The sequence below is a fragment of the Ctenopharyngodon idella genome, chromosome 16 (genome assembly GCF_019924925.1).
Source record: "Ctenopharyngodon idella isolate HZGC_01 chromosome 16, HZGC01, whole genome shotgun sequence".
NCBI classification, from domain to species: Eukaryota; Metazoa; Chordata; class Actinopteri; order Cypriniformes; family Xenocyprididae; genus Ctenopharyngodon; species Ctenopharyngodon idella.
The window spans coordinates 14725329-14948760 of record NC_067235.1 but is presented as its reverse complement, the minus strand read 5'-3'; the positions used below and the strand labels follow the sequence as shown (position 1 = coordinate 14948760).

General features: G+C 37.8%; 5 protein-coding genes across 9 annotated transcripts; 1 reads left to right on the top strand and 4 right to left on the bottom strand.

The window, feature by feature from the left end:
- Positions 1-1873: 1873 nt before the first annotated feature.
- cacng8b (calcium channel, voltage-dependent, gamma subunit 8b) lies at positions 1874-38041 on the bottom strand. The gene is made up of 6 exons (XM_051864482.1): positions 37720-38041; positions 18383-18645; positions 17925-18149; positions 10046-10129; positions 7728-7868; positions 1874-4237 (listed from the first exon to the last, which is right to left on the bottom strand). Exons 3-6 carry the CDS (start codon positions 18145-18147, stop codon positions 3417-3419), a joined length of 1269 nt encoding a protein of 422 aa, XP_051720442.1. The 5' UTR covers positions 18148-18149; positions 18383-18645; positions 37720-38041; the 3' UTR covers positions 1874-3416.
- A 2871-nt stretch (positions 38042-40912) lies between these two features.
- Positions 40913-56094, bottom strand: cacng7b (calcium channel, voltage-dependent, gamma subunit 7b). Of its 2 annotated transcripts, none has more exons than XM_051866404.1 (6): positions 55917-56094; positions 51630-51825; positions 49430-49516; positions 49204-49344; positions 43153-43298; positions 40913-41992 (listed from the first exon to the last, which is right to left on the bottom strand). In XM_051866404.1, the coding sequence occupies exons 2-6, from the start codon at positions 51823-51825 to the stop codon at positions 41522-41524; spliced, it is 1041 nt and encodes a 346-aa protein (XP_051722364.1). In that variant the 5' UTR covers positions 55917-56094; the 3' UTR covers positions 40913-41521. The 2 variants fall into 2 exon arrangements, with proteins under 2 accessions (XP_051722364.1, XP_051722363.1); XM_051866403.1 differs by lacking the exon at positions 55917-56094 and adding an exon at positions 51923-52244.
- A 3417-nt stretch (positions 56095-59511) lies between these two features.
- prkcg (protein kinase C, gamma) lies at positions 59512-90442 on the bottom strand. The gene is given in 18 exon segments (XM_051865646.1): positions 59512-62231; positions 62233-62367; positions 63666-63806; positions 63993-64100; positions 64202-64282; positions 66075-66213; positions 66309-66371; positions 66524-66615; positions 70377-70550; positions 73876-74058; positions 75886-76087; positions 76250-76406; positions 79754-79882; positions 81644-81755; positions 84265-84347; positions 86006-86037; positions 88026-88384; positions 89755-90442. Coding segments are annotated over 17 exon segments (2151 nt in total). The 5' UTR covers positions 88256-88384; positions 89755-90442; the 3' UTR covers positions 59512-62141.
- Positions 90405-182174, bottom strand: LOC127497282 (glutamate receptor ionotropic, NMDA 2D). Of its 4 annotated transcripts, XR_007925498.1 has the most exons (16): positions 181562-182171; positions 149269-149601; positions 148817-149023; positions 146863-147129; positions 143339-143667; positions 140420-140534; positions 133580-133785; positions 131045-131213; positions 124423-124576; positions 123935-124060; positions 123270-123499; positions 121720-121880; positions 119297-119484; positions 113504-113745; positions 109810-113291; positions 90405-90536 (listed from the first exon to the last, which is right to left on the bottom strand). XR_007925498.1 is itself a non-coding variant. In XM_051865644.1 (15 exons), exons 2-15 carry the CDS (start codon positions 149557-149559, stop codon positions 110094-110096), a joined length of 5883 nt encoding a protein of 1960 aa, XP_051721604.1. In that variant the 5' UTR covers positions 149560-149601; positions 181562-182171; the 3' UTR covers positions 104627-110093. The 4 variants fall into 4 exon arrangements, 2 of the variants coding, with proteins under 2 accessions (XP_051721604.1, XP_051721605.1); XM_051865644.1 differs by lacking the exon at positions 90405-90536 and having other exon boundaries at positions 104627-113291; XM_051865645.1 differs by lacking the exons at positions 90405-90536; positions 109810-113291 and adding an exon at positions 115744-115822 and having other exon boundaries at positions 113597-113745; positions 181562-182174.
- Positions 182175-191944: 9770 nt separating this feature from the next.
- On the top strand, positions 191945-210235 carry pitpnc1b (phosphatidylinositol transfer protein cytoplasmic 1b). Its single transcript, XM_051865845.1, is given in 9 exon segments — positions 191945-192450; positions 194834-194982; positions 198654-198777; positions 198991-199119; positions 203431-203523; positions 207295-207450; positions 207544-207607; positions 207802-207888; positions 208286-210235. Coding segments are annotated over 9 exon segments (1011 nt in total). The 5' UTR covers positions 191945-192402; the 3' UTR covers positions 208447-210235.
- Positions 210236-223432: the final 13197 nt, after the last annotated feature.

Below are 223432 nucleotides of genomic sequence, written 5' to 3'. Positions count from 1 at the left end.
CATTTGGGAAGTGAGGAAAGGTCTGAGCCTCAGTAATCGGCATGTCTCTCGTCCAGTCTAACTAAAGCCTCCATCCTGTGCAAAACAATCTAGATATCCTCAAACAACAGAAATGACAGGTGGCGAGTGTGTTCCTGGAGCAACCGTCTCGACATGTCATACAGCATGCTTATAACTGGCCCTTTTAATTTGGTGAATCTGTATTGGGTCTGTAGCATAGGAGCGTTTGGCTTGATCAGCTGGGGGGAGTATGGGTGAGTGCAGAAGTAGGGAAATTGGAGCCTGTAGGTTGACACTGTAGCCAGAAGTCTGCTAGTATATATAGCCCTTTAATAGAACCTGTCAGACTTGTGGGCTGTTCTTTCACTTTTTATGTGTCCAAGTACATGGGGGAATAACACAGGATCTGCTCTCACAGCATTATTAATTGTTGGTCAGGACAGAAGTTAGTGCACGTTTGTGGGTGGGTACAATAAAACACTCAATACTTCCACTAATAAAAGAACTGGGGTGGCATGTGATGGTCCGCCCATCTGGAAATTTGGAAAAAAATTAGCTCAATAATCATCTTCCAAATTACACACAAAAAAAGTAGTAAAATCTAAAAATTATTCTGCAAAATATCTGTATTACAACTTAAAGGCCCTGTTAAAAGGGGGGTAGAGGGTAACAGAGGGTAATAATGTATTATTTTTCATGTTTGTTTTTTAGTTTTAGGTTTTTCTTTTATACGTTATTATTAGAACAGTGGTTTTCAACATTTTTGACTCCAAGGCCCTCAATTTTCAAAGGCCCCATGACTTTTCCAGTTTGACACACGCTCCGAACCACTGATTCAAAACAAAAGATTCGTAAAGCTTCGAAGCTTCATGAAGCAGTGTTTTGAAATCGCCCATCACTAGATATCATTATTTTGTTTTTTTGGCGCGCAAAAAGTATTTCCTGTCGCTTCATAACATTAAGGTTGAACCACTGTAGTCACATGAACTGTTTTAAATATGTCTTTAGTAGCTTTCTGGGCATTGAAAGTGTTAATTATCTTGCTGTCAATGGAGGCCTCACTGAGCCATCGGATTTTATCAAAAATATCTTAATTTGTGTTCTGAAGATGAACGAAGGTCTTACGGGTGTGGAATGACATGAGGGTGAGTAATTAATGACAGAATTTTCATTTTTGGGTGAACTAACCCTTTAAGGGTATGGATTTTTACTCGCAATTTCAACCCAATAAAAAATTTAGAGCATGGTTATATAACTAGAAAAATTTAGATTCATTATAAAAATATTAATGGAATTTTATTAATTTACATGATTCCAGGTCTAGAAATCACACAAAATTAAACTACCTCATATATACAGGTTTTTAAATACCCCGAGAGTCCTCGTTCTTTATAGAAAAACAAACAAACAAACAAAAATTGTTGAGGAGGTTAATTAAAATTAAGATTTTTTGATTCTTGATTTTTGGCTTTCATTTTAAATAATTTTGGTTGAGAACCACTGTATTACAAGATTATGAAAGCTCATTTTGTCCTCAGAATAAAAAAAAAAAAAAAAAGAAAAAGAAAATTATAATTTTATTGTATGTAATTCTGACTTCATCTCATAATTGCAACTTTATATCTCACAATCACAACACTATTTTTCATAATTGCGACTTTGAACAACAATAGTGTTTTTCTCACATTTACAACCTTGTGTCTCATAAATGTGACTTTATATCTTATAATGTGACTTATTTTACACTATCCCACAATTATCTAGTTATATTTTTTACTCTGAGGTTAAGATATGCTTCCATAGAAAACAATTTTAATAAAGTTATCATCTAAGGATCAAGATTTTAAAAGACACAAATGACATCACTCGTAGATTGTCTGTTGTTTCTTTTATATATAAAATCCGTGCAATACAGTGTTAGAGTTTATCACACATTAAGATAAACCATATTTTCTCTAGATATATCTATTCTCCACTACGTAATATTTATAACTAAGCACATAAATGCTGTCTGTGTGTAGTTTTTCACATTTTTTATGAATTAAAAAAGACCCCCGATTACAGGAGATTGTGATGTGATGCCCATTTGCACTCTATTATGTAATGTCCTGTGTTGAACTCTTGTTGGCTTGGATCATGGAATAAAGGTGTTAAAGGTTAGCAGAAAGTCCACATATATAATCTCTCATTAGAGAAGCAGACGGGTCAAAGGGAGTCAGGTGCAGCACAGTGAACGTTTGTTTTTGTTTTTTTTCGTTTTCTTTTTTGGAGGGGAGCTTTGCCTTTGGGATACTGTCATGATCACATGACACAATGGAGGGAAAACACAAATGACACAGGGCATGCCCCAACATACGAGTGTAGCCCAATCAGAGCTCAAGGAAGACAGTGTCCTCATACATATTCAAAAATGACCCGCCCACCCATTCTACCCTCTCCAATACATCATTACTCTGGATTTTTTTTTCTCAAATACAGTTATGTGCAATATACATTTGCATTTCAAAATGTATTTTTTTTTTTTCAGCCCCCCCTCCAACTGCAGACCTGTTGATTTACAATTCCACTGGTCCTTTATTGTCCCCGCCCATTTGAAAAGCACAGTTTTGGATAGAAGTCCCATTTCTGAATGTCAATCACCATTTTCTCTATACAAATATATCATCTGTCCCTCTTTGACCAAGTGAGGGAATGTTTTAATGCCCCAAAACAAAGGTTTTCAATTCAACAAGTGCTACTTCTACTGCTAACAGTGATTTAACAAAAATAATATGATGGTAGGTTTATATAAAAATCTTTTTCATTTGAACTCTTTGTCGTTTCAGTCCATCAATTATGGTGCTGATCTGTTTACTGAGCTGGAAGACAGATATACAGATATTACACACTAAATTGCGTGTTATCAAAGGGTAGAAAATAAAACTTTCATTAAAATAAATAAAATGCTTCTCACAAAGTTAGTTGTAATAATAATAATCTCATTCTCACAATACACTCATGTTTCTGCAGTGCTCAGTATCACATTTTTGAATCACAGTCAAAATCTTGTCTTTCTAGTTCAAAAACTAGAATCATTTAACAATGTTAAGAGCTAGCAGTTCAAACTTACTCATAATAACAACAACACTTTGTCTTCATCTTTAAATTCCACGTCTTTAAAATCAAGCAAAATAATAAACATCACAGTATCCCATGATTATAGTTTCATTAAGAATAAACATGTTATAAAACAGTACTGAAAAAACATGATTGTTGTTGTTATTATGAGATGTTTGTCATTCTTTTACTCTATTTTTTTTCATAAAGTGAAACATTTGTCAATACCGAGAGAGTTATTCCCTTTTTTTAGTTGTTTTCCAGTCTTTCCGTCTACATTATCTCTCGCACTTTATCAACTACTCCAACCCTCGATCTGTCTAGACTGGTGTAGTTTTCCTATTTAGCGTGTTGGAGTTACTCTCTCTGTCACCTTTCCCTAGCCTATCCAGCGTTCCCATCCCTCGTTCCCTCTCCACTGTAGAGGAGGAGAAAGGTGGAGGCTGGGAGGACGGGACGGAGTTACTGAGCGGAGCATTGGAGTTGGAAGAATTCTGGACCACTGACGGATTGTGAGATTTGAGAGAGGGCAGCGTCCCACTCATCATCATTCCCCCTCCGCTCTCTTTAGGGAAGCAGTTGTGCAGCTGGTATAGTGTGGCGCGGTCCACCGTGCCGTACAGCGGAGGGGCGCCCAGCCCTCCTAAACCACCCAGTTTGGGGTCTCGGGAGAGGGTGTAAAGGGAAATATCGCCCCCTGGCAGAGCGGAGCGGGAGTGGGGGTTGGGTAGAGTGGAAACCGAGATGGGCCCCTGGGAGAGTAGAGCTGACGGGGGCATTCCGAAGTTCTTACCCCCCGGAGGACCACCCACGGGGGACGGGTCTCGAGAGCGTGAGGGGTCGGTGGATCGAGAGCTGGAACGCGATCTGCGCCGGAAGCGGTAGCTCGGGAGCCGTAGCATGGCGTGAGTGGTACTCTTAAAGATATCGGTGCGAGAGCGACAGCGGAGCTCCTTGTTCTTCTCGATGTAGATGTTTACTGCCAGCACACCCACCATCTCAGCCAGGATGAAGGACAGCCCACCAAAGTAGAAGGACCAGCCGTAGGAGTACTGCCATTTCTTATCCTCGTCCTTCTTTGGGGAAATGTCACCCAGAGCAGCAGAAATGTACACTATCACGCCAATGATGTTACTCAGGCCTAAAGATCAAGGGTCAAAAACATGCCAACTGATCAAAATGTGTTGTTGCGTCAGGTTGATATGCAGCTTTTGTTTGCAAAATAACAAAGATTCAGAAGCATTTGCAGTGTAATATGGTAATTGACAATTAGATTTCATCAGATAAAATTTGTTTTACATTTTACAGTAATATTGTGGATAATTCTGTACAGGCACATGTAATTAAAGACATTTTATAAAACATTCTGTGTTGTTTTCTATTGTCAGTATAAACTGGACATACATTGGTGTCCAAATGTCATAATGTCAATTTTACATATTTTTTCCCCCAATAAAAATATATCAGTAAACAGATTTTTACTTGTTTACTAAACAATTAACGTACAATTAACAAACAATTAACAATTCAGTATTTGGCTTTATTTTCTATTTTGCTTTAATGACGGCATGAAAACTGCAGAATATTATATATTATATTATATATTTTTAACCATTTTCATTTATGCATATACTTAATTAATGTATATCTTAAATGCAATTTAAATCACTTTGGATGAAAGAGTCTGCTATAATGTAATGCAATATAATATATGTATCTTATAATTAGATGTGTATCTTGAATGCAATGTGAGATAGACATTATATTAAATGATATATTGTATTTTATAGCTTATTGTATTACATCTAGCTTACATTGCATTTAATTCTAATACTTCTAATATGTATATATATATATATATATATATATTAAAAAAAATGACCCATCACGTCATTGACGCATATATATATATACAGGTGCTGGTCATATAATTAGAATATCATCAAAAAGTTGATTTATTTCTCTGATTCCATTCAAAAAGTGAAACTTGTATATTATATTCATTCATTACACACAGACTGATATATTTCAAATGTTTATTTCTTTTAATTTTGATGATTATAACTGACAACTAAAGAAAATCCCAAATTCAGTATCTCAGAAAATTAGAATATTGTGAAAAGGTTCAATATTGAAGACACCTGGTGCCACACTCTAATCAGCTAATTAACTCAAAACACCTGCAAAGGCCTTTAAATGGTCTCTCAGTCTAGTTCTGTAGGCTACACAATCATGGGGAAGACTGCTGACTTGACAGTTGTCCAAAAGATGACCATTGACACCTTGCACAAGGAGGGCAAGACACAAAAGGTCATTGCAAAAGAGGCTGGCTGTTCACAGAGCTCTGTGTCCAAGCACATTAATAGAGAGGCGAAGGGAAGGAAAAGATGTGGTAGAAAAAAGTGTACAAGCAATAGGGATAACCACACCCTGGAGAGGATTGTGAAACAAAACCCATTCAAAAATGTGGGGGAGATTCACAAAGAGTGGACTGCAGCTGGAGTCAGTGCTTCAAGAATCACTACGCACAGACGTATGCAAGACATGGGTTTCAGCTGTCGCATTCCTTGTCAATCTTGAACAACAGACAGCGTCAGAAGCGTCTTGCCTAGGCTAAAGACAAAAAGGACTGGACTGCTGCTGAGTGGTCCAAAGTTATGTTCTCTGATGAAAGTAAATTTTGCATTTCCTTTGGAAATCAGGGTCCCAGAGTCTGGAGGAAGAGAGGAGAGGCACACAATCCACGTTGCTTGAGGTCCAGTGTAAAGTTTCCACAGTCAGTGATGGTTTGGGGTGCCATGTCATCTGCTGGTGTTGGTCCACTGTGTTTTCTGAGGTCCAAGGTCAACGCAGCCGTATACCAGGAAGTTTTAGAGCACTTCATGCCTCCTGATGCTGACCAACTTTATGGAGATGCAGATTTCATTTTCCAACAGGACTTGGCACCTGCACACAGTGCCAAAGCTACCAGTACCTGGTTTAAGGACCATGGTATCCCTGTTCTTAATTGGCCAGCAAACTCGCCTGACCTTAACCCCATAGAGGTGAAGGTGAAGATGCGATATGCCAGACCCAACAATGCAGAAGAGCTGAAGGCCACTATCAGAGCAACCTGGGCTCTCATAACACCTGAGCAGTGCCACAGACCGATCGACTCCATGCCACGCCGCATTGCTGCAGTAATTCAGGCAAAAGGAGCCCCAACTAAGTATTGAGTGCTGTACATAATCATACTTTTCATGTTCATACTTTTTAGTTGGCCAAGATTTCTAAAAATCCTTTCTTTGTATTGGTCTTAAGTAATATTCTAATTTTCTGAGATACTGAATTTGGGATTTCCCTTAGTTGTCAGTTATAATCATCAAAATTAAAAGAAATAAACATTTGAAATATATCAGTCTGTGTGTAATGAATGAATATAATATACAAGTTTCACTTTTTGAATGGAATTAGTGAAATAAATCAACTTTTTGATGATATTCTAATTATATGACCAGCACCTGTATATATATATGCGTCAATGACGTGATGGGTCATTTTTTTTGTACAAAGGACTTAATAATAATAAAAAACAAAGATATGACATCCAAAGTATGTAAGGTAGTACAACTAAATCTCTTTTATTGAATCCAAAAGGTTTTAATTATATTTTGCTACATATAAAGGTATTTTAAAGATTTGAAGTGTCAAAAGGTCATTCGGTTTAACCGTCCAAAGGCCAATACAGCCATTTCATTTGTGATTAAAACCTACATCTTAAAATGTAATAAATGTATTTATTTTTTATTCTGGCATGATTTTATAACACCATATATCAACATAGTGCAAAATGGTATTAAAATTATGTGTAGAAGTCGTTGCTTTGTTATGAGAAAAAATGTTGGGAAAAAGTGATTTCATTGATGTCATTCAGAGTAACCAATATAAAGGGAACATTTTGGATCAAGTCATGCGGTCAATATCATGTGACAGGATGTGACATTATTCAGACACCTGCAAAGGACCTAACTCTCTTTTAACTATTTGAAAAATTCATGTTTTCACTTGCTCATACGCATGTCCCGAAACATCAGGTCATTCAGTACAACCGCTATAAAACATGGAAAATGTGGTAATATTTTCAAAATTTGTGCTAAATATAACGTTTTTGATTGTCCATTTGCTAGCTAGCTAGATATCAGCCTGTTAGCATTGTTTGAAAATATCGTCATTCAATATAACCAGATGTGTCATTCGGTAAAACTGAAATTTTGGCTAAACCGAATTAATATTTGTTGAAAAATGTTGTCCATCTTGTAAAAAATGACAAAAGCAGTGTTACTTGATTATAAAAACCACAATCTCATTAACACTTAATAAAACTTCAAAATTAATTATATCTCGATTGTTTTTTTTTACACTTTTAAAAAATGTATTTGTCAATGACCCATATATATATATATATATATATATAAAATATTATCAAAATTTCTTAACTTAAATTCACAGATTTTAATATACTTTCAATCAGGTTTTTAAGACTTTTGGACACCACTGTATATGACACATTTTGTAGTTGTGGTAAATATTAGGTGTAATCGGACATTTACTCCTGCACCAATACATGTACACACACAATGCACACACTTTACCTGCTGCTACAAACAGAATGCCAGCTCCCAGCACGATATTCCTTTTGCTCTTGTAGAAACGACTGGCTGCGATACAGACCCCTCCCATTAGCAGCAGGATTGCACTAAGAATGGGAAAGATGTTGGAGGCCCGGACCACTCCTGCAGAGAAAGAGAAAATAGCAGAGTAGAGAGACAGATGGGAGGGTGAGAGACGCAGAGCATTATAAGCGTGAGACGTGATGAGTGCAGGCGAGTCATTTCTGTTCAGGTCTTTAAAACTGTGCATTTGTATTTTTAGATATAAATATGAAGCTAAAATGATGCACCTGGATAATTAAATTATGCCGTTATTCTCTCTATGTTAAAAAGCCCCAGAGGAAAAATGTTCCCCTGGCAGTTGGGCATCCCATCTGGGACCAGTCAAGCTGGGACAGTGCAAGGAAATGCCATCTAAATACCAACCAAAATGCCAACCTGTGTGTGTGTGCTTGCATTTATGCGCGTGACATGCACACGTGCACACAGGAAGCTGTAGCACAGAAATGTCTTGGAGCATTTGAGGGGATATGAAGCATAGGATTGAATCTGCAGAATTATTGTGAATCTGCAATATGTCACTTTGAAAAAGCTCTTCTTGCAGTATGTCACATCCAGTGTTGGGTGTAACGCGTTACTGTAATTAAATTACTTATCCACTGAAAAAGTAAAGTACGGGATTACTGTTCATTTTTAGGTAATTTAATTACAGTTACTTATAATGTACTTGCGTTATATACTGTAAATTAGTTCAACAGTTCTGTATAAATCAATATGGCATTTCAAATCTAAATTTGTCGTCTATAGGTAAAAGTGAACGCTGTCTCTTTAAAATCGTTAGCTGTAGTGAGATGCGCGTGAGTTCGCAACTTCGCACCAGTTGGCAGTGTAGTCGCTGTCTGAAGATGTCGGCAGAAGCGAGTGGCTGTTTTGCAGAATGGAAATATTTCAATTGCCTCACTTTTTTGACACAGGTAGGCAAGAACATTACGGTAAAATGTAAACTATGTCCTAGGGAGAAAAAACTACCGAGAGACGGTCTTCAGTCAGTGCGCTCTCAGCGCACACACATAGCCGCCTCTCGCGAGTGTCAGATTTTCGCGGTTTATTACACATAAACGTTCAAATACACTCACAGTTATGTCAAAATGCCCGTTATATTCGCGTTGGTTATGTGAATGTGAACAGCATGTATGTAACAGCATATTGTCTCCGGTCTTGTGGACTTACAATGGCTGCCGCGTGCGCGTGTCCGTTAAGTCCACGAGACCATAGGGTGTCCCATTTGTCAATTTTAGGCTTCAGAAGGGTGCTCGCGAGCGCCATCTTTGCGGCCGATATGCGCCCTCGATGCGCACTTGTGCTGGGCGTGCACTGGTACGAGGCGAGCTCCTCGGCAGACTTCTTCCCGACAGTCAAAGCGACGTTACGTCACGAAAGTGCGGACTCGTAGGAAGGCCGTGAGTGTTTAGGGTGCCATTTGGGACAGGGCCTTAGTAACAGCAGCCTTTAAAACATGAGGATTAATCTATGTTTAATTTATACAGTTATGACTATGCAGAATTATTTTATATTTGATTATTCAATGTCTGTGGTATTTTACTTATTAGACCTACCTGAAAAAATATATAGCATTGTTTTATTTGTATCTCTAAATATTTTTACCTTATCGAGTATTGTGCACTTTTGGTGGTACCGGTACCGAATACTAGATTTTTGGTATCGTGACATCCCTTTTAAGTTTAAGTATTATAGTATGTTTTAATAAAGCTAAAATGTTTTAAAAAGCTATAAAAGGCTAAACTATTCTATGTTTGACTCATATTTAAATTATTAAAAGAGTTTCCTTTCTATTGTCTATCCGGTCAAGGTTTATAGGGATTTTAAGAAGTAATTAGTTGAATTACTTATTGAGTAATTAAATTACTTTTCAGACAGAGTAATTAGAAAAGTATTTTAAATACAACATTGATGATGTAATTAGTAATTAATTACTTTTTTGAAGTAACTTACCCAACACTGGTCACATCAAAGAAGCATATGTATTTAAAATCATTTTCTAATCCTTATTTTAAAAAATATTACTTAAAATTCTTTAAAAATTATTAAAATGTGTAAAATCATAATCATTTGTTACGATACAGGGGAAAGGGGGTTAAATATTTGACCATTTTTTATTTTGGGGTGAACTGTTCCTTTAACAGTGCAAAGCCATTGCTGTTGCTGAATTCCATTCATGCTGCAGAACTGCTTTGTCATGATAAACTCTGTTGTTGTAATAATAAAAGGCAGCCTCTTACGCAGGACGTATTCTGCTCCATCATGATCAAAGTCAGCGTCCTCTGGGAAGTGGTTGATCTGGGAGCACACGCCACGCTTCATCCCTACAAGCAAAAACACAGGAACATTAGAGGTAAGACATCCTGACAACAACCCTCGCATACTGCGCATATGTGAATCCTGAGCTTAACTTAGAATGAACTGCATCACTGTACTTCCATAAAACCCCTTACACACAAACATCTTACTGACCACATACCTTTGAACAAGTAGTGTGTATACAAACAAGTGTCTCATATGGTCAAATGCTGGAATATCAATTTTCTATTATTTTCTTATTATTAAACATTGATGTGAGCTCAATTAGATGGACAGACAGAGACAGACAGATAGATAGATAGATAGATAGATAGATAGACCCTTCCTTCAAAAATCTCATTTAGAAATGCCACAAGAGTTCTGAAATATCTATTAATTGTCTAATCCTCAATCCAATCTCTTTAAATTAGATAGGGAACTAATTTTTGGATTGTAGCTCCTGATACAGATCTAATTCTCTTAATTCATTATGTTCATTTGTTAAGATGTGGAACAGAGAAACACACACACACATGCACCACAGAAATATAGCCCTGGAGTCAATCGGGGAGTGAATAGCTACCCGCTCCAGTGCTGGGGGCCTACGGCAGACAGACAGACAGACTGACGCACTATGATGACATCATGACTGGTGTTGATTGATGGAGTGGGAATGTGATGGATTGATGAGACAGACGAAGGGAGATACAGGTGGACAGGCGTATGGGGGATTCTTTTCACAGCTGTTTTTGTCTTTTTATATTCCTCCTCTTACGGACATTAATCTGTAGGAAAGAGACGAGGGCACAAAAGGGAAAGGTGTCAGCGTAGGATAATCTGGCATCACCATTTTGTTTCTTTGTTAAAGATACTGCAGCTTTCAGCAATTGACCTTGCTGCCATCAAGTGCACATCACCAGACCTGCCAACCTTGGGAGAACAATTTGAGTACCACAATAGTGTAAGCCTCAGTTCACATGCCTTTGCACAAGGTTATTTCCCCACTCACCACCATATTATTAATTTATTATAGGAAAGTTTCACAGACAAGGCTTAAATTAAGCCAGGAGTAGGCCTTAGTTCAATTAAGACATTTAAGGAGCTTTTATAAACATGTTTAGTTTAACTCCACTTTTAGACATACACTCGCAAACTTCCCTAAGCACTTTCCCTCGGGGGAATCCTCACCGCCATTTTGAAGTCAAGTGGACAAGGAAAGTTTATTTGGACAGACCCTCGACCCCTCGATTTTGACAGAGGGAGCGAGTCTACTCAACATGTACACATCAGGCAGATCCATAGACCACAATGCACCATGATTGTGATATCACAGCTGGCCACGCTTAATTTACCCCCACCCCACACAACTACGATATTGGACTTATTTTGACATTTAACAGCATTAAATACTTGTATTGCTACCTTAAGTTGATTGCTGTTGTGTTTTTTTTTAACAGTTATAGTTTATTGTATTGTTATAATTTTTGTTTGTGTGTTTTTTAATATTTTATATTTAATATGAATATATTCATAATTAATATTTGTTCATATATATTTTTTTTTATCAGCGCAAGCATACATACAGGGCTATAGAATGGTGCGTAAAACAAATTCATAAATCTAAAAACTAAATAAATCAGCTCAATTGGGGATTCCAAGTGATCAAGGGCTTAGGGCGTAACATTAAAACACATTTCAAGGGTTTCGCCAGTAGTGGGCACTCATGCAGTGTAAGCAATGACGTACATCCGAGTAAATGAGATGGAGGGAAGTTAGTGAGAGAAGGGCATAAAAAATTGGATTTGAGGGCAGCCACAGAGAAAAACATTACTGGTGCTTGCATCTTGAGATAAAACAATGGCACTGACATATTTTAAGATGTATCAGTGCAAGATGCTTTCAGTTAAAACAGCTCAAACACGCGTTTTAGTCTGGGACTAGGCTTCAGCCTTGTCTGTAAATACGGGCACATATTTTTTTAAAGTTAGAAAAAAATCTGGGTAACACTTTATTTTACAGTGTCCTTGTTACATATGTATGTACTTGCCATAGTAATAACAGTAAATTATAAGTAATTACATGCAACTAACCCTCAACCAAACCCTTATCCTACCCTAACCCTATGTTGTTAATTAATATTACTCTGTACTTAAATACAGTATCTCACAGAAGTGAGTACACCCCTCACATTTGTAAATATTTTATTATATCTTTTCATGTGACAACACTGAAGAAATTACACTTTGCTACAATGTAAAGTAGTGAGTGTACAGCTTGTATAACAGTGTAAATTTGCTGTCCCCTCAAAATAACTCAACACACAGCCATTAATGTCTAAACCGCTGGCCACAAAAGTGAGTACACCCCTAAGTGAAAATGTCCAAATTGGGCCCAAAGTGTCAATATTTTGTGTGGCCACCATTATTTTCCAGCACTGCCTTAACCTTCTTGGGCATGGAGTTCACCAGAGCTTCACAGGTTGCCACTGGAGTCCTCTTCCACTCCTCCATGAGGACATCACAGAGCTGGTGGATGTTAGAGACCTTGCGCTCCTCCACCTTCCGTTTGAGGATGCCCCACAGATGGGGGTTTAGGTACCCTCAGCTTCTTTAGCAAGGCAGTGGTCGTCTTGGAAGTGTGTTTGGGGTCGTTATCATGTTGGAATACTGCCCTGCGGCAAAGTCTCCGAAGGGAGGGGATCATGCTCTGCTTCAGTATGTCACGGTACATGTTGGCATTCATGGTTCCCTCAATGAATTGTAGCTCCCCAGTGCTGGCAGCACTCATGCAGCCCCAGACCATGACACTCCCACCACCATGCTTGACTGTAGGCAAGACACACTTGTCTTTGTACTCCTCACCTGGTTGCCGCCACACATGCTTGACACCATCTGAACCAAATAAGTTTATTACAGGACATGGTTCCAGTAATCCATGTCCTTAGTCTGCTTGTCTTCAGCAAACTGTTTGCGGGCTTTCTTGTGCATCATCTTTAGAAGAGGCTTCTTTCTGGGATGACAGCCATGCAGACCAAGTGTGCGGCGTATGGTCTGAGCACTGACAGGCTGACCCCCCACCCCTTCAACCTCTGCAGCAATGCTGGCAGCGCTCATACGTCTATTTCCCAAACACAGCCTCTGGATATGATGCTGAGCACGTGCACTCAACTTCTTTGGTTGACCATGGCAAGGCTTGTTCTGAGTGGAACCTGTCCTGTTAAACCGCTGTATGGTCTTGGCCACCGTGCTGCAGCTCAGTTTCAGGGTCTTGGCAATCTTCTTATAGCCTACGCCATCTTTATGTAGAGCAACAATTCTTTTTTTCAGATCCTCAGAGAGTTCTTTGCCATGAGGTGCCATGTTGAACTTCCAGTGACCAGTATGAGAGAGTGAGAGCGATAACACCAAATTTAACACACCTGCTCCCCATTCACACCTGAGACCTTGTAACACTAACAAGTCACATGACACCGGGGAGAGGAAATGTCTAATTGGGCCCAATTTGGACATTTTCACTTAGGGGTGTACTCACTTTTGTGGCCAGCGGTTTAGACATTAATGGCTGTGTGTTGAGTTATTTTGAGGGGACAGCAAATTTGCACTGTTACACTCACTACTTTACATTGTAGCAAAGTGTCATTTCTTCAGTGTTGTCACATGAAAAAATATAATAAAATATTTACAAAAATGTGAGGGGTGTACTCACTTCTGTGAGATACTGTATATAATTACAATGTAACAATGACACCTTAAAATAAAGTGTAACCAAAATCTGTCTCTGCTTCAGTTATCTCAGGCCACATTCAATGACTATAGAATATTAATTATTAGAATATTTTATTAAATTACAAAAATTAAACGGTAATATTACTGTAGAAATCATACTATTGTACTGTATAATAAAAAATTAGTATTTATTAATAATTTTACTTTACAGAACAACAGTTAAATTACAATAATAATTTCTATGGTTCTTTTTTAATTTCCTTCCTTTCCAACTGATTCTACAAGCTGCTGCTTTTTGCTTGACTTAAAAACTGCAAATGCACTATTGAAAGGCGTCACTAGCTTTTCGTGTAGTTTAGAGTCGCAAATCAGTACTTGTAGGTCAACATGCGTACCTGCTACGCAAAAGGCATACAGGTTGGCAGGTCTGCATCAGCATGCAAATATGTGGAAGAGCCACATATTTAAAAAAAGCCAGTAGTGTGACTAGCCACTGAGTGACTATTCCACACTGAGCTTTTTTGGCTTTTTTCTGGTCGCTGAGAGTTGAGAAATGTACAACTTTAAGTAAAACGCAGTGCTCATCAGTGTCACTTTTTACCCAGCCTCCAATCACAGTGGGGGAGGGGGTGGGAAAATACCACACCTATATGTACTATGACTGAACAACAATGGACAAGTTATTATTACCTGTCTCTGAGTATTCATGTCTGTACCAGATGGCATCCCTGGGCTACTACAGTATTGATATGAAAAATAATGCTTGGAGAAATATGTCGTTCGCAAAGGACTTTTGCAGGCATTCCATATCATAGCAACCAAAGTGTCTCAACTTAAAAAACGCCTCAAGCGCCTGCAGCTTGGTGTTTTCAGAAGAGCGCCTGACATTTTCAGCTGGCTAAAAATGCTTTGTTGAACACACGGCCTAAAGGCCAGCTAGGGTGTTGAAGGGATACTCCAAATGATACTCCAAAAAATGAAAATTCTCTCCTCACTTACTCACCCTCATGCTGTTCTAGATATATACTCTGTTTCTTCAGATGAACACAAATGAAAATTTTCAGAAAAATAATCTAGTTCATATAATGCAAGAGTATGGGACCTCCACAACTGACTTTTTTTTTTTTTTTTTTTTTTTAAGTGAACACTACAGTAATCTGTACAACCCCAGTTGATGAATCAGTGCTCCTGAAGAAAAACGATAGGCGCGTAAGGATATTAATAATATTTTACACTTTTTACACCATAGAGCATCACTTTCAGCCAGTTGTCAAATGTGTGTTCATGAGTTCACACTTGACATCAGCATGTTGTGAAGTGACGGTCCTCTGTGATTCTGCATCACTTCTTGCTTGAGCTTCAAAACATGCTTACAAATTGCTGATGTTCATGTCAGGCGTGAACTCATGAACCCATGTTTGACAGCCAGACAGAAGCAATGGTTTGTAGTGTAAAAGTTTTAAATATTAGTATTTTTCTCACACACACACACCTATCGTTTACACTTCAGAAGACACTGACTCATCAACTGGGGCCGTACGGATTCCCGCCATGTTCACTTTGTTTGATTTTTGAAGTGTCAACTTGGAGGGTTCATCCACTTGCATTATATGGACTCACAGATATAAATTTTTTTAAAAACATCTTTGTGTTTACCTGAAGAAAGAAAGTCATACACATCTAGAATGGCATGAGGGTGAGTAAATGATGAAAGAATTTTCATTTTTGGGAAAAGTATCCCTTTAAGACTAACACCAAGCCAGTATGGAAATTCAAGCTGGTCCAATAGGAAGTTTACCAGCTTACAAATGACCTTGCTTTCTCTCTTGTAGAACCACCGATCTAAGCTACGTTACACATGAAAGCAACTCATTAGTTTTGAGAGTAGCATTAGCCTCTGCTATCGATTGCTACGATGGTAGAGGAGCCTAGATGAAGGGCAGGACGAGGCCCAGCATGTGTGTGCATGTCTAGAATTGAGTCGGGTGATGTGGCAATCAGTGCACCTATCATCATGAGGCCAGTAGTGCTGTTTGGGCTGATTTAGCTGCAACATTTATTATGCAGATCCAAAATGTCCGCTTTCCACTTCACCTGCTCTTAATTGTGTTTCTACTAAGCATCCATCTTGGCTTTAATCCCTCGGGAAAGCAAGGATGTCTTGACCTCTAAACTATGCCAAGAGTGCTGTAATACTGCAGTGACCAAAGGGGCAAAGAAAGAGGGGAAAGCGAAGCTTTAATGAGATAGAGAGAGAAACAAAGAAAAAAGAAGCCCCGTCGCTGTGATGATTGGGAATCCAGGCTTATCTTTAATTGAATGCTTTGTTATCAGAGAGCTTAGCCATAAGGCTAAATTAGAAGAGCACAATGGCTGGCTGAAGGCGGAGCGGAGAGCGTATTACACGGGGATGAGTGAGAACATGAGGCGCTAGAACGGCCCCTAAGACCGCGACTGCTGTCCCTCTGTGTTGACCTCCCAATGCAATCTGCTCAACCTTTTAATTAGGCCTTTACAGGCCTTTTTGGGCTGTGCTCCTAAATTTAAATCTCCTCAGCAGCAAATAGTATATCAGGGTTCAGGATGTGTGTAGATTTTATGATACTGTGTGTGTTAATTATCCTTAAATACCATTTAAATAAAGAATTTAACTACTTTTGAAATGGTTTCATCTTTTATATAGGCATATTAGCCATTTTCAGAATAATTTAAAAGCACTTGTGATTATGAAAATAGATGAAAATAGATAATATGCATTATGTAAAGCTTGTGAAATTCTATTAATTTGATGAATAATTAAAGTAAATAATAAAATTCTTATGATCAGAATATTATTGCAATTGTAAAATGTAAAATGTTCCAAGACAGGGGTTTTCAAACTTTAATTATTATTTTTTTTTTTTTTTTTTTTTTTAGAAATGACTATCCTCTTGCGAGGGACCCTCTTCCTAAAATAAACATATTGAAAATAGTGTGATATTATAAAGATAACATTTTATATGGTCACTGCAATTATTATAGCTATGTATACACTACCGTTCAAAAGTTTGGGGTAAGTAAGATGTTTTTTTTAAGAAATTAATGCTTTTATTCAGCAAGGACAGGGCTTGACAGGGCACAGACAGGGCTTAGATTAAGCCAGGAGTAGGCATTAGTTAAATTAGGACATTTAAGTAGCTTTTATAAATGTGCTTTAGAAAAAAAAAGAAGAAAAAAACATTACTGGAGTGCATCTTGAGACAAAACAATGGCACAATGTTGCTTTCAGGTAAAACAGCTCAAACATGCATTTTAGTCTGGGACTAGGCTTAAGCCTTGTCTGTGAAACTGGGCATAAATTGATCAAAAGTGACAATAAAGGCATTTATAATGTTACAAAAGATTTCTATTACAAATAAATGCTGTTCTTTTGAACTTTCTATTCATCTAAGAATGCTGAGTGTATCAGTTTCCACAAAGATATTAAGCAGAACAACTGATTTCAACATTGATGATAATAAGAAATGTTTCTTGAGCACCAAATCATCATATTAGAATGATTTCTGAAGGATCATGTGACACTGAAGACTGGAGTAATGATGCTGAAAATTCAGCTTTACCATCACAGTAATAGATTTTTTTTTTTTATTATTTCTTACTGTTAAAAACTATGGCTGTCAATAGAATAAAATAACTGTTTATCTCATAATTTCTTAGTCTGTAGATTAAAAATTAGACCAAAATATCAAAGCATTTATCATTATAAAATGATTTAAACATATTTAATTGATATAATAAGTTAACACATTAACTCTGACAGAAATATTTTTCCCCCATGGATCCCAGTTTGAAAACCACCGATCTAAGACATATTTTCGCATATTTTCTAATGTATGTTACACAACTATTTTTGATATCCCATCTGATGTACTATTGTTTGTTTTCCAAACTGTGGCCTTTATGTTTTATTATAAACACTGTATCATCATAGGACTGCCCTAGTGGAGGCAAATGTTAATAAATCTTCACTCTCATGTTCTCCAAATTAGTGCACAGATAGCACAGAAACACAGATGCCACCCCTACAATGTAACCAAGAGCCAAGATAGTGGCTGACCCTCCAGACAACAGATCCTCCACAGGCCCGAGTGCGTCAAGGCCCCGGGGTCCTTCTTGTCTTTATTATGGGGATCCTCTTGTGTGGAGTTGGTGGTGCTGTTGCAGATGAGCGCCCGCGAGTATAGCCAATAATCCGTGCCGATAGCCACCGTCATCAGGCCAAAGGATGCGAAAGCACCCACGATGGTGAGAAGGATCTGAATGCCCTTCTCACACACCATGCCTACAGGAGAGAGCAAGAGATGCAAAGATGAAGGAAATAAAGGGAAAGGCAGATGAAACATACAGAAACATCACTGATTACCCATCTATCTTTCCTCCAGTTTGTTTTTTTATAGTATAGATATAAAGAGACGAGAAATGTCTGACCTTCTTCTCCTTTTATATTTGATTCTAATCATGCCCTCAACCTCAAAGCCATTCAATGCTGTCACCTGATTGGACGAAATAGCTTACCTGATGGCGAGTTTCTGTCCTTCGACTCAATTTTGAAATCTTTCTTTTCCTCGTCAGATGAGAATGTGCTGTCCCCTCAATCCGGGCAGCATCCATCGACTGTCCTCGCACACTCCTTTTCTCCTTCCTGCACTCGTTTACTCCCCCGCTTCTCTTCTGACAGGCCAACCACAATAGAGAAGCTTGTGTTGGTCTCTGTGATCCCTTTGTATGTATGTAGTCTTACTTTGTGTCAGTTATGGTCATTGCTGATATGAAAAAACCTAGAGATAGAAAAGGAAGAAAAGAGAGAGATTGGATTCTGCCACAGTTTTTTTTTTTTTTTTTTTTTTTTTTTGCCACAAAAAAACTGTTTGGGGGAACTTTGGCAAGGAATGATTCTAAAGAACTTGGGGAGAAAAGAGCAAAGGCAGGTTTACTCTGTTACCATAGTAACGCTGAATTGCAAAAGCTTGAGCATGGAGAGATGGGAGGGGGCAGTGCTTTCATCCCTTGGGACGAGATAAGGGAATAACTGACAAACATGCAATTCAGCAACATTACATGAATTGGATCATTGCAATGAATCTGTAGAGAGTCCCTGACCAAGCAATAGGGAGAGGCATTACCTCACAGCTCAGGATGTTATATGTTAACCACACCTATAGGAGACACAGACGCACACGAATACACGTACACACACACACAGTGAAAACCTATAAGAAAAACCGAGGACAATCGTGCAGTACGCATAATTTAGCAAACATAATTTAGCAGACATAATGCAGGGCTGCCTTGGCTGTTAATAATTTATAATGCAATATGGCACAGCCATCAAAATGGGTTAAATCCTGTTCACATGGTGAGCCTCTGCAGTACAGATTTGTAGCACTCATAGAAAAATCCCTTTCGAGTAAATGGATGGAAAATCTGAGCCGTTTTCTAATGTGTCAGTGGCACATTAAAAAAAATTAACACAAAAAGATGCAGTTTTGCATGTTGCAATCCCAACTATTCTAGCTAAAGACGTCTATCATGTGTAAGATGATTGATAAGATGACAGAGACTATAGAGACTGTAAATATAAAATAGCACAAACAAACAAAATATAATCTGTACAAATGCACAAGTTACACAATGCAAACCATTATATGACACATACAGTACACAGATTTTCAAAATGTTAAAGAGAATTATTACGATAATAACACTTGTGGGAAAAAAGCACACTTTAGCGTACTTTTAGATAAAGTACTTATAATGGAAATAATGTATTTTAAATGAATATACTTAAGTGTGAACTGAATGTAATGTTTTTGGACACTTAATTGCATGTAATTGCATGTAATTGCAAATAATGAAAATGTATTATAGTTTAAATTTATTTTAAATGAAATTAGCTGAACCTTAGAGAGCTTTTTGACCCACTTAAGTAGGACTTGAAGTACATCTTCATGGCCTGGTTTCACAGACAGGGCTTAGATTAAGCCAGCTTCGAAGCTTTATAAATCTTTTGTTTCGAATCAGCGGTTTGGAGCATGAAAATCACCTGATTTCAGTAAACGAGGCTTTGTTACGTCATAAGTATTTAGAAATTTCAAAGGTTCACGTGACTTTGTCAGTTTGATACACATTCTGAAACCAAAGATTCGTAGAGCTTCGAAGCTTCATGAAGCAGTGTTTTGAAATCGTCCATCACTAGATATTGTTGAATAAAGTCCTTATTTTGTTTTTTTTGTCGCACAAAAAGTATTCTAATCGCCTCATAACATTAAGGTTGAACCACTGTAGTCACATGAACTGTTTTAAATATGTTTTTCTGGGCGTTTGAAAGTCTTAATTATTTTGCTGGCAATGCAGGCCTCACTGAGCCATCGGATTTTATCAAAAATATCTTAATTTGTGTTCCGAAGATGAATGAGGGTCTTATGGGTGTGGAACGACATGAGGGTGAGTAATTAATGACAGAATTTTCATTTTTGGGTGAACCAACCCTTTAACACACTTTTGTTGCCTTTTAGTTCATTAATATATTATTGTCACAATTGGGTTGCTGTGATGATGCACACAATAAAGGAATAATAATAGTAGCATAGTCTTTACATAGTTTTTAATCACAAAACCAGCCAGGAACATGCAGGAGATAACAGGAATAATAATCACAGAAACACAACCATGTAAAATATTGGCATTCAATACCAAACCAAGAACTGAGAGAACTGAAGGCTTAAATAAGGAGGATAATCAACAGAAACTGAAACAGGTGCGTAACATAATCAGTAACCAAGGAAACTAACTAGTGAATACAGACGGACAGGCAGACAGGGCAAAGCAAACTAAAACGCAAACAAACTGAACATAAACCTGACAATTATCTGCAGTGCAGTAAGTGTGGGTTTTTTAATATATATATTTAAGGTTTAAAGTACACTACAAATGTACATTTAATACAATAAAAGGGTTAGTTCACCCAAAAATGAAAATAATGTAATTTATTACTCACCCTCATGCTGTTCCACACCCGTAAGACCTTCGTTCATCTTCAGAACACAAATTAAGATATTTTTGTTGAAATCCGATGGCTCAGTGAGGCCTGCATAGCCAGCAATGACATTTCCCCTCTCAAAATCCAAAACACTGCTTCATGAAGCTTCAGAGCATTATGAATCAGCGCGTCGAATCATGATTTGGATCGCGTGTCAAACCGCCAAACTGCTGAAATCACGTGACTTTGGCGCTCCGAACTGCTGATTCGACATGCTGATTCATAACACTCCGAAGCTTCATGAAGCAGTGTTTTGAAATCAGCCATCACTATATGTCGTTATTTTGTTTTTTTGGCGCACCAAAAATATTCTCGTCGCTTTATAATATTAATACTGAACCACTGTACTCACATGAACTGATTTAAATATGTTTTTAGTACATTAATGGATCTTGAGAGAGGAAATGTCATTGCTGGCTATGCAGGCCTCACTAACCCATCGGATTTCAACAAAAATATCTTAATTTGCGTTCCGAAGATGAATGAAGGTCTTACGGGTGTGGAATCGCATGAGGGTGAGTAATTAATGACATTATTTTTATTTTTGGGTGAACTAACCCTTTAAGCACACTTCTTTTCACTGTAGGGAAAGTTAATCTATCTTAGAAAGCCTTTTTTGTTTTGACTTTGTTATCTGACCACAGGTAAGGGTAAAGTTATTAATAAAAAAATACAAATGAAAAAATAACTTGATAAAAGCAGATGGAGAAGATTAAAATCTCCCATCTAATCTCTAAGTTTATTTTGATCAATACAAGAATCTGATAATGAAACTATGAAAAATGGAGACAGTGAAGCAACAGGCATTTCCTTATTCTCACTTGAGTCTCAGCAGTGAATAAACCATCATGTGACATTAACGTGTGTAAACTGGGTCCAAGTCTTCATCACTACAGATCCTGTCTCTGCCAGCAGTCATCGTCACAAAGTCACATTCACAGATCACAAATGCTTTTTTCTAGCTGTCTAATCGCTGATTAATTGTGCTTCATAGGTTGCCAAGCTACTAATAAAAAAAATAAAATAGCTAACTGCATTGAGGCAATATTTTATTATCACAAACAAAAAAAATATTAATGCTAAATACTAATAACTAATACGGTACTTATTTCATGAAAAAAAGCTGAATAGTGTCACATGAACCTTCAGAAATCATTCTAATATGCTGATATGCTGCTCAAGAAACGTGTCTTATTATTATCAAAGTTAAAAAGAGTTGTGATGCTTTTGTGGAATTCTTTGCTGAAAGGTAAGTTAAAAAGAAAAGCATTTATTTGGAACATAATAAATATTTTGTAACATTAAAGGGTTAGTTCACCCAAAAAAGAAATAATTGTCATCTTACACTCACCCTCATGTTGTTCCAAACCGATAAGACTTTCGTTCATCTTAGAAACACAAATGAAGATTTTGTAATGAAATCTGAGAGATTTCTGTCCCTCCATTGACAGTCCACGCAACTACCATGTTGACGCTTCAAAAAGTTCATAAAGAGATCGTAAAACTAATCCATATGAATAGTGCAGTTTAGTATGATCTCTTTATGAACTTTTTGAGGTGTCAAAGTGGTAGTTGCATAGACTGTCAATGGAGGGACAGAAATCTCTCAGATTTCATTACAATATCTTCATTTGTGTTTCTAAGATGAATGAAAGTCTTACGGGTTTGGAGCGGCATGAGGCTGAGTAAATGTTGACAGAATTTGTAATTTTTGAAATATTCCTTTAGATATTACTGTCACTTACATCAATTTAATGCATCCTTGCTTAATACAATTTTTAATTCTTCTTAAAAAACAAATTACAGACCCTAAAATTGAACGGTAGTGTACATTACAGCAGTGGTTCTCCACTGGTGGGTCAAAACCCCAAAATGGGGTCTGTTCTCATAGCATTGTAGACGGCAGGAAAAAACAATGCTAATGCAAAAAATAGAATGCAAAGAATTATTAGTGACCCATAGCATGAAACCATCAAATTTCAAGAGATATCTACAAAGAAGTATTGTTGCATATTCTAATCTAGCCTATGCAGTTCATCATAATATAATTTAGATTTTTTTTTTATATATTTTTGGTTAAATCTGGGTGCAGAAGAAAAAAAACAAAACAAAACAAAAAAAAACAAATGAGAACCACTGCAATATAGCATTAACTATATCACAGATATGTAACAAAATATCATTATTTCTCCTCAAAAGAAGAATAATTATATTCCTCCCACAAAAACACCAAGTGTTACTGATTAATAATAGGCCATCATCATGACTGCCCAGAAAGCCAGTGCGAACTCAACAGCCCTGAGGGGTTTAACTCCACCTCTGCAGGCCACAGAAACATAAACTGATACTATATGAAATACACTGTTCTTCTATATGTCAAACTAATCGGCCTGAGAGTCACTCAGAAGACAGTCAGCAGCTTTTAGTGTCTGTTTCTGTCTAATGGCTCTGCTATGTTTAAAACTGCAGTAGGCAAAAAAATAGTATCAAATCCGAGAGCCACACACATAGCACCTCTTACGAAGCAGATCGCCTCTGTGTTTCCAAAGTCTGCCACTTACTATGGCAGTAAATACATACAAACATATGGCTTGGCAGACCACAAAAATCACATATTTATTTACATCTATTTACAATCACACAAGGACAAGAAAAAAATAGCAGAGATCTTGTTCTCATGAGACGGTCACGTAATCAGCTACAATGGTGCTTCCATTCATAACTTCCCAGTTATTGCTGCCGTGTGAGAATTGATTTGCGAGGCTTGGGGGGAGGGGGAAAGATATGACAAAATAACTAATTTCCACCATCATTACGTCCTCACCATACATTCGACATGTCAAGATGTGTACGTCAAGTAACCGATCAAAATTACAGACAATTAATACACTATTCAGACAAATCATGTCATGACTGTGAAAGGCGAAGCCATAATTATGGGAAACGCGTCCAATTATTATGACTCGTGAATCAAAATAATTAGCACATAAGTCCCTGCTGCAATCATGACAAAGAGCGTCAATTATGACCTCTTTTGCTTCGCTCAGAAGAGAGGGAGACTGAGTGTGAGACAGAAGCAGACAGAGAGAGAATGGACAGAGCAAAAGCAATATAATCATGAAGAGTGTGAATGACATCAAACAAAAGCAAGCACACTGAAGTTTGAAATACCTTTGTGAAAGGAAACACTTGAATGATTCACTTTGAAAAGTGAATAGCATTATACATCAAATGAATGCAATAAAACACTACCTTCACCTTTCTGTTTGGATGAATTTAGCACTGCTGCAGCATCATCGTCATGCTGAGGGTGTGAGACCGCACTGAGCTGAGAGATGACATCGCTAATGAAGGATTAGAGTATAACACCTGAGCTCTCATGCACTCCTCTCATTCCCACACACCCCTTATAACACCTCTCACTCTTTGACTGTGGTCATACGTAACACTCCCTTTCTGCCAGCCTCACCTCCAGTGTGCTCCAATTGTGAACATTGTATACATCCTACTCACACTTTAAGTGCTAGCCACACAAAATGAATGATGTTAATAGCCTTTCCATTCTTTTGTATAGCCTGATTGAATTTTGAAACATCATGTTCCTGTAGCTTGAGTAGTAGAGCACAGCACTAGCAAGGTCATGAGTTCGATTCAATGCATGAACTGATTTACAGTTCTGTTTAAAAGTTTGGCATCTTTAAGAGTTTTAATGTTTTGAAAAAAGTCTATTTTTTTTCACCAAGGCTGCCTATTTTTGAGCAAAAATACTGTAAAACAGTATTCATGTATTTCATGTTATGAAAAATCTGAATCTTCAGCATCATTAATACAGTGTTCAGTGTCACATGATCCTTCAGAAATCACCCTAAAATGCTGATTGGGTGCTTAAGAAACTTCTCGGGGTTACAACTCTAACCCTTGTTTCCTGAGAAGGGAATGAGACACTGCGTCAATGACGCTTTGGGAATGCCTCTGCGTGATTGCGTCTGAAGCATGTATGTGAAATCAGTCCAATGGCGAAACGGTACGTCACGGGTAGGTGCCAGGAAAGCATAAAGGTACACACCCGAAATTAAAGCAATCTCAAGGCACATGAGGGACACTGACAGGGCCTGAAGGTCTCCAACTCTCTTAGGAGATGTGATAGCTAGAAGAAATTATGTCTTAAGGGTCAGAAACTTTTCTGGAACAGTCTCAATAGGCTCGAAGGGAGCGACAGATAATCCTTCTAGCACCACTGTCGCATTCTGCACCATGAAATAAATACTCTCCACTTTAACGCGTACAGTTTCTTCGTGGAAGGAGTTCTGGAGAGAAGCATAGTCTCAACGACCTCAGTTGAGAGATGCAAATCTATGAGTTGGGCCCCCTCAGAGGCCAAACCCACAGCTTCCATTAACTTTGGGTGGGGGTGATAGATTGTGCCCTCTGCCTGAGACAGAAGGTCCATCCTGACCGGAATCTCCGGGGGAGAGCCGTCGAGGAAGGACACCGGATCTGAAAAACATATTCGGGCCGGCCAGAACAGCGCAACTAGAAGTAGACTGACCCCGTCCTGACGGACTCTTTCCAGAACTCCTGGGAGCAGAGGAATAGGGGGAAAATCATACGGATGTAGCCTTGGCCACATCTGAACCATGGCATCCAGTCCCAGTAGAGCTGTGTGTGTGAAGGAGAACCAAAGTGGACAGTGCGTCGTATCCTGAGACACAAAGAGATCCACTTCCACTTGGCCATACACTTCCCAAATAAGCTCCATCACCTCGGGGTGAAGTCTCCATTCCCCGGGCCACAGCCCCTGCCTCGACAGGACGTCTGCTCCTATGTTTTGGTACCCTGGAATATATATTGCTCTCAGAGATAGCAACTTTCCCAGTTACCACAGGAGGATTTGGTGAGCCAGTTTGCATAGTGGTCGTGAACACAGACTCCCTTGATGATTTATATAAGTGACCACCGATGTGTTGTCCGTGCGAACAAGGACATGATGACCTCTCAGGTCTGGGAGGAAATGCTTCAACACTAGGAAGACAGTCATCATTTCCAGGCAATTTCTGTGCCACAAGAGTTGATGACTTCTCCAAAGACCTTGAGCTGAGTGGCCCTCCATAACCACTCCCCAATCCATGAGGGATGCATCTGTTGTGCAACACGATGACAGTGAGCTCCTAAAACGGAACCTTGGGAGAAGAACCAAGTCTTCTTCCATATCACCAAACCACGAAGACACCTACGCATAACCTTCATCATACGGAGTGGGTTCCCCCGCAGGAAAAACCCCTTGGTCTTGAGCCACCACTGAAGGGGCCTCATGTACAGCAGGCCAAAAGGTATCATGTTGGACGCAGCTGCCATCAGACCCAACAGTCTCTGAAACTGTTTGACAGTGAGTGACTGGCCTAGCTTAAATTCTTTCAAAGCTGTGAGGACAGCAGCAACACAAGCTGGTGATAGATGAACCTGCATCATCACTGAATCCCACACCACAATAAGAAACGTGGTCCTCTGTGCTGGAGAAAGCCTACTTTTCTTGGTGTTTAGTCTCAACCCCAACTTTTACATATGGGCTAGAACAACATCTTAATGCTGAACCACTTCTTGTTCTGATTGAGCTAGAATGAGCCAATCATCTATATAGTTCAACAATGCCCTGAAGCCTCAGCGGAGCCAGAGCTGCATCCAGGCATTTCATGAACGTGCGGGGGTGATAAAGCTAGAACGAAGGAAAGAACCCGATACTGGTATGCTTCAAACCTCAGGAATATGGGTATGATTTGAGTCACGATCTGCTTCAAAGTCAACATCTTGAACTTGAGCTTCTTGGCTGAGCGATTCAGATGGCTTAGATCTAATATCGGACGCAACCCTCCATCCTTTTTGGGAACAATGAAGTATCGGCTGTAGAACCTGGATTCTCTGTTGGGTGGAGGAACCTGTTCGATAGCCTCCTTGCCTAAGAGAGTTTTTACTTCTTGCTCCGTTATCAGAGCCTGCTTGGGGTCCACTACTCTAAGTAGAACCCTGCTGAATCGAGGTGGTCGAGAACCAAACTGGATTTTGTAACCTTTTCTACAGTCTGCAGGACCCATTGAGATATGTTTGGCAGAAGCCTCCATTCTGCCAGATAATCTACTAAGGGAACCAGCCTCTTGAGGCTGGCCTCTGGTATACTCAGAGAGGCCACTTCGGTGCCCTGAAGTGAATTGGCAGGGAACAACCAACCTGACCGCTCTATTGACCTCATCAGAGGTTGTGAGTGTCCCAGTGACGAAATGTCTTGTGGCAGAAACTGAGAAATATGCTTGCAGGAAGTCTCTGTGCCCCAAAGCACCGAGGGTGGCAGGGTTGGCAGAACGGCCTCCTGAGGGCACCGAGGTGGAGTGGGCACCGTATGATGAGGTGTACACCGCTCCAACCCGGAGGTGGCTGCCCACTGGCGTTAGGACTTCTCCTTAGCCGAAGCCTTCTTTGCTAGAATAACGGTCCTCAAATCCACTTTCTGCTCGGAACATTTTGGCTGAGAGTGCCGCTCCGACCCCCATGACTTCTGAGGAGGGGTGTGGGAAGTGACACTATCTTTTTGTTGTGCTTGGTATGAGGAGCTACACGGTTGGGACTGCTCACGCCCAGCAGGCCCAGAGACCTGAGTTCGCCGACGGAGATAGGGTAAACGTACCTATTAAGCTCAAGTACCCATTAAGCACACTACCATCTTTGAGCTCAGATTATAACAAGAAAAAATAATGGATTATCCTACATGATGTCTTAACCAATTGATGTGTTTGTTACTACATACCTCCTGTAATTTCAAGAAAATCAGACCATTGCACACTGAGATATGGGTATCCATGTGTTCACACTGTCTGGCAGCCATTTTGAAAGCTGTCTGAAAATTTCACCAAAAGAGGAGCTCCTTAAATGTGCATTTTTAAGGTGTTTAAGCCTTTTTTTGGGGTAGTTATAACTACTTACTGCAAAATTAAGAGATTAATGTTTAGACTTTTGCATATTATATCCTGGAACCTGCATGTGGAAAATAATTACAGTTAGATCCATAAGATAGTTTTAGCAACACAGCGCAGATTCTACAAAACATAGTTAGCTTACTAGCTGTATATGATTGTTTGCTACACTAATATATTACTTTACAGGCATTACTGGCTTGTACTTTTAAATCCATAATTTTATAAATTTACAGTTTATTGATGGTCTGTGGTTTTACAATGCTGCAGTTTTTAAAGACTTCATATTATTGTTAGGTGAGCTTAAAGGGTGCACTACTATGAAAATCAATCGCTTCAGTGTGACATCAATAAGAAAAAGTATAATTTCATAGATATTGTCAATAATAGTTGTTCATATTAAAATATGTATAAACTTAATACATGACCTAGGTTATTTATTTAGCAAAATCTTGTCCTTTAAATTTAATGTAGTATTTATTAATAAAAAAAATTGTTGCTGCTCCAATTAAGCTCAGTGTGCTCCCTTTAAGCTCATCCACATTAAACTTCTATGTAAATACTTCATAAACAGACTTTAAATATTAACTGATGCTTGTCACTTTAAGTTAATCTTTATAAAATGATTAATAACTTATTTTCACAGCCTTAAAGGGTTAGTTCACCCAAAAATAAAAAAGACCCCATGATTTACTCACCATCAAGCTATCCTAGGTGTATATGACTTTCTTCATTCAGATGAATACAGTTGGAGTTATATTAAATAGAGTTCACATCTGAAAGAGAGGCGTACGCTCGTTTTCTGTGAGTAAGTTCATTCTATGAATAAAACGTGCGCACATCTGAGAAATGATCGTAAGATCAAATTTAGGATGGTTTCTGCGCAACATTTTATAAATGAGGCCCCTGAAGCGCAGCAATGCATTTGTGTAAGAAAAATATCCATATTTAAAACTTTAAAAACTAAAATAACTAGCTTCCGACAGACGGCCATACACATTGATTTACGGTGAAAGAGTGAACTCTGACTTGACGCATGACGTAATGACGAACGCGGAAGTGCAAAAATGTACCGATTAAGCACAGCCAGACTTTTAGCATTTAATGATGTACATCTTAATTGAAATGCTTTTGTCATATAAAATAAAATTAAATAATACTGTGTGAGAGATTAATATTTTATTTTAATATAACTTCTTGTACTGAAACCAATATCCTGTGCCCTAAAAATGTCTCAATGTAGATTTTGGTGAGCTTAATAGGTACGTTTACCTTATTGTTTGAACGTTGCTGCCTCTCTAGATGCCTCTCCGTGGCCACCAGGGCTGCTATAGACTGGCCGATGGCTCTGGCTGTCTCCTTAGTGGCCCGGAGAGACAAATTCGTGGCCCGATGCAGTTTTCGAACAGTGTCAGGCCCCTCCCCCTCGCCTTCATCGAGGTCTCTCAGCAGGATTTCATCAAAAATATCTTAATTTGTGTTCCGAAGACGAACAAAGGTCTTACGGGTGTGGAACGACATGAGGGTGAGTAATTAATTTGACAGAATTTTCATTTTTGGGTGAAATAACCCTTTAACTAAATAGCATTAGGTCTAGTTCCACAATATACCACAACAACACACTGGAGTGAAATTATTATGTGGCTGTCTCAACAAATAGAAAACACTGAGAAAAATGCGGGAAATGTGTATAGGCTGATTCTATGATCATATTCTGTCCCTCCAAACATAGAAAGTACATTAATACAGACATAAAATAAAGTGAAATCTGCAGTTTTGCTTGTGGATATCTGGTTAACTTGCTATTAAGTGACTCAAACAAAACTTTGAATATCCTTTAAGTTTTAATTCCGCTAACCTGGCAAACTTGAAAAAATCCAGTGATTATTTCATCCTCATAAACATGACCATGTATTAAGATGGACTAATCAAAAAACGTACAAAAACCATTAAAAAACCATTATCAGTCAACTGCTTGGTTCAGGCATGCTTGTATCAGCAGCTCATCCGTTCTTCACAGACATGTCCAAGTGCTCAGTTCAGTGTACTAGTGACTCGAGAACTGTTGTAACCATTAACCGACTCTTGACTGAAGAGAGAACTGCTATCATTATACTGCAATCTGCTGTTGACACGAGAGGAGAACTACTGCCATCAAATCAGTTATATTTCTAATGTATTTTATTTGTTATACTTTATGCTTTTCAGCAAAGACACCAGAAACATACATTTTGCCCCTTAATGAAACCCTCAGCAGACAAGTTCTCAGCATGTCGGACATGTCTGTACGGTTCTCAGTTCAGTGTACTCTTGGACTAACTAGAGCGCTGAATGAGTTGGCAAAATCCGGCATCATAGGACCATATACTCTTGGATATTAGTTAATTTTGAGTCAGAGTGACTGTCAGGCATGTCTGAAAGTGAGTTTTGATTGAATAACTTTAAGATCTTTGCTGACTCCAGTCACAAACTGGTTCAAAAGAGCAATTCATTTGTGAACTGGACACTCCGACACTACATTACTTTCAGAGTAATCGGATTGCTTTTCTATTTACACTACACAACTGTGTCGTCGCCAGTGGTGGAAATGGCTGAGATTCTCTGGGGGGGCTCTAGCTGGGGACATATTTTATATTTTTAAACCACAGTTGCATAAAATCCCACTAATTTATGTATGAAATTTGCATAGTTTGGAGGATATTATGTGGATAAAAGATGGAAATCCTATACATTTTGAACTGGAACTCCATCCCCCTTGAAATTCACTCCCTAGACTCATTTTTTTCCTCCGATTTTGGGATTTTGTCGACGATTTCCATTAGCTGTCGGTGAACAGAAAATCAAGGCTAAAACATGTAGTGTGTGGCTAACATAAGGTTACATTCTTAAAAATAAAGGTTCCAAAAGGTTTTTAGAAGACCTGCCATAAAAGAACCATTTTGGGTTCCCAAAAGAATCTTTCAATGAACAATTCCTAAAAGAACCTTTTTTTTTCTTAGTGTAAAGAATATTTATATAAAAATCTACAGAACCTTTTTCAGTATAAAAAAAAAACTTTTGTGCAATGAAAAGTTTCCATGGGTGTTAAAGGTTCTTCACTGAACCATCAATGCCAATAAAGAGCCTTTATTTTAAAGAGTGTAGGTTGACACCAGTGTTCACACACACATAGAAGAAAGATTCAGACATGACATGAAATGAGGTGTTTATTTCAAATCATGTGTCCCTTCAAAGACTGAACTCTGTGCTGAATCTTGCCTGTATTGTGCTTCAAGACAATGAGTTCATAACTAATTAGTCATTTAGCTGACACATTTATTCAAAGTGACTTACAGTATACTTTTTGTTACATGGACGTCTCCCTCAAGCAACCTTTTAAGTGGCTTGGTTAAGTGGCTTGCTCAAGAGCACAATAGTGATAGTTCACAATAGTGATAGCCTCCTTCTCTTACCAGGCAAGCTCTACACCATGAGCTGACATGACCAATATTATAAAGGAAAGAATATGTAACTCTGTGAGAAGAGCTGTGATGGGCCAGCAGGCAGTATATTTATACTCTATCAGAGGGGAGGTAATTTGCATAATATCAATATGCATAGACTAAACATGTAAGGGTTTCAGGAAGAGGTCACCTTAAAGATTCAAATTCAACAGTCAGAACACAGCACAAAGAAAATTCAGACAACACAACTAAGCACATATAGGCTTAATTCCCCACCATAGAATATATCATACCTGCACTCACATCATTTTAAGGCAGGGGTTTTCAAACTTGTCCTGGAACACCCCCAAAACTCCACATTTTCCTTAAGCCCGGGATACACTGCACGATTTAAGCAATCCTATAAGATCATTACAAATCACACTGTGCAACATGGATCTATTAAACTTAAGTACGACAAGCATGTAGACTGTACGATGATGACACCCATTGACTCTTGAGCTACGATGCAAGTTTCTATAGAAGAATAAAACGTCATCAGCATGCGCTAGTGGTTACCAAAAAGACCATGTTGAATCACACTTTGGCAGTTGTAGTTTGTATGTATTCTGAAAAAAAAGGAAGCGGCAAAAGAAGAAGGGAAAAGAGGTTGAGGTAAGCAGATTTAAGTTTTTTTCTAGTTTTTTATTGGCTGGTCAGTAGACGTAGGTCGTAGCAGCAGATACATTGTGCGTTGATCATACTGAATTTCTGACACTGTCAGAAAATGGCCGTCTTTGTACCACTTTCACTGTACGACATAGGACCACCGATTAAGAGCCACGATCACAGAAATCGCCACGATTGTTTCACGATGGCTTTCGTCGGGGACAGCCAAAAATCGTGCAGTGTATCCCGGGCTTTATTTGACACTTCAGGTCTTGCAGTCTCTACTAATGAGCTGATGAGTTGAATCAGGTGTGTTAGATGTGAGAGACATCCAAAATGTGCAGTGCTAGGGGTGCTCCACGACAAGTTTGAAAACCCTTGTTTTAAGGGTATCTGATAGGTATTTGTATGAATGGTACAGTAGCAGTCAGTGTAGCAGGCAGTACAGTACTGGCTCTATATAAAAAAAAGTATGAGCATTTCTACTACTTCTACTATTTCTAATACATTAATAAATCCATGCTTCTTTTATTTCAGTAAAGTTATTTTCAGATAAACTTCAGACATAAAGATCATTTGCCGTGAGGCAGCTGCTCAATGAATGATGAACAATAATATAGTTCCAGTTATGCAGCTGTATCTGTGAAGGAAGCTTGAAGGAAGAGACCAAGTGAGGATATTCATTTAGTTTGCTTAACCTGGATGTCCGTATCTCCTCCCACAAGCAATTAACAGTCTCTAAACAAGCGGCATTACCTTGTTTCTTAATTCCTTTTGAGATCCAGACAAAGAATGTATGAATGAATGAATCATTTTCTCTTGCTTACGGATTGCTATAGGTTCTGTTTGACTATGCATGAAGGGAACAAATGATCACAGTCTGTCTCTTGCACTCTCTCACGTCTGTATTTAAGGTAGAGAATTCTCCATGAAAATTTCGGTCCCATTTGGGACAGATGAAAGGGAAAGTTAATTATCACAGCTCTAAGGACAATCTAAAAGCCTCAATGAGTGTATCTGAGGCTATGTTAGTGTATATGTCACCTGTTCAGTTTGATTCCTCAGTAAACTAGAATCGGACAATTCTGAGATTAATGATATATGTCATTGACGAATAAGGTTTTTAAAAGTGTAAAAAAAACATAATGGAGATATAATTAATTTTGAAGTTTTATTAAGTGTTAACAATGAGATTATGTGGTTTTTATAATCAATTAACACTACTTGTGTCATTTTTTACAAGGTGGGCAAAATTTGTCACCAAAAAAGTCATTCGGTTTAACCAAAATTTCGGTGTTACCAAACGACACTTTTGGTTATACTGAATGACGATATTTTTGGACAATAGCAAAAGGACAATTAAACATTTTATATTTAGTACAAGTTTTTAAAATATTACAACATTTTCCATGTTTTATAGCGGTTGTACCGAATGACCTCATGTCTCGGGACATGCATATGAGCAAGTGAAAACATGAATTTTTCAAGTTTTTCAGTTTGTTTGCCCATATAATCTTTAGGGTATTAGGTTAGCTAATTTGGCTTGCTGTCCACTGATGAGGTGCTCGATGAAGCAGCTTCAACTCGAGCTCTGATGTAACACCCACAGTGAATAAATATAGGATATTACATATTTTGATGATTACATAGGGCAAGATACCTGAGATGAAGGTGGAGTTTGGGGAGGTGAGCTGAGACTGAAGAGAGGTAAGCAGCTGCTTATATACTCTGGCTGTTGATTGGAAGATTAGATGGGCTCGCTCCTCCCTAAATTACGTTTAGGATCTTCACTTAAAAGAGAGTTAGTTACTCTGCTTTATGACCAAGTGGTCCTTTGCAGGTGTCTGAATGATGTCACATCCTGTCACATGATACTGACCGCATGACTTGATCCAAAATGGTCCCTTTATATTGGTTACTTCGAATGACATTAATGAAAATAATTTTTCTGGACATTCTTTCTCATAACAAAGCAACAACTTCTACACATAAGTTTAATACCATTTTGCACTATGTTAATATATGATGTTATAAAATCATGCCAGAATAAAAAATATATACATTTATTACATCCAAACCATTGTATTGCCTTTGGATGGTTAAACCGAATCACCTTTTGACACTTCAAAAACTTTAAAATACCTTTATTTGTGGCAAAATATAATTAAAACCTTTTAGATTCAAAAAAGAGATCTAGTCGTACTACGTTACATACTTTGGATGTCATATCTTTGTTTTTTATTATTATTAAGGCCTTTGGACAAAAAAAAAAATGACTCGTCACGTCATTGACACACATATTCTGTTCAAAAGTTTGGGATCAGTACGATTTTTTTTTAATGTTTTTTAAAAGAAGTCTCTTAGGCTACTTTCAGACTGAACGTAAATGTGGCCCAAATCTGATTTTTTTGCTCATATGTGACTCGGGTCTGTTTTTGTCATGACAGTGTAAATAGCACAAACCGCATGGAATCTGATCTTTTCAATTCCGATTTGGGCCACTTGCATATTTGGTCCTAAATCCGATACAGATCAGATGTTTTGCAGTGCGACCTCAGTCTGGAACGGTCATATCGGAATTCATGCGACTTTTACGTCACTCTAGATCAACATTCATCACAATTCTGTGCTCATGGGAGTCACTTCAAAGATTTTATATCAAGACAGGTAGTCAGTAAAAGGACAATGATGTGTCAGAACTTATAAGTATTACAGTGACAGCTCTATATGCAAGCAAAACATGAGAGCTCGTATCATAAATGTTTAAAAACTCTGCTTTTTTTTTTTTTTTTTTTGCATCCTCATCTTTGTTTTTTATATTGCCTGCGCATAAATTCACTGGTTTCTGTGGCAGATCACACTATAAATAAACACGTAATTGCTTACTTTAATGTGCTGTGTGTTTTTTTTATTGTTCTTTTGCGCATGTGGGTCAGTCCAGGACCATGATCTGTTCACACTGGAATCTGATATTGGCCACATTTAAAACAACAATATAAACAAATATACAAATAAATCGCATCGGAGCAATAAATCAGAATTGAGCACTAAGGCTTGCAGTGTGAACGTAGCCATATTCTCACCAAGGCTGCATTTATTTAATCAAAAATACAGTAAAAACCTTAATATTGTGAAATATTATTACAATTTTAAATAACTTATATTATATTATATTATTTGATCACACAACACAAAATGAATTTGCTCTGCTACATCCAATTGCTGCATGTTGATGTATGATTTCTATATAGTATTTAAATATAAAATGCTGTAAGGACTCTAAAAATGTTTCTTTATTAAATATCACTATTGGCATCAACTGCTGGAAAAAGACATCAGTCATCTGTACCAAAAATGGTTTAAAATTAGTACTATTGCATCATTGCACTAGGGTAAAAGTAAGCACACCGCAAACAGATGTTGCCTGACTCATCTGATGTCACTGTCGGTTAAAAAGCCACACTAATATAACCATGAACAGGACCTTAACTGCACTGACCATAAACAGTCTACATATGAACAATAGCTTACTTAACCAACTTCTAAATCTTTCTTAACAGTGCAAACCTCTATCACTGATGTAGGCAGTGAGAAAAACTCTTTTACCGGTGTTGTTGTGAGGATACAGCTTTGCTATAGACAGCATTGATCGGGTGTATGAGGGGTCAGTTCACTCCACTTTGTTTGTCTGCTGCAGTATGGCAGTTTTAAAAGCTGTATTGGTCTAGGGGGAAAGAACAAGTGTGCCTGGGAAAGTGTCACGACTAACACAATGTGCATCTCATGGGATGGCATAGCGAAGAGAAGCCAATTGCTAAAATAATAATCCATGTCTTGATCATATTTTACCATTTATCAGTTTCAAAACCATGCAGAAGCTTCAACTTGCAAATATGAAAACTGTCATTTATGTCTGAAGCACTACAGCTGCAGGACTCATTTTTTTTTACAGTTCACTCCTTTAAATTATACAGAGAATAAAGGAGATCATTTCAGTCAGGGGTCCACTCTTTAATAACTGCAAAAAGGCCATCCGCTGGGGTTTATTTTCCTTTGTTGTATTCTGAAATGCTCCCAGTTCCTGTATAGATCGTGGGAAAATGGTGTTGGTACAGCAATGCTGACACAGGAATCTTCAGAGTATTACATAATTATGATCCCAGGAGACGCAATCTGCTTAAACAGAATCCTCCAAAGGAGAACGATACAACCTGAGCCCTGACCAGGTGTTTTCTTTCATTAAAACATTTCTGTGTGGTCATAGGCCATGTAAATGATGGAGGTACATCTTAGGCTTCCTGTGAGCACACAATCATGTTGATTAAGGTTTCTGTGCCAAAGCCAGACACTGCCATCACTAGCTTGTGCTGTGCGATTGTTAACTGCTATCTGATTCATTCATTTTTTTTTTTTTTTTTTTTTTTACAGTAAATTGTACAGAATAACACTGAATGGGAGACATATTGCTACTTGTAAACTGAGCAGGTGAAATCAAAGTGCAGATAAGCAATATTGCCACACATTCATAATGCAAGTTGACAGGTGTACCTAAGGAATCTGGCGTAAGACTTTTTAGTTAAATTTACAGTAAAAAAACAAACAACAACAACAACAAAACAGGCAGCTGTAGTTGCCAGAATGTTGCTGTAAAAATACAATGTTACAGGCATTTTAGTGACAGTGTACACTTAGTTCTGCTACTGTATATATATGATTAATTTAAATGTTAATGTACCAACCTGTTTCAGCTATTAATAGTTGCTTTTTTACAGTACAGTGGTACACTGTGTACAGTGTAGACCACATGATGCCTTAAAGTTCATGAAAACTGAAAAATACAACAGTAAACATGAACAAATACATTTAAACATAAATTACCTGATAACTAAAAAAGAAGCTTTACAAAACAAAATGCATTTTCCCTTTTTTTACAACATTTGCCAGTAGAGTTATGTATTGTCTTAAAATGGGCACATAACTTACACTTAACCAGTTAAGAGGATTTTACTGCATTTAAACATACAGGAGCCTTAGACCTTTATCATCTATCAGTGTGACCAATGCATCTTTTCCTTTGAAAATTGCCTAATGCTGAAATAGAGGCCTCTTGACAGCAAAAGCCATGTTCCTAAGGTCACATGATGTGATTGAAAAGCATGGATCAAACATGCACGAGCAGGGCTGTGAAAAGGTCCACGCTCGTGATCAGTGAGATCAGATAAATGGTCAGGGTGAAGTGTGGGAGTTGACAGGGGGAGGCTGGGCGCTGATGCGAGCCGCAGTGCATTCATTAGAGGAGCCCTCCACCGACACCGAAAATGGACGCCTTTCTCTGAAAAAGCCCTTCATTCTCGCTCCAAAAAGCTAAACGAACAGGATGTGTCCAATGGGCCACAAAAGACTCGTTCCAGAAGTATATCAGTGTGTTTGTTTCATCGAGCTCCAGATAAGAGGAGTTTATGCTTCACATGCATAATGAATGCGAGGATGCGCTTGCAGATCCACTATGAAGACGATGTCATCATTTACCAAATTTTTCCCCCGTTCTGTTTGATTTAACAAACATTTGCAGAGACAACCAAACGCAGGGGAAGAGCTTTGAGAAAATCGACAGCTGAGCTTGCAAGCTTGCAATTTGGCATCGATTGACCGCTCTTTACATTCCACATGGGCACACACATGCAAACGGAAACATCCAAACAGCCCCCAAAAATCGCGAGCACACACGCAGACTACAGAAAATCTGAGATTATTGCTTACCAGTTTAGTTTGTCTCCTGTTTGAAGACCGTCGCGCTCCCAAAGAGGAAGACGAGGAGAGATAATTGCATATCAAGAGAAATGGACAGTAAACGAGTTAGCAAAGAAAAGAATGGCGGGGTTTGCTCGTCTCGGGGACTGACGCTTTTAAAATGTCGTCAAATAATAATAAAAAAACAAGTTAAAAATGTGAATCTCTCTCAAGACAGATAGTATAGGAGAGATATTCAACGCGCACACGTCCCCACGTCACTCGAGCACGGATTTGTCTACAGCGCGTGTAGCCAATGCGTGTGCGCGACTGCGTCTCCCCCGCCCGCGCCGCAACCCTTCACTCGCTCTATCAGTCCCTTTCCTTACCCCCTGAGTGTGTGTGTGAGAGAGAGAGAGAGAGAGAGAGAGAGAGAGAGAGAGAGAGAGAGAGAGAGAAAGAGAGAGAGTGAGTCGTAAAGCAACTTGTCGCATACAAAATCCTGGCAGACCAGACGAAATATTCGCGCCATTGTGCTTTTGAAATTGAAGCCTTTTTCCAGACCACCGTCACACACAAACACCATCTCCTGGGACAGATGATCATTCACAATGTGAATATGACAACATTCAATGTACAATATGAAATCGCATATCCTGACCAATTTTACATGCACATCATTTTACACACTTCACAGCAGTTGCAATATTCCTTTGGAATCAGCATATTCCAATAAATAGCTAAATAAATAAATAAATAATTTCAATATTTTCTCTTGCGGAAATAATGCAGGTATTTTCTCTTTTTTATTTATTTATTTATTTGTTTGTTTGTATTTTGCACAATGATTTAATTAATATATTTCCTTGACTACAGCAAACAAGAACCCAGTGAACTGCAAAATGTAGGATATGAGGTGCTTTTATGTGTCTGTATGTTGATTTCATGATCGGTTCTTGTAATGTTTGTATAAATAAACCTTTCCTTTATAAAATAGCCTACATAAATCTTACCTGATCTCTGAAAATTGTCTGTATCTAATATCACCCAGAATTACATTTGTTTGGACATGCACAGATATAGGCTAAAATTTCAGTTACAGTGGATATTCTGAATAATGCGTTAACATGACCAAAAATTCTGACTAATTTAGGCATATGCCAGCTGTTCACTCAAGTTTTTAGAAACCAGAATATTGGCATAGCCTAATCCATTTATGGCAATATAGTAATGTAGTAATGCATTTACATAATCGTAATATGACCATATGCTGATATTATTCGGAATATGTTTCGGAATATGTTATGTGACGAGGTTTAGGTTTAGGTGAGAGAAAATATCATTAGCAGAAGAAGTCAATGTAAAGTCCCCACCATAACAGAAACACAAAGCAACCTATTGCTCAACCTATTGTCATTCGCAGGAGTTAAGAGAAACATGCATCTCGGAGATGATGTTAGTACCGCACTGCTAATGAATGCAATGCTATCCAGCCTGAGAAAGAGCACTGAGTTCCGCAGAGGGAGAGAGAGAGAGACGGAGAGGGGGGTGTATGGAGGGAGGGAAGTGAAAATGGCAGGTTGAATGCGACAGATGCCTCAAAATTGTCTTAGAGCGGGTGAGAGTCTATTTCTTATGCTTAATGTCGTTTAAAAGATCAATAAACACTCACTGTCTGTGTGTGTGTGTGTGTGTGTGTGTGTGTGTGTGTGTGTATGTGTCAACACTCCGGTCGTGGATAAAATAATCTGAGGTCGAGTATAGTGAATGCGTGATGGGTAATCATGTGAAAAGACTAGTCCCAGTTTTGGACCAAGGGAGGGTTTTTTTTGGGAGCCTGCCATTGGTCTAGTCTCGTGTGAGCTCATGGCTTTGCCAAGATATATTCCTCATTAAGCAGACTGTCAAATGACCAAACTCAGACATCTGCATAGTAGTACAATGAACTACGACCTTCAAAGGTTTTCTCGACAGATATTCGTGTTCATTTTCTCTCTCTACCTCTCACACACACGGAGCATGAATGGCTAATGCTGGGTGACAGCTCTTTCATGCAGTAATGTTGGTGAAAAGAGAGCTATATCCAACTCTTGACTGACACACGCGCAGTCTCCCCCACCCCCTCATATAAACACACACTAACACACATAATCTATTAGCTGTTGAGACTAAGCAGGATATGTGCACGCACACACAAGTGCAACACCTTGGCGAAAGGAATTACTGAAATGCGACTGTTAAGGCATCCTACTCAAACACAAACATGCAAAGATAGAAATAGAAAGAGAGAGAGAGAGAGAGAGAGAGAGAGAGAGTTTTGATCAATTGGACTGCACGCTTCCCTGAGGCAATGGAACGATGAACCGCAGAGCAGAGAAGCACTTAACAGTCCCAGTGCAGAAAATACACACGCAAATATACACACATTCACATTAGTATGTCGTTGAAAGCTGAAGTATTTGTTGTTGTTGTTTTTAATATTAAAATACATTTAATATTCCGTTGTAGTGGAGGGACAAATAAGTAAGCTATTACCTTGATTTCCCCGAAAATGTTTACTGTCTTTTTGGCGCGATAAAACATTTCTATCCCAAACAGCTCGACACAGCAAATGTTGGCTCAGCCAAACGCCTGAGTTTGGGGCGGGGCTATATGTGTGTTCGACCAATAGAACAAAAGGAGTGTGTTCAGGAAACTTGTTTGAAAACGATCATTATATCTGTAATTCTGTTTGTTGCCGCTAGTGGCGCAGGATCAATGCATATTGTGGTGCTTAAGTTTACACCACACATACAAACAAACACAAAAAAAGACATCCTAATGATGTAATAATCATAGTGGCCATTTGCAAGAAACAAATTGTTCCATTTTCTAACAGTTTAAATCTGGTTAACACCTACCATTCATTATTTTCATTCACATTAATGTAACATTAATTTTGCAATAAAACCTTATGGAACATTTGACGGTGTTCAAAACATTTATAGATTTTTTTTTTGTTTGTTTTGTTTTGTTTTTTTGCTGCATGGTCTGTGTTGACAAGCAGCCTTGAATGATTTCAGCACCAGGGACAGAGCTTCTCATAACGCCGCAGTTTCAATACAATTTCTTAACCACTAGAGGGCGCTATGAGTGCTGGCAATTTAAAACATGATGTCAGGCAAATGCGTTTTTGTGGACCTACATAACATGATAAATCAGGAAAAGAGTTTTGCAAAATAAGAGCGTTTAAAGCATTTTAATTTAGTTTTTCCCCACCAAATTTGTCAACATTCTGCAGAAAGGCAGTGAACCAAATCACAGCCAAAACAACAGTACACAATATTTACACAAGAAATACGCAATATATCTGAACTCAGGCTTATGAATCACTCTTATCTCAAATCCAAACAATATGTTCAACATTTTAAATTTGTTCGCAAGTAATTCCCACTCTAGCATTTGATGATAATGTTAACAATAAAACAAACAATTCACAGTTTCATGATGAGAAATAACTTAAGTTCGGTTTTATATAATCTCCAGAATTAAAGGCAATAGTTACAGCTCTCTTATGTGCACTACTGTGTATGTCTAAGTAAATGAATTGTCAGTTCTGGTGTGTGCGATTGTCAAGTGTTCTGCATGAACCCCATTCGATCCAGTGCAGTTTAATATGCTACAATTTCACAACAACAACATTCAGTCTTAAAAAGAGGCCTTTTGCTACAAACAGTTTTTTTAACGTCATATAAAAAACTATATCTTGCCTTGTATAATATTTTCTGTTTCTCGTTTATGCATTATCTCATTTAAAAACAAATACTCTATAAACTTTCTCTTCCTTCTGCGATTAGCATGGAGAGGCGCTCATGCGCATATGTGTGTGATAGTGTGGGGGTGGCACTGCAGCGGGTGATGCGGACATGGGCAGGGTCTGGGATGCTGCAGCTGGCCCGTGCGCCCCAGGGTGGAGGGGATGGTTGTGGGGAAATTGAGCTCCAGAACCTGACGATGGCAGCTGGTATCCAGCTCCAGAGGTGGGGCTGGAAGCTGCGGTGATTCCCGGAGATGATGTGCCCTGCTGGCCGCTGGTCTTCGGCGGGTGCTGAGGGTTTTGAGTGAGCTGGATGGAGATGTCGCTAGAGATCTCAGAGGCGCTCCGTGCGCGTTGGGGGGGAGGCCAGGTCTCTGGGTGCAGGTACTGGCCACTGTAGTCACTGCCCTCGGAAAGGCGGGGGCGATAGAGAGCCGGGTGAGGCCGATACATCTCCTCTTCTGCATAGCGCTTCATAAAGAGATACACTGACATCACACCGGCACCCTGAGAGAATATGTGAGAATGAGAGAGAGACAGTGAAGAGATGTGATGTCATAACTGCCACATTTCATATGTCCAGTATATGGGACAAATTTGTTTTAGATTTTCTTGCTTTATCTTAACAGTTATTTTGTCAAGCCTGTGTTTAGAACATAAGATTGGTAAAAAAAAAAAAAAAAAAAAAAATTTTGCTCTCCAAGGCTGAATAAGTGTAATACAGTAAAATATTGTGAAATGTTATTACAATTTTAAATGTTTTCTATTTGAATATATTTAATGTAATTTATTTCTGTGATGGCAAAGCTGATTTTTCTTCAGTCTTCAGTGTCACATGATCCTTCAGAAATCATTCTAAAATGCTGATCTGTTGAAAATATCTTATTTACCCTTGTTCTAATTTTCCCTCTCACACACACTGACAATCTAATGTTTCCTTCAGCGACCATAATAGTAAAAGGATCCTGCTGATTTAAGCAGGGGAAAAAAGACTTCGAACTTCAATTTTGCTTAATCCTCACTTTATAGGCACAGAAAACAGCTGACAGACAGCCTGTGATCTGCAGCTCTCACCACTCCATCATCCACTTTGTCTTCTTCACAAAATGACTTTCATAATCACCTTAATAACATCTGAATTTGAATCATAAATATTTGAAAACCTAAAAAACGCATGTGGAAATCATGTGTAGGTAGAAATAGAAAGAAATATATACATGGTAAAATCCCTTATATTGACCTCCTTGAGCTCAGATTACTTAACCTTTTCCTTTTGCAGTCAATGAAAACAATATGATTAACTGCTCTAAATACAGTATTCAGGTCCAGAGTAATAACTAAAATGGAGCACATCTGAAGATCCACATTCATAATACATAAAGAGCGCACTCGAAGGTCCTGCCATCGACTGAAGTGTATGTCAGGGCAGGGTCATGTTAAAAGCATCTGCTTCAGCAGCATCAAGTGACATAATTACAGTACCATCATTTGTCAAGCCCCTCAGGCCTAGAAGCATGGATATGCTCAAGTCATCGGAGCTTTCCTAAGAAATATGACTACATCTTGGCTATTCCAGGCCAAGGGGCTTGAATTTACTCTGAGCAATCAAAATGACATACAAAAAGGCAGATAAACTGATATTTTTGACTGAAATTTCATCTTCTGACCTCTTTGAGCAGGAATGAGCTGGCAGCAAATGCAAAGGACCAGCCATAGCGGTAGTTGAAGAACTGCTCTGGCTCCCGTGGCCTGTTCATTACTTCATCATTGATACTGGAGATATACAGCACCAACCCCACTACTAGACTCAACCCTAAGAGAAAGAGAGACAATAACAAATCAGTGAAGAAAATTCAACAGAACACCAAGATCGTGGCTGCCACCTCCTGCAAAAACAGTCAGCTGGAATGTTAAAGTCACCATGAAATCAAAATGGACAATTCTTATTTTATGGAATATTGCAGTGTTTATAGAATGCTGCAGTGATGATGATTTTTTTTAGGCTAACCCAGAAGTTCGCATCACCCTGGATCCCTGAAAAAAAGATGGCGCTGTTTTGAAAACCTGCGTAAACTCCAAAAAAAGCATTCCAGAAGAGAGAAGAGAATGGATGTGACAACAGATTTTTTCTCACGTTTACTCATATTTCATTATACAGAATATCATTCCTATTATTTTTCCACTGAATTCTATGATCTGAACAGCTTGAAATAGCATACAGAGCACTATGTGTCTGTTTTCTTCTGGGTGCGCGTGTGTTATGAGTCAGAGAGCGCTCATTCGGTCTAGATCTGTCAATCATATTACGTGATCATAACTCCTGCACTTCCGGATGATGACGTCCTGTATACTTCTGTACATAAACAACTGAGAGTAATGTTTCTACACATGAAACCTATAACTCACTTTATAACTCACTTATCCTCTACAATTCCCAACTCAAGGGTCGTATATACTCACCCAATAGCATGTCTTGAAAACTAGAGCCAATCAACAATTTTAAGCATCATTTTTGTTCTCAGGGACCTAGAGTTAGTAAAAGTTTGACAACATTTATTTTTAGAAGAATTTTGGCTGTAGACCAGTGTTATAAACACATTGAGGCTAGTGAGTAGATGAGTTCCCTGAGAAGTGGGAACATTTTTTTCTTGTTCGACAAGCCATTTCACTCAGATATACATCAATAAGAAATAAGAATAAGAACACAATAAGAAAGAAAAGACGATTTAAACTTCTTTTTCATGCCAACTTTAAAGGGGTCATGAATTGAGAAATCAAATTTTTCAGGATTACTCCAGCAACAAAATGATAGAGATGTCTCTGAGGATTACAACACGTTTTGAAGTAGGGAAAAACAGTCTTTGTATTTCCTTCCTTGTGTTCCTAACATTAAGAAAGCATGGATGAACTTTATTTTTAGCGAAGTTCCAGTCAGATCGCGTCAGTATGACACTGTTCGTTTGTTCGCTTCATTTTACCATGTGTTTGTCTGATCCAAATCGTTTGATATGTACTGAGTATTTATACTGTAGCGCTGCAGTCAAACTAAATAGTTGTGATTTGCTGTTCTTTCCTTTGCTTCTGCATTTATGTGGTTAATGTATTGGATTTATCGAATACGGAAGAAAGCAGGTAGAATACTCTGCTTTGTTATTATTTTGATCTAAGCCATTTTCTGTAATCCTGAATAAAAGCTTCAGTGAGCGACATCTTCTGTTTTGTTATCAGTAAGACATTACAACACGTTTAATTTTATTTAAAACATGACAATGTATACATTTTTCACCTTTATCGAAAAGGATGAACTATGACAAACAACGGTACATTCATTCATAATTCCGTTTATCATAATACTGTAAATCATCCTTTGCCAATTATAACTGTGCTTAAACTTAATTCGCCACAACCAAGACTTATAAATATATATTTCACATTGTTGGCAAATGTTTCATATATGTAACAAGATATTTTTCAACATCAGAAGTTTTCAAAACAATTCCACGTGTGTAATGGCGGGGGCGTTCTAAATTAATCTAAATAACTTCTAAATTAGAATGTTTTTTGATGTAAAAATCTTGATAACATTATAAGTGGACCTCAGAGAACATAAAGTTTTTAAAAATGCAGTTCATGACCCCTTTAAAAGTGTAGTAAGTGATTTCTGAGAAATGCTGTTAAAAGTGGATCAGACCAAGCAGCACAACACACTGTAGCCAATCAGCAACAGGGGGCGTGTCCACTCATGATGGCAGAGGAGAAAGAGTGAGCAAGAGGTAGATTTGAAGAAAGACTGTAGAAAGCGAGATGGCTGAGAGACATTAAAAAAGAGAAAAGGCCAAAGGAATATTACTGGAAAAAGAAGCCCTTATGAAAATTAAACATGGTTTTTTGGTTTTATTCGTAGTAAAACCATAGTTAATTTTCATAAGGGCTTCTTTTTCCAGTATAATATTTGCTTTATTTTTCACGAAGCATTATATTGCTTCGCTTCAGCTATGATAAAGACAAAAGAGACATCCACTCTTGCATTGCGTGTTTGTGCATTTTGGGGGCAGAGCAATGAAGGGAGAGGTGTGTTTGTTTGGGTTGATTTCAAATATCAACAGTGTTTCCCCGAAAATCGCTTACTGCACCTTTAAATGCAGCTACATGAAAAAAGGAGAAATAACAACAACAGTAATAAACAATATAGATAAATAACTGCACTGTGATGAACATCTGCCTTCCTGTCAGACCCCTGAGGATTTACTGCTCACCCTCGGCCAAGTCAACAGATACACAAATACATACTCCAGGGCTTTGCCCAGCCACTGATGAGAGGACATCAGCTTCATCTAAATAAATCACAGCCCCACATACTCCTCACTGCCGCACAGAGATGAATGGAGGACATAGGAGATAAAATGAAGGGAGCAGAGTAATGTGTGTATGTGTGTGAGATAGGACAGAGAATAACAGCAAAAATGTAAGAGGAACAGGTGAGAATGGGTGAGAAAAGCTCAACATGCACAACCCAGAGAAATGACTGTAATATTTATCGCAACAGCAGAATGACCGACTTGAGTCTCTCTCACCCACATACAAAAAGCAAAAACACAACATTCCTGCAAACATCAGCTACATTTCACAGCCGCTCCATCTAACGGCACTATCAGCATGCTTGATCTTTACTTTTTAATGGCTTCTTTCAACTGAAGCACTTTTATCAGCCCCGAGCAGTCTGAAATTCCCATTACATATTCAGCAGCAGCCTGATAGAGAACACAGAGAGAAAAGGACAAGTAAAAAGGTGTTTTTCAAGGGCAGTCTGTCAGGAAGTTTGTGCTGCAGGAGGAGAGAGTTTCTGATAAAGTTGAAGGTCTTTTCTGGCCGTGTGCAAGGTTGAGGCAGCAATGCAGTAAACAACAGCGACATCTGCATACAAATAAGTTCTACATTCACAGTAGGTTAGGGTTAGATTCTCACTGCGGTCTGTTATGAAAGTGCTTTTTCATGCACATTTACAGTGGGGTTCAAACCAAGTTCATGAGGGAAAAATGCTTTTATTTTGCACTTTTTTTATTTAATATTTTTGTTCATTACAAAGTATATAATAAGTATAACAATTTGAGTAAAACTAGTGAAAAATAAAAAAAAAAAAAAAAATACTACCAAATAATTCTTAGAGCTCGATATTTTGCTTTAATGACAGCAGCACACAAGCAGCACAAACTTCACAAGTTTGTGTAAAACCTGACTATCATGTTCTCCAGCATGATTTGACAATCATCCAAAGAGTATCTTGTGCTTCGATAGTCAGGCGGAAACCTTGTATGTCATTTTTATATACTTTCATAAATTGTTACTATTGGTTACCCTTTACGTCTGTCTGTGGGTTTTGCAAATATTTAACCAATGAAAAGTATTAAAAAGAGCTTGTCACTAAACCTCGTAACTCCATTGGATCCTCAAACTGTCGGTAAAGCCTCATAACTACACCCCGCCTCTATCATGAATGTGCCACATGCAGTGTGGACTGTCTCTGCTTGTTAGCAATCCAAGGACATAGCATGCCAAACATAGTACTGAAAGAAAGAAGCCTTTCCTGAAAAAGTGTCACACTCAGTCTTGTTTGCGCTATGCAAAAACACACCTGGCAAAAGGTGATATGGTCTGATTAGACCAAAATTTAAAAAGTCCAAGCACTATGTTTGGCGAAAAGCAAACACAGCACACCACCCGAAACACACCATACCTATTGTGAAGCATTGTGGTGGCAGCATTATGTTGTGGGGGTGTTTCTCTTCAGCGGGACTGGGCGACTGGTCAGGACTGAAGGGAAAATGGATGCTGCCAAGTACATCCAAATTTGTGAGGAAAACCTACGTCCCTCTGCTAGACAGCTGAAGATGGGCAGGTCATTCACCTACCAACATGACAATGATCCTAAACATACTGCCAAAAGAACAACGCAATGGCTTAAGGATAGGAAGGTGAATGTCCTTGAGTGGCCAAGTCAGAGCCATGAGTCAAATCTGATAGAAAATCTGTGGATAGACTTGAAGGGAGCAGTCCATTGCTGCTTACCACAGAATTTGACTGAACTTGAGCAATCCTGCAAGGAAGAAAGGGCAAATATTCGCCAATCTAGGTGTGCAAAGCTAGTACAGACATATCCAAATACACCAGCACCACAAATACAGAGCCGGTGACAGCGTGTCGAATCCGCAGTTCGGAGCGCCAAAGTCACGTGATTTCAGCAGTTTGGCGGTTTGACACACGATCCGAATCATGATTCGACACGCTGATTCATTACGCTCTGAATCTTCCTGAAGCAGTGTTTTGAAATCGGCCATCACTAAATAAGTCGTTATTTTGTTTTTTTGGCGCACCAAAAATATTCTCGTCGCTTTATAATATTAATATTGAACCACTGTACTCACATGGACTGATTTAAATATGTTTTTAGTACATTAATGGATCTTGAGAGAGGAAATGTCATTGCTCCCTATGTAGGCCTCACTGAGTCATCGGATTTAAACAAAAATATCTTAATTTGTGTTCCGAAGATCATCGAAGGTCTTAAGGGTGTAAAACGGCACAAGGGTGAGTAATTAATGACAGAATTTTCATTTTTGGGTGAACTAACCCTTTAATGTTAGAAAGCCTATGCACATGGCAATTGTGATTTTTAAAATAGTCTGTTGATTATATTTCATGATTAAAATCTATTTTCACATTCATCTTGACTGAGGGGGCAGGATAGTCCCCCTTCCACCCCCATAAACATAGCTTGACCAAGATACTTTACAAAGCAGCATTACATCACACCCTGTAATAATACTGAAAATGAGAAAAACAGAAACTCACCTGATTTATAAAAACAATTATTGTTAATAAACAATGTCTCTGATTTCAGAGGAGCTTTTTTATATGTAGACAAGTAGCAATGCCTACTACTGTTTACTGCTTGATTCTCACTAATGAGCATGTTTCATATTTTATAAACTTGCTGACCTCTGCTGGTGCAGAACTGAATTGCACGTTCAGATATTTCTACTGGGAAATAAATGTGGCACCATTGACTGATGAGTTTAATCTTCACATTTACATAATATGGGACACACCAGGCATTTGTGCCTACGGGAATAGATGACTGCGTTTTTGCTCATGAGAAAATAATAAGAACAAAAGATATGCAAGCTTTCACGTGACAGATGGCTTAGTTATGGCACCCATATGATAGATTTGTTATTTTACAGAATAACTAAAGCAATTCAAATACAGCACTTCCACCAAAGAATTTTTGGCACTGCATCTACTGGTTCCAAAAACTGATAAATACTAAACAGATGGAGTGATTTCATGCTCAGACACAGGTTTATGATTGGAGAAGACATCATTAATGCACTACAGATGGTACTGCTGCATTCTGGTGAGTACAGAACACAAAGTCCTCACACATCTAATCCTCCTGAAAAGGATCTGCATTAAACATGCTATGAACTATTTTTAACAGTAAGAGTATTTTAGAAAGAGACTTGATTCAAAAAAATGTTCCTCCAGGCTTATTTTGTGATGACATAATTATAGATGGCACAACATCTATTCTAAAAGTTACAGCTGTAATAGCTATAATATATTCAATATAAATGTAAAATGTCTAAAAACTGAGATATAACCCATAAAGGGATACAAAGAGCAATGTTCACCTTATATACGTAAAGGTTTCTCGCTACCTGAGAGGATGAAGAAGATTCCAGAAATGAAGGCCAGGATGGTGCGCTGTGGACGAATGTGGCCCACGTTACTGATGATGAAGGCCATGAAAACGAAGAGCAGAGACACCATAGGGAAGGGCGTAGCTGTCCGCACCATCTCTGCCAGAACATAAAATACCTGTGCGTGAGAGTTGTGTGTGTAGATGTGGACATGTTACTTTGACGAGAACTCACGTTCACTCACTGAGGATATTTGCAGTGTTTTCTGTGGTGATTTCAATCTCTGGCTCTGTGAAATACTCAGAGGCGACACATCTACCTTTCTCTGTACCTAAAAGAGTGAGACAAAGGATGTAATGAAAGATACATGTATATATGAAATACAGGAAAAACAGATATATAAATGGATGAATAACTAGGAAAATAACAGAGGAGAATACCTATATTTCAAACAACAAAACACTATTTAAAACAAAACAAAACAAATCTGAAATTTCTATTTTAGATATCAGTTAAATATGTTGCATTAATGATTCTTAAATCATTTACTGAATTTAGTATTATTATGCTTTATTTTTCATTTTTCTTTAAAAGACTGTTCAAAAATCATGGAAATAATCATGATAATTTTATCCTATTGACAGCACTTTAACAGTATGAAACAAAAAAACAAAAAAAAAAAAAACCAGAATGGGTCATTGACGTATAAGGTTTTTAAAAGTGTAAAAAAAACATAATGAAGACATAATTAATTTTTTAAAGTTTTATTAAGTGTTAACAATGAGATTATGTGGCTTTTATAATCAATTAACACTGCTTTTGTAATTTTTTACAAGATGGACAAAATTTGTCACCAAACAAGTCATTCATTTTAACCAAAATTTCGGTTTTACCGAATGACACATTTGGTTATACCCAATGACAATATTTTCAAACAATGCTAACAGGCTGATATCTAGCTAGCTAGCAAAAGGACAATCAAACATTTTATATTTAGTACAAGTTTTTAAAATATTACAACATTTTCCATGTTTTATAGCGGTTGTACCGAATGACCTGATGTTTCGGGACATGCGTATGAGCAAGTGAAAACATTAATTTTTCAAATAGTTAAAAGAGAGTTAGTTACTTTGCTTCACGACCATGTGGTCCTTTGCAGGTGTCTGAATGATGTCACATCCTGTCACATGATCTTGACCGCATGACTTGCATGGACTTGAATGGTCCAAATTGGTTACTCCGGATGACATCAATAAAATTCATTCTTCCGGACATTCTTTCACATAACAAAGCAACGGCTTCTATACAATTAATTTTAATTGTATAATTTTAATACCATTTTTGTGCTATGTTGATATATGATGTTATAAAATCAAGCCAGAATAAAAAATATATACATTTATTACATTTTAAGATGTAGGTTTTAATCACAAATGAAATGGCTGTATTGGCCTTTGGACGGTTAAACCGAATGACCTTTTGACACTTCAAAATCTTTAAAACACCTTTATACGTAGCAAAATATAATTAAAACCTTTTGGATTCAATAAAAGAGATCTAGTTGTACTACCTTACATACTTTGGATGTCATATCTTTGTTTTTATTATTATTAAGGCCTTTGGACAAAAAAAAGTTAAGACACAGTTAAGGTACACCTTTACCTTAACACAAAGTAAATAATATTTATTATAAATATAATATTTTAATAATTTGATTTGGCATTAGCACAATGATAAATTATTAAATTATAATTTATAATTAAATTATAATTATACAATTATTTTAATGTTTCAAACAACACATTGTCTTTTTCACACTACTTTTCCTGAATGGGTCTTTACACAAGGAGACATAACATATTTTATATATTTATATATAAAAATACTAAATTATATATTAGTACATTTTACTGTTTTCTATTTGTATGTATTTTAAAATGTAAAAAGCAGATTTTTCAGCATCATTACTCCAGTCTTCAGTGTCACATGATCCTTCAGAAATCATTCTAAAAAGCTGATTTGGTGCTCAAGAAACATTTCTTCTTATTATCAATGTTGAAATCAGTTTTGCAGCTTAATATTTTTGTGGAAATCATAAACCTTTTTTTTTTTTTTCAGGATTCTTTGATGAATAGAAAGTTCAAAAGAACAGTATTTATTTGAAATAGAAATCTTTTGTAACATCATAAATGTCTTTACTCTCACTTTTTGATCAATTTATCGGCTAAATAAAGCCTTTAATTCTTTCAAAATGACCCCAAACTTTTGAATGGCAGTGTATAAAACTAAATAAAATATTTAAATATATCAAGAAAATATATATATTGTAAAGGGGGTCCCTTGCAGGCAGATCATCCTATTTTGCGTCCTTGGCATCCAAAAGTTGTATCAAAAAGTACTATAGAAGACCTTAAGTGTGTTTGCATATATGTGTGTGTCCACACCTGCTATGAAGCACACTCTCCAGAGGCCAGAATGCAATGCCATCTTGACATCGACAGTTTGGTTCTGCTGCAGTACGATTCCCTCCTCCATCAGTAGCCAATAATCCGTCGCCACGGCAACCCCCACCAACAGCAGTCCACACGCCCCAAACACTGTGGAGAGCAGAGTCAGAGCCCTGCTGCTGCAAGAGCTCATCTGCACACACACACACACACATATGAACCGTCAGCACCCAAGGTCCAAATCACAGCAAAAACATCAAAGATATGAGCAGCGGGGAGTGAAACAGCACCATAAAATCCAGACACTTCTGCACAGTCTGTGTTATTCTTCAGTTCATCAGTAAAAAAATGCCAAGAGAAAACAAAGAGGAGGAGTATAAAAGATCATGAGAGATAGTTCCTGTCCCACTGTGGCGGTTATCAACCAATCGCACAAAAGGTCAAAGTTCACCAGGCTTAACGGGTGGCAGTCATTGAGGCAGAAAGTGAAACATTATTGGCAGTGATTCACATCACACACAAGTGCCTACAGAGTCATGAGTCATAGCTTTACTGTGAGACACAGACCTCGTCCGTATGGAGAAAAAACGCAGATGCAGACACACAAAAAGCTGCTATTAGATTAGTTCATCCAAAAATTTCAATCCTTTCCTTAATTACTCTCCTCTATGACGTTCATTATTTTGTTGAACACAAAAAGAGACATTTTAAAAGGTTGTACTTTTCACTTTTCTACAATGAATTGGACCGAGGCACCATAAATGTATCCATATGGATCCATATGACTGTAGTCGTCTGAAGCCATACAACAGTTTTGTGAGAAACAGACAGAAATTTAAGTCATTTTTCAATGATAATCTTCCCCTCCAGTGAGCCGTTAGTGACCCGATAATTGTATCAGGTGAATTGAACTTAACTAGATGAGTCAAATCAATCAGACTGGCTTTGTGAAATTGATGATATTCATTAGAGAAACAATCATTCACATATAGAATTACTTTCAGAATTCAGCCCGCAATATTTCAGCTTATTTTTAAAATAATCGTGTTTAACAGTGTAATTCCTAATGGAAAATTACATTACCCATGATGCTGTACAGAAAATTACACCAATTAGAGTAAAAAATCAACACGCTCCAAAATAGCTTTTTTCACTTGCATAAAGCACTGTGAATGACGTAATCGAGTCATTCACATTCAAAATTATTTTCATGATTTGTTAACGCACCATTTTTTCTTTTGTCAAATCAACTTCAATAATTAACGTGGTTTAGACAACATAATATTTTGGGTTTCTGTTGATTAAACCACTCGTCTTCATTGTATTAACTCAAATTTTTAATTTCAATGAACTCAAAATGTTAAGGCAACCAGGTAACTTACTTTTTTAAGTTAAACAGTAAAACATCAATTCTTTTTTTTCTTTTTTAATAAACTTAAAATAAATTGTTTTTATACATATAATCAACATTTGTCAATGAGTAGTTTTATATTTTTCCATCGTTTTTTAATTCAATTATGCTGTTCGCAATGGGATTGTAGTTCTTTCCCTCACTAAGGCCGTTAAGTACACAGTCTTATACCTTTGTCTTTTTGTCCGATTTTCAAAAACTTTTTTGCTTCGAATCAAAGTTTGTAGTGTTGTGATTCACCTCATAGCTGATTGGCTGGGTTCATGGCTTATAACTATTGAACGAAGACTCTATCCCTATGGGAAAAATTAATGGAAAAAAAAACGGAACCAGCGCCACTGAAAAAAGGGGGCGGGAACTGTTGCAGTCTATTCCTTTAATGCTTTAAAATATTTTTATTTTAGTATTGTTTATTATTCATATACTATTATATTATTTATTCATATTTTGAATTATATTTTCAGTTTTCATTTTAAGTTAATCATTTTTTATTTTTGTAATATTTCTATTTAGCATCAATTGATTTTATTTCAATTTTAATTTAATTTAAGTTATTTTAGTATTTCAACTTAAACTTATTTTACTTCAGTTAGTTGCCAATGCGAGATTTCTAATTTTCTTTTAAGTTCTTTAAGTTTTTCACCTAATATTTATATTTTATTTTATGTATTTATTTTATTTCCAGCTTTATTTCAAATAACGAAAATGATTTGTAATAGTTTTAGTAATCAATAGCAACACTGCATTAAAAAAAGAGAAAGAAATGTTCATATTGTAGAGGAACAGAGGGCAAGAAAAGACACTAGAATGAGGAGAGGCCATATATGGGGCAGCTAACTAAAAATGGCAGTATGTAAATGTCAGAGTGTACAGTATGTCATGTTCTCTGTAAAACTAAGATTAGATCCTCTTTCTGACCATGTGCATCTCTCTGATTCACCCAGAGCTGAGCTCTGATCGATTCTTAATTAATGAGGGATGCTTTTTGTCTCGGTGGTGAACGGATGACAGCGCTGACGATAACTTGAAAGGTCTTTTCAAAGCGAAATGTGCGTTTTGCTCTCTGTCAATGTCTCTGCATCTGTGCTGAGCTGATACAGGAATGATTTCATCCTGTCATTTGCTCTCTACCTATTTAAAGATTATTATTTGACATGAGATTAATGAAATGAATGCTGTCATTCGGTTACATGCATGAGGTTGAAAGAATCAGTTTCCTGTCTCCGCAGTCACTCAGCTGCTGCTGCTATGGCGACTTTTATGATGGTTATTTTTGAGGCTGTATAGAGTGTGTGTGAGAGAGTGTGTATGTGCTTTTTCATGCTGTCATTTCCTGTGTGTCTCTCAGAGCTGGTGATTCAGCGCAGCACCCTGAGCAACAAGAGAGGGAGAAAAAGAGAAAAAGTAAGAAAGAGAAAAAAAAAAAAAAGACTCTTGGCTTCCAAATTGAATCTCAGGTGTCTAGACGAGATCTTAGTGCCATCTGTGAATATCAGAAAGTGCAACCTTTTGCCGTTCGTCCTGCCGCAATAAATGACACAAGCCTTAACACTGGCTGTCAACAGATGATGAACCCCAGCAAATGATGGACAGATTTTGCAATGCAGTGAAAAAAGGCACAGCGAGAACACTGTGGAGGAAAAGTGCTGGTGCTGAGTGCTTTGAAGCAAACACAACAGTGTCAAACTCCAGCTTGACTGTCTGCACTGAGAGGATTTTTTTATTCTGGACTCTTTCGCCCGCAGCGCTTCTGCCCCCTCAAGGCTGCGTGTACTGATGTAGAAGAGAGGTTACTTCTCCATGACAAAATCAGTCCGTCCAAGTTTGACCTCAGACTCCCCGGTCAGTCAACGCTGACTTTTTTTTTCTTTTCATTTTGACTTCTTTTTTTTGCATTTTTTAAAGATCTGATCTTTTCCTTTGCTAAAGGAAATCTTTCTAAACAGATGCAGTATGATGCCAATGTGGGATAAGTGCACTTGATCCAAAATATTAAAGGAACAGTTCACCCAAAAAATTAAAATTCTTGTTGCTCCAAACCTGTATGCATTTCTTTCTTCTGTGCAATGCATGAGAAAATATTTTTTAAAAATGTCTTAGTGTTTTTTTCCCCACCGTACAATGAAAGTCCATGAGGTCCAGTGTTGTTTTGGACCCCATTTACTTTTATTGTATTGCAAAAAAGCAGTTGAAACATTCGTCTTTTGTGTTCCACAGAGAAAAGAAAGACGTGAGGTTTTTGTGAAAACAGATTTTTTTGTGTGAACTGTCTCTTTAAATCTTCTTGTATGTTTTTGTTTAAAGGAACCCCAAGATATTTAGTAGATATCTGAATGTATTACAATAAATACAGTGTTAACAACAGACATACAGTAAGGAACGGGGACAGAGAGAAGAGAAAGAGTGCCAAACCAGATGTAGGCTAATGTATGGAAAGACCTTGGCCCAGTAACGATGGAGTTCCCACCTACATGCCAGCGCGCGCCTCCTGAGGCACTTGACTGAGCCAGTTACACACTCAACTACCTCAGCTACCATTCACTCACCAACACAAAAACAGCTGCAAATGTTAGTTTTCACTGCATGCCAGTCTCCTAAATGACTCTGGAGGTTTACAATTCACAACGGACCACAGACAACTCTCAAACGTGCTATGATTAATGTTCCGCTCATATTAACATAACATGCGATGCGCTCACAGACCTGCTGGGATTCTGTAACACGGTCGACGCACAACCATAAACACACACCCGTTCGTTTTCTGTAACTTCTGCCAATAACACTTGACAAAAGTTCAAATGTGTTTCGACTGTCACGCATTAGTTGAGAACAGTAAAGGACAATGAAAACAGACTGAAGAAACGTGTACTCACCCTGCCCGTGCGCGTGGTGCTGACGAGTATGCAGCGAGCGCGCAGGCACAAGCCTCACACCAGGGGTTCCTGGCAAAATATCCGCGCTCTGTCTCTCTCTCTCTCTCCCTCTCCCTCACTCGTCTCTCCCTCCCTCTTTCTTTCTCTCTCTTACGTGCGTATTTCCCACTGATACCCCGTTATCTTCTCCTCCCTCACATCTTCACGCTTACCGTCCCTGTTTTTATCCCAGCAAAACGAAAGCAACGCAGATAATGTGCGTGTGAATATGTAGTAGGGCTTGGGTTAGTAATGCGCAATGGAAAATGTACTTTTGCATTTTGTATGGATGGGTGGAAAGATATTTTTCCAGCTTGAAGCTTATGTTTGGTGTTAGTGCGTTTGACAGGGAAAAGACGTTTTGAAATCCATTTATGGTTTACAAATGCACAGTATATTAGTATAGTATTAGTTATCGGCCAATATTAGAGAATTTTTAGTTTGTCAGCATCAGTGATTTTGAATACATAAGAGCCAGTCTCAGCGAACAGGGAACTTTCTCAGTACTGTTGTGGCAAAGTTATGAACAAACATTCTTCCAGTAACCTTAATAAAACATTTGTTCAGTGTTATTTGGTCTTTAATAATGTTCTCAAGAAGTTAGCACAAAAACATTAGGTTAGGCTATAGATCGTTCGTGAAACGTTTTTTCCTGAAACATTTAGTTACATGTTCGTCTAATGTTTTTTAATGTTACTAGTTTTAGAATGTTCAGAGAACATTCAGAAATAACTATTTATTTAACAGGAACTTAATGAGAACCATAGCAAAACATTCTTTGAATATATTTTTGTTAGCTGGGGTGTAGGATATTCAATTGCTCATTTCCCCGATTATACACTGAACAAAATTATAAACGCAGCACTTTTGTTTTTGCCCCCATTTTTCATGAGCTGAACTCAAAGATCTAAGACTTTTTCTATGTACACAAAAGGCCTATTTCTCTCAAATATTGTTCACAAATCTGTCTAAATCTGTGTTAGTGAGCACTTCTCCTTTGCCGAGATAATCCACCCACCTCACAGGTGTGGCATATCAAGATGCTGATTAGACAGCATGATTATTGCACAGGTGTGCTTTAGGCTGGCCACAATAAAAGGCCACTCTAAAATGTGCAGTTTTATCACACAGCACAATGTCACAGATGACGCAAGTTTTGAGGGAGCGTGCAATTGGCATGCTGACTGCAGGAATGTCCACCAGAGCTGTTGCCCGTGAATTGAATGTTCATTTCTCTACCATAAGCCATCTCCAAAGTCGTTTCAGAGAATTTGGCAGTACATCCAACCGCCCTCACAACCGCAGACCACGTGTAACCTCACCAGCCCAGGACCTCCACATTCAGCATCTTCACCTCCAAGATCGTCTGAGACCAGCCACCCGGACAGCTGCTTCAACAATCAGTTTGCATAACCAAAGAATTTCTGCACAAACTGTCAGAAACCGTCTCAGGGAAGCTCATCTGCATGCTCGTCGTCCTCATTGGGGTCTCGACCTGACTGCAGTTCGTCATCGTAACCGACTTGAGTCGGCCAATGCTCACATTCGATTTCGTCTGGCACTTCAGAGAGGTGTTCTCTTCACGGATGAATCCCGGTTTACACTGTACAGGGCAGATGGCAGACAGCATGTATGGCGTTGTGTGGGTGAGCGGTTTGCTGATGTCAACGCTGTGGATCGAGTGGCCCATGGTGGCAGTGGGGTTATGGTATGGGCAGGCGTATGTTATGGACAACGAACACAGGTGCATTTTATTGATGGCATTTTAAATGCACAGAGATACCGTGACGAGATCCTGAGGCCCATTGTTATGCCATTCATCCACGACCATCACCTCATGTTGCAGCATGATAATGCACGGCCCCATGTTGCAAGGATCTGTACACAATTCCTGGAAGCTGAAAACATCCCAGTTCTTGCATGGCCAGCATACTCTCCTGACATGTCACCCATTGAGCATGTTTGGGATGCTCTGGATCGGCTTATACGACAGCGTGTTCCAGTTCCTGCCAATATCCAGCAACTTCACACAGCCATTGAAGAGGAGTGGATCAACATTCCACAGGCCACAATCAACAACCTGATCAACTCTATGCGAAGGAGATGTGTTGCACTGCGTGAGGCAAATGGTGGTCACACCAGATACTGACTGGTTTTCGGACCCCCCCCAATACAGTAAAACTGCACATTTTAGAGTGGCCTTTTATTGTGGCCAGCCTAAGGCACACCTGTGCAATAATCATGCTGTCTAATCAGCATCTTGATATGCCACACCTGTGAGGTGGATGGATTATCTCGGCAAAGGAGAAGTGCTCACTAACACAGATTTAGACAGATTTGTGAACAATATTTGAGAGAAATAGGCCTTATGTGTACATAGAAAAAGTCTTAGTTCAGCTCATGAAAAGCTATGCAGTCATATAACACTCACTTTCAGTTAATCTTTAAAATTGTGTGTGAAAGATTTTGGTTTGTCTGTAAAAGTGTTGACCTGCCAAATTCCAACACTCTCCTTTATGTGAAGAGACTTCAGTAAATTAGTTTAAGTATGGAGGGAAAGACATTTTAGTCAATAGTGTTTTGTGAGAAGACAGTCAGTCAGAGAGCAGCATAATTTACAGTAAATGAGTGAGTCAGAAAAGGAGACACAAGACATATTAGTGCAATTTTCCCTGACAATTGGTCAGAATTCAAAGAGAAGTATTTGCAGCGTTTAAGATTTACATGCTACTGAATCTTTGTTGGCTTTAACAAAAGAAAATGTGCAGCATTTCTTCAGAAACTCTAGATTAGAGATGATTTCTAGGGTGTTTTTCTCAGAAGAAACATCTGAGAAGCAGCCGACATAAGCAGAAGTGTGTCTGGGAGAACTAATTGAGATATTCAAGAAATTAGCATTTTTGATGTTTCTTTTTTATCTGCAAACAGTTTAAATTCAGAAGAATGCACTGATAAGCGCTCACATTTGTCATCGTCCATGTTCGACTCGAGCCTAATCTCACCCTTTCTCAGTTTTTTCTCCGTTAGTCCCATTATACTTTAGTATACGTATTTTTAGACATGATATCAATAGCATAGTACACTCTGACCTCAAGAAGTGAAGGAGGGAAAGAGAGAGACACAGAGAGATAGAGATCCAAATTATATACAATAACACATGACAAGCAGACATTTCTGAAAGCATTTTATTTCTTTAACACACCTTTTTAAATTCTGGATGCTGGAAATCTTCCATTTAAGAAAAAAAGATGAGGTCATAGAACTAAAAAGAAAGTCATACTGGGGCATTCAAAAAGAGGAGTGACGGAGATGAAGACAGTTACAGTAAGGAGGTTAGGGTAGTTTTTAATAGGCAGGGTATCTAAGGGTATCCTGTTATATCACTCAAGCCCACTGGGACGACACTGAGGGAGCGATGAGTGGAGAGAGAAAGTGTTGAGATTGAGAGACGTGTAAAGGTCTGCCGTCTCATCAGCACCAACACAGACGCAGGAGACATGACCAGTGAGACGAGGCCAAATGGGTGACTGATGGAGTGAACACACAAAGAAAGTGATAGGTTTACTATATATATTTTATTTTCACACTTTGAAAACACAAAACAACTCAATACAAAATTATTGTGCAATGGTTCTATCTATCTATCTATCTGTGCATTTAATCAAATCAGTTTTGATACTGAGGTTTAACTGTTTATTGTGATTGGAAACACATACAGACATTGTAAACAGTGTAATTACATCAATACATAGAATTTTCACTAATCAGTACATTAATATTTAAGCATTTTTAATCTAATGTTTGTTTGCGTAGATCTACTTTGCTACAAAGTTTAGTTCCAACCCCAAATCAAACACCGCTGCTAAGTGGTTGGATTCAACAGAAAGTAACAGGCAGGTGTGAGGTAAATGGAACTAAATCTGCAGAAATGTACAGTATATCTCCAGGAGCACCCTGGTTTACAAAGTATCCCATTTACAAAACCACAAGATCAGCAACCCTGTGATAAAATAAAAGGCTGGGGAAATCTGACCATGACCAGGCAGTAATCAGTAAATTTTGCCTTGTTACAAATTCCAGGGATAATGGACATGATACCGAAAAGTATGTTTTTTAATTAGTAAATTAATTTCAATTATCTTCATCATACCTTCACACATCTGCTTTCACCTAACCTGTCACTCCTCCTCTCCTATCTTTCCCACGTCCTACTTTTCTGTTGGCAGTATTTTGACGTCAGTGCAACGTTCAAGTTGTTTTAGTTGGGCATTTTGGGCACAGTGTGCAGCCGCAGATCTTTCCAGGTCAGACATCATGAATTTCACTATGCAAGACAAGTTCATGCTGATCTCTGAGACCTCATAGTGACCATATTCATATAGTACCAGCTTCAACCAAATAAACACAACACCAATTAATTCATCCATAAACACGAGAATTCAAAGGCAGATTTGAGACCATTTTGGCAATATAATAAGTAACACTTAAAGGGTTAGTTCACCCAAAAATGAAAATTCTGTCATTAATTACTCACCCTCATGTCGTTTCACACCCGTAAGACCTTCGTTCATCTTCAGAACACAAATTAAGATATTTTTGATAAAATCCCATGGCTCAGTGAGGCCTGCATTGAAACCAAGTTAATTTACATTTTCAAATGCCCAGAAAGCTACTAAGTTATATTTAAAACAGTTCATGTGACTACAGTCACGTGATTTCAGTAAACAAGGCTTCGTTACATCATAAGAGTTTTGAAATTTCAATGGTTCACGTGACTTTGGCAGTTTGATACACGCTCCGAACCACTGATTCGAAACTAAAGATTCGCAAAGCTTCGATGCTTCATGAAGCATTGTTTTGAAATCGCCCATCACTAGATATTGTTGAATAAAGTCGTTATTTTGTTTTTTTGGTGCACAAAAAAGTATTCTCATCACTTCATAACAATAAGGTTGAACCACTGTAGTCACATGAACTGTTTTAAATATGTCTTTAGTAGCTTTCTGGGCATTGAAAGTGTTAATTATCTTGCTGTCAATGCAGGCCTCACTGAGCCATCAGATTTTATTAAAAATATCTTAATTTGTGTTCTGAAGATGAACGAAGGTCTTACGGGTGTGGAACGACATGAGGGTGAGTAATTAATGACAGAATTTTCATTTTTGGGTGAACTAACCCTTTAAGTTTAATTAATACTATGCACTGTAAATAAATGAAATAAATATTTGGTTGGTAACAGTTGGGGCTGCTTTTTCTTGACACTAGAGGTTCAAAACATTATGATGACATAGTCATTTTTATTTTATGCTGATGTAAAAATGATGTTCATAGAAAATTTCTATTATTTATTCTGAATAAACATTAACATGTATACTTTATAATACACTGCACATACTTTATATAGATATGCATATAAATATATGGAATAAATCATAAATATCTAAATTAGCATTTTTAATAAAGTCATTTGTTTCAATAACATGGGAACAAGGATCCCAATAACTTATTTTTGTAAAATACTAAGATGATGCAAACATTTATAATCTGTATAGAATCATATTTGGATTGAATTTTGATGCATCTACATATACAGTAACATTCATGTCACAAACAAGTAGTTTATATGCTGAAGCATTAATCATTTTTTGCATCTAGCTGTCATGTGTGTGACTTCTAAATCATAATACTGAGCTTCTATACCAGTTGTCAGATGCTAAAAGGATGACCAGTGTTTGCTCACCTGTCTACACTTATTTGGTTAACTAAACCGAACCAGAGCAAACAGGATCTCACACAAAGACTGAGTTTGATCGGAGATTAAATAATCAGCTTGAAGTGAACTTTAAAACATGGGGGAAATCATGTTCATGCTGGTTTCTATGGTGCAGTCAGTTATAATTAGGTCATGGCGACTACTAGTAGCATCCAAAAGGATATCCAATAAGATCCTATTGTCCAATGAGATAATGGCATGAATGCGTGACCCTTAAATAATTCAGGCTGATGCTCTCAGAGTGGACTGGCTAAATATTATTAATGCTTAGTTGTTGTTTTTTTACTGTAAAGATCATTAAAATCAGTGTAGTGTTGTTTTAGAAGGTAATGTTCGGTCTAATTGAGACAGACTCCTATTGTAAGCAAACTAAAGCCAGATTACACAATGATTTTTTTTTTGGTAACTGTAGTTTAAATCATGAACAGGAGCAGAAAAAAGTCACAAGATGGTTGATGAGGATCCATTAAGGTTTCCTCAGACAGCTGTGAGGGGTGAGGGTGGAAATTCCAGGTTTATGTAGGAGAAGCCTTGGAATTCCTCTTGACTTATGGCAGCGAGAACATCCGGATCAGAGGGCGTGAGGGCAGAGGGGGCGGATGTGAAAAACTTATCAAAGTTCTCTCCTTTTTTGCCTCCCTGTGAGAATGAAACACACACACACACACACACACACACACACACACACACAATCAGTTGGGTTAAGTTTATATCTATTAAATATCAAGCAGATTGAGTGGATGCTGTTGATGTTAGTCCAGCACTGTGAACTCAGAGCACTTCCACTTATTTTCTGTGCTCACATACATTCACACAGCATAATAATAACCGCATAGATTAGCATGAGTAATATGGGCAAAGAGCTACAGGCAATGAGGGTCAGGCTTATTTTGGTTCTGCCATCTTCATAAGAAAAAAATAACACTAGTAAATATGAAAGCACACATACACAGATGCATGCTGAAAATAATAAGGAAGAGCAGGCAGAGCACATTAATACATTTCCAGTTATATGGTTACTGGTTTAAAATAGCAAAAATAAACTGGCACACATACACAATTACACAAACTTTTTAAGTAAATGAGGACATAGCACAACTTCTATTGTTTCTTATAATTAATGAATCATGATTAATATTTTAATTATAATTACTAGACAAGCAAATTCTATACCCCTAAAAATTATTTGCAGTAAAAATATATAAATGTATATAATAGATAACTATAAATATATATATATATATATATATATATATATATATATATATATATATATAAAATTAAAATTATTCCACTGAAGAAAACATATTTTCAGTTAAAAAAATCCATCCATCCATCCATCCATGCATCCATCCATCCATCCATCCATCCATCCACACTGTAAAAAAACAAACAAACAAAAAAAAAAACTGATAATGTACTGACAGAAAATTACCAGGACATTAATTTTACAGACATTTCCGTTAACCCTAAAACACAACACAATGAAGTTCAAAATACAGGTAAAACACCTGTAAAAATTAAATACGGAAAATTCCGTCAAATTAATACAGTACATTGTGCCCTATTTTACAGATTTTTTATAGTGTCCATCCATCCATCCATCCATCCATCCATAATTTATGAATAAATCCCCATAAATCCCCCCTAAGGGAAGTTTTGATAACCTTAGGTAATGAAAATAGAAATTGAACCAATGTACACATTTGTTTTTCCTAACATTGTTAGGATGTTAGTTTCCATTTACTTCTATTGTTTTTATTTAGCTAATGATTTCTACCCCTAAACCTGACCATCACAAAAAGCTTTTTGCATTTTTCCATATTCATTAGGACATAATTTAGCATGTTTATTAGCCCATACGTTTTTGTGGGGACATTTATGGGGTAAACTCTGACCCACACACAGAGACAAGTGTTGCGATAGTTGATACTGACACTTCTGGGTTTGAAGGGAGGCTGTATCTCCAGTCTCTCCAGCCGGTCCCAGTCTATCCAGCGGAAAAAAGGATGCTCCCGCAGCTCTGTCTCTGCATCCTCTCCTCCACCCAAACGCTTAGCAGGGTTCTTGGTGAGGAGCTGGGGGAGAAACAGATGGAGAAATTAAGTAAGAAAAACAAAAAGGATGGAAATACACTTGTTGTCTAATTTAAGTCACATTTTTTGGAGGTAATGTTAGTATTAAAGATGGAATAGATTGCGCTTTGCATGCACTGTGAGCCGAGTACGTAGGCAGCAGAGATGAAAGAACAGGAAGTAGATTACCCCTTTGCAGATGGCCACAGCCTCCCGAGAGAGACTCTTAGGATATGAAACGCTCTGTTCCATGATGGACTGAAACAGCTCCTCCTCATCTATGCCATCAAAAGGAGGCTGATGAAAAGAGAGAGACAGAGGGAGAGGGTGCCGGGGATGAAGATCTATTGAGGAAAGGACAAAATTGAAGCTCAAGGAAGAAGAGGATGAAGAATTACCTGCCCAGCCAGCATCTCATAAAGGAGGACTCCATACGACCACCAGTCCACTGCTTTACCATACGGCTGATACGCCACAATCTGAAAACAATAAAAAAATTTTGTGTAGATTTATCAAAATGTTAATTGAGAATGCCTTTTGAATTCCAGCTGAACTCTTTAATTTGTACTGAGGTAGTAAACAGGATGTAGAATTCTCATTTGAATTAAAATGAGATTCAGTACATAACTAAGTGTAGTATGAATTACCAATAAACATGCTATCCTGTACAAATTATATGTGGTATTTCTCAAAACATTAGATGATATTAAAATGTGATAAAATGTATATTCTAAATTTATATTTATATAAAATATGTAATATTAAAATGTGTAATTTATTGAAATTAATAAAATAAAACTACACTACAATTCAAAAGGTTGGAGTCAATAACATTTTTTAAAATTTTTTTTGGAAAGAAATTAATACTTTTATTCAGCAAGGATTCATTAAATTACAATAAAGACATTTAAAATGTTACAAAAGATTTATATATTTTAAATAAAAGCTGTTTTGAATGTTCTATTCATCCAAAAAACCTGAAAAAATGCATCACGAAAATATCATCAAAAATATTATGCAGCACAACTTCAATATTGATAATAATAATTTTTTCTTAAGCACCAAATCAGCATATTAAATGATTTCTGAATGATCATTTGACACTGAAGACTGGAGTAATGATGCTGAAAATTCAACTTTAACATCACAGGAATAAATAACATTTTAAAACATACTAAAACAGTAATAAATCATAATAATATTTCACAATGCTACTTTTTTTTTTTTTTTTTTTTTTAATAAATGCAATGTTAATGAGCATCAGAGTCTTCTTCCAAAAACATTTAAAAATCATCACAAACCCAAACTTTTGAATGGTAGTGTAAGTATTTCATTATACATAATTTTAATATTACATATTTAATAAATGATACAGAATACTCGTTAAAATGGGGCCAAACAAAAAAGCAGGATGGCAATATGGAAATGCACTAGGTAAGTTCTGGTAATTTTGTTCCTCTGTTGTCTGATTATGTTGAATTTTTTTGAATTGCAATTCAGTAAATTCTACTTCCCAACATTGCAATTAAAATTCCAATTCAACATCCTGTGAAACGTGACCAATTCAACTCACATTCCAACTTATAAACTGAACAAGAGCCAAAACATAAATTCTGAAGTTTGCCCATCCCTGCAAAATGCTTCATAAATCCATGATGTTATATTTTCAAAATCATATCAATTAGAAATATCCCCCTTACAGAGTTGCTATTACAGGCCTCTCAATGTGCAGATAAGCTCATGAAAATCATATTAAAGATAATTACACAATAAATATGCTAGTGTCTCTGTGTCAGCCGTGAGTGTGTGTCACAGCGTGAGAAAGAGAGATTAATTTCCTTGCCTGCAGGGACACATATTGCATCTTTTCAAAATGACAGGGACACAAAGATCAATGGCTTTTTCTTTTCTTTTTTTTCTTTTTTACATAATGTGATCAATGTGAGCCAGTTTAACTGCTGGGTTAATACAGTACTGACGCATACTGGGCTTCGGTAGACCCACATTCACACTTATCGCCTTGACATCAAACAGCAAAACACAAACATTAACGATTTAGCACATACATCACTCGAGCGGGATGTCCATCATGTCGCCGTGTAGTAAACACCGCAGTGAACCTAAATGAAATCACACACAGAAGCACATACAGGCAGACATGTGCTGACTGCGCACATCCACTGAGTGTTAATGTAAACACAGAGCCAAGGTCATGAAGAAGAGAAGATGAATCAGACGACAGGAGAGAGATGGAGACGGACAAAGGGAAACCTCAGGTGCGATGTAATCGGGTGTGCCACAGAAGGTGCGAGTGGTGTCCCCTTCCATCATGCCTTCCCTACACATCCCAAAGTCTGCTATCTTTATGTGTCCTTCACTGTCCAGCAGGACATTGTCCAGCTTTAGATCTCTGCAGATCAGAGAGAGAAAGAGAAAGCGAGAGAATATTAAATGACTGTAACATATGGTGCGCTTGTGTAAAGAGATTCTCATCATGTCTCGTACCTGTATATGATGCCTTTGTTGTGCAGGAAGAACAGACCCACCGCTATCTCAGCTGCATAGAACCTGCCAACATGAAAATCTCTCATTAATGCCATTAAACACATTCTGCCACTGCAGGGCAGAATGACATGAACAGGTGAATTTAGAGACAGGAGAAACAGAAAAAGCAAGCAGGATTAAGATAAAAAGTTAAAGAAGAGAAGTGCCGAACTCACGCTGCATGTGGTTCTTTAAACTTGCCAACAATTTGGATGTGAAACATAAGATCACCACCATTCACATATTCCATGACATAATACAGACGATCCTGCAACACAAAACTGATTATTAGTAATCAGCAGATATGCAACTTCATAATACTAATAGGAACTAAAAATGAATCATCAATCAATTCACTTGTTCTCATGCTATACAAGTAAATAATACAGCAAATGCCACAGCAGATTAGCAATCAGTCAAATTAAAAGATAAATGTTCATAAATACATGAATACAAACACAATTAAGACCTTGTGATCACACAATGGCTAATATAATATAATATCATAATTTAGAGAAAATATATTTACATTAAATATATGTGTAAAGTGTCAAAATTAAAGTATCTGGTATAAATATATAGTTTTTACATTTAGTTGAACTTAAAGCATTAGAAAGAATAAACAAAACTTTCTTTCTAGCTTATGATGGCTGATGAAATTGTCTATTGAAACCAGAGTACCTGATTATATATACACACACACACACACACACACGCAGCACAACTGTTTTCAACATTGATAATAATAAGAAATGTTACTCGAGCACCAAATCAGCAAATTAGAATAATTTCTGGAGGATCATGTGACACTTAAAGGGTTAGTTCACCCAAAAATGAAAATTCTGTCATTAATTACTCACCCTCATGTCGTCCCACACCCGTAAGACCTTCATTCATCTTCAGAACCCAAAATCCGATGGCTCAGTGAGGTCTGCATTGCCAGCAAGATAATTAACACTTTCAATGCCCAGAAAGCTACTAAAGACATATTTAAAACAGTTCATGTGACTACAGTGGTTCAACCTTAGGATTATAAAGCGATGAGAATACTTTTTGTGCACCAAAAAAAAACAAAATAACAACTTTATTCAGCAATATCTAGTGAAGGGCGATTTCAAAACACTGCTTCATGAAGCTTTACAAATCTTTTGTTTCGAATCAGTGGTACGGAGCGTGTATCAAACTGCCAAAGTCACGTGATTTCAGTAAATGAGGCTTCGTTATGTCGTAAGTGTTTTGAAATTTCAGTGGTTCACCACTGGGGGGCGTGACTTTGGCAGTTTGATACACGCTCCGAACCACTGATTCGAAACAAAAGATTCGTAAAGCTTCAAAGCTTCATGAAGCAGTGTTTTGAAATCGCCCATCAATAGATATTGCTAGACATTGTTGAATAAAGTCGTTTTTTTTTTTTTTTTGACACACAAAAAGTATTCTCGTCGCTTCATTATATTAAGGTTGAACCACTGTAGTCACATGAACTGTTTTAAATATGTCTTCAGTAGCTTTCTGGGCATCTGAAAGTGTTAATTTTCTTGCTGTCAATGCAGGCCTCACTGAGCCATCGGATTTTATCAAAAATATCTTAATTTGTGTTCCGAAGATGAACGAAGGTCTTACGGGTGTGGAACGACATGAGGGTGAGTAATTAATGACAGAATTTTTATTTTTGGGTGAACTAACCCTTTAAGATGCTGAAGATTCAGCTTTACCATCACAGGAATAAATTACATTTAAAAATATATTAAAATGGAAAACACAATAAATTCTAATAACATTTCACAATATTACTGTTTTACTGTATTGTTGATCAAATAAATGCAGCCTTGGTGAGTATAAGAGACTTCTTTCAAAAACATAAAAAAATAAATAATACTAATTGTACTTTACACACCCTGAATTACACAAACTCTGTTGTAAGACCAGCAAGTTTTCTCTGTTGCTTCAGTATTTGTCACCTACAGCCAAGACAAGATAACAGCCCACTTTATCTACAGAGGCATCTGACTACAGCATCTGGTGTCTGTAGGACTTGAACTTCTGATCAGTGGGATGCTGCATTTTTCCACTGGGCAACTGATTGCTTTGACTCTATTTCATGTACTTGATACAATGAGACACAGTTTAAATACACAAAGAGGTCATTACTAAACAGTCACATTGAATGTTTGTTACAAATTCAATCGACAGGGGAAAAAAACAAGCGATTTACCAAGAGTAATTCAAACCTTCACAAACCATTAAAGCCAGACATAAATACACACACTCACTCCTCTTTTTCTCTCTTTCAGTACAGCAGCTGCCAATGTATTTCATTAGGCTGATTGCCACTTTGCAATACGTGTCTGCTGAAAGAGGTCAGACAATTAGCACTATGAAAAGTCATTTTTCAAAAGCAAAATGAGGCAACTAACATTGCAAAAAGGCCCTCCAGATTCATTAGTTAGAAAAATTGTTTATCATGTCAAAGTGAATTGTGGCAAAATGATCAACGAATCATCTTTTATTATGCAGGTTGTTCCAGGTTGCCAGTTTAGGACTCACATGACAGCATTCCAAGAATATAATTAATACATTGTCAATAGCTTCTGCTATTTTGTTCATCCATTGTTCATGTTGACGTTTTATAAACACTGTTAGTCAAAATTGTAACAACAATCTGTTCTTGATACTCCTCTCCCTCTCAGGACTGCTAACAGCCATGTTCAGGGCAAATTAATGTAATATTTTGGTTCCTATCCAGGCCAATGCAAACAAACATTTAATGAGGTAAAAGAAGAATAGTAACCACAATGCCATTTTTACTATGATTAAACAGCTTTAGTCCACAGATAACACAATCATTAATCTGCTGTAGGAAACTCTGTAAAGGTGCAGTAATTTTTTTCCCCATTTAAAAAAAAAAAAAAAAAAAAAACGTTTTACACGTAAAGAAATAAATAGTACTTTTGAAGAATATTTAAAATGATGTACACTCACATGTGGGGAAGAAAACAGGCATATCAACAGCCTAATAAAAGCCATTTCTTTTACATGGAGTGGGTGGACTCATGGGGGCGGCCATTTTGAGATCACATGACCAGTTGAATATTTAGATGTGCTCAAGACATGTTGTAATTATTGTAATCACCAGATGACAACACGTACATTCTACTTGAGGATGTTCATGTTCTCGGACTCAGAATTATAAGTTTTTACGGCAACACTATTAATGGCAAAATTAACTGTGTAATTTGAGTAATCAATAGACAAAACCAAAATTTAATAAGTAAGACATTAGTTATCTAAATCTCTGTTAACATGAAACTGTATTGTATGTCTTCCGTTTATTTTCAAATGAATCTTGCATTATTAATACATTAACAATAATGTCAATTATGGTAATTATTAAACAGAAATATTATATGGCAACTACTTAACTACATTTTACTGCTGAAGCCACCACCATTTTGAATGTTTCCGCATGATGTTGCAGTTTACAAGTTGTAATTAAGAGTTTTATAAGGACGTTAACGCTTTTTGCAAGTCAGAATATCTTAATTACGGTAATTCCAAAATGCAGTGAATGTCATGCTTTGCTTTATCTTGGTAACTCCTCTGTTATTAGACACTTGCACATGCAGAATGGCATCAGTACCTGAAAACTTCAGTGTGATGGTGGTGCATCCGCTCCACTAGGTGTCAGTATACTATCAACCAGCACAAAACAAACAAAAAATTACTGCATTCATCTTTAAAAATAGCCAGTTGTTGCCCTGGGAGGCCACATGTGGACATGAAGGACCCACAAAATGTCAGTACTCATGTTCCAGCTGTGCAAGGCCAAAAAAGTAATTTAAAAATCGCCCTGAAGGTGAAGAGCACATCTGTTCCATCACTAAGGGACGAATGACATTTCAGCCCATATATATTTCATAATTTACAAATGTGCATGCATATGCATGTATAAACCTCGTTCCCAGGCTCCTACTTTCTATAAATCATTAACCGTTCACACAAGCTCTCACACACAACGATGAACACACAGACCTCGGTCTGAAAGGCGCAGTAGAGGGATGTCAGGAAGTGAGGTCGCCCGGCAAGGCCCAGCACTCTTCTCTCCACCATGGCGCTCTCCGTGTCCTCATCCTGAAACAGCACATCTTTCTTCAACACCTTCACCGCAAACAAGCGCTCACTGCCCCTCTCCTCTGCCAACAGAACCTGCGGGATGACATGGAAACCTCACGTTAACACGCTTCTGCACACATTCCTCCAGCAGCAACTCAATTAGGCAAACACAAAATGACTGCAGAAAACATAATTTAAAGTGAGTTTAACATGCATAAGAGAACATTAACCTCAAATCAAATAAAAAAAAAAATGAACAGAAATTCTTTCATTTCATTTACTCGTATGATCCTGTTCTCTTCATGTCTTTTTCCCCATGCTTTGTGTCATTTTTCTATCTCTGGGTCCCAGGTTTCTCTCCTCTGCGCTTCTCTTTAATCTCTTCCCTCGTTTCTATCCTTTCTTTAGCACGGTTCTGCGCCCCGGAGGATGTGCTGTCTACTGAGTATAACCCTGGCCTCTTATATAACCAAATATCTTGTGAGCACGCACACACACACACACACACACACACACACACACACACACACACACACACACACACACACACGTGTACGCAGACCAGAAACACACATACACATCATCTACTCTAAAAAATTTTAATATAAATGAGCACAACCACAAGGGCAAACAAACATTCCTCCACACGCTCAAACAAAAGTGTGCAAAATGCACACACACACTCCCATGTCATTCTTCCTCAGGGATCAGACAGCTCAGAGTCCTTCACTTGTGTGCTCTGCACTGACACACGACAGCAGAATTTAGATTATGTTCAGCACAGACAGAGGAACAGTGCTTTGTTCAACAAAAACAAGGCATTCGCTCTAAAATATTCCAACATCCCCTGGGTTGCTTGTGGACACGAAACCCCACCAGGTTTTTCCTCACAAATTGCACTTTATTTATCACTTAACTTATGACCATGTGCCTATGTATCTACAGGTATTTTAAGGTGAATGAGGTACGAATCTCACTGGGCCTTGAGTCAGAGCTTCTGCTTCCTTGAGGAAGTGAGGCAGAGCCACAGCTGCAAATTTTAGATAGGGAAATCAGCCCCCTCCTCTTGCAGCTGGGACCAGAAAAGCTAACGTTTCCCCTTCTGCCTGAATTAGCAGCAGCAGCCCAGGAACGAATGAGACAAGGGCCTAATTCAGTTCCAAGGACACCGTACCCTTCACACTCCTTATTGCATCTACAGGGAACATAGAAGTAGAAGTGTTTGTTGATGGGTGAGTGCAGTCTAATGTAGCCTGACTTTCCGCATTAAAAATCTGGTCTGCTTTGCAGCCGATTCTGTCCCAAAACCACCTACTTAGATTGAAGCCCAAAGTATACTTCAGTTTTGATGCACAAAACTTTAGTTTTTACAACTAAAGCCTTTCAAAGTATATGGCATTTGGAACACAGGCGCTTGAAACGTGTGCTAGAAAGCTTCATCCTTATCCAGTGTTTGCACTAATTCTCTCCAGAAGAGAGAAAATGTCTTTGTACTCATTTAAACTAGAGTTGCTGGTTACTCTTAATTGCCTCACACAGGCTCTTGTCAATGCAGCTGTCTATTGTGGTTGCCATCTCCAGTAGTTTGTGGTTGCTGTTGCTCTGTCTCTTCCGTTTCATTTTCAAAACCAAAACAATGGGCCGGGCCCATGCTGCCACCTCGAGGACAAAAAAAAAAAAAAATCCATGCAGATAGAGTATTCGCGGCTAGAAAAATGTGCGTATAGTGCGTACTATACAAGGGACGATGACGCTACACTTTTCGTTCCATTGACTTGCATGCGATTGTGGGAAACTGGAAATGCAAACTCTTGCAAAGTAGTTTCAGATATCGCTGTGTTCCAAAGTTCAAGTTTGGTGAACTCTGACCTGCAAATTCATATTGTATGAAGATATGTGACCAATAGAACATTGTCAGAGGAAAAGTCCAAAAATGTCACCTTTAGGGGTACAACAGCTTGTCACTGAGACAGTACCCTTAAAAGGACCTTATTTACCCCTAAAATGTGCATTTAGTACTTAGAGTAGTTATATGTAACCTTAAGGTACTACTATGAGCTTTTATAGGTAAATAAGGAATAAAGATGTCCCTTTAAGGGTACTGCCCCAGTAACAAGCTGTTGTACCCCTAAAGGTAAAATTTTGGCTATTTATTAATTTATTTTACATTTTAACATTGTGGATTTATTATTATTCGTTATATGTGGAATTAATGTTTTTAAAAAAAAGACACCACAGTGTCCTTGTCAGACGGGGGCTCGTTTGGCACTACTGGTGTGAAAGGGCCTTTACATTTGCCAAAAATAGAACTGTTGTTTTGTTGTTATTAAAAAACAAACAAACAAACAAACAAACAAGCAAGCCTAGCCCAGGTGACAAAAAGTAACGCAAAAGTAATGTAACACATAAAGACTCTTTCCATAAAAAGTAACTATGTAATGCAATTAGTTACTTTTTTTAGGGAGTAATGCAATACTGTAACGCATTACTTTTAAAAGTAGTGTTTCACGCTATGCAGAGTTAGACAGACGTCAGTCACCGAGCACCACAACCGAAACAAAAGCCACCTTTTACAGTTTTCCTTCTTCCCTGAGCTACTAACCATGTTACAACTATCAACACGAAATTATTCTGCAGCAGTCAGGTGGTACAAGTCAGTGCTCTGTAAGTTGTTTATGTTCATTATTATTGTAATGTTATGTGCTTTGAGACATGAGGTAATTTAGATGCTTTGCAGACTCTGCTCTGCTGTGGCTGTGTGCGTTCATGTGTTTTGGAGGGGGTGTGGCTTTGGACAGCGCTCTGAAGGGAGGGTGGGATCTTTATGCTTTCAAAGCTAGCTCGCTATTGCTAGCCTCTCTGAAAATTACATACCCTACCTTTAAAAGCATTCATTATATCAACTCAGTACCTTGTAAACATAATTTGTTTACAGATAAACCAAATTAAAAAAAATAAAAAAAAAACTCTTGGACTGTCATTACTCTTGGACAACGACCCAAAACAACCCAGACAGACTGAAACTTGTTGATTATAGTCAGCGCTTGCCATTTTGGTGCATCAGACGGTCAGTGAACGGAGTGGGCGGTTCGTGGGAGTGTTGTCTGAGTCTGAGTCTAGAGAGTTTGCTTGAAAGATTTCTGGTCCTTTGACAACCAGAAAAGAAATAGTAATATTTATTACACATACAACAGGGTCCAAAAGTCTGAGTTAAAAGTTGAACTGAAAAATGAACATGAATTAGTATTTGGTGTTCATTTGCTGTAGTGACAGCATGCACTTTTCATTTTACATCACAGCATTTCTTTGTTTCCCATTTTTCAAAATCCTGAAACTTTGTTTATTTCCAGGTTTAAATCAGATTTTGAATCCCACATTTTCATTGTGGCCTTTTGGACCCCACTGTAATTTCAAGCACCTTGCCAAAACTCCCTTTGCCCAGAACCATGAGGAAGTTGAAATCGTGCAGTCCGACTTGGCCTTTGCCCGTGTGCAGTACAGTGGGAGTCGGACTCAGAGCAGGCGGGGTCACAGCAGGAACAGGCGTTGTCACGGTAACAGTAGCAGGAGGAATAGAGGGTGGGATAGCAGCATCTGGTACCTTCAGAAAAGAGAAACACAGGATGAGAGAGAGAAAAAGAGAAAAAGAATGGTTTGTTTCAATATAGACATATACTGCCCTCCTGTGGGTGTGTTATGAAAGTGACAATTATGGTTCTCACTGAAGAAGACTTGGAGAAGGTGGTTAGATGACATCTACAGAATATGTTTTCCTACAGTGTTGAGTGTTACATGTGGCTATTTGTGACTTCATGTTGTCAAAAAGAACATGTGATTTTAGATGAATGTGTTTATTTGTGGACCTGTGATGGCCCCAGGCTTCTATTAGCATTCTCTTGGCTGAATATTGCATGTTGACACTTTTACCTAAACTGATTTACAATACACCTATTACAAGAATAATCTCCCCTGGAGCAAACTGGAGTAAAGTGCTTTGCTCAAGGGCACAATAATGATGCTTCATGGATAGTCACTTGAAGGCTTTAGTGCTTAAAGTTCTGGATGGAAGCAGAAAAGTTGTTGGCTACACTATCTAGTGCTTAGAGTAGGTAATACAGGGCTGTATTTATACAAAAAAGGTAACATGAACACAATAAGGTTCAATTTGTTAAAGTCATGATATGTTGGAAGAAGTGTCAGGTCTTTTCTCTGAAAAAAAAAAAAAAAAAAAAAAAAAGACTAAATAATTGGAAACGTCTGGCATACAGTATGTCACCAGAGAGAAATCAGAGAAGTTTCATCAAAAGTTCCAGTTATGACATCTTGATAAAAAAATGACAAGGTCAAAAAACAACTAAATAAATAAATAAAACATAAGCATGGCTGAACTGTTCACAATAATAACATGCAGAAAGGTTTGAAAATAGAATTTTCATTTAATTTTCATGAACTAACAAAATCACTCAATGAAAGTTAATGTTAATTTGCAAAAATTTTTAAACTACTTATTACTTGTTTTAAACTTTTTATTAATTCATGTTCGTAATACAGTCACTATTGTTAATGTATACTACTTGAAATATTACAAATATATTAGTATAATGTAGAAATTAACCCAGAAAAATAAATGCTGTATTATTATTTCGCTATTGCATTAACTAGTGTTAGCATATAGAATGTATATAAAGTGTTACCAAAAAAAAAAAAAAAAAAAAAAAAATGAAATACACATAAATGTGATACATTTCACATAAAAACCAAAAAATAAAATCATCAACTTTGGTTTAAAACAGCTGTATAGCTGGCCAAATCATAAAAATTCACAAAAAATGATCAAAAATGTTACCAAAAATGAAAACATCAACCTTAATTTAAAAATGAGCTATAAAGGTGGTCAGATCATAAATGTGACAATTTTCACACACAAAAAAAGTACTAAACATGAAATTATCAACCTTAGTTTAAAAATGAGCTGTATAGCTGGTCAGACCATAAATGTGACAATTTTTACACACACACACACGCACACACTCACACACACACACACGCGCACACACACACGCACACGCACACACACACTTGTACATGTGGTTTACGGGGACTCTCCATAGACGTAATGGTTTTTATACTGTACAAACTGTATATTCTATGCCCCTACACTACCCCTACCCCTAAACCTACCCATCACAGGAAACTGTCTGCATTTTTTGAATTTCAAAAAAACACTGTTTAGTTTGTTTTTTAAGCCATTTGGTTTATGTGGACACAGGAAGTTTCCTCATGAACCATGTTTACGTTGTAATACCTATGTTATTATACAGATTTGTGTCCTCATAAACCATGTATACAAGAACACACACACACATAGCCAACAAAAATGAATTACATACAAGTATAATAACAGTAAAAGCACAAGATATGAGAGTACCTGCAGGTCTGGGTCGGGTACAGGGATGTTATAATACTCTCCCTCATCCTGGTTGAGTAGTTTGAACCAGCCGCTGACGGAACGTCTGAATATCTCACTAACGCCGAACGACAGAGCGCCCATGAAGTCATTCCTTGAGGTCCGATCCCAGTCCCAGACCTCTACAGACAAACGCCTGTCCCACTGCCTCCCACGCACTGAACTACACTCAGACAGAAGGAAAGAGAGAGATAGCCTAGCATCCACTTAGAAGACCTTAGCAACTGCATAGCAACACCTTGGCAACCACCCACAACACGCTAGCATCATGGTAACGACTTCTGGATTGTACACACACACACAAACAAACGAAATAAACACTCACAAGGTGAAGCTCTCATTGAAGATGGGGTTGAGTGTAGAACGGATGGTTTTGGTTTTCTGTTTGCTCTGGCTCTTTGGATCAGGGATGAGTTTGAGCTTCACATAAGGATCCGATAGGCCGTTAGGGTCCATGGGTATCAGGTTACGTGCCTCATGCACTAAAACGTAAAATATACATTGAGAACTAAGCATGTGTGTTTATACATAATAGTATTTGCATGACTCATCTTATGCAAACAAAACGAATGTACATGTGGCTGTTTATATGCTTTGTATAGTGAATGAGTGTTCAGTTGTACTGTTAAATTGACCTGTCAGAATGAAACATGACAGCAGTGCTTTTTTAGATGCTCACATTCTCTGTAGAGCATTAGTAGTCTTCTCACTACTCATTAGACTCTATGGCGGTGCTGATGTAAGAGCCACAGGCTTAGTTAAGTTGACACAGTGCAGCTAATGCATTGTAATACAGCAGATTGTGTGAGTATAATTAGCTTTTTCCTCATGTACTGATGATGCTGTATGCACATATTTCCCTCTGCTGGAGGAAAGCTGAGTTGAGCCAAGCGGCTCATAATGCATCTCTAGTGTATTTCCTTAAACAGCAAATTCTCTCTGTGAGCAAAGGAGTAATTCTTCACTGGGGTATAAATAGGAGCACCTTAATAAACATTACATAGCACTTTCCATGAACAGAGTATAAAACAAGGACAGCCAGACGTTTATTTTCTATTCATTTTCTAAGGGGTTTGAAATTTTTGCAATCCTGTTAGCAAAATTTGGAGCTATGTATAAACCTACATATTTCTTTTACATTGTATAAAATAGCAATAAAAATAAGATACAATTTATGAATATAACATAAGCTAATACAATTAATATAGTTATATATATATGTATCTTAAATTAATCTGTCACTTGGTAGGGGTATATTTAACAAAGTAAAGAAAAATATTTGTTTAATCATTTTTTCTTACAATAATTTGGCGAACTGAGTTGAATGGTTGTGTTCTGTAATGGGGTAAATTGCATGGTTGCATACTTTTTTGGTCATTAAAGGGGACCTATAATGCCCCTTTTACAAGATGTAATATAAGTCTCCGGTGTCCCCAGAAAGTGTCTGTGAAGTTTCAGCTCAAAATACCCCACAGATCATTTATCATAGCTTGGGAAATTTGCCCCCATTTGGGTGTGAGCAAAAACACGCTGTTTATGTGTGAGTCCCTTTAAATGCAAATGAGCTGCCGCTTTCCAGAAGAGGGAGGAGCTTTAACAGCTCATGCTTCAGTTGCTCAACAACAACAAAGCTGGAGAATCTCACTCAGCCAAAATGGTGATTGTCAGTAACGGTGTTCAGCCTGATGGAGAGACTCAGGAAGGAATTACAACTTATAGGATGCATCTGGATGTTTCTGAATGGTTAGTGGATAAATTTATGTAGTTGCTGTGTAAAGGTACTAAAAACATATTTAAATCAGTTCATGTGAGTACAGTGGTTCAATATTAATATTATAAAGTGACGAGAATATTTTTGGTGCGCCAAAAAAAACTAAATAACGACTTATTTAGTGATGGCCGATTTCAAAACACTGCTTCAGGAAGATTCGGAGCATAATGAATCAGCGTGTTGAATCATGATTCGGATCGCGTGTCAAACCACCAAACTGCTGAAATCACGTGACTTTGGCGCTCCAAACTGCGGATTCGACACGCTGATTCATAACGCTCCGAATCTTCCTGAAGCAGTGTTTTGAAATCGGCCATCACTAAATAATTCGTTATTTTGTTTTTTTGGCGCGCCAAAAATATTCTCGTCGCTTTATAATATTAATATTGAACCACTGTTCTCACATGAACTGATTTAAATATGTTTTTAGTACATTAATGGATCTTAAGAGAGGAAATGTCATTGCTCCCTATGTAGGCCTCACGGAGCCATCGGATTTAAACAAAAATATCTCAATTTGCGTTCCGAAGATTAACGAAGGTCTTACGGGTGTGGAACGGCACGAGGGTGAGTAATAAATGACAGAATTTTCATTTTTGGGTGAACTAACCCTTTAATCTTTTGTGCAACTCAAGGACTGAATTGACCCTCGTTTGTGAAGCAGTCTGGCGTAAAATGACGGCATGGCAACAACACTCTACGACAACAACTCTTCCTCTTCTCTAAAGCCCGGGATACACTGCACGATTTTAGCAATCCTATAAGATCATTACTTTATCACACTGTGCGACATGGATCTATTAAACTTGGGTACGACATGCATGTAGACTGTACGATGATGACACCTGAGCTGACTCGTGAGCTACGATGCAAGTTTCTATAGAAGAATAAAACGTCATCAGCATGCGGTAGTAGTTAATAAAAAGACAATGTTGAATCACACTTTAGCAGTTGTAGTTTTTATGTGTGCTGAAAAAAAAATGAAGCAGTGAAAGAAGAAGGGAAAAGAGGTTGAGGTAAGCAGTTTTAAGTTTTAGCGCCGTGTCGCCTTGATTTCATGTAGCATTTTTATTGGCTGGTCAGTAGACGTAGGTCGTAGCAACAAACACTGTGCGTTGATCATGCTGAATTTCTGACACTGTCAGAAAATAATCGTAGGCTATCTTTTGTCGCAAGACTGGGAAAACAGCCGTCTTTGAACCTCTCTCACTGTACGACATAGGACCACTGATTAAGAGCCACGATCACAGAAATCGCCACGATTGTTTCACGATGGCAATCTTTCGTCTGGGACAGCCAAAAATCGCGCAGTGTATCCCGGGCTTAAAGCAGCCCAACATGGCCTCGAGCCCTTTGTTGCTTGTTCTCGGGGGCAGGGTTTATGTAAATTTTAGGGTTAGTGATGTCACTAACCCAGGAAGGAGCTCATTGTAGTTCCTACCAGCCATTTGTTGTAGTCCTTAATCAGCAAATTCTTTACAAGAAAATATCTCCCTCAACTTTGAGCGTCGTAACTTTGCAGACGTTGTTTATGCTCTAACAGCAACATTATACACTAACTAAAGTTAAAAAAGTGAAATCATAATCAACCCCACCTTAAAAATGAGTTAATAATAATCAGTTTTTTTTTTTGCAAAAAACAAATTGAATATCAATTAAATGGATTATGTCAAAATCATGACATTGTTGTATCAGTTTTGTTGGATACAGTCAAGAATGTCAAGAGCACGTATGTGGGACAGTACAAAAATAAAAATATGTAAAATATACTGTAATAACATAACTTAAACATTCAGTTTTAAAACTCATGTGCCCAAGGCTTAAGTTAGTCCCAGACTAAAATGCATGTTTGAGCTGTTTTAACTGAAAGCAGCTTGCACTGACATATCTTAAAATATGTCAATGTCATTGTTTTGTCTCAAGAGGCACACCAGTGATGTTTTTTCTAAGGCACATTTATAATAGCTACTTAAATGTCCTAATTTAACCAAGGCCTACTCCTGGATTAATCTAAGCCCTGTCTGTGAAACAAGGCCATGAAGTTACAGGTATGTTCACCTGTGACATATATGTCTTCCTTCTCTCCACGCACGGTCAGACGAATCCGCCCCCTTTTCTCAGTGTGGTCCTGTCCGCACAAGCTGGGGACGCTGCTCTCACAACGCTTGTGTACATTCATGTCACAACCTCTCTCACACAGTCACACACAAACAGACAAATAACACAAAAACAAAAGACAGAGAGAAAGAGTGATGTACTTGCAAGTCTCTTGCAAGTCCAAAAACAATAAAGACCAGCCTGTCTAATAAATCTTCCAAATCTAATATAAACAGTGTAAATGTTAACAGCCATTGTCATACGCTGTACCTTACGAGACAACATGCTGAAGTAGCAAGTGCTGTCAGCTGCAACAGCCTGCTTTATTATTTTCTGAAAGTGTATCATGTCATGCAAATTATATTAGATGACATGGTTGTTATTACATGGATTAAACGATAGTTAAAGGGAATTAATTCAATCTAATATACAGTATGAGATATCTATTAAAAGCCTGAAAAACATCACTCTACCATGTGTGATACAATTACATAAAATTACAGAAATTATATTCATTTAATAACAGCGCTCTTGATAATTATGATATGCTAATCTCAGAACTGATACAGTTTAATCAGGATAAAAAATGTTGTAAAATTTTTTTTTTAATTATATGAATGTTGTGCTTCATGTAGAATTTGAGCAAGAAACTCACTTAATTCATTAAATTAAATTCATTTACTCTAATTTGAAAAATGAATAAATATTAAAATTTACAATAATTTATATATCCTTGCATGGCTGGCAGGATTACCCTATCAAGTATATGCATAAAGAATTTGAGTAAATTAAATTTGACCCAAAAACTTAGAGAATGAACTTAATAATATAATATAATATAATATAATATAATATATTTATAAATTAAAAAAAAAACCCTGCCCAATCTCCATAATGTTTAAAATATTTTTTGATGTTTTAATATAATTAATATAATATAATATAATTCATATAATATAATACAATACATTTAAATATATTTATAAATTAAAAAACCTGCCCAATCTCCATAATGTTTAAATTATTTTTTGATGTTTTAATATAATTAATATAATATAATTCATATAATATAATACAATACATTTAAATATATTTATAAATTAAAAAACCTGCCCAATCTCCATAATGTTTAAATTATTTTTTGATGTTTTAATATAATTAATATAATACAATATAATATAATTAATATATTATAATACAATACATTTAAATATATTTATAAATTAAAAAACCTGCCCAATTTCCATAATGTTTAAATTATTTTTTGATGTTTTAATATAATTAATATAATATAATATAATTAATATATTATAATACAATACATTTAAATATATTTATAAATTTAAAAAACCTGCACAATCTCCATAATGTTTAAATTATTTTTTGTTGTTTTAATATAATATAATATAATATAATACATTTAAATATATTTATAAATTTAAAAAAAACCTGCCCAATCTCCATAATGTTTAAATTATTTTTTTGTTGTTTTAATATAATATAATATAATATAATATAATATAATATAATATAATAATTGAGTAAATACAACACTTCTATTTGCAAGTCTCCTTTTTAATTATTTCAAATGAATTTAGAAAAAACAACAACAAATATTTTAAACATTACGGAGATTGGGCAGGGGATTTTTTACATTTATAAATCAATTTAAATGTATTATATTATATTATATTATATTAATTATATTATATTAAGCATTAGAAAAAACGTGTGCAATAAGTGGTGAAATTATAGGTAAACATAACTACATCCCAGCACATCATAGTTTACGGTCTAGATGAACTTCATTTAGATAATACTTTTCTAAATATATTATATATATAGACTCACTGGCACATTTCATGCCCTGATGTATGAGGCCGTAGAGCAGAGACCCACAGTGATCACAGAAGGTGGGACTGGCGTATGTATGTACTTTAAACTTGTGTTTGCTCTTGAGGTCCTGGAGAGAAGGACAGAGAAAAACATTGTACTCATTTAATTATTTAATTGCTTAGCCCGTTGGCACTTTGCACTTTGATGTGTTTTCATATTTAATAATGAGGGGCACCATGCACACCCAATTCTTGGAAAAGAGATTTAAATTATGTGTCTGATAAGAAGCCCTCTCATACTGTTCTTTGCGCTATAAATAGGACAAGCTTTATGCACAGACACACCAAGCATATGCACAAACAAACACAGATATTCTTCTTTCCCGCTGGTTCTCTCTCTCTCTTTAAAGGTCCAGAGGAAAGGCTTCATTTTGAAGTGACTTTTTCACTGGGAGCCAATTAGCTAGGGCTATTTTGAGGATGAATGGTGGATGAATATATGAGTTCAGCTCAGCTGTGAAAACTGAATCCTCCTAAATGCCTAAACCCCCTCCACCCCACCCTCGTTTCTCTCTCTCCACCTCATTCTCACTCTGCATGCTGCCCGCTCCTTTTCTTCACCCTCTGACAATCTTCCTCTCCACTTCTCTCCCTCTCTGTCAGTCTGCCTCATCCGCCTTTCACACAGGTATTGTCTACCCTTCCTTATGGCCTAGTCGCACACAAGCACTCCTCCTCTACCTCATTTTACGACCATTCTATTTAGCTGCTTATGAAAAAAATCTCATAAAAACTTGTAACTATGCTCCTGAGGAAGACATGATAATAAATACTGTAGCTCTCTTCCAAAACCGAGTGAGCGGCCTCAGTGCCTGCAGATGCCTTTGAAGACAGCATCCTAACTAACAAAGAAGTGAAGATTCAGAGCGCATGCCGCACAACATGCCTTCACCCACTCAATTTGTATCGATTTCAGTAGAGTTTGATGTTAGCATGATGTTGCTAAGCTAACAGTGTGATACTGTAATAAGCATAAAAATATATACAAACAAATATTGTGTATTGTTAAAAAATCATTTTTAATTACACTGAAATATTTATATCAACACTTGCTGGTATTGAATGAAATATAGGTTTACAATCAACATTTATCTCACTTCGTCCACCATCTTGGATTATTATTTTTTTTTTCAATGAGCTTGTCCCAATGCATTCTGGGAATGACTTAAACACAAAGGATACATTTGAGCAAAGGACTACCATAGACTTAATATAACATCCATCAATATAATATCAATACAAAATAATATCAAACAATATAATATCCATCAATCCATTCTCCAAACCGCTTCTCCTAATGTAATGTAATATAATAAATTATTAAGTAAAAACAAAACTTTTTTTTTGTCTTTATATGTCTGCTTTTTAATTTCAACTGAATTGGCAAAAATAGCAAAAAACAAAAACAAAAAAAAAAGGTTTTATATTCTGTTGTTATGTTATATTACATTATATTATATTAATTATATTATGTTATGTAATGTTGTTATGTTATATTATATTATATTATATTACATTATGTTATGTTATATTATATTAAATTACATTTTATTATATTATGTTCTATTCTATTCTATTCTATTCTATTCTATCCCAATATGCATAAATATATATAAGCAAACAGCTTCTCCTAATGAAATGTAATATAATAAATTATAAATTATTATTATTAATAATTATTATGTATAATCAATTATTATAAATTAATAATATATAAGTATTATTGTTATATATTATTAATTATTTTTGTCTGTATATCTGTATATGTATATTTACTATCACTTTTTGGTACTGAATGAAATATACAGTAGATTTAAAATAAACAATTATCTCACTTCCGTCCATCATCCTTTCAATGATTTTGTCGTAATGCATTCTAGGAATGCCTTCACTACAAAAGAATGCCAAAAAAGTGTATTTGGAGGCAGCAAAATTAAGTTGTCTCCCTTTTGAAACAACGTTTGGAAGAGGCCCATGATGCCTTTGATGAAAAGTGCTGCCTACGTAGGCTGCTAACTAGGATTTGGAACAGAGGGAGTGTGTTACAATAAAGCCCCTTCCTTGCTTTTCTCTTTCACACATATTCTCACACTCACTCTGTACTACGCGAGTGTGAGTAGCGGTGTAACACCGTCATATCACATCCCCTGCATGTTTTATCATACCGTAGCACGGGTAAGAGAGAGTAAGAGAGAGAGGAAATTGATATTCTTTTTCCTTTAAAGCCTCCTCTTTTAAAGAAGGTATGCAAGAGAGAGCAATAAAAGGCTCGTCAGGAAAAGGAAAAAAATGTGTGTGACGGTGAGTCCTACTTCCATATTGGCTTACTCAGCCAAAAAATAAATGGCTTGCCATGCAAAAATGAAGAGGAGAAAGACAGATGGGGTACGGATGATACAGTAGAATAAAAGATGAACTGTGGTGATCATAGCAGAAAATCAAGCATGAAAAGAAGAGTTATACGATGATCAAGCAAAAGTGATAGGACAAAAACAACAAAAAAATAATAATGCTAATGGCAAAGGGATCACATACTGTACAAGTTAACAAAGAAAGAAACAGACGCTGAATACATACCTCAGCTTTGGGAGCAGTGATGGCTCCTGGACAAGTAAAAGTGACGAACTCATGGCAGCGTTTGTGCACCACGAAACTGCACACTAAAAGAAACACATATCTATTATATACATATCAATTAAAAGAAACCGTATCTAGTAAAGGATCACAGTTTAATAAGTAAAATGGTAGAACATTTTATTAATATTCCCTTTGTTAGGGGTTATAGAAGATTATTAAAAGATGAATGAATTAATTTATGAGTGCACTTAATAGATTTAATAAACAATTTTTAATATAATTCATGATAATTCACGATATACACTTTATTGATGATGACAATTCATGATATACACTACCGTTCAAAAGTTTGGATAAAATATTTTTTTAAATGGTTTTGAAAGAAGTTGTTTATGCATTTTTACCAATTTATTTGATCAAAAATACAGTAATATTGTGAAATATTATTACAATTTAAAATTACGCTTTTGTATTTTATTACATTTTAAAATGTAATTTATTCCTGTGATGGCAGAGCTGAATTTTCAGTAGTCTCCAGTAATCCAGTCTTAAGTGTCACATGATCCTTAATATTTTTAATATTACTGCTATACATTTTTCAGGATTTCAGGATTCTTTGATGAATTAAAAGTTCAAAAGAACGACATTTTTTGAAACAGAAATCTTTTTTAACATTATAAATGTCTTTACTGTCATTTTTGATCAATTTAATGCCTCCTTACTGAATAAAAATATGCATTTATTTAAAAAAAAACAAAAACAAGTTGGGTTGAAAATGGACAAGACCAGGAATTTGGTTGTTTTAACCCAGTGGTTGGGTTAAATGTTTGCCCAACCTGCTGGGTAGTTTTATTTAACTCAACTATTGTTTAAAAATTACTGTATTGCTTGCTTAAAATGAACCTAAAATATGTTTAATAAATGAACATTTATTAATAAGTTTAATGAATAATAATTAAACAATAAACATATAGTAATATAGTAATTTTTAAACAATAGTTGAGTTCAATAAAACTGCCCAGCACGTTGGGCAAATATTTAACCATTTTCAACCCAACTTGGGTTGTTTTTAACCCAGCATTTTTGAGAGTGTACAGACCCCAAACTTTTGAATGTAATGATGCAGCAAAAATATACTGTTATAGTGAGATTATATAGAGGGAGTATGTCAGGTCATTGCTACATTGCCTTTTTGCCATGTTTATACAGGACAGAGCAGACAGCAGACAGGAAGCAAAGTAGGAAAAAGAGAGAAGGATCAGAAAAGACCACAAGCCGGGACTTGATCTTGGGTCAAAAAAAAAAAAAAGGCTTTGCTCAGACTTTGCTGTCTCAGCTTACCTTTTGTCAAATAAGAGTTGCTTCAGCAAACCACTTTTCTGATCTTCACATGCCCACCATAGACATTGAGAGGGACATGGAAGAGGCCTACACTTTAATGTTTGGCCCCCCTTCAATATTGAATATTTGGTTACATCCTCGGATCTTCATGCTCATTCACAGCAATCTATGATAAGGTTTAATGTTACTTAATTCATAAATAGGCCATAAAATGAAGGGTTCATGAAAAAACGAAATACTGCTATGGATGAGCATGAAGAAAAGAGTTTTGCTCAGGTGACTTTGATAGGAAGCCCCAGATCAAATAAGTGATTCTGGATTTTCTGCACCTGTTTTGTTTTTAGTTGAGTACATGTGTGAATTTAAATATGGTAAAATGTGACAGATTCAAAATCATTACCTTGACACTGGAATCCTTGCTTTCCAATTCCCCTGTAAAACATAAACAACAACTCACATAATGCCATCTAATTATATTGTATGTAATTGCATAGATATGTGAGAAAGAGCAGATCACAGAGAGCTGTCGAGTGTGTGTATATGTGTATCAGCACAGAGGGCAAACAGAAGACATAAGCTGCTGAGGCCTCAACAGATAAGGTATTTCAAGAAATACTCATCCGACGGGCAATTTAAGTGCTCTTCAGTTCACCATAATAACAGGTTGCTCTGCTCATGATATCTTTGCTATGCAAAACACAACTTAGCATAAATCCCTAAAGTACTAAAATAAGATACTTTGACACCCAACACTTTGGGCATGATCTGCTCTTAAAATGCATCTGAGAGTATCTACGGCTCTTTAAGAGCATCCTTCAGACCAGTCGACAGGGTTTGAGAGATGTGAGCCATCAACATCAACATATACTCAGAAATATAGGCTGAGACAGGACAAGGGCAAAGAGACAGAGAGAGGGAAAAGAGAATTCAAGTTAATAGGATTCAATAGTGATTTATGTACTGTATTTGGTTGCAGTCACATAGTCACCTCAATGTCAAAAAAAGGGGGGTTGAATTGACCTGAATTCACCCTATCATTCACAAAAATACTTAAATTTCAGATTTCCATCCATTTGGATTACACAGTTCTAACATAAACTAATACACTTAATGTGATATTTGTCAGTAATACATAAAGGGAACAGGTAAGATTTCTGTAATGTGAATGTGTTTTAAAAATACAATAACCATATATATTCTCAAAAAAATTCAAGTTGTTTCAATCTCATAATTTCCACAATTTACAGATTTATGCTGATTCTAAACAATTTCAACAAATACTGTAAATGCAAAGTAATAAACCATGCCATGAGTCTTTTTTTTTTTGAGTGCAGAAATCGTACCTATTTTATTTATGTATGACTGACAAATATCACATTAAGTTTACTTATGTACAATTCAAATAATATAACATAAATCTTAAATTTAGGCCTACTATAATTATAAATAATATACATATAATAATAAAAAAATCATCCTGTGTATTATTATTTATAATAATAATAATAATAATCATAATAATAAATATATTTTCTTTACATGTTGCAGTTTCACTTGTATTGGTAAAAATCTGATTTCTTTAATTAAATTCAATGTATTTCTCCCTCTAAATGTTTTGATGGTACTCATACCGCTGGCATACAGTATATATTTCAGACTAGATTTGTAGTAGTTTAAGTTAAGGAAAATTAGAAAGCTAAAAAAAAACATTTAGAAAAGGTATTTTCCTAGTCTTCCCAGCTTCACAATTCTTTGGAAATGCTGTACTCCAACAGACATAATAATAAAACTTCAATGAACTGAAATGAAAGGACAGAAAGAGAAACAGATGCATCTATCAGAAGCTATTTGAGTTGTATTAATGAACATGAGGCACAGAATATGAGTGGGTAATGCATGGGCCATATGGCCGGCCACAGTTCCATGCGGGTTCTGTGAAGCTTGTGGTTAAATGGCAGCTCAAACAGAGAGGACTGCATAATTTAAGAAGCCCCTCAGGGCATGAGTTTTATGAGGCATGGAGGAAACTGTGAACAAGCACGGTCATGTAACACACGTGTAGGACGGTGTTCTTCTGCCCTCTCTTGTGTGTGTCATCGAAAGTGTACTCACTGTAAACGTTAACTAAGTTCTTTTGTCTTTAAATGTGGTCTTTTAATAAATGGTGTTAAAGCTAACTGTATAATAGAGGCTTCATATCATAACAATTCAGTATGAACCATAAAGTACGAGGCAAGCATAGCTTTGAGAGTGAGTTACGATATGAATCACGATACAGGCATTACGTTTTTAGGATTAAATCAATACATAAATGCAGTGCAGTGTAAAGGTTAAGGTAAAATTATCAGTTTACAGCATAATAGTGTTACGGGTTCAGTAAAGTTACTGAAGTGGCCAGCAGTGTTAAAGGTGTGAAGTACCAGATGAAGTCAGTGCAGTGGCTGCAGAAAGTGGGCTGCTTGAAGAATCGGGCAGTGAACTGGTGGTCCTTCACTTCAATGACCCTCTTGTGCTTGAGAGCTCCCTTTCTCTGGAAGACTGGAAGCCTGGGGGGAGGAGAAAGAGGAGAGGGGAGCGGGGAGGAGGAGGGAGATGGGGAGGACAGGGCCAGGGGAGACAGAGATGGAGATGGAGAGACCGGGGTAGACATGCTACCAGTTGGACAGAGCAAGACACGGAAAACAAGACTGGGAGAGGGATGGACGGTTTATGCAACCAAGAGGTGAAAGAACAACAAGAGGATTTATAACAGGGGGAGAATAAATAAGAAGAAAAACGTCTGGTAAAACACACATCAAGGATAAGAGGTGACGTGGAACGTAGAGGAAGGAATTCAATAGAATGTGATGGCAGTTCAGTTTGTGATGTTGAGGAAATAAAAGGAAGAGATTCCCAGGAGAAGGAAAGGGAGGGTGAGAAACAGAGTAAAATAGAGGTTAATACACACTCCAAGAGAAACTTCCACTGGGACGTCAAAACGCATAGCGATTAGTGTACCTTCTGCCCTACTTCAAACACACACACACACACACACACACACACACACACACACACACACACACACACACACACACACACACTCTTCATGTCAAACAGATTCTCACCACCTGCTCTTCCAATTTTTTTTTGCAAGCTCATTGTCTCTGCACATTCTAAATCATAATATAATATAATATAATATAATATAATATAATATAATATATTGTTTTTATGTCATTTTAAAGTTTAAATTGTCATTTAATCTCCTCAGGTGTGAATCACAGCATTATTCCTCCTCGCATATGGCCTTTCTAAACAAAAAGTGTCTTAGAAATTTAAAATCAATACATTGTTGAATGTGACTGAGTAGGCAGGATGATTTTCACATAATTTTGAAGAAAAAACTCTAGACTAAAATATACAGTTCCCAAAAGTCTTGTGAAAAAATGTTTAGTATGTGGCCTTATTTCAGTGACTTATTTTTTTGTTTTGTTTTTCCAAAAACCATGCATATATGTAATTCTCTCAAAAATACAAACATGTACTTACTTGTTGCTCACATATTATTGTAGCCTAGTTTCTGCTGAATACAGTGTAATGAGACTTTTGTCATTAATATGTTTATAAGCAACTGAAAAAAGCACAAATGTCAGAGCAATGTCAGAACTACTCCAGGACCCCAAATCAGCCTCAGACCCCAGAAGGTTAAATTCTAATTAAAATGACATAATATAATTATTAATAATGAAAATATAATTATTATATTATACTGTGTTATATATTATATTACACACTAAAATAAATATAACTGACAATGACAAATGCAATAAATAAGTCATACAACTGAACATCTATGAAAAGAACAGGCTGCTGTTTTTTTAGCTGATGTAAGGTCAGTCAGAAGTGGAGTGCATTAGGATCGATCAGACTCACATTAATAAAAGAGAACGAATGAAGAAAAGCTGAAATGAATGATGACACACACAATCAAATCAAACAGGAGAACGACACTGAACAAATGATCGTCACAGTAATTAAAGTGGAGATCTGCAGAGCTGGAGAATAAAGGAAACAAAGAATTTAGGACATCCACCAATGAGTGACAAAGACTACATTTATGAAAAAGAAAGAAAGAAAGACAGAAAGAAAGAATACAAACACAACAGATACCTAAATGTGGCAGTATGGTTTCTCCTCTTCCTCCCACTTCTTCTTAAGACTCTTTTATTCTACGCGATCAATCCTTGGCTCATAAAAAGTAAGAGAAAAAAAAGAGACAACCTCACCGAACAGAAGGTCTACAAGAGAGGAAACGCACCTGAAAAAAAAAAGAAAGAATCAAACCCCAAAAAGGAAATTAAGAATGAAGGGAAGAGTGATACAGCAGCTTTCCAGGAAAGAGAGAAGGAGGAGTGAATGGCCGTATATTCCTTTATCCAATTGAGAGTATAGAGGGGGTGAGGAAGAGGCGATTTTCACTTTCCAAGATTGATTCTGTTTTTACCAACAGAAAGAGGGGATGAAGTGAGAGAGAGAGAGACAGAGAGAGACAGAGAGAGAGAGAGAGAGAGAGAAGGGAAAAGGAGGGAGTAGATGAAGAGAAATAGGCAGCAATTCATTTTTGAAATCTGGGTTACCCCTCTCTAGAGAGTAAAAAAAGAGACAGATGATGGGAGGGTGAGGAAAGAGGACAGAGAGAGAGAAAGAGAGGGAGATGCTGGCCACCAGCTCGCTCGTCCACGATCAGACAGTAGCTCCAGTGGCATGGAAAGCAAAGAAATCCAATCAGTGATCAATAATCAGCTTCAGTCTGTAAAGCTGCCAGTCTCGCTCTATAAAAGTGTTTTGACAGATGGGCGTCTTGGCAGTCATTATGTTCATACATAAGCACTTTGAGGCCTTCACGGCTGTTCCAGTGAACCGCTGAGAATGAGACAGGAAAATCAGTATTCCTGAAAAGAGTAACAAAGCATTATACAGCAGATTTGTCAGACGATAAATAAATCTAAATATATATTTGATAATTAAATTGAACAGTTACTTTATATTATACAGTCAAACCAAAATTTATTCAGACACCATGAGCATTTCATTCATTAATACAGTTTATTCACTATAGTTTAAAAAAGTGGTAATAAAATATGGAAAGATCTCAGAGTTAAACTGTGTCATAAAAAATTAATCTTAATTATGTCAGATAACACTTAAACAAAACACGGTCAGGTCAAAGTGTCTAAATAATTTTTGGTCTCAAATTTTTTATCAATTTTACTGGTAGTCCACTGTATGAAGAATTTTTGGGTATAATATGTCACAGTTTACTTTATTTTGCTATCCTCACTTACATAAATGAACTATAGTGTCCTGCACCTACTAGTAAAAATGTACCAAAAATATCAAAATCAATCAATGTCTGAATAATTTTTGGTTTGATTGTATATATTCAGCAAGGATACACTGAATTGATCAAAAGTTACTTACATTGTTACAAAAAATATATATATTTTTTTTTATTAAATAAATGCTATTCTTTTGAACTTTCTCTTCAAAGAAATAATAATTAAAAAAAAGGTATCACTATTTCCACAAAAATATTAAGCATCAAAACTGTTTTCAACATTGATAATAATAAAACATATTTCTTGAGCACCATTAGAATGATTTCTGAAGGATCATGTGACACTGAAGACTGGAGTAATGATGCTGAAAATTCAGCTTTACCATCACAGGAATAAATTACATTTTATTTTATTTTATTTTTTTAAATAGAAAACAGTTATTTTAAATTGTAATAATATTTCACAATATTACTGTTTTTTTTCTGTGTTTTTGATCAAATAAATGCAGCCTTGGTGAGCAAAAACATTAAAAATTCTTTCAAAAACATTAAAACATTACCATTCAAAAAATTGAGCTTTTAAGATTTTAGTGTACAAAATAAAATAGATAATTAGGTTAATCGCAATTATTTTAATAATAAAAAAACTCTTGTGTATATAACAATATATGAGAGAGAATATAAATAAAAATATACAATAAAAATAATTACTATAAAAATGCTCATTTTCTACTCTCTAGATAAAATAAAAATCACTATAACAAAAAAGCATGGCAATCAATGGCTCAAAAGTTCACTTATAATTTTCTTGGATAATTATAAAATAATATACAGATGTATTATGTGAGACTTTGAACCCAGTCCCTTTGCACACTGAAAAAAAAAACTATACCACTAGAATAACACATCAATAACACAAAAACATGTCTTATCTGGCCTAGAGCAAAAGTGAATCAGAAGTGCCCCCGGTGCCCCCTGAAAACAAATAGGTGCATGAGGCTCCTGCACGCAGGTGGCTATCTGTGGCACTCACAGCTGCTTCTGAAACCAGGTCACAGAGTATGTGTGAGAGAGGGAGGAGGCAGACAAGATGGCCGTCAGACACTGACATTAAAAGAGGGAAGAAGACCAGAGGGAAGGGCGACAGTGAGGGGTCCGGCCACAGTGCTGTTGTATTAGGATGAGGGTGAAAGAGACGGTGTTAGGACATAACACTAACCCACTAACATCCAGAGAACAGGAGTGAGACAGAGTCCAAGAGGTGATGTGAAGAGAAGGAGAGGATGAGAGGAAGAGGGAGGGAATGGGAGAGTGAGTAAAAGGTTGAAGGTCTAATTATGTAAAATGTAGGTTATTAGTCTCCTGATGGGGACACTGCGAGAAAATTAATTAACAATTATAATTAGCAAGATTGTTAGAGAGCAAAACGGTGTCATTGGACAGGTATGTGTATGGAGATTTAGGTGTGTGTGTGTGTGTGTGTGTGTGTGTGTGTGTTGCTGTCATTGAGAGTGAGGGTGTGTAGGTCAGCATGTTTTATATCTTAATTTCAGATAGAGGCACATGCTGCAGCAATGATTTCAGAGCTTCAGTGTCTCATGCCTGCAGTGATAAATCAATGCCAGCTTCATGTCTCTGTTCATGCTGTAATAGCATCATAATGCAGAATATATAGTCAGCTGTATTATTATATAATTCTTACTTTTAAAGGGAAAGTTCACCTTAAAATGAAAATTCAGTCATTATTTACTGATCCTCATGTCGTAGAAAACCTGTGTGAGTTTCTTCCTCTGTGGAACAGAAAAAGAGGATTTTGAAGAATTGTACTAGTCACTCTTTTCCATACAATTACATTAAAAGGGTTTCAAGCTTCCAAAAAGGTAAAAGCACCATAAAAGTATCATAAAAGCGACGCATGTTCCGTTTTCCTAGCTCTCCTTGGTGTGTTTTATGAGCAAATATGTCTTTTTAGTTCGATTTTATCAATGAATCAGTTGATCCAGGTCACAAAAGCAGTCAGAATGATTAATTCACAAATCAGACAAGTTCAACTCACTGACTCAATTTGTGGGTCAATGCAGTTAACAGCTCACTGGAGGAGACTTTCGGTGAATAACTCACAGTATGTTACTCACACAATGCTTACATATGAATTCAGAAGACTATGAATATAGTGCACAAGTCGTATGGACCACTTTTATGGTATTTCTCAGGTGCGTTGGCACCCTTTTTGAAATTTGAAATCCCTAGTCCCTATTCATTGTCAGAGAATGCAGAGAAACCAGCTAAGTGTTCAAGATTTCTCTTTTGTGTTCTATTCACCTTAAGCTATTTTCTGTGATTATGTGGGCACTTCTGATTCATTTGCTGCTATAGGTCTATAATGGGAACAGTAACAAAATGCTGTAAATGTAAAATAATTTGAGCTACAGTACAAACCTGTGTTTATGATTACGATAATAAATTAAAATAATAACATGATAACAAGTAACAGTTTGCAATCTCAAGCAGTTTTAGTATACAGCTAAAATAAATGGAAGCGCGACCTTGACACAATCAAGTTACAATGGCTGTGTCTGCTCTTACGTTAAAGGGTTAGTTCACCAAAAATGAAAAATTCTGTCATTAATTACTCACCCTCATGTCGTTTCACACCCGTAAGACCTTCATTCATCTTCAGAACACAAATTAAGATATTTTTGATAAAATCCGATGGCTCAGTGAGGCCTGCATTGCCAGCAAGACAATTAACACTTTCAATGCCCAGAAAGCTACTAAAGACATATTTAAAACAGTTCATGTGACTACAGTTGTTCAACCTTAATGTTATGAAGCGACAAGAATACTTTTTGTGTGCCAAAAAACAAAATAACGACTTTATTCAACAATATCTAGTGATGGGCGATTTCAAAACAATGCTTCCTGAAGCTTCGAAGCGTTACGTATTTTTTGTTTCAAATCAGTGGTTTGGAGCGCGTATCAAACTGCCAAAGTCACATGAACCATTGAAATTTTGAAACTTCTATGACATAACGTAGCCTCGTTTACTAAAATCACATGACTTTCATGCTCCGAACCACTGATTCAAAACAAAAGATTCGTAAAGCTTCAAAGCTTCATGAAGCAGTGTTTTGAAATCGCCCATCACTAGATATTGTTGAATAAAGTCGTTATTTTGTTTTTTTGGCGCACCAAAAAGTATTCTCGTCGCTTCAAAACATTAAGGTTGAACCACTGTAGTCACATGAACTGTTTTAAATACGTTTTTAGTAGCTTTCTGGGCATTGAAAGTGTTAATTATCTTGCTGGCAATGCAGGCCTCACTGAGCCATCAGATTTTATCAAAAATATCTTAGTTTGTGTTCTGAAGATGAACGAAGGTCTTACGGGTGTGGAATGACATGAGGGTGAGTAATAAATGACAGAATTTTCATTTTTGGGTGAACTAACCCTTTAAGAATAAGGTGAATAGAATACAGATACATGGGTTTGGAAAGACATGAGGGGAAGTAAATGAAGGCAGAATTTTATTGTTAGGTGAACTATCCCTTTAATAATAGAAGATGCATTGCAACACTGGGATTCTGTATAGTGTGATAAGAAATAAAAAGTAGTGAACAAATGATTCGTGCAGACAGAATGAAAAGGTGATGGAAAAGAGGACAAAATCATTTTCACCTCTAAACACATAAACAGCATATCTGATGATGTGCAGTGCAACAGTATGGCAGGCTTTCAGTATCATGTTACAAACGTGGCCATGAGGCAAATAGCAGATATGCATCATGTTTAGCTTTTTCACACCTGTCATTTTTTAAAGGGGAGTGTTTTATCATCAGTTTGCTAAGCAATGCAGTTTGCTGAGCAATGCTGCTTAATAAGAATGAAACAAAACTTCTCACAAATTTCTCATCTGAAAGGGGCATAAACTGTAGGTAATCACAGCAACAGATTATGTATTTTTTAGTGCTGTCAAACGATTATACATTTAATACATGTATATATATTAAAGAAATATTTAATATAAAACTAATATAAATATTTTATATATATATATATATATATATAAAAAAAAACATTTTGTTAAATATATACATGCATGTGTATTTATATATACATAATAAATATACACAGTACACACACATATATTATGTAAACATAAACTTTTATTTTGGATGCGATTAATCATTTGTCAGCACTAGTATTTTTGCATTTACCACCAAACATTTTTTAAAGAGGCCTGAATAGAATTAGAGAATTTTCACACCTTTTGAGGTTACATACGTACATATGTAACCCTGTTCCCTTTCGAGGGAACTCAACGCTGCGTCATGGCGTTGAAGCTATGGGAATGTTCCCATAGCGTCAATGCTATGATGCAGTGTCTCGTTCCCTTCTCTGGGAACCCAGTTACACATGTAACCCTGAGACATTTTTACATATAAAAATGCAAGATGTTGGAAAGTGAAATGGAAAAAACAAACGACAACAAATGTTTTTTTTTTTTTTTTTTTTTTATTTAACTACTTTTAACTGCATTCCTGAAATACAGTATTTAACTAAGGCCTAGTCCTGGCTTAATCTAAGCCCTGTCTGAACCCAGGCCATATATTACTATATTACTACTAGATCATATATAATTTATTACTAGAATAATAATATTACTAAAAAATACAATATAAAAGAAATCTGTTTTAAACTGAATTTATATATAATTATATATAAACAAAATTTTCTTATATACATATACATAGGCCTATTTATTTATTTTATTTCTTTGTTTCATTTTGGTAGAGTGCAGCTGAAATTACAAGAGCAGCGGTCATGCTGTGGACACAGGGAGGAATATTTCACAGCGCTATCTCTGCCTGCTTTACAATGCCCCGCTTCTGCTCGTAAAAATGAACTATGGCAATGCTGAGTGGAAATACATTACCGCCATAAAGCACTCTACCACGCCCGCAGTACTCCGGGAACACACCTCTCTCACACAGAACAAGAGAGAGAGACTGTTTTGTTGCTGATTAGTTGCTAAAAAAGCAAGGGACTGTGATAAAATGGAACAAAGGCAATAGTCACTGACTATCTGGAGGCTTGTTAGGAACAGAGGGAAGCTAGTTCAGGGTTGGAAATATCCACAACTCAAACACCTTCAGAAAACCCATAAAAATCCTTAATTACCTCTTTGGGGCCTATAATAGTGTTACAATGACTATGTTACACACATAGAAAGATTCTACATACAGATCTGTGTTAGAGATGGAGACACAGTTTCAAGAGTAAACAGCACAATACACACAAAACCAGTATATTTCATTCATCAGTGTAGCTCATTATAAAATAACCCTCACATATTCACATTTTTATTTGCCAATATTTCCATTTCTGCTGACTGAACCTTTTTGATGACTGCATAAGACTCCTATATAAGCCCCAGCATTTCACAGCTAATTTCTTCCTCTTAGTTTTCTGATAAAGTTTAAATCCAGAGAGCACTGATAACAGAGGCACTTTTGCTTCAGGCACAAAAGCAGTCTTAAACTAACCTGAAACATGGCAGCCTATTTTACGAAAAAGCACTGCATTCATTAAATCATCAGTGATTCACTGACACCTCCTGTGTGACTTTTGACAGATATGAGGATGATGAGGCTGTCTAAATGAGTCTGAGGAATGGCAGGAGGATAATAATAACTTCCTTTTTACAGGTTTTTCCTTAAATCTTTTGCAGGGTTTCTGCAGTGACTCGCATCTGGAAGGTTTTCATGAATGTGCAGATTGAAATCTGAGAAGTACATTTATACACTTAATTTGATGTGAGCAGCTGTACATTGTCCTGGAAAAAGATTAAATGGGCTGTATTTCATATTTTTTGTAGTTTTGTATTTTTTTCCCCCTTGAATTCCACTAGTCAAGTTTTTCTGCACTAAAAACAGTCATTATGTAGTTTTAAACCACTATTTTTATACTTTTCACCATTATCACAATCTATTTTGCTAATATATAAGACATACCTATGTAAATTATTTATGATTGGCTAAACTACATGTAAAATAGTTCACACTTTCTGGTTGATCAATACTAATTTAATAGTAAATCGCAGCATTTTTCGGCTACGAGTGAAACGCAGGCGGCAGTCTGAAGTTAGCAGTTTCCCCGCCAAACGCGAACCATCTCCGGCAGAGATCCAGCGGTGTTACACCGTGTCTACACCGGACGCGAGCGGCACGGCGCGTCGCGTCAAAAGACAATAGAACCCATTATAATCCGTGATATTGTCTACATATTGTCTACACTGGATGCGACAAATTCCCGACAGTAAACGGATTCCCCGTTCTATTTCTGATGTAGTCCAGTGCTTTCCACCGGTCGTCTTGTCGCGTTCAGTGTAGACAGCTTTTAGCTGTTGCAGGCGCGGCGCGACGCGATAAAAGTCGCGTCTGGTGTAGACGCGGTGTTACGGTGGAAACAAGACAACAGAGACTGGTCGATTACTCTTGAATTTCTTCTAAAAGTTTAATTTTTACTTCTAATATTTGTTAAACAAGCTTAAATGTAGGCAATATGTATTAAATACAATATAAAATATGCTATACTATAAAATATGATTGAAAATAAAGGAATTATCATGCAAACCAGTGGTTGTGTGGAATATTTAAAAAAAGTTTATAAGATTTAAGTTAATCCATAAACATTAATTCATGTATTAAGTAAAAGAAAAAATAAGCTAGTATTATAGCAAAAATGAATCAACCCATTGCTGGGTTAAATAAACAACCTAATTTGCTGGGTAAAATTAACCCAACATGTGTTCTGTCCTATATTTACCCAGCCCTTGGCTTGAAAACAACCCAAATTGGGTTGTTTTTAACCCAGTGTTTTTTAGAGTGAAAGGACATGGTGAAGGAAAAAAAAATTTGTCAATGCTTTTGCGTTTTCTCAAATGTTTTGCATTCCCTATAGAGACACTTTGCGCTTGCTCGCAAAACCTTTGTGTTCTTTGTGAATGAACGCAAAGTTTCTCGGGGGAACACAAAAGCATTCAAATATATTTTTTCCCCCCATCTCATATTTTTTCCATCACCATGTCCCTTTAGGGGCTCCGTATATATCAGAATATATGTACATACTTCATTGAATTGTTTTCTTTTTCTGTATTCACTGTACACTGTAAACACACTGTATTCAGAACCTTGTTTTCCATTATATTTCATTTCATATATACATTTCAGATTTTCTAAGGGGTCAGAGTTTGGCTGTTTGGCGAGGTCCAGTTAGCTCCTGTTGGTAGATTCTCCTGCCAAAAAGCATCTCTCTCTATTGACGTTCAAAAATTGCAGTGTATTATGTAAACATTTAATTATATTATGGTAGATATTTTGTCAGTGCCCATTTTCTTTGAAATGATCTTAAAAGCATGAAATGGGCTTATGCTTATCCCTGTCTGCTGCCTTTGGCGTCACAGCTCATGTACAGATGGGACAGTCATTAGTAAAGAGCTTGGGACTGTGGCATCAGTCAATCAGCACTGCCATTACGTCATTTTCCTGCTGCCGATCAGTCAAAATGGCATTTACAGCTCAGGTGACTGGCTCAAAAACTTCTACCGCAATTGAAACTAAAGACCCTCTTGATTATTTCATATCTGCAATGTGAGCCACTATATTAACCAAACACAGACAGACAAACAAGCACTTAGACACCCATCAAGAAGCCGAAAACCCACATAGCAAAACCCACAGCTTTCTTTATTTCCAGGGTGTTGATCTTAAATGCTGGGCGGATTCGTTAGGAACTCTGAAGCCCAAAGTATACTTCACTTTTTACGCGTACGCTAGGGTCAGCGCACAGTGTGCGTGATGTGAATTTCGTCATTATCAGAAGAGTACACGCAACCGCCGTCTTTTGTAACCACACGTACTTGTACGCACAGGTCGCATATGCGCATTTAATTTTTTTTGCAGTAATCTGTTTATCCACAAGGTCACAACCATGCCCTGGGGGCGTCAATTCACAAGGTAATCAAAGAAAAACTGCATAAACAGAACGGCTACAATGGAAGCTACAGCAACAATGGAGGCCTACATAGACGAAAGATTGTGCGAAAAGGTTAGAAAGTACCCTCATTTGTACAACTCTAGCATGAAAGAATACAAAGATGTTTACATGGGTTGTAACTCGTGGCTAGAGATCGTTCAAAACTGTGCATGCATCGAATGCCTGTGTATGCGTATGAAGTATACTTTCCAAGGCTGTGCATTCGACTATGCACGTAGAGTAGGGTACGCATAAAAAAAAAAAAAAACGAAGTATACCCAGGGCTTGCCACTAATGAAATTCGGCCATCCCAGACAGTTGAGTGCACTGTCTGGCCAACTAATCATTCTAATTAGCTTAATTACTCAATTAGCTACTTAGGTATAACAAGTTGCAGCATGTAATACCCCTCAAGAATCCAGATAAATAAAGGTCAAAATAGTAAAGATCTATTCGTTTCAGCGGTACTAAGCCACAAGCTGCTCTGTTGTGTCATAACATTTGGAAAAATCACATCTATCATGGTAACACTGATCTGAATAAATATCTCTTCCAAATAACAGGGATTAATTGTTCAAAGGGAAGCTATATTGAACTGGCAGCTATGTGGTCAGAAGCTATAAAATGCAAAACAAATTATGCAGCTTTTTTTCCCCAATAAATAATTTCTGTGACACCACTGTTCAACCATACCACATTAATGGCTTTGAGAGCTTTGTAAGCAGCTTATGATATGCACTTATGAAATATTTGTTTACAGAGAGATAAAGGTAGATTCAGAAGATTAGAACATCAAAGTGCATCTCTTTCTCTCTTTCTTTACTGTACAAAGCAGACAGAGTTTATACTGGCCACAAGCCATCAGCTTATTAGTCCTGACATTGCACTAATGAAGAGGAAAAATTCTGCATCTATACAATCCCCAGACTTCTTTTTTTTCTAGCATCCCCCTCCCTCTCTCTCAAGCCGACCAGAATCTGACCAATTACATGAATCTATTACAGCAAAATGAAAACATCCAAATGTGCTTGCGTCTGGTCTTGCTTTTCCAACTTTCAAATGAAATTAGACACAAATTACATTTCAGAAACATTGCTTCTGGAAACCAAAAGACACCGGCAGATTGCTTCTGCTTTCCCACAGAAAACTATTCAACTGTGCCATTGCATAATGATCACATTTAAAGTTAAGATATGCATCTGTTATTTTAAAGTAAATAAAAATGAAAAGTTTATAAGAGGATTTTAACAATTGAGAACCGAGAGCCTATTTCAGGTGTATACTGAATGGCGCAAAGCAGCTGCAGAGAATCCAAAGGCCTTTGAACCGACAAAAATAACTGGGAAAAACAAGCGACTTTAATCGCCTCTGCAACATGTGCAGCATTCCCTCACAATGGTTTTATCTACAAAAGCAGCAGCAAGGTCCTGCAAGACAAATTGATATTAATGCTAATGTCAATAATGATGAGACGATCGCTATGCCATGTGAAGTTGGAGTATGCCCCCGTGAATTCTGGGCAATTTGTCGCTCGGTCCCAGTGCAGTAATGTGCACGAGAAAAAAAAAAGCAGATCTGACAGGATTTGCTTTGTGGATGAAAAGATGCTCTCTATCTCTCTCTCTGTCTTTCCCCTGTTCTTGTGTTTTTTCATTTTTTTTATTGAGAGATCAAGTCGATGCGCTGGTGCAGCCTGCGGCACGCTGGGCTAATGATGAAAGAGAGAGCATTGCTGCTTCTATCATGTGCTGGATGTGTGCAGATATATGAGCGTGTGTGCGTAAGCTTCAAATTCAGCTACTAACACTTTCTTCGCTCGCTCGCGCACACGTGCGGTGTTAATCTGAGCATTGATGCTATAGTGAGAGGATAAGTGAGGACTCAGATTCTGCTGTGCCGTGGCAGAACTCTTCATACTCGTGCGGCTTTTGAGTGACATAAACACGGCTCAGTGTTGATCGATGTGCAGACATCAGCACACCCCAGAGATGGATCATCTACAGCCGCTGAAAACACTCCCAAGACGAGGCTGAAAGCTCTTCGTCATCACACCGATAACACTAGATATAGTGCACTTCAGCTATCTCACTCACACAGCATATGCATAAAACACAAGATATCCGGCAATCTCTTTCTCGCCCCAGCGGGCACACGTACACACGTGGCTGCAGGGTAAGCGAGGACGGGGAGAATAAGAGCTGATTTCCACCAGCAGAGGTTATTATTTGGTTATCGTATGCTTGTATTTCAACATTTGTATTTTTAGGGATAGTTCACCCATAAATAAAAATTCTGTCATCGTTTACTCACCCTCATGTTTTCCCAAACCTGTATGACTTTCTTCTGCGCAACACAGATCTTTTGAAAAATGTTGGTAGCCAAGCAGTTTTAGTTAAAATTGCACAACACTGATACATTTTTCAAAATATCTTTTATGTTCCACAGAAGAAACAGTCATACAGGTTGGGAACGGCTTGAGGGTGAGTATGTTATGACAAATTAAATTTTTTTGTGAAGTATCCCTTTGATTTTAGTCTGGTAAGGATGACATTAGTCTCAGGCTCAGACGTCACGCCCACAGACCATTGGCTGAACGTCTGAAGCATATGGCACACTTAACTGGAAACACTTAAGAATTTTCAAAGTCGTCATCTGGTTGGTTGAATTCTACAGGATGTCTAGGAGATGTGTGTGTTGCATTCTTTAACGGTCCTCCTGGAAACAAATGCCGTGAGGCCAAACCACCTCGTGGAGGAAGAAAGCCGTCGTGTTTACAACTGACAACGAGCGCTGTCCAGGATCAACTAAACGCTGGATTTTCAAAAGTATGTGAAGTTCGCGGCTCCACTGTTGCAGTAAACTTGCACAACGTTCTTGAATTAATAATTTATTAGATGCACGCCGGTCTGTTATTGAAGGGATATTGACTTCACATTTTCACGCCCCTAAACCTGACGCGGAACAAAATGAACTGTGATTGGTTACGTTACATGTCAGTCAAACGTCCTCTTGGGCGGTCCTTGGCCAATGAAAGCTGCGATAGAGTCCAGACCTTCTGCCGTCAGTCTGAAGGTCTGGCTACACGAGACTAGGATGACACTAGTCACATTTAAAAGCAGAACAGAGCCCCCGTGCAACAGACAGAAATGTTTTTGTTACTGACTGAATCCGTGTTTAGAACGAATCAGTTTAACGATTAAATGACCCATTCAATAAAGACGGTCACTTGCTTCCTTCTTGAATGAATCAGTAATTTGAACAAATCGGTTAAATGAATGACTCACTCACTCATTAAGACAGTGACTTGCTGCCACCTACTGGCAGTTTAGTTTCATATTTAAAGTACATTTTAATTAAAAAGTTAAAATTAGAAAAAATCCATATTTAAATATTGAATTAAATTCATGTAGACAAATTCTAAATGCTGTGTAAATATATTAATGCCACTTCTCATTCTGTGTCACCTCTGTATTGCAAAGATGGATTAATGATTTCATTTGATTGGTAACAGCCATAATGTATAGGCTACTAGGCTAGTATTAATTTTTATTTCTTCAGGTCTTAAAAAGCCTTAAATTTGACTTTAAAAAATGTGCAGCAACCCTGAAAGAGAAAAACTAAATAAACAAAGTAAAAATTACTTAGACTGATACATTTTCCCTCCCAAGGATTCTATAGATATCGCGATATATCGATATCATGAATTATTTTGGCCACAATAACCGTGGTGTGAAAAATCTAATATCGTGACAGCCCTATTTCGCAACAGGTTTAAAGGGTTAGTTCACCAAAAAAAAAAAAAAAAGAAGAAAATTCTATCATTAATTACTCACCCTTTCGTTCATCTTTGGAACACAAATGAAGATCTTTTTGATGAAAGCTGAGAGCTTCTGTCCCTCCACTGACAGATACGCAACTGACACTTTGTCGCTTCAAAAAGTTCATAAAGAGATCGTTAAACTAATCCATATGAATTGAGCGGTTTAGTCCAAATTTTCTGAAGAGACTCGATCGCTTTATATGATGAACAGATTGAATTTAGGATTTTACACACATATAAACATTGATCAGAGAACATAAACAAAAGCTCAACTGTACTTGCTTTGATGCGCTAGAAGAAACGTCTTGCGGAAGCTCAAATGTGCTGCGTAAAACATGAGAATGAACCACACTGGTTCTCGCATGCGTCAAGCAAACACGTTTACCACAACTGATGTGTGAGTTGATGAATATGTGTATCTGTTCATCATATAAAGCAATTGTGTCTCTTCAGAAAATTTGGACTAAACTGCACAATTCATATGGATTGGTTTTACGATCTCTTTATGAACTTTTTGAAGCATCAAAGTGTCAGTTGTGTAGCTGTCTATGGAGGGACAGAAATCTCTCAGATTTCATCAAAAAGATCTTCATTTGTGTTCCGAAGAAGAAAGAAAGTCTTAAGGTTTCAAAACAACATGAGGGTGAGTAATTAATGACAGAATTTTCATTTTTGGGTGAACTAACCCTTTAAGTTGGTCACATAAATTTCGACACGTTGACCAACAGAAAGCAACCTCTGTTGTGAGATGTGCTTCATACATCGCTACACTACTGACAACAGAAAATTGCCCATGATATTTTACAAAAAATGCACTTCAATTTGTTTATATCATAACTTATTTTGATTTTTTTATACTTTTATAATCTTCATTAAGCATCCAGAAGTGTCATAAAAATGTCAGTTTTCAGTTTCTGAAAAGAAACAAAAACATCACTAGCCAGGTTTCTATCCAAGTTTCAATGTGAATTTTAGAATATTGAATAAAAATGCTGGATGGAAACACCAATACCAAACAAGATCAAATTGAACCTCCAAAATGTGTTTATACGCTGTCCTAAGGTAGTTTTTTTAAAGGTACCTAAGGTACGCTTACCTAAGTTGTATAGCAACTAGTATGCGGTTTTGAATTCAACAATGCACTGAATAAATTCCTAGATGCAGGGGAAAAAAAGTCATGTGATGTTGCCTCAAGTCATGTGACTAAATAATTTACTCATAAAAGACCCCTGTGTCTAATTTCCATTTCCTTTTATTAAAGCCGATTTCTCTGTAATTGATGATTTTGATTTTTGAACAAATACAAAATGCTGCCTTAAATAATAATAATAATTACAAAGATAATAAAATAATATTAATAATTTAACTACCCATTTATCTATAGACTAAGTTCAGTTTTAGAAAAGGGAAATTGTTTTAAGACAGAAACACACTAATAAGCATGCAGGCTTGCACATATAATTCATTCATACGTTTTGTATCACAGTATAAGCATTGATAATGATATTGTGCAATACTGTGTGCAGTTTGTATTTGTCATTTTAACTGACAAGGAGAGGAAGATCACAGCTCATCACGGCTTATGACTCTGTGTACAGAGATGGTGGCTTATATAAGGTCAGGTCTGGTCTTCAAAGATCAAAGCTCAGATCACATCGCTCAAAGGAAGAGAGAGGGGGGAGGTTTAGAGAAACACGTACCGAGGAAGTGAAGAAAGTTCTTACCAAGATACACAGGCATGCGTGGAAGGCAAGACACACATTCTCACCCGCACAGACACACACAAACAAGCCTTCCCATGTTCACATGCAAATACAGTTACAGGATAAAAAAGCAAAGGCAATGAGTATTTTAAAGAGTATTCTTTATGAAGCAATTCTTAGCACTGACCCCTTCAAACCCCTTCCCAGGACAAGATGTCAAAACCAAACAAACTCTGATTGGTGGATGAATTCTGTCTGGACTGTACAGTACAAAGGCAATAAACATCCTCAACTGATGCTTGTCACACACATACACACTCACATTGCCTTTAGTTACAGTGCAGTTTACAAAATGCCACATCAACCATTTAAAATAAAATAGTGAGAAAGCTACAAAAAAAAACCCCTCTAAAATATGTTCAAAATAATTTTTTTAATTTCCTAAAAAAAAAAAAAAAAAAAAAAAAAAATCCAACAGAATAATTTCTAGCTGTTAATACTAAATAAAACAGTAATAATTCCTTTCTTTTCCTTCTGCATTTTGAATGGGAGATGGAATTATATGATTGTGATTGTGATGTGACATGGAGTACCCTGTTCAAATATGGGTTTCACAACATGATGTAAGAGCTCATTAATTGCGTGACAAAGCAAAACTACAGTAAATTTCCAGCCTTGAATCTCAGACATTATTGTTGGTGTTCAGCTGCAGCTTGTGGAATAAGGGTTGGCTAAGTAAAACATGTAGTGGTCTATCACAGGGGCTGACCTGCTTTCACACAAACACACATGCATACACACACTGATCTCTGTTCAGCTGTGATCAAGAGGGAAGAGCTGCACTTTTATCTGTCGAGCTGACTGTCAAGTAATGCCTCACATCATGGTGCCAACAGCTACCTGAAGCAACTCTGAGTCTCAAGCTCCTGAGGGAGAGAGAGAGCCAGAGAAAGTTCTAGAACACCTGCAGCATTTGTGCTATCCATGAAGCTGCAGCGAGCGCGAGTATGTATGTCTGTCCTGAGTGAGTGAATTATGCATTATAGCAGCCCGATGTGTGTGAGGAAACAGTTGAAAAAAAAAAAAAATATCTGATTTAAAAAGAGGAAAAAGGAGACAGATAGAGACTCTGTATTGGTGTATATATAAATACTGTATGTGCACACATTCTCTCTGTCACGCACAATCACCACATAAATAATAAAACGCCTACAAAGCTACTGTATATGCAGTACAGACCTGCACATAATCTGTCTCTCGCTCTTCTCGTTCACTCACTAAGTACAGAGCCTAAATTCATTGTGTCACTCACTTGGCAAGTCCAGATGGAATCTAAGGACTATTTAAATGTTATCTGGGGAAAATCTACAAAAAGAATTTATATGGGATTCAGTGTGTTAAATGGAACTTAAACAGAGTTCTAAAAATGTATAGGTAGCTGAAAGCTTAATAAATAAGCCCAAACATTTAATACATTACCGTTCAAAAGTTTGGGTCTGTAATATTTTTTTTTTTTTTAAACTGTTTTCTATTTAAATATATTTTAAAATGTATTTTTTAGTAAAGCTAAATTGTCAACTTTTTTCAGTTTTCAGTGTCACATGATCCTTCAGAAATCATTCTAATATGCTGATTTGGTGCTAAAGAAACATTTCTTCTTACTATCAATGTTGAAAACAGCTTAATATTTCTATGAATTATTTTCAGGATTTTCAGGATACTTTCAGGATTATTTGATAAACAGAAACATAAAAAGAACAGTATTTATTTGAAATATTTTTTGTAACATTATAAATGACTCTACTGCCACTTTGGATCAGTTCAATGCATCCTTACTTAAAAATAGTAAGCTATTAAACCTGACTCCAAACTTTTGAATGGAATGAACAAGAGGCATTGAATGTGTATAACTTTTTGAATGATGGGTGTTCCAATTCTACATGTTTTTTTGGGCACAGATTCTGTGTGGGCCTACTCAGTGAAATAAATGACAGAGAACTGATAGCAAGTGAGATGCACACACATAAGATCATAATGCATCAGTCTGGTTGTATCAGTGTAGAAAAAGGACACTAGGCTTTTCTCTCCTGTTCTGATACTCAAACATACAAACAAACAGCCACACTGAATCTAGGCTGACCAGCCCTTAACACAATATGTGACTTTAATTTCCCAGCCAAATATTGACACCACTGACAATTCTACCAACAATATCCAACCCTTGTACTTTGTCTATTTCTCAATCAGGTCCCAAGTCTAAACAGATGAAGGGAAGGGTGAAGCCTTTGATGAGTGTTTGTTTGGCGATGGGATGACATATCTATTGCCTACGGTATGTACCTCCTAATCAACATGAGTCAGTACGCCAGCATTACATTAAAGTTACACACATTACCCATCATGCATCTAGTCAGCACAGTAACAGTGAGTTGTGTACAGTACAGCCCAGACTCTCACTACAGTGTCATGGTCATCAGGTACAACTCTTCAGTCACATTTTCAGTCATTTAGCAATTACATCATAACTTTAATTGATCATTATCTTCAATAATCAATTGATAGGAGCAGGAACACAGTAGCTACTGGTCTCTGTTTTTTTTTTTTTCTTGTTTTGTTTTTTTGCTAACTGAGAGAACATACAGAGGGATAAACAGAGAGATTAAAAATATCAAAAAAAAAAAAAAAAAAAAAAAAGGAAAATGCCAGAGGTACATTGTTTAAGTTGCCTAATCAATGGTGCTGTGGAAAAAAGATACTAAGAAAACTACAGAATAAGAAGAAATCAGTAGTTATTATTAGACTGATGGACTGATGGGTGGCTGAATGGATGGATGGAATACTAACTGGCTAGATGGACGGTTGGAATGGCAGAATATCAAAAGGACAAACGCAGCGATGTGGACAACACATTATGTGCAAAGGGCTAAAACAAATGATATGAAAGCTATTTAGGTAGTATTAGAGTAATTGTGAAGATCTGCTATAAATAAGAATAGATGAAAAGACGGACAGGATGGATGGATGGATGAAAAGATATTAGACTTGCTTTTTTTTCTTCACAGGCACTAATGTTTTCACAGTCATATAGGAGGAATCAAAATTCAAAAATGTCTCCAGAGTCTAGAATTGCTACAAAGCTAAAACATTTAAAACTATTTCTACCACTTCCTCCAAGTATATCAAACTTAACTCATTATATATATATATATATACCTGTCTGTATATATATATATGTATATATTTATTTGTACATATGTATATATTTTGTATAGATAAATTATATGATGGCAATGAAAACTGAATACAATGGGCAATAAAATATCTATGTCAATTCACAGTATAACATGATACATTTTCAAAAACATAGTATATAGAGATAATATTTCTTTTTGTTCTCAAGAAAAAGCTACATGGGAATTATAAGTCTGTTCTGTACATGCAGTCACAGAATTCTGTGTTAGCGCCTTCTGACTCGGTAAGGGTCAATGACAGATCAAGTGTACTCATGGCACACTATATTAATTCAATCATTCTACATCCATCTTCCTGCCCCCCCGCCGCGCTTCCATGCCGGGTGCGGTGGACTTTCCGCTGACGCACCCGTATTCCCGGAATTGGAAGAAACGCTGACCGAGGGGATTAAGCGGCTGTGTGTGATTCAGTTTACACAACACACAATTCAATACCTGAGCTTGTTATTTCTTGACTCATGCGATGACAGGTGGGTCTTTAAAATGTGGAAAAGCCCTAAATTTTATTGTTGTTGATGACGAACCTTCCCCAGGGGGTCTTGTTTAAATTAACAAGATATGAAAGGGAGACAAACATCACTTATATCAAATAAAGGGCAATCAAATCTGTTGATCTGTGACGACATGTACAAGCCCTCTATGCCCCCCAGAATAAAAGTGTAATTGTCACTTCTTGTGATGAGTAACTGCATCCAGAATGCTACAAAATCTACCGCAAGTCTACTTTTTGCTAAATCATTTCAAAGCTACATTCAACTACAACACGGGCAAATAAGCGGTGCCTGACATCAAATAGGTATTCAGAAACTGAATCTCTGTATGATTGACATCAATACTCTTGCCAAAATAAATGGTGTAGGATGCTTTTGGTTAAAAATCGATAAGTAATGTTTGTCCTTGACTCTTCATTATCATATGTTAACATTTGCACTGACAAGAGCCAGCAACTTGTGCTTTATTATATGCAACTCTGCACTGGAAGTAGGCTTGACTTGATAATGCACAATCAGTGACAACGGCAGCCTCAGCTCTTTTAAAAATTGCCCGTAACCATTCCAGAAACATAGCAAGCTGTCTGTTCGAGATCTAATGCGTGATGATTAAGGAACAAAACAACAAGCACGATCCACTCATGGTCCACCATTTATAATTGTTAATGTACAGTTTTTAATATTATGTAGCCATCTAGTGCCAATCATAAATATTGCAACCCATCATCATTTGATGAAAGACAAGTATTGCTTTATGCAAAGAAAGGACCATCACATTGGGCAGTGCCGTGGATCTAGTTGTGAAAATTCTGTTATCAAAAGAAATGAATAGCTCATTAAAAATTTTCTTCACATCTATAATCCCACTATTTAACATCAGACACAGCTGGTTTACCCTTTTGTTAAAATATGACCACAGTGAGAGCAATAATTAGCATAAAAGAAAAGGAAACCTGAAGGGGAAAAAATTACAGGAAAAATTGCTACATTTTTGTTTTGTTTGTGTTCTTATTGTTTTTCTTTTGAAGTCTGTCTCTTTAGAACATAAAGTCATCCCTATTTGATGTCAAAGTGACACCATGGCATTGGAGTTCTGATAGGACAACAAAAGTTCTGATGAGTGAAATGGCTCCATGTAGATTCTGATTAGCTTGGAATCAGAAATACAGAAGGAGTGACATAGTTTACTCTTGTTTACTTTGAGGTCAAATTTCAATTAATAATTTTCCAGCATGGCCTTAAAAGAGGAAGCCAAACAGGTACTGATGCCATAACATCACTGTTGCAAGTGTCAAAAAAAGAAAGAAAGAAAGAAAGAAAAAAGGGCAATTCTGTATCTATGTGCATCAGGTTGCCATGGAGACAATTTTTCAGTCAGTGGTTTGATGCTGATCATCTGAGCCTCTCCAAGACTGCATTCAGATTGAATATAGATTAATTGAATCATCTGTAAATAAACTGAATAGCCAGTTTAAGCCACAGCAGTATTTGATGTCTGTCGTCACATGTTGTATGTGGACGATGCAAAATTGTCTTTTCCTTGTTTGAGGGAGTGTATATGTGTAAACATGACATCATTACTCACAGAAAAATTCCAGACATTTGCTATCCAGTGTTCTCATTGGAGGAGAGAAGCACAGAGGACATCATAATACTCAGCTCAGACCGAAGATGGAGCACGGCTGGAGTATCCATCGTGACCGCGGCAGAATTTGTTGAGCCATTCCCTGCTTTGACTGTCGTTTCTTTGCTGCTCGGGTCACTGTCGTGGACGTTTTCCTCGTCTTGGTGCGGCGCATGTATGTGCATCACACTCCAGCTGCGCTTCACAGTAGAACTCACACACACGCGCAGCAGCGAAGCCCCGTGTCATACTTCACTCTCTAGGCTGGAGAAATGGGCAGAACCACGGCGTGAACATAAGCTCTTGGCTTTGAGTGGCAGGTGTGGGGAGTAGAATCGCCTTGGCTGGGGCACAGACCGAAGTCTCTGGTACTGAAGCTTAGCACTGGCGGTGGCTGCCTGGGAGGAGCTAGAAGTAGCCCCAGGGGAGAGCACAGGTGGAGGGGACATGGATGCAGAGGATGGAGGTGGAGGAATGGGCATGGGTAGGGAGTTGGGAGCAGAAGGTACAGGTAATGCGGGCAGGAGTGGCTGAGGTGAGGAGGGTGATGGCTGGGGTATGTGTTCTGAGAGCTGGGCTTGCTGGGAGCTTAGGTTGGACTGGCTTCCGGATTTGGATTTGTCAGGTTTAGGGGGTGCTTTGGGCCGAGAGCTTCCACTGAAGCTGTGGCAGTGAGGAAGAAGATCCTCCTGACTGTGGGACTGAGCACTGCTGTGTTTGTGGTGTACATGGGGCCTACCGTGCCCATACTGTGTACATGTACATGATGCTGCATCTTGCATTCTATCCCGAGACCTCTGACCTTTGCTCTTTGGCCCACTGCGGCTACGCTTCTCACCCTTCATCTGTAGTTTGTCCACTGACCAATAGCGTCTCGGTGGTGGCAGGGAAGTGGGAGGGGGTGGCCACTGTGAACCTAGCCCTCCACTGCCCCCTCCAGAACCCCATCCAATCCCTGGACCTGAACCCCAGAAATCACCTGCCACACCCCACCCTTCAGCCCGACCCAAAATGGAGTCATCTCTACTGTTGACACTTCCACCTTTCTCTCGAGCAGGGTATGTTCCAAAAAACCAACCCCCACCCCCAATTCCACTGGCTCCACCCACACCAGTTCCTTCCCAGTACCTCTCAAAACGGCCAAACTCTCCTGAGGACCCCTCATCAGAAAAACTTTCCTCCGCTCTTATTCTGTCCCGCTCTGACTCCGACACTGCTCCTCTCCCTGCACGCCGCACTCTCTCCTCTATTTTCTCCCTCTCTCGTTCTCTCTCTCTCTCTTCTTCTTCCCCTTCCTCCTCCTCATCCTCAGAGTCCCACTCATGGAGGGAAAGGCCTTCTCTTGTGTTAACTCGCCCCCTTTCATAGTGGAGAAGCAGTGGCCTGCGCTCTCCTACTCTCCCTTCTGCCTCTCTCTCTACCCCACTACTCCTCCGTCTTTTGGACGAGGAGAGGAGTGTATGTAAAGAGGAGGGAGGGGAGGGTCCAGAGGCCTCTGTGCCACCTGCTTCTCCTCCACTGACCCAGAATTTAACTGAAGAGGGGAGTTTGTTGAGGTTGGGATAGCGTTTACTGGATGGTCGATGTCGTGAATGGGAGCTTTTGGGTCTTCTCTCTCTTCCTCTACCTCCCCCACTCTCGTCCTCTCTTTCGTCCCCCTCGTCCTCACCTCCATCTCTTCTCCCTCGCTCTCTCTCTCCCTCCCAAGCTGAAAGACTGCCTTTGTCTACAAATGCGCTGCGGTATTGAGTGGAAAATGACGAGTACTCCCCTTCTCTATCCCCATCCCCCTCTCCATCTCTATCCGCCTCAACATCACCCTCCTCTGGCTCTGACCGCTTGCCAGATGACACCTTCTTCTTCTTTTTTGTTTTCATTGCCTTCTTTTTCTTCTTTTTCACCTTGCGACGCTTCCTCTCTCTTTCTCGTTCCCTTTCACGCTCCTCCCTCTTTTTCCGTTTTTTGTTTTTCTTTCTCTTTTTCTTTTTCTCTTTTTCTCTCTCTTTCCTATGTTTTTTCTCTCTTTTCCTTTCTGTATCTCCCTGGGCTCCACCACTCCTCTCCCTGTCCCTTTCTCTCTCTGCCCACCCTGCCCACCATTCCTGGAGCTGTGCTAGCTGACTGCTACCCCTCTCTCTTTCTCTGTCCTTCTTATGCTCCCTGTCTCCAAAGGTGCCCCACGGTTTACGTGGGGGTATAGGAGGAGGAGGTCCATGAGTGAGAGATCTAGGGGAAAGGATTGACCGTTCTCTGTCCCTGGTTCTGTTGTGGCCCTGAAGAAGACTAGACTCTTCGGTCAGCTCATCCAAATCCTCCTCATCCTCTTCCTCTGCCTCTCTGTCTCGGGTGCTGCGAGATGACGCTGTGGAAGTAGATGAAGGAGAGGTGGAACGTGAGGATGTGGCTGAAGATGTGGTTGAGGAGCTAGTGGTAGATGAGGAGGATGATGTGGAGGTGTAGGGGAGGGAGGGAGAGGGAGATGGAGGAGTGTAGGTTGGGGAAAGTGTGACTGGCACAGGGATGGGGAGAGGAGGAGAGGGTCTCGGTCTTCGACTCGCTTCCCTGCCTCCACCTCTCCGGCCCAGTGGCAGGATGTTTTCGTACAGTGGGCCACTGGGTTCTTTGGGCTTTTTTGGTCGCCGTTTCTTCCAGAAGGATGAAGGGAGAGGGGGAGAGGGGTGCTGCAGCGGGGGGTTAGGTGTCAGCGGGGCTGGGGCCTGGCTTTTAGGAGGAAGCCTGGGAGTTCCCAGAGATTTAACCCCTCTACCCTGACCCCCTCCACCAGTACCCACTCCCACCTTCTTCCCCACGCCATGGTCCATGCCCTTCTCCTGGTAGAAAGCCACACTAGTTGGTGGGGGTTGTTGGTGGGCTCTGGGGATGGTTTTTGGAGTTTGAGAACCTGTCTGTTGGTCCACACATGGCCCAAGTCCCTCTGGATCAATAGGTCCATAGTAGCGCTTATATCCATCTAGACCACTACCCGTACCTCCACCACTTGCCCAAGCAGATGCCACCTTTTGGGGTAAGGGCCCTGTTTCTGCTAGGGCTCCTCTCACAGCCATGGAGGTGGTGGCACTAGCGGTTTTGGGTAGTCTCCAGCGGTCCACAACCGCCAGTCTGCGATCTGGCCGGGGTAAGAAAGTAGTGCATGGTAGTGGAGCTCCTATAAGTTGAGTATTTGCGGGACCCAAGGCTGCTCCAGAATGAACAATTGTGGGAGGGGAACCAGGAAGAGGTGTTTTGTAAGACTGAGGAGGTTGAGGCTGTTGTGGTTGCTGCTGCTGCTGCACCATGGCAATGGCTGAATTGGATACAACTGAAGTGACCACATGTGAGGAAGAAGAAGCAGGAATCATGGCAGTGTGATGGTGGCCAGGAACTGTGACTTTAGTCCCACCTTGTGCAGTTTCATCTTCAAAACTGCAGCAGCTATACATTCCCTAAGAGTACAAAAAAATTAAATTAAGTCATATTCTGATAATAAGGGCAAATCAGTTTTCATTGCATCACTCTCACCGCATCTATAATACCACAGGCATGTCTATATCACCATCCTTCTCATTCTACTCAAACTCTCCCATATGTCTTTCACCCAGTGACTAATAATCACTCACTCTTTCACTTCACACTCTGACTTCACACTCTCTCTCACCCTGCTGAAGGCCAGTAGGAAGTCCAGTTTGCCGGACTGGCCCATTTTGCTCATGCAGTGCCGCAGCCTCCAGTAAACCAGGTGTTCCCAGGCGAAGACCAGAAGACTTAGGCCCATGGCCACCAGCAGCATGTAGAACACACCGGCCATGTTGTCTATGTCTAGTTTGGAGCTCATCACTTCAATTTTATCATTATGACAGATCCCTGAGAGCCAGAGACGTTCGAGCATCTCAATCTCATCTGTGTGGAGAGGGGAGAGAAATACAAGGCATTAACATAACTCACTTTCTCATTTGATAAGTGATACAACTTCTTGGCACAGATGCATCAATAAAACATGTATGAATGCAATATGGAATTGAGATGCCTTTCCCACATGCTTGCTGTAGCAGGAAGCAGATGCTAATACTAAATGTGTGTAAATCCGTTGTGAACCTAAGTCAGGTGATATTTTGAGATCTTTAGAGTATTATACTGAAAACATTACAGGTCAGAGGTCCAGTGAACAGGTTCCTGTGGGTAAAGGGAACATTACTGTGAAGGCCTGTTTAGAAGCTGATCAAAGGGAGCATTTTTTGTTAATCTTGAAAGACTGAAAGGAAGAAGAAGAGAGCAAGAGGCCTGTAGGCTAGCAAAGGCTAGGTCCTGCCTAATGATCTGCCCATATCCTCTTTTCCTCGGAGGGTAAGTGATAAGACAAAAAAGGAAGGAGAGCAAAGTTCTTTGTCTTTTCAATGCTGCATTGTATCATGGGAAATGAGAGGATGTGAAGAAGTAAGTAAAAGGCATGTGAAAAAGAAGAAGAGAGTGACTTTGTCATTATGACAAATAGCAGAAGCACCTTTCCTATTCAGAGAAGGGGAAGTTAACATAAAAAGAGGGATGAAGACAGATGGCAACGGGGGAAAAAACAGTATATGTGCATTGTTTATGTTTGTCTGTGTGTGTATGAGGGTGTGAACGATGGAACAGAAAAGGGAAAATGAAATTAAGAAGGAGCAACAGAGTGATAGGCAGAGGGCAGAAAAACAAGAGGACAGAGAAGGAGACAGAACGGTGAAAGGGTGAGATCATAATCATTTAATTGTGTTGGAAGATGGTCAGGCCTGCTGCAAACTCAAGAGAAAATCAGAATCTCACCTTTTATCTACAGAAAGACGAGCTTGTGAATTACCGCAATCCTTACTAGACTGAGGCATGTACTGCAGCATTAACTGCTTTGATGAGAACTGGCCAACTGCACCACGTTATCTCAGTATGGGCCATCTCAAAATAGTGCTGTGTAACATAATAAAAGTACATCATCACCCATCACACTGTAAATGACAGTTGCGTTGTTCTCACAGAGTTTGAATTATGGCGTCTGTCTCTTATGCTATCAAAACAAACTATCCAGCAAGCGTAACCTGCAGGCATTAATCACAATGTAGATGAGGTGCCGCAGACATATCACATAAAACATTTCACAAAAGAAAATGCAGTCAAGCAGGACGAAGAAGCGCAAGCTGAATCCCACATGGGACTTGAACAGATAACAGCACAAGCCCGGCTTGGATCCGAGTGCTGCCTGACACTGTCCATTCACCTTCTTCTGACTCCTGCCAGTGGCTCTGGCAAACCACTTTACTGACCACAGCCAAACTTAGCAGGTGTGTCATACTGAGAACATACATACACACACAGAGCTATATTATAAACACAAACACCATTCACACACTTGCACAGCTTTACAAATGCATGCTAATTTACAAATACACACCCACACATACAGTACAAATGTGCACATAGCACATTCTAACACACATAGATATACTTTCACACCTTTGCTCTTGCCATCACAGCTTCTGTTTGGCAATGGAACTCAGGGTTGGCACGATTAAGTGGGCACATTTTAACAGCTAATGCTTTAGCAAGGTCTTTAAGCTCAGGCAGACAGCCAGTCTGTGCCATTTGTGTGACCTCCAACACTGTTCCCTGTGCAGCCCCCTCTGATCCCGCCCTGACCCAAACCACTATCATGCTAAAGCAAACATTGCTCTTGGATCAGCCTTAAAGGTCAACACTTTTATAAACAGATCGGAACCGCAGAGGCATCTCTGACCACTGTAAAATTTCCTCGGAATTGTTAGTAGGTGAAAGGACTGCTATTCTAGATGACCGCTGCAAAGAAAGCTGCTGGCCCTGAGATAAAATAACAGTGCTTTTAGCAGGTAAGAAGTGCTTTTGCGTGGTACTGACCAATAAGGTTACCTGCGGCGTTTAAAAGACATGAAAAGGCTGCAGATGGACAAGTGGTTTCCTGTGGCTTTTAAAGACTCTAAAGAAACATAAAAGTACAAATTATAGTCATTGGTTGTACAACAAAAAATGATTCAGTACCTCCATAGTAACTTCCCACACGTTTAAGCTTCAGAGATAATTTCTTGGATTGGCACAATTATATAGTAAATGTATATGAATAGTATATGTTACATTGTGTTGATATTCCTTCAATAAATATGCTTATGCGGAAAAGGCAACCTTTTTAACTTTTAAGAAGCTCAAATTTAACAACAGCACTGACATTGTCTTTCATAATCGTCCAATGAAGCATTTTGAAAAAGAAGAGTGATTACATGTAGAGCTACCATAATAGCAGAAATCTGTTAAATGACATTAAAATATTTGATAATAGAGACTCATTATCCCCAGAAAACCACAATGGTTTTTAACACTTTAAAGGTAAAACAAGGACAGAATTCAGAATACAAAATCAGATAAATCACCCATGCCTCAACAACCACCAACCAGATGAATAAAAAAAAAGTCACTGTTCATTTCACATGTTAAGCTTCTCAGCTGTTAAATTGTGGTGTTAGCTAATGGAACCTGGCACAAGTGTGACAATCGCACTGTGGGAACCTGGCGTACACACACATTCTTTCAGTCTCTCTCTCTCTCTGACACACCAAAAGCCAAAGAGGATTTAAGCAGCAATCAAACAAACCATCCAGTTGAAACAAAACACTGTGTGAGATAGCTAGTGCATTTATGTGTTTGTGTATGTGTGTGTTGGGAGAAGGCAGGGAGGATGGTGTATAAATGACAATTAAAGAATTAGTACTTGGACAAGCACATTTGAATCAGATGCGTTCCACTCTGACATTGCAAATCCATAACAGCTAATCCTCTATGGAGTGTTAGAATGGACAGTCACTCAATACACACATCTCACACAATAGCTTGGTTCCAAAACCTAGTGAGCTGACTAGCTACCTGCTGCCAACACAGGCAACTGCCTGTGTAGTATTCCTAACCATCATGGAAGTTTGGAATTTGGAATGCTTTGTGGTGTGCACACCATCCGCTTGTTAAGTCGTGACGTAAGGAACGCCGTTTCTGGGTCCAAGCCCCGGCTCTTTTCACTTAAGAATGCCATCTTGACGGCTGTTTATAAGCGCTATTTATTCATAATAAACATTTTAAAAAGTTAAACATGTAAAATACTTACAGTCTACACAACAGTCTCCGTGCTCACAGACATTAATATTTTACAATTTATAAGATGAATCACTGTCTGGCCATCTGGGATTTTGGTATGGAGATAAAGGTTATGATTATAATTTTTTGGTAGTATTAAACCACATCATGTGTGTATATTAGCACCGTTTGTTGTTTTCTTGTGGTATGATATAGAGCGCTTGGACCCAGAAGCACTGCCGCGTGATGTCAGACTTAACAACCGAATACAAACAGCACAGGAGAAACAACTCATAATAGTTTGCAGTTAGTATGTTGCTAAGCTAACAATGTGATACTTTCATAAGCATAAAAGTATAACACACACAAAAAATGGGTAATATGATCAATATTAACTTTTTATTGACACTTTTAGGTATCTGGGTCAATGACGTGACGGGTCTTTTTTTTTTTTTTGTCCAAAGGCAAAGATATGACATCCAAAGTATGTAAGGTAGTATAACTAGATCTCTTTTATTGAATCCAAAAGGTTTTAATTATATTTTGCAACATATAAAGGTATTTTAAAGATTTTAAGTGTCAAAAGGTCATTCGGTTTAACTGTCCAAAGGCCAATACAGCCATTTCATTTGTGATTAAAATATCTTAAAATGTAGTAAATGTATATATTTTTTATTCTGGCATGATTTTATAACATCATACATCAACATAGTGCAAAATGGTATTAAAATTATGTGTAGAAGTCATTGCTTTGTTATGAGAAAAAATGTCTGGAAAAATGAATTTCATTGATGTCATTCGGAGTAACCAATATAAAGGGAACATTTTGGATGAATTCATGTGGTCAATATCATGTGACAGGATGTGACATCATATAGACGCCTGCAAAGGACCACATGGTCGTGAAGCAAAGTAACTAACTCTCTTTTAACTATTTGAAAATGCTTTCACTTGCTCATACGCATGTCCCGAAACATCAGGTCATTCGGCACAACCGCTATAAAACACAGAAAATGTTGTAATATTTTAAAAACTTTTTTGATTGTCCTTTTGCTAGCAAGCTAACTAGCTAACAAGCTAGATATCAGCCTGTTAGCATTGTTTGAAAATATTGTTATCCGGTATAACCGAAAGTGTCATTCGGTAAAACCGAAATTTTGGTTAAACCGAATGACTTTTTTGGTGACAAATTTTGTCCATCTTGTAAAATGACAAAAGCAGTGTTAATTGATTATTAAAAAACCACATAATCTCATTGTTAAGACTATTATGTTTTTTTTTTTACACTTTTAAAAACCTTATTCATCAATGACCCATCTAAGAAGGCCACATAATGAAGCTGCCTACCTTTTGGAACATCTGTCACATCGCGATTACACGTATGGAAGTGCAATCACACAAAACATTTGGGTTACACTTTATTTTAAGGTGACATAGTTACATTGTATTTAGTCAAATAAGTGCTGAGTAATATTAATTAACTACATGTACTTACTATAGAGTTACGGTTAAGGTTTGGTTTAGTTACTTGTAATTATGCATAATTTACTGTTATTACTATAGTAGGTACATGTAGTAAAATAAAGTGTTACCAACATTTGTTGTCTATTGTACAATAAAAAAAGGTTTGTTGTCTATTGTACAATAAAAAAGGTTTGTTGTCTATTGTACAATAAAAAAGGTTTGTTGTCTATTGTCAATAGTGTAATTCCAAGGCTTTCTGTTGGCTACTGCGCCAAATTCAGCTGACCAACTTGAACCTGTTGCGAAGTCAGCATGGGCAAACCTTTCACTCTCACACAAAATTCCAGATCGGATATATTCATATTGAACAGGCTGGGTTTCACCCGCAAAAATTTAATAAACTACGTTAAATACACAGCTTGATGCCTCACAATCCTGCATCATAGGCAGCTTATAGGTTTTGGAACAGAGCACAGACTTTCTATCTCTATTTCTCTCTCTCACACACACACCACTTCTGCCATTCCCAAGACTGAATCTTTGATACATGATACATCTCTTTCATGCATCAATAGATTGCTATCATCTCCTTTAAATCAGTAAACAGCCTGCTAGCACAATGACAAATGTCACCTGGCAGACAACAAAGATACATATTACGTCATGTTAAGGAAACTGGATTACACCAAGATAGCTGGGAAGATGAAGCTAGCAGTACAGGCTAATGAATAAAGTCTTGTTAAACATGCATAAAAAAGACTTTAATCTCCCAAAGGCTTTTATCTTCTCCATCCCAAGAGCATAAATGCACAAATATACAATCCCTTATTAGCACTTTGATACTACAGAACCTTCAGTAGACTCTCACCGTCGCCCACCAGCTGCAGTAAGGCCAGGTCCAATGGCCGTTTCCAGCGGGAGTTCTTGATCAGGGCGATGCCGTAACCAGTTGTGGCGAATACTTTCCCTGAGCCGATGGTCATTACTTTACAGCCTTCATCTTTACGAGCCATGTAGTTCAACACGGCTGCATCATAGATTAAGGCATCCAGCTTACTGCAGACACAGACAGGAAGAGTAGGAGTCAGAAGAGACAGACCGTGAGATGGAGGAGGGTGACAGACAGAAAGAGAGCAGAGAGGAAAGTTGTAGTGTGGCGGCATTATATTATCACTTTTGCTAAAAATGGATAAGGAAATGACAGGCTCAGGAAAACCATGGTGTGGATTAACAACTCATGATAAATAGAGGAAGAGTGTATGAGGTGTACAGGGCTAACAGAGGAAGTGTGGGAGGAGGGAGAAAAAAGTGCGAACACATCGTAAAGGAACTCCTGTTTGTGAGAGCAACATGGGGCTGCGAGGTGTAAGGAAGCAAGTGGAAAAGCGAGAGATGTTAGATAACAAGGTTATAATTGTTTATGAAAACTATTACAAAGACAGAAACTAAATAAACACAGCGGAAGTATTTTCGTTAACAGAAATATAAATGAGTTTGCAAAGGAATGAAAGCTAAATTAGAAGCAAGCAGCAATTATAAGGGCTTACATACTGCTGGAACTTTAAGTATTTGTTTTTTCAAGATATAAAGCATTTCACAGATGGTCAGTTAAGCCAGGTTCACACTGTGCAATTTTGGCCACGATTTGGTTGTCTGAGACAAATTTAGCAAATCCTAAAAGATTCCTCTGATCCTAGGCTAAAATCTGAAGTCTTTGATTGTTAGTTTGACATGTTCACCAACAGCCGATTAATGACCGCTGCGATCAGATTTGACTGGAATTCTGGCCATGTCAGAAGATTTGACACACAGTCCTGCAGTGTGACTTCTCCTATGACAGCCGTCAAATTGTCTTGGTTTTTCAAGACAAGCCATAACCAAAATTAACACTAGGGATTTTTTTGTTAACCACCACTTCAGGCACACGTGTAATGCAGCTCACAGTCACCGAACATGTATGGGTTGATGTAAAGTTTTCATGCGTGCGTCCCATTTTAACACATCTTGATTGTCTTACAGTCTGACATAAATGACAGCTGAGATCCCACACTGTGACATGAGGATCATGTTCGTACAGTCTGACAAGCAACAATCATAAAGGACTATTATAAATCGCACAGTGTGCCCCGGCTTTATTTCACGACAGTTAGAGTAGAGATCTGACCATTCTCATATTTATCACTGTTGCAGGCCCATCTATAAGGGGCTTTCGAACCGAATAGTTCTAGGAACTCAGTTATAGGAACTAGCCACTAGGATAGTTCCCCGAGAACTAATTTCTCCCCTGGGCCATGTTCCTGGTTGCATTCGCACCGGCAATAGGAACGCTGAAGTGGCCGACAGCGGCGTCTTTAAGCGCGGCATTTACAAACGCTAAAAACCGGTGGATGGAGGATGCTGTGATCGGAGCTGTGTTTGTTGTGTGTTGTGGGTTTCGTGATAACGGAGATGGAATGTAAACGCGTAATTTACATGGCCAAAAGAGCAAAAAATGGGGCTAAGAGACGAAATCTCCTATGACAACTTTCAGTATTACGTATCATCGAGGCAGAGAAAAGAACACAACCCTGCAGACAACAGGTAAATGCCATTATTGCTGTTTTCCATGTTGGTGAAGTAAATATGTTTACATGGCTTTTTAAAAATGCCGGGTGCCGGTGTTTGACATGTGTTTGACCAATCAACGTACACTTGCATCACTGATCCTATAGTGCTGGTTTAGACCCTACTCTAAAGTAGGAGCTAATTTAGTTCCCCCAAAAGGAGTTCCTAGAACTAAAATCATTCCTAGTTCCTGCAGTGCGAACTTGGCAAAATCCGGGTACTTCAGCCAGTAGTTCTAGGAACTATGAAAAGGTTCCTCCGGTGTGAAAGCCCCTATTGTCTGACTGTCATTTTATGAAAATCTTGCATTTCGAGGATGCAGACTTTTGAGCAAAATGGGCCACACCCTCAAAGAACAGAAAGTGAATTTAGGATATACATTTGGTTTCTCTCTAACCAAGGATTTTATACAGTTAGTGCGGCATAAAGTAATGAGCAATAGTTCTACCATACCACCAAATTTCAGATCTATGGGCCTTATGATTTGGGCTACGCGATCACAGCTTTAATGAATAAACTGAAACTGAAACTGAAAAACTAAGTAATTGTTTTCAAAATTACAAGCAAGAAAGAACTATCTATGCACCATTAAGACTAAATCTGAAAGCCATAATACAAAACAAAATTCAAAACTGTATGAGAAACAGAATAACGGAAGTCAGTGAGAGTAAGAAACCCAGCACAGACCCAGTCTTGAGGTGGGAGATGGCGTCCTCCACACTTTTCTGGTTGTATTTGATCATGTACTGGTGCATATCTGGATAGTTACTGCGGATGTTTTTCTCTGTGCTTCCGTTAGGGACCGTTCCAAATTTCAGAGGGGGGTACTGCTCTGTGGGGTGCTGAAACTGAGAGAGGGAAACACAGTATGAAACAGTGATTGAAACTGATGTTGCATTTGTTTTTTCAAAGTAATTAGTGGACTAACAATAGAGCACAATGAAAAAAATACTGCAAGACTAAACATGAATGACATGTGACAGTGAACGCATGTTAGAAACAGACTAGAGCTACTGCAGCTGTCAAAACCAACTATAATACATCATAAACACAGAACAATATACAAAGCAGCAGTGCTGACATGCACATTGTGTTCATTCTGCTTTTAACAAAGGAGAACAATAGTGAAGCAGATGGAGGAAACTATTTTCATTTAAAAAGGGATTACAAAATGAACATGAGGCACTTAGAAAAAGAACCAACAAAAGCCACCACAAGTTAAATGACTTTAAGTATCCAGATTTGATGTAGCTTCTTTTCTGAAAATGACACGAACACAATGGGACTCAAATACATTTCATTTGGTGTACACAAGTACGTTCATTTGCCATGACAGCAAAACAGTGGTTTTTTTTAATGTCTGTGTGTTTCCTCAAGAATCCATGTAGATTCTTCAAGGTCAACACTGAGAGCGAGGGCAAAGGAACATTTCCACGCTAGAATGGCAAATTACTGAACATCTCACAGACCCACGATGAACAAGCACTACCACAGTATTAAAACGCAAGCACAAGTAGAGGCACATCAATGCGATATACTCTGGTTACTAGCAGAAGACTGAGTATAAATTGTCCTTATTGTTAGCTATGAAAAGGTATTTTGTAGAATTAGGCTGCTTTTCATGCAATATAGGATGACTGAATGGCCAAACGGCAAAGATGAGAATGTAGTGCTGTCAAATACTTGTGTTTGTGTGAGTGTACACCATTAAAAAGTTTGAGGTCAATTTTTATGTTTTTGAAATAAATCCCATTTACATTAAGGTTCACATGATCCTTCAGAAATCATTCTAAGATGCTGATTTGGTGCTCAAGAAACATTTCTTATTATTATCAATGTTCAAAACAGTAGTACTGCTTAATATTTTTTGTTGAAACTGCGATATTTAAAATCTAAAGGTTATACATATTTTATTACATTTTAAAATCAACGACTAGTCTTTCTTCCAAAATGTGTGTCATTTCAGTAATAGTCTTTGAAAGCATCAGCTCTTCAAAAGACAAATAGTGAGAAAATATTTTTTCATGGTGTTCAACCACTTAGCAGCCGATTTAAGCTACTGTCAATCTCAAATTCCAGTCCAACTCTAGTCTCTGTAGTCTTAAAGAATATTGATCCCAAAATCCATGTCAACACAACATCACGAATTATGAAATCTTTATATGCCCATCTACACGCACCAATAAACACAAGCTCTCTCTCCATCTACAGTATCTCTGAAATCTCTATTCCCCTACCTTTTTATCGCTGAGGCCAGACACAGTGTCAATGTATTCCTCTTGGATCATGAAGGCAGCCAGGTTGGCAGTGTAGCTAGCCAGGAAGATGACAGCAAAGAAAGCCCAGACAAGAACCATGATCTTGCTAGTAGTTCCTTTGGGGTTCTCCACTGGAACAGAGTTATTAAAGACCAGAGCCCAAAGAAGCCAGATTGACTTCCCTATTGTGAATGTAGAACCCCCGGCCTCTGACAGAGAAGAGCAAGTGAAACAGAGAAAGAAAGACTTTTAATACGGCCTTGAATTTTAAAAGCTCAAAACAAACTATAAAGTATCAAAACTGCTAAATTGATTAAAAAAAAAGGCACTATGCAGATGATGAGGTGAGAGAGGGGTGCCGGTGCCAGAGGATGAAGAAGAGAACAGAGGAGGGAGAGGAATACAGAGCACATGTCTGCAGTCCTTTATTATACATGAGTATCTGAGAAACTGCCTGCACCACAAATATCAAACCCACGTCCACGCCAATAAAGAACAGAGGTGAACTCAGCCATTAGGACCCCTGAATAAACTCAGTGACAAGCAACTGCGCACATTTATCTCCGTTAAAATAGCGCTTGAGACTGCTAAAGTTTGACCTTATTAAAAGGTTACATGCAGGACTAAGAGCAAATCGGACTCACTCTTGCCACTCTGAAGGCTGCGGTTGTACCCCACTGGACTGAAGAACTCAAAGATGAAAACCGTCACTGCCACCACGGTCAGGCACATAACAAACATCATCACCCACACAGCAGGGCTGTACGGCTCTGAGAGAGGGCACAGAGAAATCAAAACCATTAGTAGTAGTTTTTCTACTTGGTTTGTACACAACACAGAGCAAAAATCAATACCAGGGTTGTAGCAAACATTAGAACTGGAGAAGACTTTTGAAAAAATAAAATAAAATAAAATAAAAGCATTGAGTCTATTTGGAAAAAAGTTGATTTAGTGTTTCTCAGTGAAGTGTGATAAATAGTTTGTTTTGAAAGGGAACTGTAAGTCTGATTGATGAGCTCTGAAAAGATATGCACCAGTACCTGAAAAGTCATACATCATAATCACATGCAGCAGAGACTGATTAAAGTCAAATATGATGAAACATTATGGCTCATATGAGACTCAAACTTACCAAGAAAAGCAGAGGGAGAGACAGTTCCGTTACTGCGAGAGACCATGACGCTGATTCCCGTCTCCACAAAGGGCACGGAGAAATCCACGACCTCTGACCTCTCCTCGTTGATAGTGAGGGAGCCGATCGCCATGTCTGCCCGCTTGTACACAACCTAGAGGACAGGAGGAAGTAGAGGATTGTATTTTTGCCCTTTTGCCACTTTTATTTGTAGTAAGAAAGTTTTATTTACAGGATTTATAGGGACTCTTTTTACAGGAGCATGATTCCCTGTAAAATGCTGCTGTGGCCCAGTAAAATTTTACTGATTAATCCTTATTCCACGAGGGAAATTACTGCATACTGACCTGAGAAACAGGCTCTCTTATTCAATGGATTTGATCATCTCCAAAATGTCAGAGACTAAGTCAAAGTGGACATTTCTTCTGGGCACCTCTTCCCTTATTTTAGATCTTCTTGGGAACCTCAGATGTGCTCAGAGGTCATGTGGTCACGGTGACTTGCAGAGGAATGAGAGACTGAAAGGTAGCTAGCTACCACTCTAACTAAAGTGTGAATGAGTAGCTATTGCAAATCCTATATTTAACTGGACAGTAAAGGAGCGACAGCAAAGTACAGGAAGATAGAGAGGGAACAGGACTGGGATTGGGACTCGAACCCAGGTCCCCACGAGCGCAGCAGTACTGCATGCTGTAAGTCTGGAGCAACTACCCTCTGTGCCACAGCTCTGACATAAAAAAAAAAAAAAAATGCAATATGGAACAAGAAAGGCCACCAAGCAAGCTGCTGTATTAAAAGTGCATGACCAAAGTAGTCCAAAGCACGAAGCACTTTATATTAAACACTTAAAAGAAGATTGAGCATACAGTTTCATGCGGTCAAAGTGCTTGTGCCATTTAATGTGCTAGAGTGGCTTTGCTCTTATGAGTAAATATTATTTTAAAACAATTATGTAAGTAAATATTATTTGGTAGACAATGAATTTAGATATAAATTAATGTAAAATTCATTAAATTTAATAAAAAATTTACATGTTGAAAAGTAATGATTTTTCAACAAGAACTAATGATTTTAAAATGAAGAGGAGAAGTAATTTATCAATTTGCAACAAGAATATTTTCATACTCATAAGGCATGTTCAGACCTTTCATTTGAAATAGTGATGAACATGAAAAATCATGAAAGACTGGTTGAAACCTGTTTGTTTTCATGCCAAGAGTTCAAAAGATAACACCCATTCATTTTTTTCAGAAAAAAAGGTCTGAAAATGTCCTTAATAGAAAAAAATAAATAAATGTATGATTGTGGCAGCGAGCTATAACCCACATACATGTTGTTTTTATGTGTTTATTAGATGGTTGAATTCATATCAAATTCTGCCAAACTTCCCATACTACTCCTATATAGGATGTCTACTTCATAAATTGTATAAAAATTATGGAAATATATGGTTCAGATCACTTAAACCATATATGGAAATGGAGGCGCCCTTATATGGTCAGTAATGGAGCTTGGTTGTCAACTAGTGAAAAAGTTTGGTACTGCGCCCAAACAAAATCTTACTGAGAGCTCATTTTTTGAGATATCAACCTAAAATTTGGATTCAGATTTTGAATTCAATCTGAATTCATCTTGAATTCAAAGATTTTGAATTCAATCAGATTTTGAATTCATATCAAATTCTGCCAAACTTCCCATACTACTCCTATATAGGATGTCTACTTCATAAATTGTATAAAAATTATGGAAATATATGGTTCAGATCACTTAAACCATATATGGAAATGGAGGCGCCCTTATATGGTCAGTAATGGAGCTTGGTTGTCAACTAGTGAAAAAGTTTGGTACTGCGCCCAAACAAAATCTTACTGAGAGCTCATTTTTTGAGATATCAACCTAAAATTTGGATTCAGATTTTTGAACAACTTCTATAACTTGTTATAACGTTTCACTTACATAATATATTTCACTTCTAATCTGCCAAATTTCATCTTTAAAACAAGACCAGCCTTATGTTTATATTCTAAAGTATTCTTGAATTACAACCATTTAAGTTTGGATAGTGCATTTTCATGTCCATAAAAAAAATGGGGATGACAGTTTAAATAGTATTAATAATATTACTGTTTTACTGTATTTTTGATCAAATAAAAGAAGCCTTATTGAACATAACTTTTAAGCACATTATATATAGCCATTTAACTTTGTTTTTTACAACCTTAAATTAAAATAGGGATTTTTTTTACTCTGACTAAACAAATCAACAGATGAATTAATTATTATAACAATCAATTGTTATACCCCTAAGTTTAGCAGGCCAAAGGTCACTAAACATGCTGTGAATAAATGTTGAGGGATATATCTGTTCTGTTAACATTTAAACGTCAACTTCATTTAGTTTCTATTTTCTTTGTTAAAGAGAAGGTAAAGGTTAACTTTTAAAAATATGTTTAGGTAAATAATAAACTGAACTACTGAAATAATCTGTAACCCATATAGTTACATTAATACCACACAATAGTATTACAAGTAAAACTGTTGCTCCAAAAGTCACCAGAATTGAACGCTTTGGTTCTTTGAACCTTACCCCCGGGCCCCCCAAGAAAATAAGGGTGCACTTTTCTTTACTCGATGGGGAGAAGCACCAGCAATGCCCCTGGTATAAAGAGGACATAAAATGTTAGGGAGAGAAGAGTGGAACGAGCTGGGGAATTGACATGAAGATGAATCAAACTTGTGATGCCCGCATGAGCACCACGGACCAACTGCTAGTCTACGGCTTTAACAGAATTTCTCTACACTTTACTGATCAAAGCACTCACTGTGCACTAAAAACTAGACATTCAAAGAACTATCAAAAACTGGTGATGTACAACAGAGGTGAGTCCTCGGCAAGGAATCAGCATTTTGCCTGAACACAGGGGCCATATGTGGTGTGTAACAGGTGGTCTATCTGCAAATTCAGAGAACCTCCATCTCTAATTAATATTCAATCCACGTACTGGCTGCATTCCAGTATCCATAAATTGGTCGGGCAGATAGTGAAGTAAGAAGCCTGCACACATAGACGCTACAGGAGGCAGGTTATCCATCTCGAGACAGTATACCCCATACAGAGAGAAAGCATGTACGGGAATACCAAAAAGAAGGGACAACATTAACATCTTTACTTTCCAGTGCAGCTCTTTTTTCACTTCGCATTCTGTTTTATATTCCTGAATGGTGTGAAAAGCTCATGATGCAGAGGAATGGGATTTATGGCGACGAGTGCAGAGTTGAGTCACTGCCTAAAGTCATGCAGGTTACATGCTTTCCCAAATCTCCTCTGACAGCTTGAACGCTGCATTGATTCCGAAAAGACGCGCACCTACCCGCGCCTATAAATGTGTGTGTGGGATTGTTTAGGTAGTATAATTTCCACTGTGTAGCGAGAGCTTTTGCATTCTTGCGGAAAGTGAGCCTGCACGTTTGTTAGTCTGCAGAGACTGTGGAAAGAACATAGATGAAGTTGTTTCCTCGTGAGCGCGCCGCAGTCCCGGTCCTGCTGCAGGCCGGCACAACGCACAAGGGAAATGTGGACCTGTCGTAGATAGAAGATCAAAGCCGCTCACACACACACACACTCTTGCAGCCTGAGAAAATAACCCTTAGCACTGCGCCTACAGGGGCCGTGCTGACAGCTGATTGGCTGAGCATCAAAATATGCAGTGAAGAGACCAAAAGCGAGCGAGAGAGGGAGAAAGAGGGGGAAAGGAAAAGACTGAGGAAAAAAAAAAAGACGTGGTCACAGAAAAAGAGATATGCTGAAAACCAAGGAGCAGGGGGAGAAAAAAGAGAACACATAAGATACCGTGAGAAATATTAAGAGCAGAAGGATGGAAATGAAGGAGGAATGAGACAGAGAAAAGAGCTGTTTCCATTCCCTAGCAACTGTCTCGAACAGGCGTCACTCCAGGGTGTGAGCGCCACAGCGGGGTCTCGCTCTCAAAACAACAACCTCCTGTCTGTCATTCGCACTCACATGCATTGGCAAGTCGTTTTCGGCTGGCTTCAGGCCTCTGTCTTGGATACCTCTGTGTATGTGCGTGTGACCCATTAGTCAAATCCCTCGGCGCTGTGTTAAAAGGGTTCAGAGTGTTTCTGCAGTCCTGGAGGCCAGCAGATACGGGTGGGAATTCAGTCATCAAACAGGCCAACAAGTGACTTGTCTGTTACATCACGCACTGTACTGGAATTACATGTTTAAACTCTTTACAAAGACCAGCACTCAGACCTACAGTCCTAAAGACCCAGCACTCTCAAGGACCCCAGGTTAAAAAAAAAAAAAAAAAATAGCCTTGATTTCTTCAGTGACCCTTTATCATAACTTTCATTAAGAATATAACATTAACACATCATAAAATGATTTCCTTTAAAACTTAGATTAGAGATAGTAATGTCATGAAAATATAAGATTGTCATGAAAAAAAGGAATGTCACGATAATATAAAATATAAGAAAATACATTTTCTTTTGTAACTGTAACTTTTGTAAAAAAAAATTGAGCAAGTACATAACCAGCCAGTGCTCAAAACTATCTCCTTACCTTAGCCTGATTCACAACGGTTAGCTTGTAATAATGTTTTCTAATTAGAGTGGTACTGGTAGGTTGTTCAAGCATGCCGGCGTTCGCCTTTGCGTCATTACGTCACGTCTGTTTACATGAAGAAGGAGTCCCAGCTAGTAGGCTATATGGCATGTGAGGATGCTGCAGGTGGTGGATCATTTTATAGCCTTTTCTCACAGCAGCTGGAATAATTAAACTTATCATTTTGATGGCGGATTGTAATCCAGAAAGGTCCAAATGACAATCATCAGTGACAACTGGAGATTTACCCGTAGTCAAAAGCAAAAGACTTCAGACTGCGGAGTTGCTACAGAAATGGAAATCTTCAGGTAAAGCTAATACACACTAAATACACATCGTCACGCAATGCTGATGTTGTTAACATTAACAATTTGAGAACAAAGTATAACAATAATAAGCGATCGTTAAATTTAATCACCATTGGTAGCACAAGTGAAAATTCTTATTTTGGTCATACTTCCAAGACGTAGAATCTGTGATTCCGAAGTACAGTATCCACACCGGTGCAGTGACTAACAAAAAACATAGATTCATCCATGTTGAGGAGCTGTGCCGATGCACAACCCATGTAAAGATGATAATTCCGCAAATAACTGCAATTGCAGGTTTCAAACAGAGATGGCGACAAAGAGGCAAAACTTACAGACTGCAGTTTTAACTATTACTTTTAACTATTTTCTATTTATCAAATAATCCTTAAGAACATGTATCATGGTTTCCACCACAATATTAAGCAGCACAACTGTTTTTAACATTGATAATAATGAGAAATGCTTCTTGAGCCCCAAGTCAGCATATTAGAATGATTTCTGAAGATCATGTGACACTAAAGACTGAAGAAATGGCTAATGAAATTTCAGCTTTGCTGAAATCACAGGAACAAATTACATTTAAATATATTATTACAAATATATTACAGTAGAAAACAGTTATTTTAAATAGCAAAAATATTACACAATGGTAGCATAAGATATTGGTTAAATATACTTAATTCAAATAACAAACAACTTATTTTTTTCAATTATTTGATTAATAAATCAAATAATAGATTAATCAATTATTTTATTGTATTGACAGCCATAGTTTTTAGTACTTAGAAATAAAAAACAAATATATATAAATATTTCTTGTTGTGCTTTGTTGTAAGTTTCTAAGGATTTTTTTTCCTGTCCACTGCTTGCTCACTCATGGTTTTATGGCAATATGCCCTCTAAAGCTGCTCTGGAACAATAATTATGCTTACTGAATTGGAATTGAAAATATAATTGGACTGGTAGAAAAAAGATACACATTTTTATTTTTAATTACTTTAATTTTAAACGCAATTAAAACAAACATAATTATTGCTTATGAAATATTTTCCAGACATTTTAATAATTTGATTTGACTTTACTGCAATGACAATATAAAAGTCAATTATTTAACTTCGGAAACAACATATTGTCTATATAATATCATGCTATTATGCTATTTTTCTCAGACCCTATAAATGGATCTTTATGCATGAAAATATATATTTCTCTTATACATTTTAGGAAGTGAGTTCCTCTCAAGGGGATATATTTGAATGTCCTTGGCAAGAAAAGGTTTGCAAACCCCTGCCTTAGAGTTGAAAACCCTGGATACTCTGTCACTATCTCACTACATCCTCACATTCATCCTCATACAAATAACATTGACACATGTCATAGGCTCACATTGCTTTCATACTGCAAATACATTGCACCATGACCTCATCTATCCCATAATCCCAGTGTTTGATCATCATGAGTACTAATACTAAAGGGAATAGCAGCCTTGCCTTTAATCTGTAGTCCTCTCTCCACCTAATGCCTGTATTTACATATGCAAGTGAAGTCTTCTTAGAGATATCGCTGACAGTGCATCCAGGGCTCTTGCTCATCAGAACAAGGAGAATAAGGAGAGGCGCTGATGGGAATACAACAGTCTTGGCCAGTTTAAAGTAGGAGAAAAAATGCAAAAAGCCTCTCTCACCTCTCCCACCATCCCGTTCCAAACACCATCAATCTTTTTCCCATGTTTCCCATTGGTCACCAAGTAGAGGTCATAGGTGAAGCCGACAATTCTGGCCAATCGCTTAAGAATGTCGATGCAGAATCCCTTGCAGCACTGTTTCATAGGTGCCACCCCTTCCTGAAGTGTGCTGTAATCAGAGAGAAAGTGCTCACTTAGCTTTAATGCACGTGTCAGGAAAATCCATCACGTTTCCAATAAGATTCAATTTGTTAACATTTGTTTGCATTTGGTACCAGATGTTTTATAATTCCTTTTTAGTAATAATATAATATAATATAATATAATATAATATAATCAGTAAGATTTAAAAAAAAAAAAGAAAGAAAAGAAAAATAAATTAATATTTTTATTCAGCAAGGATGCATTAACTTAATCAAAAGTGACAGGAAAGGCTTTACTTTCATCAAAGAATCCTGAGGAAAAAAAAAAAAAAAACTATCACAGCTAAAGAAAAATATTAAGATGCACAACTGTTTTCCGCAATAAGAATAATAAAAATGTTGCTTCAGCAAATCAGCACATTAGAATGATTTCTGAAGGATCATGTGACACTGAAGACTGGAGTAATGATGCTGAAAATTCAGCTTTACCATCACAGGAATAAATTAAATTTTAAAATATATTAAAATAGAAAACACTTATTATAAAAGGTAAAACTATTTTTACTTTTTATAATATTAATAACTAATAATATTAATATTATTAGCATTGCCCCTCCCCCCAGCGAGAGAAAACAAAAGAAACACTGTTACCAGAGAGTTACAGTGGGAATGTGAAATAAGGAAAGACAGAAGAATGAGAAGGGAAAGATTTTCAGTAGCAAGTTGTCTTGGTACATTTCCTGTGATATAACTATAAATGATATAATGAGATGAAACATGGACGCCCACATGACTGGTGTGGGAGTAGTAAAACAGCATCCGCAGAGACACACATACACAGCAAGAGCTCAAGCAGATTGACAAGCAACATGATGGCTAAGTATGAGTAGAGATCGCCACAAGGCAATTCAAAATGAGAGGGGGAGTGAGAAAAAAAGAGAGAGGAAATGTGTGATCGATTGCAAGGCTAAGATAGGTGAGTATAGCCCCTGGAACTTCATAGTGATATCTTGGGGAAAAAAGTGAGAGACACAGAGATAAAGACAAAATTGAAAGAATGTGACAAATGACTAGAGAAAGATGACCAAAGCTTCCAAAGTAAAATCTTTAGAACAAGATTTATTTAAAAAAAAAAAAAACATGCCATGCTTACACACACACACACACACACACACACACACACACATACATACATACATACATACATGCACATCTAAATATTGAAGTGCACATTATGAAGAAATATTTATTTTTAAACCAATGTTTTGCCTTTCTCAGGTGATAATAGTTTTTAATTTTTTGAGAAAAGTTTATAGTCGAAATGTTGGTGAAGAATCTGAAACTGAAGAAGAAGAATTTGAAATGAATGAATGAATTAATTAATTAATGAATATTTTGCCAGTAATACAAAAATAAATAAATAAATAATACAGATACAATAGCAGTAAAATACAACGATAAAAGACTGGTTGATAAAATACAAGAAAATAAAACTCAATTATTGAAATTTCGCATAAAATTAAGACATTACAACTACTCTGTTGTATACAAACAATGAATGAGTTAAAGGGTTAGTTTACACAAAAATGAAAATTCTGTCATTAATTACTCACCCTCATGTCGTTCCAAACCCGTAAGACCTTCGTTCATCTTCATAACACAAATTAAGATATTTTTGATGAAATCTGAGAGCTTGATGATCCCCCATAGACAGCAATGCAATTACCACTTTCAAGGCCCAGAAAGGTAGTAAAGACATTATTAAAATAGTCCATGTGACTACAGTGGTTCAACCTTTATTTTATGAAGCGACAAGAACACTTTTTGTGCACAAAAAAATAAAAAAATAAAAAAAATTTATTCAACAATTTCTTCTTTGCCATGTCAGTCTTTAACAATGTCTTTACTATCTTTTTGGGCCTTGAAAGTGGGATTAGAAAGCTCTCGGATTTCATCAAAAATATCTTAATTTGTGTTTCAAAGATGAACAAAAGTCTTACAGGTTTGGAACGACATGAAGGTGAGTAATTAATGACAGAAGTTTCATTTTTGGGTGAACTAACCCTTTAATATAAAGATTATAGCTTTGCAGTACCAATAGAAACTTGGTTGTAACAGATGCATGGCTAAAACTCTTCCACTAACACCTGCATTTGATCACTTTCAGCTAGATTAGGAAGAAATCGGAATGACATTGGAATGCCTGTCTCACTGAAAGGTCACAGAATCGTACAGGGAAGAAACTCCTTACCCTGTCCACTGAAACGTACAATTTTCTAATTTAACATTGGTTTCCTGGGACTCACTTGAACAATACACAACTATGTTCCTTTTCTCCCTATACAGAAAAGCCATGATAAATGGCAGAAGAGTAGGTCTGATGAGTACTAACCTGGCATTGAGAGGCCGTCGGCATGGCACAGAGTCCCTAATGCAGGTTCCAGAGGCAGGGTCTGCAAGCTCCACGATAACGAAGGGGCGCTCCTCCAGGGTCACAACCCTCAGGTGCTGGGCATCATCGGGCGGCTGCAGGAAGGGGCCATAGCGAGACCAAGCAGGGTATCTCAGACGTAACACCCCATTCTCCCACCATCCTACCTAAGACCACACAGACAGTACATGGTCGAGGATCAGAGATCATTTGCGATTTGCAGTTGCAGAAATGTGGCCAATAATATAAAATAATTATTGTGGCCAATAATAATATAATGACCATGGCAAATTATGTTTAAACATGACCACTTCTCATTATGAATACAATTCATAAGTCAATAATACATTAAAGTCAAAAGGTCTTTTCAACGATTTCAGCTATTTAAAATGGTCTATTCTAAAGAAGTCACTGAGGCTGGATTATAGGCAGGAATGGCTTCCCTTACTCAGGTTAAGCCTGTAAAGTGGGGAAGGATAGTGAAAAATGAAAGACTATCGCCTCTATGTTCATCTGTGAGCTTATAGCCGAGGGCTCTCTAAAAACAGTCCTGTGCCCTTTTTACTCACTGGGGAATGAGTGGATTTTTCTTTTCAGAGGGAAAAAAAGAGACAGATTTTTAGCTAAGTGACGGGCCACAGAGGAAAAGGTTACGAGCCTGAGAAAAAACAGAGAAGGGGTAAAATGTGTCAAGATGGGCTATGACAGTATAACTGAGCTCATAATCCATATACAGAAGACAGAATTGTATCAGAGACAGTTGTACGCACGCAGTGCTTGACAGAAAAATAAACCAATTAAAAGCATGCTTTATGCAATTGAGTATTATTTAGATTTTATTATTATCATTATTTTTTATTTTATCAAATAATAATATATTATCATTTATTATTATTACTATTATTAATAAAAACTTATTATTAAAGGGTTAGTTCACCCAAAAATGAAATTTCTGTCATTAAGTACTCATCCTCATGTCATTCCAAATCTGTAAGACCATCTTCGGAACAGAAATTAAGATATTTTTGATGAAATACAAGAGGGGTTTTTTTTTATCCCCCAAGGTCCAGAAAAGTACTAAAGACATCGTTAAAACAGTCGATGTGACTACAGTGGTTCAACCTTAATGTTATGAAGTGACAAGAATACTTTTTGTGCGCAAAAACAAAACAAAAATAACGACTTTATTCAACAATCTCTTCTCTTCCCTGTCAGTCTCCTACGCAGTTGACGCAGTACAGGCAGTGCAGCGCTTCTGTGTTTACGTCCAAACGCTGGCTCAGTATTGGCTGTGAGCAGCACGACACATGCGTGTGATGCTAACCCAGGAGCCAGCCAATACTAAGCCAGCATTCGGACGCAAACACGGAAGCGCTGCACAGCGTTCACTGCATGAACTGTGTAGAAGACTGACAGGGAAGAGAAGAGATTGTTGAATAAGTCACTATTTTTGTTTTGTTTTTGCACACAAAAAGTATTCTCGTCACTTCATAACATTAAGGTTGAACCACTGTAGTCACATTGACTATTTTAACAATGTCTTTAATACCTTTCTGGACCTTGAATGACGGTAATTACGTTGCTTTCTATGGGGGATAAAAAAAACTAAAAATATTTTACAAATACTTACAAATATTTGTTCTGAAGATAAACAAAGGTCTTATGGATTTGGAATGACATGATGGTGAGTAATTAATGACAGAAATTTCTTTTTTGGGTGAACTAACCCTTCAATAATAATTAATAATTAATTCTTATTATTAATAATAATAAACATTTTCTTATTCCTCTTACACAAAAAAATGCAGCTCAAAGTGCTTCACGGTTCAGAAAATAGTTGATGAAAAACTAATTTGAAAGACTTTTATCCAAAGCAAAACATGTATGAGAAATGCTACAACACAAGTAATTCATAACAAGAAGACAGCAACAATAGAATAACTGCGATACAAATCATCAGTTCAATTTAAAGAGATATTTCACCCCCCCACCCCAACAATTAAAATCTGTCATTATTTACTCACCCTTACCCATTCCATTCCTGTATGCTGTTATTATGCCCATAAACCACAAAAAAAATAGAATATTTAAAGAATCTTCACAGAGATATTTTTCCATACAACAGCTTATAGTGACCACAGGTTGCCAAGCTTCAAAATGGCCAAAAAGCAACGCAAAAGCAAAATCCATATGATTTACTTTCAGAAATTTAAGTCTCATAACCAAACACCATGATGTCATGGCATCAAATATCTGAGCCAAATGTCAAACCTGCAAAAAGGTCATATGTGCGTCTACTTTAAAAACCCTTTTAGAGCGCTTTTATTTCATTTCAAAAGCTTGACAGTCTGTGATCCATGAACTGTCACTGCATGGAAAAAAATATGATTCGTTTGTGAAAAAAAAACCATACAGTTTTGGAACGACACATGGGTGAGTAAATAATGACAGAATGCTCCATTTCAGAAATATTCCTATAGGACACAACAACCTCTCGGCAGTTTGTAAGCAGCACACACTTCACGTATAACTGTTTTGTCCCAATCCCAACACTCAAACTTTGTTCGCAGCATTGTGCCGTAGGAGTCTCCCCTACACACCGGCAGAGACTGGCAGCTATCAGCACCAAAGCAGCCCTCGAGAGCCATTCAGATACAGCAAAAGATGTTCAGCTCTTATAAATTGTTACAAAGTCTCCATGGCAGGCAAATGAATCAATATACTTCCCATCCGCTGTGTATGTGCACGTGTATCAGCCAGAGGCTGGCAGCTAGAAGACTTTGCATATTAGCACAGGATCAGTGCAGAGGCAACTAATTGAAAGGAATAGAGCAGGAAATGGCAGCAGTCAGCATGCAGATTCCTGCAAGCACGGCTCTCATTGGGCTAGTTACCCCACTTCTAACTTGCTCCGTAACTGAGGCTGTGCCACTACAAAGGCTCTGAAATCAAACACATCCAGGGCGGATCATTGGAAATTACTAAAAGCCGATTCGGCGACATCAGCTCACCTGGTCCCCGTCTCGTTCTCTGTTCATCAATCTGTCTGCTTGGGTCAGTTTGACTGTCCATTTGTCTGCTTTCTCTCTCTGTCTCTCTCTCTCTCTCTCCACCCTTCTTAAACATCCACCTTTACAGTGTGTTAACCCAAGATCTATTTTCTCTGAGCGCCACTGACAGGAGGGAAGAGAACAGGAAGGGAATGTTGAGTTTGCTGGCTCGTGTCTGCATCTGACAGACAGCGTCAGCCCGGAATCCGCCACGGAAAGAGAATCAGCCACACATCTCAACAGGTGACACCGTCTTGTATTAAGGATGTCTGAACAGCTTCATAAAATATGCATGGCGTGTCACAAAGTAGCACAACCAGGCAAGGTAGGAGGACTGTGTGGGATCCGAGTGGCTTTTTGCTGCTGCTTGAGGGATAGAAATGCTAATCATGCACAGTGTTTAGTGTCATGTCCTTACAATACTGTTTAATGTGTTTGAACGTGCTGTTGGGTTTCTCTTCTCCCTCTCTCTTCTCTGATCTTTCTCCTTTTCCCCCTCAATCTTTCTTACTCTCTCCCACTTCCGAAATGAGGCGAGTTCTCAGGGCCGATCCGTGTCAGCGGCAGCCAGACGTCTTAACTCTTCTCGACGTCGGAATGTGGGCCGACAAAACGACCGAAATAGGAGTCATGGAGCATGTGTGGAGAACCAGAGATCCTGCAGTGAATAACAAAGAGCCGGAGTAGCAGAGATCTGGGCCCAAGCTGAGGGGGCAGAGCCTCACGCAGGCAGAGGTAGAGCAGGGGCCTGATCAAACACCGTCTCCCCTGGGAACGGATAATACTTTCACAGGGTGAAACACAAACACACTGCCATGACACCCCCGTCCCTGTGAACGTCCCTGTGAGAGGAGGATGAAACGAGGCGCTTTTACCCCAGCGCGATCCTTACAAATCCACTAGAAGATTTACACAGCATAAACACACATGGACACATCCTGACAGGTACAAAGAGGGTTTGGAGAAATGTGCCTGGCATTTCATTTCTTAAACGTCTCCCCCCTGATATGTATCGATTTATGAGAACAGCGTGGACAAATGGGATCAAAAGCGCTGTAGCAGTTTGTTAAAGCACTGTAAATGCTGCATGTGGAAGCCGTCACATGAAGTGCCTTGTGCACGATGGCTTCTCAAAGTTGAGTCATCCACATCCATTGTCTACTCTATGTTAGACGGAACGCATTTAAGACAACCAGAGGCAAAACGGAGCAAAGACAAAGACGGCGAGCATCACATTTTAATAGAGCACCCTCCTAAAACAAATGGAAATTGAAAACCTCCTATAGTCAGCGTGGAAGCCTTTTAAATGTACATTATGGAGCCCCATTAAATATTTTATGTGAATCACAAAGACTCCGTGACTCTGAAGTACAAAAGCATCCAGACGTCTCTAACAGCACTTTTCTCCAGAACATATCTGCAAATGAGACGCAGATGCCAAAGCCAGAACCAGCACCATGCAACCCTTAACAGACTGTTGCACCGTTTGATGGGTTTTTTAAGAGTTGTTCCGTGCACAGATTCAAAAACTACAAAATACCACTGTTTTCTATAGAGTGTGCCATTACTTGACCAAAAGTTTTAATGGAGTAGAAAAATAAAACTTCTCTCAAGATTTACTCATGTCATTTCAAAACCAATCATTTTGGCCTGTTCCTAACACAAAGCTATCAAACACAATCTGATGGCAATTCATAACGATTTTCCTTTTAGGCGAATTGGTGTCTAATTCGTTTGAATTTGTACAGTCTCATTCGTACTTTTTCATATCTTGTGCCCACTGACGGTTATGTTTTGGGGTGGATCTATTGGTTTTTTTTTTCTCTTAAAATCGTATTCGTACAATTGTACTAATTCATATTAAATCGCCACCATGTAAAATAGTTACATTTTGTAATAAGATCAGGTTGAGCTTTAAGACTTTAAGCTGTAAGAATTATATGGAGCTCTTTTACAGTATTTTTATTTTTGCAGCTTGACAGTAGTCACCATTCACTTTCATTGTGTAGAAAAGAACATAATTAACATACTGCTTAGCATCTCCTTTTATGGTTGACAGAAGAAAGCAAATCATTTGGTTTTGGAACAACATGAGAGTAAATGACAGAATTCTATTTTTGGTTGAACTATCTGTTTCATACAGGAGAAATAAAAGATTTTAAGGAACTGAAAGGCTGGCCTAATTCAGAATGGACTAAATGTAGAACAGGCAGCAAGGAGGAGCTCATTGGCTGGCACCTAAACAAAGACTATACAAGAACATCGACGGAACAAATGATCAACACTCGACCTTTCAAGACGCCCTAGGCAACACAATCCCTGTGCATCCTCTCACTCTCCTACTGGAGCCTGTTAACATGAACCTGTCGCACGACAGAACACGCTGCCGAAGTCCAATCAGTGGTCCAAGGCATGAGAATACTCCTGAAAAGCATTGCTGCTACTGAATACAGTATATAATGTACACAAATAAATATGGATGCTGACAAGCTATGGGAATCAGCAAAAAACTAACCCCCACTCTATATCGAAACTTTTTTGCTCTTCTGGCTCAATGTCAGTGAATTTTGCCCAAAGGAATCAGAATTTCTCCCAAGTACATAATCCGCTGTCATTTTCTCTGTTAACAGATTGTAGAGGTGGAGAACACAAGCGCTGCCAGGGATTACAATTTTCAGTCTCTACGCTTGTCTTTGTGGCATCTAAATATTAATAATTCTGTTTTAAGGCACAGTTTGAGTGGCACCTTCATGTATATGACATTCTCCCCGGCTATATTTACTCAGTTGGGTTTGGTATCAGTTATTTTGTCTCACGACAGCAGCGTTCTGCAGGAGAAATGTAGAGCCACAACGTCCCATGTGGCACCTACGATATGCTGATATACAAGAAGCCAATAAATTTAAGAGAGTTTTTATTCATTTATTTATTTATTCCTTTTCCACTCAGAGATACTTAACATAAGCATAACTAGCAAAGAAAGGGGAAGAGGGAAAAGAGGAAATCAAATCCACTCTCTAAAACCATTCCACAATTAATTATTTTCCATTTATTGCTATTCAAATAATAATAATAAAGTCGCACGCTAATACTGTAGGAAAGCTAATCTTAATAACATACCGAGGGTATCACGGATATGCATAGATAACAGGGCCAAATGTAAACATAAGCTAATTGTACATTATGTACGTCCTCTTGAAACCCTAATTATATGTTTATATCATTGAGGTTTTAACGTTTCTCTGCAGTACAGCAGAAGTGCATCGTCAACAACACAACACTCTCTCTGCTGCACAATGTGATGCATTGTTCAGAGTTAATTGTAATGGTTTTTTTCTGCCGTGGACTGTCATGGGAAATGGTTTTCGAAATTAGTATAGTGTCAAGTTGTATATCATTTTAAAACTGCGTTCAATCTATGTCTTACTGCTACAATCTGCAACATTAGGATTTCAGCTTATAGACAGCAAGTGCATCATTACAATAGTCATGATGAAGTAAATCGCACATTTTATTAGTCGTTACCTTTAAACCCCAATATGTACCAAAAATCACAACAGTGCAGAAAAAACAGTCCATGTCATAAACAGACAGCTCAAATGATATGTGGTCTTTCAAAATCCATTCCAGCACATTGGTACTGCAGTGCTCAGCATGGCTACTGCAATGCTGCTTTTCATCCTGGACATTACCAATCCATAACAACAGTTACACAAGAACGAACAGAAATAGAATTCTGATTAGTTCTTACGTCTTCCCAGCCACTCCCAGGCGTGTAGGAGATGACATCCAGAAAGGGATTGGCCAGGTAGCCCTCGTTATTGAACGAATAGTCCCGCCCACCGAGAGTGATGTTACTGAAATACCTGCAAAGCGAAGAGAACAGAGCAGAAACAGTCTGTTGAGATCCAGAAAGAATTAGTATAAAAGACTCAGAGGACACGTCAAAGAGGCACAGAGCACTTCACAAACATCCTAATTAGGTCAGATTGCAAGAGTGTGGTGAAGGTAACCATTTTATTTCCTTCAGCAATGGAATCAAAGGAGGCAGTCACTCTATTTCGAGCACTTAATCTAAACCAGTAAAATACCCAGAACAGTGCCTAAATGTGACATTCTTTGTGACTGCTTCAAATGAATCTTTTTATCTTAAATCCAATATGCTTTTGGCAAAATGAAGACTGCACACTTAAAAAATTTGACTGGGTGAACAAGTTTGAAGGAGCAAAGTTTCCTCTGCTCTGTTCTTATGAGCCTTTTGAAAGCCTTTTGTGAATTTTCCTCACAAAATTCCGCCAAAGATCTTTGTGATAAATGCATGCAAAACCATTATGTATAAGCCTATTTAGCAAACCATAATTACAACAGCAGCACTAAACAGGTGAATCTCTTTTCCCCATCAATCTTCTTATGATGTGTAATGAGTGTGAGTCACACTGAATGCTACGTCGAGAGTTTCTGCTCAGTGAGTCCATGTCATTTCTCCTTACTATGTGCAAAACATGCTATAAAATGTGATTAACACTTTTTTTTTTCATTCTGGCAATTGTTCAGAAATTCTAGTTTCATCACTGGCAGCCAGTGTTTTTTGTTAATGAAGCTTTTTTTATTTTGCAGACGATAATGAAGACTATGCGAAAAATGATAATTACACATTTTTTATTCAAACATATTATTGACGAAAATAAGATGAGAAAAAAATTACACTGATTCTTTCAATGAATCTAACCATAGGCAATAATTTCAGGGATATAAAATGTTTGATTATTTCATTACATTTTGTACTTTTTTTCGTCTACTAAAATTAGATGCAATTTTTGTCAAATTTGACTTCAAATAAAGAATATCAAATGACAAAATATTAACTAAAAAGGAGATTTTGTTAAAAAAAAACACACACAAACAAAAAATGCCTAATGTCATGCAAAAATTGTCCACTGTATTTTTCAACACAGAAATAAGTTATTTCCTGTGAGTCTGCAAGACTTCTGATTCATTACTATAGTTAAATAACTACAAGAATAACAAAGTGTAGTACAAGGTAATATTCTTTTGCACTATAACACGTGTTTATGATTATGATAATATGTTAAAATAATATAAGTACCAGTCTGCAATATCAAGCAGCATAATGGACTGTTTTTGTACCGTTAAAACAACTGAATGCAGCTGATACCAGAAGCCTTGCACATTCAAGTTAAAATCGGACCCTTTCGCTCTTACGCTAAAAATAGATGAGTAACGTTCCCATTATAATAAATGAAACTGGCATGTGCTTGTTGATTATAATGGGACTATTCTAGTTTTGCTGTGCTGCTTGCTTTCAGGGTAGAGACAGTGTCAAATGTGCTGCAATTGTTTATCCGCTCCCACCCACTTAGTAGTCTTAAACGCAGGGGCATGTTGAACGCCTCCCCTACAGTCCCTGCGGTGGGGGAGTAAAGGACGTCCATGCCCTAAAGGTGCAGCACTTTCACTCTCATTAGAGTGTGTCATTACAGATAAACTGACTTGCTAAAAATGCAACAAAGCAGCAAAAAGAGAAAAGAAAACAAAGCTTGCAACAAAGTTGAAGGTTAATGCCAAACAAGATGAGCTTTAAACACAGTTCTCAGAGTGAACATAAATAGAGGGCTTTTAAAAGATTTTCAAGATCACACAGTATAATAACACCATAAACTACGCTGAAAGCACCATTTATTTGCATATGCTGGTTTAGTACTTGATTCACTAAATGAATTACACAGGCAGTGTCATGCACACGAGCACAAAAGCAGCTTTTTTAGCACTGAAATACCATGGGCAAAAATGGTTTAAGTGTTTAGTGAATTTATGCCTATGGGCAAATTCCTTACTTATATGGCAGATATAACTACGGCTACTCCATATATAAAACACAAAATTAAAATCTACACTGCAAACTCGAATAAGTTGGCAAAAATTTAAGAAATTCAAAATAAGCAGAACTGGCAGATTTCAATTTTGTACTCATACATTTTAATTGCTCTTAACTTGAAATTTTTCAGTACATTAATTCATACATTTAACTTAAAATTATCAATCTAAATTATCATAGCAAAGCATTAAACACTACTAAATTTCCCACTTAACATTAATCTTGCACAAAAAAAAAAAAAATTATATAACACTTTTAGCACTTACTCCCCCATTCAAGCGTCAAGGCAAAGCACGCTGGGAAACAGAAATCCCAGCCCAGTTCAGGTAAATTTAAGTTCATAAAAAATAAAACAATGAAACAATTCAGATACTTAAAATGTGTCAGTTTCGTGAACTCAAAAGAAAAAGAAAGTTCAAAATACTCATAAAAGTTCATTTAAATGAACTAATTTGTTTAATTTGAGTTTGCCCTACTCAAACCAATTAATTATTTTTACCGTTAGGGTTTACAGTGTATTTTACAGCCTTCTTTTACTACCCAATGAAATCTCATTTGATAAAATCGAATCCCGCCCTACATGTCCCACTGAATATTCATTTTCACTTAATACAGCATTTCACATTAGCTAAATGTTCTGCAAAAACAATTTCATGTTAATAGTCGCTATAATAGAGAAGAAGGTGTTGTGCTGCTTGGTGTGAGTCATGTTGTATCTTTCTGTGCAAAACATACAAGTCAAATCCTGTATCGGTGGAAAGAACCGTCTCTTACTTCATTCTACCGCGAATCCTCTGCGTTCTGTTCCCATCCGTCTGGCAGTTAGTGACGAAGTGCGGTCCTCCAGTGGCTCCGTAGTCCTTGCGCAACGCGACAGCTCCGTGGGTAAGGATGGACACCCCACGGGCGATTCGTCTGCGGGGCTCGTCCCTCCAGCCCTGCGGTCTGACTGCAAAAAGGCGATTGGGTAGTCCGGTCAGGCCCAGCTCGGACAGAGCCGGACCCACCGCGAACCATATGTGGGAGGCGCTGGCCTGACCAGCTGCCCAAGCAGCCTGGAACACCTGTTCTGCTTCCTCCTGAGAGCAGTACAACAACCGCACCTACAGTAGGAGTGGGGGCAAAGAGGACAGAGGGGACCAAGATGAAAACCAGAGAGCAGGAGCAAGAGAGGAAACAAAAGAGAGTGCAAACAAGAACACAGAGGTCAAAAGGGAGGAACAGACCATGAGCAGAATGAGAAGAGAAAATGGAAGAGAGGACAGGAGAGGTATTAAGTTTATATATTTTAGTGCTGGAACTAATTTGTAAATTCATTAATAACTGATCATGAAAATGTTGCGTCTTTGCGATGTGCTTGAAGAGCCTCTTTCAGTGCTTGAAAAACTTCTTTCTTATAAAAAAAAAAAAACATTTAATTACATTTTACTGTTAAATTCTTATAATGAGAGTATTTCTATTTCCATGAGAGCTTCCTAATATCAAAAGAGCGATTAAAATGTCGCTGCCGTCATTACATTTCAGATACTTCATAGAGCACATGCAGATCAAACGGAGCACAACAGAAAGAGAGTGCAATCACTTGGATCAGTGAATTTGGATTGAAACTTGAAATCCTATATGCACTGCAATTAATGATATATGAACAGTAACTTTAATGGGATTACTGAAAAATAAAGGGTTCATTACAGGAACTAATAAACTGATTACAGTAGATTGATGTACTACAGTATGTGCCATGTTCAGAGGGCAGAATGTTCCTGCAGAGTCGCACATTCTACCTCTTAATACTTAACATTGTAATCTGAATGCTATTTATTCTGCTGATTTCAAACTGTAAAAAGTGTTGTGTATAATCACTTTAAATTTTTAACACTTTGTACTGAGTAAATATAGTATAGATTTCAATGTGCACATTGTTTGAAGGACAATACTAGTCAAGATATGATTAATCAAAGAACTAATCGTCAATTAAATTGAATATCAAAAGAGTTATTTGCTGCAGCTCTAATGTATTTGGACTTATTTCAGGGAAACATAATAGACAAAAATGTCTAATTATTTTACAGGAGACGAGCAGCTTTGGAGTAATGGTGCTGGGATATTCCTTAATGAAGAAAGACAGATACTGGATGGAAAGAGAAGGAGAGAAAGAAAAAGGGAAGACAGGAAACTAGCACAATCTGGGAAGGAGAGAGAGAAAGGAAGAAAAGAGCAGAAACTGAGAGAGGGGCTAAATATTTCACCTTTACAATACATGAGAGAGAAAAAACCCAAGAGAGAAAGACTGTAAAAAAGAAGAAAAGGGCAATAGAGAACTAGGGAAAAAACTAGAGAATGAGAGAATAAAAGATATAGAATCCAACCTGTATCTAAACTCACCAGCCCAAAATAGATTAGGTGATGAAATTATGTTCTTGTTCTGTGTGTGTGTTTTCATGTAGAGTATACAATATATTCTGTAAGTGTCTAAAGTAGGGGTATGCGGTACCTCGAAAATCATGGTATGAGTAATATCCTAATAATGGTAATGCATATATCACATTATAAAATGGACAGGTCTGGACTAGTTTAAGGACGGGAAAAATGGTCGGCGTGCCCAGCACATGGTCTAAAAGGTTATCCCTAATCTCTTAATGAGTAATGGGTGTGTTTTGGGTATAACGTGCTATAAACTAATCAGAGTCTCATCTCCCATTCCCTTTAAAAGCCAGTTGCGCTTCTCTAGTGAGGAAACGGATCTGCTCGTGCACAAGGTTAAAGCGCGCCAGCAGTCCATCTACGGGAAAAGCTGGATTCCACCAAGGCATTTTTATCTTTATGCACACAATAATAATCTTTTACATTGTAATCTTTTTATTTTTAATATTTGGCATGTTTGTGTGCTGCTGCGCGTCCCTGTGTGTGTAATACACAGAGTGTACGCATGTTGTGCACCCGCCTATAGGCGCATATTACTAACACACTCTTTAAATAACAAAATAAATATTGCGCCATTGACTTTAGACCAGGTTTTAGTTGGTCAATAGCGCAGTCTATTTCAGTTGCCTCAAAATAGTAACGAACCAACAATGCGCCTGAACACACCTCGTTTTCAGACCAGCACGCCCATGGGCGCACAAATGGGCGCAAATGCATTTGATATTTAAACAACGTGGTGCAGGACGTAAAAATGATAACTGCGTCTGGCTGAAACTAGCAAAAAACACTTGCGTCACGCCTGGCACCGCATTGCGCCGGGTGTATGATAGGGCCCTAGATCTTTTAGCAGAAGAATGCCACTTAAAGAATTAGCTTAATAAAGTGTTTTTAAAAAAATATTATTTTTAATATTCAGTAACTGTTTTGCAATAAGGCATTTGATACTGTGCTGCATTGTTAATATGGATGTATTAATATTCTGGCTGATACTGATAAATCAATAACTTTATGTTATAGCCAATAACTAGTACATTCTAGAATTCTATGCCAAAATCTTTAGATGGCCTTAAACCAAATAATCATTCTTAAGATTCTTAAAATAAAAATCACAATACCAGCGCCTCACAACAAGTCAGAACTAAATGTGCCCATTATAATCAAGTTGTCTACACTAAAAGTGCCCTCTGCAACACAGTTTGAAGAGTAGACTGTAACTTTTTGCTTAATGTTGGGTCAAATCAAACAGCAGATACACTGCAGTACTACTGTATAATAGCAATCACCGCTGACTGAAACATTTCTACCACCATCATTCTGCTTATTCTACTATGTAACTCTGTGTGTATATAAATGCATACTTGATGTATGTGTGAAATATTTATTTTCATGTGTGTGTGTATGTGAGTGTGTGTAATTGAGCAGAAGCACTGCAGACTGAATCTAATGCATACGGCATTGGGTTGCACCGCCACAGGCTCTGTGTTATATTAACACTGACATCAGTGTACTGGGACCCACAAGGCACAATAACACCCTCTAACACACACATACACAGAACAATAACAGCCTGGAGCCAGGGGGAGACAGAGGACAACCTGCGACACACATACACACACGTACACATTACACAGATATAGGTAGAGATGGGAAAGAGAATGAGAATGAGAGTAGAACGGAGAAAGGACAGTGAGGGGTCACAGAAAGATGGTGGAGTAAACAGCCAAAAGAAAAAGTCAGATAAATGGTTAAGGCCAGGAAGTGATGTCAGGTGGAGGGAGGAAGACTAAGTGAATGATTAAATGAGCGAGTAATTGAATGATTAAATGAGCTAGCAAGCGAATAAGTGAGACATAAACGCAATGACCTTCCCTCTCTACCTGTGCTTCGTTCTCTTTCAGCAGCCGTCGTGCTCGCGCTCCTCCTGGGTCATCGGTTAAATTCAACATCACTATGCTCTTCTTCTCCCAGCCGATGAATGACCCGTCGGTCAAACCTTCCACCACCGACAGGAAGTCCTGGTAGCCATGGTGACGTGTGGACACCACTGAGAAGGCCGTCCAATCGTACTCCTCCAGCACCTCAAAGATCACCTCCAATTGAAGTGCGGTGGAAGAGCTGAACTGCAGGAAGATTGAGCCGGTCTCCTGCAGAGTAATTAAGAAGGTAAACGACTATATTTCCCAAGACTAAAGACCGTTGATTCATTCCTTGCATAAGGCATCATGGGAACTACATTTCTTATGAACAGTTTCTAATGTGACATTCTCTAATCGTAACAGCAGACAGAGCTAGTCTTCTGCAGTGCAATTAAAGGGGAAAAATAACTACATTTCCTGTGATTGAAGACTATTTATTGCCTCCATAAAGCATCATAGGAATTAAATTTCTTATAAAGAGTTTCTGAGATATGCAGCCGCTGTAGAAACAGGAGGGAGGTACTTCAGTGACTCTAATCATCACCGGAGTACGTCGCACAGATTTAAATTTAATTTGCAATGCAATGTGTACGTGTAGGTCCGGGAGAATGTAGGATTCAATGCAACATCATCAAAAGGATAATATCATGTCTCTAGAGTAAATAATAATAACGAAACATTTGTAAATGAAAAAATCATGTCTTTTTTGCTTTTGTTGTTCTCATACTGTGCTAAAGAGAACAGGTTATAAATGTCGAGACGAGCAGCTGAAAATGCAAAACCCAGACCGAAGCACTTCAGTGAACATGAGAGGGAAAAAAAAAAAAAAAAAGAGCAGACCATATGGCCTGCAGCGGTAATGCATGACCCTTGACCTTGCTATTTATCCAAATGGATGTTAGTAATGCCATCCCTTCCTACAGTTATCGGTGTGCCCCGATCAGGCCCCGACAGAGACGACGGCAGCCCTATCTCTGTCCGTTTAACACTCCTCCTCAGGCGGTACCATTAACAAACAATGCCCTTATAGCACTGCAGCAAGCCAAACACTATCTAGCAAGTGTTAGAGCTCATTAACACCAAGAGCTTGCAGAGAGAGATGTTTGTGAGGAATTTCCACAGTCCAAAGAAACTGGAATATTGTTTTGTTTTTTCTTTTAAGAAAAAAATAACGCTGTCAAATAATTCAGTGCAGCTAAAGTGCATCTGAGTCTGAGAAATACTCAATGTTTTATTGTGCTATTAAATGGCATAGACAGTACAGTTGATCAGGAAAAACACTATTCATTTAAAGACAGCTATACTTCAGAGAATCAGGATCAATCGTATTGGCTGGGTACAATCGCTCTTAATAAGCATTTTACTTAGCATTTGCTGACACTAGCAAGGTTACAGGAAATACTTCAAAAAGGACAAGTTTAAGTCTGTAGACTTTAGTTCTGTATTTAAAATCGTTCATTTAGTTGGCACCAGTCTATATTGGAAGATTTGCTGTGAAATCAATGAAATGTGCACAGAGGTTAAGTCAAATTAATTTAACTCAGAGTATGGAATCATTGTGAATAATCACTAGTTGCTTTCTAATTAGAATGCACTTAGAGTAATTGAATGAAATCAAACTTAAAGATGTGGTCACATTGGTGTAATTGTGCAGGCAAAAAAAAAAAAAAAAGGTTTACTGCCAATAGTGTAGCAATGCATGAAGCATTGCTCACACAGACTCACTCACTTTCAAACCAAGCAGCTTTTTACTGGTCAACGCGGCAAATTTGCATGACCAACTTGAATATGGGTGAAATCTGCTTGGGGAACTCCTAATCGTGCAGATTCCTATTTAAATGACAGGATTTCATCTGTGAAATTTCATTGAGCAACGGTAAATGTGACCACATCTTAATTCTGTAAACAGCCATACCTGTGGTACCCTGCCCAGACCCGCTCCCCCTCCCACAGCAACGATGGGGAGGCCGGTCTGGGCTGAAACGAACTCCAGCATGGGGGCCAGGGGGCCGGAGGACAGCGGGAGGGGTCTCTCATCTTCATATACAAGTCCCTGAAGGGGTCTGGCTGCCAGCAGGTCACACAGCTGAGAGAGCAGAGTCCTGGGACTGCTGTCATTCACCTGTAGTCAATTCACATTCACTTCACATTCATGTTCACATTCACACCACATTGACTTCTATAGTTATGAATAAACACTCATGCTTAAGTGCCCATAATTTTACTCTACTTTTGTGTTCGCGCTTCAGTTCAAAATTAACAATGCGTTCAGGTATTCTATGTTACTCTAAATGTAAAATCACAATCCTGTCTCCACCCTGAAAGCACTCAATTCCATTCTAGTTGCATGATCTCTTTTAGACTGACCTGAAGCCAGATTACGTTTGCGGATCCCCACTGGGTGACGACGCTCTCACCAAAACTGCTGTGCACACGTCCGAAACCTGGGTACGGCACCCTACCCGCAGCTGCTGCAGCCCCTGCTTCCCCTTGTTGAACGGTTGAGCCCGCGTGGATCACTGCGATGTTGAAGTGCATTGATGCCACTGGGTCCCGTTCACGCTCTCGGGGCCGGAGCAAGAGATGAGGGGAGGAGCTAGTCTGACCCGCCCATTCTACCAGGGCCAATAGCAGAGACAGCGTGGGTACTGTGACCATGGCAACAAACTTGGAGGCCAAACGAGAGGGCACAAAGAAAGCCTGAGTGAAACCAGGAAGGGAAAAGCAAGAGAGAAACTGCAATTAAAATAAAATCATAAATTCAATATATTGCATACAATTAAAAAAAAACCTGAGAGATACAGAGAGAGAGTAAACAATTAGAATAAGAGAAAGAAAGCGAAGTAGAACAAGAAAGATGGCAAGAAAGTAAGAGAACTGACAAAAGAAGGAATTAAATGGACTTTATTCAGGCCACAGGCTGAAATGGAGCAACACAGGAGGAAAACAAACACACAGAGAGAGAGGGTAATTGATAGAGGGATAGAGAGAAACTGCATGTGATTTTGTGCATGTACAGGTTTAGCTGTGCTTGTGAAGGCCTAAATGTCCTAGTGAAACGTCTTGTGAGAGCATCTGAAGTGGATTTGGAAGGCTCACAGATCAGCCAAATCATGTTTTAGTTTAAATGTAATAATGTCAACAGGTTTGTACAAGGGTTTTGCCTGTATTTAATTAAAGTTTTCATTTAAAAAAAAAAAGTTTTAAAATATATTTAAGGTAAAATGAGACAGCAATTTGTGACTTATTTCGCGCGATCTGCTTACGCCCTACTGACACCGTGTCTACACCGGACGCGAGTGGCACGATGCAATGCAACGAAAGAATAATAGAACCCAATAGAACCCATTATAATCAGTGATGTTGTCTACACAAATCTCAGCCCGCAAACTGGTGCCTCATTCTATTTATGACATACTGACACAAAGGACAAATGCTTTGCAACGGGCGCTTTGTTGCGTCCAGTGTAGACAGCTTTTAGCTGTTGCAACGCGAGCGACAGCGGTCTTGTCCAGTGTAGACATGGTGTGAGGGTTAGTGTGGTATCTGTCAGAAGTTAGTAAGCAAAGATACACATGAGACAAGAGTAACAAACTTCATCCATCTTGTTTACTCTTCACTTCTGTTCTCACACATTAAGTCATTACATAACACTTCCTTACAACACTCTTTCAAAATAGTAGTCCCAACCCAATTCTACCCACGAACACAACATTTTCCCCCCTTTTTAAAAAACAGAACAGAACATCAGTTAAACTACACAGACACATCCACACATGAGATCCAGAACAGCACATCAAATCTAAGTAACAAAGTCATTCAACCAACTAGGCTTCCGAACATCACATTTAGGTCCAGTGGTGTGAGTGTGCAGTGAGCAGTGTTCTCAGCCGGTGTTGTTGCTGTGCATGCAGTGAGATGGGAAGCATTCCATGTCTTTCCATCATTATGAACGTATGTACCCACCCCAAGTCTTTTGGCAACCGTGAGAGGATCAGTAAACTCTCTGTGTCCTTAAGGAACATGCAAGGGTTTCCGTACCCTCACTTTATTACCCTCCCGAGCACCCCGCTTAGCATCAGTGTACTTTTTCACTTTGTGTTGCAGCCGCATAACCCTTCGGCAAACAGTCATGTTAGTTGGCGGGTGCACAGGAGCAGATGGCAAAATAGACAGCCTTGTGTGCATTTGCCTGCCATAGAGAAGCTGAAAGGGTGAAGTACCTGTTGCAACATGTGGAGTGGCATGGTACACCTGCAAGAAGTCAGTTACCACAGGTTTCCATGGTAGATGTTGCTTCCTGGCCATTTTGGACAGTGTGTTTGAGCACACGGTTGAACCTTCTACACCACCATTAGCTGCAAGGTAGAAGAGAGAGGAATGATGGTGACGAATATTCCTTCCTTCCAGAACAGCAGCGAAAGCAAGCAGACGTACACTGAACACTGTTTTCAGTAACAATACTCAATGGATTTCCATGGCAGCTGAAGACTGATGACAGAAATGAAACCACAGAATCCATAGTGACAGTGTGAGTAAAGGAGACCTCAGGCCATTTGCTGTAATAGTTAATGTTATATCAAACCTGCAGTCAGATGCAGCAGTGTCAAATGACCCAACTATATTCAAAGCCACTTTCTGCCATGGTCCCTCTGGCAGCAGCTGGAGAGGAGCAGGATCTGACTTGACAATTTTGTCATTGAGCTGACATACATGGCAGGAACATACAGCATCATGAACCTGAGCATCCATTCCTGGCCACCAATAGAGATGTTTGGTTCTCACCTCTCCCTGATGTCCTTTGTGCGCTATGGAGACCAGCAGATATTGAAGAGCAGCAGGCACAATCAGTCGTGAGCTTCGGAAGATGAAGCTGTCCTTAACACACAGTTCCAGTCACAGTATATAGTACGGCAACAACTCAATGTCCAGTCCCCTGTGTAAAGGAGGCTAACCATTAGAAATCTGTGCATGAAGTTTGGTTAGTGCAGGAAGCACATGCAGCATCAACATCCGCAGCAGACAAAGAATTACAGCAGATAGAAATGCAATAAATTCCTCATCAAGATCATCAATGGGAGCTGGAGCAAAAGCATTATCTGCAGGAGAAGCAGGTAAGGGCAAACGTGACAGATAATCAGCAGGGGCATTTTGAATTGATTCATTACACGTGATTCATCCAGAAGAAGACCCTCTGCTGGAACAGTATGACCTATGAACAGCAGACTAGTTCCCTGAGAAGGTATGACGACACTTTGTGGAACACCTTCAGCATGACAGCGCCTGAAGCATGTGTGCAATTTAGTCCAATTCTGATTGGTGCTGCGTAGTCCTATGACGTGTGACGGCGTAACGCTGAAGCTACAAAGAGAATCGGCAACACAACAGCGACAGCTTTCTCATCTTTAACAAGCGCTCTATGTGTGCGAGTCCTATTTGGTGTTTGTTTGTCCCGTAGGCCACTCAAATATATTAGCTTTGTTATTAGAAATGGCGAGCGAGCAGCAGAAACAGTTTAAGAAGTGTGTTCCTCTTTAGACAAAGCCTTCTTGCTTGATCCCCTGCTGTCACCTCCTGGTCTCTTCGGCAACGCTTTAGCTAAGGTCGTCAAGAGATTTCAGGAGGAAAAGAAACAAGCTGCAGTGTTCCAGAGGTTCAGCCCCCATCGCCATAAGTCCCATGGGGCTGCTGCCAGGGGGCAGCCCCAGCCATCTACATCAGGCTCCTCATACTGGCAAGAACAGAAGGCTTTCACCCAAAGCCTGTGAAGGAGAAAACGGATCTGAGGACCGTTATTCTTTATAAGCGGGCTTCATGAAAGAGTTCCTGGTGGTCAAGTCAGGCCTCTGGTGATTTTCAACCCCTGACCAGCCAGTCAAGATGATGGTCATCATCTTCTGAAATGCCGGAGGTGCTGAAGCCAATCCATAAGGAACACGACAAAAACAGAACAGTCCATTGTGAGTAATAAATGCTGTCAGGTCACGACTGTCCTCATGCAGCGGCCCTTGGTAGTAAGCATTAGTCAGGTCAGGTAGAGAAAACATTTTAGAGCAGAGAGTAGTTCATCCATGTGCGGCAAATGGAAAAGAGTCCATGATCACTGCTTCATTTGGTTCTCTGAAGTCAAGGTACATCCTAATTTTATTAGATTTTTTCTGTGTAACAACAATTGGTGACACCCATGCAGAGGCGTCGATGTGTTCTATCAACCCAGCTGCTTGAAAGCAATTTAATTTCTCTGACACAGCACTACGTACAGAGAGTGGCAGAAGTTTTTGGAGCACATGTGTGATGTTTTATCCAGCTTTACGCAGTGTATAAAGTTAAGCACATCCAAACTCAGTTGACTCAGCAACAGTGCAATGAAAGGCTGGCACAGGAGAAGCAGGAAGGGCATTAGGAGGCAGGGCTTGATTGTTTTCAATCCTCACATGCAGTGCAGACATTAGGTCCCTCCCCATGAGTGGTGTCCCTCTGTCCACAATGAAGAACGTAGCAAGAACTGAGTGGTCATGTAGGGAATAGATTTAGCCTGATCGGCAGCAGATTCAATCTGGCTTGCTATCCTAACAGCTCTGTTGAGTCTAAAATCAGTTTCTAGTAAAAGTCTCTTATACATTTGTGGGCTAAGCACATTCTCTAACTGATCGTGAATCATTTCATCAGTACTGGCAATGAACGAACACAGTACTGGCACTGAAAACTCGCAAAGCAACATACTGTAAAGGCGTCATAGTACTGTAAAGTCAATATAGTGGATAAAAACAAGCCTAGTTTTTTTTTTTCACTGCAACTTCAAAGAAAGCAAGACAATGTTGTCGCAACTAGCGCTGGATACCTGAGGCACGTTATCAACAGCCATCTTCGTGACCAACGATAGCGGAAAAAAAATTGTGGTATCTGTCAGGAGTTAGTAAGCAAAGAAACACAGGGTAATGAACTTCATTCATCTTGTTTACTCTTCACTTCCGTTCTCACACAACACTCTTTCAAAAACGTTTTGAAATTCATACATTTTGTATGAATCAAATCAAACTCATTAGAATAGTTACAGTTTCTCATGTGATCAGGTTGGGTCCTCTCTATGATATAATTTCCTGTTTTTTGTTTGTGTTCTTTCAGCATATTGGCCAGACAACATGCTTTTGATTCTGTGTATAAAACTTTTTAAATTTAAGCAGTAGATTTTATTTCTTCTGAAAAATAATAAAAGATTATTCCAAACTACTCTTTCAATAATTTCATTTTATTTTCATTTTTTTTTTAAATATATTAACTTATTTTAATTCAGAAAATAAAAAATCATCATAGAAGAGGTGTATTCAAATCCCTGTGTTAATTGCATTTAATGTACTTTTGAATAAATTATTAGATGCACAAAAAATGAGTGTCGACAAAAATATTATTTTAATACAAAACCACAGCGTCTATGAGAGGCCCTCATTAATAATATAGCTTCTAAGGTCTGTGTGTGTGTGCACTAATAAAAAACAGTCAAGGAATGAATGGTGGTTACTGTAAGGTGAATGAATAATAACAAACATTAAAATATAAACACCCACATAAATACTTCATACCGACACTCACATACCAACATCACCGAACACGCGCACACCGATAAAATGATTTAGAGAGTTAGAGGTTAGTGCAGTTGATATGTAAGAAAGTGCCTCCACACTGTCTTACTCTCCTTTCTATCTCAGTCACACACAGACACACACACACACACACACACACACACACACACACACACAATACAAGCAAATCATTTTCAATTTACTTTTGTGGCAGCCTCCTCCTGCCTGCTCCTCTGTTTCATGACTTCAGGTGCTAATGCAATTGCTTGGAATCACCAGGCTCTCTGACATAATATTCTCTCTCTCCCAATTCTGTCACTGCTTTCTGGGTTTGTTCTCTTTTTGTTGTATTCTCTTTCTCCCTCTGTTATATTTATCCATCTCTAAGCCTGTTGGTCTGTTGACCCTGACGAGTCCTTCAGATAAATGAGAGAAAGAATTAAGAGGCCAAAGACGACGGAGCAATGAGAAGAATATAGGAGAGATGGAGACCGAGAGAGAGAGAGAAAGAGGGAGACAGGCAGACATTGGAATTCTGTTTGGCTGGAAGAGGTAAATATAGTCCTAATGACTAAGATGTGGACAGAGATGGGGAGGAGGGGGAAATGGAGGGAGTGGAGAAAAAGAAAGAGGGATGAAATATGGAGGAATAGAGGAAAAGAGAGAAATATTGATTACTGGGGTATGTGTACGTGTTTGGCCTGAACAAACACGCTGGCAATCCTCCAGTTTTGACAGACAAGGGACAGTATGTGTGTGTGTGTGTGTGTGTGTGTGTGTGTGTGTGTGTGTGTGTGTGTGTGTGTGTGTGTGTGTGTGTGTGTGTGTGTGTTTAAAAGGTTGGTGGGGGGAGGAGTTTGGGGGGTGGGGGGTTGTAACGCACAAATGAGCAACTGACCACATTCCATAACAGCATATTACTGTTTTTGAGTTGCTTCAAATTAACCTGGAGTAATCATAGCCTGTGCTTGTCATTTGGGATCCCACTGTGCTAATGTTGTGCAAAAGCAGCAATTTACCTCTGCTTCCACAGGTTGCATTATACAGTAAGAGATGTGGGAAATGCACATGCAGTCCTTAATTCATCAAAGAGAGCCAAGAAACTCAATGATATATCATCCACAAAGGAAGGGACATGTGCTTCGCTGTTGCTTACAGACCCCCGAGCGATTCTAAAATACTACAGTACATTACTATAACAGCTCCATACATTTACATAAATCTCTAGTGTCCCTGACTGGTTTATTAAATATGCTGTGAACACTTTATTTTAAAATACATGTCCAGTTCAGTTATTTACAATGAAGTATGAACATACAGTATAAAATGTATGTCACAAGATACAAGGTCAGTTAGGTACATTACAAAGATCTTGTGCAGTTTATGGGTCTTATATCATTACATTCATGCATGTAGCATATATGAATATAAATATTTGTAGTATTTCCAAATATAAAATGCCTATTTACACCAAGTCTGAATTTAAGTACTTTTTGAGGTTGAAAATCTTGACATTCTCTCTAACGCTTTTTACCATGCTCATGAGAACAGCAAGAACAGCAATGGTTTATTTATGAACAAATTAGTATTTTAAAGGGTTAGTTCACCCAAAAATGAAAAATCTGTCATTAATTACTCACTCTCCAAGGTTTTTTTTATCCCCATAGAAAGCAACATAATTATTGTCATTCAAGGTCCAGAAAGGTGTTAAGACATCGTTAAAATAGTCAACGTGGCTACAGTGGTTCAACCATATTGTTATGAATTGACAAGAATACTTTTTGTGTGCAAAAACAAAACAAAAATAATGACTTTATTCAACAATTTCTTCTCTACCCTGTCAGTCTCATATGCATTTGACACAGTGAACAATACTGCCAATACTGAGTCAGTGTTCTGACGTAGACACTGTAAGCGCTGCAATGGAAAAAGCGTAGGAGAATGACAGGGGAATTTGTTGAATAAAGTCGTTATTTTCGTTTTACGGTACTTTAGGGTAGAAGCTCTATAGTCAGATTGACTATTTTAACAATGATTTTACTCAGTGCTTCCCACAGGTTTGAAATATACTTGCGGTGGTAGCTGGGTGAAAAATCCTCCACGGCACAGAAATGGTCTACTACATGTGACCAACAACAAATATTGTGATTTTTAACAATATTTTTATTTAAATTAATTTTAATTACATAGCATACTATTACATTTAATTACATACTAATATTATGTATTATTATGCATTGTAAATTATGCAAAATTACAGCATTTAAATGGTTCTCCTTTTCCTATGTTCTCCTTGCTATGTCATATAGTGTCTCTCTCAGTGAGTGGGACACAGATTTTACTAGTAAAATTTATATAATGAATAATATATGTGTCAAATAATGTTCTTAGTCTTTTCTTCCTGTGGGGGAGACTACAATAATTTACAATGAATTAAATGGAAATCAAATTAAATACAATTTATTGTGTAACCAAAATACCAATAATGCCCAGAAGAAGAAGAAAAAAAACTTAGCTTGTGACTTTTAATTATAAACAAGCCCGAAATTCACCAGGACTCTTATTTTGAAATGTCTACACAATTGCGAGCTGATCCCCAGATTCTTACAATCGTCTAAAATATATTATATAAAGGCCATAAAGTAGACATTGTCATAATTCATCAACTTGAGTTCATTAGCAATCGCTTGGCATAAATCTGCGCTTTTCATTGATTGAGAATCACTTTGAAGCAGTCTGAAGCGCAAGCCTGTAGAATGCGCAACAACGCCGCCTTGTGACTTTGCAACATGCAGCGCTCTTTGTGAAATATCCACCGCATCTCTGCAGCGCACATGGGAATGTCAGCGGGAGTAAACAGTTCTGACGCACGCGTAACGAGCAGGTACGAAACGCGTAGGGCAAGGGGAGATTTTCCACTAGTTAATCGATTGCGGATGGTTTCATTATTTTGGTCAGATACAAAAGTATACGAGCATAAAAATAATAAAAGCATAAACGTGTCTCCAAATATACTTGGGCGGCCGTTAATATACTTGGGGGGCCTACCCAAGTAAAGTCTATGTGTGGGAAGCACTGTTACTACTTTTCTGGACCTTGGATGTGGTCATTTCCTTGCTTTTTTAGAGAATAAAAAACCTCTTGGATTTCATTAAAAATATCTTAATTTGTGTTCCGAAGATGAACGAAGTTCTTACGGGTTTGGAAAGACACGAGGGTGAGTAATTAATGACAGAAATTTTATTTTTGGGTGTTATATTAAGGCATATCTTTTCAACCAACTGTTGATCCAGTTGACAAAAGCAGTCTAAATGATTTGTTCAAAAAATGTACTGATTCCCTGGTTCCCTAGTTCAATTCCCTGGAACAATGATCCCATTGCAGCAGTTCATTGGAGAAGCTCACTTCAGGGGAAGATTATCAGTGAATAACGACATTTATAACATATATAAATAAACCATATTTTTTGAGGGGTGGGGGGTGAATGTGCACTTCTTCACATCAAGTCCAAAGTATTGTATTTAATTGAGCATGTTTACATACACATTCTTAACCCAATTACGCTTAAGCCTACAATGCATGTGGTCATGTTATGTAAACTTGTTTTTCTTTATCAGAGTAAGGCATAAATGGCTTGAGTCGACACACCTATAGATTTCTGCCCATTAACCTGAATTAAGGCATGTAAACACCTTAACCTGCTTATTGAAGTACGTATGTCTAGCTATGAAAGGAAGGCGTCCTTCTGAGGATTTAAGCGCATCCAGCCTGAGTGAGTGTTTCGCCGTAGGGGAGGAGAAAATATATTGCACACTCCGACTCTTTCTTGTCCCAAGGAATTATAAAACCGTGTTCTCATCTCGTGCAGGTGAAGTAGAAGTGGTACAGTCAAATACTAAATCCATAACTGCATGACGAGAATGAAGTCCAAACAAGTTTCCAGCTGACAATATTGGGTTTTTAATATTTTATTTAACATAACTTGCACAACAATTTTAATGCTCGCAGTCAAATACACAAATGATTACACTTTGGTGTCACTGACAGGGAATAACCTGATAATAAAGTCTTTAATGAAGTCTTGATTTTGGGAGTTGCCAGGATATTGGTACACATGTAAACATACTCATTGATTTTTTTTTTTTTTTTATCTGTCAATTTCTTTATTGTTCGAATACTAAAAATATGCACCATTTCCACTACACAATTATCATGGCCAATAGAATTGAGATTTTATTTAAATATCACAATTATCGTCAGCACCGGTATATTGCAACATCCCTATAAAAACCATGCCAACAGTTCCCTGCCCCTCCTTTCCCAAAACAAAAACAACAAATGGACAACAGAATGCTCGAGTCATGAGATGGACTGCATTCACAAACACTGGCTGGATCTGGGGCCATATGCATTGACAGCTCGTGATCATTATGGCTAAGCCCATGGCTGCACTGGCTGTGAGAATGCTCCCCTTTACTGCACGGCTGTAAACACAGCTCGTAAAATGCTTCGCATGCACCGTGATGACCGACGCTATCGAAAGCACTTTAGCTGACAAACGACCACGTCATCCATCAACCTTCCACACAGGAGCAGATCCTCATCACAATAACAAAGCCCATGCTGCACTGCACAAAAACATTACTACACTATTTAGATACCATGAGTATGTTGTACGTGTTTAACAGATGATGCTGTATCACCCATAAAGAAGTGTGTTTAATCTAGTTCAACTCCAAGATCTCCACTTCAAGAGTGCGGTAACAAAGTAATCTTACTCACAAGACAATAGCTGTCTTGTTTATCTTGCTCCTTTACCAGATTTTCACCTAATCTCAGCAGATTAAGAGAAAACAAGCAGTCTCCCCTAATTCTCTCATCAGCATTAAACAACATGCAGGCTATTATGCCCTGACAAATTTAAGAAAATCAAATGATTCGATTCTGTAAGGTGTTTGTATCACATGTCATAAAAATGTAAACAGAAAGTACTAAAAAGTACTTAAACATTGTGCAAACCTCTCCACCAGCTGGTAAATTGGTTAAACCTTCACATCTTCAGCAACTTGGTTGGTAAACCGAGTAGCCAAGAAGTTGCAGATCTATTATAAGCCAATAAGTAAAAGGTTGTAGGTTTGAATCCCACAAGGAGCAATTTATGAACTATTATCATTGTGCCCTTGGGCAAGACACTTAACCTAAGGTTGCTCCAGGGGGACCTTCCCTGTAATAAGTGTACTCTTTGGATAAAAGTGTCAGCAAAATGATAAAATAGCAAAAGTGCTCCCAGCATTTTTTCCCCCAAATGCAACACTGTTAGGCCCTGACAGAGGTCTATGAGAAAGAGAGGTAAGTGTACTCCTGGGGCCTCATCTCCAAAGCTTCACATTTCTGCAATATACTAAATGCATTTCTCATTTGGCTTGATTCACACCTTTTATTTCATTCTAAAATAGTACAATAGATTAGCTGTTCCAAAACCTAGTGAGCTGCCTTGCTGTCTACATGGGCACCTCTGTGCACCGTATACAAATAGCATTCCTCACACACAGTGCATGGGATATACGGGCGGCATGAGTGGAGTGATTGAATAATCTATTAGGGCTGTTGACCTTTGATATGACATGCTGTACTCCATCTGAAAGCATTTTAAACAGAACAAGCTAATTATTTTATAATTGTTATACGTGCAGCTTTAATGACTTTTATTATTTAAAAGGCTACATGTTTGTACTTTAAAAAATTTAAAGACCATTTAAAATGAAGCAGTACAGGCAAAAAAGTGATTAAAAACATTACAATAAACCTTAATAAAAAATGTAAAAAAAAAAAAAAAAAAATCAAGAAAATATGTACTTTATCTTAGAAATCAACTCAAATTTTAACCAACTTGACATTGATTAAAAAAAAAAAAAAAGTTCACATTGGACACATTATGCATCAACCACCCAATTATGTTAAATATAGTTCAATCATGACAACTCTTGAAGTAGTTTTGGCAGGTTAATGAATATGGCAATGTTGATGTATTTGGTTTAGTTTGCTACGCATGCTGCTTGCTACTTCCATTACATACACAGACATGCTGCTGTGAGCATGTAAAATATGAGGCTGCATGAATAGACATACATATGTCCTGTAGCAGATCTAGGCAGGTGGAGCTGGGGGAGGTGGAGGATTTCAGCTACAGGACTAACGAACCAGACTATTTATATGCTGAGAAAGCAATCTTGTTGGTTGCAGGATCAGCAAAGGCCAATCAGCTTGTGTCATGTGGTAATGGTGAGATAGCTTGTAGGTTGTATGCAATGGGCCTATCAGCCTGCACCATCTAGAGTTTCATGACTGAACTAGATATCTGGCACACAATTTATTATCTGTATCTTAGTATTAGGCCTATATTTTTCAGTATTAAATTACAATATTTAAATTTAGAAACGTATAAATTAGTTAACATTTCTCTCACTTCTCTGCCATCTTAAATGTATTTCACTGAGCTCATATCAGTGCATTATGGGATTGCATTCTCCACAATGCTGCCTTAGAATTTAGCCAAAAGAAGGTATCTTAGAAGGCAGCAAAATGCAAATGCTTTTTGGAACAGCAACAACCTGTGATGCCATTAAATGCTAGGCAGCTCACTAGCCAATGAACATTTCCCTACTAGGGTTGTCACAGTACCAAAATTTCAGTAGTCCGTACCAATACCAATACAATTTTGCAGTTCTATGTACCAATTTCGGTACCAGAACAAAAACTGTTGAATTAAGTAAAAAATGTCACTGTCAATCATTGCATTTTCTGATTCAATTGCGTATTTAAATATGGTTGTCAATCCAGAAACTTTGCAGTGCACTTAGCAATAGGGCTGCATGATTATGACAAAATCATAATTGCCGATTATTCCCTTGAAACTGTTAATTGCAATTATTCATTACGATTATCACAATTACATTGAATGATGTTTTAAATAGCTTTATACCATTGTTTGAAGCAACTGCATGCCATATTTTTATGTAAAAAAAACAACAACCTGAAAACACTCTTCCTGAACATTTTTTATTGCTTTTCTATAGCATTAAGCCTCAAGGTTTGGTTTCTTCTTTAAATAAAAAAGTAAACATATGCAAGTAATAATAATAGGGGCTTTCGCACCATGTTGTTCTAGGAACTTAGTTATAGGAACTAGCCACCAGGGTGGTTCCCCGAGAACTAATGTTCCCCTAGGGCCATTTTCCTGGTTGCATTCGCGCCGGAAGTAAGAACTGTGAAGTGACGTAAACTGCTTGTTGTTGTGACTTTTATTTTGACGGTGCGGCAGACATTTATTTTGATGGCACTGAGAAAACCTCAGCCAGAGCCTGAGCAGTGCTCACATTCTCCGTCTTCATTAGTTTACAACCTGTTCAACAGTCCTGTCTAATACATTATTAGATAAAACTGTTATACAAAGAAAGTAGACAGTAAATGAAAAAGTATTACCTATTGCCGTGTGGTTTCGCCCAATGTCGCTAGCTGAGTAGAAATACATAATCATGTTTCACTTAAAGTCGAGCTGGATTTTCTCTTTAGCGTAAGGTTGAGAGGTCCATCTATCACTGTTTTCCATGTTTGTAGAGTTAATTCGTGGAGTAAATATATAAGCTGTGTACACGGCTTTTTAAAAATAGAGGGTGCTGGTGTTTCACGTTCTTTCGACCAATCAGTGTACACTTACATCACTGGTAGTTTCTTTTGTGCTGGGTTAGATCTTTTACACTCTGAAGTAATCGTGATTCACCTCTGACAACGTAACATGCTCTTAAGCACACCTCTTAAGCACACAGAATAATGTAAGTGGATATTTTTTGTTGTAATTGCACCTTTGAACGCTTACAAAATCGTGGCATCCATAACCATAATCGCAATTAGAAATTCGATTAATTGTGCAGCCCTGCTTAGCAGCATGTAAAACTAAATGTGTATTCAGATTGTGAATGGGTAATAAACAGCAAGCAATCTGTTTATTTATAATCACTAAGGACCCGATCAGACAGAACACATTTTTTGCAGTGAGAGGTGCCTTTTTTAAATTGTTTTCTATTGGCAGAGAGCGTTTTGCGAGCTGTTTATGCCCCCCAGGCGCACTGCGTTTTTGTAGGAGCGCTCTGAGTGCCTGAAGTTGAAAAAAAAAAGCAACTCGGAAAAGCAAAAACGGAAAAGCCCCCGACGTCTTTCGCGTTTTTTTCCATTGTCCAATCGAATTAATGGAGAGACGGGCCTTCCATTGCGCTGATGAAAGTTTACAGTTGCTTGGACACTGCAATGATGGAGGACAAACTTGTTGTGGCTGTCGCAGGTTACCCAGAGCTGTATGACTTCACAAACTGCAAGTAAATAATATGTAAATAATATGACAGTTTAACAGCAAACCAAAGAGTGCACTGATAGGACAGCTGATTCAGTGGTTGCCTAGCAATATAAAAAACCACAGTGTACTGCTCTTTTTTTTCTAAAATCAACCAAAAAAAGCCAGTGCGGTGCGCCTCGCGTTTTCAGACCTGAAAAACGCATTCTGTCTGATCGGGGCGCAGGCAGTGGAATGGGGAAAAAAACGCCAGGTCTGGAGATGCATTTTTTAAAAGTTGAACTGATTTTAACTTGAGCGCTACGTTTTTAAAACGGCATGTCATGTGCGAGACGCTGCAAAAGACGCAAGACACGAGCGCAACGGTTTTGCACGTCCGTCTAGCGCGTGTTTACATAGAAAAACAATTGAAAAGTAGCGCTTTGGAATGGAAAAACGTGTTCTGTGTGAATGTCAATTTCTAAAGCGCAAGTTCACTGAATTCTGCACTCTCAAGCAAACTCCCGTTATAATAAAAAAAGCAATGAATCTCTTATTTACAGTACATCGTGCTTACACTTTGTTGGTTATAATTAAAGGATTCGCAAGCGTGCAGTTCGCGCTGAACAGCAGTGTTAAGCGGATTCTGACTAACTTATTGCCTAGCATCTCTGATAGTCCACTGCATTCACATGCTCGACAGATATGATTGTGATTAGCTACAATTCTCAACGCTTGTAAAAACACTGTGTAAACAGAAACCTACGACTCACAGAGAGCATTCAAACGAACACGAAAGAGAGCGTTTGAAAGCAGCGTCTATCAGCGGGTACCGAATATACCTGGTACTGCAGAAATGCTGTTACCATCAACTTTTTTTTTTAGCACCGACTGGTACCAGTAATACTGGCACGTTTGATAACCCCATTTCCTACTATATAGTATTCAAAAAAACAGTAGGTGAAAAGTACCCAGGTGACCTACTAATTTCAACAAGATTCTGGAGTGCACATTTGATGGACATTTTACTATCCCATGAGGCCACCGGAGAAGAGTCATGAATGGCAGGGAAGCAACACCATAGGTTCACATGACAAAGCCAACATGGCAGGTCTGGATTTCATTCATACTACACATATTCATAATATATAGAACAAAAGTTTTTAACAGGGGCAGCAAGTTCTTCATCAAATGAACCTACTCAGTATGCGATTTTGGACAGAGTAGGTTTTGGAACAGCATTTGTGTCTACATCAAATAAATTCAAATAAATTCAATACAAATAGATGACAAATGAACAGCCAGTTGACACAGACCTTTTTTCTTTTTCTTTTTTTTTGAGTCCTGAAAACGAGAAATCTTGCAAATGTTGATATTGGTCTTAAATAATAACCATTCCACTTTCCTTCACTGTGACTTAAAACCAGCACAACATTCACTGTCAGAAATAGCAGGTCCTCGATGGCAGCCTCTTTCTCATTATCTCGTAATTTATTTCACTGATGAAGGCAGGAAGCAGAGATGTTTGAAACAGCAGCCACATCTGAACAAATAAACAAGAACAACATTACAGAAAAAAAAAAAAACTCTCAGTGTGAATCATTTTTCTCAATTCATTCTGGAAAACCTGAGAGCTGAAATGAGAAATTTGAGAGCTGGCCTTTCCACACAACCCTCTATGCAGCATTTTTGCTCACTTTCTCTCTCGCACTCACTCAGATTTTCCCACTCTCCTATTGCCTTCTGTTTGGAGGCCCTGAACTGCTTTAAAGGTTGAAGAACACTATGTTCCTATGTAGCGTGCCAGCCGATCACACCGTGCCTCTGTCTCAAACGTGCACATTTTCGTGGTTATGCTGAGTCGATTCAATCCAACAGGCTCCTCTGTCCCCATTCACAAAACAAAGAAACACCTATGAATCCTTCCATTCATAAATCAGCACCCTAATAACTTCCATTCACTAAAAACAACCCCCATGGCCTCAATTAACATAACAAGCTAAGCCAAAGACATTAATTCGCCCAATTTATCCATGCTGAGAAAACAAGTTTCCCGTCCATAAGGAAAGAACAATTTCACAAGCCATTCTAATAAAATAGATCCCCTGCAATTCATTCACTGCATTTACAATAGAACGGTGCTCCTAATTCATCTTGCTTTCTTTACCTTATGAAATCATAGGACTTCCTTGCACTCGATTTTTTTTTTTTTTTAAACAGCCCCTCAAACAACATCATGCCATGTATCCGCTTACTGACACCAAATACAGTATCCAACATTTTCCAACCCAGGCTCATTGAAAAAACATGCCTGTAGCGACATTTCTGCAAAACTATATTACATTGCTTCTTGCACATTTTGCAACACTTTCGAAGTGACACTAAAAGTGTGTTCAGTTTTATCTGAAATAGATGAACGAGAATCTGGCAACATTTTATTAAGTGAACTCAATAGAGGGTATGCACGTGACGTCACTGTCGGCCGGAGTGACTGGAGTTACACCCACTGAGTGGCAAAAAGACTGAGTGGCAGCATTGGTTTTCAGAGTGAATGCTGCGAAAGAGCTGTGCGATTGACTGTACAGATAGATTTGACAAAAAATCTATTTTTACAGACTGCCGAAAGCTACAGAAAATGGATCGCTGCAATTCACAGAAACAATTTTGAGGTAAAATCATACCCTGTATATTGTATTGTTATATATTGTATTGACAACTCATCAATTAAATATTTAGCATCTTATTTTCTGCATAATTAGATGTTTTTAGGGGAAACTGAGAAAACGCAAGTAAAACAAACGATTATCAGTTTAAACTAAACGTGTGTTCCGAAAGCTACAGAAAATGGAAAAGCTAATGGATTGCTGCAATTCACAGAAACTATACAAGTTTTATGGCTAAACGATATGATGATATATATAACATTGATATAAGTGATCACCCTGATTTAGACATACTTATATTGTATTTATAGAAAGCGTTCACAGGCAAATTGGCCTTATGTATTTCCCCGGCGTCGAAAACAGGCACATATAAATGTCAGGAAACACAATTCCTGGCTGCATGTCAATATCCATTGATCACTGGATCTTTGGTAAGTTGTAACAGGAACACTATCGAGTCCAACCTTTAGTTTAAACTGATAATCATTTGTTTTACTCACATTTTTGCAGTTTCCCCAATTAAATCCAGTCATTCAGCAGGCTCTTTTGCCACTCATTCCGGCTGAGGGGGTGTGTTTCGGTGGGAAAGTGACGTCAATGCATACCCTCTATTAAATTTTATTGAGTAGCGCTGAAGGGTTAATGCACTGCAATGGAGCATTAACCATTTAGCATCCTGGGGACCCCTCACCAATGCACATTTTGCATGTCTCCCTCATCAGACACACCCAATTCAAGTCTTGCAGTCTCTACTAATGAGCTGATAAATTGAATCAGGCGTGTTACATCAGGGAGACATACAAAATGTGCAGTGGTTGGGGGTCCCCAGGACAGGTTTGAGAAACACTGCTCTATTGCATTTAAAAAAAAATGTACCACCTAAACCCAACCCTAAACCTAACTGGCAGTGTTAGCAAAACTGAGGGAAAAAGGCATTTTCTGAAGCAACCATGCCATTTTAGCTTCCTTCCACAAGTCTTTGAGCTCTTTTATTGTGACTCGTGCTTCACGGGACCCATACCCAAGCGCTCTGCATCGCAAGTGCAATTCTGTACCAGGTAAGCTACAGAGCAAGTTTACTATGTCAGAAAAGCCATACATATGGAACTGGTTATGTGATGCCAATGTCAAAATGTATTAGTTTACAAATCATGCAGTGTGGTCAAAGTGTTTTGAGGTCATAAAATAGTATTGTGCAATAAACTTTGTGAAACTAATAAAGTCTTATATATAATATTTAATAAAGAGAAATAAAGAGAAGTCTTTAATAATTTATAATCTGCCCATGTAATGATAATTTGTGTAAAAAGGAATAAAAGTTACTGGTGTTTTACTGCTACTCGTGGGCATTTCAGATGGAAACTGCAGTGAATTGTATGTATAGGTACGTTGAAAAATGTAGGCAGAGGCACATTTTTTTCACTGAGCCTAGGTTGAATATTTGGCTGCTATTCAGAGGCTCTGCATTGATGAATGGGCTCCTGGAAACTGCTACCAGCCGGCAGCTGGCTCTGAGGACCCTCGAGTAGGAGTTCAGCGCCACAAACCTCTGTGGCGGTCTCTACATGATGCCCTGCCTGGGGTTGGCTCAACCAGCACATCCCTTAAGCTTCCAAGCCCCACTGAGATCCTGCATCCTGCCTTTCTGTCAAGCACAATGGAGTGTTTTAAGGATTAGAGCCATTCTAAGGACACACCAGGGGAAATGCCGTGAGTCAACTTGGATCATAAACCATCCAAAATCTATGAGCCCTTGGGCAGTGTCTGCCCTAAGATCCGACTTCACCCTCAATAACACCACCAGTCCTCAGAAGATCCTAGCTTTTTATAACCCACAAAGAATGTGAGCACCTTAAGGCTGGATATGGATTTCTTTAACAAGTGTCGGTCGTTGAATTTCCTTTTTCCTTGTACAGGTGGATTTAACTAGAAAAGCTAATTTATTGCAGCTTTAAAAGATTGTTAGCGCTGAACAACAGCGGTAAATGATGCATGTAAGTCAAGCTTCAGCTGTTGAATCAAAGCTCCTCCAAAGATATGGAGTGCTCAAACGGACTCTTAACTAAAATTTAATTATAAATGACCAGGAATGGCCTCCTTCTGCCTCTATCCACAGATAATTGACGACCCACCATGAGCATTAGGTATTCATTGGTTGCCTAGATTAATCGCACAGCTTCATTTTAAAAAACCTGAAAAACCTCATCAACTTGGTTGGGGGTTTAATAAAAAAAATAAATAAATAAATAAAAAAACAGTTGCTCTGTGTTGTGCCACTCTACCATTTGAATATGACTGAGATTTAAAGTGGAAATTGCCCTGGAGAAAGAGACCCGACTTCCTGAGAGCGGGGGAAATAAGCAAGCCAGGAGATGCAATCCATCAGGGAGAGTGGCCTCTTCGCTGAGCGCTACAGTGCAAAAAGGCCATTATCTAGCAAAAACACACAGATTTAGATGCAATGATATCTTAACAGTCGGGTCAACAACGCACACATTTTTTTTCATCTGGATCTTCACACTACCTCAAATACTACTCATTAAAAATGCAATTGCAATGACTAGAATACACATTGTCTATGATGAGCATGTCTGCAATTTCATAACTGCAAAAAGTCAAAAATGTCAGGGCGATATAACTCCTGATTTCTTAATAAAGAAAAACCACTCACTGAAACAATTAAATTCTTAATTCTTTAATATTTAATTAAATTAGTTTTGCACATTTTTTATTATTATTTCTTAGAAAAAAATATTTTAACAAAGCCTCTTTAGTGCTTAGTACTGTATTTGAAAAACTTTTGTCCCCCAAATCAAAGAAAACAGAAATGTTCACAGGGTGGGCAAATCATAAGAGTATGAAACTGCATGGCAAATTATCATCAAAATAATAACACAGAGTTATATAATAACACAAAACAGCAAATAAGAAATAACCTGAATAAATGAATCAATCAATCAATCAATAAATCAATGAATAACAAAATATTGTATTTAAATAATTGTATAAAATAATGTTGGAAGTATGACATTTGCATGTGTCATTATATTAACATTTTACCAAAGTCAAGCTCAAATGGGAGTTACGAGGTTTTTGACTAGCGAATTTCGAAGAGATGCGTGTTTGTCAGTCATATAACATTTGCATCTGAGGCAGTAAGTGCATCGTATTATGTTTTCATCAGCTTATAGGTTATAAAGTTTACTGTATGTGGGCGCTCATTTTTTTCTGTCATTTGGCCAAAATCTTATAAAAGAAGAAGTGCTTTGCACAGGCTATTTAAGACCTTTCTGGCTATGACTCGACAGCAAATGCCAGACTAAGAAACTCTTCTCTGCTCCTCAAATACATAAAACAACAGCCTTTGTATATATATATATGTTGTTTCTTGAGTAAAGAAAACGCTGTACTTATTCAAACAAGCAGAGACGCTCCAAAATGCATGAAATACGTATGCTGCCTTCACATGCTCTCAGAATAATAAGAGTTTCCTAGGTAAAAAGTTCGAAACTTGAATGCAAAGAGCTCATAATCACGACTTCAGAAGTTGGAATTATCAAATTTCTGATAGCACGTGAAGGCAGCAATAATCCACGACAGAGGCAGGTGGAGGTTTGAATGACAGTTTGAGGAGCCAGTGGCTCTTTTTAATACTTACCATTGGTTAAATATTTGCAAAACCCACAGACAGACGTACAAACTGACAAATCAAACTTTTAATTTTAACAAGTGTGTGAAATGCACCTGTAGGAAGAAGGACAACAATGAAACAGCCTGCAATTGACCATGGAAACTTGCATTTAAACATTCTTTTAACTAAATAAAGTTAGGCTATATAAGTGTGATAAGATGTTTATTATGATAATTATTGCTTATTAATTGCTTATTATTATTATTTCATACATCTTTTGGAAAATGACCAACTATTTATTGGGTGGGCCACAATTCAAAGTGAGAATGCTCACCCATGCCCACCCGTAGCTTTGCCACTGATGCAACCAACATGCAAAAATTATATGGACCCCTGAAGACCTTCATGATTGTCTTTTTTAATATACTTATCTGATGATAAGTATATTAAAATATCAGATTATTAAATAAATAAAATAAAATCATATCATACATACACTGCTAATTTTGTAGAGGTCTCCTCTTTTTTTAGAGTAAATAAATTGAAACTTTTCTTGAAAATTGAAACGTTTTTCAAAACGTTTTTCCTGGCACATGGATCAAACTACATTTTTAAAAGATTATTCCTTATATTTATTATTGACACTCTTATAGTATATGTCATTGACCCAGTTTTTCTGATTTTTTTTTTTTTCCCTCGGATGAAGGAATGATTGTCACGTTTCACTATGTGGTTTTATTCAGTGGGCAGCCCAAACAAGCGTATTGTTTTACATTTTTGGCAAATCGAGAATGAAGTCTTTCAAAAAACCTAATGAAGCATCTGATGAGCATCCAAAAATGAAAGGCGGTTACAGTTCTACATGAGCCAAAGTGAATGTAGTGCTCCTATCTGTTCAGTGCGGTGGGGAGAGAATGGATTGGGAGCCAGTGGAGTGGCACAGGATGAGTGGGAGGTGCTGATGAGAGGAGATGAAGGAGGAGGAGAGATAGAGCCGAAAAGCCAGCAGTCTTACAGCATCCCTCCTCACACCTCTCAGACACACACCGCTGTGAGGAGGGAGCTTCACTGACAAGAGCTGCATAATAACACTCAACACACGCCTAGTAACACAATGTGTGCTCTAGGAAAATGATACTTAAAAAAAAAAAAATACTCTGATTTGTTACCACCAAAAGTATTAGTTTTTCGCAAATTATATTTATTATTTCATTTCAAATCTTAAATTTTGATTTAATATAAATCAAAAAATTCTTATTTTCCCAAAGACAAAAACATTTTTATTTATTATAAGGATACTTGATATATTTTCTTGATATATTTTCTATTTTCATTCAGCCAAATTGTTACTTAATATAGGTCATATATATATATATATATATATATATATTTTATAAAAAGAACTTCAAAAGACCTTAATTTTTATTGTGGTGTCTTTTTAAAAGTATGTATCATATGTTCTGTATTATATGTTCTGTTATATACTAAAAGAAAGAAAGAAAAACAGAAAAAAAATTAATAAAACCCACACTAATTTCATAATTTCTGCAGTCAGTAAAGTTCTACACATTACACTCTGGTGTCAAGTGAAAATACTATTTAAACAAAATAGTTTTTCTATGGGGAGTGTTATTTGCTTTTACACAAAATGAACAACACAAGTTTAAACCAAAAACCATGGATTTTCGATTAGACCAATATAATAATACACTTTTTCAGTGTGTACTGATCCACAAACAGAGACTCTCTGGAACTAACCTTCACTCTTAAAACAGACCAATTTGTTTGTGAACTTTCGTCTACATATCCGCACAGACAACTTGGATTGGAAATAAGGACGCACATCAAATTACACTCTCTCAATCAGTCACACACACATGCTTTCACACCACATCTGGCCAGTCCTCACACACACCGGGTGCCAGAAAAGAAGCCGGATACACAGTGTGCACATCAACACAATCTTCATGGACACTGATACACTCTCACAGCTGTCAGCTTCCTCCTGTGCCCGCCTCAAAACACACACACAAACACACACACACACTTGCAAGAAGACACTTGGCTTTACCCACTAACATGTAATTTCAGGCACAGATGCGCAGGGTGACCACACACACACACACGCTCACACACAGACATACACTATAAAATTGGTGATAGGGAGCACATGCGCTCACATGGCATAATGACACTTACACTCATGTGCACCCCAGAACTCCACTGCACAGACGACACACAAGCACGCTGCGGTTTGCACCGATGCAACGCACGGAGCCTCTTGCAAATCACTTTAGTAGAAGAGCGTCTGCCAAGAAAATAAATGTAAATGTAATCGGAAATGGTCGCGTTATTGGCCTCATCTGCCCTCCGCTGTGCAAGCGCCGTGACTCTTTGTTTGACATGGTCATTATTAAAGGTCAATGGGAATGTTGTTAACATGACAAAAAGCCTGTTGTGGACTTTCAATCTTTGACACGACTGCTATGAAACATGCACCGTTTGGATTGTTTTACAGGTATCACTGACTCCCGCCATGTGGCTTTAATGGGTCATTTGTGCGTTGTGGAAATGTCTGTTTGCTTGCATGTTACGAGGTGTCATGAATCATTAATGAAGAAACGGAGACATGAGCGGAATTAAAAATCATCACAATTTCACAAGTGAAAATTACAAAATAATATTAAAGGGATAGTTCAGCCAAAAATGAAAATTCTGTCATTACCTCACCCTCATGTTGTTTCAAACCAACAAGATTTTAGTTCTTCGAAACACAAATAAGGTTACAATAAGGTTCATTAGTTAACATTAGTTAACTATATTACTTAAACTAATAATGAACTGCACTTATACAGCATTTATTAATCTTTGTTAATGTTAATTTCAACATTTACTAATACATTATTAAAATCTTGTTAACATTAGTTAATGCACTGTGAACTAACATGAACAAACAATGAACAACTGTATTTTCATTAACTAATGTTAACGAACATTAGTAAATACAGTAACAAATGTATTGCTCATGGTTAGTTCATGTTAGTTAATACATCAACTAATGTTTAACTAATGAGCCTTATTGTAAAGTGTTACCGAATTTTTTTATTGAAACCTTTCCGCCCCTCCATTGAAGGACCATTACACCAAAAATGTGAAATTCAAATAGTTCATAATGACATCGCAAAAGTAATCCATATGAATCAAATCTTTTAATCCTAGTCTTTTGAGGAGACACAACTGCTTTAGCCTATTATGAACAGATATAATTTAGGCTTTTATTCACATATTGAACAACGCACATAGAGCACATCAAATATAGTAAACATGGAAGCGCAACCGTACTTTCTTGACATGCGAGAACAAACCTCATTGTTTGTTCTCATTTTATTGTATTGAATAAAATACTAAAGCACATGTAAAGCACTTCATTATAGTTAAGTTTATGTGTGTTATTCAATATTAATTTTAATGGTAATCTATTTTACAGGTACATGTGAGTTTTGGCCCTCTAGTAGTTGAAAACAAAACTGCATGCATTTTTTCAGGAAGCTGTACTAACAGAGGTATTCAAATAAGTTATTGAATAACCATATGTAAACTACATTTGTAAACACTACATAGTCTTACTGTACATATTAAATATAGATTAATCCTTATTAAAGCTACTTAAGTTATTCAGTCAAGATCAGTGAGTGTTTTTCCTTTGACATTTGTTGTTTGATTATAATTAATGACAGAATGCAGCAGGTATATTAGGCTGCTATCATTTTAAGAGCTAATGCACTGACCCAATATACTGTTACACATGCTTTTTTTTCTCAACTGTGTGCGTTTACTTAAGACAAAACCCTCTTTGTTTATGTGAATACTCTCCAAAAAGGCATTTTGAATATACTGTTACACATGCTTTTTTTTCTCAACTGTGTGCGTTTACTTAAGACAAAACCCTCTTTGTTTATGTGAATACTCTCCAAAAAGGCATTTTGAAATTTTTGTGGGTACACGTTTAGGTGCGTATCCGAAGCCCATTTGCTTATCCGTGTTCTCAGAAAGCCTGGGGGATCCTTCTTAAATGAACTTTTAATAACACTGTTTAATATCAAACACATCCCACAGTTTAACAACAATAGACTGCATTTCACAACAATCACTTGGCTGATTTGGATGCTAAGTTTGGGCTTTTAGGGAGGAGTGGAAGTAGGGCTGGACGATTAATCGAAAAGTAATCGAAACCAATATTCAGAACCTCTAACCGACGTAATTTTCCCATGTCGGTTATTTCTTTTTTTTAATCCTGTTAATACTTTCTCCTTAAAAACATACTACCGCGTGTGTAGTCATGTGACTCCGCCCTGTTCAGTCAGCAGCATGAAAGCAACACGGAGACAAACTAAAACTCATGTAAGCAACAAGGTGAACTCAAACACCGAGTCAACACACACACACAGACAGCGTGCAAGCGGCGAGCCCTGAAGTGAGATCACTTTCATTTGTGTCTTCACTAAACTTTGTCAATTGTATGTATTTTAAGGCTTGCCAGTTTGGACATCCAAGCGATTTTAGACCATCGCATGTGTATTATTATACTGAGCTACTGCGCTAGCTGCATTGTGGCACACAAACACTCATACAGACAGTAGCTGCACATCACATGAAGATCGCACACACAAAAAGGAGTGCAGAAACTCCTTGTCAATGCTGTCCTGTGATTTATCACTAAAGTAGAAACTCAAAAATTAGTTTAATTAATCTACTTTTGAAGTAACTACTTACAACCCACAGCTTCACAATTAACAGAGAGACGGTATGACTAATTCACACACGCAATCGCTCTCTCATTAACGCATTCAAAAGGTACTGTGCTAATTTATCTGTATCTGATTTACAACGAGCAGAAATCTGTAAGAAATGTTATGAACCATAGATAAAATACCTGCTGAAATTGAGCTGTTGTGTCGGAGCACTCTTTCATTAGGAAAAAATGTCCCACCTTTAATAGTCATGCATATTTGGGGGCAAAAAATCAAATATGTTGATTTTAGGTCATATCGTCTAGCCCTAAGTAAAAGTGCACCGTTGTGAAGGAAAGAAAGGTGTGTGCGAATGCAGCAGCAGCACAATAATCATTTTACCTTGATTATCTTGTTTAAAGTTATGATTAATCGCACAGCCCTATCATCCAGTAATGAAACAAGTATTTGTGAGTCATTGAATTATTCATTCAAAACCATTAAAAAAAATAAAAAAAATAATCCATTTAGATTAATTAAACATTTTTTTAAATAGACTGCAGCAATTAATATTTTGTCAGAACCACTAGTAAATTACGTGTTATTTTGTTTAGTTGTCTGTTCAACCAAACAAAACAAAATGTAGAATTGTGGGAGAAAGATGATCTCTATCTGAAGCAAAAAAATTTTGATTCTCAATTTATCCAGAATTGTGCAGCTCTAGTTCTCGCCATTTCCAAAAAGCCAAGCCAATGTTCATTCTCATTTTATTACGAGCTCTGGCACATTCTCTTTTTGCCATTAGAGTCTCCTCTGTTCTGCGTTTTTTTTAAATGGGTGATTCCCCAGAGGTTTACCATGCTCCATGTCAACCTTATTAGACAACTAACCAATGCCACTCCCACACCATTTTACCATAAAATGCTTGTCAGTACATTTGGTAGTGCATTTTATCCATATTTCAAAGTAGTATTTATGAAATCACATCAAAAGATGTACTTAAGTCCTACTTAAGTGGGTCAAAAAAACTCTTAATTTTAACTAATTCCAGTTGCAACAAACATGCAATTAAGTGTCTCGCCAATTTAAGCTACTCAACTTAAAATGATTTCTTTTCTGTCTTTATGAACTAGTAGCTTGAAAGCTTGTGAGGGACAGAAATTCCTCTGGTATCATAAAAATCCCTTCATTTGTATTTCAAAGATGAATGAAAATCTTTAGGGTTTGGAACAACATAAGACTAAGTAAACGACCGAATTCTCAATTGAATCTAATTTGGGTGAGCTATCCCTTTAAAGGCAACAGCATCTTAAAGAACATTAATCAAATTCAATTCCCTGTTTAATGCTGACTGGTCAGAATCCAGAGTGAGGCCACACCCATCATCTTACAGTTTTTTTGAAGATTGTGTATTGAGCTCTTCGGAAGGGGTTATTAAGCATGTAAAGTACTATGCTATTAGTATGTATATTAGACTCAAGGTAATCTCTCTAGGTAGCTTTTGTGCAGTTGCCCCTAATTACCACGTGCGGTAGGAAGAAAGAGATGATGAAAGAGAGAGAGAGAGAGCTGTCTGACAAAGCGATGAGGGGGAGCTCATAATTCCTGTACTTTTAATGAAAGTTGTTAGGAAAACTTCACTGAGGCAACTAAGCAAAAAAATAAAAATAAAAAATACTCTGTCAGAGTCGCACCGAGTTTAAATTAATGCATCATTTCATAAATGCAGCCTTGCGTTGTCCTATTTCTTTGAAACAGATGACAGTTGTTGCCCAATGAGACAGTTTCTCTCATGCTCAGCACACCATGCTGTGAGTTAACCAGCAAATTATGGCTGTAATAACGCAAGAACACCCTCCTCTCTTCAATCATTGAGACAGTGTGTCTATAGATATTTAAAAACTAAATGCAGTCAGCATTCCTAAACACACATGTACAAAAGGACAAACAGGATAGGTAAACATAACTCAAAATAGTAAATGCCGGACCCTAAAGCCACATACCATATTGAAGATATTAATCATTTATGAGATTTAAACTACATGGCAAACAGTTGTTACAGTCAGACGGCAATGCACGGATGTAACAGCACCGCTCATATAGGCCTACAGCAACATTAGATTACAGACGCACCAACATGCACACCTGTGCATCACATGCTTGATTACACTTACAATCTCTCTCTGTCCTTCCCTATCTCTCCTTCTCTCTCTCTCTCTCTCTCTTTCTCTTTCTCTCTCTCTCTCTCTCTCTCTCACACACACGCACAACTGGAATGAAGGTGAATACTTTGAACAACAAGTAATCTGAACAAACAATCTACTATTTCATACCTACATTTTTCACAATTCAAAAACAACACAAAAATACAGGTGAGGAGGATTAAAACATGTATGAATGTAGCAATAATAAAGCGTATTTTGCAGAGTTCAAAAATGAGGAATTATTGCTGGTCCAGCTGTTTCAAATTTTTACTCAGCCCTGACTTCATCACATATAGCATTTTATTTTTAGAAACATATTTGATATGTATCAGAAAACATAATATGTTCATACTTTCTATGGAAAGGGTACCCAAAACGAGAATATTCTGTCATCATTTACTCACCCTCATGTCAGTCATTCCAAACCTGCTTGACTTTTTCTTCTTTGGAGCATACACTTTTTATTTGTCCATAAAATGGAAGTCAATGGTCATCGAAACTGTTTTGGTTACCAACATTCTTCAAAATATGTTTTGTGTGTGTGTGTTCTACAGAAGTTATACAGGTTTGGAATGACATGAGGAGTACATGAATCTTTTTTTTTTTTTTGGGGGGGGGGGGGGGTTGAACTATCCTTTTAATCCTTTTTAGTTATTTTGATATCATATTAAAATCAGCAGAATTTGTAACACCATCACAGTATACAAATGTTTTAGTCTGCAAAGCATAAAAACAAGTAGACGGTCAATGGGCACAAGATATTATGCAACTATAATTCACTGTAACAAAATGTGCAAATGTAATTTGTTGTTAACAATTTTATTCTAGCATTAGTAAGTAACTATGACAATAGAGTGGCACAGGAGTAATGTCAAAACCCGGAAGACTAATTCGCCAGTGGATCCCTTGGAACCAGAGTTGCCAAGTCTGTGGTTTCCTCACGGAATTGGGCTACTTTAACACTGTTGCCGCGGGTGTTTTTCATGTCTGCGGGTTGAAGCGACCCCAAGTAACATAATATTTAGCCCCTGGAATGCGAATTTTACCGGGGGAACACCGCCAAAAAGTGAAGACACCCCCTGAAACGCAATTGGGCTAGTTTTGAGTAGCAATTGGGTGGGCTGTGAAAACCTGGCAACCCTGCTCGTGATATTCCTATGGGTTTTTATAATGGGGTTTTTCAATTTATGAGTAAAATACTGTTTTACCGTGCTAAACACAAGTTGACAATACAAGTAATTCTTTTAACTCTTTTAAAGAAAATCTCAATAAAAATCTCAATAGTACAAATACTTCCATAACCAAGGCTGCTGAAAAACTGGACTGTGCACTCTACTAGGCAAGGGAAGAAAAAAAAACTAAGCACCATTATGTACTCCATTTCAAAAACATCTGCGAAATTAAAAGTTATCATTTCTGTTCTTGCTTTGATCTAAACAAAAATAATTCGGCTTTATCTTTTCTAGATCTGTGTCAGGTAAAAGAATGCCGTCTTTCTTGTCATCCTTTTTCTCCATTAACATACTGAACAGAAATCTGTCAGTACGATCAATCAGCACCTTGAATACATACAGCCTAAAATGTCTCCTCAGTCGGGTCCACCATTATCCGTGTCATTTCACTGCCCCTGGATCTCATCTTGTTTCATCCAACAGCTGCTGTACACATCTCTGCACCTCTCCACTTCACAGAAACAGCCTCACAATACCTGTCTTATCACTAGAGACCTCCCCAGGGGGAAAAGCACGGCCTCACTGGCTTGATTTTCAGCCATTGTTAGTTTACATCTGTCAATAGCGTTTTATGGACTTGTCTTTGATTGGATATCGGAGATGAATGAATCAAGAGATGCTGTAAGCTCACAGTGTCCGCGAGCTCACGTTAAGCTGTCAGGTGAATTGCCTATGGAAGCGAGGGAAGTCTTGCAGGGATTTCCGTGGTAACTGTACAGGACCGCAGTTGTAGTTAGACCGAAATATCCGTGGTTACGGTAACCGTGGAGATGGGTGAAAGGGAGGACTCAGCTTCCTGTGGAAACTCATGGCTGATTAGAACAGGATGCCACTGAGTGCTACACTTTCTGTGTTAACGTTTCCTCTTAATATGCTAACATTTCCGGCTCCTTGTTAAAAGTCGCTTCTGTTTCCCTTTTCAGAGCTTCTTCATCACCACAACGGATCATAGAAACACTCTCTTCCTTTTTATTCTCCTCCTCCTCCTCCTTCTTCCATTGCTCCTTTACTACCACTTGACCTCAGCTGTATAACACTATAAGGCGCCGTTTACACAAAATGCTTCTAAAAAAATGTTTTTTATGTAAACATGAGCTAGACAGACATGTTTGACTGTTGCGCTCATGTCTTTTGCAGCATCTTGCAAATGACACATTTTAAAAACACGAAACTCAAGTTAATATGGAATCCCATTTCAGCCACATAAAAAATGTTTTACTAAATCATAATTAGGACATAAAAAGTCATAATTCTGAAATAAAAAGCCTGAATTATTTCATCCTAAGACATCCTAAAAAGACATTATAATAGAATTAAAAAATCATTATGAAAAGAAAAGTCGGATTTTTTTGTTATAATTGACTTTTTATGTCATAATTATGAATTTTATCTCATACTTACAACTTATCAATTTCAACTATTTATCTAAAAATGATGTTGCAGATCATTTTTACCTTATGTCATAATTGTGACATCTCATAATTTTGACTTTGTTGATTTTGACTCATCTCTTAGTATCTCAAAATTTTGACTTTTTATCTCATACTTGTTTAATGTAATAATTTTTACTATTTATGTCAATTCTGACTTTCTCATACTTACGACATGTTATAATTTGACATATCTCTTAGTATATAATTTGACTTTCATCTCAATTTCATCTCAGGATTTATCAAAGAATGATTTTTTTCCATGTGGTGTAAAACGGCTTCCATAAGGTTTTTTTTGTATTATTATTAAAAAAAAAAAAAAAAAAAAAGACAAATTAACAGCAACAACTTGACATAGTAACTTATACATAAGAAGAAACCAGTGACGGATATACACACACACGGCTTCCATAAGTTAAAAGAAGTTTAACTTTTAAAAAACGTGTCTCTAGACTTTGTGGGTGGAGGGTTAGTTGTATTTTGTAATTTCACTGCCCAGCGTCATGTGTTTTTAAACTTAAAATGCATTAAGTGTGAACGGCCCCTAAAGCAGCAATAACTCTGTGTGTGAGAGACATGGTGGGGGTTGCTTTAAATGAGTCTAAAAGTCTGAGCAACTGTGGGGTCCCACGTGCTTTCCCCATCTGACCCCAAGCACCCAAACTGCATCTGAGGTCTAATGTAAATTAGAATGGCCTTTATCAATAGCGAGCCAGTCTAGCCTCTGGGGAGTCGGGGGAGAGGGGAGCAATGTAATCTCTTTCAAACACCAGCCTATGATCTCGTTAAAGACTAATTGATGTTCTGTGTTAACGAGCTTTACCTTAATTAGTCACATTTAAGTGAACGGGGGATACTGAGAGGGAGTTGGATGCAGTTTGGGGCATGCTGGACTCATCAACACAGCTATGCGAACAAAAAAAAAAAGTAATCAGATGGAGAGACTGATACAGAAACGCTGAAGAGAGGGATCCAGCAGAAAAAAAGAGATGTTAAAAAAGCAGCAACACTCTAGAGCCTGAAAGCCCAAGAGACGGAACGATAGAGAGGATAGAGAGCAAAGGTAAAGGAGAAGATAAAGAATCAATGCACTGAAACAGAAAAGGAGAAAGAGGAAAAGGGAAATGCAAACGTTGATTCAAGGCAAGCTGCTCTCATCTTTCTGTCTGAGCCCTCCAACCATGTTCAGTCTCAGATATTCAATTCCTCTTCTCGCTTTCTTCCTCTCCTTCATTTCCTCCTCTTACTCCCTCGTTCTGTTTGCACTGTATTTCTCTTTTCCCCATCCTTCACTGTATTTCTATGTCTATGAGTCTTCTCCTCCCCATCCAGCTTCATCTGTATCCACACCTCAGCTACATCCTCCTTTTCAGTGCATTATAGTCTCTCACCTTCTTTCATTCTATATTCTTTCATTCTTTCACTCTCCCTCCTTCTTTATAAGTGCACTCCCCCTCCCTCTACAGTAAAGCCTGGAAAGCAGCTGTAAGACAGACCGCTGGAGTGAAGCTATATTGACACTGAAGGCAACACATTAACATTACTGTGCGCATTACAGTACTGCAGTGTGTGTGTGTGTGTGTGTGTGTGCAGTCCTTGGTGATTTGCGTGCCCAGTATCCACAACATGCCTTGTTCAATAAATGTGCTTTTTTGGAGGTCATAATCTTTTCTCACCTTTTTTTTTTTTTTTTTTACCTGCAGGACCAGATACTGTCTGTACATGAAAAGAGTCTCAAGACAGCAAATCAGTACAGCGTGAAGCTTACTAAAGGTCACGTTGCACAACATGCTGCTAGTACACTAAACATATAATTGAACTAAAGTGTTCTCTGTGTATGATGTATGCCAGCACTGATCTCAGGCCTGTCTTGGTGTACATTAAGACCTCACATTCCCTCTGCAGGACTCCAGGCTCCATCGTAACAGCTTTAATAAGTTTGGCGCAAGGAGGGAGTAAAACTTATTACAGAATATGAAGCAGAAGCCCCACATAAATGATTTTACTTCATCTAAACGCCAACGGTTTGATTCATATCGCAGGAGGAAAACTGTGGGCCTATGATGGGCTCATATGAAATTAACATAATGAGCGCTGCTCATAAATCTCACTGATTTCTTACCCAACTATTAAAAAGCAAATGGCCAGACTTGGAAAAACGACAGCAATTGGTGTATTAAGATATTTCAATTCTCTGTCTAACCATTTAAATGATTATAAATTAAAAAAAAATAGTCGAAAATGAATAGGCTATGCTATGTAAATAAGCTCGCATGGCACTGAAACACCAAGAGTATCAAACACACATACACTATGAGACACTGAAAACTGCTCAGTAAAATTGACAAATCCGCAGTTTACATACACAACTGGAGACGAGCAGCCTGACAGCGCGGCACATCGGCACGATCATTAGCCGCACCGAAGCAGCATTTTAAACACGTTTTAATATTCAGTTGCTTCACAGTTGTTGTTTTTATGAAAATCACTAATTGTGCCCGCAGACTGCGCGTGTCTCAGTGCCGTTTCCAGGCGCGTGCGACAGTGCGCGCGTGCGTTTTCGCGTGTTGCTGTAACCTCTGCGCGTATCTGTGCAGTGAGAGTGCAAGAAAAGTCTAAGTATGTGCCGTTTCACTGAGGAACAAGTGGGCTTATAAGCACTGGCATATGTGCGCGCGTGCAGCAATGACAGAAGGGTCAAACCCCCGCGCGCGCCGGCCGTATCCATCTCTCTTTCGCGTGCCATCCATCTTTTCCAGTACCCTCACCCGGAGCCACCGGTGCACTGTCAGTGCCATGTCTCCTCGCTCCACGCAGTCAAGTCCGTGCAGAAACACAGCAGTATTCATTAAACTGTTACTTACTGTGTTTTCACGCGCCTGTCCCCCCTCTCTCCTTTCGGCCCTCCATTCTCTTCACATCATTCCCCTCGAGGTATCCTTTTTGCGGCTTCTCCGGGGAAAATACACCTAGAAATATATATATTCTACATGTATTCAATTTTCGCGAGCTCTCTCTCTCCACCTATCTCCCGCTCCCTCCTCTCTCTCTCTCTCTCGCTCCTCTCTCCCACTCTCTCTCTCTCTCCCCCTCTCCCTCTTTCTCCGCTCTTTTGTTAAAATTCAGTATATGCGCCTCGTCACCTAGCAACCGTCAACCGTCAACCTCCCTCTCTCGCGCGCGCGCGCCTCCCGCCTCTCTCTCTTCCTCTCTCTCTCCATCACTAGCGACACGTGTTGAATGCTAAACTTAGCGGTGTGGAATAATATTAATAACTGGGTGGCTCGAGGTCTCTTCCTCTGCCTCTCCCTCTCTCTCTCTCCCACTCCACACACACACACACACACACTTACTCTACCGCGCACACACACCTCCTCCTTTCGCTCGCGCATATCATCATGCAATATAAATATTTACTAGAGCCACTCAGTCCTCTGTTGCATGCCCCCTGCAGCCCCCCTCCGTGTCTCTCTCCCCTCCCATCATCCCGTACTGCGAATCAATGGTGCCGTATCGCCACTTCTGCTTCTCCGAGCAAAACGGAGAGGTGTGCGTCCGTCACGCTGTCCGTCCGTTTCACTAGACACGCGTGTTTAAAAAAAATACGCACCGACCGTGTGCGCGCGCGCGTATTCTGGAGAGTTACCGTTGCTTATGCCGGGAAAATGGATGGAGTAAGTAGCTTGAGCTGCAGTATTAATGGAGTATCAACGTGTTAATACATGCTTATTTTATAATAAATATTTTTTTCGTTAAGTGCTTTTATATTATTTCACTGAATATAATTCTATTTTTTTTTTTTTTTTTTATCTGTGGTCTACTGGATGTGGTCACTTGTCAATCGATTAATAAACCAATAACTCAAACGCCCGTGATTAATACTGACACTCTGTGTTTCATTTAGTGAGCTCGGATGATAAATGGTCAATGTTTTTTTCAGAAGGTCACTCCTTACTGAATCCCAGCGTGACGCAGCGCTATTGATGAAATACCGTTCAGCCATTTAAAGCGTTTCCAACCCTGTTCCTGGAGCTACACATTTTGGATGTCTCCCTCATATAACATACCCATTTAAAGTCTTGGAGTACTCTACTAATTAGCTGACGAGTTTAATCAGGTGTGTTTGATTTGGGAGACATCCAAAGTGAGTACTGTTGGGGGCCCTCCAGGAACAAGAATGGGAACCAGCCTTTTAAAACTATACTACTGATCCGTTTCCTCATCTCCACTGAGGAAATCTTTCAGCATAATTTCTGTGCAAGAGAATGTACTGGTTATAACAGTCAAAACCCTTCAATGCTTGAGTGTAATGCAATGCAAGTTCATTCATATCTGCTTCATAATTATATTAGTTATTATTATCAGGATATAGGATAAGCACTAGGTCACAACTTTAACTTACACACTGAATATTTGAGCAATGCACTAAACGTATTTGAAACCTAACCATATATAATCTAAATATTTATGAGATGGTTGGAATAAATTGGCAGAGCTCACATTATATTACCTGACAGACTTCACTACATACATATATTTACACTATATATTTTAAAGAGAGAACAAAATGTGAATAATCTCCAGCATGAAACTGAAGTTCTATAATTTTCTCATGTGCATTTCCATATGTTATTTGCATCACAGGTTTCAACGCAAAAAAAAATAAATGAATTAATTAATTAATTAAAATCAATAAATATTTTAACACAAAATTTATGGACAAATAAACATAAATGTCATATTAGGCAAAATTACTTTATGGACAGCTTAAAGTCTTCCCTTAAAGCTATAGCTCACCCAAAAATGAAAATTCTGTCATGTCTGGAACAACATGCGAGCTTGTGAGTATAAATGATGACAGAATTTTCCATTTTTGGGTGAACTATCTCTTTAAAGTCATGATAAAATGGAAGTAGTGACAGATCTTTTCTACTGTATACATCTGAGAGTACAGATTATCGAGAAAAAAAAAAAGAGAGGACTTAGTTATGGAGAGTCTGACTTGTAACCCGAAGGTCGTGGGTTCGAGTCTCGGTACCGGTACACTGTAAAAAAGAATTGTTGGTTTAACTTAAAAAAGTAAGTTACCATGGTTGCCTTAAAATGTTGAGTTCACTGAAATTAAAAATTTAAGTTAATACAATAAAGGCGATTGATTTAATCAACAGAAACTAAAAATATTATGTTATCTAAACAACATTAATTATCTTAGTTGATTTGACAAAAAAAAAAAAAAAATGTTGTGATAAAAATTGAAATTAATTTTTTACAGTGAAATGTAGGTGGGGGAATGAATGTACAGTGCTCTCTGCGACTCTCATTACTTGAGCAAGGCACCTAACCCCCAATCGCTCCCCGGGCACCGCAACAAAAATGGCTGCCCACTGCTCTGGTTGTGTGTTCACGGGTGTGTGTGTGTTCAATAATCACTGTTGTGTGTGTGCACTTGGGTGGGTGAAATGCAGAGCACAAATTCTGAGTATGGGACATATTTGGATACACGTCACATCACTTTCACTTTAGAGAGAATTCTGTCATTTTCACTGGAAGGGCCCATTATAACATTTTGATTAAACATTACAAGGTAAAAACATTTAAAAAAAAAAAAAAAAAAAAAAAAAAAAGAAACACATGCACAAATGAATTGTTCACATTAAGATCTATAACACACATTTAGAAAATAGATAGGGTGAATTTTAATTTTATGCTGACTGCAAGACTAAATGGTGCAACCGAATCAAGGTAAGGCTTGCCAGTAGTTACTAAGCCCCTAGTGTAAACTTTACATCCCAATTTAAAGGGAGTGTTCACCCATCATGATATACTTACCCTCATAACGTTTTATACCTGCATGACTTTCTTCTGTGGAAAAATGCCAATGAAAGTCAAGGGGTCCAATGTTGTATTAGACCCCATTGAAGATTCAGTCGAAATATTCTTCCACAGAAGAAAGAAAGTCATACAGTTTCAGAACAATATGGGGGTGAGTAAATCATGACAGAAATTATTTTTGGGTGAACTATCCCTTAAAGTAAGAGCATACAAATGAACTGGTTCAACCTACCCAGGTCATCACAATGATTTGTGTGAGAAAACAAGGGAACCAATGCTCTAGTTGTCAGGTTGCACATACCCATATATCAATCATCAGTCTGATTCTCATTGGCCAGCGACAGATGTCAGTTGAATGGTTCGCAACATAAACTGTCAAAGCGAATGAGTGCGATTTTGAAGTGAGGGCATGTTAACAAGTTTCATTCAGTGGAATTTATGTTCACACCCTTTTCACCCTCTTTCTCTCTCTCGGCCTCACTCTTTGTATATGTGTCCTGTTGTTTGAGTTACAGCTCAGAGCACAACAGATGAGTAAACATTGATAGTCACAAGTAAATCCCATCAAATCAGATTGGGGAATGCAAAGGCTACGCTCTCTCCTGCCCTCGCTCTCAGTTCCTCTTTTTCTCTCTCTGTTGGCATTTCTTTCATTCTCTCTTTGACTACTCACAGAGTCTGATTAGAGTTGATAAAGAAAAATCCCATTTAATCAAGTAAATAGTAGATGGAGGACTTGAGTGGCAATCCCAGAGGCACACACACAGGGCCTTATAGGAATCATATTGAAGGTTCGTACAGGCCTTGGGATAATAATACGGACTACGACATGGCATCTGGCATTAGTGTCGGATAAAACAACCAGACGTGAGGGAGAAGTGCAGAAGAAGCTAATAGGAGAACTAAAGAGAGTGACTGCCTGAGGGAAGATGGAGAGAGTGAGAGCCCTATTCAGCAAAGCCACACAGACTTTCCTTTCACACTGGGAGACCTCGACGACGATTGAATTTTTTCTCAGTCCGAGCTGTAATAGAAAATAACCAAGTACTTTTGCGCAATAGCTGTCAGCGACCTTCTGAGAAGAATAGGGCTAATCCTTTACGGTGCCCTCGCAGAACGGCTCCGTTCAAATCCGCTACATTTCATTTCTTGAATAAATTTTCTTCCTCTTAAAGATAATTTTTTTTCCCCCTCACAGTGAGACTGAACCCTGTCTTTGACTGGGCCTGTGTTAAACGTAGACTCAAAATTAGGCTTTCAGCAAAGAAAGAAAAAGCTACAGAACTTCACATTCATCTTCACAGGCGGTAAACGATAGGCTTTATAATCCCGAGCTAATTATCGCAACAAGCGCAAATGTACATCACCGTTTTTCAAGTATCCACATTTGTGAATATCTAAAGACTTTGTAAGAATAATTCTTCAAGACTCCTCGCTTGTGTTGGTACGGTATAGTTGGATTGTTCAGACGGAGTTGATGGAAGCCACAAGAGCCTTTAGTCCCTGAGGTCATTTCTCTGATCACTTATAATTCCATTTAAACAGTATTACTCTCAACGAACAGCTTCATCCACGTCTAATGATGGCATGATGCCGCATGTTTCAAGATCCTTCTTTCTCTTTCTCGAGAGGTATTCAACAGGGTCGGACAGAGATTCGATGAGAAGATTGGAAAGCCCTTCATCATCCAGAGCACCGGGGGTTTGGGCTTTATCCCAGTGTGTGCCAAGTTCTCAGATATATCGGTTAAAAGGCCCAACCAATCAGTGCTCTAAGCTGTCTAAAGATGCAGAACCCCAGCCATTATGAAGTGTACATTGTTCTATTCGCTCATGTTTAAGGAATATTCTGAGTTCAGTACTAGTTAAAAGGATTAGTTCACTTTAAAATTAAAATTACCTCAAGCTTTACTCACCCTCAAGCCATCCTAGGTGTATATGACTTTCTTCTTTCAAATGAACACAATAGGAGATATATTAATAAATATCCTGACGCATCCAAGCTTTATAATGGCAGTGAACAGGACCAACGCGTATGAAGCTCAAGAAAGTGCATCCATCCATCATAAACGTACTCCACACAGCTCCAGGGGGTAAATAAAGGCCTTCTGAAGCGAATCGATGCATTTGTGCAAGAAAAATATCCATATTTAACAAGTTAAGTAAAATATCTAGATTCCGCCAGACCGCCTTCCGTATTCAACTTACGAAAAAAGTCTAATTGACGTCACATCAGTTAAGCTTTTTTGTAATTTGAATATGGAAGACGTAGGACGTAGCGTAAGCGTTTTGAACTGCGAGAGGCGCTACACTTTCTTCGTAAGTTGAATATGGAAGGCGGTCTGTCGGAAGCTAATTTAATTTATAACTTGTTAAAGAAGGATATTTTTCTTATACAAACGCATCACTTCACTTCAGAAGACCTTTATTAACTCCCAGAGCCATGTGGAGTATGTTTATGATGGATGAATGCACTTTTTTGAGCTTCATACTCGTTGGTCCCGTTCATTGCCATTATAAAGCTTGGATATGTCAGGATATTTACTAATATAACTCCGATTGTGTTCATCAGAAAGAAGAAAGTCATATACACCTAGGATGTTTTGAGGGTGAGTAAAGCTTGGGGTAATTTTCATTTTAAAGTGAACTTATCCTTAAAGCTCAATCGACAGCATTTGAGGCATAATGTTGATTACCACAAAAATGAATTTCCAGTTGGGGAAACTTACAATGGAAGTGAATGGGGCCAATCTGTAAACATTAAAATACTCACTTTTTCAAAAATACAGCAACAGAACAATATGTGTTAACGTGACTGTAGTGTGTGTTCGTGGAGGGGTGATCATTTTTTATGTGGAGTTTTTTTTTTAATTTTACAACTTCATCGCCAAAAACCCTGAAACAGCTGTAAAATTATTATTTTAACACCTTTACAGCTCAAAAATAAATAAATAAATGCACGTGTTATAACGTAAGAATTATTGTACATGCTTTTAAAAAATTATAGGCTTCACATTTCTGCTTTTAAATCTTTGGCCTCATTTACTTCCATTGTAAGTGCCTCAATGTAACCTTGATTTTTTTTTTTTTTTTTTTAAGAAAACAAGAGATTAGTTGACTGAACTTAACCTTGAACCCAGAACATTCCTTTTAAGACTCAGAATTGACAAGCTACATTAATGCAATTTTTTCAAAATGTCCACATCTCAAAATCTAATCAACAGCAAGTGAACCAAGACAAGAACCTCCGCCATGCATTTTTTCCTTTTTGATAAGCTGTTACACTCAGATGAACATCAAAACACAAAAGAAAAGATCTGTCGCTACTTACGTGTAATCATGACTTTAAATAACCGCATCTAGAAAGAAATTTAATCTTTTCAATTTAACAATTTTGTAAACATATGGTGCCAAAATGCTGTACAAACTGAAAACACAAAATTTGTACAAAATATGCCTATAAAATAAAGGAAAAAAAAAAAGGCCACTCTGAGTGCCACACCAAAGTTTTAAACTACTGGCAATCTCTGAGGTGGGACCTTCCAAAAAAAGAAAAGAAAAAAAGAAAAAACACATTTAACCTGCTTGGTTACAGTATATCGGAAAGGAGAGCATTCTCAAGAAATGAACAAACAGGTTTTATTTCATTATTGCGTGTTATAATGGTAATGCTGGAATGCAAACAAGCATGACCCATAACATCCACTGCAATTTTGATATTTTACAGTAAGTAAAAAAAAAAAAAAAATGAAAGTAAAAGTAGACCATTACACCCATACTGACTTTGTCCTGCTGATCTTGGTATCCACTATTAATCTATCCTCTGCCCTACAAAATCCCAGGAACGAGAGCAGCAGATGTAGAGTTGTTGTAGTGTCATAGGTGTAAAAAATACATTATAAATAAAGATCAAAAATGTCTGCACACTCCACTGACACAGTCGCTCAACCAGCTCTCACAGATTCATTCAGAGCACAGCAGGCTAGTTTGTGTTCAGTTCTCCCTCGTCCCCCCTCAGTTTTCTTTTTCATGGTTTCCACTCTACACTAATACCAACTACTGCAGGCGACTGGTATCTCTAGCCAAAATAAGACATATTGAGTCTGCCGCTGCCTACAAGATGACAGGGTTTAGTTTAGCCTGATCCGGTTAAGCTGATAAAACAATTGAACAGAACAGAAACCAAAAGACATTACCATTTACTCAGAAGCTGAGCTGGTTTCTTTTGTTTGAGGATTGAAGGTGTAAAACTACTGTGCTTTGAGAAGACAACATAGTTATGCTAAGTAAAGAAAACAGGGCAGTTTACAGTGAAACCAAAATCACCAGAGCAGAAAACTATTATGCTTTGCTGGGGGCGTTTAAATTGCAAATGGGGGCTGGATCTGCTGAGAAAGGGTATGGTGGAGGAGATGAGAAATTTCATAGACTTCCTCCTGTAATGCTTAATTACCTCTCTCCTGTACTTGAGGTAATCTTTAATCAGATGAGCACTATGGACTCTAAGGGGGTGCATGAGTGCCCTGATAAAATTCATGCACACACAGCTTTGTTTTTCAATCATAGTGGGGAATTTCCACAGACTTCTATTGTTTTTATATTGAGCTAATGATATTTTTATTCCCTATATCAATACCCTATATCAATTATATTATATAAAACGGATAGTTCCGGCCCTTGATTCTGATTGGTAGAGCCGCGTTCGAAGCCATTGTAAAATTCCCAAAAACACATAGCTGACCGCATTACATAAAGGTTCGTTCACGCCACCTCGTAATTCCTGTAATTAAAAGATTCTAGCTTGTAAAAAGTGTGCACGTCCTCGTAGAGCTCGTAATTACAGCTTGTAGGCTGGGAGTTTTCTGAAAGCTCCCACGTGGCCGCTGTACCACCTGACCGCTGTAGATTCATTTAGGCATTGATTGTAACGTCACGTGTTGTTATCTCAAGATTTCGGTAAATACGAGGTGGCGTGAACGCGTCATAAGTATTGCTGCGCCACTGAATTTGTATGCTGCTGCGTCTGTCTTAGCAACCACTCTTGGCAACGTAAGTATATGTTTGTTCTCTATTGATTTTGTTCATTGAAGCTTGCATTATGTAGAAGAGAATGTATTACCTACATTCAAATGTAGCATTTTCCTTCAGGTCAGTCCTATGTTCATAATAAAAAATCCGTCTGAATGTCCACTGCGATCTTGCCCTTTTAACATTTAATGGTTTTCCCGTGCTCTGAAGACACCGACAGCGTTAGTCAAAGCATTTGTCATTTGCGTCTTGTTCCGTGTTCACAACAAGTTTCAATATAAAAGTCTTTGTGACTGAGTGACTCGCTCTTAAAGACAGTCTTTGCCGCCATCTAATGGCGTAATAAATGTAACTTCTGTTGCTGTTCACGGTCAGGGATTATTAAAGGAAGCCTTTTAGTGATTTTACTTCATGAAAGTTGCATTGATACAGATTTTTTGGCTTTAATATTTGTATTGTGTGGTAACCGTTTTATAAAAGCAATAAGCCCCTTGAAGCCGTGGTTTACAGTGAATTTATAACAGCTAATTTATGACGCTCCACGTCGTGCCTAACAATGCCCCTTAGCTGTTGTAAATTCACTGTAAACCACGGCTTCTTGGGGCTTACTGCTTTAATATATAATATATATAAATCTAGTCCATAACTTTATATACCATTTTCAAGAAAAATTTCAATGAATCTAAAAATGTCATGTGGTATAACCATCAAGCAAACAGTAGTACGACTTCTAGTACAAGACTTCAATATATGTCAGTGTGTACACAAAAATGTTTTTAAATATATTTTCAAGAATGTATCTTTAAATGTCATGAATTATTAATTCATGAATATCGGTAAAATTTTGGGAAGTCGCACCACATGACATTTTGCAACCTGAACTACCTTCTCTTGTCACTTAAATGTCAAATCTGCTATTTTAAGAGACTTGTTAACATTGTTTCCCCCCTGCAAGTTTTATCTTTTCTTTTAATAAAGTTTTTTTCTTCTTTACAATATCATGACAGTTGTACCACACTAACATTATTGAATTTTCACCCCAAAAATATCTAAATGTTTTTTTTTTTTACTTGAAAATTAAAAATGTAAATCATTATAAAATGCTCATCAAGTCATTGTATTTATTAAATACATTTTTAATGTTTTTGAAAGAAGTCTCAATTTATTTGATCAACAATACAGTAAAAACATTAATATTGTGAAATAGTACAGTTTAAAGTAACTGTTTTCTATTTCAATATATTTTTAAATGTCATTTATTGCTGTGACGGCAAATCAGAATTTTCAGTCTCTAGTGTCACATGATCCTTCAGAAATCATTCTGATATGCTGATATGGTGCTCAATAAACATTTCATATTATTATCAAGGTTGAAAACAGTTGTGCTGCTGATATTTTTTGTGAAAACCATGATACATTGTTTTCAAGATTCTCTGATGAATAGAAAGCTCAAAAGAACAGCATTTATTTGAAAACAGCAATCTTTTGTTACATTTTAAACACTCTAAAAAAAAGTGCCATATAGCACTAAAAGTGGTTCTTGGCTCGTAATCATAGGGGAACCACTTTTGGTGCTATGTAGCACCATATCTTTAAAGGTGCTCTACAGCACCTTTGTCAAATGGTGCTATGTAGAACCCATAAGAGGTGCCATATCGCATTTTATTTCTTCAAAAAAAATGGTGCCTAACAGCACCAAAAGTGGTTCTTTGGCTCGTAAAGAACCTTTAAAAGGGCTTAACAGGTTCTTTGTACAGCAGTGGTGCTATATAGCACCTTAACCACCCCAAAGAACCACTGAAGAACCTCTGAAGAACCATACAGGGGCTTAACCGGTCCTGTATATGGTAGCGGTGCTATATAACACCTCAGTCATCCCAAAGAACCAGTGAAGAACTGCTAAAGACCCACTGAAGCACCAATTTCATGTGTCCTTGCTGAATAAAAAAATTTTTTACTGACCCCAAACTTTTGAACGATAGTGTAAACCTCTCTCTCTCTCTCTCTCTCTCTCTCTCTCACACACACACACACACACACACACACACACAATTTGGCAGAAAGGGTTCTACAGGCTGAGCAGGTTAGTGAATTTTGTATTGTAAACAGAGTGTGAATGTTTGATCTGGGGCAAAGTGAAGTTATATTGATATATTAGAGAGCAGGACAAAGAAGGAAAGAGGGGGAAAGTGAAAGTAGGACTGTAGTTATGAGAGATGAAAAAGATGGAGAGCTGGTATTGTGTGGGAAATCAGCAGAGGAAAGTAAAGTCAGGTGGAGGAGGGAAGGGGAGGAATGAGTAAGGGAGGAAAGAGAGAATAAAGATAAGCACAGAAGAAAAGAATGCACACACAACGGAGACGAGGGGAGGGAAGAGGGAGGGGCAAAGAACATGGCAAGGTTACACATGAACTGCAGTCTGTTTTCTTCTTTGACAGACACAGAAAGAGAGAAGTAGTCAGAGGAAGCTTGGGTTTTGCTCTTATCTCGGCAATATTACACTAAACCATAAATTAAAAACAGAACGGAAGAACTAAATGCTAAGGGAGTACATTCATGACAGAGAGCCAGGAAAGAGGGACACTGAAAGAGAAAGACAGACAATAGACAGAGAGACTATGAGAACAATAAAATAAACACGGCGGATACACATTGGCAGAGTTTACAGGAGCAGCTCTGACATCAGTGAAGTGAGAGAGGAAGAGGGGTGCAACATTGCTTTACGGAAACCGCTTGACAGTTTCATACGCTGACACAGTTTGAAAGTAGGAAACAGACGCTTAAGAGAAACAGAGAGAGAAAAAAGAAAAGCAAAAGGGTAAAACAAACCTCACTTAAACCAAACCATGTTGATAAAAGAATACCGGATATGCATGCCGCTCACTGTCGATGAGGTAAGTTTGCAACTTTTTACATGTGTTTGGGTTTGCTTCCATATGTTTGTGTGTACTGCAGCTGTCCACATGATTAGAGTGCATGAAAGTAAACACTATTGAGATGTTTATTCCACTCTGTTTATGCAGATGAAACCTTAATCTAGTTCTGTGTATATCTGTGGGTTGTGTTTCATAATCTTCCCATTTCAGTTTCTTTACCTAAACGGGTCTGACCAGTTACGTCCTTTCATTCTGAAGGCAGGAATGAGTTATTCACCTCAGAAACAAAACACAAAGGTCTTTTCCACAAACAGCTTGGGCTTTCTACATGAGGGTCAGGGATTGTTTCACCTTCAAGTAGCCAACTTGTGCTCGTTCAGACAAGCCCACAGAAGCACACCTGGCCTAAAAGTCTGACTTAGAATTCGTCTGTGGACTACATCAGCACTAGACCGCATAGTTTCCAGACAGGAGCACCACCCCCTTTTTCTGGAAAGGCTCTGTTGTGCGTACAGACAGCGTTTTTATGCTTCAAGCCTCACACGGTCTCTGTCGTCATCATCAGTGACAATGATTATTCACATTAACAGATTTCAAAACAATTAGTCCTCAGACAAAAAGCAGGAACATTGTCAGTGCAGCCAACACTGTTTTTCAGGAGAACGTGGAAAAATTTGTGCTCTTCGGTGAACATCAATCTTTAGACAAAAAAACAAAACATATGTCAGATGAAAGATCAAGCACACTATGACAAAGAAAAGTTTCCATACACCTATATTTATGCGCATTTAGGGATCACATAAAAAAAAAAAACCTTGGATGGAAGCGCCAAGATGCTCGCAAATTCTAAAAATGCGTATGAGAAACGTATGAGCTTAATTGAGGAGGATACGTTTTTTATCCGATAAGAAAACATGCGCATAAATAATGATGGAAACACATTTACCGAATAAATCTCCCAATGCACAACACTAAAACTCATGTGATGTGCCTCAGCAGTGAATGTGATTGGATAACTGGACTAACCAGAGGACCAATTTCATTGCACAGCATCTCAAATATTGGTTTTGATCATTCTGAAATGTATGAGCCAAAGTCTGTCATCAAAATGATTCGGTTTAATTCCCTCCAAGAAGTGTCTCACACGATTGAAATCCTAAACACTAGGCATCTGAATATCCCAATATCCCAATAGGAAGTGACGATTTTGTTCTCTTGAACACATGGGATGGAAATGCTGCTTTATTTGCAAATGTTTTATGCAACATTCCAATTTTGTGCATAAGTTAAATTCGCAACTTTTGATAGAAACATAGTGAGGTTTAAGTAAGTGTTTAGTATTTTAAAAAAAGAAACTTTAAACTCATGAAATTTATCATTTTGTTTACACTTCTTTATATTTCTCAGAATAAAAACTGTTATATGCTATCATAATAGCACATATCACAACATATATTATCCAAAAATATTATATTATATTAATAATCAATGTTTTATCGCAAAATGGCACCTATAGAAATGTAATATAATTTAAGAAAAATATTTAATTTATAGGTGATTCATTAGGCCTAGTTAAATTTCATTTCATAGATCATTATGGGACAAGCCATTCTCAAAAAAAAAAAACTCATGAAATTTATCATTTCGTTAACAACATAACATTTTTCTTTTTTTTTTTCAGAATAAATTTTCCATAAATTGGTACGTTATCGTAATAGCACATACCACAAAATGTATTCCCAAAAATATACATTATTAAAAATCAATGTCTGATTGCAAAATGGTAACTACAGAAATATAATTAATTTAAATTTTCAATTTATATGTTTTATTATATTTAACAAATTAAATTTTGTTTCATGGACACAGTTTTCCAGAATGCCCTAATTTATGTAATATATTATTAATAAATAAAAATATTATAATAAATGGTAATATACAGTCAATAGATTCACATTTTTGCAATATATTTCCTTTTTCTGAAAACAATGTTATCACTTTTTTATTGCTGCATGGCAAAATTAAAATCTTGATTACTATGTTATTTGGCATTATTAAATTTAAATCAGTTGAGACGAAGCATACATATCAGAGAATAAGTTTGCAGAATTAGTCCAAATGAGTGAGGTAAATATTTATGTTGTCTTACACTGGAGTAAAGAAATCTCTCTTTTTAAATAAAGTGAATTCAACTTCCTGTCATTCCAATTTAAATTCCAATTCAACATCCATATGGAACGTGGCCAAATCAATTCACATTCCAAATCGTGAGCTGAAAGGAAGCCATTTCTAAAATCCAGGATTTAGCTCAACCTACAGCTAAAAAACAAGGCCAAAAAAGGAGAAATGAAACATATGAGGTCACAAACAGAGGTCAGCACTTTTTCTCTCTCTTCCTCAGTACAAGATCGGCCAGCTATACATGATCAGCAAGCACAGCAGAGAGCAGAGCGGGGGAGGCGAAGGGGTGGAGGTCGTCCGTAATGAACCTTGCACAGACCACAAACACGGAGCCGGTCAGATCACAGAGAAACGCATCTACCTCAACAGGTGAGAGCGCGCGCACACACACACACACACACACACACACGTGCACGCATAACCGATCCTGTTTTGTTCACGGTTTACAACACCCACCTGCCAACGTGCCAGCGATCAGCTATTATTGATGACTGCAGCTAACACTTTTATGCATGCAGCAGAGCTCCGTCCATCGCTCACTTTCCCTCCAAAAATACCTTTTCTCTCCCTTTCGGGTTTAAGCAGAATTGCACAGCAACATAACCATCCTGAGGAAGATCACGTAGGCATTCAGTCTGATATCATCCCACGCTGTGAACATGCATACACACTTATTGTAATTGCCTGTTTTCTTACATTCTTTACACTCTCGCCCTACAAGGACAAACCCCCCCCCCCCCCCCCCCCCCCCCACACGCACACACACACACACTCAGTCATTAGATGCTGTGGTGAATATGAATTACTGCACCTCTAGCAGTAAAACAAATTTTTCAAGCCATTAATGTGTTAGCAAAGACCAAAAGGGCAGAGCATTAAGTTCCTAATGGTCAAATAAATCTTATCGTGAAGCATGTGAGTCTAATTCAAATGCTGATATTACCGCAGATGAGATCATTATATGCTGTTTACAAGTACATGATGCTGAAGCGCTGCATTGTAATTATGAATAATTTAACTTGTATCGTCAAGATACGAGCGTCAAAGGATTGTAATGTAATGGCAGTTGTTTGGTGGGAATGTGCTGTTCCGCAGGACACACTGTGGAAATGTCTGTCACTTCAGAAATGGGAAAGAGAGAGTGTGAGAACGCACAGCCACATCCGTGGCGCTCGACACAGCTGGCTGACCGTGAATGATCTACATCTTCTCTTCTCCACCCCTCTTTTCTCATCCTCTGTCCATCCATCCATCACTCAAGTCCTCAGGCTGTAAATCTCAACCGCTGTCTGTGCTGCCTTATCTTACAGTGCTGAGTTCATTATCTCTCTCGCCCGCTCTCTCTCTCTCTCTCTCTGTAGTGGGGTTTCTGACTGCGTTTTTTGTGAGGGACAGATGGCACCAGACACCTCTGGAAGTGAGACTTATAGCTATTGTGACGGCTGCCTGACCTCTCACCTAAGCACACATACACAACTACAGCGGCCCTAAAAAGTATCTGGACACAAACTTTAAATGATTAAAGGGGACATATCATGAAAATCTGACTTTTTCTGTGTTTAAGTGGTATAATTAAGTGGTAAAGTTCCCCAGTGCATCTACCAACCCAAAAAACATGAAAAAGGACAAAACAGTAACTTTATTTTGGCAAGCCTTTCTCTGCAAGCATGTGAAAAAATGAGCCGCTCAGATTTCGCTCCCCTTGTGACATAGGAAGGGGATCTTATTATAATATTACTGCCCTTTAATCTGCACGTTTCCACCCACGGCGCCGCCATTTTGTTTTCGCAAGCAAAAACGGTGTACCAGTTCTAAGGCCAAGGCCATGCTAACTGTTCTGTCGTTGGCTGCACAGATGAGGACAGAACACTATTGTTAACTTGGATAGCCTGCAAGTTGACCCTGGCAAGCTTGATTGCTAAAAAAGGAACATTTCTGTCCAAGTGATATTTTGGAAAAATTATTAGACCATTCACAGCATTTGATAGCAATCATAAACATTAACCTGGTGTGTATGGCTCTGTTTGGAAAACAGGTTGGCTATAGCGGGCGTCCATACGGGTTTTGCACAAAAGATTAACATGATGGCACATGCTAGTCGATGAGTTGAATCAACTCCACAGCCACTACATAAATTTATCCACTAACCATTTAGAAACGTCCAATTGCTTTCTAAACGTTGTAACTTCTTCCTGAATCTCTCCATCAGTGTCTGACTCTGGTTTGAACAATGTAAGGCTGAACACCGTTACTGACAATCGTCATTTTGGCTGCGTGAGATTCTCCAGCTTTGTTGTTGTTGAGCAACTGAAACATGAGCTGTTAAAGCTCCGCCCTCTTTTGCAAAGAGCAGCAGCTTATTTGCATTTAAAGGGACACACAAAAATGTGTTGTTTTTGCTCACACCCAAATGGGGCAAATTTGACAAGCTATAATAAATGATCTGTGGGGTATTTTTAGCTCAAACTTCACAGACACATTCTGGGGACACCAGAGACTTATATTACATCTTGTGAAAAGGGGCATTATAGGCCCCCTTTAAATAATGATTAAATAAGACACAAAATATCAAACAAAGGGCAACTGCAAACAATGCAAGACATTTTCTCAGAACTAACTTTTTTTCAATTAATTTTAGCCAACCATTGAACAGTGTACACTTTCGTTCAAAAGTCTGGGGTCAGTAAGATTAAAAATACAGTAAAAACACCAATATTGTAAAATACTACACAATTTAAAATAACTTTTCTATTTTAATATATTTTAAAATGTCATTTATTACTGTGATGGCAAAGCTGAATTTCCAGTTATCAGTATCACATGATCCTTCTGAAATCATTCTAATATGCTGATTTGCTGCTCAAGAAACATTTATTATTATTATCAAAGTTGAAAACAGTTGTGCTGCTTAATATGCTGTGCTGCTATTTTATTTATTTTTTTCAGGATTCTTTGATGAATGTAAAGTTTAAAAGAATAATAAATGTTTAAAACATTTATTTGAAATATAACATTACAAATGTCTGTCACTTTTGATCAATTTACTGCATCCTTGCTGAATAAAAGCATTAAAATCTTACGTACTCCAAACTTCATGCAGGATTAAGCAGAGGGTTGTTTATATCTTTGTATAATGCGTCTGTTGCATCATCATAACCAGTGTTGGGAAAAGTTACTTTTAAAAGTAATGCATTACAATATCGCATCACTTCCTAAAAAGTAACTAATTGCGTTAGTTACTTTTTATGAAAAGTAATGCGTTATATTACTTCGTTAAAAAAGTAGGCTGGGCTGGGCTGGGCTTGGCTGGGCTTGCTTGTTTTTTAAAAACAACAAAAAGTTCTAGTTCTATTTTTGGCAACTGTGAAGGCCCTTTCACACCAAAAGTGAAATGACTAACCTAAGCCTCAGGCTGCAGGAAATGCAAATTCACGCCTGTATAGTTGTACAAACCTTTTTAGCTGTGCTGACTGAAGAAGAATAGAATGCAGGAGAAGTTCGTTCAATACTCTTACTTCAGCAATAAAAATTTAAAAAAAAAATAAAAACACAAATGTGATGTTTATCTAAAGTCATTTTTGCTTACTAGTATGGTTGAATTGGATCATCGAAGGTCAGCAGCATTAACATTGGTTAATAAAATGAGATTAAAAACAAAGTATAAAATAAAGTATATTTGTTTAATTTAATATATTTAATTATTGCAGGTCTGTGCAGTATTCTAAGATTGCATTTCACTGTTTTTATACATTTTGAGGAATACTGACTCTGTTTTTGTGCAAGTGAGATGAGTAAATGTTCACATTTAGTCTAGAACTACAATAACCATCATGTTTATACAGCGCACACAACGCCTCTTCGATTACTGCCGACTTCTCTCAATAAATAGGAAAACAAAGTAACTTAGATATTTTGTTGTAAATTAAAAGTAATGCATTACTTTACTAGTTACTTGAAAAAAGTAATCTGATTACATAACTCAAGTTACTTGTAATGCGTTACCCCCAACACTGATCATTTCCCTTTTTGTCTGTGTTCAGCAAACTGCCAACCTGGATGAGAAAGTTTGTTCCCATGGCTTTTTATATAACAGAAACGGCCTGGAACTTCTACCCTTACACCATTACAGGTCAGTTCAAGGATTTTGTTACAATAAATACACCAGTGTTTGAATTTTGCCATGCCGTCTCATGGCACATACATCCATCTTGTGTTTTTAATGCACTAGTAACCAACTGTAACCTAACACTCTATTTCTCTTTTGCATACTTTTCTTTTTCTCCGTCCAATGGTGTTTCACCACAGAGTACTCTGTAAGTATTTTCACATGTCAGCTCAAACTCATGCAGTTTGCTCTGGGCTCACTGACCCACTGAGCATACAACATAATCACCCGCCTTATTTTCTCTCTCGTTTCTTTACTCCTTCCTAAAGTGTTCCTTCCTACCGAGGTTCCAAGTCAAGATTGAGACGCACTTTGAGAATGACAACGGTTGCAGTGACAATGTGAGTGAGAGATGGCAACACACATGCATATACACACACATACACACACACACACACACACACACACACGCACAGTGTGTGTTCTTACAAGAGATAATCCTCTTAAAGGAGGACGATTCATCAGAGGCACACGTAGCTGCCGCGTCCTTGTAAAGGCCATTGTGCTTGTGTCTGTCTCTGAAGCAGTAGTAACAGTCAGGTAAGCAGATCCAAACACTCCACCTCACTCCTGTGACACAGGACACCACAGGACACCTTTAAAGGCACTGGTGTCCTGTGTCGCAGGAGTAAGGTGGAGTGTAGCACCTGTGTACATGTGAAGCAAATCGATAGTGCTTTTGTATTTAAATCAACAGAGCTGTTTACACCAGAATGCACATGTAATGTGTTACGCGACGTACTACTGGTATTACGCTACGCCATGACATACTGCGCTTTAGACGCAAGTAGAATCCATATAGCCGTTTGACCGGAAGCTAGATATTTTACTTTATAATGTGTTAAATATGGATATTTTTCTTGCACAAACGCATCACTTTGCTTCAGAAGGCTTTTATTAACCCCCCGGAGCCGTGTGGAGTACGTTTATGATGGGTGGATGCACTTTTTTGAGCTTCAAACAGGCACTGTCATTATAAAGCTTGGGAGCATCAGGGTGATTATTAATATAACTCCGATTGTATTCGCCTGAAAGAAGAAAGTCATATACACTTAGGATGGCTTGAGGGTGAGTAAATCATGAGGTAATTTTCATTTTAAAGTGAACTAATCCTTTAATGGGATGATGCCTGCAAGGACAAAATTGCAGTTCTCAGAAAACACAATATCATGAGTCACTCTGAGGTCCTTCTATGCATCAATAACCATAAAACTGCACAAATAACTGTAGACAGTTAAAGTTTTAGGTTGTAAAAACCTTTTTTTAACTGGCCTTCAGGTAATTTGAGACTCCTGCTTAATAAAGTGAACAAACAGACGGTATAGCTGCAAACAAACAATTCATTTAGCTGTGTTGTCATTCAGACTTTTTACTTAGTAGTTATTGAGATGAGTTGAGTTATTACTGGTTTGCTGTGTGTTTGTTTGCATACAGCGACTGAGAGAGAGGAGGTCGTTGTGCCCCGGAGTGCTTTCTGTTATTAAGAAATGAAAAATAAGACTTAAACAAGATCCAACCTGCCACAAAGCAGCTCAGAGATTTATGAGCAAGTCTGCCTGTGAGAAAGAAAGAGCGAGGGAGATGGTGGGGGAAGTTGTGTTATTGATACTTTGTAAATGATACAATTTCCTCCAACTCATCCAACTTTCTCTCCACATACCAGCAGACACACTCCCACATTCAAATACACATGACTTAAAGGGATAGTTCACACATGAATGAAAATTGTCATCACTTACTCAACATCAAGTTGTTCCAAACCCGTATGAATTTCTTTCTTCTGCTAAAAGATATTTTGAAGTCGGTAACAAATTCCAAGTATGCGTTACCATACTTGACCTTTCACTTTCGTCACGGTCCCGTTGATTTCCATAGTGATTTTTTCCATACTATGGAAGTCAATGGGGCCCATAAACTGTTTGGTTACCCATATTCTTCAAAATATCTTCTTTTGTGTTCAGCAGAAGAAAGAAATTCATACAGGTTTGGAACAACTTAAGGGTGAGTAAATGATGACAGAATTTTCATTTTGAGTAAACTATCCCTTTAATATTTAAATCTGGATTATGTATTCAGATTCAAAAAGTTAAATACTTGTAATTAGATTATATTACATTTTTTTAAAAAACAACAACAACAACTTGTAATCAGACTACAGTTACTTTATTGATTACATGATTACATATTATTCACAGAATGGCAGTAAATCAATTATTATTTATTGATTCTCCCTAATTCTTTTTTTTATGTTTTAAATATTCCTTTCTAAAAAATCATATCACTTACATTTAAGCATTCGAGTTCTGTGAAATTGCACACACAGACCAGCCACTAGTCAGGTGGCTATAATTACATGGAAAATTGAGAGACCATAAAGCATTTAATCACTGGATTTACAGAAATCATCTCACTTTTAAGGAGTGTTTTCTTAACATTGCAACATTGCATATTGAATCATCTCCTGACAAACACATTCATTATTATTTGAATTATTACTCAGTAAGTCATTTAACCATGCATTGCCATGTCTTTGGAAGGCTTTTTTCTTTCAAACATATTTAATTATAATTTGTATTATTTATTTTAAAGGGGTGGTTCATTGCGATTTCACTTTTTTAACTTTAGTTAGTGTGTAATGTTGCTGTTAGAGCGTAAACAACATCTGCAAAGTTACGACGCTCAAAGTTCAAAGCAAAGGGAGATATTTTCTTTTAAAGAATTCTCTGTTTAAGGACTACAACAAACGGCTGGTAGGGACTACAACGAGCTTCTTCCCGGGTTGGTGACATCATTAAACCTAAAATTTACATAAACCCTGCCTCCGAGAACATGCAACAAAGGGGTGAGGCCATGTTATTGCAATACAGTATGTAACACAAATGCAACAGCAAGATGACAACATGACAAATTATAACCGTAGTTAAACTAAACTATACCTGCTCTGTCTTCATGCAGCATATATTCTCTGGCTCTGTAGGCATCTTACAACAGTTCCCACCTGAGCGATTTATAGATTATCATGACAGAATATGTGATCAATAACTTTAAGATAGTTAATTCCACATCAGCTACATAAATTCATCAAATAACCGTTCAGAAACATCCTGTTACATTCTACATGTCACTTCTTCTTGAGTCTCTCCATCATTGTCCGACTCTGGTTTGAACATAAAAGGCTGTACAGTTTCTGACATTTTCAGTGAGTCTGCGTGAGGTAATCGGAGCTGCTAACATGAGCTCTTGAAACTCCGCCCTCTTCATAAGAGCAGCAGCTCATTTGCATTTAAAGGGACACACAAAAACGGAGCGTTTTTGCTCACCCTCAAAAAGTGACAAATTTAACATGCTATAAAAAATTATCTTTGAGCTAAAACTTCACATACACACTCTGGGGACATCAGAAACTTATTTTACATCTTGTAAAAGTGGCATTATATGACCCCTTTAATTTTGATTTAATTATTAGCTTTTCATTAAACTGACAAACCCCGTGCAGTTCCTCCGCAAACCCCAGTTTGGGAAACCCTGACGTAATGTAATATTTAATGCACTTCTTTTTGTTGATAACAAAGAATGGGATATATTTCCTTTCTAGTTGTATTTTTAAATCAATATGGTACAATATTATCCAATTCACTTCATGTTGTCAAAAGTAATCTTAAAGTAATCAAAAATTAGTCTGATTATATTACCGAAATGTGTAATGTAATGGATTACATTATTAATTTCAATTTTGTCATGTAATTTGGAATCAGTAACAGACTACAATTTGTAAGTAATCTATCCAGCACTGTGTACATTACATACACACTTAACCTCCAAATGAACATCAACATATTCGTTTTGCATACAGGCATTGCATACAAGTTTCACAACTCCAGCACAGCCAAACAAATCAAAATAATACTGGTGCAAGTGTCAACACATCAGACAAGAGGCAGTAAACAGCTTTTCTCATGAGGAGACAGAGATAAAAAGACAAAGACAGAGGAAAGAACAGGAGAGGAAAAAGAGCAGGGGTTTGTTAAAACACTTGCATTGTTTTTAACCCATAAACAACTTAAAAAGCCTGCAAAGTTTTTGAAACAGAGAGAGACCACAAAGAGAGATCAGAACACCACTTATTTTCTTAATTGCTTATTTTTCATTCATTCTCTTCTCTTAGATTCCAGTGGGTGCAAAAAGCACCTGCAATGCTGCACAGTCTCCTTTAAGTTAAGACTTGTTATCTGGTTTCTTTCTCCATTGGCCTGCAGTAGTTTGCATAATTCAGTACTTCTGCCTATAGTAGGCTTGATTTTGCACTCTTTGTTTCCATGTTTTTTGCATTAATTCACAGTCTCTGCCTACGCCCTACGGTCTTTCTGTTATGTAGTGTGTCAAGGTTCTGTAATGGGCTACAGAATGTTTAACCGGTTGCATTGTGTGGTATTTTATATTAAGATTGCTCTGAGCTATGCTGAGCACTGAAACAGCTTCCCTTTGTCTTCAATCAGATGCAGAAGTTGGTGCATTTTTATTCTTCTATGTTTACAAAACTTTAAGTTACAGTGTCATATTTTGCTTGGGCATTGTGGACTAGCTGGAATAAGAAAGCAGTGTTTTCTTTGATATGATTTGTCTGACCATGCTGTCTGATGTCTCCTGTGCAGATGTTTGGCGATGACCCAACTCCAAAGGACAGTGTCTGCTTTTTGGATATTTTGAGCGATCCGATCCCTGATAAGCATTACAAGAAGTCGGAGGTACATATATATTCAGCATAAATGCATGGTAAAACTAAATCAGGGGTGGGTTAAATTCAGAATTTATGAGTGGGCTCATTTTCAATTCATGAGTTGGAATGTGAATTGAATTGGCCACACGCCACCGGATGCTAAATTGGGATTTGAATCGGGAACGTCAGGAAGAGGAATGTATAGAACAGCAGTCTACATAAGAGGAATTTCATTAGTCTAACACAAATTTCGTCAAAACATAAATAAATCATTCATTTTGACTAATTATGCCTATTTATCTCCTGATATGTAGGCTAAAAAAAAATTCTCAGCTCATTAGACTAAACTGAGTGCTGTCAAGTTAAAGGGATAACACCCAAAAATGAAAATTCTGTCATCATTTACTCACCCTCAAGGGAACCTGTGTGAATTTCTTTGTTCTGCTGAGCACAAAAGAAGATATTTTGAAGAATATGAATAACCAAACAGTTGATGGACCACAATGAAAAAAAAATACTATGGAAATCAATGAGGCCCATCAACAGTTTGGTTACCGACATTCTTCAAAATATCTTCTTTGTGTTCAGCAGAACAAAGAAATTTATACAGGTTTGGAACAATTTGAGGGTGAGTAAATGACAGAATTTTCATTTTTGGGCGAACTATCCCTTTAACAAGAACATCAAATTTCAAAATTTTCTTTACAATTTTTTATTTAAAGGACCCCCCAAATATAATGATCCCCTTGAGAGAGACCCCCTTCCTCAAATATAAACCAATTATATATTTTTATGTATAAAGACCAATTTATACTATGTGAGAAAAGTATTAAAGATGATTTCATAAAGACATCATGTTGTTTTAAATAAATTAATTTAGTGGTTTTATATTGCCAGTGTATTAAAATCAACAGAAAAGAACAAATGTTACAAAATAGTAAAAATAGTAATGATTTATCTGATTTAATCAGAAACAAAAGGCAGAATCAAACAGTAAAAATCTAAAATCTTTTTTAAATGGATTTGTTTATTTTTTGTTTGAAAATTCCTGCCATACAACACCACAATTTTTAAGCAACATTGTTTTCAGATAACTTTATAAAAATAACTATTTAAATCCACTTAATTTGAGTAAATTGCTTGTTCTCCCTTAAAATTGAATCTTATGTATCATCTATATCATGTTCATCAAATTTAATTGGAATTAAATTCTCAGTTCAATTCTGAACGGTGAACAACTTTGACTCACAAATAAATAACCATCCAGTCTACTGTGTTCTCTAGGTCTTTGCACCCTTACAGCAGTGCAAATGTCTTCAAAGCTAGCATTTAAATGACACAACAGAGACTTGCACAGCTCTACATAAGTATGTGTGCACACAAGTGCAGAAACAAAAACCACAAGACAAACATTACATAAAAAACACATTTCTCTGTGTGCTCCACTTAGAGATACAGTTCATCTGAATCTGCTGCTTTTTCAGTGGACAAATAATACATCAGAGGAAAGCATGTTTTACACTCTGATTCAGTCATGCGCAACCTCAAATCCATAGCTGTCATATGCCGAGTTAGGAATGGGACAAATCCAAGGATTACAGTTCTTTCAATGAGAAAAAAGAAAAACAGCTGAGATACACCAAAGACAAACTCAGACTTGTTGACATAAGGCAAACTATTATATCATACAGAAAGACAAAAGGGACCAAAACAACAGATGGGTGAATAAATACTTCAAATATTATATAAAATTATACAATATTATTACAAGTAGTTAAAAGACTAATTATGTTCTGTAATTATCAATTACTGTAATATATTAACAAAAACAGAGCATGATAATCACAGTGAAAGCTTTCAATATAATGTTAGATGACATTAATTTCCATTTTATTTTCAGAAATGACAAAAAACTTTCCATTAAATAACTAACAATTTCCATTAATAATGGCACAACATAGGGCCTGACAATTTTCAGAAATAATTATATTAACATACCATTAGCATTAAATAAAAATGAACGTTAAATAGGGAAAATACGAGCTATGAGAAAACGGAATAAGATTAATTTACTTGTCATGCTTTAAAAAGGGTCCAAATGATGTTACTTCTTGGGTGTCACAACTAAAAGGAAAGGTTAAATTTTTTGGGGTGCAGTAACATTGTTAAATGGGTCATGAATTGAGAAATCAACTGAGAAATCAAAGTTTCAAAACTGAAAATTTCCTTATTAGTCCAATAAAAGCTTTTATTGACACCAGGCCCAGCGAACGACTCATCCCAGAATGTGTCTAAATAGGTGAAACGCTGGCTCCGCAGAAGAAATCAACGCCTACTGCATCATTGCAACGTCAGCCCTGCCCACTGGCGTGTTAGTGAGATGACGAGGAGAGAAGAGCGACACAGGACAAAAATAACATTACCTTTCAAAGGATCCTAATGCTAGGAATATGGTTATTTATTTTCAACAATGTGAATGTCTCAGTTGAACATTATTTATTTGTATTCGGTACATTTCACTGTGGATTCTTTGGTAAATCATATCGCATTTCGGCACAGGCTTTGGAAACAGACTTTTACGATATGAACTCGACAGTAATGCAACAACGTGTAAGTAACTGTGTTAATTCTATTGTCTGATCTGATATGTACAGTCAGATGTTCTTTGTCTATTTGTCAGTTAATCAAACCAGTGACTAAACGGTCAACTAAACATTGTTTCTCTAGGATGAAAATAATCTGTTATTTAAGCAGTGAATAAATGTATAGAAAGCAATCAAAGAGCGCTTCCTTTACCGTCACTGAAGCTGTCAATCAAACAGCGCAAGTTTTTTAAGCGGTTCTGGACTTGCGCCAAAACTCCCGTTGTACATCACGTTTGCACTGTTAGTTATAATGAAAGCATTCGTTAGTGTGCAGAAATTGAGTTGCAATGACGAGATCACTGCTTTCATGCGCTCCACAACATGTCTGTGATCAGTAACAATGTTCATCACTGCAACCTTTCATGCTATGATCTAAATATAATGCCATAGATCTAAATGTAATGCTATAATCAACTAGTTAACCTTGAGAGCTGTAATAGTAAAAACATGCTAAAAGTTTTTGAGGGAGTAATACTTAGCTATTTTATATGCAAAGATGTTAGCCAATCACAGCAGTGGGCGTTTACACTGAAGTCTCACAGCAGACATGCTCCTTAAAACAGAGCGTTCAAATAAGAGGGCTAAAATAAGGGTAGGAAAAATGCCTTATATTTCTAAATTATGACAATTTTTGATGTAAAAAGCATACTAAAATTATAAGTGCACCCCAGGAAACATTATAAAACAATAAAACAACGCAGTTCGTGACCCCTTTAAGCAAAAAAAAAAATGTGGGACACAGCTACATATTACATATTGCTCATTAAAACAGCTTTTACGACAATTAACTGAACATAAATTCAACTGATTGTTAAAATATTAAAAATTTGATTTGTTAGAAAACAACCAAGCCAAAAATCACTCATTTTACGCAGGGTTGATACCAAAATATATGTTTAATATTAGCTACTTTTCATGCTAGGTTAATTTTATGTTAGATAATCATTTATCAAGCACATCTAATAGGTCACACAACAAAAACCATGGAATTTGTGCCTCTAACGCTTTAAAAATGGGACACCACATGACCAACTGTGAAAAGTAATGTCACCCCTGCACAGTGATTCATGCACAGCGTGCAACACACACACACACAAGAACAAGCAATGATCTGCTCACTCAGCAGGTAATGTGTATCTACTTAAAACAAACAGGATCTGAGACACTGGGTGTCAGAGAAAACAGGCCGGGGACCCCTAGTGGATGGCTGGAGGAACACCACTAAACCCATCATGTGCTCCTACAAGAGAGTCACCTGTAGCTTTGAGGTCTATGGCTTCCAGGGAAGAACAGAGGACTTCGTTCACAGGGTACTGACCATAACATCCCATGCATTACATCAAGCTTTTTATTCATGTATTCCCATCATGTTTCATATTACGGCATGTTATGATTCATCATAGAACATTCGTGACATTCTGTTGGTGGGACACAGACAGGCGGTGGCATGGATTGACGAGTGGCATGGTAAATGAGACGTATAGTTATGCTTCATTACCATAATTCATCACATGCTCTGTTCATTACCATAATTTATCACATGCTCTGTTAAGTACACATGAGAATCCTGATCCCTCACTTGAGACTCGAATGCTGTAAGTCATCTGTCTTAATTCTTCGCAAATACACAGCAAACGTATAACAAATATTTGTACTTGCAGGAATGACGATCGAGCAGGTGAGAGAGTATGAGAGAAAACAGCAGGAGGAAACCAACTGCCAACTCAAGAGTGACATTACCTTAACAGGTATCATCTCAGAGAAAATTAAATTATCAGCATAGCATAAGAATGAGTAAAAATTTGGAATTGAAAAATTAATGTCAATCAATATCACAAATTTGCTTATTGAATAGTGACCTACAAATAGTGCTGAACCATACTTCTGTTTTAATTAATTCATTTTCATTATAACAATTCTAGATTTATACATTTTCAATGTGAACTCTCTGTCATCTCTCACTGCCCTCTATTGGTGAATGTTTTACACTGCATCACAGCTGTTACAGTTTAGTCAGCGCTGTGATGCAACTTCACTAATATGGAAGTCATCATGACTCATCTAACAAAACTGTTGCAACATGATACGCTAAATCAAAAGCATTTGTGGTAAAAACTGATTCTCTGATTCTTGTCTGCTTTTCAGACTCTGCTCCTTCAGTGCGACCCAGCTTCACTCGTTCCATCTCTGTTACGGATGAATCGTCACTGAAAAAGATGGGGGTAAAGACTGTAGCCATGCCAGACTCTTCATCCTGCCCTTCCTCCCTCAAAAGTCCCTTGAGATTAAACTCTACCCCGGAATAAGACCCACAAGGACCACTGCCAGTTCCACTTCTTGAAAAATTTGCCACAATTCTCTCGACTTGGACTTTCTCTTCTTACCAAAACTGACAGAAAGACATTCCACATTGTCACTCTGCTCTCCATTCCCACTGGACTTGCATGCTTGTGTTCATGCGGAGGTTGACATTAACAAAAACATCTTACTAAAGAATTTTAGATATTATGTAAAAGACTCTGGCTGTCCATGGAGTGAAACTGTAGTGCCTTAATTCACTTTTCTCACAGACAAGCCCACATCACCAAAATGGATTCAACAAACTGTCTATTCCACAGCCAATGAACATGAAGGGGACCACAGACCCATCTGAGCACAGAATGGATATGAAAAGCCTCTATTGACATATTGATGAAATCAGTAGAACGGTTCAGTGAAACCCATTCATATGGATTCTGGTGATTGTGAGCAACTAGCCGACATTTCTAGTGGGTTACGGGTTATTGAGACTAAACTTTGACCCTGTATCAATACATTGAAGGAACCTTATTGATTTTTTAGTTGTGCAGCACGTAGTAAGAACATTATCAATAGTACTTTTGGTGAGAAGATTTAAGACTACAATGGAACATTATCCATTATTTGACACTGATATCACACCTGTCATTGGATACACGCCACTGGTGATATTCTGTGTTTGTCTCTGGTTATAATTTCTGCCATTGGTTGAAGTAGCCCCACCCCAAACTCACATCATTGGTTAAGCCAATGTTGCTATGTCAAGCAGCTCAAACTAACAGAGGTATGCTGAAAGGGTCACATCATAACATATTTTTATAATAATTTTTTTAAATTAAACTTTTATAATAAACTAAGGGATGCATGATACATCTGTACCACACTGGTTATGGGCCAATATTACAGTTCTTAACTTATCACTCAGTATCTGCAGATATCAGATATTTTATTAGTTTTTACATTCAGATCATCTTTGCCATCATCTAATTCTCTCTTAAAGTTCAAGTAATTTAATAACACTGTTAAATATAACTCAGCAACTTTGGCAAATCTCAAAATGAATATCCATCTCTAATATTGTACATAATGTTGTGATCCCTAAATTCACTTGTAGCATTTAAATACTACCGCCATTCAAAATAATGTCTCTTATCCTCACAAAGTCAGCATTTATTTGATCTAAAATATAATAAAACAGTAATATTTTGAAATATTATTATTATATTATTATTATTATATATATTTTAAAATATAATGCAATGGCAAAACAGTCATTGCTCCAGTCTTCAGTGTCACACGATCGTTCTAATATGCTGATTTGGTGCTCAAAACACATTTCTTATTATTATTATCTAATATGCTAGAAATCGTTCTAATATGCTGATTTGGTGCTCAAAACACATTTCTTATTATTATCAATGTTAAAAACATGCTTAATATTTCTGCGGAAACCGTGATAATTTTTTCAGGGTTCTTTGATACATAGAAAGTTCAAAAGAAAAGCATTTATTTAAAATAGAAATCTTTTGTGACATTATAAATGTCTGTCACTTTTGATCAATTTAATACAACCCTGCGGAATAACCGTATCAATTTCTTTAAAAGAAAAATAATACTGACCCCAAACATTTAAATGGTATATTCTTTTATTTAGGAAAAAAAAAAAAAAAAAAGAATAAGTTTATTTGTACTAGCCAGGTTTAACACTGCATCTCTACTTGTTAATAATTCCTCACGTCTTGATGAGGGGTATAAGACGCAAAAAAGCATCAATAAAAAGTGACTTTATAAACAAAAGTCTGACAGCAAGCATGTTGTAAGCTTTAAGCATTTCTAAGAACTGCATTTTTGCTGTCATCAGTACATTCACCTTTTCTCATCACATATAATTGCAAAGATTCTTGCTGCTGCTTCCTCCTGTGGCAATTGCCATATTCATTCATTACTAGCTTTTTTTTTTTTCTTCTTTTTATCTCTCTGACGAAGGGATGTGGAAGGCAAAGATTGAATCCATGGTTCCTGAAGTCCTCTAGTAGAGCTCAAAGGACTCCAGGCTGTTCTGCTACAGCTCTGACTTTCTCTTTCTTTCAATTTCTCAGTATCTGCATTCTCTCTCATCCTTTCCTTGCTGCCCCTCCTTCACATCCCAATTTCTATTGCTCTCAGGAGAACATTTCTGATGTATAAATTTCATTAGAAGAAAGCTTCTAAGGCAGTAGCACTAGTGCAGGCAGATTAAAAGATCAGTTCTCTCTATCAGAATAGAATAAACAGCACAATGGAATAAAATGCTTTAAATCGTAGAACCTACACAATATTCATGTCATTTAAACGCTAGTAATATTGTGCATGATTCGATTTGTATGGACTTCTTTTTTTATCATATTATTATGGGGATTTTCCATCATTTTAAAGCCGGACAGCCTCCAATCCTCATCCACTTTCTTTCATTATATTGAAAATAGTAGCTATTTGATATCAAAAATTCACATTTTGCGTTTCACAAAGTAAAAGTATCAACACCATATCTAGCATGAATCTGACAGCCCATATTATCACAAAGTGATAAACTGCATTGAAATACAGAATATCCATCTGCTTCACAACCATTAAAAGATTAGTTCACTTTAAAATAAAAATTACCCCAAGCTTTACTCACCCTCAAGCCATCCTAGGTGTATATGACTTTCTTCTTTCTGAGGAACACAATCGGAGTATATTATATTAATATATGATTATTATATTAATACATATCCTGACGCATCTAAGTTTTATAATGGCAGTGAATGGGACCAATGAGTATGAAGCTCAAGAAAGTGCATCTGTCCATCATAAATGTACTCCACACGGCTCGGGTGGGTTAATAAAGGCCTTCTGAAGTGAAGTGATGCGTTTGTGTAAAAAATTATCCCTATTTACAAGTTATAAAGTAAAATATCTAGCTTCCGCCACACCGCCTTCCATATTAAACTTACGAAGAAAGTGTAAAACTCTTGCAGTTCAAAATGCTTATGCAACGCCCTACGCCTTCCGTATTCAAAATGTCTGAAAAATATCCATATTTAACAAGTTATAAAGTAAAATATCTAGCTTCTGCCAGAATCTAGATATTTTACTTTATATCTCGTTAAATATGGATATTTTTCTTACAAAAACACATCGCTTCGCTTCAGAAGGCCTTTATTAACCCGTGTGGAGCACGTTTATGATGGATGGATGCACTCTCTTGAGCTTCATACTTGTTGGTCCCATTCACTGCCATTATAAAGCTTGGATGCATCAGGATATTTATTAATATAACTCCGATTGTGTTCATCAGAAAAAAGAAGATCATATACACCTAGGATGGCTTGAGGCTGAGTAAAGCTTGGGGTAATTTCCATTTAAAAGGGATCTAATCCTTTAAATGTCAGACTTAACTGACAAAGATAACACTCATTTTCTCACAGAATTCACTGTAACTGCAAACTGGATCAATAGAGCAGATCTGTTAATCTTGTACCAGCTGCTTAAAAGACAGACTGACCCAAGCCTTGCGAACTAACCCAGATACCGATGCCTTTATTGCCTGTCTCTAATCATTATTATCATAAAAAAAAAGTATAGGTGGGTTAAAAAGATCTCAAGGGTAATTTATGAGCAGTAATTATATTGCTGGAGCCACCCCTACCCGACACACACGAGCACACGCACAAGCATCCTCTCATGCAAGCAAATGTAGAGAGTTACACATGCACGCACATACTCCCCCAAGAGGGTGGGAATGTTTGGGAGGCATTCATTGAAATTCAGGCCCTAAACATAGCAATCAGCACAACCATAAAGGACCCAAATTAATTGGCCCACCCAGCCCATTAATTACATAGCCAGAACTACACTACAACGCAGCATATGTTGCCTAATAAAGCCCAATGGATCTTAATAGAGATGTATTATTGATTCACAAAGGTGGAATTACACTTTTCCATACAAGCAGAGAACCTAAAAGCACACATTGTGATAATTATATACTCACACACATATTAACATAAGCTTACACACACATACCCTTGAGTGTTGTCATGGACACAAACAAGGGTAGAAAATAAATTGTTAGTATGGTCATTATATGGACATTATGTGAATGCACACACAAAAACACACAGGGCGTGACATACAAGGGTCATCGTATGTCATTACATAATGAGGCTTCACCAACAAGCAGCCAAAAAGCCTCTCCACCCTAAACATGGCCATAATAGTAATGAGATCCTACTCAGGAAACCAGGGAATCTCCACAATTTTCATGAAATCAGCTATTAAAATATTAGATAGCCACCAGCAAATGTTGCGACAGACAGACAGATAGATAGATAGATAGATAGATAGATAGATAGATAGATAGATAGAAGCAATGTTAATACCAATATTAAATATTTAACAAAGGGTCATTGCACACTTGAGAACTATGAATAAACAAACAAATGATGCAATTACTGCATCATCAAAGCTTTAAACCCCCCACTACTTTTCATTTCATCTTTAGAAGAAAGAGCTGCACTCGTTTGCATGATGGACCTGCCTTAGGAATGCTGTCGAAGCTTTTTCCTACTCCATGACCAGGACGTATATGGATGATTTGTTGAAGCCCTCGATAGGTTTGACATTACTACAATCAATATCAATTATTAGACACGCACACTGTTTCCAAGACCCCGCCCTTAAAAATACCTGTGAGATCGTTGACAGCGATTAAAACCGCTGGAGGCCGCGGGGAATCGCCAACTCTCATCGAAAATGAACAATGTCCAGTTGACATGTCGGTGCAAATCGCTGTCAGTGTGAACTGACACGCTCTCAACTTTCTGCTCCCCATACTATAGGCCTATGGGGTGACCGTGAACGTACAAAATGATTGACAGGTGGCGCGGCCATTGGTATCATTATATGATTTTTTTTTTTTTTTTTTTTTTTTTTTGTAGTTTCCAGATAACTAACTAACTAACTAAATAAATAAATAAATAAAATAATAGAAAAAATAAAGCAAATTCCGATCTCTATCGATTAGATCTCACGCTTCCTTGTGAGCGCTCAACCAATGATGCACTGGAGCTACGAAAGGACCGCCTCCCTCATTTACATGTTGCACACGAAGCGGAAAAAGAAAATGTATAAACAAAAAATCTGGAAATAAATACATGTGGGAATAAATAAACATAAAAATAACATGAACACATAAATACATTTTTATTTATTTGTTTGTTTGTTTTAAATTCCTGCAGGTTTGGTCCTCCATATACAGAACCTTACACACCTAGAGAGGTGTGATATTGCATGACACTTTTCCATAAAAAGTGACACATTTACATTAAAAAATGGCTTACAACAGCTTAGTTATTGAATGAATTATTAAATAATTGTTCAATAATTAGTCCATAGTTCATTAACTCAGTTATATCATTAATTACAACAACAACATATTCAAAATATGGAGCACGCACTTTATCGAATATTGAGTAAACCTGGTTGCAAATTTAAACTGGCAATGCATTGCTGTTCATTCATATAATCTTGTAACACCTCCCATAGGATACAAAGGGCCCTGAAGCGCTTTTCCGATGTACAGATTCTCCGATAAGTCAGGGCCCTCGTGGAAAAAACAGAAAGGCTGACCTTCAGTAGATGGGGGAGATGGTCGACTGTGCGCTCATGAATATTTATTAGCCGGGATAGGTGAGACCTCCCTGTGGGCTTAATGCCGCAGCTCATATCAAAAGTTTCATTACTATAAAACTAAAAATTACTAGCAACAAAAACCAGAGACATCGAAAGTACATGGGCAAAGGGAAAACAGAGAAAAAGAAAGAGAAAAGACAGAGAGAGAGATGAAGTGGCAGAGTTGTATCAGTGATGTAGTGTGATAGGGCTCTTGACCCTAATCTCAGATTCTCTTGTTTAATTGAGGTTGTAATTACTCTTTCTCTCTCTCTTTCTCTCTCTCTCTCCCGCCATGCTGTTCAGATTGTTATCTACATACTGAAAGAGCTTATAATCACTAACTCAAGAGGCACATCTCCTGAGACTTAGAGAGCCCTCTCACTTTCTCTCCTCCTCTCTCTACTCTAAAGAGTCTTTTATACCTCTTCTCTCGACTCTATCCCTCCTTTCCTCTCTGTCTGACCTACAAATTCATACCCCGTCTCCACTGCACTTTGTTGCATTCAAACACCATCCATTACATCATTTCAGAGCTTAAAAAAGCTTAATCATATTAAACATGACTTCGCTTAACTGAGCGTTAAGTCCTTGACTGTGGATAAGAACATTTCAATTGGAATACAACAACTCCATCAGAATAAACAGCCTCGTGCTGATCGGCTGACAGAAGGAGAGATTCAAAGCTGAATTGACCTTGTATGCTTGGCCGGGTTGACATATGTAAGGTAATGATGTGTTGGTCATTATGTAATCATTTTCTCTGGGTTCATTTGGCCCCCACGGTTCCACCTGTTCAAACAGGCATCCAGCAGGGACAACAGATCCACCACAATGTGTTTCTACTCAGCTAACGCTCAAACACTGACACACCGCTCGCATGCGTGAGCCTGCTTCATATGTTGACCTCTACTCTAGTAATTCACTGTGCTTCTGACAAAAAAAGGACGAAGTGAAAGCAGGAAGGACAGGTCAGGTGCATCATGCTGTCCCACAGCTGTAACCACTTGTAGGTAATTCTAGTCTCATTTCTTTCCAGATTCAATATCACACCAATATATCAATGTCTTGCTTTTCTTTTTTTGGTTTTAGGCAGGCTCTTATGGTTTACATTGTAGGTTCCACAGCATTGTTCACTTACACCTTGGCATAAATGGCTTGGAATATCAACAGCAAAATAGATTCGATTAATCTGAATGTTTATTGCCGCTGTAGGAGTTTCAATTTACATGACAAATAGCCATGTAACAACACAGCCAACAAGAAGTGTCAAAATAAACCCATTTAAGTGAGTTAAGTGTGATTTCTATAACTTCATTTTAAATTCATTTTAAACCATGTGATATAAATCATATAATTTATCACTAACTGACTATAATCTGAATCTGGAGACCTGGTTGGTGATGAAAAGTGAGAGCCTGGAGTAAACAGGTCTAGGGTTTGATTCTTCTTGCTGGCCAATGATGACATAGAGCTTGTGTGTTTTCATTTTTTCCAATGTTCTCCATTTCCTCGTATTTTGACAGCATGTGAGTTTTTGTAATTGGATTCATAAGCCATCCGGCCACTGTATAAATAATAGTAAAATACTGACATATATTAAGATTATTTTATTTCTATAGCATGTAAATCTGTAATGTGGTAAAATGGTGAGTTAACCAATTAGAAATAAGCAACAGGGTTGAAATCACTATTATAACCACCATCCTCCTGAGGTGAGGTGACAGATTTAATGTAGGCTTTTACTCACATACAAACCTTGATCAGCGAACATAAATAGATGATCAACCGAACTTGAATAACACAGAACAAACCTCTTTTGAAAGCTCAAACGTGCTGTTCATTCTCGTGTGTACGCAGCACGTTTGAGCTTCCCGAAGAGGTTTGTTCTTGTGCGTTATTCATGTATGGTTAAGAATCTGTTTATGTTCGCTGATCAATGTTTATACAGTTGTGGTCAGAATTATTGGCACCCTTGATAAATCTGATCAAAGATGAGTGTAAAAATAAATCTGCATTGTTTATCCTTTTGATCTTTAATTTATAAAATTAGCAAAAATCTAACCTTTCATTGAAGGAAAAGAACTGAAAGTGGGAGGGAAAATCACATTATGAAATAAATGTTTTTCTCCAAAACACGTTGGCCACAATTATTGGCCCTTTTATTCAATACTTTTTGCAACCTCCTTTTGCCAAGATAACAGCTCTGAGTCTTCACCCATAATGCCTGATGAGTTTGGAGAACACCTGACAAGAGATCAGAGACCATTCCTTCATGTAGAATCTCTATAGATCCTTCAGATTCCCAGCTCCATGTTGGTGCTTCTTCTCTTCAGTTCACTCCACTCATTTTCTTTAGGGTTCAGGTCAGGGGACTGGGACGGCCATGGCAGAAACTTCATTTTGTGCTCAGTGACACATTTTTGTGTTGGTTTTGATGTTTGCTTTGGATCATTGTCCTGATGGAAGATCCATCCACGGCCCATTATTGGATTTCTAGCAGAAGCGGTCAGGTTTTGATTTTTTTATCTGTTGGTATTTGATAGAATCCATGATACCAAGTATCTGAACAAGATGTCCAGGACCTCCAGCAGAAAAATAGGCCCACAACATTAAAGATCTAGCAGTATATTTAACTGTGGGCATAGGGTACTTTTTATCCATGTGTGCACCAAACCCATCTGGTGGGTTTGCTGCCAAAAAACTCTTTTTTTAGTTTCATCTGACCATAGAAGCAGGTCCCATTTGAAGTTCCAGTCTTGTCTGACAACTGAATATGCTGGAGATTGTTTCTGGATGAGAGCAGAGGATTTTTCTTGAAACCCTCCCAAACAACTTGTGGGGATGTAGGTGCTGTTTGATAATTCTTTTTAGGCTTTCTGAGACTCAAGACTCAACTAATCTCTGCAATTCTCCAGCTGTGATCCTTGGAGAGTCTTTGGCCACTCAAACTTTCCTCTTCACCGCGCATTAGGACAATTTAGACACACGTCCTCTTCCAGGCAGATTTGTAACATCTTTAGTTGATTGGAACATCTCAATTATTGCCCTGATAGTGGAAATGGGGATTTTCAATGGTTTAGCTATTTTCTTACAGCCACTTTCTATTTTATGAAGCTCAACAATCTTTTGCTGCACATCAGAACTATATTCTTTGGTTTTACTCATTGTGATGAATGATTAAGGGAATTTGGCCTTTGTGTTTCCTCATGTTTATACTCCAGTGGAACAGGAAGTCATGGCTGGACAATTTCATGTTCATGATCACCCTGGTGTGCTAAAAAAATGTAAATATGAATGGGAATATACTTCAGAGATATTTTACTCATAAAAAATTCTAGGGGTGCCAATAATTGTATCCAACGTGTTTTGGAGAAAACATTTATTTTATAATGTGATTTTCCCCCCACTTTCAATTCTTTTCCTTCAATGAAAGGTTAGATTTTTGCTAATTTTATGAATTAAAGATCAAAAGGATAAACAATGGAGATTTATTTTTATAGTCATCTTTGATCATATTTACCAAGGGTGCCAATAATTGTGACCACAACTGTATGTGAATAAAATCCTAAATTAAATTTGTTCCTCTTAAAAAGCAATCAAGTCTCTTTGGAAAATTTGGACTAAAGCACTTGATTCATATGGATTAGTTTTACAATCTCTTCATGAACTTCTTAAAGCGACAAAGTTCAAGTTGCAAAGGCAGTCAATGGAGGGACAGACATCTCTCAGATTTCATCAAAAATATCTTAATTTGTGTTCCGAAGATGAACAAAGGTCTTACAGGTTTGGAAAGACATGAAGGTGAGTAAATAATGACAGAATTTTTTATTTTGGGGTGGACTAACCCTTTAATGACAAAATCTGAATCAGCAGGTTTTCTTGTTTAATTTGATAACATGAAAAATTTCATTAACATCCAAAAGTTTTGGGTCAGTAGGATATTTTTTTTAATTTAAGAAATTAATACTTTTATTCAGCAAGGGTGCATTAAATGAATCAAAAGTGATGACACGTATGTAACAAAAGATTTCTATTTTATTTGGATCTTTCTATTCATCAAAAAAAATCTTCAGATGTATCATGTTTTCAACAAAAATATTATTAAAAAATGTTAAATTTTCGCAATATTTAGAAATGTAACTTGAGCAGAAAATCAGCATATTAGAATGATTTCTAAAGGATCATGTGACTGAAGACAAATTTGCGTCAGAAATGAATTACATTTTAAAATATATTAAGGTAATTAATACTGCATTTATTTGGTCAAAAATACAGTAAAACAGTTAATACTGTGAAATACTTAAACTAAAGTTATTTTATAAGTTATTTACAGTTATTTTAAATACTATTTTTACTGTAATGTGGATCAAGTACATGCAGCCTTGGTGATGATAAGAGACTTCTTTAAAAACAAAATCTTACTGACCAAGCTTTTGACTGGTGAAAAAAACAAACAAACAAACAAACAAACAAAAACACTAGAAATATCATGTCTGACCAGATTCTATACTTCTGACTTCTGGACTGTTTTGTCAGGGAATATACCTGACTCAGAGGGAGAGAGACAGTGACAACAACAGGTGTTTATATGCAGCAATGTGGTAATAGGGAGATGCAGAGAAATACACAGTTTATGGCAGGTAGAATCATAGTGGCAGGAGATTAATGACAGTCTTAACTATGATGCAGGTTCGGTTGGAGATTGCGGATGACCATGGAGGAGATTGTGCATTATTAAACAGACGTGAGTAGCAGGTAAATAACAGGTAACACTGTATCTTACAGGTGAGGATAGGGAACGCTGGAACAAGGAGAGTAGTAGGAACTTCGCTAGGAATCGCTGTAGGCAAGCATACAGTTAGAAGTCTGTAGACCAGACTATAGGCTGTGTCCCAATTCAAAGGCTGCATCCTTCGAAGGACTCAGACTTCAAAGGCCACTGTCTTCGAAGGCCGTGAAGGTCGGACTGAGCACTGTTAAATGGGACAATCTAGCCTACGGAGGACTGTTGTTGTCACCTAGCAACTGTGACAGATGCCGTTGATGAGCGACAGAAACGTTTGTTGGACTTTTTTAAAAGTTATATTCAACTGCCTAAAAACAAAACAGGGTTCACAACCTGTCTAAATGTGTTCACCTTGGTCCATATATCTACATAAAGAGTATAAACTATATAAAATCACATCTTGGCAAGATACAAGTCAACATTTGAGCTGCTTTAAAGTTTTTTTCGTATCATTAGATATTTGAGTAAGTTGAAATCCAATACTTACGTTTACAAGTGTATTTCTGCAATTTCTCTCAAAAAAATCCTGCCGTCACTGGTGCGCAATGAATTTTGGGGTAGGCAAGGCTGTGAAGGATCCATCTATCTTTCATTTCACAGGAAATGAAGGACATATTTGGAGGCCACCTGTAAAGGAGCCTTCGAAAAGGGACAGCATTCAATGCGTAGTTGTGACGCAATTGGCCTTCAAATGCAGCCTGCTCCTGTCCTGAGCTCCAGGACAGGAGCAGACTCTGGTCGAAAATCTGGAGCTGGAGCGGATTCCTAGGCTGGAGCGACACTAGAACTTAGGTTCAGGGGCTGGAGTGGACTCATGGGCTGGAGCAGACTCTAGACAGGGTGAAACTACAGGATTGACTTCACTGGCCCATACAAGGGGACTTGGTAAGGTCTCACTGGCCGTGACAGGCGCTTTCGAGTGTAGAGAAACAAAGCCCTCTCATCGCCACCCATACTGACATTATTGGAGGGTCTGCCAACTTGGAAATAAGATCCATACTAGTGTTGTCACGGTACCAAAATTCCAGTAGTCGGTACCAATTCCATTAAAATTTTACGGTTCTCTGTACCAATTTCGGTACCGCAGGAAAATTTGCTGAAACTGTTTTACTATTTTATTTAACTATTTTAAAAAATATATTGCATTAAATTAGTTTATTATTTATGATGCTAATCATAAGTAAATAATACATATAAACATTCGGAGTGTGTGTTTTTGTGTGTGTGTGTGTGTGTGTGTGTGTGTGTGTGTGTGTGTGTGTATATACCTCAATTAAATACATTTTGAAATGTAAAAAAAAATAAACAAATGTTCAAACATCTATTTTGTAACAGACGTGCGTGTTTAAGCACTTCAGCCAGTGAAACAACACATTACAGCCTGTAAAACTATTAAATAAATATGAGTAAATAATGGTAACCTAAATAATAGGAAAGTTAAATATTATTTTAAAAAAACCATTCGTTGTATATTTCCACACAGATGCGTCATATAGCCTACCGCTCTGCGCTTCGAGAGGGATGTGAGACACGAGCAGGAAAGAGACCATTTCTCTTTAATAATATATCTTCATGTTATCTCCTGATGTTACAAGCAACTGACACTTGTTGTAAAAGGTCTGAAGAGCGAGTCAGACATTCAGACTGTTTGATTTTGCGCTGCCAGAGAGGCGTGTGAAACGTGCTATACAAATAAACTAGACGTGCCTTATAAAGTCTAATAACAAGCACAAACTGTGTTAAATAGAATTTGACGTGCAAGCAAAAAGGTTTCTGTCCTACGGTGTTTTTTCTACTTTACCACAGCAAAGAATGCAAATTTAATAGGCCTAATTAAAAGCGAACCAAAGGAAGAAACGTTTATAATCCCCTACGTGTGTGAAGTTTTAAGAAAAGAAACAGGAGATTCCATGTTAAGTGGAATAACTAATGGAATATTGTTAAAAAAAAAATAATAATCGGGTGACCAGATCGCTACTCGCAAAACAGAATACAAAGCTTAAATTTATGGACTCACGTACCTCTCTCATTCCTGAATCCTTATGTTTCCATGGCTGCGATGTCACATTTAATTGCTAACCTACTATTTCTTTTGTAAACAAAGGCTTTGTGCTTCACTCGTGTCATATTCAAGCAAATACTGCCACAGCTGTATCAGGGGGTACCGAATGTACCCGGTACTGCGGTAGCTACTCCCGGTACTACAAAAATGCTGGTATCGTCACACTTTCAAAATTTCAGTACTGTACTTTTGACAACACCGTATCGGTACTTCTGACAACACTAATCCATACTTGCAGAAATAGCCTTCCTGGACCTGGGTATGGGAACCCTGAAGCTGACTCCTGGGCCGGAAAGGACTCTGCGTGAGTGAGGATAGTACATGACTTAGGAGGAGTTCGAGACAGGTGGTGTTTCAGTGGCGATGACCGCTGGCACCTGGAGGACTTGAGTTGTCTAGGGTGGTTGTGACTGAGGGGAAATGGGGTCTTCAGCCACTTCACCTATGGTGAAGGAGGATCCACTCAGCCACAGCACATATTCAATGTATCACTCCAGGGAACACGTTAGCTAGAGCTGGTATTTGTAGAAAAAGATTGTCCTATCCACTCCAGAAGACTGACTTCAGGGTATCATCGTTCCAGAGCACCAGATGGGAGAGCTCAAGGAACTCCTCCACATAATCCGGGCAGCCATCTTAGGCAAGAGAGAGGAGCAGGTCAGCGGGGTGAACTGGATACAATGCTGCGTGGTTCTTAAATGGAGAGGAGCTTGTTGGATTCATTCTGTGTTGGTCTGGTCTTCTGTGAGGGAATATACCAGACTCAGATGCAGAGAGACCTGTGACAATAACACAGGTTTTTATTTGCAGCAATGCAGTAATAGGAAGATGCAGATAAGTAAACAGTCTATGGCAGGTAGAACCCACAGAGTTACAGATGCAGAAATGTTTTAAACCAGTCCTCAGCATCCCCTATGTGTGTTTATCAGTGTCGGAGAAGGTCAGGGCGGCTCATTCCCCCATGGGCTGCTTCTTTACAATGGTGCTGATGAGTCATCAAACCTGAGATGAACTGAGTGCAGCTGATTGGGAATGTAATTGCTTTGGGGTTTCCAGCACTGTGCTAATTGGTTATTATAACTAACCGATCAATTCTTTAATGTTTAGTGGCTGATTTATAAATGGACTCTCCGGGACTATTGACCATTAGGGAAGATGGAGACACCTCAAATTCAAACATGGCCTGTGGACAGTTGGAAACAACTGCTGTTTAACATGACGATTAACCATTATTGCACCTTCTTTGAAAATGGCATTAATGTGAGGTGGTTGTGAAGTGCTGGCAGATCAGATGGCAACTTTCATTTACATAATGCATGCATGATGAGCTCTTCTTGAATATATAATTATATTTATTTATCACCTGGAACACAGCCTGTTTATTCATAATCTGATAACTCTACCCAAAGTCTGCCCTTAATTTGGACATATAATGAGAACATTTGAAAAAAATAAATAGAAGTGAGGTTTCTATATATACGAACATTCCTTGAGTTAACATTTTAACTAAACGTTCAGTAATGAAGGGGCACATAGACTCTGCTTATATGTGAGGCACTGAAGAGCACTGTATGAAAAAATTATAGAAAAATGGAAAAGATACTGCATTTTCTGCCAGGACATTTCTTTTAACCCTAAAACACAACACACAAAACCTGTGAAAAATCAATAGGGAAAATTCCTTTATATTAACAAAGTACACTGGACCCAATATTTATAGATATTTTGAGTGTAAAACCCTTGTATCTCCCCTTCATTTCAAATCACTCCATGCCTTCCGAAGATACTGCAGAGGCAACTTGTTTTAGGTCTAAAACAGGCAAAGTTGTAACAAAAAACTCATCAAAATCACACTAGACCACTATGTAATATATAAAAGTCTCCAGTTCCCAGCAGGGCTCTCACATAGTACTGATGTGTGGTCTGTCTTCAGTGTGTAATGGAGTGAATACGACTCAAGTTGTAAAAATTATGATCGGTCAAGGTAAGAGAATCTAAAGGGATCAATAAAAGCTCAGGCAGGCAGCATGGATCATGAGCTCCTCTAACTCATGGTCTCTCACTTTCTCTCTCGCTCTCTCACACATACACACACATTCAGACATATGAAAAAGACATCAACAGAGTAATTGATTGATTGATTGATTGATTGATATACTCACATTTTTTATGTTTACTGGATCAGTCTCACTAACTCAGAGGTTGTCAACCTTGGACCCATGTTTATTTTAAGCACACGGCACTCGTCTCCCACTTTAAGTGCTAAAGCTCTTTAAAGCAGGATAGATTTTGATTAGCTGTCAATGTTTTTTATCATTTATAAGCTTGAAAAAAATGTTAAAATTATTTTAATTATATTGTTTCCCTGCGCAGTTATCGTACTTGATGTGAACGGGCCTTTTCAGTCAACACATGGACATCCTAATATGAAAATAAATACATTATGAAA

Coding starts and splice junctions, on each gene's coding strand:
- cacng8b (XM_051864482.1), bottom strand. CDS start 18,147: ATGGTGTGTGAGAAGGGCATTCAGATCCTTCTCACCATCGTGGGTGCT. Junction 10,130..17,924: donor GAGGATCTGTTGTCTGGAGG/GTCAGCCACTAT, acceptor TTTTGCTTGTAG/GGATGAAGCGTGGCGTGTGC. Junction 7,869..10,045: donor TGGAGCAGAATACGTCCTGC/GTAAGAGGCTGC, acceptor CTTTCTCTGCAG/GAGTGGTCCGGGCCTCCAAC.
- cacng7b (XM_051866403.1), bottom strand. Junction 49,517..51,629: donor GAGAGTGTGCTTCATAGCAG/GTGTGGACACAC, acceptor TCACTCTTTTAG/GTACAGAGAAAGGTAGATGT. Junction 43,299..49,203: donor AATCTTCTTCATCCTCTCAG/GTAGCGAGAAAC, acceptor TCTTTCTCTTAG/GGTTGAGTCTAGTAGTGGGG.
- LOC127497282 (XM_051865644.1), bottom strand. CDS start 149,559: ATGGTCACAGTACCCACGCTGTCTCTGCTATTGGCCCTGGTAGAATGG. Junction 124,577..131,044: donor GGAACGGGATGGTGGGAGAG/GTGAGAGAGGCT, acceptor CCTGTCCTCTAG/GTTGTGTACAAGCGGGCAGA. Junction 124,061..124,422: donor CTCTCCCTCTGCTTTTCTTG/GTAAGTTTGAGT, acceptor GCCCTCTCTCAG/AGCCGTACAGCCCTGCTGTG.